This window comes from Brassica napus, chromosome A7 (genome assembly GCF_020379485.1).
Source record: "Brassica napus cultivar Da-Ae chromosome A7, Da-Ae, whole genome shotgun sequence".
Taxonomy (NCBI): domain Eukaryota; kingdom Viridiplantae; phylum Streptophyta; class Magnoliopsida; order Brassicales; family Brassicaceae; genus Brassica; species Brassica napus.
In genome coordinates, this window is record NC_063440.1 from 25420060 (window position 1) to 25685250 (window position 265191).

The following is a 265191-nucleotide window of genomic DNA, read 5'->3' on the forward strand; positions in this document are numbered from 1 at the left end:
TACTAAAACTTGGGTTGAGTTCTTAATCAAGCACCTAACCTTCTTCTTTTTGGGTAATGAAATAAAGCTTAAGTGCAAGTCAAGCATAGTGTTATGCCTTCTTTGTCCTTTGAACAACCAAAACATAATAATTGCTACTTCGTCGTTTTCTTAATTTGTTTTTGTTGTTCACAATTTATTAAACTTTTAATTCTATGTCTATAGGCTTTGAGTCCTTAACTGATTCATGAGAACTTGGACACGTGGGTATTCGAGCACTCATCCCCCAGGGACTAAAATCAAAAATGATCTACCTTTCTTTGGACCAAATTCATAAGATACAAAGAGAAAGCTGGTAGTATTATAGAAGTCATAAAAAAGAAAAGCTGGACCAGAGCAACTAAGAAATATCAACCACAAAGTGGTAGTCTAGTGGTAGAATTGCTAAGTAACCTAAATTCGAATGCATTCCAATACATTTTACCTTATGACTACTTGGATATAGACTTATTCTACAATCTATTTAAATACCCAGAAGTAAGAGTCCATATGTATACTGCACCACCTTTTTATCGATCTGAGATTACCAAAGGTTAAAAAAAAACTAGTAATATCAAATCCTTAATTTTATATTGTCTCACTAAGTGATGAGTAGGTGAAGCACTCTACAATATTGCTTTCGCTTCTAAAGGCGTATGTATGTTTTAGTCGTTAAGAACATAACTCTTGTCGCGTTGGTTAAAATTTGCGTGTCTCCATCTTTATAAGAGCACTGTCTGGTGATTTTACCAAAGCCAAGAAAGCAAGATAATTGATGCTCTATGTTGATATATTATAGTCAAACGAGTAACTCGCTGGGTGTAGATAGAAGCGGGGTCCAGCCTTTGAGATATGTGAAGCTATTCAACTCTTCTCTCAATCTGCATTTAACCAGCAACACACCACAGGCTATCTTTGGATCACTCTTCCTCCGTGCTGCCAGAGTCTGTGGTTTTCTTTTTAAGTATGAACCATAGAAGAAAGAGAACATGTAATCCTCTAAAGATAGACTTCGTTTAATTTGTAGAACAAATTGTAATTGCGCATTAACTGATCGAAACTCTAAAAAAAGGAAGATGATGAACATATAGTATCTGAATGAGAAGAATATGAATATGTAGTATGTGTGTGATCTTGCTAAACCGTCAAAATGTATAGAATTTTCAGAAGAATCAATGTGAACTAAACCGACTAATAATAAATAATATTTAACTATATCAAAATATTAACAGTAATTTATATATATATATAAATTACTGTTTTTGAAATAATTATCAATAAAAATTATGGATCTAGATATCCGGACTAAAAAAGCAAGATATCCGGATCTGGATTCGATTTTGACGAATTCAACATTTTATTATCCGGATTCGGATCCGGCATTTTAAATATCCAAATTTTCGGAGCAGATCCGGATTGTATCTCGGATAATAATAAGAAGCCTATATAGAACACTGGCTATACTTATTTGAAAGATGCGCTGCGTCACAGAGAAACAGAAACATGGTAAAACGCTTGCTGAATATAAGTACAACTGCTTAGTGAAACTTCCGTAACTTTGAGATATAAAAGTATTTGTGATATATTGATCATGTTGGAAGCTAGGAAAAAGGTTGTAACATTTGACTTTTGTTTTATTATTGTGGTTTGTGGGTGTTGTCATTAGGAGGTAATGCTTGCAGGATATTGAAATAAATTCAATGCAATGACATGGTTCAAAAATCTCACACGTCGTCTTCATATTGTCCGATGACAACATCTTTCACATTAGAAATCTCAGTACCCGACTCTAAGAGATAACGGGAGCCAAAATGCAAAGATAGTTCCTGGATCATGTTTCAGTTGAACCAATAGTATCAGCCAGGATCTTTGTGGGCTGTTTTTCTCAATCAAAAGGCATACAAACAAAAACAATGTTGTATGAATGAAAACTCAGACCGACCCTTTTTCAATTACAAAGGTAAAACGTTCCCAAACAGCTACTGACAAATCAACCAAGCCAACATAAAATAACCCACGAGACTTGTACGAGGAACAAATAAATAATATAGAAACAATGGTTGAATAACAACAAGACCACAAAGAACAAACAAATGCAGAATGGAGTTAGCAGATTTGCCCAAACCATGTAACATAATTTACTGAGTATGACCTTTTTCATTGATCAGCGTTAAGGGCTTTGGAGATCCATTCTGACACTGCGGCTTGAGTTTCTGAATCCATTTTTGGACGTAGAGACAATGGAGTCACAGAGACCTGTCATTACAAAAAGGGCAAGTATTTGGATTAGAATCAAGAACTTCACCAGAAAAATTCTATATCATGATGATCCGAAGGGTTGATTCAGAAAAGAGCATATATATGATCATGCCAACTTACAAAACCATCTTCTAGAGCCTTGATATCCAAATCTTCATCCGTATGTTCTTCATTTTTAGCCACAAACTGCACATAAACATAGTCAGGACTCAGGATCAAAGACTAAATATCCAAAAGGGTTTATGAAGAGAACGGAGTTCAAAATTTACAATACCTCTAGGCGGAAGTATTTCTTAACACGGCTCTCAGTTTTAGGAGCAACACCAACCGATTCAATCTCCACAATACTCTTCTTCTGCGTTGTAAAACGACGTGCCGCTCCCTGATATTGCCAGATATCTTAGTTCAGTATCTAGTTAACTAATCTTGGACCTGAACCAAAAACTAACATAGAAATAACAGAGCTGCGGATTAAAATATTTGAATAGTAAAGAGTTAACTCACAGCAGCTGAAGCATCTCTGCCAAGCTGGGCAAGCTGAGCTCCTAGGCTTTGTTGGTTGGACATGAAGTTCCCAGCACCAGGGTGACGGTTAGCTGAAACAGCTTGCCAACTATGACTCTGCCTCCACATGCTTTGTTTTGTCACCTTGAAACCCTATTCATATGTAAACGAAACATCAACCTCCCTAAACCATTGGCTAGTGAGACTCTAATTATCACCAAAAAAAAAAGAACATGCTTGCATCAGTAACCTTGTTTGATGAGGGTGATGTTGGAATTTCTATGTTGAGAGAGCAGTCTTTAGGGAAAACTCCTTTCTCAATGTCTCTGATAGTTGCGTTAATCAGAGGTAAACAGACACCAACAGCCTCCTTAAATTCACTTTCTTTGCTTTCACCTTTCTTCCTATAAACAATCAGAAAAAGTAAATGGCCAACACGTCCACATATATAGCAGTATGCATTCCCAATTTCCCATGATTAAAACTCACCAGTTCAGTGATATTGACAAAGAGGGTACTCCAGAAACCAAAGCCTCCTTGGCTCCAGCTACTGCACCGGAGTAGAACCTGAAGGAGGATTCTCCCATCAGGAAAACACATAGCTCCATGGACAGACAAGGAATATATAAAAAGACAAAAACACCTACATTTGATTACCACAGCTTGATCCCTGATTGATTCCACTAATCACCTGAAGAAAATAAGCAGAAATTACAAGATAGTACCATAACATCTCAATGATGATTAAAAAAATACTAACCAGTATTGGTTTAGACCAAGCGAAAAGCGCTCCTGATAATCCTAATGAGATGCAGTCCACAGGAGTCCCTGAGACAACCACAATCAATGAATCTTTTCTTCCAACAAAAAGACTCAAACTTTCAGATTATAAAAACCTTCCTTTGTCAAAGTTTATAGATGTATTCAATATCCACAAACCTGAAACTTCAAAGGCGGTGGCACCTTTGATAATAACCGAACTCGCAGCGATGGTTTCTCCAGGAGTCATAGAATGAGAGGAAACCGATTTATCCCTGCGCACATTCCAATTCACAAGCCTTACCAAAAGTTCCAAACTTTAAACAAGAAGACGAACAAATCAACAATCGAAAGCGTACGTTTGAGGAGCACAGACGTGGACATTGTAGAGCCCTTCGCTAACCAAAGCCTCAACGAGAGAGAGGAGTCCAGGCGAATCAATCCCATCTCCATTCGTGACTAAAACGATGGGTCTTGAGTCCTCATCGATCTCCTCCTTGGCCGCAACAGAAGTGGAGGGAGCCTCCTCCGACGGAGATGCATCGCTGCCTCCTTTTCTCTTGGAAAGCACGTCTTGGAGATTGGAGACAAGCGCGGCAGACAAGCCGTTGTTCTTCGAGGTCATCGTATTAGAAAAGAGAGATGAGGTGGGGTCTGTTGTTGAATGAATCAAAAAACTCTAGTGAGGAGGAAGGGGAAGACGAAGAAGAAGGGGATTGGAGAGAGAGAGCGGGTCTAACGGAGGAAAGAGAGATAGAAAGCTTGAGGGAAGAGATTACTTTGTGAACTGTACTTTGTCCTAAGTAAAATTTAATTTATAATTATGCATTAAGACATAAAGAGATTAATGTTTTTTTCCTTCTTGTAATTACGGTCAAAAAGGATGAAACATGTTATAAAAAATGGTCCGCATCTCATAGTTATTGCATATATTAAAAGTTATTGGAAAAAAAATATAGTTTGAACCGACAGCATTATAGTAACATGTTGGTTGAAGATTGAAACTGTTAATTGTGTTTCTAGATCATATGCTTTATGCTACTGAAATGTTTATTATTAATATATCAAAAATAGCTTTGGTTGATTCAGTTAATTTTTAGTCCCGTTATGTTATCAAATGCTTTATTATTGAGTTGGGTTATAGTTTTCATTAAATTAGAAGTTTATAGCGGATAGCATTTCTAAATTTGTGGATTTGGTAGCTTTTATTCCAGCTAATAATTGATTTTTGCTAGGTACGCTTGCATACTATACTCTATTAATGACATAAATTATTTTAGAACTGATTATGAGTGAGAAATTGATGTAGGGTCTAAAGGTCAACAAACTAATTAGAAGATTAAGATGATTGTGATCTCTCTAATCATAAAATGTCAAACGTTAGCGAGCTCCTTTGATTTTTTTGATTAGTTGGAAACTTGGAATGGGGTGATCGTCACGTCGTGATCATTGTGTGAGTAACTAATATCGATTTTATATTAATTGATTCAAATGAAAACATGAACTGTTGTAAAGTATACCTTCTGGTCCTTATCCACTGTCCGCTTAAACAAATTCAAAAACTTTATACATTTCTTCAAGTGATGGGCTCTCTTTTGCCTTTAATTAGACTTTGGATCTTTAACAGTTGGCTACGAATATTTTTAGAACTTTACAGACATAAAATGAGTATTCTGTAATTGCTCTATTGTAAAACTTCGAAATTAAGAATAGCCCATTTGAATATTTTCCAAGCTAAAAAGGGTATTAGGCCTAATTAACTGATTAGTGGGCCGAATAAATCATCTAAGGCTACATACTATTTTAACTTTTCCTAAATTTATACTAACTACTAAATTCTATAAATAAATGTCATCAGACTATAATATATATTATTATTTGCGAATTGATTTTGAGTATACATAGATTTTGAAATTCAATTTAGTATTCAAACTTTCACGTTAAAGTTAGAGTGGATAATATCGTTTATATATTTAATGAATAAAATATATAAATTAGTTAAAAATAAAAATGAATTTAATTTTGTTTGTTAAAATAAGAGATTAAAATAATAATAAAAATTATCTAAAATCGAAATATTATATTTTAAACAAAGTTTATTTTTTAACTAAAAAACAGTTCAATTTTTTTTGTCTTTTTATTTATTTAATAATAAAATTTAGAAGTAATTCCAAAAAAATAATAGAAATTAGAAATGATGTTAAATATTCTAAGGCAAAACAAAATATATGAATTTGAAGAACCAACCAGACTCGAAAAAGTAATAGTGAACCAAAACTGAAACTAATTAAATACATGAATGATTTAAAACTTTGATATCTGAAGAATCTGAATCAAATCCGACCAAACCGAAATATTTTGAGTATCTGAAGATATATAAATCACAATTATATACTTAAATATATTAGTTATTTTAAATTGAATATCTAGAAAATCTTCAAAATAATTTAATATCTAAAAATTACCAAAAATAGTCACAAGTAAATATCTAAAAATAGCTAAAAGCTTCAAAACACCAGAAATATTAATAATACCTATTTGTTATCCACTCAAATATCCAAATCGAACCAATTTTGATGTTAATTTTAGTATTTAGTCTTATGTAATTCTAATATATATGTTTTTGAGGATTTTAAATATATTTGTATATTTCTCTTTTTTACATAATTTAATGGGTATCTAAACCTAAATTGAACCCTTAATGATCTGAATCAAATATAAACCAAAATTTATAAATATATGAATAGGATTAAAATCTTTAGCTTCTAAAATCCAAAACCTGGATAGACCGTACCAAACCCGAATAGATACATGAACATTCACCCCTAAATCTTTCTTACAACAAAGCACCAAAACCATAATTGGTTTACTACATTGTCTTAGATAGTGTTTATATATAAATAATTATTAGTTTATATAACATATATATAATATTGCAAAATGATCATCTTACTATTTTTTCAAATACATTATCTTATATAAATTATATATCATAAATTTATTATGCTTGATAATTTCTTAAATATCTGGGTATAGAGTTTTATTTTACTTGGAGGATTTTTATTTTTATAAACTTCGAACAATTTTTCCATCGTTTTGTCATCTATGGAATATTATTAAAATTAAATGATATCATCGAAAAGCTAAAGGAATTATCAAATTTTCTATCAATAAAATTGAAAATAGAACGAACGAACAGAAACAAGCTAGTCATATATATAAAACTAAATCAGAAAATCAAATAGGTTACAACTTTATTGACTTTTTAAATTGAGGTTTTGAATGGTAACGCTTCTACAAACACTACACCCTAATTAATCATAACAAAAATCTTTATATATATATATATATATACATTTTTGTTACTATTAGAACCACACTACAGTTTATCCGTATATTACTATTGGGAACCCAAAGAATTCGGATTAATATTAATATTTATCCCTTGCCTCGTTCGTCTTAAACAAAAACAGGAATGGTTTTGACTTTACTTCATAATTGTAAACAAATAATACTATGACATACAAGAAAATTAAAAATCTATTTGACTTTTTTTATAATCCGGCAAACCAAGGTCCACCCGACTAGTTACTTAGGAATCATTTTATCATTGTTAAAAAACCTGACTGTTCTCAAAAAATAATTATATATCTATGTCGACTGATAGCACAAACAGATAAATCTGAATTTGACATGATTTGATTCTAGAATGCTTAACACATTTCCAAAAAAAAAAAAAACACTGTAGCAGTCTGCTACGGATGTGTGACTCGGTAAAGTATAGTAGTATACGTTACTTACGTTACGGCTTACGAACTCAGTGACTGCACGACAATATCGTATAAAATACGTTAGAAATTTTCAACGACAATTAAATATATAATTTAGCAGACAAATTATATTGATTTTTAAGGTACGATAAAAGTATCCAAATCTCCGGTATATGTGACGTTGCATGCATTAGACAGAAATTAAACTATTACTTTGAGAAAAAAAACAAATGTAGAACGATTCTAGGCGATTTCGAATAACTCGGTTTTTATTTTTTAAACGTTCATTTCACGGTGTCTAGGACGACGTTCGGCACGTAAAGAACCATGTTTTCCATATGATCTCAGGCACATATCATGGACAATTGGACACGTATTTTATTTTTATTTTTGAGTTGAATATACTTCTTAAAACAAATATATTAACGATAGCTCGAAATTTATAATATATGTTTAATGGTTTTTAAATTTCCAAGAAATGTTATCTAAGAAACTAGCCTAAAACACAAAGTGGGCGGCTGGACTAAGTTTTATGATAAAATAAAGAACGTAGATTTAAAAAGTATAGTTTCAGCATGAAATTTATCGATATCTTATGAGTCGTCAAATTATTTTAACAAACCTACTTATCATAACAGAAAAAAGGATCACTGATCTTTACATTTGACTGCAAAATTAATAATTTGTACGTTCAAACAGAACAAGATAAAAAATTATACCTAAGACACGTTATAGCTAATTTAACTATTTGGCCTTTCGTTGACAAAAAAAAAAAACTATTTGGCCTTTCATTCCATTTCCACTAGTTAATTGAACTTTTCACATGAACTGGAGACCTAATGAATAAAATGAGCATATTCTTTTTAGGTTTATCCTAATTGTAATTTTATACCGTTACGACAATTCACAATAATGTTATTCAAAAATATAATGTGGGTTTTTGCTTATTATAAATAAAAGTAATTTGTTTATGTCCAAAAAATAAATAATTTGTTACTCATTTTTGGTACACTTGTCAAATGCAATCAAACTGAAAAAAAATCCCAAAAGAGAAAATAAATAAATCATGAACACTAACTACACACGTGGTTATAAAAAGCTTTGCTCGATATATATCAATTACCAAAATAAACACATTAAAAGCTTGAAGCAGTAGTATACACCACAAAAAAAATGAACTCAACTTCTTAGATAAGGAGGGCGGGTGGGCCAAATATATGACGAATTTTTTTTAAAACAGATAGAAAATCACGAGACGTACGTATAATATTTTAAAAGTACAATATATTAATTTCCTTTAAGTAAAATTATTTTACAAAAAAATGATCATGAGATCTCTACATTTTACTTCAATATTAAACAAAGCAATATCAAAGATATATAGAGATTTATTTACTCTAATCATGGATATTTCAGTTCATTTCATAGCGTTTTCACATAAAAATGGGGTATATTTAAAGAACAAAATGGAGATATTCTTATCATTCTAACCTGATTAGAAAATATATATATACAATGGTTTATACTTCATGCAATGTTTCTTGGAAATTTAATGGTAATTTCGTTACCGTTAAGCACTAACTAAATGTGTCTCTTCCTCTATAAAAACTAAATAGTTTCATAACTCCTTTCGGCTACACTGCAAACTCAAAAAAGTCCATATATAAAAAAAAAAAAAAAAAAAGAATTAAAGATGAACAGAATCATGAAAAAGCTATCGTGCTTTAAGACAAAAGTTAAATCATTGCGACTACTCGAATCCAGGTCATCACTGTCTTCTTCCTCTTTCACTCCTCAGAAATACGACGTCTTTCTAAGCTTCAGGGGCCCAGATACTCGCAAGAACTTCGTCAGTTTTCTCTACAAGGAGTTAGTGGCGAAAGAGATCCGAACTTTCAAAGACGACAAGGAGTTGGAGAGAGGCCGTCTGATCTCACCGGAGCTTCTACAAGCCATCGAAGGGTCAGAAATCGCCGTCGTGGTTGTCTCTAAGACTTACTCAGCTTCCAACTGGTGTCTTGAAGAGCTTGTCAAGATCTTGAAACTCGAGAAGAAGGGTTTGATCAAAGTGCTGCCTATTTTCTACGAGGTTGATCCTTCTCACGTGAGGTGGCAGAGAGAAGAAGTCGCGAAACAGTTCAAGAAACACGAGAAGAGACAGAGCAGAGAGAAGGTCAAATCTTGGAGGGATGCGTTGAATTATTTGGCTGAGCTCTCTGGTGAATGTTCAAAGAACTGGTAAGATATGTTTCTATATTTGATGAGTTTTCTTCTTCTTGATTAGTTCTTGATTACTCTGTTTTTACTCTGTTTTTGCTCTGTTTTACTCTGTTTCACTCTGTTTTTACTTTGTTTACTTTGTTGTTGACTCTGTTTTCTTTTTCAGGGAAGATGACTCGAAGCTGGTCGATGGAATCACAGAAAGAGTATCAAAGATGTTGTTCTCCGTAAAACCAAGAAATGGTAATAACCTAATTGGTATCGATGAACACATGAATGAATTGTATCCACGGTTAGATTTAAGCTCAAAGGAAGGTGTGCGAGTCATTGGGATATGGGGAAGAGGAAGCATGGGAAGATCAGCACTTGCAAGACACGTTTACGAGAGCATCTCTCATAACTTTGAAGCTCACTGTTTCCTCGAAGACGTGAGAAAGATCTCACAACATTGCCGCAAATCTCATCTACAAGAAGAGCTTCTTTCCATGATGCAAGGGGAAGGGTTGAGCACAAAGAGCTCTCATAGGTGTCTTAAAGCGATCAAAGCAAGGCTCAGGAACAAGAAGGTTCTGCTTGTGGCTAACGACGTGGACAAGATCGAACAGTTAGAATCCCTTGGTGAGGAGTTTAGCTGGTTTGGTCATGGGAGCAGAGTCGTCATAGCCACACAAGATAGGCAATTGCTTAGTTCATGGGGTGTGAAGAGTGTCTATGAAGTTGAGCTCTTGAAATGCTACGAAGTTCGAAAGCTCTTTAGGTCAGAAGCATTCAAGCAGAGAGAGGTGGATCCTATTGGTTTGGAGCAGTGTACATATCATCCACACATGAATTTTCTTGGTATTAATTTCATTTTGAAATGTTTGGTGGCTTTGTTTTTAATTGTTGTTCATACTATTGTTTAGGTACATGAATATTGAATTGATGTGTTTGTTTGTTCTTAAATTGACTTTTAGTCTTAATGATAATAGTAAAGCTATTCTTTTGAATATTGTTTTACCGGTGTATGTAAATATTGTTCTTTTTGTAAGGAATAAAGAATACACCATTTTTTTTTGTTTATGTTTTGTTTCTGTAAACCTAAGGAAGATTAAATCAAAGATTGTGTAGTAATTGTTTGCTGGAAAATTTGAACAAAGCTTGATAACCTACCCCGCTCCCCGCCTCTTAAATTTTTTTATATATAAATATGAATGAATTGGATTACTTCAGAAAATTAAATCGGAGCAAACTAAGATCAGCACCATCGTGTATAAATTCACTTTAATTTCTTAAAAATAAAATATTAGTTGTTAATAAAATTTAGTAGACTAATTAAATTGTTTTTTTTTAATTTAACCAACACAAAAAGACATTTGGATATAATTTTTTCATGAGTTTCTAAAATCCTCTTAATTTTGTTTTAATCTCACTCTCTCTTCCTTTTTAATACTTTTCTTTATTAAACTCCTCGAAAGTTTTTCGGTAGACCCGTTCTAATAAAATGTTTGACGGTAAATGGCCTAACGCCTAGACCAATTAACCGAGATCAAAGAGCATTTCTAATGAGAGAATTTAGTTTTGGGTTTTAAAAGTACATATATATATGTGTATATACTTCCTCCGTTCCTTAAAAATACATATTTTAGAAAATAATTTTTTTCTAAAAGATTTTATATTTTTAATGTATGTTTTATTAACTAATTGTAAACTTCAAAAATTTTAATTGCACTAATTAGTTTTTTATTGGCTTAAAATTGTGAAAAGAAAATAAACACAAAAAATATACAAAATTTAATGTATTTTATTAAAATGTGTGAAAAAACTAGAATATTAATCTTTTAGAAACATAGAGAAGTATTATATATTTATATATAATTGCGGAGTTTTAAATTTTATGAAAAACGTAACCTAATGTATATGTAATTTTATAACTTCAAAACTAAATCTCTTCGATAAAATTGCTCTAAAAACAACCGTGTCGGTGGAAGCTGCTTCAAGGTTTTTACAATAAAAATAATATTTTAATGTGTTATGGTTGCCTATTTAAATTTAACTGTTTTAGATATATGTTAACTAATGAAAGTGAAACAAGTGTCATTAAAATTTCTAGACAGACATGTTCGTAGTGGTTCAGAGAACCTCTGCCATCCATCTTTCCTATTTTTTTTTAGTTTTTTTTTATTTTGATTTGTTTAGATATTTCTCCGCAACTTCCGTTGGAAAAGCTGTTAGGCTTATTGAATTTAGTTACCTTTATCATATTTTGAAACTTGTATCCTGAAAGTTGAAACAATTTATGAAGTATGTAATATCATCTTAATAAAATCCATGCGCACGAATAAATAAGTATGAAAACTGACTGATCTAAAACAATAAATCCAAGTAAACTGAATCAACCAATTGAGAGAAATTGTTCTGTTCAAATTCTATCACATTTCTTTCAAAGGAAACTGATAAAACAGAGTATCTAGTTCTATTTTATACGTCTACTATTAGTTACTCTAATAAGTTTTGTGGTTATTATTTATTCCCATCCGGATCGGTGTGGCAGCATTATACGTCACAATACCATTGATATGCCCATTTCGATTAAATTTCTGATTTTCTCATCATCTTCTTGGAAAAGAAAAGGAATTAGACATCGTTGCAAAATAAACAACGTGCCATTTGTTCTCTAACGGTATATGATTGTAAACCATTCCAATCTCTTATGCACAATATCTATAATGTGAAAAAGAAATGTTGGTTGTTAAATTATATCGGGGTTGCTTCTGTACACCTTCGTTTATCTATATTACTTTCTCGATAATGTTCAATACGTATTCTAGACTTTAGTACAGTATGAATCACTGTTCGTAATATCGGTTGCTTATTGGCGGCCTGAAGACCCGTACATTTTCTTAGAGCGAGGTATAGATGAATGTTAAATTACTTTTTTTATTTTTTATTTTTATAAAAGAACAGATCTCTATCAACGGAAATCAAATCTATGATTTATTAAACTTTACTAGGTGATTTTTATTGTATTACAAAAAACTATATTTAGTCCAAAAAAAAAGTTATATTACAAATTCGAATGAACAAATTCAGAATATAATATAATATTAATTTGACAGAATCAAAGCTGGCAAAAAATATAATATAATATTTTGATTTCAATCATACTTGGCTTTGGGTTTTCATTACCTTGGGTGTCAAGGTGTTGTTCTTTGTTAGGTGTTCTCACCGCTTTTGATTAATAATCAACTCAGACGTTAAAAAAGAATGAAAAGTAAATGCGAGGAAAGTAGAAAGAAAGCGGCGAGTCTCACTTGAAACTCTCTCTCCACGGGCTTAGCACGAAGACGGCTATCTATAAAATGAGTCAATTTTCTTTACTCTCAGACAGAACCATTAAGATGACTTCTTCTACTCCACCAACCATCCCGAAGTACGATGTCTTTCTGAGCTTCAGAGGACTCGACACTCGCCGCAACTTCATCAGCTTCCTCTACAAAGAACTCGTCCGAAGGAACATCCGCACCTTCAAAGACGACAAGGAGCTCGAGAGCGGCCGGAAGATTTCGCCGGAGCTAGAACGCGCCATCCAAGAATCCAAGTTCGCCGTAGTTGTGATCTCCGCGAACTACGCCGCGTCCACTTGGTGCCTTCAAGAACTCGTCAAGATCATGGATTTCGTCAACAAGGGCTCACTCACCGTGATCCCCGTCTTCCACGGCGTTGAGCCGTGTCACGTGAGGTGGCAGATGGAAAAATTCGCCGTACAGTTTGAGGAGCACAAGAGCGAAGATCGCGAGAAAGTCCTCTCGTGGGGACACGCGTTGACCAATCTCGCGAATATCTCCGGCCATTGTTCATCGGAATGGTAAAAAAAAATTCGTTTACTTGAGGATCAAGTTAGTTTCTACAATGATTGGGATGTCTAGGTTTTAGGTTTAAAGGTTGAAACTTTATTGTTTAGATTCGATCTGATGATGAAGTTCCGACAGTGATGGGTTGTCTGTTTTTTTTTTTTTTTTACTTTGGTCGGATTTTTTAATTCCTATGTCCGATTTTGAATCGTGTTCTGATGTTGTTTATCTGTCTCTTCAGGGAAGATGACTCGATGATGGTGGACGAGATTGCTAGGAGGATATCAACGTGGATTGACACAACGAGAAAACCAACAAGAACCGGAAGTAACCTAGTGGGGATTGATGTACACATGAAAGCTGTGTCGCGGTTAATAGATCTGAACTCGAAGAAGAAGTCTGTGAGAGTGATAGGTATCTGGGGGAGAGGAGGCAACGGTAGATCGGCTCTCGCTGAGTTCGTGTACAAGAACATCTGTCAACACTTCGGAAGCCATTGCTTCCTGGAGAATGTGAAGAGGATATCTCAGGACCGTCACATGTCGCATCTACGCCAAGAGGTTCTTAAAAGGGTGCAAGTAGAATCGAACCAGAAGGTTCTGCTAGTGGCGAACGAAGTTAATAAACTTGAACACTTTGATGCTCTTGCAGAGGATTTCAGCTGTTTTGGTCCGGGGAGTATAGTTATCATCACTACACAAGACAAGCAGTTGCTTGTTTCAGCCGGTATAAAGCTTGTTTACGAAGCCGAGCCTCTGGCGTTCCAGAAAGTTCGTGAACTATTCAGACAGTTAGGTTTCAGAGTCAGGGAGGGAGCTATTGAGTCTGAATTGTGTAAGGGAACTAATCTTGCCATGAAATGGTTAGGTTGTTGTCTACCTGTTAGATCTGGTTACAGGAAATTGTCTTAATTTGTTTTTTTTCATGTATCATTAAGTTTAGTATATGGCTAAACTTAGTAAGATGTGGCTAAAGAATTTTCCTTTCTAATAAAAACTTCGAACAATTCTTTCCATCTTATCTATTAAAAGAAAAGTCATAGCTCTTTTCATGTGTGATATTTTAAAATAAATCATTCCCTAGAATATTGTTACATTATCTTTTATATTTACATAACAAAATCCTAACAATATACTTAGCTATTTTTTATTCCAAATATATTAGTTCCCTTTTCAAATATATATCATATGTAATTGTCTATCTTATCAAATAAATACAACATCGTATGTAATCGTATCCATCACATAATTCTTATGCAATACTTTAATATCTATATAATTTTGAGTTTAAATAATATACAATTTTGTTTAAAAAATTATATGCTTTAAAAATGAAGATCAAAACCAAATTTATATAAAAATATTTTAAAAGATAAATTAATTTTAAATTTGATGAATAAAAATAAAACAAATATCCGCGCGGTTGCGCGGATTAAACTCTAGTGTATAAAATTAAATCAGAAAAATCACATAGGTATAGGCCGGGGCTATAGGTTACAACTTTATCGACTTTTCAAACTGAAGAGTTCAGATTAAGGTTATGAATGGGGTTTGCGGGACGGGACGTAATTGATACAGTACAAGTGCGATTTTCAAAATGTTACCAATCAGCAATTACAAAACTAAAAAGGCGGTTTTGTTTAAATACCGCACTCAGCAAAAAAATGTTTTTGTTTGTTCTATCACGTAAAATAACGCACTTGTTTTATAGCATCTTCGATTTTGGTGTGGTTGAAGTGCGTTTTTAACTGTAACACTTACGTACTATCATCATTCAATTAATAATATTCACCTGTTACATGAAAACCTTACGTACTAATTGAAGTATTTTAATATATATTTGTTACAAAAATAATTGGTCAACCAAAACTTTAAAATAATATTTCATGTTTTCATGAAAAATGTCATTTGAAGATTTTTTTATTTTTTCTGCGGTTTATAATATATATACATTTATGTAACTATTTTAATATATATAAAAATATATTAAAAATATATACATTTTTCATTTACACATCTGTTTAGCTATTTTAATATATATATATATATATATATATATATATATATATATATATATATATATATATATATATATATATATATGCTACAAAAATAATTGGTTATCCAAACCGTTAAAAATAATAGTACGTAATTATATTTCTAAAATTCTAAAATCTTACCCTAAACCCAAAACTATACCCTAAAAACCTGAATCTGAAAAAAAAATACATGTAATACCAGAAATACACCATACACTCAAATATACTTAATATATACTACTCCCTTTGTTTCATATTAAGTGTCATTTTGACCTTGTGCACACAGATTAAAAAATAATTAATTTTGTATATTTTCTATATAAAAACACAATTACATATACACCTAACCATATTTCAACCAATAAAAAAATAAATTACTACATAAAATTAATAAATTTTGCATTGAAAATCGAAAATGACACTTATTTTGTAACGAAAAAATTTCTCTACAACGATACTTAATATGAAACGACATAGGGAGTATGATTCTTGGGTCTACTCAAACTTGAACCGAGATTCACGGATCCAAAAAAATTATATCCAATAAGTAGTTTAGTCTAGCTCCAGACCCTGATCTGAACTTGTATGTTTGGGTTGGTTCTGGTTCGGGTAAAATACCAAACCCTACTAAATTTTAGAATATAGATTATAAACATACATGAAAATAATTTTTTAATATATATATATATATATATCAAAAATTTGTTTGAGATGAATTTTGGTATTTAAATTTTTCTAAATAATAAAGAAAATTTAATATCCATAACACTAAATAAACAATTTTCATTTTAATTATATTAAATATATTGATATATCTATTTTACATTATTTAAATTTTTCTTAACTGTTTAATTCTGCACTATAGATTTTCACCAATCAACACAATTCCGCACCGCTAATTTTATCAAAACCGCACTTGTCCCGCAAAACGCACGAACCGCAGTTGAACCGTCCCGCACCTAAATTCTGTCCCGCTTATTTTACTAAATCCGCGGTCACCATTTGGACCCTAATACTAATGTTAGCCTTTGACTCTTTCGTCTTAAACAATACCGGGAGTGGCTCTGACTTTATTTCTTAATTCTGAACACAGAATACCATGACGTACCAGAAAAATAAAAAAAGTCTATTTGACTTCTTCATTGATTATAGTAAAACAAAACACTGTACTACTCTGCGACGAATATGTGACTCGGCAAAGTATAGTAGCATACGTTACTTTTACGTTACGACTTACGAACTCAGTGACTGCACGACAATATCGTATAAAATATTTTAGAAACTTTTTTTTTTTGAAAAAATATTTTAGAAACTTTCCACGACGATTCTATATACTTAGCAAAAAACTTGTATTAATTTTCAAGGTACGATAAAAGTATCCAAATCTCCAGCATCTGTGACGTTGCATGCGTAATGCGTTAAACATAAATTAAACTATTACTTTGGAATATATGATTGTGACATAACAAACACTTCTATAACTTTTGTGAAAAATAACATGTTTCAACTTTAGGATATGACTACTATATTTTTTCACTTGCACGTAAACATGTCTCTATAAAGGTAGAACCATTCTTTGGCGATTTAGAATAACTCGGTTTTTACTTTTTAAACGTTCACGGTTCTAGGACGTACGGCACGTGAAGAACCATGTTTTCCATATGATCTCAGGCAAAAATCATGGACACATATTTTATTTTTATTTTTTTGGTTGAATATGCTTCTTATTACAATAGCTCGAAATGTATAACATATACGTATATTGTTTTTAAGTTTCCATGAAATGTTTAGCTATAGGAAACTAGACAAAACGCACAAAGTGGGCGGCTGGTCTAAGTTTATGATAAAACATAGACTGTCGTAGATTAAAAAACTGTATAGAGTTTATTGATATCTTATAAGTCGTCGTTGTTCAAAAAAAAAAATCTTATAAATCGTCAAATTATTTAAACAAACCTGCTTATCATACAGAAAGAGTTTTTCAAAAAAAAAAAAAAACAGAAAGAGGATCACGGGTCTTTACATTAGACTGCAAAATACATAAGTTATAAGTTCAAACAAAACAATTTAAAAATATATCTAAGTACACATTAGCTAATTTAACTATTTGACCTTTTATTCCATATAATCCACTAATTAATTAAACCTTTTACATAAACTGGATATCTAACGAATAAAATGAGCAGATTCTTTTTAGGTTTATCCTGAAATTCCATACACCCCGTTACAAAATTCACAATAATGTTACTCAGAATATAATTGTAATTCTCTATTATCATAAATAAAACTAATTTGTTATCCATGTTTTGGTAAACTTGCCAAATGCTATTAAACAGAAAAATCCCAAAAGAGAAGATAAATAAATCATGAAATAAGAGTTACACACGTTGTTATAAAATTTTTTTGCTCGAATATATATTATATTAGTATTTAAAGATTATTAAAGGTTGAAGCAGTATACGTACACCACAAGAAATACGTACGCCACAAGAAATAAACTCGACTTCTTAGCTAAGGGGTCGGGTGGGCCAAATTTATGATGAAATATTAAAATAGAAAGAAAATTACAAGGCGTAAGAGCAGCATTATCACTGAAACACTTATGGGTTTTTTTTTAAAAAAAATTTGTCTAACTAAAAATTTAAAATTAAAAAGCGTATTTTGCGAATTGTCACTTGACGGTAGGACCCACAAACAGTACAAAAAACCCACCACAATCGATCCTTATTTCATGACTTTAGAAACTGGTTTTTATGGTTTAGTGAAGTTTACACATTACTTTTTTAAAAAGAAATTCCCTTTTAAAAACTCCAATAATACTGCTCTAAGTATAATGAAGATAAAATGTACTGATTTCCTATAAGTCGAATTATTAAACAAAAAATGATCACTAGATCTTTACATTTTGCTGCAATATTAAAGTCATAGAGAAATTATTTATTTATAATCATCGATATTTCAGTTCATTTTCATAGCGTTTTCACATAAAAATGAGGGTGTACTTAGAGAACAAAATGGAGATATTCTTATCATTCTAACCTGATTAAAAAATTATGTACAAATGGTTTTATACTTTTATGCAATGTTTCTTGGAAATTTAAGGGTAATTTCATTACCGTTAAGCGTTACCTAAGTGTGTCTCTTCCTCTATAGAAACTATAAATAGTTTCATAACTCCTTTTTTGTCTAACTCGCAAACTCAAAAAGGTCAAATTAAAAAAAAAAAAAAACTAAAGATGAACAGAATATTGAAAAAACTATCGTGCTTTAAGACAAAAGTTAAATCGTTACGACTATTCGAATCCAACTCATCACTGTCTTCTTCATCTTCTTCCTCTTTCACTCCTCAGAAATACAACGTCTTTCTAAACTTCAGAGGCGCAGATACTCGCAAGAACTTCGTCAGTTTTCTCTACAGAGACTTAGTGGCGAAAGAGATTCGAACTTTCAAAGACGACAAGGAGTTGGAGAGGGGCCGTCCGTTTCCACCGGAGCTTCTATAAGCAATCAAAGGGTCAGAGATCGCCGTCGTGGTGGTTTCTAAGACTTACTCAGCTTCCTACTGGTGTCTTGAAGAGCTTGTGAAGATTCTGAAACTCGAGAAACAGGGTTTGATCAAAGTGCTGCCTATTTTCTACGACGTCGATCCTTGTGACGTGAGAAGACAAACCGGAGCAGTCAAGAAACATTTCGAGAAACACAAGAAGAGACTAAGCAGAGAGAAGGTCAAATCTTGGAGGGATGCGTTGAATTATTTGGCTGAGCTCTCTGGTGAATGTTCACAGAACTGGTAAGATATCTTTTCTATATTCGATGAGTTTTCTTCTTGATCAGTTCTTGACTATTCTGTTTTGCTCTGTTTTTACTCTGTTTTACTCTGTTTTTGCTCTGTTTTGTTCTGTTTTGCTCTGTTTCTACTCTGTTGTTGCTCTGTTTCACTCTGTTTTTACTCTGTTTGCTTTGTTGTTTACTCTGGTTTTTTCTCAGGGAAGATGACTCGAAGCTGGTCGTTGAAATCACAGAAAGAATATCAAAGATGTTGTTCTCCGTAAAACCAAGAAATGGTAATAACCTAATTGGTATCGATGAACACATGAATGAATTGTATCCACGGTTAGATTTAAGCTCAAAGGAAGGTGTGCGAGTCATTGGGATATGGGGAAGAGGAAGCATGGGAAGATCAGCACTTGCAAGACACGTTTACGAGAGCATCTCTCATAACTTTGAAGCTCACTGTTTCCTCGAAGACGTGAGAAAGATCTCACAACATTGCCGCAAATCTCATCTACAAGAAGAGCTTCTTTCCATGATGCAAGGGGAAGGGTTGAACACAAAGAGCTCTCATAGGTGTCTTAAAGCGATCAAAGCAAGGCTCAGGAACAAGAAGGTTCTACTTGTGGCTAACGACGTGGACAAGATCGAACAGTTAGAATCCCTTGGTGAGGAGTTTAGCTGGTTTGGTCATGGCAGCAGAGTCGTCATAACCACACAAGATAGGCAATTGCTTAGTTCATGGGGTGTGAAGATTGTCTATGAAGTTGAGTTCTTGAAATGCTGCGAAGTTCGAAAGCTCTTTAGGTCAGAAGCATTCAAACAGAGAGAGGTGGATCCTGTTGGTTTGGAACAGTCTACATATCATCCACACATGAATTTTCTTGGTATTAATTTCATTTTGAAATGTTTGGTGGCTTTGTTATGTGACACAGGTCAGCTTAAGGAAAGACTGAGTGCATTAATATATACTCGCTAGTTCTAAAAATGAAAAATACAAGCCTTTTGTGTATACAAAGAGTAGATTTAGGTCAAATACTTTTTTTTTTGTTGTTGTTTATACTATTGTTTAGGTACATGAATATTGAATTGGTGTGTTTGTTTGTTCTTTATTTTCTTTTGGATATGGATTTACCAGTTGTATGTAACACTCTTCTTTTGGTAAGGAATAAAGAATACACCATTCTTTTTGTTTTTGTTTAAGTAAACCTTTTTTTTTTTGAGAAAATTGTTTAAGTAAACCTAAGAACATTAAATCCAAGTTTATGTAAATTAATTGCTAAAACGATTGAATAAAGATGGATAAATATTACATGTGACTGAATAAATATTAGTAAAAACTGGACTAACAAGTAAACTGAACCAACACAAATGGGACAATGTTAATTCTGTCCAAATTCGATCACATTTCTTTCAAAGGAAACCGATAAAATAGTATTTCTATTTAGTTTTGTGGTTACGGTTATATCTCAGCCTGAATAGGTGTGATAGTAGTTAATAGTTATACGTCACAATACCATCAATATGCCCATTTCGATTAAATTTCTGATTTTCTCATCATCTTCGTGGAAAAGAAAATGAATCAGACACCGTTGCAAAACAAACAACGTGCTATTTGCTTATAACTTGATATGCAACACTCCAATCTCTTCGTTATGTTATGCATTATCTCTTTATGTGAAACAAGAAATGTTGGTTATTAAATTATATTTTGGTTACTTCTGCACACCTTCGTCTCTCTTTTTTTTAACACTGAAAATATTATATAACATTGACGGATTCGAAAGTGAGATACATGGATGATACACTGAGCCAGCAGAACACATGTTCCCTGGAAACTATGGCCGGCGAAAACAAGGTTTTCCCGGAAGTTAAAGCCCTAAACAAAGGGAAATACAACAGACTTTACAAGGATCAAAAGAAACCAAAGGATGCACGAAAACATTAACGCATACAGAAAAGGTCAAACCCAAAACTTGCATGCAGAACCACTTAAACTTCATGTGAACTCTGACAAAGGATTATCAAAAACTAGTTGATAATCAGATCCTCCAATAGTGAATAAGCACAATCCATTTAATGCATGTAGACCACAGCTTCAATTTCAGAAAGACTGAACTGAAACAGACTTTCAATGGCGAAGGAAGCAGTAAAGCGACCGAAGAAACGCCTAGAAAGAAGCTAACCGATGGACGAGAACCCGACCAGGTCTCTTGGGAAATAACATGGAGCGATCTGATCCACGCCAGACCAAACTAATCCAAAGATAACAGATTAGAAAGGGATCGGACCTGAAGTGAATCCAGAGTAAATCACAGAGGAAACAGAGACATGCAAGCAGGAAGTGAACCGATTCAACATCATCTGATGGACAAGACAAAAAGATTTAGAGCCAATCGCAGACAAGAGATAAAGTGGGTAAACCACACGGATGATCGGAAAGATCCAGTAACTCTTGCTGCAAAAGGACTAAATCCCGACCAGAGCAAACATCATGCATCCTTGAATCTTCGATCACACCACCGAAGAAAAACAAGAAGAAACGAAAGGATCGACCGACTCCGGTGTTAGAGAAGCCACCGGAGTCGATCACCGGAGATCAAAGAGGAAGCTCGAGATAGAGAGAATATTTAGAGAGATAATATTTTAGAGAGAAGCAGATGTTGTTTTCGATCCCCAACTCTCTATAAAGTCTTAATTTTAACACACCTTCGTCTCTCTATATCTTACTTTCTTAATAGTGTTTAATAATTATTATTATTTCACCTACATTTCCCATTTGATACAAAGTCGCACCATGTGCATTGAAAAAATAATAGGAAAACTACGAATGTATTTGTAGACGGTAGTACTGGTACAGTATGCATGAAACACTGCTCTTAATATCGGTTGCCTAAGCGCATAAGAAAGACACCCAAACGCCCTGATTATTGTCTAATCAAACGAAAGCTTTGTTAACGCGTGTGATTAATTGGATGTCTGTTTAATTTAATAGATGTTGGATCTTCCACAAGGATATTCAATTGATCCGTACTATTTTTTTTTGTAAACTAAAAAAGTAATAATGAAAGAGTCAGAAATCCGTACTATTCAATTGATCCGTACTATTTGTGAAAATTATTTAGTTTAATGGTTTAATAGATGATTCATTATACCAAAAACTTTAGATTTTGAGTTTCAGGAAAAAACACTTTATCAATAATTATACAGATTAATAATTTTTTTTTTGTAAATATTTGATATACTACAATATAAATAGAACTATCAACTATTTAAAAAAATATAGAACTATTAAACATATATTCTTTTTTGTCTATGTATTTCAATAGAAAACAATAAATTCTTGTGAAAAAAAAAATTATTACAAACTTTCGAATTAGTTGAATGTGATTTGTTAAGACATTCCATATAATAGACTTGTAAAACAAATATCTTATCTTGATATTCGTCGAAAATATACAGTTTTTTTCTACACAACACGGTCAGAAATTAACTGACAGAATCAAAGTTGACAATAAAAAATGAAAAGAAAATTCGAGGAAATATACTTCTCTCGAAGTAAGAGCAAGTCTCTCTTGAAACTCACGAACACCGGCAACTTATAAAAATGGGCTCTTTTTCTCTCCACTCAGACAGAATCATTCAAGATGTCTTCTTCTATTACACCAACCACCTCCCTTCGGAAGTACGATGTCTTTCTGAGCTTCAGAGGACCCGACACTCGCCGCAACTTCATCAGCTTCCTCTACAAAGAACTCGTCCAAAGGAACATCCGCACCTTCAAAGACGACAAGGAGCTTGAGAGCGGCCAGAGAATCTCGCCGGAGCTAGACCGCGCCATCGAGGAGTCGAAGTTCGCCGTCGTTGTCGTCTCCGCGAACTACGCAGCCTCCACATGGTGCCTTGAAGAACTCGTCAAGATCATGGATGTCGAGAATAAAGGCTCCCTCACCGTGATCCCCGTCTTCCACGGCGTTGACCCGTGTCACGTGAGGCGGCAGATCGGTCAAGTCGCCGTACAGTTGGAGAAGCACGAGATGAGAGAAGATCGCGAGAAAGTCCTCTCGTGGAGACAAGCGTTGACCAATCTCGCGAGTATCTCCGGCGTCTGCACATTGAAATGGTAAATAAAAAATCGTTTACTTGACGATCAAGTTACTACGATGATGGGATGTCTAGGTTTAGGGTTTAAATGGTTGGATCTTTTTTGTCTTCAGGGAAGATGACTCGATGATGGTCGATGAGATTGCTAAGAGGATATCAACGGTGATTGATACAACGAGAAAACCAACGAGAACCGGAAGTAACCTAGTGGGGATTGATGCACACATGAAAGCGCTGTCACGGTTAGTAGATCTGAACTCTTCGAAGAAGAATGTGAGAGTTGTCGGGATTTGGGCGAGAGGAGGCAACGGTAGATCAGCTCTCGCTAAGTTCGTGTACCAGAACATCTGTCAACACTTTGAAAGCCATTGCTTCCTGGAGAACGTGAAGAGGACATCTCAGGATCGGCACATGTCGCATCTACGCCAAGAGGTTCTTAAAAGGGTGCAAGTAGAATCGAACCAGAAGGTTCTGCTAGTGGCGAACGAAGTTAATAAACTTGAACACTTTGATGCTCTTGCAGAGGATTTCAGCTGTTTTGGACCGGGGAGTATAGTTATCATCACTACACAAGACAAGCAGCTTCTTGTTTCGGCCGGGATAAAGCTTGTTTACGAAGTGGAGCTTCTGAGGTTCCGGAAAGTTCGTGAACTATTTAGACAGTTGGGCTTCAGAGTGAGAGAGAGAGCCATTGAGTCGGTTTTGTGTAAGGGAACTAGTCTTGCCATGAAATGGTTAAGTTGTTGTCTACGTGTTAGATCTGGTTAGGGGAAAGTATCTTAATCGTTTTTTTTTCATGTATCATTAAGTTTAGTGTGGCTAAACCTAGTAAGATGTGGCTTACACCTAGGAATGTTTTATACTATTTTTGGAGTGAGTTTGCTGGTGTATAGAAGAATTATCATTCTTGATTTGATTAAATAATACAAATTCTTTTTCAAGTTTTGCTTCTTGTTTTTTTATGTTAAGTTCCTAACTTCCATTATTGATTTCGAACCTAACATGACTAACATGCAAAAACAGAGAAAGAGAAGCTTTTGAAGAGGATGATCTGATCTCATTTCACACTTTCTGTCTAAGAAAGACCAACAGTGAGTACTGTTTCTGTCTCTGCCTGATAATTTACATTGTCCGATCTATGCTTTTATTGATTGATATCTTATATTCTTGGTTGGTTTTACCAACAAATCATCTTGTAGATCCATGTAAATCTGATATATACAAGTCCTCTGTAAGAAATTATGTTGTACTGGTCTTGTTTCATTGCAAAACTGTTGGACTCTCCATTGTTGAAGAGATCAAAATAAGGATCCATTGATTTGATGACTGATGAGTTACATATTGCATATTGGATGGAGATAAGAGCGAGGGGATGTTGTTCTGTACAGCTTATTGACGGTGGTATATACAATGTCTCTGGCATTGGTCATTTCATTAAAGAGGTGAAACTTGGAGCGTGTGGCCTCCTCTCCATCATGGGTCCTCAAAGCAGCGGTATGCAAATATACAATACAGAACAGTGTTTAACAGTAATCTGATTGACAGAATCTCATAGAACATTTGTGGTTTTTGACAGGGAAGAGTACACTATTGAATAGTTTGTTTGGAACAAACTTTATGGAGATGGATGCATTCAAGGGAAGGTATGTATTATGATCTTAGATCGTAACCTTCAATTATTGATATTCCAAACACCAATTACAGCAAGAACGACACTGATTATGCAGAACTAGAGATTACAATCACATATCGATCATAACGTCTCATGCAAGTTTCCACAATATTCAGCATAACCGCTTGAGACGCCAGCTTCGGCAGCAGTTGTTTCCAAAGAGATTGTTTTTCCTTCGTTACGGCTAGAACTTGCGAGTTTTCAATAGAATAAGAAGCCAAAGTTTTTTGGGTATTCTAAAACTAAACAAGAGCTTTACATTATCGTTCTGCTATATTAGTCGATATCAGAACGAGCACTTTGATTATGTTTCCATACCACATGTTCCTCGAAAGTACATGCTATTTCATCGAGGAATATCCATTTGTTTCATCTGATTTTTTTTATGAGAAGTTCAAAGAAATTTATGGTGATCCGTGTATGACGTAAACGAAGATGAAGGTAAAAAAAAATTTGTCCTCCGATCTTTGATATCTACGATGGTGTAGATCCGATGTTATATGATTTGGATCCACTCGTTTCTATCTTTGATGAGGTACAATTGCTTATTTGCTTAATGACGCGTGTGCACAAGATGACAAAACCAGCTTTTGACATGTCTTATGCGTTGACAAAAACATTGTGTGGACTTAACATGTTTACCAAAAAAAAAAAAACATTGTGTGGAGAATTTTTATCAGCAAAATGTCATTGAAGTCTGGTGTGACTTGTCCCTTCCTTCGACAAAGTCAACTTGTCTTATACCAAATATGTCAATGTAAGTAAACACTTTATGAAGATTTTCAAGCTTGCAATGAATTTTGACGTTCAAAATTGTGAGTGAGCAATTTTTTTATTGTAGATGCATCAAACACTAAGATTTGAGGGTGAATCTTCTCCGATCCGAAAAGAATTATGCAAAGCAAATATTTAAAATATTCTAAATACTTTAATTATTTTTATTTAGTTATTTTATTCTTTAAAAAAATTATAGTATTAGTTATTGTTTAATACTAGTTGATAATTAGTAGTTGGTGTCTATTCTTTTAATATTAGGGTTTGAGTTCTATATAAATAATCATCCTCTTGGTTTTGTAGAGGACTAGCTATTATTGATTATTAACAAATAAATTGTTTCTTCTTTAAACTCTTGTTGTAACTAGAATTTGTGGATTCTCAACGGAATAAAAAATTTTAATCTCTTGGATATTCTAAAACTAAACGATAGCTTTACATAGCTTCCACTACACCACATAAAGAATAATCGATAGAATCAAAGTTGGCGATAAGAAAATGCGAGGAAATGGTCATTTCTCAAGTAAGACTATATACAAAGTTGTTTTTTTTTTTGCAACACAAAGGTTTTTTATTTAACTTATACTACTTTTTTTTTAATTTTAACATTTTAGATCTTTTAGTCTATTAAATGAAAAACACACTAACAAAGTAACCTTGATTTCGGGTGAAATTTATACAATTAATTTGTCATTAAAAATTGGGGGCCCTTAAAAATTACACTAATTTTAGAATGATATACAACTATGACTTCAAATTATTTGATTCTCATGTTCATTTTATTAACCGGTGAAATTTATGTGTGGTATACGCTGTTATGTTGATCTAACCAAAAATGATTTACACAACATATTATTTTGTTGGTTTGAATATTGAAGGGGCCATATTAGCAAATACATACTATATAAAAACACTGTAAAATCATGACCAACTTATTATTTTGCTGCATAAAATGAAAATAACATCCGCGCAAATGAGTGGATCAAATTTTAATTTTTTATTTATTTCCATATAATCATTCAACATTGATTCACCTTTTATTAAACTTTTATATTATACAATGATTTTGTTTTAAAAAATTTACATCATATTTTAACATTGTATTGCGAATTATTCTTATATATTTTTTGTAAACACATAAAATATGTTTAGTTGCATAATTAAGTGTTTCCTGAAAAATACTATATAAAAATATTTTTCTATGTTCAAATTGTAAATAAAGTTTCTAGTTGAAAATGATGTATATTTTATTTTAAAAATTGTAAAAATTGGAATGTGTAAAAAATTAAAAATTTCATCATTCATTTATAATTTAACACTTATATTAACCTTTATTTTATTTTTTTGAGAAAAAAGTTTGTGGATCTTCATACATTTATTTGAGTTGATTGATATATAATTGTCCACATCAATAGTGCCCCGTTGTTTTCTCCTCGGACGAATCTTTTTTTTATCCACTTTGTTTTGTTTGATTTTTTCAAGACCACCATTAATACATTAATTATACTTCGTCTACAAAATGCGAGGAAGGTAGAGAGGAAATGAAAAAAATTCATGGCCGTACACGCCTTCACAAACACGACTAAATCTATAAAAGTGTCATTCAAATTGTTTTTTAAAAAAGACTATAAAGGGGGGCTAATTCGCTTGTTGACAAAAATAATACTAATAGAAAACTCACTTGAGAGAATCATTAAAATGCCTTCTATTACAGCAACTACCTCCCTCAGGAACTACGATGTCTTTCTGAGTTTCAGAGGACTCGACACTCGCCGCAACATCGTCAGCTTTCTCTACAAAGAGCTTGTTCGGAAGAACATTCGTACTTTCAAAGACGACAAGGATCTTGAGAGTGGTCGGATGATTCCGCTGGAGCTCGCACGCGCCATCGAACAGTCGAAACTTGCCGTAGTTGTGATCTCCAAGAAATACGCAGCGTCCACTTGGTGCCTCGAAGAGCTCGTCAAGATAATGGATTTCGTCAACAAGGGCTCCCTCACCGTGATTCCAGTCTTCCACAACGTGAATCCCTGTCACGTGAGGAGACAGATCGGTCAAGTCGCCTTACAGTTTAAGAAGCATGAGAAGAGAGAAGATCACGAGAAAGTCCTCTCCTGGAGGCAAGCATTGACCACTCTGGCGAATATCTCCGGCTATTGTTCAAGGAAAAGGTAAAAAGTTCGTTACAATGATGTGATGTCTATGTTTTACTTGAGAGGTCGGATATTTAATGTAAGATTCGATCTGAATCGTTTTCGTTTGTCTGTGTCTTCAGCAAAGATGAATCGACGATGGTCGAAAACATTGCTGAGAAGATATCTATGTTGATTCGTACAAGGAAAACAAGAAGCAATGAGAGGACTGATGGGCACATGGAAGACAAGCAGCTTCTTGTTTCTGCCCGCATAAAGCTTGTTTACGAAGTAGAGCTTCTGAGGTTCGGGAAGGGTTAGGTTGTCTTGGTGTTATATCTGGTTAGGGGAAAGTGTAAATCATTTTTCATGTATCACTAAGTTTAGTATATGACTAAACTTTAGTAATATGTGGCGGGGAATGTTTTATTCTATTTTTGGAGTGGGTTTGATGGTGTATAGGAGAATTATTATTTTTTTATTTGTTTGAGTGAATAATACACAATTTTTTTTTTCAAGATTGGCTTCTGATGTGGTTCCATATGCCTAACAGATTTGTAGATGACATCTTAAGTTCCTAACATGACTAACATGCAAAAACAGAGAAAGAAGATCTGATCTCACTGACACTTTCTGTCTAAAGAAAGACCAACAATGGGTACTGTTTCTGTCTCTGCCTGATAATCTTTGTTGTCTGATTTATATGCTTTTATTAATTGATATCTTATATTCTTGGTTTGTTTTACCAACAAGTCATCTTGTAGATCCATGTAAATCTGATATACACAAGTCCTGTCTCTCTGTTCTCTTTAAGAAATAATGTTGTATTGGTCTTGTTTCATTGCAAAATTGTTGGACTCTCCATTGTTGGAGAGACCAGATAAGGATCCATTGATTTGTGATGAGCTACATATATTGAATGCAGATAAGAGCGAGGGATGTTGTTCTGTACAGCTTATAGACGGAGATGGTATATACAATGTCTCTGGCATCGACCATTTCATAAAAGAGGTGAAACTAGGAGAGTGTGGCCTCTCTTATGCTGTTGTCTCCATCATGGGTCCTCAAAGCAGCGGTATGCATTCTTTTAGGGGAGGAGAGAGTTCTGCAATATTCAGAATCTTACAGAACATTTATTGTTTGACAGGGAAGAGTACATTATTGAATAGTTTGTTTGGAACAAACTTTATGGAGATGGATGCATTCAAGGGAAGGTATGATAATCATTTGACAGTATTTAAAAACTCGTCTCCTGATTTGGAACTGTCTATAGGTCCCAGACCACAAAAGGTATCTGGCTTGCAAGATGTGCTGGTATAGAGCCTTGCACACTTGTAATGGATTTGGAGGGCACAGATGGAAGGGAGAGAGGAGAGGTTATTCTTTGTATCATTACCACTTTGTTTTAGTGTGTAACATTGATAAAGTTTGTTGTAATCATGTTTCCTACTTTTTCTAACCAGGATGATACTGCATTTGAGAAACAAAGTGCTCTTTTCGCTCTTGCTATCTCGGATATCGTCTTGATCAACATGTAAGTTTGTAGTAGAAACTTTCTCGTATATAAACTTTCACTTTTTGTTACAAGGATACTACTTTCATTACATTCTTAACGCTTATGTTGTGTTTTTTTTAAGGTGGTGTCACGATATTGGACGTGAACAAGCTGCTAATAAACCTCTCTTGAAAACTGTCTTTCAGGTACTTGTTTGTGATCAGAAAGTTAAAAAAACTCTTTACGTGTATCACAAGTTATCTTCTTTCCCTTGGATTCATATTCTTTGGAGTTGTGTGTTTGACAGGTTATGATGAGACTGTTTAGTCCACGCAAAACAACAATGCTGTTTGTAATAAGAGATAAAACCAGGGTACACTCTCTTCTGTTTTCTTTATCATTATTATTACATTAACGTTATTGTTTTGTTGATGTGATGTTTGGCTGCAGACGCCATTGGAGAACTTAGAGCCTGTCTTAAGAGAAGATATTCAGAAGGTAGTAAAGAAGTAACTTTCAGCTAATTCCAAATTGATATATTCATATAAAGGTAGCTGATCAATGATTTGTTCTTGAATGTGGCAGATATGGGATTCTGTTCCAAAGCCTGAAGCACACAAAGAAACTCCAATGAGTGACTTCTTCAATGTATGTTATGTTATATAATGGTTGCCACATTTCAGATATTTCATGCTGTTTTTGTCTCTTTTGATTGTTAGGTTGAAGTTGTTGCTCTTTCCAGTTATGAGGAGAAGGAAGAACAGTTTAAAGAGCAGGTGTTGTTTTTATTATAGATGTGTTCCAAGTTAGCATGTTCATATTCTTTTTGTTATGAAACTTAGGTTGCTAGTTTGAGACAACGGTTCATGCATTCTATTGCACCGGGTGGTCTTGCTGGAGACAGAAGAGGAGTAATTCCAGCTTCAGGTTTTGCATTTAGTGCAGATCAAATCTGGAGAGTTATCAAGGAGAATAAAGATCTTGACCTTCCTGCCCACAAGGTAAGCTTATAGTAATAGCTTTAGAATTTGTTTTTATACTTCCTCTGAGTTCATTCTTCTTGCAGGTCATGGTAGCTACCGTGCGGTGTGAAGAAATTGCAAATGAGAAGTTTTCTCATTTCATTTCTAACGAGGTAATGTTCACTGTTTGTAAGCATCTTTGTGAGTCACATAGTCACTAACCAACAACCTTTTTGCTTTACAGGACTGGCGCAAACTTGATGAGGAGGTGCAAGCTGGTCCAGTTTCTAATTTTGGAAAGAGGCTTACTTCTATTCTTGGTTCTTGCTTATCAGAGTAAGCACATCAATTTTTTAATCAATCTACTCTCACACATAAACTTTATATATTTTCTTAAGATAATTTGTTTTATTAGATATGATGGGGAGGCTACATTCTTTGATGAAGGTGTCAGATCTTCAAAGAGACATCAACTTCAAGAAAAGCTTCTCCAAGTAATATATCTTTTGTTCAAGCTTAAATAAGCTTGTTCTGTCACACTCAGAAACATATACTATATGCTTTCTAATTATATGATTTTAACCTTACAGCTAGTGAACCCAGCGTTTCAAGATGTGTTAGGACACATAAGATTTGGGATGCTTGAAAAGTTCAAGGCTTCCTTTGATAAAGCTTTGGAGATTGGTGAAGGCTTTTCTTCAGCTTCCAGTGCTTGGTTCAAGTCTTGCATGGCTCAATTCGATGAAGAGTGTGCAGGTGCCATCGTTGAACAAGCCGACTGGGACACAGCTAAAGTAAGGGACAAGCTAGTTCGTGACATAGAGGTTCACATTTCTTCTATCAGGACTTCCAAGCTATCTGAACTTACAAGCCAGTACGAGGTAAACAGAAAGAATCAAAAAACGCTTTGGAACATTGAGTTATGTTACTGATTTAGCCTATGACTTGCAGTCCAAGCTTCATGGAGCATTGTCTGAACCAGTGGAAGCTTTGTTGGAAGGAGCGAATGATGAAACGTGGAGAACAGTAAAGAAGCTTCATCGGCGTGAAACTGAATCTGCTGTGTCTGGATTCAGTAGTGCATTAGCCTGTTTTGACATTGAAGAAGAGATAAGAGACAAGATGGTGAAAAGCCTTCAGGAGTATTCAAGAGGTGTCATAGAATCAAAGGCAAAGGAAGAAGCAGGACGCGTTCTGATGCGTATGAAAGAAAGGTACATATAAAGAAAGCCTTTCAAGATTAGCTTAAAACAATGACTTAAGTGTGCTTATTCTTTCTATAGGTTTGGTACAATCTTCAGCCATGATTCTGATTCAATGCCACGTGTTTGGACCGGGAAAGAAGATATTCGAGCTATTACTAAAGCAGCTAGATCAGCTGTACGATCTGTTTCCCTATTAACGTTTTGTTATATAAGTCTTGAACAAAGTCTAAAACACCTTGTTGTGGTTTCTTGTTTCTTGTTTCTTGTTTCAGTCCTTGAAGTTGCTTTCAGTAATGGTTGTGATCAGGTTGGGTGATGAAACTGATAACATAGAGAAGACACTATCTGTTGCTCTTTTGGATCCAACAACGTCTAAAAAAAGCATTACAGCATCTGATCCATTGGCTTCAAGCACTTGGGATGAGGTATGTATTGACTCATCTCCAGTCTCTTTTCACTTCATTTAATTCTTGATATGTCTCCCATTTTTTTTTTAGATTCCATCATCAAGAACATTGATCACACCGGTCCAGTGTAAATCTATCTGGAGACAGTTCAAGACAGAAACCGAGTATACAGTGACTCAAGCCATATCTGCACAGGCATGATTACTTGCCTCACAAGTTATCTCTATGCTATGTTTTATGAATACTAATTGGTTATACTAATTCAGGAAGCGAACAAGCGTGGTAGTAACTGGTTACCCCCTCCATGGGCAATTCTTGCATTGATCTTACTTGGATTTAACGAGTTCATGACTCTTCTAAGGTTCCATAAAAGCTAGTACCGATTGTTTCATATCGATGAAATTGTTATGTAACATTCTTTTATTCTTATTGTAACAGAAACCCTCTTTATCTCGGTCTCTTATTTGTCGGTTTCCTTCTCTTGAAAGCACTATGGACACAACTAGATATCCCTGGCGAGTTCCGCAATGGTGTAGTAAGTAGCTTTCTCATGAATCATGGACTATTGATAATGATACTCATATATGATGTTACTAACTTATGGTTTCTTCTTCAGGTTCCAGGGCTCATATCGATATCAGCAAAGTTTGTTCCCACGGTCATGAACCTTCTCAAGAACCTTGCTGCGGAAGGTGAAGCTCCTCCCACAGCTAATCCAGAGAACCGTCGTCCAAGCAACAACACTTCTTCACATGCTTCCTCGTCAGAAAATCCAACAGAGCATAAAAGTGGCTCAAAGACAGATTAATCTTCTTACACTCCACAGTTTTTTTCCTTTGGTCAAATCACTCCAAAGTTTTGATTTCCAATACTTGGTGTTTGTTTTTCCTTGTTCACTGACTTACTCATGAGTTAAAAAACGCTGCGTTTTAGAACCTTTTGTTTTTTTTCTTAGAGCTTTTCTTTATACACAAAGTGACTTAAAAGCGATGAGACATGTTTTGAATTCGTTGATGTTTTTCTCTGCATGTAGATAAAATTGAAGGATTATAAATCTATTTACGATCTCAATAACTAATTTCTTGTAAGTTGAATCATGGGAAGAGATGGCAACCCCATGAAAAGAGAGGAGAAATTAATCTTTACATTAACTGCTTAGTGGTGAAAATTTATTTTTGCTGAGTGATGAAGTTTTGTAACTATGTTTTTACAAGATTGAATACATTTTCAGAATCCAACTCATGGATTGGTCATCGGTGTGTGTATTTGTTACCATCATTTCTTTGCATATCCACCGCCAACAACTCTGTAAAATACAGTATATCAAGTTACCAAAGTTTAAAGTATATATGAATTTAAACTTAAGTAGTTCAGATAATAGTACTATTAATATTTATCTAACTAAGCCAATTTTCAAAAAAAAATATATTTATCTAATAAAAATTGACCAAAAGCCTTTGTGGGGCTACTGGGTGTTTTATGTATAGGTGTGACTGTTTTGAAGACAGAAATCTCATGTGACACATGTATGGCTATCGTATGCGATGTGACATTTACAATTGATACTCGTACAAGGTGATTTTTGGAATCTTATTCAACAACAAAAGAAAAATAATGTTTTTGGAATTGTAATGCTTTTTTAGACGTTTCTGATCATGTCGTACACGGTGATTTGTATCCCTCTTAACGTTTTGTTTTTTTGAAGGTGAAAATGATTAATGGATACACTTTGAATCTATCAAGTCTTGATCCAACAGCTATCAGACCTCCTATTTTCGTATCGCCATTAATGATATAGACAAGCTGTACAACTCTCCTTTTTTGTATTCTTCAAGGAGAACACCGGTTAAGAAATTACTGGTCAACAAATACATCGGGCTAATGAAGATTTATTGATTTTGGCATTTTGAGGAGATTTCTTGAAACAATGAAGAAAACAAGTACAAGTGTGACGTATCATAAAAAAAAAAATGTATGACGTATCATTAGTTATGGCAACAACATGAAGAATATCCGTGTCAAATGATTTGAGGTACGGTTCTGCATTTAGAAACTTGGGACCGCATGCCTCACACGTATAGTCTATTCTCTATAAACTTGGGACCGCATGGCTCACGTGGAGTTTAATTCCACGTAACAGTTAGGCCATACGCATTAGAAGTTTAAAGGAAAGTATCACACGTTTTACGAGGAAAAAAATATATTAAAAAAAGCAAAAGCGGTGAACTCGGTTCGTCTCGCCTCTCCTGCGTGATACCTTCTCTCTTAAAGTTCATCACTGTAGCGCGGGCCCCACAACACGTGGCGGCCCGCGATTGATCAATTTTTTTTTTTTAAATCGAAAAAAAAAATTTAATAATAAAAAATTAAGAAGATGAACCCCAAAAGGGGTTCACTGATGCTCTTGCTCTTGCATTTAACTATTTTTAAAGTTTAGAAAAAATAATATGTGATGAATGTATGACAAAAAAAAAGCGGAATTTCAGGCGGAATACATTCCACGCTTGTTATTTTTTCTTCCATAATAGCATTTCTAATAATAACCACTAGGTAATAACCCGCGCCTTGTGCGGGATGTGATTATTAGTTTCGTTATTTTTAATAAAAAGACATTAAATCTGTTTTATCTGGATATTAGTTTGGTTTTAAGTTTTTTTTTTGATGCTTAATGTTCTAAAATATAACCATTATTTTAAATTAATATTTATTTTAGTTTATTCGGTTAAAATGTTTGATTTTTTGGTTTTTTCCGGTAAAACTAAAAATTAATATTATTGGTTTATTTTCATGTTATGAATTTTAAACAGTCGTCATGTCGAACCAATAGTTTCATATTATAGTTTCTAAACAGATAAATAGTTTGAAAAAAAAAATTATTAGGACAAATCATTTCACTACAATTTGGTCGGTAGTGAAAGAAGCATTAAAAAAAAATATTTCAACTTTCAAAAAAATTAGATACTTCAGTTACGGTGAATACTTAGTTACAATATGCTCACATCAAGGTGCACATGTATGTGTATGTAAAAAGTATATAAAAATAATTGACAAATATATAAAGATATAGTTAATTAATATTAAATAACATTTTTGTTCAGAATAATACATGAAAGATAAAATTAAAATTAGTTTAAAATAAAAAAGGCCTTGACATTAGTCAACTTTTTCATATAAATAAAATAAAATTGTATCTTTAAGTAGCGGTAGACACAGATCGAATATCTGGATATTTGGAAGCATTCATGTCGATTCGATCTTTAGCCACCTAGATATTCGGTGACTCGGATATCCGAAATGTTTTAGAATTTTAAAGAATATCCGATTTGATCTGTAAATAAAATAAAATTTTAAAAATAATTGAAAATTTTAATAATAACATTTTATTACAAAAATAAAACATTATTTAACTTTTTAAATTCTAGTACCTAATATAATAAATTTAATTCATAAAAAATATTGTAAAACTGATATAAAGTATAATATATATAATGTATATATATAATTCTTTACATATATGTATATATATGCATATAACAGATCGAGTTAGATATATGTTCCTAAAAATATTGGTATTTGTGAATTGCTTCTTTTTTTTATATTGTATTTTAGTATTTGATTTGTTTCGTAGAGTTTCGGATATCCAGATTTTTTGGTTCAATCAAAATGGATAACGAATCAAATCAAAATTTATGAATATTTTTTGCTCAACTTTATCCGTAAACAATAAAAATAATATATATATAGTTTGGTTTTTGATTCTTTATCTATTTTTATTTGAACCGAAAAATCAAGAGTTTTATTGAAACCATTATGTGAGTTTTATATTAAAAAACGCAAAATACGTAGTGTGAACACATTTATGAATATAGTGTGAACGCGTTAGCATATTTATTATCAAATTATTGTGAAGCTGCCACGTGTCTATTATAGTGTGAATGCATTTATCACAATGCTTCTCTTTTAATATATAAGGGATTTCGATAGAGTAACGTAAATAATCAATTCGACTTTAGTTTATGCGGTTTAATTCGAAATATATTTCAACCAGATAGGTACTTGTTATAAAACAAGAATTACAATCATAGATACATGCAACTTCACAGTCACATCGTACTTAGGATAAAGTCCAATATGTTTGGATTACTAGGAGAAGAAGAAGAGTATCACCACATGACCACAGATAATATTTTTCTTCTTCCTACATTATATTAAAAAAACATCTAACCAGACTGAGAAACTCGAAGAGCACGAGGCATAATAGGCTCATGATGAACATTAATCCCGACAGAGATTGTATGAATCTTGCAAGTATTCTCTGCGCTAGTACTCAACATCTTCTTCTCCTTCTCTTCCTCCAGGATAATCTCCTCAATGGTTCCCATTAATATCTTCTCCAAGCTTTCACCATCGGTCCATTCTCTAATCGTTGCTTTAACCAGCAACGGATTTTGACTAATCAGATCCCAAACCGGGAAATTCTTACGTGGCATCACGTAATCTTCAGCTTTTAGTTTTAGGCTAGGACAGTAATCACCAGCTCCATCTCCTAAATAAATCTTCTTCTTCCCTTCTTTAGCTAGAGAATCTTGAATCCTCTCAATGACTAAACCCTAAGTAAATGCAAACATACAAAATGATTAAAACTATGGTCAAATATTTACAAACGACCAAAAATGGGACCATTGACATAGAGATGACATGTTTTGACTGATGTAGTCAATACCTGACCAAAACATTATTTTAACATTTTATATCAAAGTGCACTTTTTGGTGTAACAAAATAGATTTTTTTTTTTTTTTTTTGCTAAATGTAACGGAAGTTGATATGATAACGCTAATTAGAAGAAAACAAAAAGTTCAATGTACCTTGCACATGTTAGGAGGGCAAGTGCCAAGAGTGCAACCATGAGAGGAGTTAGTGAAATCATGGTAAGGAGAAATTCTCAACGTGTCATGCTCATCGACAAATCCTGGGTTCGAGTTAATCTCAGAGAAGAGTTCACTAATCCCGAGATGCTCAACCATGGTCTCGATGAAGAACATGTTCGCATCGCTCACTATCCTAAGCTCACACCTGGAAACCGAACCGTAAATATTATTTCGTCAGAACCGGTGGGTTTTGTCTAATATTAGACAAGATTTTATAATTTAGAAAAAAACAGAAAATGAATCAAATAATAATAATAATGTGTGTTACCCTAAAGCATGTGCAGCTTTGATGGCAGGGACGATCCGTGGATGGATAGGGATTGTTCTTAGGGCTTGTTTGATCTCTTCAATTGTTTTGCCCTGATCATGAAGTTCTTTCATCATACAATCCTGTAATATAACAAAATAAAACTTATTGCTTCGTTTATGATATGAACAAAGCTTTAAATTAACAAAAACTAAATTTGTGTGTTTTCTTTTATTATATAACGAAACATAGGAGGAAAGGTAAGGTTACAAACCATGACTGTGTTCCAAGGCATGGTGGGGAGAAGTTGATTGAACAAATCAGTGAAGCCAAGTTCATCGATAACCCAATTATCGCTATCAACGTCGATGATGGTCTTGTCAAAATCGAACACAACGACAATGTTGTTCTTATTGTTGTTGCAAGCCATGTCTCAAGAAAACCTGAAGAAATTTGTGTGTTAGATTTGATTGGATCTTTGAGTTCGTTGGTTGTGGATGGAGAAGGAGAGAAATGTGGTTTGGTATTTATACAAAACAATGGAGGACTTTCTAAGAGATGCCATTGGAGCATTACCTTAATGGTGAAAAAAGGAAGAAAAAAAAAATTTTAGAATCCTATTTCGTTTGTGAACCGTTAGATTTGATGATGTTTAGAGGTCAAACATGTCTCTTGTATTATGATCCAACGGTTATTAAGATCTCTTGGATGATTTTGTTTTAATTTTGCCTTTTACAAGTTTCCGGGTGGATTTTTAATAAAGGTGAGGAGGTAACGCGGGAATAAGAGAAGAATATTCGGTAATCAAAATATATATTGCATATTTAGTCAATCACTAAAATTAAAGCAAAGCCGTGATTTATGTTTTTAAAAGATAATATATTGACATATTTTTTTTAGCAACCATATATTGACATATATCATATGAAATTCTAGATTATGCAATTTTTTAATGAAGCCCTGGTAAATTACTTTTCTTGTCATCTTACATTTGATATAATCATACTGTCTTATTTTAATTAATATTTGTAAGATTATATTAAAAATTACATTATAGTATATAGTATTTTTAAGATTCTTCTAATTTTAGTTAGTATTTTTAAGATCATACTAACACATTAACAAAAACGTAACTTTAGAATTTAACTTATGGTATTTAATTTGAGTATAATTTGAGAAGCTGGATATAGCTTGGAAGCCACATGCAAAGAATTTAGAAAGAGAGGGAATCGTGAGGGACAAAGATTAACAAAAATAGATATCTTAATTAAGTAACTAAACAGCCTTCTTCGGTGGCTACAGCATTTGTTGTATTCATCTGGCTTTCTTCGTTATCTTTTTTTTTTTTTGACGAACGCTTTCTTCGTTATCAACAATCATTTTTCTATTAAGTTGTATCTTTACGAAATTCCGACGAGTAAACTTAATCAAAAACAGACAGACGGTCCACCGTTTCAGACTTGAGTTACATATATATTTAGCTGCGTTAATTTGACTAGACTTATATAACTCGCAACAATTAGTTACGAATAAACTGAATAGGGGATTTCAAACGTGTTTGAATACTTAGTTTTTTTCCTTTTTTTTTGGACAAAAATTAGTTTTTTTTTTCCTTTTGGTGCGTTTTTGGAAGTGGTAAAGTAAAAACTGCATACATATTTCATAAAAAAATGAGTGTGATAGAAAGCCGTTACAAAAAAAAATAGAGTGTGATTTAACTCCACTGGCGCAACAAAAAGTAGAGTAAAAGGTCTATGGGCTCGGCTCATCATATTAGAGTAAGTTTTCTCGCAGTTTTTATCGAGTGAAACTATCATCGCTGGAAAAAAAATAAAACATGAGATAACAAAAAAATAATTACTCCAAACGTGGTGGATCTAGAATTTTTTTTTAATCCAGTTTCCTCTCAGTTTTTAGTTTTTACCAATCAAAACCATCTATCATTAAAAGAGAGAAACCCGTCAATATCAGTTATCAACAAAAGTTACAAATAAAACGGTAGTCAGTAACTAAGGGTACGACTGGTTTTCCTGTTACCACCCGCAAATGCAGCTGCGGTTGGTAGCGGTTGTTGGCGTTTTGCAACATTCAGGCAAATCGATTTAAGCCGCTTTAAACCGTTCTAAATCTTATAAATTCAAAAACTGATTCCAGCTAACCTTTGCGGCTGCGGAAAGATAATTTTTTTATTCTTTTTAAAACAATATAAATACAAAAATAAAAATATTCAATAATATTTTTAAATTGGATTATAAAAATACTAAAATATACCTATTATATTTTAATTAATATTATAAAATTTTAAAATAAAAATTTTCTATAATTTTTTAAAAATTTAAAACTATAGCTTTCTAAATATAATTTTTATAGTTATTATAGTATTGTGATTTTTGATATTCTTATAATTATATAAAATTTAAATATTGTTAATTTATTATTTAACCGCTGCTGCATTTGGTAATTAATTAGTCATAAGTATGCACCAATTTCAAATCGCAGAACCAGTCGTACAAATCTCTTAAAACTGCTCGAAACTGCAACTATCCACATCCGCAAACTTCCGCAACCGCACTGCATTTAAACCAGTCATGCCCTAAATAAAGTTGGTTCGGTGACACTACATCAGTGGCAAACACAGAAGCTACCACCCAAATAAGATTTTTTGGAAAAAAAATCATTTCTAATGATTCGCTCTATTTTTTTTCAAATATAGTAACTCTATAATGAAATTGTGTTTTATTCCAATGATAATTTATTTAAAACAAAAAATAGAATGATGAACAAAAAATAAATGAATTACTTTATATATAGAATTAATCTATTTCTATTCTATTACAGATTGAAAAATACAATACTATTAGAATTTTTTTTACTATAAAATCTATTTTAAAATAAAAATAGAATGAGTTGGAGATGCTGTAACGAGTTATCTCGTAGCAATGGGTGACTTACAAGACACGTCGACCTTTGGAACTTAACCAACACAAATATTCGCATCAACTCTGCCTATTAAATGGTAAATTAACATGATTTTATTTATACACAGTTTAGCTGTATAACCTAGTTACATTTCAGATAGGTTCATAGTCTAGCCAATCAAACCTTTGTGTTTTTCATATCTTTTTTTTTTTTATCAAATCATGCATGTGTTATGACATGAAATAGTATGACCACATAGAAAATAAGCGGGGTATGTTTTACTCTGTCTGGCTTGATAATTGGGAAGTACTGCATTGTGCGATGGTTTCCACGTTGACGAGTTTCCTTTACATAATTACATGAGATCATCAGATCAGTATCCCACATCATACACACTTATTCCGCAACCTCCCTGAATCAGCATCACTACAAGTCTACAAGTACAACTCGTGAAATTCCTTGTGGTCGTTAATAGTTATAGAAAAGATGAAAAACTCCAGTTACAAAAAAAAAAAAAAAAAGATGAAAAACTCTAAAGTTTGATATATTTAGTGCGATTAACATCATGTGCAGTCCAAATTTTATGCAAAAAAAAAAAAAACAGCATGTGCAGTGGAATATGCGTTACCGGTAGATTTCTGCATCTTAATGAAATGTCTATTAAAAAAAACACAAGTAAATTATTTCGTTGTCCAATTATCAAAACAGTCAAAGAAAAGTGTTAATAATAAGATTCGTCCTTTTCTGTGTTGTGTTGACATGTCATGCGTGTCCCATTAAAAACCTGAATCCCACTTAACAAAGCTGATAAAGCTCCCAAAGATCGTGCAGTCCAATAATCTAGGTCTAGTAATAATAATTTAATACTAGTTACATCTTACGTACACGACATTCGAGAAATCTTTGTTGAGAACTTTAAGTACTTCTCTAGAGATAAACGATCGACATTAACCTTTTCTTTGAGAATTAACGACATTACACCCGCATATTTTTGAATTTGAATTATAATTTTAAATAAGTTAAGATGGTAGTATTAGAACTGAAAATTCTATAGAAAACTGCATTATATATTTGAAAATTACATTCTAGTATAAAATGAATTTTTTTAAACGACAGCTAATATATACAATGAGTGGAATCTACTTTGATATATATATATATATATATCTATAGATACTAGTGTTGTCATATACTTTATGTAATTGATCGTTTTATATACATTTGAGAAACCGACTGCATGCATAGGCCATGACGTTGTGTCGTCAATTACGTAAAGCGAAGAGAAATCAATCAACGTCCATGTTAATTATTGCATCCTTTTTTATCTGTTGTCGCTTTACCTTCATTTGTGTAATTGTTAATATCATCACTTTCGTATAACTTTGGACCAGTCTGCGTCTCTTTTATTCTCCTGTTGTTTACTATTTCCACAAATTTTGATTTAAGAAAGCAAATCACTATTTGGTGGGATTTGTATATAACTTTATTGTGATTTTCGCATTGTATGTAATAATAGATTTTAGACCATTTTTATTGAAACTAGCTAAATAAAGTTCTCAAACTCAAACTATAATAAAATATAAATAATCTATAAATTATTGTATTAGATATTTCAAAAATATGAAAACTTTCATTAGTTTGATTTTGAAATGTTCATAATTAAAAATACGCTTTTATTCTTATAATTGATAATTTTTTGTTGGAAATTCTCTATGTAAAATACTTTTTTTTTTATTTAGAAAACATTCAAGTTTGAACTAGCAATATATACTTTTAACAAAAACATACAATATATTAATAAAAAAAAAACGACCACAATTTTGTTCTTTTATACCAATAAAACTTTATGTTTATAGAGTTACCATAAATTTAGTAAACAAATGACTCTTCCTAAAAATAAATTAAACTTAATTGTATAAACTCTGCAATTTTCAAACAAAAAAATATATGATGTGATATTTTTAAGATGATATGTTTTTATATGAAATATATAAGTGTTTATTTTCTAAAGTCATAGATTAAACCATAGAACGTCGCCAAAAAAAAAGAATATTAAACCATAGAAACTACAGTCAGAGACGCATTTGATAATTTGATACTGTGATTAGGTGAACAAAATATCTGTAAACCTTACCACTCATAAAAGATTTTCCACTAATCCAACAAAGAAGAAATTGACAAGAACAGAAAAAATCATCTTTAAATGAAAAGAATAAATCATATCTTTGACCCAAAAGAGAGAATAATTGTTCTAATAATTTCTTCTTTAAGAGGCTTGATCATAAATGAGAAACTTTCGTTATTATACTACTGCAAGTGTGCAACCATACAACCATTCGTGGAGTAGACATATGTAAATACATAAGTAGATGGCTAGACGTTCCAAGTAAAAGAAATAACAGAGCAACTTGCTGTTCTGCTGTTCTTCTCAAGAGTTTGCTGACCCATGATTATAAATTTATAACCTAAATGTTAAAAATAATTTCCTCATAGATCAACTATTACAGACAAAATATAGGAGATAGATCTGTCTATACAAGACTTCAAGATATCGCATAATATTTTATGGACAAAAAAAGGACGCAAAAGATCTAACTGTTGCACACACACAAAAAAAGCCTTCAAGTATTACTATGATTCTATACTTTCATGTCTCGACCGCTCCTTCTTGTTGAGACTTTGCCATGGAGGAAAACTCACCAGAAATGCTTCTCAAGAGCTGTTTACAGTACATGTCTTGCGCTTGAGTCACATTCTTCATACGGTTGGCTCTAACCCAAGCAGGCTCTTCAGGGACAAGACGAGACAGTCCGAATTTGAGAAGCAAGAGGACATGTTCCATGATGAGAATTGCAGCTAGCCCTGGCTCAATCTTCCATTTTCCTTCTTGATCATATAAGCATACCAAGAGCGCCGAGTTGGTGCATATAGACATTACTACTAGAAACTGAAACACATAAGAAAGAAACTATTTAGTGCAGCAAGATGGAGTAATCATTATAATATATGTAAAGGGTTTTTTTTTAATGCTATCCAAGTCACCTGCCATATGTTTAACCAAGCTCCAATTGTTGCAGCGGCACGAGGAAGTGGTCTTCGCAGTGTAACCAATAGCTTCAAAGCATTTGTTCTCATCTCCATTACATTGCTCTGTGTACATCATGTTTCACGTTAAAGTCCATAAGCTAAAGATGAAACGGACAAAATGTTAAGACTCTTACCACTGCAGCAAGGGTAAAAGCAAGAGGGAAGGCACAAGCAAACATCATGATCATTCCAAACTGCAAAGCTAGCTCGAGAAAATCTGCAAATATAAAATGCAAATTTCACATCTCAGATTATTTAGCAGAGACATTTGCAAGCTACATCTAAACATAATCAATCACCAAAGATCATTGACTCTTTAAGTTAAATTACCATCAAAAAGTCCATCTTCAAGCTCTACACCAATGCTTGCTGAATATGTAGGCTTGAAATATTCCTTCTCAACTCTTGATGCTATTAATATCTTCCCTGTTGTTGGTCCACCTTCACTTTTCTTCTTCTTCCTGGCACCAGAAAGCAGTTTTCGACATCGCTCAAGATTTCTAGATTGCATGAATGAAATAAAAGGACGTACCTAGCTCTAAACTTTCTGTAGCTGTACTTAAGGTAAGGCAAAGAACCATCCATCAAAGTCCAGAAAACCTGCAGAAAGATCAAACATATGTAAAGAGTTAAAATCTTCAAAGGAGAGTTTCTAATGAAAAGCATCATGTTTCTTGTTTACCTGTGAGATGATCAACCTTTGGATCAATACTTGTCGAAGTGTCATGAAGTTTCGGTGTAAAAGCACATGATAGAAGATCCCAATGTATGTCTGCATGAAATAGAGCCCAAAAACCTGCAGTGGCAATGGTTAGGGAAGAGGAAACAATGAACTCAGTAAAAACAATGATGTCCCTTACTTTGTAAATCAAGCTGTTAGCTCGATACTCCACACTCTCGTTGATCTCTCGATTTATCAGCTTGACAGATACTTTGCCTCCCAACCGAGTGAGGTACTGAATGATTAGAAGGTAGATAGCTGTCAACAGAAACCTGAAACAATCACAGAAAATTTGTATTCGAGTAAGCTCTCACTTGTAAAGAAAACAATGAGTAAGCTCTCACTTGATTGTATCGGATGTGATGATCTCGTAGATGTGAGCATAGGCCAGCTCAAAGGGAAGTTGGAGGCAGATAATGGTCATGATAACGAGAACATCATTCCTAAACCTCTTGCGGTAAGCAAACCATTCGTATCTTTGGTACGCTTCCTTCTCTTTGAACTTCTCGTTTCCGAGATTCTTTATAAGCTCCTTTGGAAAGGGAAGGGAGCTCCATTCCATTCCAATGAATCTGTATCCTTGACTCGGACCAACTAAATAATTTATCTGCCATCTAATAAAACAAAAAACAATTGGTAAACAATCAACTTATTTGGATGCTATGCATCAGTGTAGGGGGAAGAGAGCCTACCTAGCTAACAAAGCTGCGTTTTTGCGTTTCCAGAACTGAAGAAACAAGGCAGCCCAGAGTATTGTGCTGACAAAGAAACTTGGGAGGACAAGAAACTGCAAGGACCTGACCATAGACAAATTGCAAACAAGGCATGATGTATGTACCATATACCATAAGAGCTTGTAACAAAAATGAGAACTTACCCAAAATCAATCATCTGCACTATAATTCCCAGTAAGGCTGGAAATAGTAACCATCGTGTATACATTCCCAAGAAGGAAAAGTAGACTCCAATCTGTGATTTTGTATATTTAATGAGTTTCCATACAAAAAAAAAAACTTTCTGATATAGCATGTATAGTAAGTTAAGGTTTCTCTATGTGTCTACCTTTGCGCCGAAGTAAGAGTATATCTGATCAATTGGCTGGTTTGTGAAGTTCCACCAGTTTAATGCCCAAGTTTTGAGAAGTTCCTTCCTATTGAGTTCATCTACAAAAGAAGTATGTTCATGTGTGAGAATTTTAAACCATTCTAGAGTCTAGACTGCCTCTATAGCTTACCATGAAGAGGAAACATTTGTTTGATGACGCCTTCTGATTCCAACCTTCTCACTAGTGATTCTCCTGCCGCCCAACAAAACTCTTTGTCGTCGAGTTTCAGTGTAACGTCGTAACCATCACTGTTAACCTGTATTTTCAAGAGTTATTTTGATGTGTTATGAATCAAGAACTGAGACGTTAAAGCAATGGAAGACATGTAACAAGGGATAAATAAGAACCAGAGCTTACAATGCCGTAGAGAAGATGTTGATAGCAATGAAAACGTTCAAACCAGCTGAACAAAGACCCATCAGGTTGCCTGAAGAAAGCCTCAGACCCTTGCACCTCAAAGGGCAAATCAATTCCTGAAAATGATAGATAAGACCATCAAGCATTCAAAATTCTGAAGAACATAAAACGAGGAAAGATCTGTGATACAAATGTTCATAAACAGTTTGAGCTGTTATATACAAAGGAGGAAGCAGTAGTTACCAAGACGAGTAGGTTTACGTATATGAAGCTCAGCTGCTGCACTCCCCAAGGTCTCCAAAGGAGCAGCTACCTGAATTGTGTTGTAGTTAGCTCCAACGTTACTCTACTGATAACAAAAGAGCCAACATAGTATTATACTGAACTAGAGCTAACTAAGTCATCATCAATTTGTTATTTAACATCAAAATTTCACTCTTTCAGGTTCACTCCTCAAATTCAAGACCAGTACTTTTTGTCTGAAAAGAGGACAAATTGGAAAAAAGAACCGACCTTGAGAAACTCATCAGCGAGACCAACGACTCTATCAACAACCATCCCTCTCTTCTTCAGCTCACTAACCAAAACTTCAACACAGTCTCCTTCCTCTTTCTCTTCTCGAACCCTCTTAGGAACCACAATTGCCACCTCGTGAACGATTCGCTCCTCCCCATTTCTCCCATCCATCTCCAAAACCCGAATCACACAACAAAGACGAAAACTTTCGCTTAGTAGCTGAAAAGTTTCTACCTTTTTCTTCAAGATCTGATTCTCACATGCCTTAATGAGTATTATTCACCAAAGCTTCCTCCTTTTTCTCTCACTTTTAATTTACTTTTCTAATTTTCGAGTTTCTGAACCGTAAAAGGGGATCAAGGGTTAACTCGGAACACTTAAGGATGCTCAAAAATTCAGATCGAACTTTAATGCACGTCTCTCGTTGCCCCTACGGTGGGGTTTGCCTCTGCTTCTTGGTTCAAAAAAAACGTATCTGGAAATGGGAAAAGACAAAAGCTTTGGTTTGGTCTGAAAAATTTGGATTGAATTTGATAAGTCATGCAACATTCCATAATGAAGCTCCTTCTGAGTTGGCAACGCTGATGATGAGCGGCGACACATCGGACGGTGCTTAGTCATTCTTGACACGTGTGCCTCCTCCTTTTCCTCTTGATGCGCGCGTGTGACTAAAATGTTAAACCGGGTACTACCAACAATCAGAGTAAACCGGCCAAGTCTGATCTTAATTACGTTAAACCAAAGCTGACTTTTAACATTATCTTTTACTTTATTAAGGGGCCCCACTTAATTCGATTCCTCTCTCTCCTTTCTTCTTCTTCCTCATCTCTCTCTCTTCTACAAAAGAAAAATCCCCAAATTCGAAGAAACCCTAGTTCTCTACCGATAGATCGTAATCGAATTCGGGAGGTGTAGAGGCAACCGATCGACATGGGTAACACAGATAAGCTGATGAATCAGATATTCGATCTGAAATTCACGTCCAAGTCTCTTCAGCGGCAGTCAAGGAAGTGCGAGAAGGAGGAGAAGGCGGAGAAGCTCAAGGTGAAGAAGGCGATCGAGAAGGGGAACATGGATGGTGCTCGGATCTACGCGGAGAACGCTATTCGTAAGCGTAGCGAGCAGATGAACTATCTTCGTCTCGCTTCTCGCCTTGACGCTGTTGTTGCTCGCCTTGACACCCAGGCTAAGATGGCCACCATCACCAAGTCCATGACTAACATCGTTAAATCCCTTGAGTCTTCCCTTGCCACAGGTGTTGTAAAAATGATGTGTTTGATTGAAAGTTCGAGTTTTTTTAGTATTGGTTCTGCCTGTTGATGTGCTGGTGATCAGTGGTTCGGGTTTAGTTTATGCGTGTTGGTTACTACATGTAGATTTGCGTGATTCTTACTGGGTAGACATAAAGGTTTGTTTTTTATGGAAACATAACAAGGGTAGCATGAATGGTAGAGTCTAAGTAGGTTTGTTGTGTTGTTAACAACTTGGGGTTCTTATCTGTTCTCTGTTTCTTTGAATAGGCAATCTGCAGAAGATGTCAGAGACGATGGATTCATTTGAGAAGCAGTTTGTGAACATGGAGGTCCAAGCTGAGTTCATGGAGAACGCCATGGCTGGTTCTACATCATTGTCCACTCCTGAAGGCGACGTCAACAACCTGATGCAGCAGGTAGCAGATGACTATGGTCTTGAAGTTTCTGTTGGACTACCTCAGGCTGCTGGTCATACCATACCTACTGCGACAGAGGAAAAAGTTGATGAGGATGATTTGTCCAGGAGGCTTGCAGAGCTCAAGGCCAGAGGTTGAATCAGCGAACCAACAAACCATGTTTGCTTGGACTATCTGCCACTTTGGACGAGTTCCTTATCATAATGTTACAGCTATTATCCGCAAACACTGACGCATTTGTGTATATTGCTCATTTTGAGATATGTTTTGTTTATCAACTTTATATAAAACAAACCTTCGTGTGTTCAATGGTATGCTTTTGAGTTGTGCAACAAAAACATTTCTTTTCGAGTCACGTTTGGCTTCATTGTCTAGGATAACTTCAAGAAGAAACATGTAGATGGAAAATAGTGCCAAGTCTTCACATAGTATGTATTGTATATATTGCCATATGAACAAGTCATTTGCGTTTTGACACAGTAAAGCTTGAAACTTGACTTTAATAGCTACTCTGAGCTAGATCAGCTATAGATGAACGCACTGAACTCTATGTTTACATGAATTAACTGGAGTCCAATGAAAAAATGAACAATGAATAGACTAAACAGTAGAAGTACCTAACAGAGAATTATAGGAGAACACACGGCCAAAGAACCAGTAAACTAATCCAGAACATGCTATCAAGCTCATCTTGTATCTCACTAGTATCTCATTCTCTCTCTCAGCATCTGCAACCCCATGTACCTGCAATTATAATCATATGGAAAGTTGACTGCTTGTCTAACCAAAAGCATTGGTAAATGTATCAAAGCGTGCAATCTTTTGACAGTTTTTTTTACCTTCCAAGCATCATCAAGGTAGCTTGTGGATTAGTCCCTGGAGAGATACTGAAGGTTGATCCATCCACAATTCTAAGAGAACCAACGCCATTGACTTTAAGATCAGAGTTCACTACTTTCCCCACAACGCAACCACCATGGTAATGCCAGATCGTGCTCACAGTACGTCTGCAGAAATCTGCCATCACCAGATCATTTGACTGGTCCAAAGGTAACGGCACCCCAACGAACCTGAACCTACGGCTCCCAAACCATTCCCTGAACATGAAGTCCTGCATAGCTCTGCTCCTTAGTATCTCCCCAATCTTCCTAGTCCCATTGACACACCTCTCAAGATCCTGTGGGTCACTGAAGTAGTTGAACCTAACAACCGGGTTAATCCTCACATCAGTCGAAGCCAACCTTAGAGAACCAACAGACACTGGACCGAGGATCTTCTCCATTATAGTTGTCACAGGAACGTACAAAGGCGAAGCTGGAGCTCTAATGAAAACAGAACGTAGAGGCGACGCAAACGGGATTACAGTGGAAGCAGCCTCAAGAAAAGCACCTTCCTCAGTAATACCAACGACTTGTATCAGCGAGTTCTCCATTGGAACGGGAGGAACAATCGAGATACCGTTCCTCGGGTTATCATACACAAAGTCCCCCACATTAGGCAAGTCATGAGCCACAGGGATCCCCCAAGTCGAAAGATAACTCCTTGGACCAATCCCGCTAAGAAGCATCAACTGTGGAGTACCTAGCGAGCCAGCAGACAGTATCACCTCTCCTCTGTCTCGTATCATCGCGTGATGGTAACGTCCAAGCTGATCACGGTACACAACTCCAATAGCAGAGACATTACAACCCGAATCACTCGGAGAAGAAGCTAGCAACACTCTCTCCACGGTAGCGTAAACCGCAACTCTAATGTTTGAGTTTCTTGCGTACCTAAGAAGATCCGCAGAGCTGTGTCTCCTCCCAGCGCGATCAAAAGTCGAACCACCGATCTTAGTCCCAACTTTATGCTCCAACGTGAATCCGTTAAAGGGATGCACACCGATCTCAAGCAACGCATCCCTTATCGCAGACTGCCACGTCCTCAGCTGAGGTCTAAAGACAATAGCTCTCTCCACCCATTCGTAAGACTGATTAACCGTCGTGAGATCCCAATCGAGACCTGAGTTATCAAAGAACTGTTTATCAGCTCGGCTGTAGAACCCGGCGTTGATCGCGCTGCTTCCTCCGAGAACGCGGCCTCTAGCGTTGGGGACGCCTTCCTCGGAGACGAAGGACTGAGCCGGGGAGTCGAAGCTGTTGACGTCGGTGAGTGTTGTCAAGAAACCGTCGTGCGACATCACGTTGGGTCTGTTGTAAGGGACACCGCCGCGCTCGAGGAGGAGGACGCGGAAGGATTGGGATAGCGTGGCGGCGAGTGGACATCCCGCCGTTCCTCCGCCGACGATTATGTAGTCGTAGTAATCCTCCGACGCGAAGTCGGTTGCGTTCGTCACGAATCGCATGAAGTTGGGAGCTGCAACCAAAACGAAACTATTGATCATCGCTTTCTAGAGATTCTTATGAAGGTTCTTGGAAAACTTACGTCGATTAGCGCGTGGCCTTGCGTTGGAGAGAGAAGCTGCGCCGAGAAGAAGAAGCACCACCGTGTAGAGAAGATAACGATCCATTCTCTCTCTTCAGCGGAAAGAAAATTAAATTTTCCCGGGAAAGAGGATTTTCTTAGTTAGAATGAGAAACAGAGTGGAAGAAGTTTGTTTTTAACGAAGACTCAAAAGTTAACTGCTTTTATCGAGTGTTTCTCAGCTCTCGAACTCATCGGTGTAACTACGATATAAAAGCACTATCCATCAGATCAAGTAGAGATCAACGGTTATCAAGAGAAGTTACCATGAGCCTCGCAGCAGCGGATAATAACCGTCTCAAGCGGTCTCAGCGCCACAAATTTGCAAAACGTCGTCGTATTGCAGCCGGTCGTGGGTCGCTAATCAAAATCCGGTTTCTTCCGGTTATGAAAGATAACAAAATCTGCTGACGTGTCATGAAGTGCGGATTAGACTCATCGCTGAACAACTTTAACGGTTAAACCACAGAGAGATAGAGAGAGAAAGCAAAAATGGCGATGGCGATGTTACCGGCGCTCTTCTCTTCTCCCTCGATTCTCACCAGAAGAGTCAGATGCGGAGCCACCGCGAAAAGCGGCGGCGCACTCTCGTCTGCATCTCCCGACTCCGACCCTAGGAGAGGCGTCTCCGTTTATAAACCCAAATCGTACGAAGTTCTAGTCTCTGACGCCGCGAACTCTCTCGCCTTCGCTCTCCAGGAATCCAAATCTCGTTTGGAAATCGATTTCCCGTAAACATCCTCTTCCCTCTTTCATCTGAATTGTACAATAGCTCGTTTCTGATTATCTGTTCTTCTGCAGACCTTTGCCCAGTAGCATTTCTTCATACAAGGTCTGTTTCCATGTTATCAATGAGACTGTTCGTGTTCTAGCTTCGTTTTAGCGTTTTTGTGTGATTGATTGTGTAGGGCTCTTCAGACGATTTCATTGATGCCAACATACAACTGGCTTTGTCTGTTGTCCGGAAGCTTCAGGAGAAAGTAGAGACTAGAGCGTGCATTGTAATCTATCTCTTTACGTGATTAGTCATCCTTGTTGTTTGCTACTCTCTGACTTATTTGTACATCAATAATCTCTGCTTCAGGTCTTTCCTGATAAGCCTGAGAAACGCAGAGCTTCGCAACTCTTCAAAGCAGCGTTTGATTCGGTATAGCAAATGAGCTTCCTTTTTGCTGCATTGTTTGAGATATTGAATACACTTGATGATTAACAACGGCTTGATTTCTTTTGTGTGTTTCTCGTCAGATTGATGGCATAAGTATCCGTTCTCTAGATGATATACCTGGCACTTCTGTCACCAATTTCTTCAGGTCTATAAGGAGTACCTTGGACTTTGATTTTGAAGATGAAAACGAAGGTATAGCTACAATTCCTTCATCTAAAAAGTTTTATTTTTCGAAGTTTTTTTGCTTATGTTCTCATGAGGATTATGTGTTCCCGCAGGTAGTTGGGAGCCCAAGGAGCCACCGACCCTTTATATGTTTATCAATTGCAGCACTCGAGAACTCTCTGTTATAGAGCAGTTTGTGGTATTTGATTCCTTTCATCCTTTCTTGTTTCAGTAATTTTGATTTTTTTTTTTCCTTTGTGCCTTGACTGCCTTCTTATTCAATTGTAATCTGTAAGTTATTGGTGTATACATGCAGGAAAACTTTGCCAGCTCAACCCCAGCTCTTCTCTTTAATCTTGAGCTAGATACCTTACGGTATTTCTTACACCTCATTTTCATGTGTAACTCAATATCTCTCGGTTTCCTCATTTCTGGTAACAACTGAACTTTAGTGCAGTGCTGACCTAGGGCTACTTGGCTTTCCCCCTAAAGATCTGCACTACCGGTTTCTTTCTCAGTTTGTTCCCGTCTTTTATATCCGAATCAGAGAGTATTCAAAGGTACTTGCCAATTAGGATGATAATTTCTCAGTAGATCTTTCTTGACTAGTTGCATCAACGAAGCATCAGAATAGTTGTTTGTGTTTGCTTGACTAAGACAGTGGCAGTGGCACCATATGTGTTGAACTACAACGGAGCACTTTTTCGACAATATCCTGGTAAATGCTAAAATGTTCTTTCACGGGAATAAATGTGTAGTGTTGCCAATTTATGTTGAACCTATCGGTATTATGTGATACTTGTCTCTCTATCAAATATGCGGAACCATTGTCAATACCAGTGACCATAACTGTCTATCCATGTCTGATATGAAATTTTTCATTGCAGGGCCATGGCAGGTGATGCTTAAGCAGTCAGATGGTTCATTTGCGTGTGTTGCAGAAAGCCCAACTCGTTTCACCCTGGGTGAAGTATGTGCATTCATCTTTTGTGTGTTAGTGATTTTTAAATTTTAACCCAACCTCTGAAAAAAGAAGTAACAAGCTCTGATGGATGTGGATGCAAACAGACGAAGGAAGAGCTGTTGCAGGTTCTAGGACTACAAGAAGAGAAAGGAAGCTCACTTGAGTTCCTGCGCAGGGGCTACAAGGTATTTGCACATTGGTCTAGATTGTGTTTTTGTGTTTCTTGAATGTAAAACAGAGTATCTTAAACCGTCTGAAACTGATGGTATCGCAGGCAGCAACTTGGTGGGAAGAAGATGTGGATCTTGAGTTATCATCTAATTGGCGTAACTAAATGGTGGTCAAGTCATGGTGGATTCACACCATTAGTAAGTTTCACAAAATCTCCCAAGATTGCGATATTTACACCTGTATATGTGCAACATTGATGAGAATGATAACAATAGTTTGGAAATGTTTTACTCAGTCTAATAACCTTTGAATAATCAGAGGAAATTCCAAAGAAACTATATAAAGAGATATCTACAATTTAGGTAAGAATATAAATACTTACCATTCTCTCCGTAATTTAATGCACAACGATGGATTTCTTTCCTCTGCTGAATAACGTCTTCTTCATTGAAAAGCTGTTATAAATGCAGTTCAAGCGTTTCCGATTTTCTTCTAATAATGGCATTAATCAAATCTTGTAATATTAGTCAATACCAATCAATCAAGTTTTATCTTTTTAGTCCTCTTATCATTATCATTGTCCTCTCGCCCTCCATTTTGGTGAGAGCTTTATATTTCAATACTGGTTGATGATCTTAAAGTCTAAGATGAAGAATCTTGTGTTGTTCGAAACTCTTTTGCTTTTCTGTCTCGTTTTCTCGACCCGTATAGTGTCTATCTCCTGTCTAAATTCAGATGGGTTAGCTCTCCTCTCTCTTAAGAAGCATTTGGACAAAGTGCCACCAGAATTAATCTCGACATGGAAGACAAACTCACCTGAAGCCACTCCATGTAAATGGTTTGGTATCACCTGTGATGATTCCAAGAAGGTTACCTCTCTCAACTTCACCGGCTCAGGGGTTTCAGGGCAGTTGGGTCCGGAGATTGGGCAACTCAAAAGCTTAGAGATTTTGGATGTGAGTTCCAACGATCTCTCGGGGATCATACCTACCAGTCTAGGTAACTGCACCTCACTCGTGTATATTGATGTTTCTGAGAATAGGTTCTCTGGTAAGATCCCAGATACTCTAGGTAGCTTGAAAAGCTTGGCTGATCTGTATCTTTACAGCAACTCCCTAACCGGTGAATTGCCTAAATCCTTGTTTCAAATTCCGGCCTTGAATTATCTGCATGTTGAGCATAACAACCTGACCGGTTCTATCCCTCAAAATGTTGGTGAGGCTAAGGAGATTCTGGAGCTGCGTTTGTTCGACAATCAGTTCTCCGGTACAATCCCTGAGTCAATTGGGAACTGCAGGAAGCTGGAGGTTCTGTATTTGCACGAGAACAAGTTGGTTGGTTCATTGCCTGAAAGTCTCAATCTTCTGGAGAATCTCACTGACCTCTTTGTTGCTAACAACAGCCTCAGTGGAACAGTTCGGTTCGGTTCAACCAAATGCAGGAAGCTGGTGACGTTGGACTTCTCATACAATCAATTCGAAGGCGGTGTCCCTCCTGAACTGGGCAATTGCAGTAGCCTTGACGCCTTAGTCATTATAAAATGCAACCTGTCAGGTACAATCCCTTCATCATTGGGCATGTTGAAGAATCTCACGGTTCTCAACCTTTCCGAGAATCGTCTATCCGAAAGCATCCCAGCGGAGATAGGAGACTGCAGCAGCTTGAGCACGTTGAAGCTCAACGATAACCAGCTCGGAGGTGAGCTACCAAGCGCATTAGGTAAGCTACAGAAGCTAGAAAGCCTGGAGCTATTCGAAAACCGGTTTTCGGGTGAGATTCCTATTGAGATATGGAAGATTCAGAGTCTCACTCAGTTGCTAGTTTATAAAAACAATCTCACAGGAAACCTCCCTGTGGAAATAACCAAGCTCAAGAATCTAAGGATCGTTACAATCTTCAACAACAGCTTCAGTGGAGTAATACCACCTGGTTTAGGTCTGAACAGCAACTTAGAGATTCTGGACTTCATCGGTAACAAACTCACAGGAGAGATACCTCCAAATCTCTGCCATGGCAATAAGCTGACAGTGTTTAACTTAGGATCAAACCAGCTTCACGGTAACATACCAGCATCTGTTGCTCAGTGCAAGACTCTAAGCAGACTCATCCTTAGAGACAACAACCTTTCAGGTCCTCTTCCTGAGTTCTCTCAGAACCAAGATCTCTCGTTTCTCGATCTGAACAGCAACAACTTCGAAGGATCAATCCCTAGTGGCCTCGGAAGCTGTAGGAAACTCACGGCCATCAACCTGTCACGAAACAAGCTCACGGGTGCTATTCCTCCAGTACTTGGGAATCTACAGAAGCTTAGATACTTGAACCTTGGGGTTAACTCGTTAACCGGTTTGGTTCCACCAAAGTTTAGTAACTGGAAAGAGTTAACCACTTTGATTCTGTCCGGTAACCGGTTTTCAGGATTCGTTCCGCCGGACCGCGGCACTTAGAGAAATTGAAAACAACAATATATCGGAACTTTATAATAAATTTGTTTTGTACATTTTCCATAATGTTTTACTACAATATGAAAATGAATAAGTACGGCTGTCTGAAAGTGCTTTTTATTAAAAACCAACGTTGACCATTTTCAGACAAGCGTACTTGTTCATTTTCACCGAAAAAGACGTTGGTTTTTAATTACATGACTCAATCTTCTTACATCATCAAATAAAATAGAACTAGGATAAGACCCGCGCCTTGCGCGGGATTAAGTTATTATTTTTATTATATTTTGGAGAATGAAACAATAGTTTGGCTTCATTTGGATTACGGGTGTTCAATCCGGATATCGGGTTGGTTTCGGTTCGGTTCGGTTTTTTTTGGTATTTGGTTAGTAAAATATAACTACTATTCTAAATCCATATTTACTTTGACTTTAGTCTTTCACATACTTTTGAAAGATTTCAACTGGACGACTAAATTGATCAGCCAATCTTGTTGCTTTAAATCATTAGTGTTTATATATATATATATATATATATATTATTTAGTTTGAATATTTATTAAATAAAAATTCATATGCGTTATATTTTATGATCATTTGTAACTTATTATAACAAAAAAATAATCTATTGATCACAAAATTTTCAGAGTGGGAATATTCAAATTTCTAATAATATATAGACGTTTTGAAAAATTCAAATATAACATATAAGAAAAAATATAAATGTTTTTGTTATATATTTAATGTGATTTTTTAATATCTTTCAATAATATAAAATTAAAAAAAAAGAACTAAGATACCAAAATTGTTATCAAATATTTATTATTCATAATAATTAATTTTCATATATACGTTAATCATATTAGGTAATTTCGTAGTTTCTAATTAAGGAAAGTGCAAAAAAAATTTTGGTAGATTATTTATCAATTCGATAGTTAGTTTAATAAAAAATATAATGTAAGTCAAGATGGACCAACCTAGTTTTCTAAGAATAGTATATTTTATATAGTCATTTATTAAATGAGAATTTATAATCATACAGTTCTATGATCATACATATCATTTTATAACTGAATATTTAAATCATTGATAACAAAATTTTCAATGTGAAATCTTTAATAAGTTTATAATTTATAAATGTTTTTGAAAATTCATTGAAAGTTTTAATATTAAAATATTTATGTAATCTTATGGTATATAGTATAATCTATATATATATATATAAATATATATGTTTTATTATTAAATGATATTTTTTACTCATATGGTTTTAAAATAATGTGTATCTTCTTATAATATTAAATAAAAGTTCATATTAATACAATTTTATGATCATTTGTAACTTATTATGACAAAAAAATAATCTATTGATCACAAAATTTTCAGAGTGGGGATCTTCAAATTTCTAATAATTTATAGACGTTTTGAAAAATTCAAAATATAACATATAAGAAAAATTATAAATGTTTTTATTATATATTTAATGTGATTTTTAAATATATTTTAATAATATAAAATTAAAAAAAGAACTAAGATACAAAAATTGTTATCAAATATTTATTATTCATTATAGTTAATTTTCACATATACGTTAATCATATTAGGTATCGTAGCTTTTATTTAAGGAAAGTGCAAAACATTTTTTGGTACGTTATTTATCAATTCGATAGTTAGTTTAATAAAAAATGTAATATAAGTTAAGATGGACCAACCTATTTTTCTAGGAATAGTATATTTTGTATAGTTATTTATTAAATAAGAATTTATAATCATACGGTTCTATGATCGTTCATATCGTTTTATAACAAAATATTTAAATCATCGATAACAAAATTTTCAATCTGAAATCTTTAATAAGTTTATAATTTATAAATGTTCTTGAAAATTCATTGAAAGTTTTAATATTAAAATATTTATGTAATCTTATGGTATATAGTGTTTAATATATATATATATATATATTTTATTATTAAATGATATTTTTTACTCATATGGTTTTAAAATCATGTGTATATTCTTATAATAAAAATGTTAAACCATTGATCATTAATTTTTAACATAATAATTTTAATAGTTTTAGTCATTTATTGTCGTTTTTAAAAATTCAAAATATAACATATACGAAAAAATCTAAAATTTATTTTTATAGCTAATTTGATTGTTTAATTTATTTTAATAATATAAAATTAAACAAAAAATGATGGAGGAGATATATATTGTTATCAAATCTTTATTATTAAACTCATTAATTGTCATATATATATTAGTCATTTATGGTAATTCTGTAGGTTTTATTTAAGGAAAGAAAATATTATATCATATCATTATATCATATAGTTTGACCAACTTATGTATCTAACAACATATAAAAATCGAATGTGGACCTACTTATTTTTCAATTGAATGTAATTGACTACCTAATTGAGTGCCACCTATGCATTGGGGTCTCTTTTAATTAATACAAAATTGAGGTTACATCTTTTTAAATGTTCCTCAATTAATATATAAGGGATACGGATTCGATAAATCCGTATTTGAAGTAAAATTTTAACATTATGGATAAAAAAAAAAGAAAAACAAGATCAGATTTTTTATCATATGGATTCTTGTGCCATATTTCTTACATTGGTGATTTGGAGGATAGAAATGGCGACAGTAACAAACACGAGAGCGAAAGAAAAAAAAAACTTTCTTTTTTCAACGCATTAATTTTTTTGGACGGTAAAGATGACGTAAACGCGAATCTAACGGACTAAAATTCTCTGTAAGAGCAATGTCTTCTTCAGCTTCTTTCATCATCTGAGCAGATACTACTTTGGCTTCTTTTTTTTCACTTTCTGTCGTCAATATTCGTCTCAGGTCTTTCATCATCAGCCTCTGTTCTGTCTCTGTCTCTCTCGATTAATTCGGAGCTCTTATATTTATTTTCTCATCTTCCTTGAGGTTGGTTGGTAATAATTTAATTTCTTGTTTGTTCTTCTTCTTCTTCTTCTTGTTTTAAGTTGGAATCTGGAATATGAATAAATGAGGGTGTAACTGTAGATAAAGTTTTCGTTTTTTTTTTTTTTTGATGAATCTGAGAATTAGTATGTTTTGGTGTTCGATTAAGGGTTGGTTGGTCTAGTTGCTCCTTTAGATTTATTCCTTACAGATCTTGTGATGTACAAAAAGAAAGACTTTTTTTACTTATTTGTACTACGAAAGATCTGGAGGTGTTGTTGGATTTGGAGTATGTCAGGAACAAACTGCTATGCATTTAGTTTTTTTTTTTTAAAAGACCCTTTTACGTTTTTACATTCTGTTAGCCAAGTTTACATTTTGGGTATCGATTGTTAGACATTTTTAGTGAAGCTAAAGCTTGCTCATAAATGGATTCTTTTGTATGAATAGAAACGACTGCTTTCGCATTCCCTTATAGCTTTCTTGTCTGCTTTTAATACCGCAGAGAATAACCCCACAAGGTCACAGCAAGTGTCCGAGAGGGATATGCAGTAAACGTTGTGACAATTATCTTGACAGCTTTAAAATAGGTTTGTCGGATGCTATTAATGCTAATCTAAGCTTGGTTAATGCTATTAATCCAACTGTTGGACCTTTAATCCCATTTTTTTCTACTTTAACAGGAGTTTAGCAATGGAAGGAGTTCCAGGGATCAATACTGTTCCAAATCCCAACTATTATGACAAGTCAATAGTGCTAGATGTAAAGCCACTGCGAAGTTTGAAACCTGTTTTTCCAAATGGTAATCAAGGTCCACCATTTGTTGGTTGTCCTCCTTTTGGCCCTCCTTCCTCTTCTTCTGGGCCTTCACCTTTCTACCCATTTGGATCACAACAACCTCCAGATCTCAACCAAACACAGGACACGCCTCCTCCTACGTTCGTTACACCTCTTCAGTCATATAGATCACCTACTGAAGTATCAAACGGCCCCAGTAGCTCAAGTGGGACTAAAAAAGGAGTTGGTCGTCCTAAGAGAAATGCAGTATCAATTGCCCCTAGTAGTAGCTCAAGTGGGACTAAAAGAGGAGCTGGTCGTCCTAAGGGAACTGGTAACGCCAAGAAAAAAGAGAAGACTAGTTTGGATGTTGTTCAGGTAGTGAAAAGAGATTTCGACAGCGGGATCAGTGCACCAGAGCGAGAAGATGGAAACACTGACTTAGTGAGCAGCGTGTTGATGCGTTTCGACGCTGTCAGGAGGCGGTTAAGCCAAGTAGAGCACGGAAAGGCCGGAACCTCGAAAGCAGCAGGTGTTCTTATGAGCAACGGAGTGCGTACCAACATGAAGAAGAGAGTAGGAACAGTTCCTGGAATCGAGGTTGGAGACATCTTCTTCTCAAGGATAGAGATGTGTTTGGTCGGTCTCCACATGCAGACCATGGCTGGCATTGACTACATAACAAGCAAAGTTGGCGCAGAAGAGGAGCCGCTAGCTACCAGCATTGTTTCCTCTGGACGTTACGACGGTGAAGCGCAGGATCCTGAGTCTTTAATATACAGTGGACAAGGAGGGAATGCTGATAAGAACGGACAAGCGTCTGATCAGAAGCTTGAGAGAGGTAATCTAGCGTTGGAGAAGAGCTTGAGGAAAGGGAATGGAGTGAGAGTGATAAGAGGGGAGGAGGATCCAGCAAGTAAAACAGGAAAGATCTATATTTATGATGGAGTTTATACAATCTCAGAGTCATGGGTGGAGAAAGGGAAGAACGGTTGCAACACTTTTAAGTATAAATTAGTGAGAGTACCTAATCAGCCACCTGCTTTTGGAGTCTGGAAGGCTGTTCATAAGTGGAAGGAAGGTTTAACTCCAAGAGCAAACCTTATCCTTCCGGATATAACTTCAGGAGTTGAGAGTAAACCTGTTTCTCTGGTGAATGATGTGGATGGTGAGAAGGGGCCTTCTTATTTCACTTACATCTCCACTCTCAAACCCTCTAAACAAACTCAGCCGCCCACTATTGGTTGCTCCTGTCACGGCTCGTGTGCAGCTGGAAACCTTGACTGCTCATGCGTCCGTAAGAACGGCGGTGACCTCCCTTACCTTAACGGCGTGATGCTTGTTTCCCGGAGGCCGATGGTGTATGAATGTGGCACAACCTGTCCGTGTCACGCCAGCTGCAAAAACAAAGTGATTCAGACAGGACTTAAGTTCCGAATGGAAGTGTTCAAGACAGACCATCGCGGTTGGGGTTTGCGTTCTTGGGATCCTATACGTGCCGGTTCCTTCATATGTGAATATGCTGGCGAGGTCGTTAGAATGGAGCAAGAAGATGATGAGTTTGTCTTTGACACGTCGCGTGTTTACAACTCGTTTAAGTGGAACTATGAGCCTGCGTTGGTAGATGAGGACCCTTCGGATGAAGTCCCGGAGGAGTTTAATCTCCCATCACCGGTCCTGATCAGTGCCAAGAGTTTTGGAAACGTAGCTCGGTTCATGAACCATAGTTGCTCCCCAAACGTTATGTGGCAGCCGGTTTTTGTTGAAGGAAGCGGTGAATCGGTTGTCCACATTGCTTTCTTTGCTATACGTCACATTCCACCGATGGCTGAGTTGACTTATGACTATGGAGTCTCCCTTGCATCTGAGGCCAGAGATGGGAGCCTTTTACATGGAAAGAGGAAGTGCTTATGTGGTTCTGTGAAGTGCCGTGGCTCATTCGGATAACTCTGACACAATCTGTCTGAAACCGTTTCTGTTGTCACAGGGCAGAAGATCTCAACGTGTAGCAGGGAAGTGTGTATGCATTTGCATGTTATGTGGTGATGCATTACACATGTAATGTTGTACTAAATGTATTTGTATTAGCACCACATTGGCCATGCTCATGGGTTTGGTAAGAAAATAAACTCTATAGAGTGATTGAGTTATGTTTTAAGCTCTGTCTGACAACTTTTAAGAATGAAAAAACTAAAAAAAAAAAAAAAATTGATGTTTGTTTGTTTGTTTGGTATTTAATCGTCAATGTTCTTCATGTACTCCTTGGAAAGCTTTGTTTCATTGATGAGTTTTTGTTCCTTAATGAGCGAGTATCCTGATTCCAGCAACGCCTCCACCGTTTGCTGTTCAAAACCATTATCAAACAAACCATTCCTATGATCTCAGAGTAAGCAAGTAATGGCATTTACCTCAGGGGGAATGAATTGAGGAACCTCTTTGGTCTTTTTACGCCTGAGAAGAGTTTTCTCTAGAGTCTCTATTCCTCCAACTTCATCTACCCACTGTTTACAACAAAGAGATTAAGCCATTTTTCACTGCAGAGGTGTTATCTGTCATGGCTGAAGTTTAAGTTACCTTGAGGATAGATCTATCATATGTACGTGACCTTAGTGCTCCATAGAAGTCAAGTGCTGTGATAAATAATGAAGTGGTAAGGCAAGGAAGCTTCACTCTTCAAGAGATAGTATATATTACCTTGATTTGGAAACTGATCAACAATGCTTACAACATCTTTCCTTGATATCCCATCTTTCTCGTACATTCTGCTAACAATGTTAACTATATCTTCACGAGTTGGCTGCCTGTTTTTAAAAAGCACCAAACACTTAAAGCTTCTTGTCAGAAAGAATCAAGAAAGATTCCATAGTTGCAGGATCATTTTACCAGTAGAACTTCTCCATTCTTCCTTCACGGATGAGTGGAGCATATAGCCTGGAGAAATCGTTCCCTGTGACAATGAGAGGAACTCTGTTGACAGTGTCAGCATCTCTCCAGTCTTGTCCCACACTTACCCTTGTAGGATTATCCGCAAGGTTCATCAGAGTACCGACAACTATCTGGTTGTTCACTGTCATTTGTGTTTCCCCTAAACAAAGAGCAAGAAACTCAGTTAAGGTCATCTTATAGATTATGGGGAACAAGTCACAACATAGCTTTAAGTTATCTGGGATTTTGACTATTTTACCGAATCTACCAAGGCCAGCATCAATATCATTGATCATGAGAACACTCATCTTCCCCTGCATTACATGTCATCATCAAAGTTCATGCCAATCTTGTATAGATAAATAGGTGTAACAAGAATGAGAATGATAAGAAGAGCTTCTCACTTGGTTCTGAATGACTTGTGAAGCTGTTCTATAGCGGTCACGTATGAGTCTTCCCGGTTCCCCTGTTAAGAATATCAATATCGCAATGGTCACTGAAAGCAACCAGGTTGTTAGGAAAATGGTTTTACATCAGACTTTTTGGAGAAAATCACCAGCTCTATCAGATTCCAACTCTCCGGCAGACATTATAACAGGTTCAACTCCCATGGTTTTGAATATAAGTTCGGTCTGAAACGTTTTGCCTTGTCCTTTACCTCCCCATATACCTAGTCATCCCAATAGAAAAACACAAAATTGAAGAGATGGTAACAAAGTTTTCAATCACTGAATACCAGGAGGAGGCATTCACATTACCTAAGATCAATGGGATTTTAATATTTAGAGAACTAGCAAGATAGTTCTTCACAATGTGAACAGCTGCAGAACACAATACATGTTTAAGGCAAAAGAAAGATTATAGCAAAGATCATCTTGAAAGTTCCAGACTTTTTGTCTCAATATTCAATCACCAAGGCTTAGCTCAGTTCCAACTTACCAACTTTATCCTGTTCCAAAGGAAAGAAGAATAAAGATATAAGCAAAAATCTCATTGGCTCAGTTCAGTGGCAGATATATATAAATAACACAAGTTATTATTACCATGAAGGTTGGAGCAATGTAGTAATCTCCTTGAAGATGTTCAAAGGACCTTGTTGCCTTCTGACGATAATCAAACACAATATCAGCTGCAAAGAAGTAAAATAATTACAAAACTGTTAACTCAATAATCAGAGAGAGACAGAACGAATATGAAGATGAAGAATAAAAAAGAGAGACTTAACAATCTTTGCCAAGAAAGTCTCCGATGAATACGTCATCGATCATCCCGGCTCTTGCTCCCACAGCTATGTTCATGTTCTCTGACTCCGCCCCGAGCCTGTAGAGATAGTCTTTTCCTTCTGAGTCTTTTACTTCCCACGATGACTGCTCTGATAACTTCCGCGGCTTTTCGCCACCGTCAACAGCTCCTTTTTCGCCGTCATCTCCGGCCTTGGAGCAGGCAATGGAGGAAGGTTTTCTAGAAGTGTGGTTGAATGTGGAAGATTGTAGTGGTGGAAACTTGAAACGCAAAGATATGTTTGTAAGCGCCATTAAAACCCCTCCAGATCACAACATGAATGAAGCTTCCACCTTTGATGAAAAAAAACGAAATTGTTTTTTTTTTGTAATTTTCTTTTCAACTCAAGATAGGATTTTAAAGAAGAAGAGCCATTTGTTGAAAGGATTTTGATTATAAAGTTATGTCAAAAAAAGACATCTTTGTTTCTTGTCTATTAGTAATGTACTAATGTGTGGTTCTTGAAACAAAGACTAGCTTTGGTCCCACGTAACCACATTCAATCTTCTCTTTGTTTACAACTTGCATTTGTAACGGTGAAAGTAAATTATATTTTGTCCATTTGGATAAGGCTTGCACTAAAACATAGCGTTACTTACTCAGAAGGTGATTAGCAATTTAGGTCCCATTTCATTTATCTACTAGCTACTATCATTATTATTCATTACCATAGGTTATATATGACAATACATATTCACTTATAATTACACACATGATGTATCATACCATATACCCATACGGTAATACAGAAAAGTAAAGTTTTTTTTATCCCTTACAACAATAATTAGACTTATAGAGAGAACAATTTTTGAGATCATGAGATCGAGATGATACAAGAGTGCTGAGTGTGATCATTTTTTATCAAGAGAACCAATTAACGAGCTCGTCAGCATTGCTGCCAGCTGGAGGAGGAGGCACATCTTGCATCACCTTCTCCTGTCCTTTTGGATAGTATATTCCTGTGGCTTCATGTGGGACCCAACTACTCTCTGACGACGACGTATCTCCGGCGACAGAGAAACCTCTTGTCGTCTTCATCTCCTCTCCAGCGCAGCCGGCGCCATCCGTCTTCACTGTCTCTCTCACTATGTCGTGCGACGCGCTCTTCTTGTGGATGGATTTCCTAAGCATCGGCCTATACATATGTACTTGCATGGGTAAGATAATCATAATTTATACAATCTTGCTTATGATCTGCATTATCAGTATGGCATGGGAAGTAGGTGTAGACTTACTTGACGAACATGGTGTTCATCGTTTGTACACCACGAGACGAGAAGGTGGTAGTTGCCATGTCAATCTCTATGATCTCTCTTACAATACTGTGGTTGAGAGTAATCGAATGTACTTGTAGATATACAATATAGTGTGTGTTGAGAGAGTTGCATCTATATATATACTACACACCAAATCATCAAATGTGAATGGAATTTTAACAAACATAAAAATAAAATAAAGGAGGGAGTGGGACGACATAGAGTGAGATAATCCATAATCACAGTTCCCAACGTATATTATCGTCAGACCCATGCCTCTCTTTGGTCATCTCCTCCACGTGGGATGATCCACTTCTTCTAGTTTTGGATCAGTTATTTTAGAAGCATTTATACACATACGTATACGCATACGTATAGTTTTGGTCTCTTGTAGCGTGATTCATGACCCACTTTGAGAACTTAATTATGATGGGCTTTGACGAAAAAATTATGATGGGCCAAATCCCATTAGAATTGCATGTATCAACTTTAAGATAAGAAGCTCATATATAGCCCATGTATTGACCTGAAATAGTCTAAAGAGCTCTCTGGTTTCTACAACGCTTTAGATGTGTTTGTAAATCGAACTTTGAGCCTAAGGGATTGATTTGACCACCATTGAGGCAATGCAGTGTGGTAAATCGGTTATGAGTCTTATGACGCCACATTACCCAAGCAGTGTTGGGAAGGTGTTTGTGGGTGAGCGTTTTGTATTGGTTTATGTATCCGGTTTAGCCAATTTAATAGTCGTTAAAGCCGGTCCTGTTTATCTTCACATTGTATTATTTTCTCAAAACTTTTACCAGTATACACAAAAACTTCATAATCCTTCTTCATCTTCTTTGTAGATTGGTAATTAAAATATGAAAATTTGGAAATAAAAGTCTGTAGAGAGCATTTCAAGGATTGGGATCCTGAAAATAATAATAGTCTTTCTGTCTTTTAATGTATGATGTTTTAGAGAGTTTTTGATGTTTTAATATGTAAGATATTTTTATTTTTCTATGTAATTTTTGATTTTATCGAAAACTGTGTAGCTAGTAATATCTTGTTTTTTGTTTTGTAATTAGTTGGATAGTTTTTAGTGGGACATTTGCTAAAACCAACCCAAATATTCAAGTCAAATGTAAAAGTGTACCCCACTTTCAGTCAAATGCAAAACCAACCTAAAGGAGTAGTGAAAGTACTATTTCACCCTTATGACCAAACAAAAAACATAAATATATTTTACGTTTCTATCCTTTGGAAGTCTACACGTAATAAAAGAAGTCTACATATATATAGACTTCCTACGAAGTCTACTTTATAGACTTGTTTTGTAGTCTACATTCTAATTTGGTCTACTAATTTAATTTTGAAAATGTATAAAAATAATTATTGTGATATTTTTAATTAATCATCAATATAATGGATAATATGAAGTAAATAAATTAAAATTTCATATAATCGAACAATTTTGAAGAATATATACTAATTTGGTTATCATGTGCTAGACTATGTTCATAGTTTAGAAACAAAAGGTTCTAACATGTTATGTCTTTTAGTAGTTGATTTCATAGGGTTAGATTTTAGATTTTGTTTTTTTTTTTGTTTTATTAACTTAAATCTGCATATTAATGTTTAGTAGTTTATATTTTGTATAAATGAGACTTTTTGATTATCAAGCAAAACATTTAGGGTTTGATATTTGTGGTTTAGGGTTTCGTAGACCTACAATAAAGTCTATTTATCTGAAGACGTCTTTTTCAGTCTATATTTTTCAATTTGTTTTACAAAAAATCATTATATTTAAACTAAGTTAAGTTCCTTAAGAATAAAAAAGTGAAATCATATACTATAACTATTAAAAAATAAAGAAATAAATTTAATAAATCATATATTAAAATTATTAAAATAATAAAGAATAAACAACAATAATTAAATTATTATAGTAGACTTCCAAAAAGGTCTACTATGTTATAGTAAGATCTACTCCAAAATTTTAATTTTAGTAGACTTCAAACGAAGTCTACAGTATCGTAAATTTTAACCTAGTTACATTTTTGTCTCCCTATATAAACAAAATTTATTCAATCTCTCTCTAAAGTGGCTGCACAAGTTCTTAAAACTCTCTCCCTTCTCTCTAAAACTTTCTCTCTTCTCTCTAAAATTCTCTCAATTGTTTCTAAATCTCTCTCATTATCTTCTTTCTCTCTAAAATTTTCTCAAGTCTTTCTCACAATATTATCTTGTCATTTTAGATATTATGATTCATGGTTTTCATCTTCTCCTTTAAAAAATGTAAGTTTTAGATCTATAGATTTTAAATGTGTATTTTATGTTTATTTCTCACAATATTATCTTTTTTTGGTAGGTATTATCACTCATGGATTTCATCATCTCCTCTAAAAATGTAAGTTTTAGATTAATAGATTTTAAATATGTATTTACATGTTTATATTCAAATAAATTTATAGATCAAGCTCTCTACATTAATTTGCTACTAGTTTACCTTATAAATTATATTATGTAAAGTATTTTCAGATTTAAAATTATTTTCACATTTCAAAATATATAGATTTTTTCAGATCTGAAAATTATCAGACAGTGTAGACTTCTAAAGAAGTTTACTAAAGCTTGCAGACTTCATATGAAGTTTACTAAACCATAAAGTTTAAGCAGACTTCATTGGAAGTCTACAAAAATATGACTTTAATTTTTTTTCTATGTTTTTTAATAATTTTATCTTATTTTGCAGGTATTTTCTTCCATAGTTGTTCTCTTCTCCTCCTAGAAATGTAAGGTTTACATCTATAGATTTAAAATATGTGTTCTAGTATTTATATTCAAATAAAGTTACATATTAAAATTCATATTAATATGTCTTTAATTTATAACTATTTTGTCTATTAAATCATATTTTTAAAAGTTTTTTAGATTTAAACTTATTTCATATTTTTAATGTATTATTTTTCAGATCTATTTTTTTTGATAGAGTAGACTTCATTTGAAATCTACTTAAAACTTACGGCTGGTAGACTTCAAATGAAGTCTACTAGCCTTGAATTTTAAGCAAATTTCATTAGAAGTTTACTCAAATATGATTTTAATTTTTATCTTATTTTTTAAAATTTTATTTTATTTTGCAGGTATTCTCTTCCAATATTTTCAAATCATCTTCCCAAAAATGTAAGCTTTCCATATATTCATTATAAGATATTTTGTGTTTATAATGAACTAAATTTATAGATTCATACATTATCTTTTTGCTTTGTTACAAGGATGACAAAAAACCATTTTTGAAATATTTTCCAGAACAAAGTATTTTCAAATTTTCTAAATGCACACTTTTAAATATGAAAATTTTCCATTAGTGTAGACTTCAACTAAAGTCTACTAAACAATAACTTTACGTAGACTTAATAAAAAGTCTACTAAAATATGATTTTATTTTTTATCTTATGTTTTTCTCATAACTCTATCTTATTTGGCAGGTACTTTTTCCAAGACTTTATTTGAAGCATCAAGATTATGAAAAATCAAACATACTCAAGAATACTTTTTAATATATTGCTCTGTAATAACTTTCATAATAAAATATTAATTTTTAAATAATTTTTTAATGCATAATCTATAAACATTGTATTCATTTTTAGTTGTTTTCACTTGTATGATATTATTAATTTTTTGTTAGATATCAATTTTTTCACAAGATCTAACCAACCAAACAAGTAAAACCACCATAAGCTAAAATAATAACTAACACACATGTGAGAAGAAGAAAATCTATACAAAATTTTCCCAAAAATTTTCAAGAATAATACTAATCAAAACAATTTGCAATAAGTATCAAGTGTATAATTATAACACATTAAATTGTGAAATTCATCCAAGACCATTAAAATTTTACTAACATACACTGTAAAATAATTAAATCATGAAAAAATATGATGAATAATACACAAATACACTTTTAATAGAATTTACGACGTAGACTTCAACTGCAGTCTACATTTGTAGATTTACAAAAACGTCTACACTTATTATTTAACATATAGTCAATCCAAATTTTTTTAGTGTATTGGCGCAGGCTTGATACACAAAGGCGTACAAAGTGTGTCTTAGATAACTCGATCAAGTTCCGTACTTGTCGATTATTCGTGACAGGCATAAGAGGAGTATATTCCTATTCGGAGTCATTTGTTTTAAATGATGTTTGGTAAGGAATAGGTTAGCACCATCTTCTCAATTTTGTTGTCCAGATCATAATCTTCTTGTGTCATTTCAAGAAGTTTACCATGTGTACAGCCATCATGCACAAGGAACATTCTTCAACCTTTCCGATTCTTCATCTTTTTCGAATATTTTGTCACCCAAAATGTCTTTGGCCCATACTTCACACTCGCTCTAAGTTTCCAACCACATCCTTGAACACGACACTTAGCCACATACAGAGTTTTTGTTGTCTTATATGCTGAAAATGTAAAATTATATTCCACAGTCACCGACTTCAGCTTTGAAACAAGCTCAGCCTTACTAGCAAAACTATAAACGAAGACTTAGAAATACGTCTACAATTATTAGCTAACAACATTGTCAAATCAAATGAATTATACCTTCATAATTATAAAAAAAAAATTATTTTCAAAATCACTCAAACCCATTAGGATTAACTAACACACACTGTCAAACAAAAAAACTAGAAAAAATTTAATGAATAATACACAAATTCACATTTTTATAGATTTTTCTATGAAGACTTAATATTTAGTCTCTGAAGATGTTGACGTTCTTTTCAGTTTACAGACGTAGACTGTCAAATAGGTCTACTCTTTGGGTTGGTTTTTGCAATTGACCATTTTACGGGTTGCTTTCTATAGTTGAATAAAAGTTGTAATTTTGTACATGTAGACTTTCATTTCAGTCTACAATTTAAAAAGGTTACTTTTTGCAATTGACCAGAATTCATCCAAGATTTGACTTTCAGAACTAGACTTCATATGCAGTCTACATGTTTGAATTTTTTTGAAAGAGGTTAGTTTTGCAATTGACCAAGTTTGACTTCAAATCAGTAGATTAAAATGAACGTCTACGGGTGTGTAGACTTCTTGTGAAGTCTACTCTCAAATCCGACGGGTTGGTTTTGCATTTGACCAAAATAAAAAAGTAGACTTTATACGCAGTCTACATTTTTTTTTTAAGATAAGAAGACTGCATATGAAGTCTACAATTTAATAAATTTTTGATTGCTTTTTAAACTTTTTGGTCAAACACAAAACTAACCTATTCCACGAAGTCAAAGTTTTGGTCAAATGCAAAACTGACCTTTTATAGACTTTGTTGGCAGTCTACATTTTGTAGACTTCCGTTGAAGTCTATTTTGAAAAGTCAAAAGTTCGGTCAAATGAAAAACTAACCTCTTTTAGGTAGACGTCTTAGTAAGTCTACCGAAAGTTTTATTTTTGTTGTCAAAGGTAAAGACGGAGACTACTGGGGAAGTCTGCGTTAGAAAAAAAATTTGTCTGCTCAATTGCAAAACTAACCCGTGCGTTGACAAATAGACTGCATCGTAAGTCTCCACGGAGGCGTAGACATACAAAACAGTCTACCGTCGCGACACAGATCTGAAAAAGAACGAAAACCATGTAAATAGTTACATTTTTCATGTGTAAAGCTTGTTTCCAACCTTTTCAACCGTCCAAACTCCAAATATGAGCAAAAAGAAGCATCTTTAACGATTCACTAATGAAGAAACTCGAAAATATGAAGTTTGTGATTATGAAAATGATAGTTATGAGAGTTTTTTAGATGGAAATGTAGAGGAGATGAGAGAAAATGAAGTTTTTTGGGTTATAATGAGAAAAAAAAGTGGTTGAAAATTGAATTCTAGAGCTTTAGAGCTCAAAAATGGTGGTTCATGGTGGTTGGAAAAATTGATGATGATGGCATTTTTGTAAATAAGAAGAAATGGTTAGGGTGTATTTGATTTTTTGTTAATTTCGAAATTAATAAAAAAATAAATAAAAATGGCAATTTTGTGAATAATTCAAAAACATAAGGATAGTATGGAAATTTTATTGATGAATAGTATGGACAAAAAAAAAAGGGTTGGTTTTGGATTTGACTTGAAAATATGGGTTGGTTTTGAAAAACACCCGTTTTTAGTTAATATTTTAATAATATTTTAAAAATAAAAAGTAACTATCTTAATAGTTATGGATTTATCTAAAACATGGATGGAGTATTAAATTGAGGTTTTGAGGGAGTATAAAAATTAAGATTAGAGACGTTGACTTCGAACTTAAAAATGTTTAATTTCTTTAAAACCAGTTATCTTTTTCCTCATTTTTTTTCTTTAACTTCGGTCACTATCTTTCACTTTTTATATTTGTATATATTTCTAATGGTGGAGATGAAGAGAAAAGAGTCCATAAATAATATATATAACAAATTTTCAATCGTATATCGACACGAGCAATTAGAAAATTAAGAGAGGATAAAATAAATTAATGTAACCTCACTTTTCATACCATTTCTTTACATTTTCTTGTTATATATACTTATGCAAACATCCGCATTAGTCTCCACTAAACTACTGTATAGAAAGAATGTATAGGGTACGTAAAGCATGCAACATTCATAAAATGTATGATGAGCAGAACTTAAGCATCAATTTATTTTGGTTACACGAACAAACAAAGCTAACATACAAAACGGATCAAAAACAGTTTTCTTCTAAACCGGTTCTCGATCGAGAAAAATACATCCCTGCAAATTTAAATCCACGAGAATTCATACTCAGTGATGACGAGGGTCGGGACCTCCAGGGCTAAGTCTCATGGACTCATTGAAACCTCTCTCCATTAGCTTTTCCATATTAGCTTTCAGCACTTTTTCTGCTTCTCTCATCATACGCCCTCGTTTATTTCCGTCTGCGTTTGTAAGCGGCCGAGATGCTGATAACCGCGACCACGAAACGCATATCAGGAACAAACACAGCCAAACTTTCATGTTAGCCATATGTTATGTGCTAGTTATTCAATATGGAAGGTGTTTATATGTTTATGTACTCTATGGTGTATTGGTGTGTGCATGTTTCCATCACACGCTTGAGGCATTTATATAGAGAATGGCATTGTGATCATGAATCTCACTGAAATGATAATATTTTTGCTAAACATTATAAAATAGATAAGGCGGTCGTAAAAGCCAATTTATAATTTGACAAATTTCCACTTCTGCAAAGTGCTCGTTCGAGATCCCATGCACTTACGATACATATATATTCTTTTTGTCATCATATAATGATTTAAAAAGATATATATATACTATCCACAAATACTTTATACATGTTACTGTTAATTAGTTTGTTATGTCTGTGTGATATATACAGTGTGTGAAAAATGTTAATAATGCAAATGATTTTGTAACTCCTAGCTAAAATTAAGAGATTAAGACATGTGTTAAGGACTTTTGAATGATAATCCATCTAAAACCAAGTTCATACTATAAAAAGGAAAATATGGGGACATATGTTAATGGTCTTTAAAGAAAAAAAAAATTGTTGTAGGTAAGAAGAGTCAATGAAAGCCATGTGCTGACTTTTGCCGCCTCTTTTTTAAAATGGCTTGGCCTTTTGATTAGTTGACCATATGAGTTAACTAACGTAAATCTGAAGTAAAGGATCTGAGTCATATGTCTTTTGATTGAATTTGTTTCTATCGACTGAAAATAATATATGATATAGTAACAGGCTAAAATAGTCTTATTTATGCCGATCAAACAAAAGTAGTGTTATTAATAGTATGCAAAACAGCTATGAATCTAATCTATAACTTGTTCATGTACTGAATAAATATTATAAAAGAACTTAGACAATATGCATGAGTGAGGTTCCAAATCAGTAAAGCTTCTTTCTCAGTTTTTCTTTAAGATTAACGAGAGAATAGGACAAAGTTAATCACTCTATTTTGCTTAAGTTTATAACCAGGACCGGCTCAAACATCTTATAGATCCTAAGGTAAAAAAGAAACGAAGACCCTTTAACATATAAATTATAAAAATACAATTCATAATATTGTTGTTACAAATCAAAATATTCACTTTTTTAATCAAAAATAAACACTGAAAAGTATTTTTGTTTCTAAACGTAAACTTAATTAACCAGAACATAGCCAAAAAATGAAAGAATATGTAATCTTTCTCCAAGATCAAGTGTATAGAAAAAAAAAACAGAAAACATGACAGCAAACGTAAATTCATAATGACACTTTTAGAAAATAATTCGTTTACTTCAATTTTCAGTTTAAGTTAGAATCTTTGAAGAATCAACTATTTTACTAAACTACGACATTTAAATTATGTCTCGCATGGAAAAAGTTTGTAGAAATAACTATTTTATGTAAAAAAAAAAGAAGTAGTCAACTTAATAAATAAATTTATTCCAAAAACATACTTAACGGCTTAACTAGTTAATGCTAACTTCATTATATTTATTACTAAATTATTTAGGTAAATAAGATTTAGTGTCCCTAAAATCAGATTATTATTGAACAACATTTCTGAATTCTGTTTGTTTAGAAATAATAGATTTACTATTTTTAAATAAAAAATTTTGTGGGCCCTGGGGAGGGTGCACTGCTCGCCCTACTACTTCAGCCCTGTTTATAACAAGTTGAATTATAAAAAGATTATTAGCGGAAACGATTTTACGGTTTTGTGGATACTAGCGTGGCACTTTAGTTAATAAGTGAAGGCTGTGAAGCACAATTCAAAGCTGTGGAGAAAAAGGGAAATTGAACACTAACTTCAGTCCAACTATTAAAGAGGCAGTATCGCGACAGGAATACATCATTTTTTTTAATTACAATATTGAGAAAACAAATATGTTAGATTCAGAGCCTCACTGGTTCAACCGCAGCGGTTGCGGTTGTGGTTGCGGGAGTTTGCGGATGCGGTTGGTTGCGGTTTCTAGCGGTTTTAAGAGATTTGTACGACTGATTCTGCAGTTAGAAATTAGTGCGTTTGCGGGATACTTATAACTTGTTAACTACCAAATGCAGCAGCGGTTAAATAATAAATTAACAATATTTACATTTTATACAATTATAAAAATATCAAAAATAATAATATTATAATAAATATAAAATTTATATTTAGAAAGTTATAGTTTAATTTTTTTTAAATATAGAAAATATTTTTATTTTAAAGTTTTATAATATTAATTAAAATATAATTGATATATTTTAGCATTTTTATAATTTCAATTTAATTTTTTTATTGAATTTTTTTATTTTTGTATTTATATTGTTTTGGAAAAAAAAAAAAATTTTTTTATCTTTCCGCAAACACCCGCAATCGCTAACGCTAGCTGGAACCAGCTTTTGAATTTATGGGGTTCATAACGATTTGGAGCGGTTTAGAGCAGTTTAGAACGGTTTGAACGATTGTTGCAAAACGCCAGCAACCGCTACCAACCGCAAAAGCTGCGTTTGCGGGTGGTAGCGAGAAAACCAGTCATACCCTGAATATACGAGAATCTTAGATTGTACGTTTGAGATACGATTAATATAGAATTATAGATACTCAAGATCGTCTTGCGCTCTATACGTCGTTTCGATTGGGTAATCAAAAGATGATTGTTTTCAAATAGTTATGGACGGTTTTTTGTCAATAAGTATTTTACTTTGTTGTTATACTAAAGATAAAGGACGAATGAGTGGAACTTAAAATAATTTTCTATATGTTTGTGGAACATTTTAACAATTTATTCGTCTTTGATAACATGCATTATGCGGAGATAACACATACCATTATGTTACATGGTCACGTTTTAATCATAAACCAATTAATAAAAATTAAAACACTTTACCACTTCGATCGATATACATATATAAATATTTCTTTTCTTTTTTTTTTGGGGTCAAAATATAAATATTTCTTATAAAATTTCTCCTCCAAACGCATTTTAAAGAAAGTACGCAAAGTGTTTTCTTATTCCTACACGTGTATTATGTGTACCAAGACATCAAATAAAGCATATTGATGATAAAAAAAACTTAGTAAATTTTTCAAAAATAGTAAATATTAATGTTTTATTTATTTATTTGTAATTTTTTAAATTGTTGGATCATGAGTTGAGTGACAAGTATATATACTTAAGTTTTTCAAATTATTTTTTATTTTCATATGAAATACCATCCCTCTTACCTTTTTTGTTGCTAAAATCCCTCTTACATTTATTTATTTAAAATGTTTAGACATTAAAAAAACTAATGAATATAGATGTTTTTAAAAATGGACAATTCTCTCAAATAGACATTTTTAAGTTTTTGTCATAAAATAGACCTAAAAAAAAACAAAATGACCAAATAAACTTTTTTATTTTGAACATTTTAATATTTTTTAGTTTTTAAAATTTGAAATCATACCCCAAAACTCCACCCCTTAAATCTAAACCCTAAACTCTAAATCATAAACTCTAAATCTAAATCCTAAACCTAAAAACACACCCCTTAATAAAATATTTTGGTCATTTTGATCCTTAGAGACTATATTTTTAATAAAAACTTTTTTAGAACTATTCTATAAAATTTCTCTTTGGAAATTGCTTCCAGCTTATATTGGATGATTCACTTAAGAGACATTAAAGAAACTATGGATGTAGATGCTCTTATATAATGCTTTCAGCTTATGATGATTTATAACAAGCACATATATACATAATAAATGTTTGGCCTCCATGCATAAACATTTTTATTAGATGTCTAGCTATTCAAATTTTGTAAATAATTTTCCTTTTCATTGATCAATAAATTAGTATTTAAAGAGATAATATACATATAAATATAAAATGTGTAATAACTTTGAAAAGAAACCTTTAATGACGTTTAATAAGTAAAGTATTGTCGGTCCTCTCAGATGATTAACTAAGGTTACTAAGGTTTAGCTATCTACATCCCACCGTGGTCCTCACTAATCTGGTCGGCACTTTCAAACATATCGCCCTCCAACTCAACTTATTCTATCCATTGGTAAAACAAACTTATTATATCCAACTTTTTATTCCATTCAAATCCAAATATAAATAAAGCATCACTTATGCTTATATTTTGAGTAAAATAACAACTCTGGTATTAAAATGGATCGCGATCGCTAAACTGAGGATAAATTAAAGAAATTTATAATGACGGTTAGATATGTATACAGTCACTCACAAGTCACGGCTTTATTACCCCTTGTTCTTTCCGTCTGCAAAAGAATTGTTACAAAAATCAGTGACTGTTAATTTGTAAAGTCAAATATATTTAAAGGAAAACGTATCAGTTTTTTGTTTGTCAGCAACCTGCATTATAAGTTCGAATCCAGATAATGATACACTGACGACATAAACAATTTTTTAAAATACATGCATGCATGCACTAATTTATAAAAAATTATAATTTTTTTTTAATATGGTTTCAATTTAATTAATTAATTTATTCATGTAATGCAGAACGAGTCTTAAACATTTTGGATCCCCAATACTGTATATAAATATTGTTGGCCCATTATTAATTGATTCTAAAATTATTAAAATTGTCAATAAGGAACTGAAAAACTTGTGACCTTTCCTTTATTGAGATGGGTAAAGATATAGGTAGAGCAGTAGAGCTGACGGTACGTTGTAGAAAATTCTGGCCCCTAAAAATTTTAATCATATCAGCGGCCCTAGACACATGGTTGACCAGCTCTTAGTTTTAGAGACTCTGATTATACATCACATAGTCTTTTATATCAGTATTCAGGACAGCTGATTCTGCCATCTAGGTGAGAGAAATTGACGAAGGTATATAGTAATTATTAACCAACACCATATAACAATTGGTAACACGGAAATGAATAGGAGAAACTGCACAGTTAATTCTAATCTTACCTCATAGACATAGATACATCACTGTCTCGTGCTTTGAAGATAACTCGGAAGGATATCTCTCTATCTCACAATGCATACATAATAAGAAGAAAGCAGCAGCAGAGCAATGCATGATTGAAGCAATATATCAAAGTCAGTGGACATTACAGGTTTGATATTCCTGGATGGTAATAAAGATTCTATAAAAGTGGCAGAAAACGTTATGTAAACCGCTCATTTTGTGTGGTAATGAAACTTCGATTAATAGACGGACCGTAAGTGAACATAAACTTTTGACTGTTTTCCTAATTCTAGAAAACTCGTACTTGTTTGTCTATACTTGGCGCACATGCATGCATGGTCAAACCAACACATACACAGACAACACACGCACACGAGCACATGAACCTTAAGGTTCGTCCAAAAAGTTACCAAAGAGAAGATAAGGAGGCAGATGAAGAAAAATTCTCTAACCTCTCTCTAGATTGAAATTCTCTAACCTCTCTCTACTCTTCTAGGTCAGCCGTCGCCGCCTCTCCCGTTTCCGGCGGTCGCCGCGCCTCTTAGGTGACCGCCGGGCCTCTCGTTTTTCTTGCTTCTCCGTCTCTCCCTCTCCGTCGGTCTTCGACGTTCTACGGTTGCTGAGGTCCGTCAAAGCTCTCATCTGGTATAGATCTGGAGCCTTCCCGCCTCCGAAGTCCGGTTGTGGAGCGTCGCTGCGCTTGAGGACGGCGTCGGCACCTCCGCGACTCGGGTTTCTCGGCTTGGGTGAGGCTCTAGCCAGATCTGGTTTTCCCGCTTGGATGAGCCTCGGTTGAGTGGTGGTCTGTAGCGGTCTTGTGAATCCCGATCTGTACTTGGTGTGCTCCTCCGTTGGTTGCGCGGTGGTGGAGTCCGGCGGGTCAGTGGTTTGTTGGGCTTGAGTACTCGCGCGTCTCAAGTCCCTGGTTTCCTCCTTCTACTTATGATCTCAAGTGGACGCGTGCGGGTCGTCGGTGTTGGTCTCCGACCCCGGCTTCTCGGTGGGAGCGCGTAGGCATGGCGGCGCGTGGGAGCCTGTTCTTCTTTCTCGCTGTGACCTTTGCAGTGGCTCCGGTTTTACCGGTGTGTCCTCCTAGCTGTGTCCGAGGTGCTGCTCGGCTTTTCACTCTCAAATAAGGTTTGCGGTCGGGTTCTTAGCTCTTACTTTGGGTTAGGACCTTGCTGGTTCGGCCGTGCGGCAGTTAGTCAATCGAGCTGCTCGTTCTTCTGCGGTTTGCTTCCGGAGGGTTAGTTTCTCGGCGGTCCGTTTTCTCTATACGGGTTCTCGGTTCAAAGGGTGCACACGGTCACGGTGGGGCGGACTGGAGGCGGCAATCTTCAGGCTGTCCTTCCGAACGACGACATCGCCGCTAGGAGGTTCTCTCTCGTGCCGTCTGAGGTATTATCTGTCGGATGTTTTGGGTGTGCTTCGTGTTTGGATTCTCTGGGCGTTTCAGGTTTGGGTAGTCTTTTCGGAAGCTGTAGGAGCCGTTGTTTCAAGGTTTGAGGGCGCCTGTCTCTCCGGTAGCTCGCGGTGCCCGGTTCTCTGCCTCGACTAGGCTCGGCTCTTTGGTCCAAGCCCGTCTCGCTGCTTAGCTGCCTTCTCCGCTTTGTTCGCCTTTGGTTTTAGGCTGTTTCCTTCCCGTGTAGTTGTTGTTTAGTTTAATTTCGTATTCCGCTACTAGTAATCTTTGTAACTTCTGTCTCAAATTTGAAAATTGGTATAATATTTTAACATTTTACCAAAAAAAAAAGGAGGCAGATGAAAATTAATGATATATACAAACACGAGCAAGACATGGTTAAGTAAAATGCATGCAATTTAAAAGCTACGTGTCCATCTCAAGACACTCAAGTCTCACATCTGTCCTTCTTTTTGGCTTCTTTTAAACTCTCTCTCTCTCTCTCTTCTCACCTCAAATTATCTTTTCTTCACAGATCCTTGTTAATTTAGAGTGTTGTGATTATAATGGCAGCATCAACTGTAAGAACGTATGGTTTCGGTAGAGCCGACGAGGCTACACACCCTGACTCCATTAGAGCCACGTTAGCTGAGTTCCTCTCCACTTTTGTCTTTGTCTTTGCAGCTGAAGGCTCCATCCTCTCTCTCGGTACCGTTCCGAAGATAATTATGCAGCTTAAAGTCTTTTCATATGTGATATAGCTTATGAGTTGTGTGTTTTTTTCTATCTCAGATAAGTTGTATTGGGACCATGCGGCTCATGTTGGAACAAACACACCAGGAGGACTGGTACTAGTAGCGTTAGCTCATGCGTTTGCTCTGTTCGCTGCTGTTTCTGCAGCCATCAATGTCTCTGGTGGACACGTTAACCCGGCTGTCACTTTTGGTGCTCTTATTGGAGGCAGAATCTCTGCGATCCGTGCCATCTACTACTGGATAGCTCAGCTTCTTGGAGCCATCCTCGCTTGTCTATTGTTGAGGCTCTCCACAAACGGCATGGTACCACTAAATAACATCATAATGTATTATCAGTGTTCTAAAAATCGGTCTAGTCGTAGATATCCTCTAGATGAAAACGCCTAATCAATAATATTACTCATATTGGTATACATCTGTGAGCTAGTATTTTTGTGTTGCAATGTTATAAACATAGTCTATGTACATGCAGAGACCAGTTGGCTTCAGTTTAGCATCAGGTGTTAAGGCACATAATGGACTCGTGTTGGAGATCATTTTAACATTTGGCCTAGTCTACGTCGTCTACTCCACTTTGATTGATCCAAAACGTGGAAGCCTTGGGATTATAGGACCTCTTGCAGTCGGACTCATAGTTGGTGCAAACATCTTGATGGGTGGACCGTTCTCTGGTGCCTCTATGAATCCAGCTAGAGCCTTTGGTCCAGCATTGGTTGGATGGAGATGGGACGACCATTGGATCTACTGGGTCGGACCATTCATCGGTGGTGCTTTAGCCGCCTTTATATACGAGTTCATGGTCATCCCCACCGAGCCACCTGCTCACCACACACACCAGCCCTTAGCCCCTGAAGATTTCTAGATGGAGCCTTTCCACTCGGTCTTTGTTCAATCTCTCTTTGTGTGTATGGAATCACTTTGCATTAGAGTCTCTGTTTTGATGCTACTCTTTGTTTGTTTGTATTAATAAGAATAAAGAGAGATACCGCAGCGATGAGTTCTTTTGATATTTTCACCAAACATATACCGGATACAAGTAATAACAATGTACTAATCTATTCTATATTGACTTTCCTTGTTTCTGAAACCTGAAAAAAGATAAAAAAAGAAAAGCTTCTTCAAGGTCCTCTCATCTTCTCAACAATCTGTCTACTTCTTTCCTCCATGTGACGCTTCTTCTCTTCAAACTTCTCCCCAACTTTCTTCCTAAAATCAAACATCCTCTCCCTTGTTCCCATTTTCTTTCCCTTGAAGCTCGAATCAACCTCTTCATTTGGCACGATATACCTCGATGGCGGTGGCTGGACACTAACCGGGACAATCTCCCCGTCGTTGCCTCCTCGTGCTACTGTCTCCAGCTTCTCATTGCTTTCCAGAAGGGGAGTCTTGAGTTCCTCCAAGGATTTGTCACTCTCTACTATAAGACCTGCTGAGCTACTAGCTGGTGGTGGTGCAGCCACAGGTTCTTCCTCAACTCTTGGTTTCTGCGGAACGTTGGTAGCTTTCTTCGTCTGTTCACCATTCGTTGGCTTCTCACCTTTAGCTTCGAAGCTGTCGTGATCACTAGTTGAGTCTTGATTCAGCCACATGAATGGCGCAACACTGCGTTGGACCCAATCATCCTTTTCAGCTATCATCCCTGGAATGGTTACGCTTTCGCAGTTGGGGAGCACCATGACCTCTCGTATACCGTTCTGCACAATGAGATTTTGTATTATTTCATATTCCCTTTAGAAACAAAAGAAGATGGAGCAAAGTGTTTTTTACCTTAAAACGGTTGATCAAAAACATAGCAACATGGCTGTTTGTGATTTTGTGTTCGCCAACAGATGAGACAAGGTCGAACTCAATCTCTGGCATGCTTGTGAAGCCAAACCATAGTTGATCAGATGGAGGCGGCTTCATGTGTACACGCAGTGTCCCTCGTAGCGAAGAGACTCCTATTGACAAAGTTATTGGAACCTACAGTTCACAAACAGAGAGAGAGAGAGAGAGTCTAAGATACTACAAGAGCTGAGTCTATTAATCACACCATGATTTGAGATCAGAAACAAAGATTAACCTGAGAGACTTGCTCAGCGATGTTCTTAAGAATAGACTTCCACTTAGATCCATTGTTCGGTCCTGCCTTTGTACCTTTTGATCCTTTTGGTTCATCTGCAAAGAAATAAATCACTTTAGTATTAAATGCTTCTAATCAAAATGATTATATGAATCCACTGTACTAACCAACTTTCACATCTTGTCCATCACCAGTTCCTCCGGGGACACTCAACTGCTTCTCAAAATCTGCAAGACCTTCAAGGAACTCTGGTGGAACATCCCCTGAAGAATTTGGTTGCAGCTTTCCTTCAGCTATTTGCAGATCTTCCTCTCGAGCATCAACTCGAGTCTGAACTTCAAGTCCAGCACCACCAGTGTATTCAACATCTAGCTCGAACGCCCACACGCCATTCATCTCCATCGGAAGAATCCTTGTACCGTGTATATAAGGAGGGAGACTCCCAATCTTTACATCACAGCAGATCAAATCACCTATGTAGCTAGGAATCCTCATGTTGGACAACACCCGCTGGATTCGTTCGTGCACTGCATTCTTCAGCCCTGCGTTCTCTTTGACATCGAAGAACAGCCGAGAGACCAGCAAGTTCCACGCCAAGGTTCCTTCATCAGCGAAAAATTTCTCTTCCGAGTCTACGTCCGAAGCATGACTCCAAGAACGTGAGAAAGCTCCCACATCGGTTTCCTCAGGGATGGTATCTTTAAACTTTCTAGCTGGATTGCTCTTTCCTGAGCTACCGTTGGAATGTGAGTCTTGGTAAGGACGTGTTGAAGCTGTCACTTTGGTTGAGCACTTTTTAGAGAACTTCTTCCAGAACAAACGAACCTTTGAGGAAGGGGCATCGATCTTAACTCCCTTGTCCAATGACTCAAAGCTAAAACCAGCTGATGGTTTCATGAAAGAAGGATACGCAGCGTTGAGTGAAGCCATATAGCTCCGGAACTCGTCTTTCAGTTTAGTCGACCAGATAAACCTTTCGTGATCATTGGAAGCAGCAAGACGAAGAGCTTTACACCAAGACTCCTTCTCCCAAGAAGTCTCGAGGTAGATGTAAAACACACGGTTCCCTTTGTATAAGTTTGAAGTCTTGCTCTCCACTTGGATAGGGAACCTCTTAGCCCTGATGACACACGAAACAAAAGGGTTATTATATTAACTTTAAGAGAAGAAATGTGAGTAAGATTGTAAAATACCATTTTCTTGTGGGGAGTTGAGACCCTGAAACAGCCTCAACGGAGCAACCTTTCAAAGTGATAACAGTCTTGTTGCTATCTGTATCTGTTAAGATGAGCTTATGGTCTTTGATTCTAGCAAACTTCCTAACGGGATGCACCTCCAAGTGATCGTTCCTCTTCTTTGTCTCTTTTGGTAACTTCTCCTTTAAACTCTCGTCCAACTCCAAAACCCAAATCACTCCCTGATCATAAAGTAAACAGCTTTCATCACATTGATCAAGAACTGAATGAGAATCTCACCCAAAGGAAGCTCATTTCTTAATCATCTGCAAGAAAGGTGGAAACTTTTACCTGTTTGTTGAGATTGAAATCAATGGGCTCGAGAGGAGGAGGATCAGAGCCCTTCGACGTTGGATCTGAACTCGATTCCTGCTTCCGATTCAACCGCTTGACGAGGTACAAGAACGCAGCAACTTCCGCGGCAACGACGGCGAGGAGGCCCAGCAAGAATCCAGTGACGAAGGCGAAGCCAGCGAACGAAACCATCTCGGGGAAGTTTTACAAAGTCTGTTGCTTTTGAAGTTTAAGTGAGGAGAGAAAAGCGGAGGAGAGTTAGTTGAGAGAGAAGGGAATCAAAGAGGAGAAGAAGACGCGTCACGATGTCTTCTCTCTACTTTTATGTCAGTTTCTCGGTGGTGATGAAGCAGAGGAACTATAGTGGGGTGCTCAAAATGAAAAATATTTCTTGAGAAAATAATAATAATTTTAATTTTGATAAATTATGTACATGTATTATTGTGAAATGGGAATATTCGTTTACGTAATTCAAATCATTTCTGATTTATTTCATACAAAAATTAGGAGGATTAATCTTCTTGTTTTTTAATCTCATTTATTTAGTTTTGATTGGATAATTTTTTTTGATTTTGTTACCTATTTTTACTCCCCCCCCCAAAAGATCTGTTACCTACAATATAATCTTCAATTGTTTTAGAAATTGGAGATTTTGTCACGCGTAAGATAATCTCTATGATTGTTTTAGGAATGGGAATATTCGTTTACTGAATTCAAATCAATTTCTGACTTTTGTATGTTTTCACACTTTAGTTTCCTTATACAAATTAGGAGGATTGGTTTTCAACTTTTCATATTTAATATCATTTTTTAAGTTTGGTTGGATTAGGATAATTGCTTTTAGATTGTTACCTATAGTATGTACACGAAAAAGTTCTACAACATAGAGATTTCACTAAAATCCAATGCCAATGTTTAATGGATTAGATGTTTTGGTTTGAATTTAAAATGGTAGATCAAACACTATGTAGAATTCATTTCAACACTCGTAGTTTCATACACAACTAAATCAACTGTTCATTGTCAATGAACTACAGGCCGATCGTTTAAAGATTCCATTGGTTTAATTCTGATGGATGAATATGCTAAAGTGCGAGTTAGCCCTGTCCGTGGATTATGGTTGTAAGTGTTACACTACTGAACTGCCTGTAATAATTAAAAACATACGTATTTGCAAGTTACTTGTAAATGAATAACAGCGAATATGAAACCGATTTAAAGTAAAACGATCAAATTAACCATTTTGTTGGTACCATATATGCTTGTTGGAGCAAACCTGTTTTTTTCATTTTTTTCATAATAAAACATGTTGCTGTCAAAAAAATATATGCTCTACATCCATATTTTACAAGAGATAACTACTATATTATCAGAGATTCAGAATCCCTAAAGAATGAACAGACAATACAAATTAAAAAAAAAAAACGATTCTTTAAACAATACAAGAGATAACACCCATTACGTACGGTCACTATTGCATAACCAAACAGCTTCTTTTAGAACATTGACCCCTTAACAATGTTGTTGAACTAGAAAGTTTTGACTGTTTCAATTCAACCTAATCCTTTGAAGTTCCAAGTCTCACCTAAGTCTTTATTCGTTGAGGAATGAGTCAGATTATGTCAGAACATATCAACTCTCCAGTCAAGTTTTAATTGATAACTGAAAGAAAGTAGAAAAAGTATCCAAAATAATGCAAACAAACATGGTAAAGAGAAAAAGCAATCGTTGGAAAAAACAGAGAAAAAGCGAGTACATAGGAAAAAAAAATAGAAAACAAACAAAAGACATCAAATCTGACAAAAAAAATGTTCTCATCTGAAATATTAGACGAATTTTCAACTTATGTTTTGTTATATATTTTTATTGTATAGTCTTAAGATATTCTTAATCATTTTTGCATTGCACCATTGCAGTCCATATGCTCTTTACCGACATACAAGAAAGGCACAGATTTTCATATTTTCAGACAGAAAAGTACAAAACAGAGTTCACAGATCCATTTAGTAAAAAAAGAGACAGAAGAGAAGTAAAAGAGTAGCCAACTTCATTTACATGGTCCCTCACTCATGCAAGAAAAAAAACTCTGTTCTCTTCTTAGTAACATCCATGGCTTGCAACATGAGAAAAAAAAACTCTGCAATGGCCGTTGCTACCTAAAGCAACACAACGAGCCAGACAACAACAAAGAACACTTCAGGGTTATGTTTTTTTTAGTGTTTGGAAGAAAGGGCCAACGTTAAGAGGACCCCCTTAAACTGATCTTTAAAAGTTGGAGTTTATGAAGAAGTTATAGTCATGGTGGTCAACATTCAGCTGTTTCAGCCATGAATCTGCAGCGCTTTGAAGGTAAACCAACCGGTCCTGGTCAAACCCTGTCTTGCCCCAAAGATCTCCTTGCATTTTGTAAGCAGCTAAACCAAACGGAGGCAATGGGATTCTCTTGTTTACAACACAACAATCAGTTTCTTCCATTACTTTGTTGTTACTAGAATCTCCTTCCACCACATTATCTGCATGCAATTCTAGAAGCCGTTAATAAAATAAACAAGAAATGGTGTTTGTTCCTTACGTTAATGAGCAATGATCGATCATATGTACCTTGAAACGAAGAAGACAAAGTATGATAAGTTAAAAAGCCTGTCGTCAAGTCCTTCTCGTTCTTGCAGCTTGGGATGTGATATATCGGGTACCTAGTTCATCAAACCATCACACATCAAGCCAAACATGAAGGATTGTATTAACTAAAGACTCATTACTTACCACGCAACAGCCATCCAACTAGCAGGAGACATATCGACACTCCTTAAGGTCATCAGTCCCGGATATTTCTCAGCCAGCTCGTTTATCTGAAGAAGAAACAATTACATTGTCTTTGCTTCAAGACAATAGTTCATTAAGTTAAAAGGAAAATAATATGGTCACTAAGATATCAAACCTTGTCGGTTAAGGGAACTCGCTTGTAAGGAGGATCTCTTTCGATGTATTTAAAGTCAAGGTAACCAAGTCTATCTCGCAACAATACTGTACCATCTGGATCAAACACCGAATCTTCAGAGACAGCATCCCATGTTTTGCTAGAATCATTGCTCATGGATCTTGACAACAACTTCTCGCTCTCACTATCACTCCAACACTCACTACTCTCAGACTCAAGAACAACCTCATTCAAGCTCCTTCAACACCCAAAACCAAGACCATAGAGCGTCAAACAACTAGAGACATGTCCTAAAAACTTCAATTACCAAACCACAAAGACAAGATTGTTAATAAAATATTTTAAGAATCAAAATGGGGTAAATTAACCTGGACATCAAAGCGGGTTTGTTAGTGTGGATTTGGATGGCAGACAGATACGGGACATAATACTGCATAACGGTTTCACCATTGTTTAGATCAACTTGTGATTCAAAACCATATGCGCTCAGTTCATCGTAACAATCCCAAAGATCACCGAGCCTGAAGTATTCCGTCTCCTCCTTCCCCTGCTGCTGCCACAAACAGTAAAATCACTCACACAACCGTTCAAGCAATTCAGCAACCACATGAAGACCAACATGGTCTTAACATTGACATGTATGTGAACAGTAAAGCTCTTGATTCCTAATCACAGACGCACAGAATGAGACGGATCCAAAGTATATATACTTAGAGAATCAAGCAGATTCAAACCAAATCTAAGTACACTTGCGCTTTTTGATTAAAATGAATATAAAATAATATTCTAAAGCAATTCTGTAGCACGTTTCCACGTGGTAGTATACAATCCATGAAAATGATGTGACCTTTAGATTTCTCATATTAAATTTTTTTTTCCGTGATGGATCATGCAATTATTTGTCTGTCCTTGTTGTCAAATTTCATCTGAAAATTCACACCAAATCATTTTAAAAAAAAACATTACAAGTTCTAGGTTGTCACCATTGATTCAAAGTTAAGACGTTTATGAAACTCTGATTATCAAAGACATTTAAAATCGTTTTTTTTTACCTGAGGAAGAGAGAATGAAGGAGGCTTAGGAGTGACTCCTAAGAGAAACCTCTCCAGATTTGAACGGCCTTTTGATGAAGAAGACCACCACCACATTATCTCTGCTCCTTTTCTTCTTCTTGGCTCAATCTCTTGCTGAGATCAGATCTTTATGCATAATCAGTCCACACAAAAGTTTGAAAACTTCTCAGTCGTCTCTCATTAGTCCCAATATGGTAAAGCTATATAGCAATTCCCAACCTAAACTCTTTTTCTTTTAAACACTGTATATCCCAATTCTCTGATTATTCCCCAGAAACTTCTCTTAAGAAAACAAAACCCACCAAAGAACGAGAAGGATTCTTTAAACTTCCGATTTGAGAGATTAAATGAGAATCAGAAAAGTGAGGGTTTTTTTTTAAATAGAGTTTTGTTACTCTCAATGGAGACAGAGAAACTGAAGTGAGAGATGAATGAAGCTTTGTGAGTAGGATTGATTTGTATTAATGGAAGAAGGAAAACCAAGAAGAGGACGAAACGCTTCTTCTCTCTCTTTCACTCACTCTGATCCCTTTTTATTTATTAGCTATTTAATTTCCCCCCAAGTATGAAACTGAAGACTTTTGTTTGATCTAGTATCTTTTTTTAATTAATTAAAACAATCGGTATCTAGAAAGAATAAAAAAAAGAGGATTGCATATTACTTATACATAAATTTGTTGTATATTTATAGAAAAAAAGTTTTTGAGAATGGAGACATTATTACGTCATTACAACACCAAAATCCAAGTCAAGTTGCAAATGAAAAAAAAAAAGTAAATTGTTTTTATTTTCATTTTGTTTGCAATCGAATATATTATTACATTCTGCTTCTATAATCTAGTATATGTTTCTTTTAGAAGATAGATTAACTAAATATGGATTGATTGTATATTATGGAGATAACGAGGACGTTAGACATTACAATTTACTCTTTTGTATTTATGTGGTGAGTGATAAAGCCTTCTAGAAAAGCCACTTAATAAGATTTCTTTTTTAATTTTCTCGTAAGTTTTAATCCTTGACTTAAAATATCAATGGTTTATTTTGTACAAGGTTTCATGAGATATCAATGCTCTTCTTTAGAAACTGTAAAGACACCAATTAAAAAGCGCAACGAGTTGATCTTTGTATTTTTCAACATATGTTGATTAATTGTGGTAGAGACTATTTTAGGTAGATATAGATACTAATATTAGTGAGATTTTGTATAGAGTGTCTGGAGCTCTAGTAAATAGTATAGTCAATAGTGGAAGAAAATCGATTAAATTTTACTTAGTGAATAACCAAAAAAATATACCAAACAAATCTGAACATTACATTCCATCATCTAACCTCGGTCTATGAGTTTGTATTTTTAGTTTGTAATTTTCAACAACCCTATAAATAATCAAAATACTAAACGAGTATTTTATGTCTTCAGAAACATGTCGCAAACTGAAAATTACATACTTTTATTGTTGAAATATATTTCACTAATCATGTGTCAGTGATGTACAATACGTATAAGTTATTTATACTATAAACATCTCCGGAATCAATTTTTAACTCGAAAATCTCATGTCTGATAAAAACGAAAATAACTAATTAGATCAACTAGTCTCTTCTATATAATTTAAACCGTGTTTTTTGGTGTGCCATTAGTCTATTAGAGGTTAAGTTGTCCACAAATAACTCGAATAAAGTTTACTGTTGACTCTGAAATGAATCTTGATTCAAAATGAAAGGGAGAAGGCAACATCTAGTAGAATTATGTTGAAATTCTACATCAGAAAATATGAAAGTGACATTGACTATTTCTTTAATGGTACATGTTAGTTTACTTTTAGGTGGACAATCTTTAAGATTCTAACTATTTTCAGAAGCATCCGCTTAATGACAATACGAAAGTTTTTGTATGAACATCAAGAATAGCATATGAATTGGATATTTGTAGTAATAAACATCCACACCTAAAACTCCATCATAGAATTTTCACCGTTAATTTGTAACCAGATAAAGTCATAACTTCAAGATTGTCTCCATTTAGAATAAATGAGATTTTGACATTTTTATCCAGATTAAAACTCAGTTTATTTGGAGAAGCAACAAAAAATGAGTTTAATTTGATTTTTGAAACCGCGTTCTGTTACATAATAATAAACTAGAGATTGACCCGCACGCCCGTGCGCGTGTTAATTTTTACGGTTTTATAAATTATTTGTTATTTTATCATTAGTGTTATATATTTAAGATGTGTCGTCGTATAACTAATTGTATTCAAAATATTTGGATTGAATCGGGTAATAAGATTATTTTTGGTACAAATATACACTCTTTTCAGATACATTGGTTAATTAAATATTTTTATATTTCTACACATCAAAATCAAAATCATTCAGACCCGAGAGGATCCAACTCAAGCATCATACATAAATTTATAATATCCAAGTGGCGCCTAATTTAAAAATCCAAAAAAATTAATCCCGAAAGAAACAACTTGTACCTCAATGAGTATCCGAATGTCCATACTTAACTGATTTTGCAAATAGATTAAAAAGAAAACTCTTTCTATATATTTGGCAAAAATAAGAAAAATAGAAAGAATTTTTTATTTAATAAAATAGTTATATGAAGTGAAACATTAAGTGATAATAAATGTAATACTTTTTAATTATTTTGATTTAAATTATTATCTTGTTCATATAAACTATGCCTTTGAATTATGTGTTTTGCTATGTAATTTTTCACCAATTGGAACTAAGACAAAAGAAAGTTTTAGTAAAACATATTAAACCAAACTATTAACCATATGCAAAACTCGGTTATCTTACATTTTTATTTTTTTTATAATTGCACAAAGTTAATATTGATTAACTAATAAATAAAAATCTACATTATTACTTTTACGGTAAATATAATTAATGATGTGATATATTGTTAAAGTAATATAATTAATGAAATTACTAAAATAAAACTATACTTATATTTTTATACATTAATATTTGTTTTTCATAATTAGTGTTTTATATTTTAGATATGTCGTGATATAACTAATTGTATTCAAAAGATCCGGATCGAATCAGATAATATGGTTATTTTTGGTACAAATATCCAAACTCGTTTCAAATACATTGGTTATTTAGATATTTTAGGGTCATATACATCAGAACCAAACTCATCCAGACTCAAAAAAAATCAACTCAAAACCTACACATAAATTTATAATATTCAAGGAGTGAGTAATTTTAAAACAAAATAAAACGATACCCGAAAGGAACGACTCGTACCTAAGTGGATATTTAGTGTTCATGCCTAACTGATTTTATAAACTAATATAAATGATATTTTTTATGTGTTTTGCTAAATTAAGTGAAACTGAAAGAGATTTTTTTATTTAGTAAGCAATTATATTGAGTGAAAAATTAAGTGACAATGAATGTAATTCATTTTTATTATTTTGATTTAAGTTATGATTTTATTCACTAAACATGTTTTTGAATTATGTTTTTGGCTACGTAATTTTCCACTGATTGAAAAAAAAATGTTATAGTAAAACAAATTAAAACAAACGCTTAACCTTATGCAAAACTCAGTTATTTTACTTTTTTGATTTTATAATTGACACAAAACTAATATTGATTAACTACTAAATAAAATCCACACTATTATTATTATGGTAATATAATTAATGATGTAAAATATTGTTAAGACAATATAATTAATATGAGTGAAATATAGAAATACAATTAATGTAGTACTGCTATCTTCGTTTCCAAACAATTTTCAGTTATAGTACTATTCATGTTTCCAAACATTACTAAAGTGTACTTCAGTTTTAATAATATAGATTATATCTGAAGGCAATACATTTGCAAAATGAAAATAGTAACCGTATTTACGTAACTTTTTTTGTAACCTCATATAGATAATATTTTATTTAATTATTTTCGAGCCTATTAGTTTTATATTTTGTGTAGTTTCAGAAACTTAGAACACTTCTAACGTAAAATTCTAGACATGAGTATCTTAAGCTAAGTGCTAATGTGTAGTTACTATAATATTTACTAGGTGACCGGTCCGCACCCTGTACGGGTATAAGAAAATTCAAAATATAGACTAAATTTTATATAATTTTATAAGTAACGGATTTTATAATATAATACCACCGGATTTTATAATATAATATCTCTGTTAATTTTATAAGTAACGGATTTTAATTATAATATTTTTAAAATATTTTACTCAAGATATTTTGATGTAGAATTCTCTTAATTTGACATATTCAAAATAACAAATAGTTGATATATTTATTCTAATGTATTTTGAGAATTTTAGTGAGATATTCTTTAATACGATGTTGGCTGTTTAAGTGTTTAACTAAATTTAGCAGAACGACTACTATATAAATCGAGAATGAAACTATATTTTTGTTTTAACGAAAACAAATAAATAAAAGAGGAGAATGTGAGAGTGTCCGGTGAAAAAACAAGCGGAGAGTAGTATCTGAACACTGAACACTGAACACTCGAGGTTGTGTCACTTGTGTGTGGTGTACTGGTGTCGGAGCGCTGGACTTTCTGTTGGACGCGTGTTTTCCAAAACTGCGTCAGTCTCTCGCGTTTTGGTCCTTCCTTTTTCATATTTTCCCTTTATTTTCTTTTACAAAATACGTATTTTTAAAAAAGTATTTATACATACTTCTAATAGTTTTAATTGTAGTTTGCAAGTTATACTAGATGGACTCATTTTTTGGTATAAGCAGCTGTCTAGTGTTGGACATGAAAGTAATCGTAAAAAGTTGATTAGTTTAAAATTTTGGATGTCTCCATGGACTCATAGCATGATTAGCTCTTTGCTCGTAGCATTTCATCTTTTTGTTCATGTTTGTGTTTTGTTGTTACGGAAAAAAAAAACCATTTAGTGTATCAATGATTTGAATTATATTTACACGTGGGGAAAGTGGTTCCTTTTTTATTTTTGGCTCAGTAAAGTGGTTAGTTTTAGATAAAGTCACGTGTCAAACACTTTGTCGTTTCCTCATCACACTAAAGTACTAAACTATGAACGCTATTTATCCATTGATTTTATAATCTGTGTACTATAGTGAGATTGTGTACAGGTAGTGTTCATGATTATATATGTGTTGGACCGTGTGATGCGACGAATATGGTTTTCTTTAGTGATGTGACTACCGACTAAAGTAATCTAGTCAATAATCTCGCTTGTGCTAATAAGCTCAATTCCTTAGGCCCATTTGTTCGTTTCTTGGGGTCATCAGTTTTTTTCTTTGCTTATGTTAAACTTCAACAAGGGCGAGAGAGACCTGGCAAGAAGGGCGACATCTCCACCTGGATCCGTCTGAGATGACAAGTTGCAGTCACAAACCCCGACCAAACAAACAAATCACTTGACTCGAACACAGTTTAGTCGAACTTTGGGCCTAAAACCCTTAAAAGCCCAATTTGACATCTTTTACCAAATTTTAAAAATAATAAACGTATTTCATATCGGACCGGCCGAACATTATAGTTTCTCCGTGAAATAAGACTTAATCCTTCCTTGTCACAAAAAAAAAAAAAAAAAAGACTTAATCCTTCCTTTTTCTGAACTACTCTTCCAAGACTTTTGAGAATGAGATTTCGATTCCATCACTGTTTTCAAACATTACATACTTTGATAACATTCAAGACTTTCACAATGTCTAATCTTCCACATTTCATTCCAGACACATCTTGACATAATATACCAAACCAGAACCTAGCAAAATAGTACTAATGACCAAATGTCAAAGATGAAGTCTCTTATAAGTTGAAGTATCTATCTCTGCAAATGCAAACTATTTCAACAGTCTTTTTTGATTAATCTGGCAATATCTCGAGTTTCTCAGACAATCTTATTTCAGCAGTTTCTAACTTCAAGACGATGTGAATGGAACTACATATGTCATATACTATGTAAATGGAGTTAAAAAGAAGTTTATTTTTGTATGAGAAAAAGTTGAGAGAGGTTTATACATTACAATTATAATCTAACTATGGAGTACCCGACATTGTTTAGAAGATATGCATGTTCTGATAAAGATATAATGTTAATTCCATTACTCACTGGAATGCATTCAAGTTTCAATTTGTTTTCATCAAACTCAACAGAAAACGGGATTTGGAGGTTGAGCACCGAGTACGTTGAATACGATTACCATTTACCAGTGATATGAGATTACGTGGGATATGTTATAGTTTGCAGATTCCATATTCAAAATTACAAACATAAAACTAAATATATAACAATTAGTTTTTTGGTGTAAGCATAACAATCAGTTACCTTAAAATTAAGGGATAATTTGAAAATTACTCTATTAATAGTTCACAATTTGATATTTACACTTTCTCTTTTTTTTTTTTGAAAATTACACTTTGTTAGATATTTAAAGAATTTTTTTATCCAAATTATTATTTTAATAAATATAATATAAATCAGAAAATAATAATTATAATATTATAATTATCTATACTATTAAAATTGAAGTACATTATCCCCTTGGTTTTTGCTAATTATTATACTTGTGCCATTCCTTTAATTATGTCTAACAAATTAATATTCAAAGCAATTACGAGATATTCATAAAGCTATACTGATTTACTTCCCTTTTAAGAATTTTGATATTAATTTAGATCAATATTGTTTGCATTTAATACTTTGTGACATTAAGTTACAACAATACAACTTCATGTTTTATACATTATCTATGTAGACAAATTTATTTGATGTCAAACTTAGAAAAACCATATGGTTTTTCATGTTATACTTTAGAGTACCCATATAAACTATACTATTCAACATAATGAAGTAAACCCCATTGATATTTTTATTAATAATAGCGTTCAAAAAAAAAATTTGACATCCTTCGAAATTAGAAAACCTTAATATATAGAAATATAACAGAATTATATGAATATTGTAACTTTACATATACATATATATATAAATATATATATATATATATATTCAAAGATATGATATTCTTAGTACGAACATATTACTTCTTTTTTTTGTCATTCTTAGTACAAACATATTACTTCATCACTTTATTCTCTCACATTCATGACAAATTAACATAGACATTTTTAAAATTTTCACAACGTATAATATCCCGCATTTTTAAAGCGCGGTTCAAAATCTAGTTTATGTTTAAGATAAATTTGTGTTTAAAATAAATTTATTATTTACTATTTGAAAAGTTAAAACAATAATATACTATGAAGCAAACGTTGATGTGTTTGTGACTTTATCACAAGTTTGTCTTATAAATTTATTTTTAAACCTCATATAAAAAGTTGTACGATAGGTTCCATTAACAATACTAATATAAAAAGATACAAAACTCATTCTTTTCTAAAAACATATTCTTTTTTTTTTCTTTTAACAATATTCATTCTTGTATAAAAAAACAGGGGTGAAGCTACCTTGAGAGGTAAGTGTGCACATGCATCCCTAATTATTTAGAAATTTAAAATTTTACAATGTATATATTTGTTCGAAATGGCTTATATGGCTATGTTTCACCTACAACTTTCAAGGGATGTGGGTTCGATGCTCCACGTTTCTGAATTTTTAACACTATGTTCGTTAATATTAATCATTGTGCACCCACTAAAAAAAAATTCTGGATTCGAACATAACAATGAATATCTTATATAAACATATTCATCTTTGCTACAGGTCTCTATCAATTAAGTTTTAAATGACTACTCAGATTTGTTATGATGAGTTTAAGAAATCAAATTATACTTAAGAACATTAATGAACAGTTGACAAATCTGCGATGAATGAGAGGAAGAGGAAAATCTAAACTAAAAATAAAGAGAAAATGCTTTACAAAACTGAAGAATAAAAAATCATGGATAAGAGTACGCTTTTGTTTTCTCGGTAGTCTTTTTACGCTTTCCTCTCTGTGAGTTTTGGTGGCAGTAGTTTTGATGATTCAATGGTTTTATGTATTTTATAAGTTTGTATATCTGAGGATATGAGATCTCTCATTTTTTGGTCGATAAAAATTCAATTGTGCTGCTTAAGTTGAATTCAACGGATGAAATGGCGTCGACACCTTTAATCTTTGGAATCTGGATTACAGTTGTCAAACGCTTTTTAAGTTTTCTTAAACTAGATTTATAAATTTTGTTTATAGTATTATAAGTTAAGAGATTGTGAACCAAGAGAAGAGATGGTGTTCATTTATTTATAGATATAGAATGCCTAACTTTAAAGAAGCATTTGCAATGTTCCCACAACTCGTCATCCACTAATAATTGATCAGATACGTATTCGTAATTTTTTATTAATGTAAAGAAGACAAAATGAAAATGGGTTGGATGATGATTTGGTAATTGGTTTAGTAGTATATATCGCATTTATGTCGTGTCATTACTAGTTATTCCACTAGTGATAGTGTTTTCGGTCTTCCTCGATTTTATGCTTCTTTCATCAGGTTAATGCAAAGCGGACCAGATAATCTTCTTTCTTATGTCACTTTGCAACATAATGTGATGTTTTACGTTTGGTTAATAACACTCGGATACACATAGCCATGACTTATTTGGACTTCATTATACATTAGTTGGATTTCAAATCTGACTTGCTCATACAGTTTGTATGAATTCTGATTGGCATGGGTACTTCTAGCTAGTGCTTCGACGACCAGGCCATATATAATATTACACTATAACTTTTTTTTTTTTGAACGACTTATTACACTATAACTATTCCCCCATTTAGTTACTTGTCTTTTTTCCTGATCTCAGTAATTTTTCTTACACTTTGATAGTCTTAACTAATACTTTATTTTTATAATAAAAGTATATATATTGGAAACTATAGAGATACCAATGCAATTACATAGAATGTAGAATATGCCATAGAGATAACATTTTGATTCTCATATAACTGTCGATGATATATGTAAACGTATAACAAAATCTTACGTAATTTATCATCAGATACGAGAAAAACACATGAAAAAGGTGCTTTAAATTACGAATATTCCTCCTCAAAAATATATCTTAATCAAGAAAAGTTTGTGGATGATTACACATAGACGATAATACTAGACGTAATCACAAGTGTTTTATGTCCTAACATTTTCATCCTCATGATTAAATTACAATAACAAAAAAATTGAAATTCTGTATCATATAATTTCGGCCAACGCCATCAGCACAAATAATCAATACTTAAGGCAAGTTCATGAACAATAACAAGTTGTTTTCCTAGGTGGAGCCAAATAGTAAGTGCGAGTTAGTATGGAGATTTCATGTGTGAGAAAACATTATATGTGTGTCATGGTATCAGACGAAAGACGTGTTTTCTAGTTTTAACACGAAAGACGTGTTATATGCGATTAACCTAATTGAGGCTAGTTATGATTATGGTGCTACTCGTAATCATGACCCTAGTCCATTGATAATTTTAATCAAGCAGAAAATGCGCAACATAGCGGAATTGTTCTTCTTCACAAAAGAGTATAATACATATATAACTTCGTTTAGTGAACACGCCAACTTTTCTTTCTGTAGGGATAACTATTTATACCAATATATCACAGAAGACAACATTTATGAATTTTGGGGTGTATATTTGATATATAGCTCGGAAAAGCTAATGAGAATATGAACCTAGGTTACAAGAGAAGAATTATATATTCACATTCTAGAAAATAGCTAGGTAGGAGCTAAGAAAGAACGTTATGTACATCAAATATACAAAAATATACAAAGGTTTCTACATCCTGATAGACCTCTCAACCCCCACGTAATGTCTTAATCCTACTATTTAACCCACTTTCTTCATGGCCTCTCCGGATGATCGCACCTATTTAATATACTAATCTTCTTTAATCATGATTAATATACTAATCTTTAATGATCCAATTGCGCACCACCCTTTTTAGTTTTGTAGTACCCAATAATCTAAACGGAAAACTCGAGCAAGTTCAGTCTTCCATTAATTGTGCAAACCAAAATAAAATTAAGTGATAAAAGTTTACATTTTATTATCAAGAAAAAGAGGGTTGCGTTTCTCATAAGTAAGTACATTTTTAATCCATTCTCACCTTTTTAATTAGAGGTTAGATTTGGTTGTTTGAAATAAAAGTTTTTTTTTCTAATCTTATGAATTATCAGTAAAATTTGATTTGTATACTGTATTTATATATAACTATTTTAGTTTACTGATTTGATTAATTTTTCACTAATGTGGTTAAAAATTTAGAGTTCGAATCACAAAATACAATTTAGTATTATTTATGTAGATTTATCAAAATAACAATACATGGGATTTTTATGTAAGTAGAACTGTGAAATAATTTTGTGTATCATGTATGAATCCTCAAAATATTATAGAATTATTCAATTTAAAATCGTCGATTAATGATCCTTATAATTTGTAACAAAATAAAAATGTAGTTATACATATCTTTTTGATTCAAACTATTTCATGATTGCCTTAAATTTCTCTTAACACTATTTACTTTCTTTTTGGTAAAGAGGTCAAGTGTACATCAACCACATATTATATCGTAAGCAGTGTATATATCTTATGGCATACCGATACGTAACATTCAACTACTTACGGATGAATACGTTTTCTTATACAAAGAGAGTTTCTTCCGAAATTCAAACTCATTTTTTCATGTATTATTCGGCCAGTACCTACAACTAATTAAACCGAACACTTTGAAAGCGCGATCAAACAAACGTTTGATGAGTTTTGGAACCCACATGCATTGTTGACACATCAAAGAGTTAATTCAGTAGTTTTGGCCATGTGTTCTCTTTACGCATCATACGTTCTTTTCCTTCTCTTCATGCCTCATTTATATTCTAACCGTAACTTTTGTCGACGTTTGTTATATTTATTTTTCAATACTTTATATATTAGTGGGTACAAAAGAGTTACGTTTGTTTCAAAAAAGAAAAATGAGTTACATTTGTGGACAAAAAGATGGAAGAGCATTACAAAAGAAGAGAGGTTTACACACCTTTTTTTAGTTAATGTTTTGGTAAAGAGTTACATACACCCCTATAAACGTTAATATTTCAATAACAAGTTCTAATAATTTGTAGATGTCTTATTGGTCCAGTTGACTAAGAGTTCACTAAATATTTTACATTAAATCTGAGGTTCAAATCTTACAGAATATGGTTTGTTATCATCTATTTAGATTAATGTTCAGCTGTCAGAAAAACTGTTTAGCGTGAATCTTTATATAATGGTAAGATTATTCGTTGTAAATTAGTTGATATAACGATTTTTTATAGTTTGTAATAGAGTAATAATAAATTATGTTAACAGGTTTAAATATTTTTTCTTTCAATTTTTAATTATATGCTCAAGCTAATGAATTTGCCAATCAGACGCAACTGATAATATAGACACACAATTTAAGAAAAAGTTAACTGAGCTATATAAGAAAAATATCATGACTCATTACCCACAATTGCGTTTTATTCGATTGTTTATTCGAGAGTGATGAATAAGATACAAAACGCTGCTCGACCATGTGTATATAAACGGTCGCTTACTTAAGACATATCAAACCAACAAAACAAGAAATTAAAAACAAGATTATTTTACACCTGAAACAACATAAAAATATGAAACCTTCTGAACAAGAAGCTCCCAAGCTTGCGGAGACACTATCAAACATATCAAATGATTCATCAGCATCCGAGAAAGGAGAAGCAACAAGTCAACAACAATCCAACAATGGGTATGCACTCACAGTTGATGAGGTGATCGAGCAACATATAGGAGCACTTGGGTTTGCTCAGATCATGCATGCTCTCTTGGTCTCTATTGCTTGGACCTTTGATGCTCAGACCACTCTTGTCTCTATTTTCTCCGACGCTCAACCTGCTGCAAGGCTTCTCGCAACTGGAGCCATCGTGGAGGGCTCTTTGATGTGTGGAATGAGTACCAGCGAGTGGGAATGGGTCGGAGGAAAGAGCGACACTATTGTTTCTGAATGGGATCTTATATGTCAACATAAGTTTCTTGTTGCTCTTCCATCTACTCTTTTCTTCATCGGTTCTCTTTTCGGTATGGCTCTTAACCCGGTTTCTAAAATTCTGTATTTTACAGTTTGGAGAGTCTTACCATCCCTTTGGTTTGGTTCAGTTCGGTTCAGATTTTACTCAGTTTTAGAATAACTTTTCATATAATTAAGGATAAAACCGCCATATTTGTTTTTGTAAATCTACCAACCAATTAAAACACTTTCTTACCTTCCATTTTAATTTTTAGTTTTCTAAAATTATTTATTTTAATTCTAACTTTCTGTTGATTAACCCGTTGGAATACGTGAAAAGTTAACCATAAATATATTTCCAGGTGTGGTACCAAGTAGTAAAAAACAGTTGCGTCCAATGATTGAATTCAGTTCGGTCGGTTTATGTGGTCCAAAAATATTAAATCAGTTTATAACACTACTCTTTAAGTAATTCTCATGTTGGCTTTTGTTTTCTCCGACAGGTTCTGGAGTTTATGGATATCTTGCTGATTCATGGTTTGGTCGGAAAAAGACACTGTTTCTCTCTTGTCTACTAACCTTTGTCACCGCTTTGGCCATCTCCTTTGCCCCAAACATTTGGGTTTACGCGTTCTTGCGTTTCGCCAACGGGTTCTTCAGATCAGGCATCGGATCTTGTTGCATCGTGCTAGCCACCGAGGTCGTCGGCAAAAAATGGCGTGGACAAGTAGGCCAATACGGTTTCTTCTTCTTCACGTTAGGGTTTCTATCTCTGCCCCTCATGGGTTACTTGGAGAGAAAGTCATGGAGAAACCTATACAGAATCATATCCGTTTTACCGCTTGGATACGCTCTCTTTCTCTTGCCCTTTGCTTACGAGTCTCCTCGATGGCTTCTCGTCAAAGGACGTAACAAAGAAGCGATGGTGGTCTTGAAGAAACTCGCGAGGCTCAACGGGAAGCAGCTCCCAGCTGAGCTTAGCTTGGTCGATCCGATTCAAGGACGAGATGATCAAACCTCGTCCTCGGAGAACTTTTGGAAAACGAAGTGGGCGGTGAAGAGGATTGTGATGGTTATGATGGCTGGATTTGGAAGTGGTTTTGTTTACTATGGGATTCAACTAAACGCTGAGAATCTCAACTTCAATCTCTACTTAACCGTCGCGGTGAACGCTATGATGGAGTTTCCTGCGGTTTTCATCGGTAGTTTCCTCCTCGGAGTGATGAACCGTCGTCCGCTGTTCTCCAACTCATCGTACCTAGCTGGAATCTCGTGCTTGCTCTGCGCGATTCTCTCGCTCCAGCGTGTGACCAAGGCCATGCCTGTAGCCAAATGGCTGCAGCTTGCGGTTGAGGCGGTTGGTTTCATGGCGTCCTCGACGGCTTACGATGTTCTATATGTCTATGCGGTGGAGCTGTTCCCGACGAACGTGAGGAACTTTGCGGTTTCGCTTCTGCGTCAAGCGTTTATGTTGGGAGCGTCTGCGGCTCCGTTGCTAGTTGCGTTGGGAAGGGAGAGTGCGATGATGTCGTTTATTGTGTTCGGCGTTGCGTCTGTGTTGAGCGGTGTGGTTAGCCTGTGGCTAAGAGAGACGCGTAACGCTCCGTTGTATGAAACGCTAAGGCAGCAGGAGAAAGCAGAAGAGATGGAGAACAGAACAGAACACACTTGATCATTTTAGTGCTGGTCTTATATGATGTTTTTATGTCTAATAAATGGGAAAAATGTAAAATCTTTTCGATTTACCAGCGCATTGTAATGCAACGTTGATGAAATGTTAGTCTAAATTAATCAGAACCAAGAATCAGTAAGGCTACGTTGCAAGAACTGATTGAAAAGACAGAACACAACTCATCTGATGGTAAAGCAAAAAAAAAAACGATCTAACCTTAATAAAAAGGAACATTGGTGTCTGGACAAGTGATAACAAAAACATGTCTTTCTGTTCGCAAAGAAAGAAAGATTTAGAGAAAACAAGAATCTGAAAGGTGCTCAAAAACGGTGGAGCGAAGAACTGGTAAGCTCTCTTAAGAAGCAGTAGCTTTGGGCTGAGCGGCTTCTTCAGTAGCTGGAGTCTCGAAAGTCTCTCCACCTACAAGCTCTGGAACATCGTCATCGTCCTCTTCTTGGATAGTTGCTGGAATATCAGCTCCACCTGGTGTTTGTTTCTGGAATTGCTCTGCTAGCTTCTTCAGGTTTTCCAAGTTATCAGTCCCTGAAATAATCAGAGTAAGATATTGGTTTAATACAAAGGATCATTAGTTAGGAAAAGGACTTGGAGAGTAGTGTGCATACCAAGTTGGCTGATAATCTGAGGAAGTATGTCTTGCAGTTCTGTAAGAAAATTCAGATTCTGAGATTTAGAATACACACAAACAGAGAAAGAGTATGTCAACAATGTGGATACAAAAACACTTACTTTTGGTCTGTGGTGTACCGCTCACGGCCCATGTGTTAGCAGCAATAGAGGCTTGAACTGTAATAACAACATATAAATATTAACCCAAGTGAAGAGATTTATCATTTAAAAAAACGAAAAAAAGATTGGAGATTTTTTTTACCTTTAGGGTTAATGAACTGTATGACAACATCATCTTTAAAGATGTTAACTTCCTCAATACCGGGAATGGAGTTGACTCCAACTCTCTTAAGAGTGCTCTGGAGCTTCTTGTCATCAGTGGTGTTTGTCTTGTGAACAGCCTTCTTCTTTCTGAAAATGACATAAAACACAAATAAGTTTAGCGGACATAAACATTGTCTAATGCTGAACTGAAAGTAAAAGAGACTTAAATATACATACCTTCTTACTGTTCCCTTTCCGCCAGTGCGGACAGTGTTAGCCATCTTCATCAACTTCTCCCTATTCATCTGTTATATCAAAACACACATACACAGGTGAAACCTTTAATTCCACAAATGTATCAAAGAACACAATAACTAATCATGTCATCATTGTCTAATCAAGTAGATATATGGAACACACTATGATTAGGAAACAAAGCAGCAAGAGGAACAAAGGTTGCGTCTTTACTATACATTCCTTGATATTATCAGACAGTACTTTTAACATTTATTTAACCTGTCGGAAAGACAATACTCAATGACACAGAGAGTAACACGAATCAATTAAAAAAAAAACAAATGAATCTAGAAAAGAAAAAATGAAACTGATCTTGACCACTTCAGCTAAATCAGAAAGCTTAGATTACTAAAGTGAAGCTTACCTTGTTATTCGATTTCTAGGGTTCTTCCTCCGACGAAAGGTGTAAGAATAATAAGATAAGAAAGAAAGAGTGAGTGAGTGAGTGAGAGAGAGAGAGAGAGAGTTCGAAGCGGCGGTGGAGGGTTTCGCCCTTTTAGTAAATGGCAATGCCTAGCTAATCTCCGTACCACTCGATATGGGCCATGGGCCTAAACCTATGGCCCATTTCACATTCAAATTTTTTTTTCTACCGTCAACAAGAACAACAGTAAGCACATTTGGAGTTAGGCAGAATAAGGTTTTGATTCTTAGGTAATCATGTAGATCACTCTAACGAGAAGATTATATGAATAGTCCCAAAACTTTTGCCAAAAATAATATATGAGGGATCGCGTTACAAGCTTTCTAAAGTAACAAACACATTTTGATCACAACATCTCGTTTGTTCTTTCTCTTAAAATCTTTTTTTCCATTTAAGCTTGGAACTCTAGGAAGAGCTTAAGCTTCTGCAACAACATCTCGCTCGTTCCAAAAACCGGTTTCTTGCTTCCGATCCAATCTCTACCAAGAATCTCGGTTCTGTCGCTGCTGACCATCTCATCGCGGAACGTGGAAACAATCTGGTACATCGATACCCTCAAAACATCTGAAGCTGCGTACGCGTGAGCGTACAGCGCCCCACTTCTCTTCTTGATCGGCTTAACATCTTTTCTCACCATGCTAGAGGTCGCCCATTTGATGCTAGCGGGTCCCAAGAGCTGCTGCGGTGATTGCAGATTGTTCTTCTTCCCCATAAACGTCTCAACAGCTAGCAAAAGAGAGAGGAGCGTTGAGACGACGGCGGCGTTTGCTCCGGAGAGCTGTGCTACTCCGAGACTGTCTTCCTTGTGTGAGATTGAAGTGAGGGATGCGGCTGTTTGAGCACACCAAGCATATAGCTGCATGTACCAGATAGAGAGCGATTAGTTTTGCGTTCCAGATACAAAAAATTGAATTGTGTTTTTACCTGGAATGACTTGAGTGATTCGCCAAATTTAGGATCGATGTATGATTCACCTATTTCAGCAAAGGTGTGGTCTATCCCAGCAGCTAACTTGGAGGCAAGCTCTTCTAAAGGCTTCAAGCATAGAGTGATGACTCTTTTGTAAGTCTCGCTGGACTCCGCGAAGAAAGCAGCGCGACGCCAGGTGTCGACATTGTTCTGAGACACCATGTAGAGGTCAAGGTACGCGAGATACTGCTCGAGCGAACCTGGAGGACTCCCTTCTAAAGCAGCGAGAAGAGGCTCGCTTGGATTTGTTTCTGCTGCTGCAGATCCTTTTGGAGGAGCAAAACCAAAGCGTTTTGTGTGCAGAACCTGGAAAAAAAATGTCAATCACAACAAGCCTCTTTTTGTATGTAAGATCTGGAAGCGTGGCTAACATTTATGGTTTCCTTTCTCAGAGAAAGTCATTCAAAATGTCAATGCACTAGGCAATGAATAATAAAAGCTAATTCAGGACAAGTAAACAATCTGATGAGTAATATTCTTGCCTGCCTCACAAATCACAATGTTGAAAGTAGTGAGTACATACAAAAGGCATGGTTCTATGCATACTGATATTAAATTTTTATTAGTTTGATCATACACATCTATAGACACAATAGTAGAGGCAGCAAGTGTATTTGAAATGAAAGCTTAAACACTAACTCCAAAACAGCTAACTTGCAACTGGTTTTCAGATTCTTCACAGTGGTGTTTTGCAACACTTGAGTAACATTGAGGTCCTAACTCTTCTGCAATCTACATATTACCTAGACTAAGTTCACTAAAACGTTACAAGGATCTCTATATTACATCACTAAGCAAAGCAAATACGCAAAACAACAAAGACAAGTGAAAGTAGATGAATCACAAACCTGATGAATATGGTGAGTCACTTCCCAAGAGAGGATCAAACAGAAACTCCCAGCATAAGAAATAACCTGCTCACCCAAGAACCTCGAAACCGACACAAGCCCACCAGACCAGTCTAGCAGAAACAACAGCATTACCGTCGACAGTACATAAAGCACACCCGACAGCTTCAAAGCTTGCGTTAACGCCGAAGGGAGACCAATCTTGAAGCTGTAGAACGGTGGACGCTGTTCGAAATCAAAAACACAAAGTAAAGAATCAGCAGAAGACAACAACAAACAAATCGATGAATCAATAATCACAAAACCTGAATGATTGGGAACTCTAACAGCCATCGCTGCTTAACCACGAAGAGGACCGCGTAGAGCAAGCCAGTGACAAACCCTCTAAACCCTACTCTCCCAACCTCTCCAGTCTCCAAGCAGAACACGGCGGCGGAGCAGAACCCGGCGAACCCCGTGGCGGAGACGAAGAGCGCGATTCGTAAAGAGACGCGAGCGCGGCGGCGGAAGTCCGGATCGGAGAGGCGGCGGAGGAGGCCGAGGGCGAATTGGAGAGGGGAGAGAGGGGAATCGGAAGTCAGGGAGGAGAGGAGCGCGAGGGAGATGGAGAAGATGAGGTTTGAGGCGTGGAAGACGAGGAAGGTGAGGAGGAAGGAGGCGAGGGAAGTGGCGGAGAAGAGGAAGAGGTTGAAGAAGAGGAAGATGGCTGTTGATGGGATCGATTGCCAGATGAGGAAGGCGGCGAAGCGGTGGCTGACTACCGCCTCTGGCGCCGGAGGAGAAGGCATTTTTTTGATTTTTAATTTATTTTGAATTGAGTTTTTTCGTGTCCGAAGTTGAGAAGTGAGTGAGAGCTAAGGAAAGAAAGAGAGAGAGACGGAGACGAAGCCGACCCTTTTTTGGCATGGATTCGCGGTGCGTTTTGTTGACGCTATTAGTACAAGGCTTTTATTCAGCCCATTGGGCCTTGTTCAGTCCATTGGGTCGATTTATGATTCACTATATGGTTCTCATCATTTTGAATCCAAACTTATTTCAGATTTTGTTGTTAATACTTCGAATTCATATATTTTATATCATGAAATTAAGTATTTATTTTAGATACTATTTTTTCTTAGTTTTCAAAATTTTCGTATATCAATTCAGATTCAAATCTGATTTGAATTATACCCGGATTTCCAAAATACCATCATACACATATTGGGTTGAGTACTGATTCAAGTTTTTCAGCTAGGGTCTCCAGTTCAGTAAAAGTGTTCATGGCAAAGTGAGAGATATTCCCTGGTGTTTTGATATTCATTTTAGTTTCAAAACTTCAAATGCTTTCATATTAGTTACATTTATTTTTCGTGATCTTTCCACTAGACGAATCTGGTATTATATAATCCTTCATCATAGTTTTTGTTTGTTATAACTTCTCACAAAAACAATGCTTTCCAAATACTTTTATAAAAGAAAACAAAATAATACAGCATATCTTGTTCATGGAGTTATGTTGCATCAAACATGAGTATAATGTAATTCCTCAGGTACAAGAAAACAACCCAATGTAGATTAAAAAAAAAAAAGAAGCAACTCTTAAACCTCAAAGATAGATAAATCACCTTGTAGTGACAAAGCCGATTGACCTGTGAGTCATGTACATCACTTACTGGCTGCACAAACATTCTCCAAATACCACTCATAAGTCTGGCGAAGCCCATCTCTCAAAGAAACCTTCGGCGTCCACCCCAAAGCCGCAAGCTTCGAGCTATCCATCAGCTTCCTCGGCGTCCCATCAGGCTTCGTACTATCCCACCCAAGCTTCCCTTCAAACCCAACAACCTCTTTAACCAACTCAGCCAACTCCTTAATCGTCACCTCTTGCCCACTCCCTATATTCACATGCTCCAACCCACTGTACCTCTCCAACAAGAACACACACGCGTCAGCCAAATCATCCACGTGCAAAAACTCCCTCAACGGACTCCCACTCCCCCACACCACAACCTCCTCAGCTCCACTCACTTTCGCCTCGTGAAACCTCCTCATAAGCGCAGGCAACACGTGCGAGTTCTGAGGGTGAAAATTATCGTTAGGTCCGTACAGATTCGTCGGCATCCCCGAGATCGCGTCCCATTTGTATTGTATCCTATACGCCTGGCAGGTCTTGATCCCCGCGATCTTCGCGATCGCGTACCACTCGTTGGTCGGTTCGAGCGGGCCGGTTAAGAGAGCCGATTCGGGGATGGGCTGGGGAGCGAACTTGGGGTAGATGCAGGAGGATCCGAGGAAGAGGAGCTTCTTGACGCCGTGGAGGTAAGCGGAGTGGATCACGTTGGTTTGGATCTGGAGATTGACGGCGATGAAGTCTGCGGGGTAGGTGTTGTTGGCGTGGATCCCGCCGACCTTGGCTGCGGCGAGGATGACGTGGACTGGCTTCTCTTGTGCGAAGAAGGATTCGACGTCGGCTTGGCGGGTGAGATCGAGCTCGGCGTGCGTTCGGAGGAGGAGGTTTGTGTAGCCTAGTTGATGGAGCTTGCGGACGATGGCGGATCCGACTAGGCCGCGGTGGCCAGCGACGAAGATTTTGGCGGATTTGTCAGACATCTCTGCGATATAAGCGAAAAGGTCACAGGTTCGATCTATATCAATGTCAAAATCGGCGACATATTTTTTTTTTAGTTTCAGAATATTCCGTTGTAGATTCCATACAAATGTTGATAGACTAATGATTCGATTCAGATAGAGAGGAAAAGGGACGTACCTGAGCCGATCGTTTCCGCCATTTTCGAGTCGTGAAAAGTTCAAAGAGACGAAAGGTTGTGGAAAAATCTGAGAGATCGTGAGACGAGTTTGGTCAGCAGTTAAGTTTTTATTATATTTTAGGAAATTGAATTTCTGGAGATCTGAAGCAGTTGACTTTCTCTACCAAGGTAACGTAGTATGAGGCGTTTCGTTTCAGTATGGACGGATCCTAATCATATCGGCCCATAACAGGCCCATCTATTTGAACCGAATATTTCCAGTTCGCATTTATTATACGTGGAAACTCCCATGCACGGTAGTATTATTCTTACCTACCAATCGTTGACCACAAGTCCGCTTATAACAGTCAAAAACTGATTTGGATCAGGCTAATTGATTTTGGCGTCATAGCGATTTATAATTTTTATTTTATTTTCTAAGCATCATGGTGATTATAATTTTATTTCATTTTGTCAGCATCATAGCGAATTATTCTGTGAGTTTCATGATAGCGATTAACATTTAACAAAAAAATCTCTACCGTGTTCAGGTAAATGTTAAGCTAATTGGGAAAAGAAAACAGATAAGAGATATTTTATTCAATATGTAATCTTCAAAGGAAAACAATGCACATAGAGGTTTTATTATAAGTCAAAGCAAACATCGATCGAGTCTTGTCCTCCCACACAAGTCTCACATAGTCTTGGACGAAATTTCGGTAACGTTGGCTTTCTTGAACACAACCAAGAATGGCTCAGAGGTCAAAGCCAAACGCCTAACGCCGATTTCATCCACGAATATTCCTACATTTCTGCATCTAGGACAGCCAGTCTCAAGAGCGGGAGGACAGACCACAAACTTGTAAGCATCATCTCCAGATTTCTGAATCTGGAAGAAACTCTTCCCTGAGTCTTGTGGACCAGCCGTCACGAAGTACTTCTTCCTCTCCTCGTCGAACTCACCGACTTGCCAATATGTTGACTGGATGCAGATCGTGGCTCTAACGACCGTCTGGATGTTAAGGTTCATTGATTCGGGAACGAAAGCAACTTTGATCTTCCAGTTTGAGAATTTTACGGGAATACCTTGATCGACCTCGGATGATTCCTGCACGATATCAAAAGGACATGGCTTACCACCGCGGCCGCGTAGAGACAAGCCACCGCCTTGGCCGCGGATTACGGGGAGAACATAGTAACTGTCGCGGAACATAAAGTCACCGTCGATGTCAAGAACCGCGCCATTTGTGCTTGTGGCTAAGACTGCGGTTAAGGCAAGAACGAAGTAAAACGTAGGACTCATGGTGTTTGTATTATTTAGTATTTCTTGCGATGATCTAGGTGCTTGGTGGATGAAGAAAATATGAGTTGATTGCAGTTTATTTATAAACATACAAGTATATCCAGTGGTGACTGGATGAGGCGGCTTTAATGTCTAGTGGAGGCTTATATATTAGCTTGTGAACTATAAACTCAATATTTATATGATACTTGAGAAGACGATCATATCTTCCTATATTCTGCGCTAGTTTCTTTAATTTCTTTATTATCTATTTTTGTCAAGCTCGATTGTTTTTCTCTTGTTTTTAATATTTCATATTTTTCTTTCGAGTTTATCTTTCAAAAGAATGAGAACTGATTCCAAAAAACTTTTTAAAAGATTAAAGCATTCGTTTGATTATTTTACTCTTTCTTTTGTCAACATTTTACTTCGTTTTATGTTACCTTTTTTACAATACAAGTGGCAAAGGGCGCAGACGAGATTTGTTTATGTTCTTTTTAGTGTCTATTGCAGCTCAGTTTGACCAAACCAACCAAAATGAACATGTAATTGGAACTTTGATTATAATCCATAGTTGTCATCTGTTTGTCTTTCTCTAAGCGAAAATAGTAGACAAATAGAAAAATACATATATTAAATTGGCCTTTTTAGAAACCCAGTAGAATATTCTCCTTTTTCAATATTTATTTCAAATTTGCAGTTATCCTTATTGTAACATTCTTAGTTTCTATTATCATCGCTTAAATATGTTAATTAAATTGAATCATTTGACTTCTTTGTTTATCGGAAACGTTCTAAATTTATTTTAAAAACTTAGTTATCCAATTTATATAGATGAACGTAATAATACTATATATTTATAATTAAATTTTTCTAGTTTAAAATTATAAATTTGAGAAAATTTTATTGCATAGGTACTCATAGTTTTGAGAACCTTTTTAATATTTAGATTATCATTTCTTTCTTTAATTTTTTTTTAAGAACTCGTCGTTCGTATTAGGGATGGGATCGAAATGCTTAATGATGCTTTAATCAATCCACCAGTAAGTGAGTGTGCCCTCATAAATTTTTTGATTAATCGTCAATACTTGATTCGTGGTCCGTACATGGTATGTTTGGGTGTTTTCTCAGGCATATATTTATTATATGCAATGTAAGTTCCTTATAGATAAAAGCTTTATTAAACTTATTGACAGGTTCTTGAGCTCCCAACGTGACTTAATATTTTGGAGATGAAAATAAATGATAATACAATTAGTTTAATTTCCAAATATGTTTTCAGCAATTTCTCTCGATCATATACATATGCATGAACCGATCGTCGTCTGTAAAAGTTGTGTGGTGCAGTGGTGTTATATAATCTATTTTGATGTGTGGTTATTGGAAAAGAAACATGTTTCTGTTTAATTTCCAAGTTATGTGAATCTTAAACTAGAGAGAGAACTGAAAAAAGAAACAAAGGAAAGATGTTTTATTCCATATATGATGATTGATGAAAAAAGAAAACAGTGAACACAGACAAGAGTTTTATTATTAGTAGTAGGTTAAAACTCTTATCTTCTTGATATTGTATAGTCTTTGATTTCTCTCAGATAATAGACATCGTCTTGGGCGAAGTCTCTGTCTCACCAGCTTTCCTGAACACAAACGGGAATGGCTCAGATCCTACAGCCAAACGCCCAACGCCATTTGCGTCCCTAGCTATCCCAACATCGTCGCAACCCCCATCTCCAGAACAAAACGTAATTTTGTAGCCATTATGAAATCCACCAGTTTTCTTGATCTGGAAGAAACTCCTTGAAGAATCTTCTCCAGGCTTAGGGCCAGCCGCTATGAAAAAAGTCATAATGGGCAAGTGAGACGGAGCAACCCACCAGTAAGTTGACTGGACGCAGATCGTAGCTGCAACATCCATCTCGATGTTGAGGTTCTCTGATTCGGGAACGAATCCAACTCTAGGCTTCCAGTTTGAGAATTTTACGGGAATACCCCTTTCGACCTCTGAATCTTCCTTCTGGATATAAAGAGGACATTGCTTGTCATCAAGGGAGGAGAGAGTCAGGCCGCCACCTGTAGGGCCCCAGATAGCGGGGAGAACGTAGTAACTGCTGCCGCCGAATATGACATCACCATCAGTGTCGAAAATTGGTCCGGCGGCGTTTGCAGTCGCGGCCAAAACAGCGGTTAGGGCAAGAAGGAAGTAAAACACAGGATTCATCCTTTTTTTAGTTTGTGTATGATAAGATTTGAGTGTTACTGGATGCAGAAAATGTGAATTCATGTGATCGGTATTTATACACGGAGGTACACTGGGATTTGAGTAAGATGCCTATCTTTTTTAATATTCATGTTTCCTCCACTCTCCTCCTTACACGCTTATTTAATTTGTTTGATTATTTACATATGGTTTATCCTGATCTTGGACTGTTGGTTAACGTATATGATTATGTATGTTCAGTTGTTCACTATACCTCTGGTTTTTGATTTAACCGTCTTCAAACAAGGAGCACCTAAATGTTTAGTGCTGTAGCTTCTGTTAATTTTCTTGGTTCAGTTTGGTTTGGTTCGAAACTGAGCTTCCTGATTAAATGTTTGGTTAACGTTGATAGTTTCCACACATGTTTTTCGATTCTTGTGATATAAGCGCACGTCTTTACAAGATAAGGATAACAACAATGTTAATTAATAAGGTAAGACACCAGCTTATAATATCTAAGTCATTTTTGGCCTCATCGCGTTTTCATATACTCTTCGTGTGATTAATTTTATTAACACCTTACTAAATACATAATTTTAGTTAGCGATGGACGTACGGTTTTCGGGTTCGATTCCGATTCAGTTATTTTGGCTCTTGGATTCATAGGTTTTAGAGGTTTAGGATCCGTTCAAATATTTAAAAAATTCAGTTTGATTTTGGTTCGGTTATTTTGGGTTCTGCGGGTTCGATTGAATAACACAGTTGAGAACCGGCTAACATCCGAACTAATTGCGTATTCCATTCGGTTCTAGTTCTATTCTGGTTTTTTGATTAATTAGGATTGAAAAATTAAAAGAATAATAATAAAGATGATGTTATATATTCAATATGTTTTCCTAAATATAGATATAAGTTAAATTCAAGAATATGTCACACACATTTATGAAGATTTTTATAAATATACATAAAAATACATTTAAGGAGTCTAGTTACATGTTTATGTGGCATTCCTAATGTTTCTTTGTAAAAGTTCAGTAAAACATTATACACATTCATAAAAGTCTTCTATTTATCAATAAATTTTTTTAAAAAAATCATTTTTTATTATTCAGTTTTTAATATTTTTATTTTAAATTTTTAAAAATATTTAAGAAAAAATTATAAATAAGAATATAATTGTCATTTACCCCTTTAATAAAACCTAAGTTTGTTAGCTTAGGAAGCTATTTAAAGAACAAAAACTAAAAACTGTTACTTAGTAAAGTTGGTTAAGAATTATTTAATAAAATTAAAAATTATTTAATCATTTAGATAATTATTAAATTCTAATATTTTAAAAGACTGTATGTTTGTATTTTTTTCAAATGATACACTACGATTTTATTAGATTGTAATCTTAAGAAATTGTATGATTAGCTTTTCTTTTTGAGCAACGATTAGCTTTATAGTTATTTTATTTTAGAAATATTTTTTATTTTTTAGTTGTATTAGATGACTAATTAAGTTGTTATCTGATATATTATAGAGTGTTAATATAAAAATTTAATTTGGTATTGTCACACGGTACATCAAAGCTAAGTCTAGTTATGCTTCAATTTTAATAATATTGTTGTCAGAAATATTTTGTAAAAATGATATTTAGTTATTGTCCCTTCGGAGACATCCAATAAAATTAGAATGATATAGAGAATAGTAGTATGGCCTTTGTGCAAGGATTTGCCACGCAAATTGAGAAATGATCCAAATTTCCGTTGTAAAAAAAGTGGTCTTTAATTATTCTAGAGAAAAATATTAGGATAGCATAAAACCAAGTTTTTGTTCTCAAAATAGCACTCAATGCTCAAAATCACAAAAATAGGTTTCATTAAAGAGGTAAATATACATTTATACCCTTTGAGTTAATTAATCCAAACTTTAGGGTTTAGAGTTAAAGGGTGGGATTTTAGAATTAGAGTTTAAAATTTTATAAAAAATAAATACTAAAATAAAAAATAAAAATTTTAAAAACAGTTTCAAAAAGTATTTTTAAATTATAAAAAGAAAATTTGAAAAAAAAATAAAAAAAATTTCGAAAAACAAAATTTCAAAAAAAAATTATAAAAATTTCGAATCTGAAAACATATAATCTGAAACTATAAAAAAAATTTCTTTTTCACTTTTTTATTTTTATTTTATTTATTTTTGTTTGTTTATTTAATTTTAAACCAAGGGTATTAGAGATATTTTAGCCCTTTAATGAATGTCATTTTCGTGACTTTCTCCTTCTAGTGTTATTTTTGAGACATAAACTTCAAAAGGTGCTATTATTGACAATTGCTCATTATTTTATTCAATTCTCTTTTTTTTTTATAAAATATTTTATTCAAATTCTCTTAAATTTAAACACGTTAGAAAACGTCGAGAAGATGATCTAGTATAAACTCCACTTTCCAAGCACGATTCGATAATTGTTTATTTGTCTTTTTCTTTAATGGTCTAACTTTTACTAATAAAATGGGTATGTGATTCACGAGTTCTATTTAGTATTAATTAGTAAATAATAACGTAGCTATCTAGACCTGTTGATATCTATCGAATCGTATAATACATATACCGATCGATAGTCAATGCTTTGTTTCGTGGTCTGCACATGGCATGTTTAGCATAAAGCTTTATTATGCAATGTAAGCTCTTTCTTTAACATAAAGCTTTATTAAACTTATTGAAATGGTTTTGGATCTCGCGATATGGCTAAATTATATTTTGGAGATGTGCGCAGATAAAGGATAATACTATTGTACATAATTTATTATCTGCTCACTTCTCGTGTGATTTAAAAAAATGAGAAATCCATTATCATTTCTATGGATAGTTGGTCGCTTCTTTGTTCGTCTAAAATTAAACACGTACATTCTATCATACATACGTATTACTCGCCAGTAATACAGAGGATTATCATTGTGTTGCCTTTTATTTCTCTCTGTATATACTGAATTATTTTTGTTTGAACTATATATATACTGAAATTTGTAGAACGGATAGTAGAGTTTATTATAAACATTTTGGTATAGTTTCATTTTCAAAATATTCAGCAATTTCACTCGATCATGTATAAAGATAAACCAATCTTCTGTAGAAGTTTTGTGGTGCAATGGTTTGATAATGCATCTTTTCTGGTTAATTTCCAAGTTATGTGAATCTTTAGTTTAAAGAGAGGACTAGAGAAAAACGAAACAGATGAAAAATGTTTTATTCCATATATAATGATTGATGAACAAAACAAAAAAGTGATCACAAATATATCTACTTAATTTTGTATTTGCATATCTACTTAATTTTGTAGTCTTTAGTTTAATTTCTCTCATACATAGTCTTGGACGAAGTCTCTGTTCCAATAGCTTTCACGAACATAACCGGGAATGGCGTAGGGCTTAAAGCCAAACGCCAAACGCCATATTCATCCACAAATATCCCAACATCGATGCAATCGTTATCGTTTGGACAAAACGCAATGGTGTAGCCGTTATGAAAATATTTAGTTTTCTTGATCTGGAAGAAACTCTTCGATGAATCTTCTCCAGGTTTTGGCTTAGGACCAGACATTATGAAGAACTTCTTAATGGCCATGTCGCACTCATCGACCCACCAATAGGTTGACTGAAAACATATCGTAGCTTTGACATCCATCTCGATGTTGAGGTTAACAAACTCGAGAACGAATCCAAATTTAGATCTACAGTTTGAGAATTTTACAGGAATACCCTTATTGACATCTGAATATTCTTGTCCGATATGGAGGGGACATTGGTTGCCACCACGGGGGGTGAGAGTTAAACCGCCACCGGAGAAGATGGGGAGAACGTAATAACTGCCGCCGTCGAGTATGAAATCACCATCAGTGTCGAGAACTGGTCCGCCAGCGTTTGCGGTCGCTGCCAAAATAGCGGTTAAGCCAAGAAGGAAGTAAAACAAAGGGTTCATCCCTTTTTGAGTTCATGCGAGTTCATGTGATCCGTATTTATACACGGATGTGTATACATGATACGTGCACATATAGCTGCTATAGATTTTAAATCGTTAACTTTATAATCAAGCAAGTACTACATTGACATCTGAAAAAGATGCCTATCTTTTTACTCCACTTTCCTTCTACGTTTCTTTAATTTGTTTGTTTTATTTCTTATGGGGAGATGGAGCTTTAGCTTGGCAATGGACCGACCGTTGGCTAACTTATAAGATTATATATGTTCATTATAGCTTTGGTTTTATGTTTTTATTTAAACGTTATGAAAGAAAAAGAACAACAAAAAGCTCCCCTTTTGTTTTGTAACTTCTGTTAATCTTCTCGGTTAATCGTCAATAGTTTTCACACATGTTTTCGAGATGAGCGCACGTCGTTTAAAGAGGAAAGGTACCAAAGCATATGCTTATAATAATAGTAATTGTTGACCTCGTGTTTTCACTCGTGTGATTACTTAATGAGGTAATTGTTCAAGTGGGAATTTTTAAAAGCGTTAAGTTATTACTAAATACAACAAATTCTAAAATATAGATTCCACTTTTTTAAGCACCTTTCGCATTGTTTTTTGTCTTTTCTATTTGGGTCAACTTCACTAATAAAATGGATATGTGCTCCGCGAGCTTATATTTATTTAATGGTGATTTGCCTATATAATCTTGTTGACCGAACTAGTTCACAGATTTAACGCTTTAAAAATGTTAATATATAAAAATAGTGTTCAAGATCACTTTAGTCTTAAACTATGATCTTAATGATGCAGTTTAATTTAAATAACCAATTATATAACCGAGTTTTCATGAACATATATAATCTATTTCATAAGATTGGACTTTTTTCAGACTATATTAAGAGACCAACGTGAAATTTATAGATAGTACTTACATATTTTAGCATATATTAACACATTCCAGGAAATCACAGAACTGGTAACATCTGACGTGCCAACACCAGTTACGCTGTTAGAGAGGAGTAATTAAAATGAAACAGGTATGAAAAATTCGTTTCTCTTCTTCCATTTTATCATTTTGTGCCATTCTTTTTGTTCGTCTACATTTCTACACGTACATTCTTCATACATATATAATGAAGTTTTTTTTTTGTCAACAATTAGTAGTACATTTTTTTCTAACATTTGGGTATAGTTCAATATTCAAATGTTTTCAGCAAATTCACTTGATCATATATGAATGAACCAATCGCCTCTAGAAGTTGTGTGGTGCAATGGTGTTCGATATTTTTTTTTCCAAATGTGGTCATTCTAAAAGAGAAATGGTTCTGTTTAATTTCAAGTTATGTGAATCTTAAAACAGAGAGAATTAAAAGAAGAAGAAAAACAAGATTTTTTTATTCCATCTACATATGATCACTAATGAACAAAGAACACATATAGAGTTTTATTATTAGTTGTAAGTGGTAACTCTTGTCCTCTTAATTTAGTAGTCTTTAATTTTCTTAGATAATAGACATAGTCTTGTACGAAATTTCTGTCCCATAAGCTTTCACAAACCGAACTGAGAATGGCTCAGAGCTTAAAGCCAAACGCCGAATACCATGATTGTCCTTACAGTGCTGTGCGAAGAGTTTTAGGGGCCTAAGGCAAGTTTTAAAAATAAATTTATTTACAACCGTAATAAAAACAATTTTCTAATATGATATATTATTTTTACCAAATACACAAGTCTTTTTTTTTGAATTCACCAAATACACAAATCTAATACTGTAAAAGAATAAGTTTATAACGTAAATATGTTATATTATGTTATACAGAAAAAAATATATGAATTCAAAAAGTGAGTTAATTAATTTTCGTAAAAATGTTTTTTTTTTAAATATGTCTAAACCATTATACTAAAAATTATTTTAAATTTTGGAGCCCTAAAAACAGTCATATTAATCGGGGGCCTGAGGCGAATGCCTTTTTCAATACACTGTAGGCACGCCTCTGTGTCCTCATGTATCCCGACATCCATGCAATAATTATCTTGAGGACAAAACACAATCTTATAACCGATACGAAAGTCTTCAGCTTTATTGATCTGGAAGAAACTCCTCCGTGAATCTTCCACATGTTCTTTAGGATTAGGACCAGCCGTTACGAACAACATTTTGGGCATGTCTGGCGCAGCGACCCACCAGTAAGTTGACTGACCGCAGATCGTAGCTTTGGTGTCCATCTCGATGCTGAGGCTCTCTGATTCGGGAACGAAGCCAACTTTAGACTTCCAGTTTGAGAATTTTATTGGAATGCCCATGTTGACCTCTGAAGAGTCCTGCCCAATATAGAGGGGACATTTCTTGTAATCACCAGAGGTGAGAGTCAGGCCGCCACCTGCAGGGCCCCAGACGAGGGGGAGAACGTAGTAACTGCCGTTGAATATGATATCACCATCAGCGTCGAGAACTGGTCCACCAGCGTTTGCGGTGGCGGCAAAAATAGCAGTCAAGGCAAGAAGGAAGTAAAACATTAGCTTCATCCTTATTTGAGTTTATATAATTGTTTAGATTTAAATGTTAAAGGATGAAAAGAATATGAGTTCATGTGATCGATATTTATACATGAATGGGTGGGTATACATGCACATCCACCTTAGGGGTTTTAAATATTAATTTACTTTTGAACGAGCAAGTACATTGATATTTGAGAAGATGCCTATCTTATCTTTGAAAATATTTTTGCTTACTCCACTTTTCTTACACGCATCTTTAATTTTATTTATATTTTTGCTACGAACGCTTCTTTAATGTGTTGGCATATGGGGAGATAAGTTTTTAAGCCTGGTTTTGGACCGTTGATTAACGAATAAGAGATTATGTATGTTCCCAAAGTCCGACTTCCACCTTGTGGTTAATTTAAATAATTACTTAGCTACCCAACCCCGTTGATAGCTATCGAAATCTAATACAAATATTGATTGGTAGTCAATGGTTGATTCGCAGTCTGCACATGGCACGTTTAGTTGTTCCTTTTTCAACTGCGTGTTTAGGTGTTTCCTCCTGGATATATTATATGCATTATTAAGCTTATTGAAAGGAATCGGTTCTCGCGACATGCATGGCTAATTTTTTTTGGAGATGCAGATAAGCACTGACACACTGACACATTTATCCGAACGAAATACTTGAACTAGTTCAAAACATTATTATTGACGCCTTGACTGTATGGTAAGTTGATCGACAAAAATATAAATACAAATTATATTAATATGTATTTTTTAATTAAATTTTATATTGATTAATCAAAGAATAAAAAGGCATTTAAAAATATTTCAAACGAAATTTAAAAAAAAAACAACTTGAAAAACTTTCAATAATGATGCTTTAATCAATCCACCAGCAATCACCATGGTAAGTGTGCCCTAATACAAATTTTGATTAATAGATACTTGATTCGCGGTTCGCACATGGCATGGCATGTTAGGTGTTTCTCTTAACTGCATTTTAAGTGTTCCTCAAGCATATATTATATGCATTGTAAGTTCTTCATTATTTACAGATAAGCTTATTAAAATTATTGAAAGTTTCTTGGATCTCGCCAAATGGATTAATATTTTAGAGATGCGAATATCTAAATAATATTTTTGTGAGATCTAAAGTAACAAAAATTATTTAATTGAGAAACCGCCTAAAAGTATTTGATATATTGTTTAATTGAGAAACCTAAAAAGTATTTGATATTGTTAACTTATAAAAATTTGAAATTGTTACTTTTGTGATATTGTTAACGTCTGTAGAAGTTATGTGGTGCAGTGGTGTTAGATAATCTGTTTTTTTATATGTGGTCATTCGAAAAGGGAAAATGTTTTGTTTAATTTTCAAGTTATGTGTCATGTGACGCTTAACTAGATTGAGAATCAAAAAGAAAATAAAAAACAAAGAAAATCAATTTTTATTCCATATATGAAGAAGACTGATAAAAAAACAAAGAAACTAGAGTTTAATTATTAGCCGTAAGTGAAAACTCTTATTTTTTTTAATTTGTAGTCTTTATAATTTATTTCAGATAATAGACATGGTCTTCTTGAACGAAGTCTCTGTCTCATCAGTAGAGTTCAGGAACATAACTGGGAATGGCGTGGAGCTTAAAGCCAAACGTCGAACGCCATCTTTGTCCACAAATATCCCGACATCAATGCAATCTTTATCATTAGGACAAAACACAATATTGTAGCCATTACTAGAATCTCCATCTTTTTTGATCTGGAAGAAACTTTTGGATGAATCTTTTGCAGGTTCTGGCTTAGGACCAGCCGCTATTAAAGACTTCACATTGGGCATGCCAGATACAGCGACCCACCAGTATGTTGACTGGACGCAGATCGTAGCTTTGACATCCATCGCGATCTTAAGGTTTTCGGATTCGGGAACGAACCCAACTCTAGACTTCCAGTTTGAGAATCTTACGGGAATGCCCATGTTGGCCTCTGAAGGTTCTTGCCCGATATATAGGGGACACTGCTTGTTACCAAGGGGGGAAAGAGTCAGGCCGCCACCATCAGCGCCGAAGAAGACGGGAATAACGTAGTAACTGCCGCCGAATATGATATTACCTTCAATGTCCAGAACTGGCCCGCCTGCGTTTGCTGTCGTAGCCAAAATAGCGGTTAAGGCAAGAAGGAAGTAAAACATAGGATTCATGCTTTTTGGGTTTATGTTTTTTATTTGGTTTGAATGATACTGGATGAAGAAAACGTGAGTTCATGTGATCGGTATTTATACACGGATGTGGATACATGAACAATACAGCTTTGTATACTCTACGCTTAGGTTTTGAATTATTAACTAAAAACAAAAGTATATTGAGATTTGAGAAGATGCGTAGCTTTTTCAAGTATAATTGTTTAATCCATGCACGTTTCTTGCACTTCTTTATTTTCATTTTATTTTATTTTGCTACGAACGCTTCTTTAATTTGTTTGTATTGGATCGTTGGTAAATGAATAAGAAACATATATATGTTGACTATAGCTTACAAGTTTTTATTTAAATGTTATGAGAAAAAATGAACAATAAACCCCTTAGTTCTGTTACTTCTGTTAATGTTCTTGGTTCAATCGGGCTTGGTTCGAAATTGAGCACTCTGGTCAAAAGTTTGGTTTACTGTTTGATAGTTTCCACACCCCTGTGTTTTGATTCTTGTGACCTGAGCAAGTCTTTAGAAGATAGGATAACAACAAGGTTATTTTAAAGAGGAAAGATACAAAATCATGTGCTTACTGAATAAGTAATTTCAGCATCGTGTTTTAAAAGCATTAAATAGATAGTTTTTTTAAGTCTTTGTAACACATGTACTAATCCCTTCTTTTCAACCAAATTACATAGTCTTTGTTCGACATAATAAAAATTAATATTAAAGAAGATACATAACAAAATTTGAATTAGAAAATCAAAAAATACAAACAAACGGTATAACAACGTCCAAATCCTAACGAAAGAATATTACTCAATATTAATTCTCATAAAAACTAATTCAAAGAAGATACATAACAAAATTTTCATCAATGGATTTTTTTTGGTTTTAGCTAACAACGACAATGAGCTTTTAAAAATTATTATAGATGGGCCAAATAATATTAAGTAGTTGGATATTACATGAAACTAATCATATTATGGGTCCGATAGCTTTAAAAAATTTACCGTAGAAAAAATTTACAGACTTTTTTGCAGTACCTTTAGATTTTATTGCTTTACAATTTTATAGAAAGCTCCAAAAAATTACTCTAGATTTTTGGTTCTACAGAACACTTGTACAGCTGTAGGTTATTTTAAAAGCTGTGATTTTGAAATTTTTACTAAAGCTTAATTGCTGTGAATTTAGTGCTGTAGAAATAAATGGGGTTGTGGACATCACCTACAGCCACTACCAATCACACCCTATATATTGTTTTTTTTTCAACACACATTGAACACATTTAAAAATAAAAAACACCAACTATATCTTCTAAATTTCATTTACAAATTATAAAATGTTGAAACTCAAATTGTCTCCAAACATAATTTAAAAAGATAAACTCAAATTGTATTTTTATTCGCACCCATCCATACGCTCATTGAACTCGAAATTTTGTCGGATTTACGATATTGTTATTTGAACCAAACCAAAACCAAAATAACTAAACCTAAACTAAACTAAAATTCATAAATAATCAAGTGATTTCTATATCTTTTGAATAAAAGCCCAATAACCACAACCGTACAAAATCAAACCAAAAACCAAAAAACATCCATATTTAAATATATTAGTGAACAAACAAATATATTAATAAATTTATCAACAGAAAATAATTCCGTGCTTCAAAAATAATTTCGCGCTTTCAAAAAACGCGGATACTATCCTAGTTTGCTAATTGCTTGCTTGTCTTTTTTTCTATCATGTACCAACTTTACTAATAAAATGGTATGTGTTTCACGAGCTCTATTTATTACTCGATCCATCCGTTTCATAAAAAAACATTATCAATGTTTACAGCAATTTCACTTGATTGTATATGCATGAAGCAAACAACTGTAGAAGTTTCGTCGTGCAGTTGTGTTAGATAACCTATTTTTTTATCCGGTCATTCTAAAAGGGAAAATGCTTCTGTTTTTTTTTTTCCAAGTTATGTGAATCTTAAACTAGAGAGATAATTAAAAACAAACAAAGAAACAAAGGAAAGATGTTTTATTCCACACATGATGATCGATGAACAAAGAAAACATCATACATAGATAGAGTTTTATTATTAGACGTAAGTTATAACTCTTATTCCTTTTATTAAGTGGTCCTTAATTTCTCTCAGATAATAGACATGGTCTTGGATGAAGTCTGTTTCTCAGTAGCTTTCACGAACACAACCTCGAATGGGGTAGCGAATGGTGGCCTAGATACAACCAAACCCTGAACGCCACCTTCCACGTTTTTACCGACATCGATGCAATCGTTGCCGTCCCTACAAAATGCAAACTTGTAAGCGTTAAGTTTTGTTTCAGTTTTCCTGATCTGGAAGAAACTCCTCGACGAATCTTCTCCTCCAGCTTCTGGCTTAGGACCAACCGCTATGAACAACGATCTCCAGGGACTGGGGGCTGAAGTGACCCACCAATAAGTTGACTGAGCGCAGAACGTAGGTTCGATATCCATCTTGATGTTGAGGTTCTCGGATTCGGGAACGAACCCAACTCTAGACCTCCAGTTTGAGAATTTCACGGGAATGCCCCTTTCGACCTCTGAACGCTCCTGTCCGATAAAGAGGGGACACTGGTTGCCATTGCGTGGGGTGAGAGTTAGACCGCCACCTTCAGGGCCCCGGATGACGGGGATAACGTAGTAGCTGCCGTGGAATATGATATCACCATCAATGTCGAGAACCGGTCCTGCGTTTGCGGTCGCGGCTAAAACAGCGGTTAAGGCAAGAAGAAAGTAAAACATAGGATTCATCATTTTTTAGTTTATTTAGCTGATGAGATTTAAATGTTACTTGGATGAAGAAATTGTGAGTTCATGTGATCGGTATTTATACACGTATGCGTATACATGCGCACACATTGATAATCGAGAAGATGCCTGTCTTTTCTACTACACGGGTCTTTAATTTATTCGCTACTAATTCTTAAATTTGTTTGTTTGTTTATTTATTTTTCGTGGGTTTTAGCCTGGTTTGGACCGCGTTGGTTAACGGATGAGATCATGTGTGTTCACTATAGTTCTGTTTTCTTACAATTTTTTTTATTTAAACGCCACGAGAAGAAAAAAGAACAACTAAAAGCTCCATTAGTTCTGTATCTCAGTTAATCTTCAAGGTTCAATGTAGTCAAAAGTGTAGTTAGCCGTTGATAGTTTTTCTTCTTTCAAAGTGACTACTATAGAGCCGGCTTAGTAGGGCGGGGAGTACAACATCTCCAGCTTTAAAAATTTTAAAAGTAAAAAAATACACTTTTAAGTTTTAACACTCCGTTTACTTTTCTTTTTTTTGACTACCACGTTTTTAATCTTATGTTCCTATAAAAAGTTGGTAGAATACTATACGAGCACGTGAAGTTTGAGCTATACACTCAATGATTAAGATGAGGAATGATCGAAGCCGCTCATCCTCTAAACCATAACATTTTTTAAAACAAGTGGTTGGCATCGAAATTAGTAGCTCTAAACTTAATGTTTAATGCCACTAAGCAGCACGAGTCCAACAATTGTGAATATTTTTAATTACCCTAACTCCCTAAGCCATAATAAACATATATAGTTGATGCTCATATAGAGAAATTGGTTTTTTTTCTTTATGCATAATGGAAAAAATTATACAGCATTTGCAAAAGCATGTGATCATTTATTATAAATATTCCACTTTCCGAGCACTATTTTCTAATATATTTTTTTCTTCAGCGACCGAACTCAACCTACAGCACTCCACGTATTCTTGCTATTTAAGGTAGTTTGGATGGCCAGCAGAGATCGAACCAGAGTTTCACCATTTTCTAATTGTTTGTTTTTCTTTATCAATAACGGGTTAACTTTACTAATGAAATGGTATGTGCTTCACTAGCTCCATTTCTCTGATTCTATTATCTACAATATGTTATAAATATAACTACATGGTTTTTTTCAGAAAATAATCGTTCATCCTTTATACGTGAAGACTATTCTTCTCTTTTTGTGAAATATCCGGATAAAACAAAGAATAACACGATATCGAAGTTATGGAGGATAATAAACCATTGAAGTGGAATATATTTGTTAAGAGTTTTAATATAAAGATTGATCCGCGCGTCCCTGCGAGTGTTGGATTTTACATTTTTATACATTGATATTTGTTTTTTATAATTAGTGTTATATATTTTAGATGTGTCATAATATAACTAATTGAATTCAAAAGACCTGGACCGAATCGGATAATATGATTATTTTTTGTACAAATATAATCGTCACCATTCGCTTCTAGATATGTCAATTACACATTTTAAATGGTTCATCTGAACCAAAGTTTTATATTTTCAATCTATTGGAAGAAACATACAAAAACTCTGAAACAAATTAAATCAAAGAAAGAAAAGTAAAACGAATCAAATAAGCCGATGTCGAAACTGATTATAGATGTGAAAGTTGTGGGAGGGGGGGGGGGTACATAGTGGGCATGGAAATGGGCTTTTGGTATTCGTTTTACAGAGGAATATATACAAAGAAAAAAAGATGCGGTGAGCGTGGATCGAACACGCGACCTTCAGATCTTCAGTCTGATGCTCTCCCAACTGAGCTATCCCCGCAAGTTGACTGATTCACACCAGGTAGGTAAATCATATCTTTTAGTGCTCAAAATTTTCTTGACTGTTTTCAAGTAGAGAAGTAAAATGCAAATGAAGCAAGCTAGAACAACACTAGTCAAGTTGCTTACATTAACAAATTATGAATAACACCATTACATCATTTTCACCTAACAAAGCACTTTTTTGCTAGGCTGTCTGCAACCAAGTTTTTATCACGAGTCATTTTATTTGTATATCTCTGTTCATAAAGAAGAAGAATCAAAGAGCAATTTCAGTGTGAGTCTGATAGAAGGAATTACTATTTAATTTATATGGATGTCGACTCTTGATTTTATATTGGACATCGAAATTAAGCAATTGTACATATATATCTTGAGAAGATGATCATCCAGTATTTAATTTGCAAACCTTTCACGAGCATTCTTTATTTACCGGCCTCGTGTTTTAGGAGTTTTCACTGCCGGTGATGCACCTCGAACATTTAACTTAATATGCTACATCCAAATATAAATAAAAGTATGAGAAACTCTTACGTACTCCAAGTTTACTTTATCTTTGTTTTGCTTCTTCTGTAAAGAAGTGTAATGCAAATGTAGCAATCTTGAAAGGCAACGTTCATGTAGTTGTTTACAAAGTAAATTAACAAATTTTGAGTTTTATTTCAAGTCACTTAAAAGGCCAAATGCTCTTATATATTTGGAGAATGTGTGTACTAGAGAGTATGTACTATGTACATACTTTGATAAAATATTAAAATCATAATTAATTTCCTCTTTTATAGAGGTTGGCCATTGATCCACCTTTGGAACATGATAGAACTTTCATCTGGTTTGTACTCTGGCGTGTGCCCACCTCCCTGTAATCGAAATCCACAACTCAATAAAGACCACAATAAAAATGTCGTGGAAACTTAAAAAAAAAAGAAAAGAAGAAGAAGAAAGACTTGCTTTGACAGTAGCAAATGTCATCTTATTTGCATAAGTCCTTGTGTATCTACCAAGAAAGAGTCAAGAGTAATCTTAACGTGAGTTTAATGGAAGAAATGAACAAGAGACATAAAAAAATTTGACGAAAGTTGGGTGCATATAAATACCCAGCGATTTGATCGTTGATCATCCATGGCCTCCAGTCATCGATAATAGAATAGTTGAGAGCCCTTATCCAAGCTTGGGTTCCAAGGTAAGGCACTGCCATATCGTGATCACCACTGTTCACCAAAAACCGCACAAAGCTACATAAATCCTTGAATCTTGTAGGGAACAAAAAGAAAAAAAGTTAACCAAAAGGTTAAAACTCTGACCTGAAGATGAGAGAAGGATATCCATTGATACTGTTATTCTTATGGTATGGTACGCTGCTTATAATGTCATATGTGTAAGGAATACCATATCTACATCGTACCCATTCCCCTATACTCTCCTACCAATCATACAGATCGCCGCATTTATAAGACTAGACAAAATCTATTAAAATAATTAATCATATATATTTACCTCATTGATTTGAAGAGCTTTGCGTACGGTTTTGTCATTGGCCCAGTATGTAACTAACAAACAGCGATAATACTGCAAAAGCAAAACTTATATATGTGTATAGATACGGTGAACACAGTTACACAGGGCAAGATGGATTTACTTACATAGCAATCTGGATTCTCAGTTTTGCACCAAGGTTGTAGTATACTATATAGGTTCAATCCATCTATACACTATAAAATAACCACAAAAGATTTCTAAATTTAATGATGATCTTTAACAAGGCAGAAGACATAACATCAACTAAATCAAATTCCTCGTGTACCTTATGATATTCGTCAATGAGTTCCAAGCATTTTGTGTTAAGTGGATCAACATATGTATATTCTCCTTTGCAATTTCTTTTTAGCGACTGCATGCCAACTGTTTGTTAATTATTTTCATTGTAGAAACAAAAGCAAATGTCATGATGTGTTCATACCTCGTAGAGTTCATCAGAGATAAACGCCATACCATGAGCATACGGAATGCGGTGGTTAGAATCAATTTTTCCATCTGTTACTGGGTTACCAAGCACGTAGCCCTATATTATTAATGTTGGCATTGACAAAAAAATATCAGTTTGTAGTGCTTGGCATATTTGATTGGTTACTACTTTTTCCAATTTACATACATATTTTATAAGGTAAGTTTTATAATCTCGAAGCTCTGCCCAATGTTCCATTGCACAGGCTAATATATATATATATATATATTAAATAAATACCAAAGAACCTGAAGGTTTATTGGAGGGTTGCAACATTGGTAATTTCCTGCATATCATCATCATCATCATCATCATCATGTTTCTTCTGTTAGAGTTGTGGATTGAGAGATGGCAAAAAATGATACTATAAAAGGGCTTAGGGGCCGGGTTAGTATCATATATAAAACCAAACATATTATACCTTTTGAGATTTCTTGAACTAGAGCCGGAACAATCTTACCGGAATAAGAATCACCTCCGGCGTAGAAAGAGTTGGAGGAAAACTCTGGATGCTTGCCTAGCCACTGCACAACAATAACAATAAAAAGGCTATTGATGTCTATATGCACAAATTAATCTCTCCAAGAGACATTTAATTAGTTTATCATTAATTTACCTTTTGAAGAAACTCATGGATCTGTTTGGCCTCTCCTAAATCACTAGGTTTGTTAACAAGATGAGTCCGTGAGTAGGAGAAGCCAGTTCCAACAGGCTGATCCAAGTATAATATGCTTGAACTCTGATGAAAATGATCAAAGGATTAATTGATTCATCGGTTTTTGTGATCATCATACACAATTTTGTGTTACCTTTGTCCATGAGTATGTAGTAGAGACCAATGGAGGGACGGTTCCATTGTAAACATCAAGCTTCATAGCCAGAGGCCCTGTTGAATTGAATCGATCTGTAATCAGAGACGCAAAAGAAGAGCTGAAGAAGATCACTGTTTTATATTTTACCATTCTCAAGTAGAAGACCAGAGATAGCAGAGCAGCCAGGTCCACCACTTAGCCAGAGAAGAAGAGGGTCTTCTTCAGGATTCCTCTCAGACTTTATGAAGTAGTAGAACAATTGCACTTCGTCCTTCTCACCAATACCAATGTACCTTCATTCACAAGAAACAAAAATAACCACCTAGTAAGAATATCTCAAAACTCAAGAACTCAATTAATCACAACAAGAAGAGAAAACAAACCCGGTTTCCAGTTCAAAGGGGAGAGGGCCATCAAAACCAGGAAGATACTTGACAATAGAGGCAGAATCAGCACGATGCTGAATCAAGAAGACAAGTTGAAGAATCAGAAGCAGCCATTTCAGAACAGAGGAAATATAGTCGTTAGCCATTCGTGTTTTCCAAGTCAATGGCCTTTAAGGACAGGACAAGTTATTGGATCTGTAAACTAAAAACAATAAAAAGTCGCCTAGCCCCTCTTCATTTTTCAAGTTTGGATTCATCATTGAACTTGTCACATTATTTTTAATAGAAAAATTTCGTGCCCAGATCTTCTAGTCTAAAATGCAATCATGTTAGCAGAATACAATATTACTTGTTAATTGTCCTCGCGCTTGTCGTGAGCATTAAAAAAAGGTTTTCTTCTTTTTTTCTGTAACCTAAAGTAATTATTTATGTTATCATATTCTAATTTCAAGATAGTTAGTGATACGTCTTCTTCATACACTGTAAACAAAAAAACAATAATGTTTAACAAGATTGAACAAGGGAAGAGTCATTCTACGAGATATGGATTAGATCAAGGTTAGTTTAAACTGGAAGGGACACCAAACCATATGTTTATAGCATCGTGATGTGATAGATTTGATATCAAATCTCTAGCTTATCTTTTATACGTGAAGGCCACTCTCCTGTTCTACAGAGTTTGGCCATTCATCCACCTTTGGGTGTACCCACTTCCCTTTATTCAAACCTCAGAACAAGAAAAATACGGTAAATTGTTGGGTGGGAATAACTTGCTTTGACAGTAGCAAATGTCATTTTACTTTTTTTTTTTTTTTTTGAAACACAACTTTCATTAAAACTTAACTTCACGGACTACAAAGGAAAGAGGGAATTAGACATCCTCTTGAAGACAAATCATAAACTAAAATGGAAAATGATATCAAACCGGATAAGTCTCCATATGAAGTTGACAGCGAATTCAAAACAAAGTCTGAATGCGTCGAAGAAGCTACAACAAAGTCGGATAGCTGAGAAATAGTCACAAGTGACGTTGAGGGACAACCCTCACCAACGAGAAAAACCGAAGTAGTCTCGATTGCACTTTCTGGCCCCGTACAGACCGCTACGCAAAGTAACAAACCGGTGAGTAAGTTGAAACAAGGACTCAGCAGAGAATCCGAGAGAGCATCTCCGTTCATAGAAGGGAGGCATAGTTGTGAAAAACTCTCCTCGTTTGAGGAGGATGATGAAACCCATACCAGAGTTGGTGAACCCACATAAAAATTCTTCCAAAAGAGATGATATTGTAATAATCTCAGCTTATTGATCCCGAAGAATCCATCGAACATCTTTAACATGACCAAAAAGGCCATACCCACAACTATATATCGCATGTTTTGATTTGAAAAGATAGGCTTTAGGTTCTTGGTAATCACCTTAGTAGCTTCGAGAAAAGAATTGGGCCAGGCCCACTTAGGTAAATATCTCTTTGGTTCTGAAGCAGTCGCCAGCAAAGTTCGAGACGTCGTTGATCGAAATTGAAGGTCGGAGATGGTGCAGTAGACGTCGACTGAGAGATAGATGGTACTCACCGGCGGAGAGACGAGCTCACCGGAGCAAGCTGAGTGACCATCGAACCCAGATGTAGAGAGAGACGTTCGGTGATGATATGCAGATCCTCCGTTGAGGAAGGGGCACGCAAGGGGAAATGGCAGCTCACTAGGAGGAGAGGAAGGTGAAGATCTTCCTATGAGATTCGGATCTGAGCTTGAGTTGCATTGCACTCTGGAGCCATATGAGTATAAAGGAGCGACATGCGGTAGTTTTGCTGTCTCACTTTCCGGAGATGGAAAGCAAGAGCTTGAGCGTTGAGAGCTTAGCTCTATGATAAGTTGAAGAACGTGGCTAAGGTCGACAGTATAGCTTTTCCGTCGACAGCCAGAATGGAGTTCACCGGGAAACGTTCCCGTGAACCGGAGAACAACGGTGGCGAGAGATTCCTCTCGACTCATCGCTGGAGAGCAGACCGAGCAAGTAGGAAGAGCCGTCGGGAGGACTACATTGAAGACGGGGAGCCGAAGCTCATGTCTCCGACAAAGGCTCCGTCGGGTATCCCTTTCTTCGGTTTGCAAAAGGCTACGACTGCGTAGCATCTGAAATTTGAAGTGAGCAGCAAACAGTGGAATGAAGGCAGAAGACAGCGTCGACGAGAGAGACCAGCGCCGGCGGGAAAACGCGTCGCCGGCGCCGGAAGACATTGAAATTCGGTGTACCTCGAGCCCCGTGCCTGGGAGCGTTTAGGGCGAACTCTTGGTAGAAGCGTTGCTAGTATAAAGATTGTAAATGTCATTTTACTTATATATATGTTGAGGAAGAAGAAGAATGAAAGAGCAATTTTAGTGTGAGTCTTCCAGAAGAAATAATCTGCTTTTTTACAGCACCCAAAGATCAAGTGGTGGCCAAGACTGAGGCCTTCTGAAGAAGGGTTCGCTCCAACAGGATTTGATCTACATGGGAAAATAGAATATTATTGCATATGGTCTCTTTAGCAAGTGATTCTGAACCTATATTTTTAGATCTGAAAATGGGGAAGATACTGAAACCCGAAAAACCATCTCGTAAATGGCGAAACTAGACTAAAGCAAACACTGAACAGTAAACTGGGTTAAATCATTTCTACCAAGTCTGAGTAATCTATCTCTGCTGGCATCGTAGTGATATGATAATCTCGTAAACAGGACATAGCTCATAGAAAGAATGGTTAAAGCATGTGAACTGTCATCTTTTACTATTTAATTTTTATGGACGTCAACTCTTAATTTTATATTGGACATCGAACTTCAGCAATTTGTACATATCTTGAGAAGATGATCATGTAGTACTCCCTCTATATTTTAAATATTTTTTTTTTCTATATTTTAAATATTGATATTTTAGATTTTGTTGCTATCTATATTTAAAATATTGATATTTTATATTTTAATTAATGCATTTTACTTTAAATTAACACTTAACTACCCTATCGATTTCTTAAATTAACACTTAACAATCGGTTTTCTTACATTCAACTATAAATAAATGTAGGACAATATTTTACATAATCAAGTTTACTTGATCTTTTGTTTTTGTTTCCTTCAATAACTTCAATAAAAGCAGTGAAATGCAATTGTAAAAACCCTGAAAGGCAACACTCCTGTCGTGTAGTTGCGTACAAAAAGTAGATTATCAAATTATGAGTTTTATTTGAAGTCACTTAAAAGGCCAAGTGCTTTTACATATTTTGAAAATGTGTATACCAGAGTGTATATGTACACATGCACTTTAAGAAATTTAGAATTATTTCCTCTTTACATAGGTTGGCCATTGATCCACCTTTGGAACATGATAAAGCTTTCATCTGGTTTGTATTCTGGTGTATGCCCCCCTCCCTGTAATTGAAATCAATAACTCAATAAAGACCTATGAATAAAGTTTGAGTGGGAATAAAAAGAAGAGGAACAACTTGCCTTGATAGTAGCAAATGTCATCTTATTTACATAAGTCCTTGTGTATCTGCCAAGTAAGAGTCAAGAATAATGTCAACGTGAGTTTAACGGAAGGAATTACCAAAAGGTATGATTAAACAGTTAAAGAAAGTTGGATGCATCTATATACCCAGCGATTTGATCGCTGATCATCCATGGCCTCCAGTCATCAATAACAGAATAGTTGAGATACCTTATCCAAGCTTGGGTTCCAAGATATGGCACTACCATATCGTGATCACCACTGTTCACCAAAAAACCGCACAATATTTACAGAAATACTTGAATCTTGTAGGGAACAAAAGAAAAAAAGTTTACCAAAAAGTCAAAACTCTGACCTGAAGATGAGAGAAGGATACCCACTGATACTGTTATTCTTATGGTAAGGTACGTTGCTTATAATGTCATTTGTGTAAGGAATATCGTGTTTACATCGTATCCATTCCCCTATACTCTCCTACCAATCATACAGATCTCTTCATATATAAGACTAGGCAAAATCCCTTAAAAATAATTAATTATATATATATACCTCATTGATTTGAAGAGCTTTGCGTACGGTTTTGTCATTGGCCCAGTAAGTAGATAACACATAGCGATAATACTGCAAAAGCAAAACTTCTATGTGTATATATTATTGGTATACGGTGAACATATATAGGGCAAGATAGATTTACTTACAAAGCAATCTGGATTCTCATGTTTGCACCAAGGTTGTAGTATATTATATAGGTTTAATCCATCTATACACTATAAAATAACCACAAAAAAATTCTGAATTTGGTGATGATCTTTAACAAGGCGGAAGAGACAGAATATCAACTAAATTAAGTTCTACGTGTACCTTATGATATTCTTCAACGAGTTTTAAGCATTTTGTGTTAAGTGGATCAACATATGTATATTCCCCTTTGCATATTCTTTTCAGCGACTGCATGCCAACTGTTTATTAATTATTTTCATTGTGCATGGAAGCAAACGCAAATGTCATGATGTGTTCATACCTCGTAGAGCTCATCAGAGATGAGCGCCATACCATGAGCATATGGAATACGATGGTTATCATCAATTTTACGTTCTGTCATTGGGCTACCGAGCACGTAACCCTATATATTGTTGACATTGCAAAAATATCAGTTTTTAGTGCTTGTGAAGATATTATATTCTATATGAAAACCATCTCAATCTTTTTAAAGCTCTACAGCATATTTGATTAGTTACTACTTTTACCAATTTACTACTTTTTTTTTGGAACACTTTCCAATTTACATACATGCTAATATATATAAAAAAATAAATACCAAAGAACCTGAAGATTTATTGGAGGATTGCAACACTGGTAATTTCCTGCATATCATCATCATGTTTTTTCTTTTATAGAAGTCTATTAATAGATGGGAAAAATGATACTATTAAGAGGGCTTGAGGGTTAATATCATACATAAAAACAAACATGTTTACCTTTTGAGATTTCTTGAACGAGTGCGGGAACAACCATACCTGAATAAGAATCTCCTCCTACATAGAAAGGGTTGGAGGAAAACTCTTGATGCTTGCCTAGCCACTGCACAAAAAGGGTCCCAAATGCTATAATATGCATAAAGAACCGTCGCTCCAATATACATTTATGTTTGCCATTGGTTTACCTTTTGAATAAACTCATGGATCCGTTTGGCTTCTCCTGAATCACTAAGTTTGTTAACAAGATGAGATCTAGAGTAGGAGAAGCCAGTACCAACAGGCTGATCCAAGTATATTATGCTTGAAGTCTGATGAAAATGATCAAGAGTTTAATTGACATCGATTTTGTGATCATCATACACACTTTTGTGCTACCTTTGTCCATGAGTATGTAGTAGAGACCAACGAAGGGAGGGTTCCATTGTAAACATCAAGCTTCATAGCCAGAGGCCCTGTTGAATTGAATTGAGATTTAATCAGACACACAAAAGAGGAGCTTAAGAATATCACTGTTTTATATTTTTACCATTCTCAAATAAAAGGCCAGAGATGGAAGAGCAGCCAGGTCCTCCACTTAGCCAGATTAGAAGAGGGTCTTCTTCTGGGTTCCTCTCAGACTTGATAAAGTAGTAGAACGACTGCACTTCCTCCTTCTCACCAATACCAATGTAACTTCATTTAGAAGAAACAAAAATAACCTAGTTTGAATATCTCAAAACTCAGAAATAACATGGATTCAGTTAATTAATTAATCACAACAAGAAGAGAAAACAAACCCGGTTTCGAGCTCAAAGGGGAGAGGGCCATCAAAACCAGGAAGATACTTGACGATAGAGGCCAAATCAGCATTCTGAATCAAGAAGACAAGTTGAAGAAACAGAAGAAGCCTTTTCAGAACAGAGGAAACATAGTCTTTAGCCATTCGTTTTTCCAAATGGCCTTTGAGGACAGGACAAGTTACTGAATCTTGATACGAAAAACCATAAAAAGTCTCCTACCCACTCTTCATCTTTCAAGTTTGGATTCATCATTGAGCTTGTCACATTATTTTAATGGGAAAATTTCGTGCCAGATTTTAAGTCTAAAATATAATCAAAAAGCATACAATATTATTACTTGTTAATTGTCCTCGCGCTTGTCGTGGGCATTAAAAAAGTTTTCTTTTATTTTTCTGTAATCTAATGTTATTATTTATGTTATCATATTCTAATTTCAAGATTGTTAGTGATACGTCGTTTTCATACAAACAAGCAATAATGTCTAACAATATTGAACAAAGGAGATATGGATAACATCATATGATTTGATACATTCTCACTGTATGATTTTAAATAAGGGGAAATTGTTTACTATGATATTTCAGTTTCAAGATTTAATGTCTCGAGAAGCTTACTCAGTTTAGTTCAAAGTGACATAAAGGCCAAGCCTAGTCTTTATATATGGAGAAGGTATGTACTAGGATATGTACACACATAACGTTAGAGAATCACAATCTCTTCTCTTTTATAGGTAAAGGCCACTCTCCTATTTTACAGAGGTTGGCCATTGATCCACCTCTGAAACATGACGGACCTTTCCTCTGGTTTAAACTCTGCTGTGTGTCCACCTCCCTATAATCCAAAACACACAACTCCACTGAGTTCAACCGCAGTAAAAATGTTGAGTGGGAAGCAAGAAAACATCAAAAAAGAAAGAGGAAGGACTTGCTTTGATAGTAGCAAATGTCATATTATTTGCATAAGTCCGTGTGTATCTGCCAAGTAAGATTAATCTCAACGTGAGATTAATGGAAGGAAACAAGAGGCATAACCGATTCAAGAAAGATGGGTGTGTATACATACCCAGCTATATCATCGTTGATCATCCATGGCCTCCAATCATCAACGATTGAGTAGTTGAGAGATCTGATCCAAGCTTGAGTTCCAAGGTAAGGCACTGTCATATCGTGATCACCACTGGCCACCCAAAACACGTACAAAATTTACATAAAGCCTTGAATCTTGTTGGTGGGGGAGCAAAAAAAAAAAGGTTAAACTCTGACCTGAAGATGAGAGAACGATGGCCATTGATCAGGGCCGGGCCTGAATAAAGCCCATCAAGCATGTGCTTGGGGCCCGAAAAAATATATATATGTTTTAAGGGCCAATAATGAACAAAGAAACCATATAGCTCTACTGGTAACTTTGCTCTCACTGTGGAACTGGACCCGGGATCAAATCTCCCAGCTGCATTTTCAATATTTTCACTGTTTTTATTAAACAAAAGGGCCAACAATATTTTCTTGCTTGTGGGCCAATATTTTTCAAGCCCGGCCCTGCCATTGATGCTATTATTCATATGGTAAGGTATGCTACATATAGTGTAAGGAATACTAATTTTTTTTTTTTGGTAAAAAGGAAGGAAGGAATACTAATCACACAACATGAAAAGAAAACAAACCCGGTTTCTAGCTCAAAAGGAAGAGGGCCGTCAAAACCAGGAAGAAACTTGATTACTGAGGCAGAACCAGCATGATGGTGGCTCAAGAAGACGAGTTGAAGAAGCAGAAGCAGCGATTTCAGAACAGAGGAAACGTAGTCGTTCACCATTCGTTTTCAGTTCTGAGAAAGCCAGTTCCTCTAAGGACTGGACAAGTAGTGGACTCTACAAACTCTTCATCTTTTAACTTTGGCTTCGTCACCGAACTTATCACATTTTTTTTAAAATGGGAATATTTCGTGCCTGATCTTCAAACCGTATATAATAATGTTAACAGAATACAAACTTATACATAACTACCATGGCGAGCATAAGAAACAAGCTTTTTAAACGTAAAGTAATATTTGTAACTATTTTGTAATATTCTAATATCAATATGTTTAGTGATACGTCGTCGTCATCATACAGTGTTGTAATATGTAAACAAACAAACAAACCTCAATGGCTAACAAAATTGATTAAGGGAAGAGTCATCAACGGGTTTTGTGATCAGATACAGTGAAGTATCTTCACCTCTACTCACTTCCTCCTCCCCCATTTACCGAATCGACTCTCTAGGGCGCTTCTTCGTTGCCCTGGGTGAACCAAACAGGCCCTCAAAGTGAAATACGACATAGTTTTGGGTTTTTTTGTAATTAACCAATAGTTTCACGTTTTCTCTAATTCACCCCCAAAGTTTTAGAAATGATATTATTGACCCAAATGATCAAGCACACTTTTATTTTAGGCACAGATATTAGCATACATAGGATAACCATATGTTTAATTTCATTAAAAAAAAGCGTTGGTTATTACATCACAAACTTAGTATTGTCACAAGCATTCTTAACATACATACAATAACCATGTGTTTTATTTCATTTAAACCGTTGGTTACATTACAAACTTGGTATTGTCACAAGCGTTCTCCAACCATAATACAAGATAGGATTACTTGACATTATAGAACAAAGAGAACATCCTCCAACGAGGCTTGAGATGACAGTTGGAGTTTGAATCATCATAAGCCCTTTGAAACTTAACACCAAAAGATTGATCATTGCTAAGAACCAAACGTCGAACGCCAAGATCATCAATCTCCAAACCCACGTTGATACACGTAACAGAAGAGATAATCGGACAATACATAATCTTGTAACCATCTCCATCTTCTTTAATCTGAAACAAGCTATTCCCTTTGCCTTTCTCACCACCAATGCTTACAAAGCTCTTCCTGAGTTGCACAGAATGGTCGATTCTCCACACTTTAGATTCAGGGCATAACCAAACCGTGGGATCAAACTCGAGGCTGAGACTAGTTGAGAGGTGGACAAGCTTGGTTTTGGTGTTGAGTGGAGAGAAAGTTACAGGAAGGCCTGAGACGAAAGGAGACGATGACTGTACGATGTCGAGATTCAGACACGAGTCTTGTGTGTTTGCATCTCGGCTTGAAGGGATAAGACCCCCTCCCCTGCCGGTTCCGATCTTAGCCGGTATGATGTAGTATTGGACATGGGACTGAACTGGATGTCCTGATATGTCGAGGACTGCTTTGCTTGGTAGAGCATTGGCGGCAGAAGCTGCGGCCAACACGGCTGAGAGAACGGTGAGAGTGATGAAAGAGAGAGTAAGCATCTTCATTAGGTTAGAGTTTGTGGTGTGTCGTGTGTAGATAGCTTATCTTTTTGTATGCATATCTTTATGTAACAAAAATGCTACTCGTTGGAAATAAAGTTGTAACCAGACAATAATTGAAGTTCATATCGGACTATAGGTCTTTTTCGATAATCAAGAAATAATATCCACTCAATCTACGCACGTTTTTTTTTGCCTCTCAGAATGTTATTTGTAACAACTATTTTGTCATTTTGTAAAGATATTTCAAGGAAACAATTATTGTTAAGCTATGAGAGCATATAATACATAACTTTCTACCATGTGTTCATTAACCAAGGAACGCAATATAGTTTCTTGTCACTATTTCTTTATGATTTGCAATACCATGCAGGATCCCTTAAGTTAACTAGAAAATCCTAAAGTTATACATTTCTTAAAATGAAAAAAAAGTTAATCAGTAGTGTTAGTAAAAAAAAGTAAATCCAAAGTATACAAAATTTAGGAAAATTCAACAGCTCATTGAAAACGTTGTGTCTTATAGAGAAAATTAGTTATTTTTCTTATCATCATGACTTCTAACTAACTAGTAACTACATGGTTCAATCACCTTTGAAGCACTTGTGTCGGCCATCCGTTTGATTGGTTATCAGAAACGTCGCTCGCACCCATATAGTGTCTCAATGTGCTTCCAATCAAAGCTAAACAATAATTAGCATTGGTGTGAAGTGTAAACAGTGAAGCGTCATGTAACAGTATGATTGAGCAACAAGTCAGGAGTCTCCGGCTGACTCGGAGGCTTTAGTCCCAACGCTTCTTACACACGATTGTATTAGCTGGCTCCTGCTGGCTACTACTGTGAATGCCAGTTGCATTAGAATAATCATATCTTATATTTTCATACGCATCCTACCATATTTTCTGTAATTTTTCTTACAAAATTACTAAAAGACGAAAGAAAAAAAACACGCAAAACTATACAAATCTTTTTCTTAATAACTTTTGACTGTGCAAATGTTTCAATTAAAAACTCCAAACAGACCACGTTTGCGTCTAAAACGCGTGGTTTCTGTTGTGGCTCACGATATCAAAAACATTATTATTAGCCATTAGGCGGGTCGGAACCACACCTTTTTGACTCAGTTTTTTTTTAGTGGCTCCATAAGTTTGACCTTACCTAATGATTCCTTCACCGTCACGTCAACCTAAAAAAGGCTACTTGAGGTCAAAGCAACCTCGCAACACTACAACGACGACTCTCTTACATCCTTTTATAATGCTTAACATTATCACCTTCCTTTTCATTTTTATAATCTCCTCAGTTTCTGCTTACTTGTTCTGTAGTCTTAGCTGTAAACTCTTTATATAAAAACTAACTCTCCACGAACTCTCCACACACATCGAGACAGAACACAACACAACAGAGGAACTGATTTTAATGGCCGAACATACAGGAGAATCCTATTGGTTTCTCTCTGTTTCTGCATTAACCACGTTTCTCGCCTGCATCACCATCTTCCTTCTCGTGGGAATAACAAAAAGAAAGAGAAGAGAGCCTCACAGGCTGCCTCCAGGAAGCAGAGGATGGCCTTTGATCGGAGACACCATAGCTTGGCTCAATGCCGTTTCCGGCTCTCATCCTTCCAGCTTCGTCGAGAAACAAGTCAAAAGGTTCTAAATTTATCTCCGTACATCATCAAAACCATCTTCTACGCCAGAAAAATGAAAACTTGCATGAATAATAAACTCTGTTTTGCAATGCTCTGTTTTTAAATGCTCTGTTTTGAAAATACTCTGTTTTGAAATGCTCTGTTTTGGGATTTAACAGGTATGGGAGGATATTTTCGTGTAGCTTGTTCGGTAAGTGGGCAGTGGTTTCCGCAGACCCAGCGTTTAACCGGTTCATAATGCAGAACGAAGGCAAGCTGTTTCAGTCTAGTTATCCGAAGTCTTTCAGAGATTTGGTCGGAAAAGATGGAATCATCACTGTCCACGGTGAACAACAGAGACGTCTTCATTCAATCGCATCGAGCATGATGCGTCAAGACCAGCTCAAGACTCATTTCCTTGAGGATATCCCCGCGGTTATGCTTCAGACATTGAGTAGCTTCAAGGACGGTGAAGTTGTCCTTCTCCAAGATGTCTGCAGAAAGGCAAGTGATTGAAAGTAGAACAAGAAGAAGAAGAAGAAAGCCTTGGAGGTTTCTTGGTTTCTGATCTTTTTTTTGGTTATGTTCTTTCAGGTTGCGATTCATCTTATGGTTAACCAACTTCTTGGAGTGTCGAGTGAATCAGAAGTAGATGAAATGTCTCAGCTTTTCTCTGATTTTGTTGATGGATGTCTCTCTGTTCCTATTAACTTGCCTGGCTTCACTTACCACAAAGCCATGAAGGTAATGATCAGATAAAACAAAACCAATGGTTGGTCTTTTCCTGAGATTTTTATTGTTTCTTTGTTCAGGCAAGAAAGGAGATCATAAGGAAGATAAACAAGACGGTAGAGAAGCTGGTGCATAGCAAAGAAGCTGATACTGCTGGGAACGGTGTGCTTGGAAGGTTGCTTGAAGAAGAAAGCTTACCAAATGAGTCCATGGCAGATTTCATCATTAATCTTATGTTTGCTGGAAATGAAACTACCGCGAAAACAATGCTGTTTGCTGTTTACTTCCTCACTCACTGTCCTAAGGCCATGACCCAAATCCTGGTAATATCTCGGTTTGGTGATAACAGATTACTTCCTCTTGGTTCTCTGTGTTTGTTTACCTTATGTAACATTATGAAAATGAGCAGGAGGAACACGAGAGGTTTGCTGGCGAAACGCTAACATGGCAAGATTACAAGACAATGGAGTTCACTCAATGTGTAAGTCAAATCAAGAAGCTCAAACTCATCTTAGATGCTAAAGAACTCAAATGGAAACTTTCTTGATTTCTCAACAGGTAATAGATGAAACACTCAGGCTTGGGGGAATTGCGATATGGCTAATGAGAGAGGCTAAAGAAGATGTCTCATATCAAGGTATGTGATAGCGTGTTTGTTTTCTTGTGTATATGAAGCAGAAACATGGTTTAAAACTCGACTCTTTCTGGCTCTGAGCAGATTACGTGATCCCCAAGGGATGCTTCGTGGTTCCGTTTCTATCAGCAGTGCACTTAGACGAGAGCTATTACAAGGAAAGTCTTTCCTTCAATCCATGGCGGTGGCTTGACCCTGAAACTCAGGTTCCATTTTTACTTTGCCTTTTGACATTGAAGCTTTACTTCATTGTGTCAGCTTGAAAAGCTAATATCCATTGATCTGAATGTGCAGCAAAAGAGGAATTGGAGAACGAGTCCTTACTATAGCCCATTCGGTGGAGGAACTCGGTTTTGTCCAGGAGCAGAGCTCGCTCGCCTTCAGATCGCTCTCTTCCTACATTACTTCATCACTACATACAGGTGGACACAACTTGAGGAAGATCGCATCTCCTTCTTCCCTTCTGCTCGTCTAGTGAATGGATTCAAGATCCAGTTGAACAGACGGGAGAAAGATCCTCCTCAATGTCAATAATCAACCCAACAATCTTCACTTCTGTAGATCTATCTCTTTGTAATGATATGTATATTCACTGTTAAACCGCAAGTGATTTTTGTTGTCATTATTGTAACTTCAGATTTGCATATTAGTGTTTAACTCCAAAGTCACTCCAATCCAAACTATGTACACTAAAGACTCCACTAAACACACAGAACAATGGACTTTCTCTTCCCATATTTCTTCATGGACATAAGTAACATAGAAACCGTATGGTTTTGTAAATCATATTCACTCTATTCTCTGTTTCAAACTCCAACAAACCAGTTTGGTTTCAACAATTACAACAGGTGCAAGCTGTTTTGAATCCTAAAGCTACAAAACCTAGTGAGTTCTCGACATAACAACAAAACAAAAGGCTAGAAAACTAAAAGGGAGATAGAACCTTCATAACTCCTCTCAGTCTTCTTCATCTGAACTATCATACGCTAAACCCAACAAGCCTTTCGAAGAAGCATTACCTTGCCCCTTGCTTTCCGTTCCTTTTCCTTCGTTTGGGTCAGCTCCAGGTTGCTCCTTTGGTCTGTCCTGCTTCTTCAACACTGTGTTATCTCTATGAACCTGTGCATCTGTTGAGCCTCTGTCGCTTCTAATGGGAGGTGATACGCTGGGAGTTGACGGTGTTGAGATTTTGGGCCGTTTTGGTTTAACCTCTACGACCTTTTTCAGTAAATCTTGCTGCCTGCAATCGTAATAACAAAAACATTGGTCACGTATTCAAACCCCAGTTGATGGTTCAATTTTAAGAGCTCATGAAGAAAAAGAGACATTGCTACCTGATACCACTCTTTGGTTTAGGCTCAACACGAAGTGGCAAGGAAATGGCTGCTGGAGATGAATCTGCTTGGGTTGCAGATTTGTGATCTATGGTCAAGAAAGTTCCAAAAGAGGTTTTGGAAGGCATAGACAGTAAAAACAAACAAGAAAGGATATTTTGAAGGCAGCAAAAGCACGTTTCTCAGTTCGTCTAAGAAGGCGTTCTGCATCATCCTCTGCTTCCATCTGCTCTTTTAGATAAAGTAAGTCGTCGCTGTCCAAAGCTACAGACAAAAAAACAAAAAAAAAACTTAATGATAATGAAACAATCTCAAAAATGAGATCAGAAACTAATACCGCCACGTCCATGAAGATAGCCTCCACGCTCACCAGCAACGTCTTGCATCTAAATGCAAATAACAAGAAAAATGTAGGCGGGGACATGTTATCCCTGCCGGGGCATGTTATCAGAAAAAAACTCTCCTCCTCCAAAATACAGAAGAATCACTTAAAACATACATCAATTCTAAAGAAAGAATTTAACTTGCCTATCTTATATTCCCTCTGTTCTTTAATATAAGATTTTTGCTTGAATGCACAAGAATTAAGAAACTTACTTTTTAAAAGATAATATCATTAAATAATATAAATTAAACATTAGTTAAGTACTTTTAAAAAAGTATCAAAACATCTAATATTTTTGAAACATCAAAACTTTTCCAAAACATCTTATAATAGATTCCACAACAATGAATACAACACATTTGAATGAACACTAAACATACAAAAAGAATACACTAAGATAAGCTCTGGCATTACAATTTGTGCAGAAGAGATTTCTCAGGAGAGGTTCGAGGCGCTAACCTTTGCAACCATACGTTGAAAGGTGACGTCTTCATCATCTACCTTACCCCCTTTCCCTGATTTCTTATCTGCAGCTCAATCGAGAGAAAGCCTTACAATGATAAACCATATTCAATTGAGATATATCGAAAGCACCTTTGGGATCGGAGAGATTTGTGTATTCTTTGACTTCCCTCCCTGACATCGTCTTCGATTTTACTTACTCGAGAAAGATTAGGGTTCTTACGTTTTCCAGGACTTGGTGGAGGATGACGACCAAATCGAACGAAGATGAAACAGATTGTTCGATCAAAATTTGATTTTTGGTTGTCTGGCTTCCTCCATTATGTTTTATTGTTAGCCCATATTCAGGCCCATTATATTTCTTAGCCCAATACTCACTTCTATTATTTTTTTAGGGGAATCAGGAAATACTGGAAAATGGAAAACGTGATTTCTTTTTCAGTATTTGAAAACAATTTTTTTTTTAAAGATTTGATTAATATAGATTCCATGAAAATAATCAGTGTGTTTAAAAGAACGGAGAAGAGAATTCATTAAATTTGCAAACATTATATATACAAGTAAGAGATTTATTTCATGTCACCTTCGCTTTTATTTATGTATCATCTACTCAATTTTAAATTCATACTACAATTTATTTTTTTAATAAAGTTATGACGTGGTGAAGCTTAATACCTTAACCAGCTAATTCGAGTAATAATAATTTTTAGTAATTCACAATAGATAGAGAATAATTATCTGATTAATTTTTGTGTGAAAATTATTATTGTGGGGAAAAAATGAATTCCAAGAGCCCGATTAACCTTGGTCTCTTAGCAAAGATTTTTAATTCATGATTTGACATTTTTTACATTTTTAAGACTAAAAGATGACTATTATATCTTTTATTCAAGAGACGGTTCTTAGCTTTTTTTAGTTAATTTTTTTAGTTAAAATCTAAGAAAAACTAAGAACAATCAAGGTCAGAGAAACGTCAAGTATCCTTTATTGGCATGGACCCCTTATTTACGATAGAAAATACATTTACTACATATTTATACATCAAACCCTACAAGGAAAATTTGTTCACAATTAAATACAAAACTGAACCAACAATCTAAAACAATCATTTGAAAATAATAAAAAGAATAGTTTTATAAACCATAATAAGGGGAAAAAAATCCATAATAAACAGAAAAACAAAACCGCACGTTCGAAGTTTTTTTGGGTCCAACCGTCCAAAAGACGTGACATGAATCTTCACCATAAGTTTTGATCATCATAAACTACTCCATTATTAGAGGAGTGATGGGTTTTGGTCTGTACGAAAACAGTTTCCATTAAAAGTGAACCAACCAAAAGTCATTTAACTCTGTCAGATTTCAGTTCGTCGCCTAGCTGTTTTCTATCAACACCCATAACCACGTTTAGATCAACCAACACCAACTTTGATCAAATAGGGAAGATTTAAAGCAGAAACAGACTATTTAATGGAGAGGATGAACAAAGTTTAAAGCTGTAACTGTAAAGAAAACAAAATACTTTGCAATAGAAGTCAATGCCCGAACCATACAAAGAAAGTCACAGTTGCATGGTGCGTTCTTGACTTCCAGTTTCTAACCAAAACGATAAATAAATAAAAACACCTAAATTCCATTAAAAGAATTAAAAAAAAAAACAATGATAAAGAGAGAAGAATCCAGCTGGTTGTTTAATGAGGTTTGTCCAAGAACAGCACCAACATAAGCAGAGCAGAACAATCGGAGTTAATGTTCTTTCTTCTCTCTCTCTCTGGCATTGAAGGCAAAGAAGAAAGACTTTAATTCTCTCCTCTGTTCCATCATTGAAGAGAATGAGACACACCCAGAAGAAAGCACAAAGAGTCTTTAATAATACTATCAAGCTGTAGTTGAACCACTAGGACAGTTGTTCAAACCGGTTTTAATTTGATGCACAGTGGTTCCAATCAAGTTATTAACCGTCTCCACCGACTCCATATTCAGTTTTGCCGACGGTAAGTTGCTAACCATTATCTGAAACCCAACTGTAATCAACGACCCTCCTCCACCAAAACCGCTTGACGTTGAGGCTCCTCCTCCTTGCTCAGTGGTTGAGCTACTGTGGTTTCCGTCTGGTGAGATTGCGAAGCCTGAGGACAAGAGGGGAATGTAAGAAGTATCATCACCGCTCATTGCGATGTTCAGTGCTGGTAAATCCACTGGACTGTACACCACTAGTGCTCCTGATGAGTCTATTGATGTTTCTTGTAGAATCAACATGTTGTTACTCTGTGACTGTGATGCATTTGATGCCTAATAACAAGGGAAATGGAACTTCCATTAGCTAAGAAACTGTGAATGGTGCGGAAGATATTGAGAAAGAAGTAGAGAGGCTTACACGTAGAACCGATATGCAGCAACCAGGATGTGATCCGTTTGCAATGTGAGCAACTTCTTGCACTGCGTTTCTATTTGAAAGAACATCCCACTAATACACCAACAACAAAGAAACATTATCATACACATAGTGGAGGACTCTTTTTACTTATGAAGTTGTGTGTTTACCTGAGGACGTATTCTTTCGTCTTTGAGGAAGTTGAAAACATTTTGAGGAGAGTTTGGGAGCCAGACGGTGGTTGCTGCACATAAGATAGTGCCGTTTGGTTCAGGGCTCTTATGTGCAGTCACACGGACTCCAACTTCGTTTAGTTCAGCAACTACTGTTGAGTGAGTGTTGTTAGATCTGCTGACACTTATACAGTAGTTGCTAACCATTCTATGAGCAAGTCTCATCATGCTTCTCTTCCCTTCCGGCGATGGAATCACTGCAAAATGTTGCTCAAAAGAGTTTAATTGGGCTTTCAAAAACTAAATTAGCAATGTGTAGTTCTAAAAATCGGTCTAGGCGTTCAAAAAATCGGCATTAAACGAAATTATTTTATTAGACAATTTTTTTAACAAAATCTGTCTAGCCCTTTAAAGAAAATCGGTCTGTGCGCCCTCCTAAGTAATAATTCTCTATAAAACGTCTAATTACCGCCTATTGATTTTTCGAACATTCAAACTACTATTGATTCAACATTCATTTACCTCCACCGAGATCACGGGATGAAGTTGATGGTGCCAACAGAGAGGCAAATCTTTCACACATTCTCTGTAGAGTAGTAACCCATCTTTCAGCTCCAAAAGCAATCCCTTTGTGAATCACTTCTCTGTAAAGCTCATGAGTCTGTTCTTTTTCTTCAGTTTCAACATGTTCAACCCAAGTAACCTGTTAACAAAAACCATCAATAAAGATAGAGATACTATCATGAAACTAAAGTTAGTAGAGAGCAGAAAAAAGGACAAAACCTTGGAGTATCCATTAGGCATGTCCTGAATCAAGCATCCAGAAGGAAACTTATAGGAGTGAGAAGATTGAGACACAAACTGAGGAAGATGATATGAGACATTTACAACAATCCAGCTTCCTTGTTCAATCATCTGACAGTATCGTAGCTCGCAGAACTCGCGTGTTGCTACTAATGGAGAAAGCACTGCCATTTCTTCATACATCTAACAAAAACCAAGCCAAACAACGTTCTTATTACATATGAGGAAACTTAAAAATCTTAATGAAGTAATGTTTAGTTTTGATTAAGCAATGTGTAGTTCTAAAATCAGTCTAGGCAACCCGCCTAGACAGCAAATTAGGCATAAACTAAACGATTTTATATAACAATTTAAAAAAAAAATCGGTCTAGGCGTCTGCTTAAGTAAATAATAATTCTTTATAAAGTGTCTAAATACCGCCTAGCAATATTTTGAACATTCAAACTTCTATTGATTCAACATTCATTTAATGGAGTACATATGAGGAAACTTAAAAATCCTAATGAAGTAAGAAGAGTGCTAACAGTTTTACCAAATGCAATGCACCCTCATGGGTACCTCCCATTCCTGAAGACACCACTGCAAGTGTTTTAGACGATGCAACTATACAAGGAAAGAGCTCTCCCCACTTGACCTGTAAACACAAGAAAAAGAAAAACTCAAAATGCTGCCACCATTTGTGAGGAGGATGATGGAGGTTTCAGCTAACTTACACCATCCATGAACATGTCGACAAGCGTCATAGCATTCATGAAGACAATACCAGAAGACCTAGACGCCTCGGTTCTAACGTTATGGTTCTTCCCTCGGTTACCTGATCTTGGAAAAAGATTCTCATAGCTTCCAAGATCAAGAATCTCTCTCCCGCCATCTGCTCTAGTCCAGAGAGGTTCGTTTGTGTTGAAAAGCCTAAGCAATTCCTCCATCGCAGTCAAAGCAATGTCGTTCATGAGAGGCTTGTCCATCTCTGATATAGTAGCTAAGTTATTATTAGGATGAGAGTGCATAGAGCTTCCCGGAAGAAGATCAAAATCCAGTGAAGGACCAGTCATGGAGAGATCCAATGGTGAGATGTGGAGTGGATGCAGCGTTGAGAGGTGGGAGGAGATTGGTCTTCCCATGTACTTTGATGCAACCGTTGACATTCTTTCAAGCTGTGTAAGAAAATATCAGATTTAGAAATTGAATCATCAAAACCATAATGGATAAAAACAAAACAAACCTCGTCTCTAAGATGTGCATTTTCGATCCGAAGCTTGTGTTCATCAAAGTAAGGGTCTTCATTAACGGGAGGACCTCCACAGTTTGGGCATATGGCATGCTTGATAGCTTCTCTGATGGCTATGTTTTCGCATCGAATCTTGTCGTTTTCTGCCTTTAGTGCATTGTTATCTGCTCTCTCATGTTGTGCCTACAGAGACAGTATCAAAATCTTATTCAGACAACATTTTAATCAGACAAAAGTGAGAGAGATTAAGACAGAGAACCTTGAGCTGAGTTCTTCTGTTCTGGAACCAGAACTTGATTTGTCTTGGAGCCAAACCCAATTCTCTGCTGAGTTGGTTCCTCTGCTTATCATCTGGATGAGGACACTCCTTGAAACTCCTGCGAAGAGACAACCATTATGATTGTCTGAACAAAGAAACAACAAGAGAGAAGAATAAGAAATTACGATTCAAGTCGTTGAATCTGTTGAGCGGTGTGACGATGGTAACGTTTCTTCTTCCTATCAGTTTCAGACCCGTCGTGATGTTGTTGGCTACCACTACCACTACCACCACCGTCTCCTCCGCCGCTTCCACTTCCACCGACGCCGCCGACGAAACTCATCTTTTTATTACAAACGTCGAGACAAAGAAGACAACAGTAAAACACTTTAAAAATACTTTTCTTTCTCTCTCTCTCTCTCTATTTTCACCCAACCACAAAGTGTTGTTAATGGTCCATTTACGCCACTGTCGCCATTAACGCAAACCCAGTAGAGAAGACAGAACAAACAAACAAAAAGTTTCGAACTTTTCCAAAAAAAAATAGAGATTAAAAAAAGAAACGGAAGAGAATCTGGAAGAAAGATGCAGAGGCGATGATTACGGGAGGTGAAAAGAGTTTTTGATTTTTTTAAGGCAATAAATAATTGAATTAAGCCGTAAAAGATGTCTCTTTTTAGATTCTACAGAGCCACCCTATAGAGATAATAATCTATATCTCTAAGCTTATCACATCAAAGCCCGCCATTAGTGCTTTCTCTCCTAACTCTTTTCTGCACATTCATTACAGATTCCAAAAGTCTCTCTCTCTCTCTCTCTTTAGAAACTGTGTAACTGATGGGGTTTTTAATGGGGTTTTGTGGACAGATGAAGAGAGAGAAGGGTTTTAAAGTTTAGCTTGGTCTTTACCATTACTGCTAAGTACTAACTCTCACCATACTTGGGCAAGGAGAGAGAGAGAGAATGGGAGGAACCGAACCAACTTTCTCTGCCCACAACTAACTCTCTTTGATTTTACCGGAAGAGAGAGAAAGAGGAGATGGGTTTGTCTCCGGCGAGGGTTAATCGACGGTGGTTGGATAAAAAGGAAGAGACTTTATCCACTTTCTCCGTCGTATAATGACAAAAATCAACTTTTTTATTGGGGTCTTGTGCTTCATCTCCTCTTCTTCTTAAGTTCTTTTAAAGTTCCCCATAATATTTTTCCCATTTTAAAAACAACTAAAAATTTCTTATTTTTATTATTAATAATCTAGAAAGGTTTTGGAAAGAAATTTAGAAAGGAAAATGAGAACATATGTATTTAGACAATTTTGCATCTATGTAATTTACTTCCAAATATCACTTGTTTATATAGTGAACAAAGATTAAAACATTAAAAAGTGTATTTATATTTAAGAAAACAAAACAGATTTTATATTATTAAAAATGAAATTCATAAAGATTACTTACTGAATATAATGAATGTGTGAATATTGCACTAATTTATGTTTTTCTGTATAAGATAGCTATCATATTGATGTGTACTACCTAATATAACCCCATCTTTATTCAGCAACATCACACGTTATTCAAAATCTTTTCCAATTTGGTCTGTTTGAATATTAAAATCTTAAACACCAACTCTTACAGATTCTTTACATAAATTAATCATGTCTAATTATAATTAGTTAAATATGGAAAGAGTTGCAGAAATCTCGTCCGTCCTTTTTAAACATGTTCCGTTCCATTCGGAATTTTTTTTCTTTTTTTTCTTTTGTTTTCAAAATTTAATGGATTACTAGATTCTAACCCGCCCTTGAAAGGGCGGGTATATTTTTTGTTTACGTTTTTTTTGTAAAATTTAATATTTATATTTATGTTACTTTTTGTAATCATATTTGTGTTTAATATTAATTTAATATCATTTTGGTAACTATATTTAATATGTCAAGTTGCATAACTATACACTTGTATCATATGCATATCATAAATTATTTTCACTTTATTTCTAAAGTTTGTGACATATTATATTTTCTTATTAGTTACCTAACATAACTAATCAAGAATATTTCGTATCCAAAAAACCCCACTTGGAATCGACTCGAAAATAAAAGTCTCATACTCTATTAGACCTGACGTATATATTCGGACGGTTCTTAAAGTTTATATCCCATAACCAATATCAAATCCAACCAGCACCGTAAACCGAAGAAATGTTTTGAAAAATATAGATTTTTAAAATATTCTGTTATATATATAAATATATATATATATATATGTATGTGGATTAATATGTACTTCACTAACTGTAAGTAAAATCACAACTACTAAATATTTTTAATCGAATAACCTATTTTAAATTCGTTAAACTAAAACTGTCACCCTCACCATCTAGAGTAACAATTAAGCGAAGAACACCATCCATGGATGGATGGCGAAGTTTCATATTGACTATCATAAGATCTTTTCCTATAACTGGTCTTTTCATAAGTATATATTTTTATAAATAATACTTCCATAATAATATCAACTTAAATAGTAATCTTAAATTTACTTCCAAAAATATACTTTGTTGTTTGTTATAGTTTTCATAGATTGTGCTTGCTTTTCAAATTTCTCATTTTAACATATATATTTTTTGGATGCATATATACGAACTATATAGTATAGCCTTTCACGGATAATCATAATGTGTAGCTCGTTAAATAAGTTGTAGTATTCGGTTAGTATATTGGCCATATAATTAGATACCAGAGTTCGATATTTGTTGTTTGTTGCCATATACCTAGCCTATAAAATAGGAGCTTAAGTGGCTATGGAAGATGGTTATGTTTTTTTTTAACAGGAAGGTGGTTACGATTTTTTAGATACAGTTATATTTTATGTTATACATTTATATTTTAGATGCAGTTATATTTTTAAATTGGACATAACCTTTATCAATTGGTCACACTGCTGTTTTAATAGAATAGATAATTTGAATAAACTATATGATTTGTGATTCTTTAAATTTTGATAATGCTTTTACCATATCGTTTAATTTTATTGAAGAAAATGGTGATCAAAACTAAAAAGTATATATTGTTTTTTCTTGGCAAAATTATTATATATATTTTCTCATTTTAACTGTATCCATTTATAATTCTGATCTTTGTTTTGTTTTATAAACATATTTGTGGTTTAGCTCCATGCCCCCATCATTTTTTTGTATACGTATGTAAGTCTTTAGTAAATCAAATATAAATAGCACATTTTTATTATATTTTTATTGGGGCCTCGAGATTGTTTTTAACAATTGTAACTCATAAAATGTAGTATTTATATTTATTAGCAAAAGAGACGAAATAAAGGAAAATAACACTGCTCTCCCTCCTCTCGTAGAGAGAGGTTTTTCTCTCGAAACCTGTAACCTTCTTACCAAAAAAAAACTTTCAGAAGGTTTCAAGGTTTGTTAAGAGGATGAGAGAGTCTGATGTTTTTTGTTTTTGGTTTCCGGTTTTGGTGTTCCCGACCGGTTTTGCCTCCGGCGTTGCATCCTCCGGCTTTTGTCTCTGGGAAGCGGTGGCTTCCTTAGCACACGCTTCGCCGGCTTCTGTCTCCGGGATTCGGTGGCTCCGTTAGCACCGTTTTCGCTGGCTCAGTTTGATTGTCGATTCAAGTTCTTCTCTCTCCCACCAACTCTCGATCTACCTCTTCATCGGAATCAGAAGGATCGATTGAAAACGGTAATATCTTTTCTGAATCGATGATTCGGTTGCGTTTTGTTTCTGCGATGCTTCTCTGCATGGGTGGTTCTTCACCGAATTGTCTCCGCCGATGGCGGATCTCCGACGTAACCTCTCCGGGGAAGGAGATGGCTCCGGTCTCGACGCGCGTTTTCGAATCGTGTGTCGATCAGACACGTGGTGGCTCGTGGCGCTTTTCTTTTCGACGGTTTTGCCTCTATTGGGCTGTTGATCCATAGAGTTTTGTAAAGCTCGCCCGTTTGTTTAGGCCTTTCGTTCTCTTTTGTTGGGCTTTGCTCTTTTGGGCTTTGTTCCCTTTTATATTAATAAACAGATGACAAAAAAAAAATATTTATTAGCAAAAGAAAAAATAATGTTTCGTAGTTATACGTAGTTATAAAATATGGACTACGTATATATATATTTTCTTGTAAGCTAAACTACGTATATTGATGTTTCGCAGTTATAAAAAACCCAATAATATTATGGTTGAAGACGCCGTAATATTAACTTTCACGTGAGTGAGTATGAATTCATATTCTATTTGTAATCAAATATGAACAATATGTCCATGTTGACCTATTGTTAGTTTGTTACAAAAAGAACCAGTTATAATGTTATATTATGGTTGATGTTACTATTGAGCACGTAAACACATAGTTATCAATGTCATATTGGGTTTAACACATTTAAAAAATGCGGGTAGCTTTATAGTTATCAATGTGTGTTATGGAGGTATTAACCGTAATAAAAGTATAGTTATGGGTACGTTATTAGTTATCCCGCATCTTTACCAAATTTCTGTTTTTGTTTGATTAAATAAAATGTATGGGTGCAGTTATAAAAAAGTAGCAGCCGATAATTAGGCAAGATAAGTGGTGGTTACATCCACAATATATATGCAGTTACATTAAAAAGCATGTATCATTAAAATTTTAAATTGGACTCAACTAATATCAATTGGGCATGTTCCTGTTTTAATAGTATTGATAAATAACATAGTTATTTTGGTCTCTAAATTTGTATCATCAAAATTTATTTATTTTGCATGAAGTTCCGAAATTCTCAGCCCCAGTCCTAGTTCGAAGCGTACATCCAAAAAGTCAAACTTGTTTTACTACATACATAGAAAATACAAAACTGCCAAAGAAAGAAATATGGTTGAGACTTTGAAAACTTGACAACAATGTGAATTTAATACTACTATAATATACTTCAATTTTCGTTGCTGAAAAGAAAGAAATTAAGCGTAGCTGAAAAAAGTGGTAAGAAGTTAATTAATAACCTGATTAGGTGGAAAAGCCTGATCATCTAAAAACATATCTCAAAATCAAAATTGATTTGAGAATTACCTTCTTGGTGTTATTAGGATGATATAGAAACGTAAGAGAATAGATTAATATATAAATGCTTCAACGTGAAGTAAATACTTGTATATTGATGAACTAAAGATAGTGTAATGAATTTGTCATGCAAAAAGCCTTTGTTATTGATGAGATTAATCATTTAAGAAGAAATTTTATCAACATATTTTTTATTATCATCTTTGGTCTTTAATTTACCACTCATGTGTTCCTTATTATATTCCTTTAATATTTAACATTATTTTGAAAAGGGATCAATTTAATTGGATTATAAATTTCCCATCTTACCACATTTATTTTGGGACCTTGAATAAAGTGGAACTTCACGTACAGTTTCTGCCTTCGTTGCTCCATATTAGCTATACCAATTTAATTATCATATGGACCGATTGATTGCATTATTTATTATCTTACAAAACGAAGTTAATTCAAATATAATGTTCAACAAATTTTCATGATTAACACACGCACACGTGTTATATCAATTATAAAGTTGTCCAATCTGGTAAGCCCATAACATTATAAAAATAATAATTCACAAAGTTTTTATCATTGATTATACTATGTTTTATTAATGAAAACTTTACATTGATGGTAAATTTCATTCATTATATATTTACAGCTTTTATTTTGACTCTTTTCTCTACCCATGACAGACTTTTTTAATCCTCTTGAACCGAGTAAGTTCCAAAGAACCTCTGCTTCAAAACGTAAAAGATGTAGAGACAAACCACAACAGACCAAAACAAGTTCCTAACCGTCGAAACTCCTTGGTGCTGTTGTTGTTGTCCGTACGCAATCTTCATCTTCTCTAGTCTCTGTGTCTCTTCAGAAGTTTCTATAACTTTCTTCATCTTCTCTGATGCTTCAGCTGCAAGCAAACCCTCTCTCACTTCTCCTCCAACTCTAGACTCATTATGTTCTTGACCGTCTTTACTTTCCTGTTTCATCTTTTCGGTTTCGTTCACTTCCTTCTGCTTACTTCCTCCTCCAAGAGATGTTGGTTTCTTGGGAAGGAGGTTACGCAGTGATGCCAATCTCAAAGGCAGAGATTTATCTTCAGGGATTGTCACTTTCTTGGTCTACAAGAAAGCATTGTAAAGGTTAGTTTTGTAGCTATCATCAATACTAAGCTTCAGATTATTTAAAAAAATCTCACCAATTGTTTGAACTGGAGATTGTAAAACATCTCAATGTATCTCTGCTTAGCTTTCTTCTGATCTTCATTCACCTGTCTCCAGAATCCATACATGCTTCCCATCTTCAACAGCTTCTCTGCATAAATCTTCCATGTGTAGCTACACAAACATTAAAAACCTAAAATTTAGCAAATGTAATGTGACTTTACTTGCGTTACAAGATTCATATCTACTTACCACTCATAGATTCTTTTAAGACCACCCTTAGAGATAGTATCCCAGTACAAACCATCCGTACCACACTTGCTGAAGAAATCTCCAATTTTAGCAACAGATTCATCACCATTGTTGGGATCAATGTGGAAGCCAGAGACACCATCAACGATAATCTCAGCTGGTCCACCTTGGTTCGTAGCAAAAGTTGGTAGTCCACAGTTCATGGCTTCAATAACCGTTAAACCAAAGGCTTCATACAAAGCAGGTTGAACAAAGACTCCTTTTGTATCAGCAATGCACCTGTAAAGCTCACTGTTTCTGTACCTATCGGTTTGAGCAGCTATCCATCTGAAACTCCCCTTGAGTTTATACTTTTCGATAAGATCATGCATCTTCTTGATCTCAGCCTTTTCTTCTCTGTCATTGGACTTTGACATGTCGAAGAATCCAGCAACAACTACAAGGTTAGCCATCTCTCTTAGTCTCTTGTCTTCACCATACCATTCAACCAAACCAGTTATGTTCTTCACTGTGTCAAGTCTAGCCATTGAGAAGATGATTGGTTTCTCTCTTTCCGCAAGGTATCCCCTGCTTCCACAGCAAGTTAGGTTAAACTCAATAACCATATAGTGTAGTGAGACTAGTACTTACATGTGTTCTTGATTGTCTTTCTCATTGTAGAGAAGTTCTTGTATTGAAGGATGAAACTTGGTCAATCTCTTCTGTGTCTCTGTGTAAGGAAAGTACACAGATTGATCTGCCCCAGGAGCAGCTATGTTAAACTTGGGATCAAACACATCAATGCCAGAGACAACTCTACATAGACCAGGCATTGTAAAGGCAGTGTGACTCTCATACTGTCCTGGTCTTTCCTTGCTGCACAAGTTATAGTTTCATGAGTTTGGATCTTACATATGTTAATGGTACAAAATAGCAAAAACAAGAACTAACCTTCCAGCAATTTCTTGATATGTGCTGGTAATGATGAAGTCAGTGACATTCATCGCTATTAAATCAGCTGTGAACTGACAAGAGAAATGGTACTTAGGATCTAGCTCTTTCCACTTTGCATCTGAATCTTCATACTTAGTCTTCTCCAAGGCATGTGCAATGGTTCCTTGAGTGACACCGAGTTTGGTGGCCATTAGAGATGCAACCAAGTTCCCATCTGTGTAGTTTCCAATAATGAGGTCAGGCTTGCAATCAAAGCGTTGGAGAATCTTGCTCGTTGCATCCTGTAAACAAGAGGGTTTTAGTTTTGTTTTTGTTATTTAGAAAATACAAGAAGAAAACATGTACCATTACCTGTGTGAATCTCTCAAGGTAAGGGTAGATATCAAACCGTGAAACCCATTGACGGAGGACTCCTTTCTCTGTAACAAAAGGAACCCTGAGGATATGAGAATGCTTGGTTCCTTCAATAGCTTCTAGCTCTTGATCACACTTTGTTCCTCTTGCTTCAGGTATTAACCGAGTCACCACAAGAATCTGAGGCTTGAATCCAAGACCTTGTTGGTTAATTCTAATGAGCAGCTCTTCTTCTAATGCTCTTACTTGATCAAGAATGTAAACAACCTATAAGATCATCATACACCAATATAAGACCAATAAGATTCATCTTGTTAATAAAACTGAAGACTTGTTATGCAAGTACCTGGCCTCCGGTATCTGGTAAACCTAGCACATCTTGCTGACCAAAATAGCCATGGACAGAGAAGATCACAACGTTGAACACTGTGGGAAGTCTGCTAAAGAGCAGATCTAGCTTCACACTGTCTGGTGCCTCAAGAACTTGTGAGAGCATAACCATAGTTTCTTTAACTCTCTCTGATGTGTTTCCCCAACCTTTCTCGAATCCCATTTCCTTCAACCTAAGAAAGAATCAGATTCTTGTTCCAGTTCCTCTTTGAAGATAAAAGAATCTTGAGCTGTGTTTATTTTTTACCTTTGTGAGAAAGTTTCATAAGGCGTGTGTTTGGGGTAAGTGGAGACTACATTCACAGCAAGCATCAGAGATTTCTGGAGCTTTGTAACTGTGTTGAGATCTTCATTGATCATAAGATTCTGCAGAAATAAATTACCAGAGTGAGATAACTTGTGAAGAAAGCAAATGAATATGGAAACAAGAAATAATGATACCTCTCCGTGATGGTTAAGGCTAAGCAAGTAGTTCAACAATGGTTCTAGTTTATCAGATTTGCCTCCAAGCTTAGAAGACATAAACTTAGAGATGTAATCAGCTCCATTTCCAATTGAAGTAGGAAGAGTAAGCCGAGGAGTTGTGAAGTCAATAGCTCCAAAGTCTATCTCCAATGCATTTTCATCGTTAGCCCTACAAAACATTTAAATAAAAAGATTACACTCATGACTCTAAATGCCTTATGTAAATCTCTTACTAACCATGACTCATCGAAAACAGTTTCCTTGAGCTTCAAGTAATCCGTGGCTGTGATTTCATCAACTGTTAGGTCTCCAGCATTGACCTTAACATACTCCCAAAAACCAGGGTTTGGTCTCGCGGCTAATGCAACAAACGGTGGAACCACTGCTGCTTCCTGAGTGGTTAAAGCAGATGAACTTGTTACATATCTAAGAAGCTTCTTTAAACATTGTCTTAACTGCAAATGGTAATGAATATCATCTACATATCTACTACCTGAGTACAAGAGAGAATGTAACCAAACAGTCCTTCCATGATCTTCTTGCGTTCAAGACTATCTTCTATACATTTCTCAATCTCATTCATCAGATTCTCACGCTTCATTAGCCTCTTTCCTCCTTTAACAAAGCTAAAACATAGCATAGAGAGAGAAACTAATCAAAACGTAGCAAAGAGAAGGAAACTAATCAAGAGTTTGATGTTTAAAGTTTTGAAAAACCTGGCGAAACATCTCTTCATATGGTACCGGCTTTGTTTCAGTGCATCAGGCATTTTGTCTGCGATAGAATCCGATCTTTGAAGCATAGCTGGAGATGAAGCAGAAGCCATGTTTTTTTTTTGTTACAGAAACAACAAGAAGGGTTCAAACCTTACTCAATACGATTGAAATAAATGAGATGAAGTAGTTTGATGAAACAAGGTGATAATCACAATGTATTTATAGGATAAATGAAGGGTAATGAATATATGCTGTGGAAGGGGACAGAGTAGAAGGAGAAGGAAGGGGGAGAAGATTATTCCTTAGAAATAAAAGTTGGGAAAGATAAGTGTACAAGTAAACAAAAAGAATATATTTGTTGAAAGCAAAATCACATTTTACACATTTTTGCTTTTCTTGGGGTTCATGTGAATTTAACATAAAAGGTATAATATGGCAAAAAGGTTCCTCTATTGATGGATGCTTTATAGGTAAGTTAAGTTCTTGTCCCTGTGGACAAAGAAGATCTATGCATATACTCTGCTCTTATCTAACTTAATAATATGCAGATAAGTGCACACATATTTAATATCATAATATATATACAGTAGAAACGCTATAAACTAATACTAGATAAATTAATAAATTTTTCTAGTCCTGACTTGGGCCAGTTCAATATATAACTCAAATCGATAAAATAATAAGATACTAATTTATTAGAAAATTTTTAAAATTATAAATTAATAATCTATCTATATATACATTTTATATAAGTACAAACTAAATATTATATTGCTGGTTTTATATTCACAATAAAATTAACTCAATTTTTTTTTAAAAAATCAATATATTTTGACAATATTTAATAAAATCATATTGAAAACTCTCAAATCATCTTGCAGTCTTTGTAAAAAGATTTTTTCTTGAATAAATTTAACATTAATTCAAAAAAAAATAGTAAAATAATATGAAATTCTAACTTCTAAAATTTAATCAATGTTATATACATTAAAATCAACTATTTTTGTATTTTATAAATAAAAATATTTAAAAATAGAAAAAATCTAACAAGGAAACTTTTTGTAAATTAATAATAACTCTGTCATTATTAATTGAGAGAGTTTTTTTTACTGTGCCATGAAAATGAGATTAACATGTATGAAAATGATAATTATATTTTGCAGAAAGAATATGATTTTATTGCACTAAACAAACATACAGAATACAGACAACATGTTCCCTTGATTTTTTTTTCTGGAAACTTATACAAATCCAATTTGGAAGTTTGCACACAAAGGGAGCTTTTCTTACATATATTATCAACAATTGGGGAATCATAAAAGTAGTTTATAGAGCTAATACCATTTGGTATTTATATGGCGGCCACTGGCTTTGTACTCTATAAGGTAACATTCATTCTATCCACTGCTCTATCTTTGGTTGCCTGTAATGTGACTTGATGAGCTTTTAGTCCTATCTTCGGACCATGATGCATCTACCGAAGGGAGTTGGTACTCATCAGGTTTCAATGCCAATGCAAAATCAGGAAGAGTTGGGGCCGTTTCCATGATTCTATAAATGAACACCAAGAAAACATTGATGAGCATTTAACAGCAAAAGAGACGACAGAGAAACCAAACAAACATGTCAAGCTGAAACTCACTTTTCATATGAGTATAGATCACGGTTTATCCTGACTTTACTTGAAGTTTCTTTCGGTATTTTCTCTGATAGATACTTCATTGTCCCGAAAAGCGGTGGGGTCCTGAAAAAAAAACGTTGATGGATATATTAATGACCGACAGATAGGTAGATACAGGTGATGCAACTACAAAAGGCACATGAGATGGGAGTTACCTTGACGTGGGTGAAGATGCATTGAATGCCTCGCTTGCTTTCTTACTTTCTTTGAAACACTCATCTGCAGCTTGTAAGGCAGCAACCGCCATGCCATGTGATTTCTCTGTGTTTCCTTCATCAAGAATTAAGCCATGGTAGTAGTAAGCTGCAGCCTGGCATTACCAATACACATAGATACCAAGTGGCTTAGCGAGAAAATGGAAATAGAAGACAAAAGTAAGCCTTGTATATAACTAGAGTTTCTCGTTTATATAAAGATCTAGAATGATGTCCAAACAGTACCTTAGCTTCAACATACTTCCACTTAACAAAGAGCATATGCTTTTCTCCCCAGCCATTTGCTAATGGAAGATTCGTTAAGTTGTCCTGAGCCTGATCAGCGTTCATCAAAAAAAGTGTTTCAACCCGCGGAAATCATCATTAACTTTACATTGGAAAATACATATCAACTCTTCCATGAGCCTTTCAGAAAAGAGGGAGCAAAAGTAGTAATTAAAGCTTTCTTCTAGATGGTCTTCTCTCGTTTAAATAAATGAAATAGCGATAGAGAATAAACTAGTAAGCACATTTAGTCCTATGATCCTAGTTCCGCCCTCAAACATGGGTGATCAGCCGCCACAAGTTAGTGTGACACTTTTGTGATAGTGATATGACCACTTTTTGGTTCTTTCATTTTGTTTATTTACTTTTTTTTTCCCATTAATATAAGTGGATAATACACACTACTCCCATTAACAATGTAGCATCCCATTTCATTATTATAATGAAGTAATAACCGAAGAGATTATACAAGAAAACAAATTTTGATTAGGTAAAGGATTACCTGCTGCCAGTATTTCACCATTTCACATGAAAGTCTTCGCTTCACTGCGAGAGTGGCTTTTGAGCTATCAATCGCAATACCAAGTTGGATATCAACACCCTGAATCAGAACCGCAAAAGAGTTTAGACCTTAAAAGAGATTTGAAAATGGTATTCTATATCACTGCTTCTAACCTAGGCTCACGAAAACTATGGTTCACGAATATACTAGGAAACACATGAAGCACATCATAGGTAGTTAAATATATCCCAGAGGTTCTACCTGGCCTAATGCTTGCAAGCAAAGAGCCCGTAGAGCTCCTTCTGCTAGGTCAACAGGCAAACTTCTCCTGTAGAACAGGAGAAAACATAAAAAGGGGCCATGTCAATAAGGCTGTTCACAAGTATCAATAATTATAACAGTTGACAATAGAAACTATATCATATATGAACCTTTGCTCGGCTGAAAACTGAGGGAGGACATGCTTGACAGCACAGTCAAGGTATCCAGCTGCCCTTAAGAATATATCAATTGAAGCTCGTCTGTTTTCTAATAATATTAAAAAAAAAAAGCATAACGTTAATTTCTTAATCCGTTGTTGGATGAATAAAGAGGACTCAACAAATCTCACAAATTCATTTCAGGAGAACAATGTGGTGCTTATGAATTTTTCAAAAATATGTGCAGAGGAAGTATGAGTATGAGTATTTTCTCGAAGAACAAAAGAAGTATGAGTAGTTCTGAAGATCTAACCTTCAGATACTTTTGGATGGTAGCCATCAGTAGAACCTCTAGGAAGCAGGAGCAAATTGGCTTGTGACATTTGTAGCATTGCCATTAGATGCAAAACCGACAATACTTCATACCAAACGTTTGGCATAGCTGTTTCCTGGTAGAGGTAAATAACATTGTCATATACTCAACAACCTTCAACGTAAAAGTCAAATAAGAAGAAAACAGCACAGTTAAAGATAAACTGCTTTGATTACCACACCTCTTCCTCGTCCTCCTGATTTATCCAATTAAACTGTACTTTGAACTGTAATTGACTACCTGAAACATAAGAAAATAATGCATCTCAGAACATATGGAACCAAACAGATATCGGTTCTGTAAGCACATAAATGGTGTTTTACCATCTTTAGTTAATCCTAATAGAACAGGTAGATAATCCTCCAAAGCTTGATGGAGATCTGCAAGCGTTGAACCTCCTGCAACAAACAATTATGTTGAGTTTGTATCCGGGAAAGCAAGGTAAAAAGACAAATACATTCACACACCATGTTGTGTTTTTCTCCTGGTTCTCGTTATCGTTGGTCCTTCTTGATTCGCCATCACAACTATCCTCGTTCTCAAAGCCGTTAACCGCTCGACAAGAGTCTTGGGCAACTGATCACCCAGTGACTGAGAAAACTCCACGGGCTTAGGTATCCTTAAACCGGGCACATATACTGAAACGTCGCCGATGCTCGTAGGCTTTCTTCTGTTTCCACCAGAGTCCGTGGGCTTTGATGCAAAGCATCCCATCTCTAGAGCTTTAAGAAAATCTACAATCCCACAGATAAAAACAAAACAGAGTTTATGAACCTTGAAACTATGAAACTAATTGATACATAACCAACTCAATTCTCGTCCACTAGATTCATAAGAGAGAAAGTTAAACTAACTAAACTCACGAGCCATCTGCCATAACTACAATATTCAATAATTGATTATTTTCCAATCAGAAACAAACAAACAAACAAATGAAGGTATCAGATAGATGTGGTTATCGTAAACCGAACACAACTAGAGAGAAAGAGAGTTTTGAGTTTCTCACCTACCTGTTGACGTTTATCAGAATAATTTGGCTTTGGCTACAAGACAAGTGATGGCTGCAAGAGAAAGAGAAAGAGAGAGACTTTAATGAGCAAAAACATGTGACTCACATAGAAAGCATGAAACTTTGGAACTAATTCAAAAGCTTTAAACTAAAAAAATCCCATTAAAAAAAAACGAGCAATTTGACATTAACAAAAACGAAGATTTTGAGTAAAGGGTCGTCAAGGATAATGCTAAATTAAATACATGAAACCTCAATTCATGAAAAGGGAGAGCCTTTAAGCAACATTCTTCCATTACTATCAAACCCTAATTCTCGAACGAAAAGGGTACGAATCTGAATCCTTACCGTCAAAGAGCTGAATGCTACTGATCTCTCCTCATTGGTGTTGGATTCGAGAAAATCGCGAGGGTATAAATCGTGGGGGGTTTGAGAAAGGAGTAATTAAAGAAAGGGGATGGGAGCTGAGAGAGAGCAGAGGATGATGAAATGAAAAAAAAAAATAAGAGAGAAGGGTAGTTTGAGAGGGGCACAGATTTCAACTTTATGGACGAGATTAATGCTCTTTCAGACTTTCTAGAGCCCCAGTATGGCCCCTGTTTTATAATTGTTGACAAATATCAGGGGTTTTATTTATTGATTTTAATTTAATTCATTCACGCCTAATTTTTTTTTGTACAAATAGAAAAAGGTTATTTTATTGGATTTATTTCTTCGTTTGAAGTAAAGTTTGCTATGCATTTTAAAGGGTTTTCTATGCATTAAGGGTTTTCTATGCATTTTAAAATAGAAAGATATATGTTTTTTAATATACGATTTTTAACGTTTTCGATGCATTTTTATTAGATAAGCATAATAGTGATAAATTATGTATTTCAAAAAAAATAACAGAATTTATTAGAATACTATTAATTTAAATTATTATAATATTTAGTTATAAAAAATAATGTATTTATAATTAACGAATAATGCCTTCTTAATATATGTAAATTAAACACACACACACACAAAATAATATTCTTTCTATTCCTTAAAGTTATATATATTCTAAATTCTTCACACATTTCAATAAAACACATTAAATTTGCATAGTTTTTTGTGTTTATATTTTTTCCATAATTTTAAGCTAATAAAAATTTAACTAATACAATTAAGTTTTTTTTGAAATTTAAAATTAGTTAATAAAATATGCATTAAAAATATAAAAGTTGAATCTTTTTGACACAATTTTTTTCTCTGGAATATGTAATTTTAAGGAACGGATGGAGTGTTATTTTGGAAATAGATGGAGTATTCACTATGCAATAAATTAATATTTTAATTTCAAAAAGTTTTGGGGAAAATCGCATAAAAAACCTTGAAAGTGTCACTAACTAACACTTTAAACCTTGAAGTTTTTTCACTAACACTTTTAACCTTCAAAGTGACATTTTTATCATAAAAAACATCCAAAGAAGAAAAATACCGGCTGAACAGGTTAAAAACAGTTTTTTTTAAAAAAAATAATTATTTAATTAATAAATAAACAAAAGAATTAATAAAAATAAAAATATTTAACAAAAAACTCATAAATTAAAAAAAGTGAGAAAAATAAATAAAGATTTAGAAAATTAAATAAAAAATAACTAAAAATTCAAAAATAAATAAGATCAAATTAAAATAGAGAAAAAATAATAATAAATTTCGAAAAATTGAAAATTCAAAAAAGTTTTTTCTTTCATTTTTAAATATAATGTCGGAAATTATCATTGGAGATATGCCAAAAACCGTCATTGGAGATATGTCGGAAATAACGGTTTTTGGCATATCTCCAATGATATTGTTTTTGGCATATCTCCAATGATAATTTCTGACATTATATTTGAAAATGAATGTTGATAAAAAAAATCATTTTCAAATGAATTTTTTTTTTTGAATTTTCATTTTTTTTTGAAATTTTTGTTTTTTTTATTTTTCTCCATTTTAAATTTATCTTATTTATTTTTGAATTTTTTTTGTTATTTTTTATTTAATTTTTTAAATCTTTATTTATTTTTTGAATTTTTTTAATTTGTGAATTTTTTGTTTAATTTTTCGATTTTTATTAATTTTTTTGTTTATTTTATTAATTAAATAATTATTTTTGAAAAAAAAAACTGTTTTAACCTGTTCAGCCGGTCATTTTTCTTATTTGGAGGTTTTTTATGATAAAAATGTCACTTTGAAGGTTAAAAGTGTTATTGAAAAAACTTCAAAGTTTAAAGTGCTAGTAAGTGACACTTTCAAGGTTTTTTTATGCGATTTTTCCAAAAGTTTTGTATACTGATTTAAGGTCTCAATTTAAAATCAATTAAATTGCATTAGCTTTCCTACAAAATATTGGTTGGTGAATGACTAGACGCTACAAAGAAAACAGTTGAAGTCATTTAAATTATTAAAGGTGTTTTTGACAACTTTTAAATTAAACGTTCAAGCTAGACAACGATCATAAGAAAAGAAAGAAAGAGAAATTATGCGCAAAAGGTGATATGTGGGTGCTCTTAACTTTACAGTTGTTTTGTGTACTAGCTTATTACTAATGTGCATTTTCTCTCTAAGATAATACAGAATGAATTCTAGTCCTTTTAAAAAATGATGTTTGTAGCATACGCTTGTCCAGTTCGGATCCTAGCATACGAAACATGTGGTTTTCCCTTTAATTTGTCCACATGTTAGTTTTCTGTATGAGACATTTTGTGGAGTAAATGCGATGCATATATTTCTCCTATTACATGTCATTAGGCTTTGAGCATGTGTTAGGTAAGTCCGTAAGTGTAACGAAGGGGATGTGTTCTGTTCCTTTCTACAGTATGATTTACTACTTGTGCAAAATGCGTTAGATCTTTTTACGTTTTCCTCGTTTTAAAATTTTGTACGATGAATTAGCAAAGGAAATCATTTTGTGGAACTTTTTCAGATCGTTAGCAACTTAGCATTGCCAATATATTGTCCACACATTTTTTTTCATCTATGATATTTCATTTAGCCAAAAAAATGTTACAAGAGATTACACAACAAACCCCAACATTACATACTCACATCAATTACAACTTTCTGATAAACCGTTCTGATTTAACTAATTATTTAAAGCATTATATGCAAACAGTATCACAACAAAATCCATAATCTAAGTTATTAAATTATTCTATATATTATATGTATCAAAAAACTTTATTACAATAAAATAGTTTTTAAAATAAACTTAATTACAAAATATTAATTATATGGCTGGTATGGTTTTCAGTTTACGAGCATGTAAACCAAAAAGACAAACGTGCCCACAGTTTCAATGTATAAGAAACTTTCTTAACTATAAATAAATGTGTATGGAGGGTGATGTCCAACACTACCAATGCTTATCCGCCAACATGCATACGCATGGATATGGTTGGTTTCCATGATTCTTTTTTTTTTTTTTTTTTTTTTTTTGTCGACGGTTTCCATGATTCTATGATATTAAAACTGGAAACTCCTTGGCACTATCCTCTCAGAATCATAAAATAGCTTTTATTTTCTTAATACCTTTTGATATATATATATATATATGATATTAAAATTGGTATAGTCAATTGCCTCGTACGTTATGCTTTATTTAAACATGTATACGTATTGTACTGCATGTTACGAAATGCATCAAGTTGGACTATTTATACTAAATACATTCGACTTAAACCGAATAAATGTGTATAATACATGACAATTCAACACACTATTTACTTAAATATGTGTTACATGTATATGTATAATTGTAATATATTCTTCCTACATGCCACAAAATGGATCAAATTGGACTATTTATAGTTTTATACTTAGGACATTCGGTTTAAGCCGAACGCAAGTGTGCTACATGACATCAACAGCATACCGTCATTTTCTAAAATGTCATCGACTCGTTAGATGTTTAATTTTGATTACAATCACAAAACTGACGAGTCACAGACAAAATGCACCGGCCTATGCATAAGCATGACACGTCCAATTTTTGTTCAAATCTCCCATAAAGCCAGTTGGAGCTGAAAAAATATTTTCTTACACAAAAAAAACATTGATTGCTTTTTGGTAATAGATTAGAAAATAGCAGTGATGTCATATAGAGACCACGTGGCGGTAAAATTATGAACCTGACGTTGATATTATTTTTGGGGGTGGGGGTTATGTAACAACAACGCAAGAAGATATTTGTACAAAACCAGTGGAAGTATGACACGTGTCCAGGTTCATGAATCAGATTTCGGTTAGGAGATCACGACTGTCTCACCGCCCCCAACGGTCTGAACACAAATTTAAATGGGCGGCACTGCGGCAGTGCGGTTGGTGTCGACGCGTGTCTTCAATCATTCGGTTATAATTGTTGGTCGATGGTACCTACAGCTCAAGCTATCTTTCTGTGTTCGTTTCGTCTACGATTTGCTTTACTTTTATAGAAACGAGACGTATTTATGTATTTTTTCATACACTGTAACTAACGACAACCAAAAGCTATAGTTTGCTATTCTATCATGTATATCATTCCCCAAGTTTGGCTGGTTTGGTTTACAAAATTATTAGTAAGAAAATACAACTGTATCTAATATATATTCATATATGATACTCTTTCTTAGATTTTGGGTTCGTGTCATTTTTCAATCATTAGGAATCTTAAGATCTACAGAACACTATGTTGATTGCAGAATTTTGATTTTTATATATTTTGCATTAACAAAACTGGTTAACTATCATCACTCACAAACTATTACTGGTTTGGTTCGGTTTGATCACTAGTCATTATACAAATAACGTACTATATCTAATAAGAAGATACAATGTAACACAAGATAGTATATATATATATATATATATACTCTTATAAAAATACTTTATATATAAATGGTATTTTAATTTTGGTTTGGATTTGGATTTTCTTTTGTTTCGATTTCTTGCTATTTGTCAGGTTTGCTTAGATATCAATTATTGTTCCTAAACTGACGATGTATAGTTGTGGATCGTAACCAAATCATCCATTGAAGTACCAAAGAGAATGATGAAAAATATCATATACATATGCAAATATACGATTCTCATTCGCTACCATATCAAATAATAGATCTGCATATGCTACTGCGAAAAGGGATAACCAAATGATAATGGAGTGCACTTTTCTTTTAACCAATCTCCATTTGCATCATTTCGTATAGTAAATAGAGACTGTGTAAATAGTTTTCTGAAAAGTAATGCCAAATGCGTTAACATAGGTGCAATGATTCTAATATGAGAGTGGGAAAGACTACGCTAAGATTCTCTAACGGCCACTTGAGGGGACCATTCATTAGAACAATCATCGCTCGTTGCTAGAGGGTCACGAGTACTGATTCTTCTCTTTAACAAAAGTCATGAACTATTCTAATTCTAAACCTATTACATTTTAAACCTTTGTAGATGCTCTGTTTAAGTATTCGAAAAACTTTTGATACAAATGATTGCATATTTAAAAGAATAGATAGAGCTATGGTGGAAAAAATATATTTTGGGGCTGATAAACCATCATTTGTTTATCCCAATGATATGTTATTAGTTATTATTCGTATATTCATATATCATTGGTAATAGATTGTTGTTCTATATTATTGATACAAGTTATTATACATAAATACTATAGATAATCTAGTTGTCTTTGTGTTTTGTCTTGTAAATTCTTTGTCTCTCCTGTTTTCCTTTTTTTTACCGGGGAGGCAGATTCCTAAAATTTTGTCATTGTAAGATCAGTTGAGCAAAAAAAAAAATATATACGATAAATTGTTAGATTTTATTGGCATATATAATTATTCAAATATCATTGATATATGTCACTATTCATATATCATTGAGACATCGACATATAGCATCAATCATATAAGGTATAACAATGATGATAAGCTGTTTTCATTGATTTATTGCTCCGATGTTTTGTCTTATTTTCACCGTAAGTCCTTAATCCAAAAAGTTAGGATGAATGATTGACTTGCCAAGTCTAATTTAATTAAGATTATGATATAAAGCAATAAAGCATGATTCGACTAAGATTAAGATTGACAAGCATCAATAAACAAAGTGATTTGGTTATAGACAAAACAAATTAAAGGGTTTAGAAACACTATAAACTAAACTCTTGCCGCTAACTAAGAAGTGATCAACAAGCTCATCTTAGTTTAGGCCATATTTAATTGAGAGTTCTTAAGATGAGATTATTAGCGTAATATAATAACCATCTCCTAACTTTAACTAAAAACTAAAAATCGTCTCTTAACTTTAACAATAATGATAACATTGCCGTTCTTTTGAGATGTCGAGAAAAAGCTTAATAATTGCTTCCAATCAACTAAAACAACCCAATACTAAATTCTTCATCAACAATATACAACGACTAACAAAATTATCATACAATAGTTTTATCTCGATTTACTATAATTTTATGATAGATATTAGTCAAAATTTATTTATCAACATTAAACATATATTTAAAATTTTGCTACTTGGGCTAAAACCTGTGTTCAAAACTACGCTAGGCGTTAGTCGGACGCTCGGACCGGGCCTAGCACCTAATAGAAAAATCGGGGAGTATGCGGGGATTAATCGCCGATTTGTTTTTACGTTATGTTTTATATTATGTATGTAAAATACAAAAACTACGTGTGGTCTGGTGGTTATGCTAAGTTTGAGTGCCTTCCCCCTCCGGTTTCGATTCCCGTAGCATTCAATTTTGCTTATTTTTAGTTCTTTTTTAAATGAATGGCATTTATGTAATTAACTCATCGTCTTCTTCAACCTTTTTTTAGGGTTTCACGGTTTCTGAAACAGATTTTTGCGGCCGCCATCGTTTTTTTTGCATAATCTTTCAATTTCTTGAGTTTTAAATGTAGTTTTCACTTTAAACTTGTGATCTATCACATAGAAACCGATTTTTGAGTTCAGATTAACAAAAAAAAAACTAAAAATTTGTACCACTCCGTCTAATCTTCCGCCTACCACCCAATCGCTACGTTCACAAGCCGCCGACCGTTTAATCGCCGGAAAGTCGCCCGCGGCGGCCGCGTTTTAGAACACGGGCTAAAACAATTGAATTTTTTTTTTTGGAAGGACAAACATATTTTGTATAGAAAAGGAAAATGAAATTATTCATAGGGCAAATCTCCAAAATAGCACATTTCTAAGTTTATATCACAAAAATAGCATTCAAAAACTAAAATGACCAAAATAGCATTTTATCTTTTGAAAAATTTAAATTTTTTTATTTTTCAAAATTTGAAATCTTATCCCCAAAACCTCACTTCTCAACTCTAAACCCTAAAACCTAAACTCTAAACCCTAAACCCTAAATTCTAAACCCTAAACCCCACCCCTTGAATGCTATTTTTGTGACTTTTGGCCTTGAGTGCTAGTTTAGGAACAAAAACTTGATTTAGTGCTATTTTGGTCTTTTTCTCTTATTCATATACCTATTTATCTATTTTCTTGTATTTATTTATGGATGCCTACCAATTACGTTTCATATGATTAAAAAATGTAACAGGCCCATATGTTTAAAAATGTAACAGGCCCAATAGAAGAAGGCCACAAATAACTTTGAAAGCCTCAATCGCCGTCCCTTTCCTCTGCTTCGCCGTCACTAGAACCCTCGCCGAAAGAGTTCCATTTCTCCGATGATGCGAAGGCTGGTGTTCTCCTATATCCTCCGCTCTACATCCTCCTTCCATCCATCAACACCACCACCACTACCAGAAAGGTCCAAACTCTTCTCTCATCTCTCAACCTTTCCTCCAAAACCGATCCAAATCTCCACCCAATCCTTCTCCTCCACGACTCTGCTAACATCAAACCTCCACGAAACGAGAACGCAAGGCTCCAATCACGCCGTCGGAATCCTCCACGAAGCCATCACATCGAATCCAAACCCATACGACGACCTCGAAACAGCCCTATCCCAAACCGGCGTCGTTTTAACAACCCCAATAGTGTCAAAGATCCTCCAGAGGCTCCAGTTCGAGGAAAAAACGGCCTTTAGATTCTTCACATGGGCCGGACACCAGGCCCATTACTATTCACACGAGCCCTCTACTTACAACGAGATGATCGATATCTTGTCGAGCACCAAGTACAAGAACAAACAGTTCAGGATCGTGATCGACATGCTCGACTACATGAAACGAAACAACAAAGAAACCGTACCTGCTGACGTAATGCTAGAGATTCTCAGAAAGTACTGCGAGAGGTACTTGACTCACGTTCAGAAGTTCGCTAAAAGGAAACGTATCAGAGTCAAGACGCAGCCCGAGATCAACGCGTTCAACTTCCTTCTCGACGCGTTGTGCAAGTGCGGTCTTGTCAAAGAAGCTGAAGCTTTGGTTAGAAAGATGAAGTTTAAAGTTAAACCCGACGCGAATACGTACAATGTGTTGTTCTTTGGTTGTTGTAGAGTTAGGGATCCCAAGAAGGCGATGGAGCTGATGGAGGAGATGATTGGAGCTGGACATAAGCCTGAGAATTTCACTTACTGCGCGGCGATTGATGCTTTTTGTCAAGCGGGGATGGTGGATGAGGCCGCTGAGCTCTTTGAGTTTATGGTTACTAAAGGCTCTGCTGTTTCTGCCCCCACGGCGAGGACTTTCGCATTGATGATTGTGGCTTTAGCGAAGAGTGGTAAGGAGGATGAATGTTTTGAGCTGATTGGGCGTATGATAGCCATGGGGTGTCTTCCTGACGTGTCGACGTACAAGGATGTGGTTGAAGGTATGTGTAACGCTGGAAAGGTCGAGGAAGCGTATAGGTTCTTGGATGAGATGGGTAGTAAAGGCTACCCGCCTGATATAGTCACTTATAACTGTTTTCTTAGGGTGTTGTGTGAGAGTAAGAAGAGTGATGAAGCGGTTAAGCTTTATAAGAGGATGGTTGAGACAAGTTGTGTGCCTAGTGTTCAGACGTATAACATGCTGATAACTATGTTTTTTGATATGGCGGATCCGGATGGTGCGTATAGTACGTGGAAGGAGATGGATGAGAGAGGGTGTGGACAGGATGTTGAGACTTACTGTGCTATGGTTAATGGGCTTTTTGACTGTGGTAGGGAGAAGGAGGCGTGTTTTCTTCTGGAGGAGGTTGTGAGCAAGGGGCTGAAACTGCCGTATCGAGCGTTTGACGCTTTTTTGATGCGTTTGTCGGAGGTTGGGAACATCAAGGTGATTCATAAGGTTTCTGAGCATATGAAGAAGTTTTATAATCATAGTATGGCGAGGCGGTTTGCGCTTAGTGAGAAGAGGAAAAGTACAAAACTCAGAGGGAAGTAATGGGCACTGGAAAAAACAGTTTGACCATATATGTTATAGAGGCAGCGATGCAAATGCTCTGGGAGGAGCTCTTCCAGATGATGATCTTGCTAAGTTTCGTTGATTACTGTCTCCAGTTCTGGACCAAAGATTCATTCTCTCAGAAGCAATGAGAGCTTATTAAGGTCAGATGTCTAATTGTTATGTTGGTTTCTTTGGGAATGCTCTCACAGCGCATGATATGTTTTGAAGTTATTGTATTGACTATTGCGTACATAGAACGGAATGTTTGTATGATGGTTAGCATTACGTTATGTAACGTGAGAGGGCTGCTTTCTTCAACTATTCTGCATCTTTTGATGTGAGAGATTCTTATAAGTTATAACAATATGATGCTAGAACAATGTTAGCTTCATCGTTCTGCTAAGGTAAAGAAGGTTTCACCAGTTTCTGGTTAACGGTCGGTTTGAGTCTCTGTCAACATTTGGTACCGTTTAAAAGTGAAAACCGATCTGGTATACTTATGGTTAAGTGGAATCAGGATCCAGTTTAGATGTATGAGTATTTCTTGAATAAAACATGTTTTGTTTAGTTATGATAGGTCCGAAACTGAAGAGGGCTTCTCTCCTAACTAACAATAGAACAAATGAAATTGGTTATGGCTCCTTTCCCAACTAACTCTCTGTTTTCTTTTCCTACTTAACTTTACCAGCAATTGTTTCGGCTTTGTTTAAAGAATAAATAATATAATAATACAAAACTGAGAAATGTTCGAATAGAAACCCCACGGAACAGCATTCAGTGCAACTGATAAGCTGTTTTTAATCCTGAAAGTACGAAACCTATAGAGTTCCGTTTTGGACAAGACATGCTTGGAGACCAAATGTTTGACCATTTTTTCATTTTATGACATAATGTTTGACCACATAAGACGTCATTAACTCTCGATATTTTTGCATAAAAATTACTAATGTATGACATCATCATCTCTGTAACAATTTACAAGAGGACATATAAAATAATAAAATTGACTAATTATTCGATTATCATAGTCAGTATTTAAGGCTGCGATGGTAAAAAGCTGAATGATTCAACTTAGATAAAAAAGAGTTAGTTGTATGCTGTCCACGTTATATCAGTTCGAATTAAGCTAGCTAGGAGGAAAAAAAAACGTTGATTAGGTCTGAAAGGTTATCAGAACCTATCCATCAGGAATATATGTGACCTGCAATTTAACCAGAAGTCCACAACATTGTTACCAAACTCTTTTTTTTTATCAGATTTAATTTCAATATCTTTCAAGAATCAAGAATTTATATATAAATAATTACTTTTGAAAGTATTCTAAGCATTAAATCAGCAGTACCACCCATTAACTAACAAAGGCAATATGTAGTTGGCTGGAATCCACATATTAATATTGAATAACAAAGATTTCATGCTCCATCTAATGTAATCTTTCAAGAATTTTTTATAAGAATACACATAAATTAAGAAAAACATAGATCGTATACGTATAAACACACATTTAAAGTAACAACTTATTTTTGCTAACTTTTGAATATGAACATTTTCAAAGTAACATTTCAAGAAAAAAAATATTGTATGCAAGTATTACTTTGCATTAAAAAAAATAGAATAATCGAAATGTTGCAGTTTATAATTTATATAATCATATAACTAAAGTTATCAAAATGTTGTAGTTTATAATCGAAAATTGATCTTGTATGTACTACTTTGAATAAAAAATGGAATAACAAAACTCACAAAATTATCAGTTTGGAATGTCAATATTTTTGTCTTTGTCAATGTTTATTATATACAAGTACATAGTTTGTCCAAGAATACAGAAACTTAGATGAATATTGGTGGCTTGAAGTAGCGGGTGTAGGTTAGAACTTAGAGAAAAACATTAAGTTATGAATACTATACGAAGAGACGTTGAGAGGTTAACGAAATTCAGTCCACACCAAGCAATCTCTACCCTTATATCTAAAACTAAAATTATAATACATATATATATATATATATTCAGTATATATTATTAACTAATTAAGATCTAAAGAAAATAGAGAAAAGAAAAAAGGTAGATAGATTACTTAAAATGGGTGTTGTGTTGGTTAGGGAAGACGTTGGCATCAGTCGCCGGTGGAGAGGTCTGTCCAAACTCTCCCGACTCTCTAACGAATTATTTATTTGATTTATTTTCTTTTTTTTACAACATTTTTATTTCTTTCTTCATATTTGTATATAAACTATATAATAGACTATATATACATGTATTCGTGCGGTTGCTCTTCACTTTTCTTCTTGTTCCCACATACCCATCTTCCCCAACCTTTCCCCAAGAAAAAAAACTTAGGGTTTCCATATAGTTAACATCTGTGTGTTTTCTTTTCTTAGTATACTTCTTTGTTCTTGTATTGGTTTCAATTGGTACATTTGAGATAAAGGTGTTAGGTAGTTGATAGATCGGTGTAAAGAAAGAAAAAAGATCATGTGTAGTCGAGGCCATTGGAGACCATCAGAAGACGAGAAGCTCAAGGATCTGGTTGAACAATATGGTCCTCATAATTGGAACGCCATAGCACTCAAGCTCCCTGGTCGATCTGGTAATTATCCTCTAGGGTCCTAGAGCTATTACAATTTACTAAACTAGGGTTTGATATATATATATAATTAACTATGTTTATATATATGTGCAGGTAAGAGCTGTAGATTGAGATGGTTTAATCAACTGGATCCAAGAATAAACCGAAACCCTTTCACGGAAGATGAAGAAGAAAGACTTTTAGCTGCTCACCGGATCCACGGGAACAGGTGGTCCATCATAGCTAGGCTTTTCCCAGGAAGAACGGACAACGCCGTCAAGAATCATTGGCATGTCATCATGGCTCGACGCACACGTCAAACCTCCAAGCCTCGTTTTCTTCCCTCCACCACTGCCTCTTCTTCTTTGATGGCGACTGACCAATTCATGATGGGTTCTGGTGATCGGAAGAGAATACGTGGAGACGTTGTTAATTACCCTTATCAGTTCTCACATATCAATCATCTTCAATTCCTCAAGGAGTTTTTCACCGGAAAGATTGCTTTAAATACCAAAGGTAATTAACCTCAAAATTATTTTTATATGAGTGAGTTTACATCTTCATATGTTTGTTGCTAGGATTGGTGACGAAAATTTATGCATGTTCCAATTTTTTTTTTTTTTTGGGTAAAACTAGTTCCGAAATTTTGAAATGGGGAAAGTGTAACATGATCAAATTTTGTGATAAAATTCAGTTTTGTGGGACGGATATATTATTTTCTTGTTGTATAGTATTATAACATTTGTTTAAGTATAGTATATATTATTTTCTTCATTACGCTAAATTTATCTCTGTATCTTTATACATTTATGGTTACAACCTACATAAATTATATTCTTTTTTTTTTGCTAAAGTATAACTTATATAATTCTGATCTTTTTTTAAACTAATTCTGATCTTAATTGTTTTCTTTTAACAGAAAATCAGAGTAAAAAGCCTCTAGAGTTCTACGATTTTCTACAAGTAGATACGGATTCAAACAAGAGCGAGGTTATTGATCAATATTCAGACCAAAGCAACCCCAATGACTCGGACAACAAAAACGAAAGTCATGTTCCTTTCTTCGACTTTTTGTCTGTTGGAAAGTAATCTGCTTCCTAGGGTTAACTCGTTTGTAGTATATATATATCTCATATCTGTATTTGTATACATATGTAAGTCCCAAATTTCTAGCTTAACTTCTTAGTCCGTATACGTACGAGACTTTAGATCGATTACATGTATGTTTGGCGTATAAAACCACTAAATAGTGAGCTTTAATCTGAGCCAAATGTGAAAATGTACCAAATGTTGGTTAAAGCATCCATATCACACGTTCTCAATCAGTTTTGTATGATATGCATAAATGTCTAATCATATAATTCTCTTACCAAGAAAACCAATCATATAAATTTATGGCGGCGTTCTTAATTACTTTGGAAGAAAAACTAAAAGATGGTTTTGTGGTTAACTAAAGATAACAAAAGATGTCGTGTAACGAAGAGAAAGATGCAATTACATCAGCGGACTATTCATTATTCAAACATATCGCTCACGGTCATGATCATGCATAAGTAAAACTCCTATATACATTCACATATAGTTCCTGGGTGTTTTTCAAAACCAACCCATATTTTCAAGTCAAACCCAAAACCAACCCTTTTTTTTTTGTCCATACTATTCATCAATAAAATTTCCATATTATCCTTATATTTTTGAATTATTCACAAAATTGCCATTTTATTTATTTTTTTTATTAATTTCGAAATTAACAAAAAACCAAATACACCCTAACAATTTCTTCTTATTTACAAAAATGCCATCATCATCAATTTTTTCAACCACCATGAACCACCATTTTTGAGCTCTAAAACTCTAGAATTCAATTTTCAACCACTTTTTTTCTCATTCTAACCCAAAAAACTACATTTCTTCTCATCTCTTCTACATTTCCATCTAAAAAACTCTCATAACTATCATTTTCATAATCATAAACTTCATATTTTCGAGTTTCTTCATTAGTGAATCGTTAAAGATGCTTTTTTTTGCTCATATTTGGAGTTTGGACGGTTGAAAAGGTTGGAAACGAGCTTTACACATGAAAAAGGTAACTATTTACATGGTTTTCGTTCTTTTTCAGATCTGTGTCGCGACGGTAGACTGTTTTGTATGTCTACGCCTCCGTAGAGACTTACGATGCAGTCTATTTGTCAACGCACGGGTTAGTTTTGCAATTGACCAGACAATTTTTTTTTCTAACGCAGACTTCCCCAGTAGTCTCCGTCTTTACCTTTGACAACAAAAATAAAATTTTCGGTAGACTTACTAAGACGTCTACCTAAAAGAGGTTAGTTTTTCATTTGACCGAACTTTTGACTTTTCAAAATAGACTTCAACGGAAGTCTACAAAATGTAGACTGCCACCGAAGTCTATAAAAGGTCAGTTTTGCATTTGACCAAAACTTTGACTTCGTGGAATAGGTTAGTTTTGTGTTTGACCAAAAAGTTTAAAAAGCAATAAAAAATTTATTAAATTGTAGACTTCATATGCAGTCTTCTTATCTTAAAAAAAAAATGTAGACTGCGTATAAAGTCTACTTTTTTATTTTGGTCAAATGCAAAACCAACCTGTCGGATTTGAGAGTAGACTTCACAAGAAGTCTACACACCCGTAGACGTTCATTTCAATCTACTGATTTGAAGTCAAACTTGGTCAATTGCAAAACTAACCTCTTTCAAAAAAATTCAAACATGTAGACTGCATATGAAGTCTAGTTCTGAAAGTCAAATCTTGGATGAATTCTGGTCAATTGCAAAAAGTAACATTTTTAAATTGTAGACTGAAATGAAAGTCTACATGTACAAAATCACAACTTTTATTCAACTATAGAAAGCAACCCGTAAAATGGTCAATTGCAAAAACCAACCCAAAGAGTAGACCTATTTGACAGTCTACGTCTGTAAACTGAAAAGAACGTCTACATCTTCAGAGACTGAATATTAAGTCTGCATAGAAAAATCTATAAAAATGTGAATTTGTGTATTATTCATTAAATTTTTCTAGTTTTTTTGTTTGACAGTGTGTGTTAGTTAATCCTAATGGGTTTGAGTGATTTTGAAAAGAATTTTTTTAATAATTATGAAGGTATAATTCATTTAATTTGACAATGTTGTTAGCTAATAATTGTAGACGTATTTGTAAGTCTTCGTTTATAGTTTTGCTAATAAGGTTGAACTTGTTTTAAAGCTGAAGTCGGTGACTGTGGAATATAAATTTACATTCTCAGCATATAAGACAACGAAAACTCTGTATGTGGCTAAGTGTCGTGTTCAAGGATGTGGTTGGAAACTTAGAGCGAGTGTGAAGCATGGGTCAAAGATATTTTGGGTGACAAAATATTCGAAAAGGATGAAGAATCGGAAAGGTTGAAGAATGTTCCTTGTGCATGATGGCTGTACACATGGTAAACTTCTTGAAATGACACAAGAAGATTATGATCTGGACAACAAAATTGAGAAGATTGTGCTAACCTATTCCTTACCAAACATCATTTAAAACAAATGACTCTGAATAGGAAAATACTCCTCTTATGCCAGTCACGAATAATCGACAAGTACGGAACTTGATCGAGTTATCTAAGACACACTTTGTACGCCTTTGTGTATCAAGCCTGCGCCAAATACACTAAATTTTTTGGATTGACTATATTTTAGATAATAAGTGTAGACGTTTTTGTAAATCTACAAATGTAGACTGCAGTTGAAGTCTACGTCGTAAATTCTATTAAAAGTGTATTTGTGTATTATTCATCATATTTTTTCATGATTTAATTATTTTACAGTGTATGTTAGTAAAATTTTAATGGTCTTGGATGAATTTCACAATTTAATGTGTTATAATTATACACTTGATACTTATTGCAAATTGTTTTGATTAGTGTTATTCTTGAAAAATTTTGGGAAAATTTTGTATAGATTTTCTTCTTCTCACATGTATGTTAGTTTTTATTTTAGCTTATGGTGGTTTTACTTGTTTGGTTGGTTAGATCTTGTGAAAAATTGATATCTAACAAAAAATTAATAATATCATACAAGTGAAAACAACTAAAAATGAATACAATGTTTATAGATTATGCATTAAAAAATTATTTAAAAATTAATATTTTATTATGAAAGTTATTACAAGCAATATATTAAAAAGTATTATTGAGTATGTTTGATTTTTCATAATCTTGATGCTTCAAATAAAGTCTTGGAAAAAGTACCTGCAAAATAAGATAGAGTTATGAGAAAAACATAAGATAAAAAATGAAATCATATTTTAGTAGACCTTTTATTAAGTCTACGTAAAGTTATTGTTTAGTAGACTTTAGTTGAAGTCTACACTAATGGAAAATTTTCATATCTAAAAGTGTGCATTTAGAAAATTTGAAAATACTTTGTTCTGGAAAATATTTCAAAAATAGTTTTTTGTCATCCTTGTAACAAAGCAAAAAGATAATGTATGAATCTATAAATTTAGTTCATTATAAACACAAAATATCTTATAATGAATATATGGAAAGCTTACATTTTTGGGAAGATGATTTGAAAACATTGGAAGAGAATACCTGCAAAATAAAATAAAATTATGAAAAATAAGATAAAAATTAAAATCATATTTGAGTAACTTCTAATGAAATATGCTTAAAAGTCAAGGCTAGTAGACTTCGTTTGAAGTCTACCAGCCGTAAGTTTTAAGTAGATTTCAAATGAAGTCTACTCTATAAAAAAAAATAGATCTGAAAAATAAATACACTAAAAATATGAAATAAGTTTAAATCTAAAAAACTTTTAAAAATATTATTTAGTAGACAAAATAGTTATAAATTAAAGACATATTAATATGAATTTTAATATGTAACTTTATTTGAATATAAATACTAGAACACATATTTTAAATCTATAGATGTAAACCTTACATTTCTAGGAGGAGAAGAGAACAACTATGGAAGAAAATACCTGCAAAATAAGATAAAAATATTAAAAAACATAGAAAAAAAATTAAAGTCATATTTTTGTAGACTTCCAATGAAGTATGCTTAAACTTTGTGGTTTAGTAAACTTCATATGAAGTCTGCAAGCTTTAGTAAACTTCTTTAGAAGTCTACACTGTCTGATAATTTTCAGATCTGAAAAAATCTATATATTTTGAAATGTGAAAATAATTTTAAATCTGAAAATACTTTTCATAATAGAATTTATAAGGTAAACTAGTAGCAAATTAATGTAGAGAGCTTGATCTATAAATTTATTTGAATATAAACATATAAATACATATTTAAAATCTATTAATCTAAAACTTACATTTTTAGAGGAGATGATGAAATCCATGAGTGATAATACCTACCAAAAAAAGATAATATTGTGAGAAATAAACATAAAAATACACATTTAAAATCTATAGATCTAAAACTTACATTTTTTAAAGGAGAAGATGAAAACCATGAATCATAATATCTAAAATGACAAGATAATATTGTGAGAAAGACTTGAGAAAATTTTAGAGAGAAAGAAGATAATGAGAGAGATTTGGAAACAATTGAGAGAATTTTAGAGAGAAGAGAGAAAGTTTTAGAGAGAAGGGAGAGAGTTTTAAAAACTTGTGCAGCCACTTTAGAGAGAGATTGTATAAATTTTGTTTATATAGGGAGACACAAATGTAACTAGGTTAAAATTTACGATACTGTAGACTTCGTTTGAAGTCTACTAAAATTAAAATTTTGGAGTAGATCTTACTATAACATAGTACCTTTTTGGAAGTCTACTATAATAATTTAATTATTGTTATTTATTCTTTATTATTTTAGTAATTTTAATATATGATTTATTAAATTTATTTCTTTATTTTTTAATAGTTATAGTATATGATTTCACTTTTTTATTCGTAAGGAACTTAACTTAGTTTAAATATAATAATTTTTTGTAAAACAAATTGAAAAATATAGACTGAAAAAGACGTCTTCAGATAAATAGACTTTATTGTAGGTCTACGAAACCCTAAACCACAAATCTCAAACCCTAAATGTTTTGCTTGATAATCAAAAGTCTCATTTATACAAAATATAAACTACTAAAAATTAGTATGCAGATTTAAGTTAATAAAACAAAAAAAAAAACAAAATCTAAAATCTAACCCTATGAAATCAACTACTAAAAGACATAACATGTTAGAACCTTTTGTTTCTAAACTATGAACATAGTCTAACACATGATAACTAAATTAGTATATATTCTTCAAAATTGTTCGATTATATGAAATTTTAATTTATTTACTTCATATTATCCATTATATTGATGATTAGTTAAAAATATCACAATAATTATTTTTATACATTTTCAAAATTAAATTATTAGATCAAATTAGAGTGTAGACTACAAAACAAGTCTATAAAGTAGACTTCGTAGGAAGTCTATATATATGTAGACTTCTTTTATTACATGTAGACTTGCAAAGGATAGAAACGTAAAATACATTTCTGTTTTTTGTTTGGTCATAAGGGTTAAATAGTACTTTCATTACTCCTTTAGGTTGGTTTTGCATTTGACTGAAAGTGGGGTATACTTTTACATTTGACTTGAATATTTGGGTTAGTTTTAGCAAATGTCCCATAGTTCCTTGTAAACTATAACTTATGTGAATATATTATGTGTTTAACCCATGACTTAAAATATATAATCCAGTTTCTTCTTCCTATATATATCAATATCTGTAGTAGTAGGCTAGCAAATGTTTTTTTCACTTTTTACCAAAAAAAATGTTTTTTCACTGTATATACTAACACAAAAATTAAGTTACAAGACTAAATGAATCTAGCTAAATAATTTATTTATTAATAATATGCATGGATTTGTACAAACCGCGGCTACATGTTAATCATTGAAGAAAGAAGACAAATGTTTGCACGTATCTTTGTATTTTCTTTATAAATTGTAACTGAACACAATGTTAGACAAACTCTAAAGGTTTTAGTATTTTTTTAATGGTGAAGTATAATAAGGGAAAGACGAAATGGAAGTTGGAGTATAGATATGATTAAGTTGGGCGTAGCTATCAGCCACCAATAAATATATTTCAAGGTAGCAATTAAACCTTGGTCAAAAAAACACTAAAAAGTAAATATAATGGGATTCAGGTGAAGATAAAAAGCATATATATTGACATTCGACACGACTTATAACTACACCCTCTAGTCTTTTTGTTATGTTACCCCTTAAACCGTACTCTCTAATGTCAGTTTAAGTTTAATTTTCTTAAATTTGGTTTCATAATCACTCCTACATATCTTCCTTAGGCTAAATATGTCAGTCATCACGAAAGAGAAGACGATATACATAAGTGAAAGTTTCAATCTAGAAGCCTTGGAGAAAAATGTAAAAGTTATAGAAATTTAGGACTAATTTGCAATAACTGATAAATATTGTTGAAGACGGCACACGTGTGACATCACTCTAGTATCAAACCGTCGTTCCTTAATCGCGTTTTTTCGATAACGCCAACGCCAACCCGGAAAAGCGTCTTCTTTCTAGCGTTTTGGTTCGTGTAAACTGTAACTCCGTTTAGATCGCAAATCAGCACAGCAAGTGAACACATTCTCAAGCGAAAGAGTAAACGATACGCAGGAGGAGCCTATCGATCGTCTCTCTGAATCGCCATAGCTATGGCGGCATCGTCTTCAAGCGTTCCCAGATCTGGAGCCGTCTCCAAAGGCTACAATTTCGCTTCCACTTGGGAACAGGTAATCGCGATATCCTAAGCTCGAGATCCCGCCGTTAGATCAATCGATGAGTCTGGATCTGAATGAACTGAGAATAACAGAGATTCACTGTGTGGATTGACATGCTTTATCTCCCATTTCGTAATGTGGTTACTCTCCAATTGCAGAGCGCTCCTTTGACAGAGGAGCAGCAAGCAGCGATCGTTTCGTTATCCCACGCAGTCGCTGAACGGCCGTTTCCTGCTAATCTCGTGAGTATTGAGGTTATCTGTTTTGGTTTGTAGTTGCTGGAATGTTATCTCAGTGTTAGTTTTTTTGGTTTTAGGTACATGAGAATGTTCATCGACCTGAGAATGGCTTATCTGTCTCGGTAGAGGACACACACTTGGGAGATTCTGGAGCAATTGAAGCTGTTTTGGTTAATACGAATCAGGTAGAAAGATCATGCTTAGTTGATTTGATGATAAAGAAGTTGCATTTTGTATTTGTTGGCATTAGTACTAATGCTTCTTCATTTCGGATGTATGTTTTTTTTTTACTACAGTTCTACAAATGGTTTACTGATCTTGAATCAGCGATGAAGTCTGAGGTTAGTGATAGTGAGGTTAAGAATGGGGGGATATATTACTTGGTATGTGTCTAATTGATTTGTTTTTTTTTTGTGACGTAGACAGAGGAGAAGTATCGGCACTATGTCGATACTTTAACTGACCGCATCCAGACGTGTGATGATATACTTCACCAGGCAGGTTTTTTCCACCAAGTTTTGTATAGTGCTGTGGCCTTACCTGACCAATAAATAATAAGCTAGCTGTTTCTGTAGGTTGATGAAACGCTCGACCTATTTAACGAACTGCAGCTTCAGCATCAAGCAGTAACAACAAAGACTAAAACTCTTCATGATGCATGCGACCGACTGGTATTGTCTTCACTCTTTCTTTTATGACTGCGTGTTATTTTCTCCAACCTGCTAAAAATATTGAAAATAACAAACAATTTATGCTTAATCCATCTTGGCGGATCAAGAGTTTCTTGAGATATGTGATTCTTATGGTTTGCTTATCTGAGCTCTTTCTTTCACCTTTTCTAGTTAATGGAGAAGCAGAAATTGATGGAGTTCGCAGAAGCGCTAAGGAGTAAGCTCAACTATTTTGATGAATTGGAGAATGTAAGATTTTAAATACTGGCCTAACAACATAATTTTTGCTTGCGTATAAGTGTGTAGCTGCTTAAGATTGCACACTTGTTTTACTCATTAAAATAATCTGCTTAGTGTATGTTTCTCACTGAATACTGGTTGTAAATTTAGGAGAAAATACCGAAGCTGTTGAATTTCTCTAATTTATGTTTCCTTTTTATCTTGCAGATATCCTCCAACTTTTACTCTCCAAATATGAATGTATCAAACTCTAACTTTCTCCCACTACTGAAACGGCTCGATGAGTGCATATCGTGAGTAAATGTTGTTGCAAACAATAATATAACTGGCGATTTTCTAAAAGAACGCCGCGTTTAAAATTCGTCCTTCTCCCGTGGAAAGATCGTAATTTGTTTCTTTACCATGGTTTCCGTAGGTACATCGAAAGTAATCCCCAATATGCGGAGTCAAGTGTTTATTTGCTCAAATTTCGTCAGCTCCAGGTACTATGAAAGAGCCCTCACTCTCGCTGTCTCTCCTCCCTGTTTCTCTCACTGAGAGACGCATGGGTTTACAATTCTTGCGCATGCACACACTGTTTCCAGAATTTATAGAGGAGCTAATTATCCTGTAACATCTGTTATGAGAGAAGACTAATATTTATAATTTTACAGTCACGCGCCTTGGGTATGATTCGAACTTACATCCTTGCAGTGCTCAAAACTGCTGCTTCCCAGGTAACTATTCCTTGTAACATGCATATAGTTTTGCACAGCTTACACAAAACATGTACTTAGTTATGTTGACTGTGTATGTACGTATTGAATTCCTCTATGCCTGTAATCTATGCGTAATATGAATTGTGTAGTTATGCCTAGTTTTCCTGAGACATGTTAAATTTATTATCAGGTTCAGGCAGCATTTCGCGGGACAGATGGAAACAAAGCATCTGTCTCGGAGGGTGTCGAGGCATCTGTTATATATGTTCGCTTTAAGGCTGCTGCAAGTGAGGTAATACCTTTTGACTTTTTTTTTCCATTTTAGTGCAAAAATTCCAGGGCCACAATATTATATAAAGAACGGAAACTTTCTTTTGTAGCATTATTCAGTTTCATTTTATGAGAGTTTTAGTGTTGAGAGTACGGCATCATGATATTTTCCTTCTTATGACATTTAACATCGGAAAAATATTTTGTCCAGCTTAAACCTGTATTGGAGGAAATCGAGAGTAGGTCGGCAAGAAAGGAATATGTTCAAATCCTTGCAGAATGCCACAGACTATACTGTGAACAACGGCTTTCTCTTGTGAGTCTATTTTTTGGATTTACAACATGATTTAGTTTCTATCTGCTGGTAACTATAATCGCCTGTTTATTTTTCATTTCACATTATCAGGTCAAAGGCATAGTTCACCAACGAGTATCTGATTTTTCCAAGAAAGAGGCACTGCCATCTTTGACAAGATCTGGTTGTGCATATCTGATGCAGGTATGTGATTGAAAATAAAGGGACGAGTACCTCTCTTAGTCCAGAGGGATACTAGGATTTATATCAGTTTAGCAGAAAGGACCATCATCATAGGGAATAGAAAGTCAATATAGCTGTCTTCGAGAGAGACAATGCCTGGATTATCAGCTTTAGCAACTGAAAGTTTAGAGATTATTAATGGACTTGGTTTTGAAAAAAAATAAATTAACGTATCACATGACTTCTCCATTATGAATTTCAGGTTTGTCAAATGGAGTATCAACTGTTTACGCATTTCTTTCCAGCATCATCGGAAGAAGTTTCGAGTCTGGCACCTCTAGTGGATCCTTTGTAAGCTTTTATGTGCCGTGCTGTCCATGTTCACCATCTCTGTTTCTGTGCATTTTAATCCTACAAGTGATTTTGGTGCCATTTTATACTGAGATATAAACAGCTGATATAGATTGAACTAGTTTGAGCCAGATGGATTTCCTTTGTTATGTCTTATGCCATGCTTCCAACTGTAGTTATTGTAGTCGGTGGATCCACTACACTGTAGTCAACTTTCCTTGAGTCTGAATACGACTTATTGAATAAGAGATAGAAAATATGAGCAAGCACTGCATAGGTGATCCAGATTGTTTTCCGTTTTTCAAATCTTATGCGATGCTAACAATTTATCATAACTGCTTGATTCCTGAACAGGTCTACGTACTTATATGACATTTTACGTCCAAAGTTGATTCACGAGGCAAATATTGACCTTCTCTGTGAGCTTGTTCATATCCTTAAAGTTGAAGTCTTGGGAGAGCAGTCCGCCAGACAGAGTGAACCCCTGGCTGGATTGCAGCCTACATTACAAAGAATTTTAGCCGATGTTAACGAGAGATTGACTTTTCGTGCCAGAACATATATTCGAGATGAGGTGCCGTTTTACCTTACAAGCAGATGTTTGGATCGTTTTCCTACAACTTCTTTACTGTCTCTCTCCCTTGTTGTTACTTCCACAAGCATGATTCTCATCTGCGTCTATGTAGAAATAGTGAAACTTATATTTTGTCCCCCGTAAGGCGACTAATCTGATAATATGAAGTTGTCTTATAAATCTGATGCTGAACGACTCTTAAGTGGAGAAATTTGCTAGTTTTGGCGGTCTTATCCTGTTAGGTTTACTTTCCTTCAGTTGCTCTGTTTGAACCCCCTTCTTACTTATGCAGATTGCAAATTATATTCCCTCTTATGAAGATCTGGATTACCCTGCAAAGCTGGAGGGATCTCCTAATACAACATCTGATACCAATCTCGGGGTAAAATATCAATTTTCAGATTATTTCCATGATTTGGTAATCTTTAGTTGTATACTTACATTCTGTGGTGCAGGATGATGAAAACGCTGATGTGTTTAAGACTTGGTATCCACCTCTGGAGAAGACGCTCTCTTGTCTATCTAAACTATATCGTTGCTTGGAGCCTACAGTCTTCACTGGGTTAGCACAGGTAAGACTGCCAATCAGTAGCTTTATTGCTTCTCATTCTGTCAAAGAAGACATGCAAAGTTGTCTAACTGACCATCTCTTCTGTTTCACAGGAAGCTGTAGAAGTTTGCTCTCTGTCAATTCAAGTAAGCAAGCTAGAAAACCAGATTTTCATAACCTTGACGTTTGATCCCTTTTCAGCTGTCCTTCTTTTCATTGATATTATCAGTTAATCTAAGATGTGACATTTTCCTGTAATACTTTAGTTATTTTTGTTTGTATAATTACTAAGTCCACATTATTTTGTCAAATGTGCAACAGAAAGCCAGCAAGCTTGTCATTAAGCGATCAACTACAATGGATGGTCAGCTGTTCCTTATCAAGCATCTCCTTATCTTGAGGGAACAGGTTATGGCTGATCTATCTTTACTTTGCTTATTTTGCTATATAGCCAATGGTTATATTTTAACGATACTTATATTTGTTTCCAGATTGCGCCTTTTGACATAGAATTTTCTGTCACCCACAAAGAGCTTGATTTCTCCCATTTATTGGTTAGTTTTTCAACAATCAGGTCCACTTTGTATGATAGATCTAAACATTATTTTATGCCTTTGAGAATGCTTATCTTTGGTGCAGATTTCATATCTTTTTCCTCCTTCAGTTTCTTTCTTTGCTGATGACTTTGTTAACTTTCGCCAGTAATTAATATTATTCATAAAATTGGTTAGGAACACTTGAGGAGGATACTTAGAGGTCAAGCTTCACTTTTTGACTGGTCTAGGTCAACCTCCCTAGCAAGGACACTTTCACCTCGAGTTTTGGAGAGCCAAATAGATGCCAAGAAGGTTTGTAATTTTCTCTTTCACCCACCATCAATTGCAGATTTGCTTCTAGCTTTACGTGGATGGCTCTTCAATGCTAGATCCTTGCATTACTTTATATGAATGGGAATGATGCATATGGCCCTTTAATTTTGCAGGAACTAGAAAAATGTCTTAAGACAACTTGCGAGGAGTTTATCATGTCAGTCACTAAGCTAGTTGTGGATCCTATGCTTTCATTCGTAACCAAGGTGAGTTTCTCTTTTCCTCTGTCTTCTGGGGAACTTTTTTCAAGTTTTCTAAAGATTCTAGAAGTCCTATATAAAGTCAATTCAGTAGTCTTGCACCGTTTCATTTTCAAGAAACTTTAAAATCTTCTTTGTCTATGTTACGCAATGCACTGATCATGAGAGGAGGGCTCTGTTATCTAAAGGGGCTTCTCTCGTAATGGAATAGCGTAATAGCTTTGCTGTGTTTATACGTTGTGTGTATGCAGGTGACAGCCATAAAAGTTTCTCTATCCAGTCGAACTCAGAATCAAAAAGTTGACTCTGTCATGGCTAAGCCGCTAAAGGAACAAGCATTCGCTACTCCAGATAAGGTGGCTGAACTTGTTCAGAAGGTATGTCAGCTCCCCATTAAGCTCTCCTGGACGCAACTTCCTTTACTGAGCCCTGATATTAAAATATATGTTCATCAGTATTCCTAGTTCTAACAAATACAGATGCTAAGGATCCCTTAAACATGCATTTGTTGTTCTGAAGTTAAATTAATTATAGTAAGCACAGGGAAATGATGATTTTGTATCACTTTATTTTTTTCCTTTCACCAGGTATATGCTGCAATACAACAAGAGCTGCTTCCGATTTTAGCAAAAATGAAACTCTACCTACAGAATCCATCAACAAGGACCATACTTTTCAAGCCGATCAAGTAAGTCCATATATAGACCATCTAAACTATCTTTGGCTTGTTTCATATGTGTGTTTGGTTCAAATTCTCTTTCTAGTTTAAATACTAAGAAATTATGTTTAATTTATATAATTAAAGGACAAATATAGTGGAAGCTCATACACAAGTGGAGTCTTTGCTGAAAGCGGAGTACTCAGCAGAAGAACAAGCCAGCATCAATATGATATCCATTCAGGATCTGCAAACCCAACTCGACAATTTGCTTTAAGGTCATGCCTCAATCAATGGTTTTGATTTTATTATATGAAGAGTACTTTTGCTTCTTTTGGCTCTACTTTTAGCATACTTTACAAGAGTTGTCGTCAAAAAAAAAAACATACTTTACAAGAGTTCACTTTAGATATATAAATATTATTTTGTATCCAAGAACTCATACATCTGTTGGTCTCTGCATTCAATATATCTGAAGGTGAAAGATGTAGATCTTTATGCTTCTACATAAGCTAGTTGTCAAGTTTTCTTTGGGGTTGGTGGTTAATGTATGACAGTAGAAATGACGGACTGAACGCACAAGAAAAAAATTATCATCGCCAAAAAAAACCTTGTTTTACAGTCACGATATCACGTTTATTATAAGACGTGTAATTGTCACCTCAGGTGCCAAAGAGAAGTTAAATTTCAAAAAATGAAATGATGTTCTTCCACGCATAATCTAAGCTCAGACCACCTTTCTTGAAGGATTAAAATATTTTCAAACTAGTTTTTAAAGTATATTGGCTTTTAAGCATTTTATTTTTATTTTTGAATCGCTAAATGGTTCAGACTTCAGAGTACAGACACAAAAAAGTTAAAAACTATTGTAGTTTGTATAAATTGTATTTGCTTGAAGCAATTATTTTCAAATCTTCAGATACGTTTTATTCAGCTGTCTAGTTTAACTTCTAGCTGGGACTCTCTCTCTCTTCTCTAGAGAGAGAGAATTCTCTCTTCTTGTCCCTCTTACCAGAATCTAATTTTTCAGAGGGAAGATGAGAGATTTGTTCTGGTTTTGATGTAAGATAATTTCAATCGAAAGATTGAATCTTTTACTTCGCTTTGGCGATTTCTTTTTTCCTGTTGAGGAATAAGCTTCGCTTTATGCGATCTTTTGTTGTGTATCTTCAAAATCGGGTTGGGTTGTTCTTCATGTTTCTTCAAGTTTTATCCTATCCTAACCTGTTTTTGAAATCAAATAAAGTTAATCTCTCCTCTTTCACAACAAATTTCGAATCCCGTATGTTTTTGTGTTGGAATCTTTTTCTCCATAGATCTCACTTACTCCTTTCTAATTAGAGTCAATCTCTACTTTTTTATGTGAAGCCAATGATAGGCTTTTAGTAGAGTTTCTTTGAGGAAGGGATGATGTGGTGTTGGATTTGCTCTCGGTGGAATTATATAGAGATTTAGATAAGTCGGTATCTCTTTGATGGTCCGACAAAAATCTCCCATAGATCCTCCGAGCTCTCCCCAAGTTTATCATCTATTGGAGGCTGAGTTTTCAACCATAAACAACGGTTTAAGTGGAAGATGGAGTTCTATTGGTACCAGATCTTAAGTCTTGAAGAAACGACATGATAGGGGAACGATTCAGGAGCAACACCGGTGGAGGAAGCTTGCAGCGGGCGGGTTCACCGCTTCCAGTGCGAAGGTCATGCGTTTGGACGTGTGTCTTCTCGGAGCTCTTCTTGCGGACACGTGGAGGACACGAAGCTCTCACCGTTTTCTCTATTAGGTTATAATGTCTTAGAGCAACCGCAACGGCGGTTTATACTCAGTCCCTAGGTGTTAATCCTTAACTATTAACAATATAATAACATTATTTATCTTAGATAAGCTAAGGATGAGTCCTAAGCTAAGGATTAAAATTGGTTAGTCCTTGTTGACGTGGCAGGGGAATTGGTTCCGTCTCTTCACGGGTTTCGCGACGCTATCGAAGGTAAGTTACCAAAAAATTATATGAATGTGTATTAAATTAAAAGAGTTATTATATAGTTGGAAGTCACACCTTTAATTCTATTTATACAATTGACGGTTCAATTCTAATATTAGAATCTAATAATTGTAAAATTAAAATCTAATAATTGTAAAATAAAAATATAATACTTGTGCAATGAACAAATCAAAAAAGTCATAAAAAAATTTTCATTTCATTTTCATTTCAGGTGATGAAAACTAATAATTGTTGTATTTCATATTTAATCATGTAATAAATAAATATTTCAATTTAATAAATAAATATTTCAATTTAACATGTTTTAATTTATTTTAAAAATGTTTATAATATTTTCAAATTTATTATTCTTTTATTCTTAAGGATTCCTAATGGATAACACCATTGGACATACTAATTTGATTAGAGTCCTTAACTATTTAAAAAAAAAATAATAATACTATAATATACCTAAGGATTCCAATGGTGAGTACACCATTGGAGATGCTCTTACACTAATTTTCTTTGGGCTTTTGTATCTGATACCAAGTTGTAAGTGTCCATTGGGCTTACTTAATGGAATTAAGTTGACAAAAAAAAAAAAAAAAAAAAAAAAAAAAAAAGTTTAACTTCTAGCTGTCCAGTATCTCTAACTGATATGTATAAAAATAAATATATTTCCACTTTCAACAAATGAAAAAAGAGAATTTATTTGCAATTTTGAATCTCATAAAAATAGAATAATGGAGAAAGAAAGAAAGAAAGAAAAGAACCCTAATCTAAAGTTATTTAAAATTAAGGAATCTTTAATGATTCGAAGTGAATGTCCGAAATCATTACATCCAAACGAAACCTAAACATAGCTTCGTCTTCGTTTGATCTGTAAGCACATTTTCTCCTCTCGCGGTACCAGAACTCTCATTTCTCGTTGGATCCACTCTCTCCCCCACCCCCTTATATACGCCTTTTTAATTTCATCTATCCTCTTCTTCTTTGGATCTCCAGCTGTTCTCCAGACTCTTTGATCTCTCATTTAGAGCATATGATTCCTTAGGATCCTCGCGCTTATCGGAGCAAACGTGAGTCCCGCAGAAAATCTTATTAATAATAATGTGACTGACATATCTGTTTTTATCTTTCTGCCTGATTCTTGATTTGTTTTTTTTTCGTAGAGAGTTTGTGTATGTATTATTAGAAAACACCTGAACAGATTAAAAAAAAAAGTTTTAATCTTTGGTTTTACAGGGTAGGTGCTAAGTGCTTTCTCCTGTTACCCTTTGGTCAACAATGACGGACCAAAGCTCTGTTGATGGGATCCTAGAGTTTCTCAAGAAGAATCGCTTCTCTAAAGCAGAGGAAGCTCTGCGTAATGAGCTCAACAACAACAACAACCCTTCTGACTTGAATAGGTTTCTTGAGAATCTTAGCCTTGAGGACAAAGATTCAAGCAAAGGTTCAAAACCAAAGGCTAGTTCTCAAGATAGTCAAGTCTCCAACGAGCTGATTGTGAAAGAGATTGACTGTGGGATTGGCAATAATGGGTCTGTAATCAAATGTGGAATTGGTGAGAAACCTAGCAAGAAGGTTATATCAAGGGAGATGAGCTTCACATTCTCTGAAAACTCAGGTGATGCTGCTGATGCGCGTTCCTGTAAACTTACTACTTCAGGTAAGGGTATCTTAGACCCTTATCGAAGCATTGATGATGTTAGTGGTAGCAGTGTGGTGGATCCATATTCATTGGAACAGTCGAGGCATATTGATAAGAAGATAGTGGAAACTGGTGAAGATATTGTTTTCTTTGGCAACAAGACTACTTCATGGTCTGGAAACGCTACTAGTAAAGGGAACTCTGGATCCACAGTAAATGAGATTGATAGGCCGATTGAAAAAAGCTATAGCACTCGCTTAAGAACTGAAGATGTGGCAGATACAACCTCAGAGAACTTGAAAGAGAGTTCTGTGAAGACTTCGAGAGGCGATGATGCCTCAACTAGTTACAGTAAGGTCACCAGCTCGGACAAAAGAGACGGAAAGAAAAAGGCAGCAGCAGACATTAATGATGTGAGGGCGGCGATCAAGGAGCAGGAGAGTGAGGTGGCAAGAGCTTTGTTCTTTGGTAAAACTCAATCTACCTTTGATGACAAGAATGTAAGCAGCTTGGGCTTTCCGCTTGTCTATGATGCAAGGAAGGAAGAGTTTCCTAGGCTGCCTCCTGTTAAGCTTAAGTCTGAAGACAACCCTCTGAGTCTTTACTGTGAAGAGAAGTTTGAGCGTGATGGTTCAGGCTCAAGGCCGATCAGTGATGGAGAGTCTCTTCTCATTGGCTCGTACCTTGATGTTCCCATTGGACAAGAAATCAGCTCATCAGGTTAGATAGATTACATGGTAATTTCGGTTGGTTCGGTTAGTTTGGTTAGAAGTTCGGTTCGATTTGGTAGGTTTTCTAAAAAAATATGTATTCGATTCAGCAATCGGTTACTTCGGTATTCTCTTTTAAAAAAAATTATACCCAAACCATACCATAACCCCAAAAACTAACCAAATTTTGAACTGAACTAACCCTCCGGAATTTTACAAAACTAAACCAAAATAAAAAACTCCGGAAGGATTTTCATAAACCAACTAACCGAACTTTATTTAGGGTTAATTCGGTAAGATTTATGTTGAACCGAACTAACCGAACCAGCAGGTCTAAACTAGACTATCCTCTTTCTTTTGAGTTCTATAAAACCATGTTGCTTCACTTTCTACTTTTTCTTTTAGTTTTGACCGCAACCTTATCAATTTTAGTTGGAAGTGTGAAAGTAAGTCTTTTAATTTCCCAATGATGTTCATATAGGTGGAAAAAAATCTGCTGGAGGAAACTGGCTTTCAGTAAGTCAGGGAATAGCAGAGGATGTAGATGCATCAGATCTTGTTTCTGGCTTTGCCACCATAGGTGATGGCATGAGTGAATCCGTTGATTACCGTAATGAATACTGGGACTCTGACGAGTATGAGGATGATGACGACATTGGTTACGTCAGACAACCTATTGAGGATGAAACATGGTTCCTTTCCCATGAAATTGATTATCCAAGTGATCATGAGAAAGCAACCACCCGCGGAAGTCCTGATCATGCAACCAAAGACGAGGATGATGATCAGTCTTACGCAGAGGAAGCTTCTTCTTATATATCTGGCGAACAGTATCCTCTAGCCAAAGTTGTTGAGCCTGAAAGTGACCGGAGACTTACTGTTTCAGAGATCTATCCAGCTAGCAAGAAGGATGAGATGATATCGCAGTATATTGGGGAGCTGGTGGATGAGGAAGTGCTCGATTCGATAAGTGATGAGCCTGTTTGGCAAGGGTTTGAAGCTAAGAAAGGCGTGAATGTTGTTCATGATGATCAGCATGATTCAGTCAGGTCCATTGGTGTGGGTATTAATAGCGACGCAGCTGATTTCGGCAGCGAAGTGCGTGAGAGTTTGGCTGGAGGGAGCAGCGAGGGAGATTTTGAGTACCCTCGTGATCATCATGATGCTGTATCATCATCATCATCCAGGTTTAAACGTATTGATGGAACAAACAAGAATAAACAGAAAGCAAGTGAAGAAGAAGACTCAGGGGGAAGTTTCCATGTGAAGAAGACTCAAACCGATGGAGGTTTTGAGTTTGGCAATCAGAAAACGGTGATTAGAGATACTTCAACAGCTACTGATGATATGGTTGCTACTTGGAGACGGAAAAGCAGTGATACGTCAAGTTCTTCGGTGAAAGAAGATAATGCAAAATCTAGAAACTCGTCATCTCCCTCGTCTCTGTCAAATTATGCTTGCGGAGAAAGGAAGCATGCGGATAAAGAAGATGATGGTAGTGAGAGTGAAGATGATAATGCGACAGCACTTGATGACGAAGAGGCGGTGGCTGTCCAAGAGCAAATTAGACAAATTAAGGCACAAGAGGAGGAGTTTGAAACCTTTAACCTCAAGATTGTGCATAGGAAAAACAGGTAACCTTTCTCCCCTAGCTTTTATGGTTTGAACTATCACAGTAATTTCGGTTTGTTTCCTGTCTAAGAGAGTAGGCCTGCGGGTTCGGTTTCTTCGGTTAGTTCGGGTCGGTTGAAATCTCGCCGAAGTGAACCGTAAAGAAATTTTATTCGGTTTTCGGTTAGTTTGGTTTCAAAATTTTTTTTGGTTTAAATTGAATAAAATTTGAATTTTTTTGTTAAGTTCGGTTAATTCGGTTCGGAATATAGCTGGATGCTGCTTTCTTATTATTATAATTTTTATGTTTGATCAGAACTGGTTTTGAAGAGGAAAAGAACTTCCACGTGGTTCTAAACTCGGTGATTGCTGGGCGTTACCATGTCACCGAGTACCTTGGATCAGCAGCCTTCAGTAAAGCCATACAAGCGCATGACTTACAGACAGGAATGGACGTCTGTATAAAAATCATAAAGAACAACAAAGACTTCTTTGACCAGAGTCTTGACGAGATAAAGCTTTTGAAGTATGTTAACAAGCATGATCCTGCTGACAAATATCATCTTCTCCGGTTGTACGATTACTTTTATTACCGGGTAAGTGATCACACCTCTACTGAACAGTTGCACTCTGCTAGACAATATCAAAATGGACCAATCGTGTAACTTTTAGGGAGGTGAGGTCCAATAGTTTTTTTGCTTTATGGTTAATGTTTTGGGCTCTGCAAGCTGCACATTCATCTATGTATTAGCGTCTATGTCCTTTACAATTTTAGCCAATGCTCTAAAAATCGGTCTAGGCATCTGGCAAAGCATCTGGCAAATCTGACTTAAACGAAACGATTTTGATTTTTGGTCTAGTCGCTCAAAAAACCGGTCTAGTCATTTCTTGAACATTGATTTAGCTTTAGTACCTTTTATATAATGGCGTGTCTTTTTGAATGGTTTGAAATAATGGTTTCCTTGGATGTGTTTTTTCTTTTGCAGGAGCATTTGCTAATTGTATGTGAACTTCTTAAGGCTAACCTATACGAGTTCCACAAATTTAACAGAGAATCAGGTGGTGAAGTCTATTTCACAATGCCAAGATTACAGGTTAGTCACCACCGCTTCATCATATACCATTTTTAGCATAGTTTTACATATCTAGCCGATTCCTGATCTCTCTTGGACCGTTTATTGTTACAGTCAATCACGATCCAATGCCTTGAAGCACTTCAGTTTCTACATGGACTAGGACTTATACACTGCGATTTGAAGCCTGAGAACATATTGGTGAAAAGCTACAGCAGATGTGAAATAAAAGTCATTGACCTTGGAAGCAGCTGTTTCGAGACGGATCACCTATGCTCCTATGTCCAGTCGAGGTCGTATAGAGCACCAGAAGTCATTTTGGGACTTCCTTATGATAAGAAGATAGACGTGTGGTCTCTTGGGTGCATTTTGGCTGAACTATGTACGGGGAACGTAAGTGCATAGTAACAGTGCTAATGCTAATCGGAGCATAGTAACAGTGCTAATGTATCGGTTATGTCATTTTTTTACAGGTTCTTTTCCAGAATGATTCTCCAGCAAGTTTGCTTGCAAGGGTTATGGGAATCATAGGATCTATCGATCATGAAATGCTTAGGAAAGGACGTGATTCCCACAAATACTTTACAAAAAACAGAATGCTATACGAGCGGAACCAGGTGAGTGGGTCCAGTGACCTTAAATGAACTCATGCAGCTCTGAATGCTAATAAGAACATTTTCTCTAACTTTTGGCAGGAAAGCAGCAGATTAGAGTACTTGATACCTAAAAGAACATCACTGAGACATAGGCTACCAATGGGAGACCAAGGATTCACAGACTTTGTGGCTCATCTTCTTGAGATAAACCCAAAGAAGCGACCTTCTGCGTCAGAGGCTCTCAAGCACCCTTGGCTTTCATATCCATACGAGCCAATCTCTACTTAAAACAATAAGTGACTTACTACTTTGGCTATCAATAAGAAAAAAAGAGAGTAGCCAAAACCGCAGATTAGTGGAAAGCTCATCATCAGTGTAAGAAGTTATATGCGAGTGCAAAGGTGAGATGAAAAGAATTTTTTTGGGTGATAAAATTTGATTAGATCATGTAACATTGGCTTGTGATTATTATTTACTCTTAGAAACAGATTGTAGTAAAACTGTTTTTTTTTTGTATCAACTGCTGATCATTAGTCCTTTTGATTATGATATTTATTAATGTTTACTTTGATGTTATTTTCATTGTTTATGTTGTTTTTAAGTTTGTTTGGTCGGCTTTATTAAATTGTAAGTGATAAGATAATAAATAACAGTAGAGTGGATAGTGAAACAAACCCAATTTAAAACTCATTAATTGAAATCTGAAAAAGCTTCAAAATATAAATGGGTTTTTGTCATCAGGAAAAAGAAAAGTTTTATTAGCAGAAAATGATTAAAAGACTGACTACACTAGAATTTTAGGATCACTTTTAAGCGTTTACTCAGGTACGCTTATATCTTGGTACTGTTGTTTACAAGTCGCCAGCAATAGTGATCAAAACAGTAAGCAATAAGCTATTGTTGTTCGTTTCATTTCTTATCAGCAATAGCAACCAAAATTTTGATAGTTATTTTTCCCATAAAAACACTAATTTATTGATAAAAATGCTAATTTATCAGTGATAAAAAATTGAGTCGTTGGTCGCTGAAATTGATCGTCTAATCATTACAATAATTAAACGAACAACATTTGACTGCTATGGCTAACGACTCTCAAACGAACATGTGGCCAGCGACTGTCAAACGAACAGGGTTTATTGCCAAAGTCTTAATATTTTGTATGTGATAGTATTGTTCAATAAGATTTTACAATGATTTGTATGTTTTCCAGATTGGGATGGAATCACGGATCACCAGGACACGCAGGCTACCTTGTCAACGAAGCAACAGTGGTTTCTCGAGATTTTCAGTCTGTGTCTCTAGGAGGTATGTCGGTAATAATGTTTAATAATATATTACTCCTATGTGGTTGATATGAAATTAGACAGGCTACTGGAACAGAAGAAAAAAGAGTGGCGTTTGTAAACGCTATTTTTGGAGCCGTGGATAAGAAGTGAGGGGTCTCTTTGCTACACGTGTTTGGTCCATCGCTCCCTTGAAAGCAACGGTTCTGTTTCTTTCACGACGATAACCAGCCGCCGCGTTTCACCACGTGGCTTTTTTGGTCGAAATTTTAGACTATTATTATGCAAACATTTTCTGAATTGTTTTGCATAAAAAGTTTTCTTATGCAAACAAAATCGTCCGTAAGTGTCTGTATAGTTGCGACTAGTATCACGTTACAAGGTGAACTATTACTAGATTATCATTCACTTCTTACTGTGGATGCTTGTTTAGTTTTTTTTTTTTACTATGCGAACATAGTTAAAAGGGTAATTGTCAATAATAGCACATTTTAAAGTTTATGTCTCAAAAATAGTACTAGAAGTAGAAAGTCACAAAAATGACATTCACTAAAGGGTAAAATATTCCTAATACCCTTGGTTTAAAATTAAATAAACAAACAAAAATAAATAAAATAAAAATAAAAAAATGAAAAAAAGATTTTTTTTTTATAGTTTCAGATTATATGTTTTCAGATTCGAAATTTTTATAATTTTTTTTTTTCAAAATTTTTTTTTTAATTTTTTTTTTCAAATTTTTTTTTTATAATTTAAAAATACTTTTTGAAATTGTTTTTAAAATTTTTATTTTTTATTTTAGTATTTTTTTTTTATAAAATTTTAAACACTAATTCCAAAAACCCATCTCTTAACTCTAAATCCTAAGGTTTGGATTAATTAACCCAAGGGGTATAAGTGTATATTTACCTCTTTAATGAAACCTATTTTTGTAACTTTGAGCCTTGAATGCTACTTTGAGAACATAAACTTGGTTTAGTGTTATTCTAGTCTTTTTCTCTAGTTAAAACTTAAAATGCTTTCTACTATTAATGTTTCAGTGAAATCTGTTAGTGTGGAGTGAAGATGTCTAAATACGAATTGACTGATTGTAAGTTTGTAACATTTTTTTGTGGTTGTAATTTTTAAGACGTGGTTAATTCATTCGTGGCCCTAGTTGAGAACGATAGTTGTCGTTTTGGTGAATAAAATTATATCACGAAACCTTCCATTATATCGCAAACGTCCAAAACACGACGTGACCATTGGAGGCATGGTTAGAAAAAGCTAACATAATAGTTGGGGCAATATCGAATTTATTCTTACTTGTGGAGCTTTTTATTCTAATTTTTAATCATATATTGCTAAAATGAATCAACCACGAAGAAAGTAATTTGCCAAAAAAAGAAGTGATTTACATCCGATACAAATGGAAGATTACACATAAAGATAAATAATATATGGACCTTTCATGTGTCGATTCTGGAAGCATCTCCTCGTGTCTTCTCATGTGTCCCGAAGCTACGAAGGCTTTTTGTCCAAGTTAAAAAAAAAATTCACAAAACGGTAATAAAAGATTTGAATTTATTTCTTTATAAGGAAGGTTATCCTCTCGAATAATTTCACAATCATCTTTTCTTTCTTCTTTTTCTTCCTCATCAGCCATTATTATTATAATCCAAGCTCTGTTTCTTTTAAAGCTCTGTTCATAATAAAAAGAGGAGGCCCTAAATTTGGATTCTAATTTTGGACGACAAAACAATTGTTTTTGTCCAAAAACAAATTTGTGAACCCTTAGTGTAATAACAATCATCATCGTCAGTTTCTTAAAAAAAAACAATCATCATCGTCATCGTTATCGTTAATGGCGGTGGAAACAATGTCCATGGGAACAGATCATTCATCAGCTTTGATTCTAACGTCGGGAGCAAGCGGTCGCGTTAGGGCTCTCTTCTCCATGAGAGAGCTCAAGCGCCTCTTTACCATCATCCACTCGCTCATTCTCTTCCTCCTCCTCCCGTTTCGCTTCGTCCTTTGGCAGGGGAAGATGGGAGCGGTGGTGATCAGAGACGAGAAACAGGAGAGGAAGGTGCGAGCCGCGCCGCAGATCTTGGTCAAGAAAAGGAACATGATCAGCGTCTCGCCTCCTTCGGTTCCAGCTGCGGTGGTTGATGAGGAGGTTGCCGTTAGAAGGGAGCTTGCGATAAGGCGAGTTTTGGAAGATGAAGGCGGAGATGGAAGCTACGACAGAGATTATTCGCTTTTCACGACGAAGAGAGGCGACACGTTGTTTACTCAGTCATGGTCACCTCTTTCCCTTAATCACAGGTAATTATTTTTCGTTTAACTTAAGTTTTGTTCTTACAAAAAAAAGTTTATTACAAAATATTTCATTATGTTCTTGTCTGGTTTCTTAACTTTCTTGATTTGTCTCTTTCTTGCAGGGGACTTGTTGTTCTGCTACATGGCTTAAATGAGCATAGGTCTGAATATATATACGTTTCTAGTTATGCATCATTTGCTTTGTATATATAGTTTTTTTCTTTTGGAAGAAAGAAAGCTTAATATTAATTCTTTTTCAAAATTTTGACAGTGGAAGGTATAATGATTTTGCAAAGCAGCTAAATGCTAATGGGTTCAAGGTCTATGGAATCGATTGGATCGGTAATCTTTCTTCTCTTTCACCACTTGTAATTAGCTTTCTGATATTCATCCTTAGCCAAAGGGGATTCTGTAGTCTGCTGGGTCAAAATGAGTCAGTTACTCGAACATCACATGAAAAGTTATCAAAGTATAAAAACCTATACATGGTTTTCAATATCTTGATGATTTGAGGTTAAAAAATAAATTCACATAGTTAGTAGTCTTGATCTTGAACGTTTGGTAACATATATGTAACATGTTCTCAGCATAAATAGAAGCAGACATTAGTAGTCTTCAACAATGTCTCTCTGTGTTTGGATGTGGCAGGGGAATATAGTGATTTTGTGTTTGAGGTGCTGCTTAATTCGTGTGGAAAGGTGACACATAAACCTCATCCTTAGTTTTACACTGCCAACAACTTAGGGACTATGATTTTTTTTTTTTTTGTTTACTATGATTTGTTATATATGCATGAAGTTTAGAAGTTATAGCCTTTTCAGGCATCTCCCTCAGTGATAATAACTTCCATATCTAATTCATCTGACCGTGAAAAGTAAATGTTTCTGCCAGGTCATGGTGGAAGTGATGGACTTCATGCTTATGTTCCTTCCCTTGATTTCGCTGTTGACGATTTGGTATCTGACTCTCCCCCCTCTATAGTTTTTAGATTCCAAAACAAACTAACACCATCATTACCTTTTGTAGAAATCATTTCTTGACAAGGTTCTCACAGAGAATCCAGGACTCCCCTGTTTCTGCATTGGACACTCAACAGGAGGAGCCATCATCCTCAAGGTTAACATCTTTAGACTCCTATTAAACAGCCATCATCCAAGTAGTACAAAATCTCAAACGATGTATAAAACAATCAAGTGCAGGCTATGCTGGATCCAAAGATCGAGTCTCAAGTTTCAGGCATTGCATTGACTTCACCAGCTGTTGGAGTCCAACCATCTCATCCAATCTTCACAGTAAGTCATATATAGTTCACTCATTTTTCAACTAATCCTTACCAGTCTGTTCAGGCTTATTTGTTTTTTATTCAAACAGGTTCTTGCTCCAATCGTTGCGTTCTTGTTGCCAAGGTACCAACTCAGTGCAGCAAACAAGGAAGGAGTGCAGGTTTCTCGTGATCCACAAGCTCTTATCACCAAATACTCTGACCCTTTAGTCTTCACCGGATCCATCCGGGTTAGAACCGGCTACGAGATCCTTAGAATCGCTTCTCACTTGCAGCAAAACTTAAACAAAGTGAAAGTTCCTTTTCTTGTCATGCACGGTACAGCAGATACAGTGACTGATCCCAATGCCTCTAAGAGGCTCTACGAGGAAGCTTCTTCTTCAGACAAATCGATAAAACTCTTTAAAGGATTGTTGCACGATCTACTCTTCGAGCCTGAGAGAGAAGTTATAGCTGGAGTCATTTTAGATTGGTTAAACCAAAGGGTTTAAGCTTCTTGGTTCAGACAAAAAGAATAATATATATCGTGGAAATTTCTGAGTAACTTGACTGAGAAACATTTTAAGGAGTTCTTGGTCGATTTAACAACTTGTTGGTTGATTTTTCTCAACTCGTAAGGTAGCGAAAAGACAAGACTCAAGAAACTGGACTCTCTTGCTAGTTATTGTATCTCTCAGAACAATTTGACGCTGGTATATTGTCATAAATCATTAATAATTTTGTAACTTCGAGGATGATACTATTTCTATCTAACTACTACTGTCATACTAGTTCTTATATGAAATCTATATGAGATTTTCTGATTTTGATTGTTTCCGCTTGTAAATATTTTTGTTGTGTGAACTAAGCATTTTTTTTTTGAATTAATGATGAGAGAGAGCGTGTCTTTGATATAGGCAGTGTTCTAGAAGGCTCCTTGCTTCTATTCAAGGCTTCAAGCAAGTAGACAAGACCAAGATTTTTCACGTACAAGATATATAAGGGACTTTTCATGATTTAAATTTCGGATAATTAAATGCAATTTAGAACTGATCAGCAAACAGAAACATCAAATCTCTCACATATGATTGGTTTAACAAGATGAACACATAATGACATTTTTTTACACAAGCAAACTAAGAAGCAAACAAAGGAAAGGGTACAAAATAAAAGAAGCAATTTAATCAGCAGAGGAGAGCATATCTTTGACGTAGCCACCAAGCCATGGATCCATGGTCTCTGACCTAGTCTCCCAGGTTGGATCAAACGCTTCCCATGGAGTACTCTTGAGATCTTCCACACTAACACCCAACTCCTCAAGGGTCACATATCGGTTATTACTACCAGAACTCTCACCGAGAATCTTGTCTTCGCTCAAAGCAATGAACTCATCAAGAGACACATGTTGATTTCCCTTGTTGCTACAACCAGAACTCTCATAGAGAATCTCGTCCTCGCACGAATCAATAAAGTTATTATCATGATGACTTGAGGATAAAGATCTCTCGTTACCCTTCTTTGTATCCTTAATGATGAGAGCATTAATAGAACAAAAAGTAAAGCAGTCATCCACATGGGACATGTTGTGTCTGGTCTGGTAGCTGCCTAGCAGTGGATCTTGATTTGTTTTGTTATTACCACCATTGTGACTCTCATCGTCGGAAAAATCAAAGAATTTACCACGTTGAACTAATGCTAATGCTCTCTCATACCTCTTCGCCTTGCTCTTTGGTAAGCTTGATGAACCCACAAGTGAAGCAGCATCCTTAGACTTTGGTAACCCCTTGACCACGCTATTTAAACCGTTTAAGGCACCAGGCTCGTCCCACCAAGACCCAAGCCTTTGCTTCTTATTCTTATTCAGCTCTAGGGTTTCCTTCACCTCATCGTCGCTGATCATGATGGCTTCATCAGTACAAGATGATGATCTCAAGGCTTTGTGGTCCATCATCTGATGACTCGAACATTTCTTGGTGAGTGAGTACTCTTGTTTCCTCAACTCCATGTTTCGTTTCGCAGCAATTATATGATTGAACATGATTTTAGAGAGGTCTTTAATATGGTTTTTTGTGGTTTAAAGCGTAATGAGTTCTTCAGTTTGTATAAAGAGGAGGAGCTTGGTTGTGATCCTAGTATTGGCAAAAAAATAGTTTTTTTCACATAAGGTAACTTCATAGTTATTTTTTGTTGGTCAAACTTTTTTATTGTTCAAACTTTTTTACTGGTCAAACTTTTTCATAAACTTTAATAGAGGTTTTTATTTTTGAGAGATGGCATAACTTTAATAGAGTTACTATAATATACAGTTACTTAAAAAGCAATTATTGAGTCTAAATTATTAAACTGACATAATTATGTTTATTTGGAATCATGGAGCAAAAAAAAATACTTTAATTTACTCTAATTAAGAACTCTAGTTAGTTATTTTCTAAATCATAATTAACATTAAATCCTAAAATTATTAATGTAGACAAAAATCAGTAATAGTTTTTTTTGTATCATGGAGACATGGACTATGTGGTTTATGATTAATTTTAAACTTCAAATAAAGGAAAATGGTTGACCAAAGAAGGTTTACCTTATTTTTGTTTTGTAAGATATATCTAAAATATTGTTACATCGGACTGCTTTCTTTAGGCGAACTCGGCAGGAGTTACCAATGAATCCTTTGTATATTCATGAAAATACATTGAAAGTTAGACCATGCGCAGCGGCGAACCGCTCATTGGGGTTCACAAAATTAATTTTTTTTTTCGTTTGATTTTAAAAATAAATAAATAAAATGACCAATAGCGGACCGCCATGTGGTGTGGAACCCGCTGAACAGTCACGATCCAGATTCACGCGGGAGAGGCAGGACAAGCCGAAGTCTTTAGTTATGCTTATTTTAATTTTTTTTTTTTGTAAAACGTGCGATTCTTTCCTCTTGAACCCCTGATGCGCATGCCCTTAGAATTCGTTATTACAGTATGAAGATAACATCAAAACAGCTACCTGGATATCAGGTATATTTTGGGTTGGGGTTTGGATATCAGGCATAATGTAATATTTTCAGTAGTTGCTTGATTCTGTAATATTTTAGCTTAGCTCCCACGTGCGAAGGATTTGAGGTTTAGTCTCAGCTCTTTGAATATCTGACCTTGGTTTAGCTTCTTCCACGAATATAACCCTTCCATCAAAAAAAACTGGACACAAACAAAAAATAAGAGATGGGAGTTTTGATTTGCAGTTAACCCTTTCTTTGTTCTCAATCGATTTAAAAATGAATAAAAGTGTACGTATGATGTTGACCTGAGTTACCTTTCTGTGCATCCCTTCAGTTGCTTTCACTAGCTCCTCCTCTGTTTCATACCAAAGGAAAGCCTATTTGCTACCTTGTCCATCACCAAGTTAAATATACGGGGACAATCAAGAATATGAATAACAATTTATATTATTTTGATCATCCAATTTATTTATATACACAGTTGCAGATTACAGGAAGCCCAAACATTATTCAAACAATTAAAATGAATTTTTTTCTATCTAAATACCTATCTAACCAATGAATAAATCAAATCAAAAGACTTAAACATGATCTGCTCTTCAAAAACTCCCCCATGAAAGCTTTAGAACAATCAAAAGTCTTTTCTTTATACATCATCCATCCATCCATCCATCCATCCAAGATCATCATCATAGACATTTCCGGTCAATGAAAGCATCCAAAGCTTCCCTCATCCACCAATTCTGACATAAGTCAATCGCTTCAGACAAACAAACCCACTTCCTTTGTCTGAATCCCGACTCAGGCCACTGCTCAAACTGCTCGCTAACGAGCATAGGAAACATGAACCCGTCATGAACCATACTATGTCTTTTGCTTTGGTATTGCCACTTCCCAAGCGTCTCTTCGAGATGACCCGTTACACCAGCTTCCTCCATCGTCTCTCTTAACGCTGCTTCTTCTATTGATTCATCGATCTCCCAACCACCTTTTGGTAACAACATCCCTTTCCCTTTCTTCTGTGCACTTATTAACAAAACTTCAATCTCTCCATCGTTCTTGTATCTATACGGTATGCATCTGCGTAACCAAAACCAAGATTCAGATTCTAAAAAAACCATAAACCCTAGAATTTAAAAAAAATTAAAATTAGAGTTTTGTTTAATTTTACGTACCCGACGACCTGACGATACCCAGTTGTATCGTAGCGTTGTAAATCTCGTCCGGTTCGAGAGACCAAGGAGACGACCTTTTGAATCGGAGTTGGAGAATAGTTTGAGATGAATAGAGAAACATAGAGATCTGTCATCTTTGTGTTTGGTCTTCTTCTCTTGAGAATGAAGAAGATTGATTTGATGATGAAGACCAGAGAGAGAGATTGGAACGAGGAGGAAGAAGATGAAACGTTGTTATTTATAAGTAAAGTCTCACGCGCTTTATTACAACTTTTTGGTCAACTAGCTTCCTGTCTTTGACTATTTGTGATTAGTTCGGTTAAGGAACCGGTTATTGAATTGACTTTTTCGTTTAAATCAAATAGTACCTTTTAGAAGTTAAACAACTTTTCTCTTCTCTTATGTTCTGTCTTTTTTTTTTTTTTTGAGATTAGTTCACGTGACAACTCTTCCAACAATATTCAGATTAGAACGAGGTTCTTAACAACATTCTCACTTTCATCATCTTCTAGATCATTTTTGTTACATAGAACAAAAATCAAACTTTGATGTCAATGAGTCCAACTCCCCACGTACGCGGAAAAGGAGAAGGTGAGTGGAGAAGCAAGCAAGTGGGTTACACACAACATGTACGTACACGTGATGCGGACACGGTATTGACGGAGATAATTTGGGACAGAAAATCTAAAAAAATCTAATCTGATGCAAGATAATTTATATGAAATAATTACGATTAGATAAAAAGAATTTACCAACCAGTGAGATTGTGAGATATTTACATTTATACCATTTATTCTTTTTAAAAAAAGCTTACATTTACTTTTTAATTCGCATAAACATACACTACTTTTGATTGATTGGTTTGAATTGAACTAGTGTTCAAAAAGAAAAAAAAATTGAACCATATCACTATTGTGGATCAAATCTCTTTTTAGTTTTTACTTTACTATGTTGGATAAATTTAGCATCAAATAAGTCATATTTCTTCACTGGTTTTTCAATACTCTCATTGCACTTATTCAACAGTAGGAAAATTTATTTTAACATAACATCCCATACCCAGTTGCATATAGTTTTAGAAGCTGATGGCAATTCTTGTTTTTTTGTTGTATCACGCACCACATTTTTAAACATGTATATAGTTTATGAGGCGACAATGTCATTAATACAACTCAAACCAAAAAGAGACTACATACTACATACTAACATGCTCGGTCACAACTGATGGAAAATTGAGACATAACAGAACATAAATCTCATTTTTGGTTTGAAGAAGAATCGATCAAAGTCCTGTGAAAGCAGAAACGAAGCTTACTCCCAACAAACTGATAGCTAGGGCTGCATTTTTGGAGGTGCTGACGGAAGAGCTCTCTGATTCAATTAGAAATGTCACATCAATTACTTTATTATACAGTTTCCAGTTTAATAAGAAAGTCTTTCCCAGCTAAAATATTATTTTTGTTTGGTTACATACTACGTGGAGATAAGTTCTAAGTTATTTTTTTCTTTATAAAAACATTACGTTCCAAATTAAACGACGAGATTGTTGACCAAAGTAATGAAACATTTGGATTAAAAAACCGTGATTATGTGATATAAATAATGAAAAAATGAAAATCCAAAATTTAAGAATGATATCAGAGAAAGTAAGAATTACTGGTCGTAGATCCCGCGGTCGACGCATCAGAGGGAGAATCTTCAGTGAGAACACAAACATATTAGAAACGGCGGGTCATTGACTTAGACAGCACGTTTAAATTATGAGGCAAATTATTTTCTAAAAACTCAATAGTATGCAATAATCACACATAAATAAAGAGCTAGACGAAGAAATAGAACTCACCAGCGTCACAACTTGAAGCATCATAACTAACGCCACATGAACTAATGAGATTTAGAGCAGCCTCTTGGGTGAGATGAATGAGTGCCAACATGTCTGGATGTTTGAAGGCTTCGCATAGACATGTCGCGTCATTCTCCACGATCTTTCTCAGCGGATGGCAACACCACAGCGGCGGAGGAGCCTCGGAGTTAACGTACGGACGACACGGAGTTAGTTTTGCTACGCATTGCACCATCGCTTTATCTTGGTCCCATATTGCTGTGGCTTGAACTGCGTAGAGAATGGCGAGGACGGTGGATACGCCGAGAAAAATGGAAATACTCATTTTCTTATGTGTTATGCAGCTTTTCAGTTCTTAAGTGGTTTTAGATAATGAGTATGTAACGTATTGTTCTTAATTATATATATATATATATATATATATATATAGATCAATTCGATTTCTGATGATTTTTAAAGGGTCAACTATATGGATTTTGTTTCTGAATTTAGTAAAATAGTTAGCCGATTAAACACTATCAAAACTAGTAATAAATCTTAATATTCTGAATCTAGATGCGTTCAATGTTTGAATGAAGATTATCACCTGGTCTAGTCCATGTATCCAATGATATCATTTCCTTATACTCTGTTTTCTAGTCTTCGTTGGATGAGAATAATAAAACTTAAACTGATATCTTGACCACACAGTTGTATTTGTGTCACTAATCTTGTATTCTGAGAGCATGTACCAACGTTATACTCCAGTATCCCTTATATATTAAAAGAGGAGCATTGGAGTTAATGCTTTCACACCATGTATGACACGTGTCCATTGTACAGAAACTCTCACAAATTAGTTGCCTTAATTGGTTTTGCTATTACAGAATTTTTGGAAATGTTTCATTGATCTAGAAAATTAAAAAAACCACTCGTGGAATGAGTTATCACGTAAAGCTTAAGCTACGACATCACCGTACCATCGTAAAGATTATTTCCCATCATGAAGACTTTCCAGAACAAATACGGGTGTACTCTGTCAGTGCATATCGCGAAGCACTAGATAGTAACACATGTAAGTTAGAAACACAGAATCGAGAAGATGAAGACGTAATTAACTTTTCTCTTATACGGGAGATATAAACATTCATATCGGCAAAGAACTCAGCATGAACACTTTCAAGAAGAGAACACTCTGAATCTTAGAAACGATACATCACCGAGCTCGCTAAGCATTTTTCATCCACACTGCATAATGGTTCTTGAACGTGTATATATTGTATGAACTATATAACCCACTCTTTTCTCTTAGAAGAGAGACATGACTATTCATCTCTACGAGAACACTTTGAAGCAGAGTACACTCTGTATCTTAGAACCGAGACATGACCAAGCTCGCTAAGGTGCGCAGCTCCACACTGGAGATTTTTTCGTTTTATTAGTATTCTATTCACATTTATATTTTTGTTTTGGCTTTCAATATTTTACTTAAGAACTATTATGATAAATTCTTTAATTATGCATCTTAATAATAAATGAGCTTTTAAGTTATAAAAGACTTATTTTATTGTTTAAATATGTTTTTACCGTTCTTGAAACTTTCTTCCGGTGTTATAAAGTCCTACTTTATCAATCATATATTGCAAATACAGACTTTATTTTGGATGTCAAACATTAAATCACCGAGTCAATTCACCCCGCGCAAGGCGCGGGTTATCACCTAGTGTATTCCTATATAAGAAACACCAGTCAGAATGTCTATAATTTATTTATTATGTGTTCGTCATTTTTCTGCTTCAAATTCGAGATAAAGTCAGAATTCTCTCTATGATGTTTATTGTAAACAGTGTTCAACTATATGTCGTTGGAAAAGAAAATGTACATATCTGATCTGAAACCGAACTATCTTTTGTTTGCTTGTGGCTTTACAAATTAAATACTTATCCTCCTTTGTACACAAATATTTGTGCTTTACAAAATATTTGTAATCAACGTAAAATGAATTGAGTAATTCAAACAAACTAACAGTAATAGATAGTATATTTTTAATTTTCGGTTTATATTTGCGAGTATACTACACAGCTTTTTAAAGGAGTTGAACCTTTTTCGCTTTTCTTCGTCAGTTTTTTTTTTTGGTTTAGTATATTTTTGCTACCATCCATTCATACAATTACATTTTGGTATGTTTATTTGTACAAATATATTTTAAATGTATAATTGGCAGTTAGAATGTAAGTCTTTTGCCAAGAATTGCCAAAATACAAAACATAACCAAGATTCAACCATGTAAAATGTAAATAAATGAAACAGACAAAATATTTAGGCACAAACATATAAAATGATGACAAGTTACAACAAAACAGACATAAAATATAGTGATGACATAATCAGTATAAGATTCTTGCCACAAAAGCAAACGCAAAGGCAAGACCGATGATGCTGACAGCTTGAACGGAAGAGCCTCCTGTTGAATGAGAAGAACATGTGGATAAATTTTACAACACTGAAACTGAATTAATTGACTCAAATCCTTTCTAGAAGACAAAAATTGTTTAATCTTCAAAAAATATCAGTTCATATGTTCGGTATTAGACGGTTAAATATTCGAGCTTTTGTAATCTCTAATGAACAATGTCCCTCTAAAATGTAACAGCAAAGTAGGAGAAAGTGCATACCGCTGGTGGGCGACGCAATAGGCGGAGATGCTTCGTGGTTGATAAGAGAGAAATATATGAAATCAACGTCATTTACTTTAACAATAAGATGTTTTATTAAATAAAATATATATGTGGGATTTTAGTTGAAAAAATAATAAAAAACTTACAAGCGGTTTTGGTGCAGATTGAGACGTCAGGATTAACTCCACAGGCCTTGGGAAGATCAAGGGCATTTTCTTTGGTGAGGTTGAGTGATTTGAGCAATTCCGGGTTGTTAAAAACTGTGCATAGACACTTAGAGTCTTTCTCCACGATCTCTTTCATTGGTCCGCAACATGACGCTGGAGGCGCCGGATTCACGGCGTGTATATAGTTTTGACACGGCATAAGTTTTTGCATGCAAGCCATCGAATGATGATCTCCTCCTTGTTCTGCTGCCTGGACGGAGTAGAGGACGACAACGGCGACGAATATCACGGTGAGAAATTTGCAAATCTCCATCTTGTGTTTTATGTGTGTATCTTGTCGTGTAGTTTATTTATCATGTGTTGTTATAAATAGAGGAAAATGAGCAATTGTATGTGAATTTTTTTTTTGTTATAATTAAGAATGTGAGATTTGTTTGAAAAAGAAATGGCTGTGAGATTTGTTTATGAATGTCATAGATTTTGTTACCTTATTTTTAACTAATTTGTTTTAATACTATAGGATTAGAAAATATATATGTCCATCAAAGCTAATCTGTTGATAATCTACAGTAAAATCAGAAAATGCTAAATATAGCTTTTTAATTTAAATTAGTAAAGACAAATGTTCATCAAAGCTCTTTAGATGCGCATGGGATATAAAGGGTGAATAAACCAAACCAATTCAAACCTTTTTTGTAACAAATAATGTGAAAATAACATTGCGAATTGTCTTATTGGGCTTTGAATCCTTTAATGGGTTAAAAAGCCCATTATATTACATAATACGAAGCCTTAAAAGATGATGGTTCGGTTTGGTGATGTTATTCCTCTTTGTATATGTGTGTGAAGTTGTGAACCATTGGGTTTGACAAGTCTCTGCCCAAGGCACGACGGCACGAATTTTAGTGATTGGTGTTTAGTTTAAAGGAATCATCACGTTATCGTGATGACAAAAGATATATTCTACTTCGTATATTCTTTTTCTTTTAACGAAGTAAAGAAGAAAAGAGATGGAAAAAGATAACTTTATTGCAGTTTAGCAGCTTTTGAGGAACACAATATTTTTTTTCAGGAACGAAGTAGAAAAAGTTGGTAAATTTTTCAGAATCCTTTTTAATATTCTCTGTTATATTTCTATATATATATTCTTTTTTATGTTCAGCCTTTTAGTGAACCCAAAACCGTGCAAATTAAATTTTAATTTATTTTTGTTTTTGGAAAGCATCTTACATATGCTTTTTTCCATCTGATGTTTTTCTTTTGGTCGGGGAAAACTTTCGAGATTTTAAACCAGACCTCTTATTCTTGATTCATATCTTAAAACATCCCAAACTTTTAGTTTTAGTTCTAAAATGAAGCTGAAAACAAGTGTCATTCCTTGTGTTAAAAAAAAAAACAAGTGTCATTCCTCTTTTTCTTTTTGAGCAATGTGTCGTGCCTCTAACTTTTAGTTTCCAGTTTAACCTTTACCCCATCATTAACTTCTTAGACGCATGCTCTTCTGACTCTCTCTCTCTCTCTCTCTCTCTCTCTCTCTCTCTCTCTACATTTGTGTTTCTTTCGCTTTTATAACTCTCGAGATTATTTCACTTATAACTTATAAGTAACCATTAAGGCTGAGCAGTCCCACACATCATCGGTACTCGATTTGTTACCAAAATTCATATCCAGAAAAATAGCCGTTGTTTCTCAATCAAGTGATAGTTATACGATTGTGTTGTTGTATTATCTACTAATTAAAATCGTCACTGGATAAATTTGTAGTTAACTCTATTTATATGTAGTAGTAGACAATACATAGAATCTACTATGAAAGGAACATTAAAAATAAGCGATTTGATCACAAAAGCCTTTAGCTTTATAAAACGACTACGAAGTACAAATTCAACTACTTACATCATATGTGTATGTATTCGCTAGTTTAAGTGGTTAAATGTCTGATTATACAAAAACTTTTAGACCGTTTAAATTGTATAATAATTTAAAATATTTATAATTTAATTAGTAACTAAATATTAAGTTACGTATTCACACTAACATGAATTAGTAATACGTGTCTTAAATCAATGTTTGTTAATTTGGATATAAATTTGTGTGTTTGTAAGTCAGTATTTTACCTACGTATTTTGGAAATTTTGGTATTCAATTATATGCATATATATATGTTTAGGCGTTTGGATATTGCATATTAGTAAAAGTGTAATGATATGATTTTGAATTCATACAAAGTCGGTCAAATTTCATCTTTAAATTTATGTCAATGAAAAGATCATTAGTTTGTTTGTTTTTAAAGCTAAAAACTTTCATATCAAACACGAATCTTCATTAGTCATCACCCGTTTAGTAGTGATATTATTTGATTTGATTACAATTCGAAGGCTTGTTTTTAGCCAAGCGAGCTAAAGAACAAACGCATGGACGTTGATCCGCTTGTCTCTTGGCACAATGAGAAAACGGTCATTACAGTATTACAACAAGTCCTTGAAACAAACGTTGAACATTGGGAAAATAAAAAGCTGGAAAAAATAAGAGCTGGGTTTGTATGAGATGTCGAGAGAAAATATGAAGAGCATACTGTTGATGGAATATTGTGTTTCCTCAACTATCAGCACTCCTAATTATATCAACCGATTGCTTTTGTACGAATTATAAATAATATTATATCTCTGGAAAAAGCAGAAAAATCAAAGAAAAACATAACAAAACCAATCACATAGACTTATAACCCATCATAATAGTTTTTTTTGGTACTCGACTTACTCCAGCTATTTGAATAATTATTTTATTTTATTTCTTAAATGAAGCTTGTTACCGAATGGCGACAAAGAAATAACGAATAATAGATTTCCAAAAGAATATTTTGTACAAATGTGATATTTTTCAACGAAAAAGAAAATCAAAAGAGAATATAAAAAGGAAAATGTGATGATCCCTTCTTAACACTCTTCCCCACTCTCCACAGCTTCCCTACAAACTCAACTCACACAACTCCTCTCTCTCTCTCTCTCTCTCCCCCCCAAGACGAACACAATGATAACGGCGACGGACTTCTACCACGTCATGACGGCGATGGTTCCGTTATACGTAGCCATGATCCTCGCCTACGGCTCCGTCAAATGGTGGAAGATCTTCACACCGGACCAGTGCTCCGGCATCAACCGCTTCGTCGCTCTCTTCGCCGTCCCCCTCCTCTCCTTCCACTTCATCGCCGCCAACAACCCCTACGCCATGAACCTCCGCTTCCTCGCCGCCGACTCCCTCCAGAAAATCATCGTCCTCTGCCTCCTCTTCCTCTGGTGCAAGATCAGCCGCACCGGGTCCCTAGACTGGACCATCACGCTCTTCTCCCTCACCACCCTCCCCAACACCCTCGTCATGGGGATCCCCCTCCTCAAAGGCATGTACGGCGAGTTCTCCGGCGAGCTAATGGTTCAGATCGTGGTGCTTCAGTGCATCATATGGTACACGCTCATGCTCTTCCTCTTCGAGTACCGCGGCGCGAAGCTCTTGATCTCCGAGCAGTTTCCCGACACGGCGGGGTCCATCGTCTCCATCCACGTGGACTCCGACATTATGTCCTTGGACGGTAGGCAGCCGCTAGAGACTGAGGCGGAGATTAAAGAGGACGGGAAGCTTCACGTGACCGTGAGGCGTTCTAACGCCTCGAGGTCTGATATATACTCGAGGAGGTCTCAGGGGCTATCGGCGACTCCTCGGCCTTCGAATCTAACCAACGCGGAGATTTATTCGCTTCAGAGCTCTAGAAACCCGACGCCACGTGGCTCGAGTTTTAACCATACTGATTTTTACTCGATGATGGGTGCTGCTGGTGGTGGTCGGAACTCGAACTTTGGTCCCGGAGAAGCTGTGTTCGGTTCTAAGGGACCCACTCCTCGGCCGTCTAACTACGAGGAAGACGGCGGAGCTAAACCGCCGGCGGGTGGTGGAGCTGGGAGGTTTCATCATCAGTCAGGAGGAAGTGGTGCGCATTATCCGGCGCCGAATCCGGGGATGTTCTCGCCGCAGACCGGCGGCGGAGCTGCGGCGGCGAAGGGAAGCGCTCCGGTGGGTGGTGGGAAGAGAGGGAGTGGGCAAGATGGTAACGGGAGAGATCTTCATATGTTTGTTTGGAGCTCAAGCGCTTCGCCGGTGTCTGACGTTTTTGGCGGAGGAGCTAACCACCATGCTGATTACGCCGCCGCTAATAACGATCTTCACAAGGACGTTAAGATCTCTGTACCCCAGGGGAATAGTAACGGTATGGTCCCTCAACAACTTTACTGTTTAGTTTCTGCAACTCCTAATTAATTTATTTACAAAAAGATCCCCATGAATTCTCTTGAATCTTATTGGTTCCATTTTAAAGATTCATATCATAAGTTGTTTGTTATTAAAGTCTTCTCCTTCATGTGTACTTGTTTAGTATCTTTGGTCAAGAATTAGGCTTTGATTAATGTATGGTCTTTAACAGTTTTTAGATGCTTAGTCAAGAATTAGACTTTGATTAATGTATGGTCTTTAACAGTTTTTAGATCCTTAATCTATTTCAGACAACCAGCATGTGGACAGGGAAGAGTTTAGTTTCGGTAATAAAGATGATGATAGCAAAGTCTTGGCCACAGACGGCGTTAATAACATTAGCAACAAGTCGCAGCAGCAGGCAAAGGTTATGCCACCAACAAGTGTGATGACTAGACTCATACTCATTATGGTTTGGAGAAAACTCATCCGTAACCCCAACTCTTACTCCAGTCTATTCGGTATCACCTGGTCCCTAATCTCCTTCAAGTACGTCGTCTTTTCTTAAGAAATCTAACGTTTATATTTTTGACATTTAATAAACTTTCTTGATGAGAAGAAAATGGTCAGTCAGGCCAGTCTTTAAATGTATTTGTAGTAAAAAAAGATTTGAGAAAGATCTTTGGGAATTAAATTGATTTGGTCTGTGCAGGTGGAACATTGAAATGCCAGCTATTATAGCAAAGTCTATCTCCATACTCTCAGATGCAGGTCTAGGCATGGCTATGTTCAGTCTTGGTCAGTTTTTAATTTTACCTCTTTACATTTATTATATTATAATTAGTTAATTACCATAAAACAGTCAATTGTTCTCTTTACACTGGCCTTCATTCTTTAAAAAAATGATTTTAAAAGTAAATCATGTGAATGCATAATTCTCTCTCTCTGCCTTTTACTTTTCATAACTACTAAAAAAGCATGTTTGTATAGAAAAAGCAAACAAAACTGGCTTCACAGCAGAAAGCATGCTTCACAGTTCTCTGCTTTTCATCATAACATGTCTCTCTTGGCCAGAGGAACTATGTTTCAATCTAGTCTCCAAATTGATTATTATAATGTGTTTGAATCATAACTTTTTTGAAAATAAATATAAGATGATGATGCTATATGGTGTGTAATAGTGGCCGTAATAATTATTTTTATAACACTCCTTTGCTGTTTATCTGTTAAAGTGTAGAACTTTAAATTAAACAAAACAAAAGGCATAACATTGTTAGAAATTGTTTGTTTAATACTGTGGCTTTTTTGTTAAACGTGTGAAGGGCTGTTCATGGCGTTGAACCCTAAAATAATAGCGTGTGGAAACAGAAAAGCAGCATTTGCGGCGGGTATGAGATTTCTCGTCGGACCTGCTGTCATGGTTGTTGCTTCCTATGCCGTCGGCCTCCGTGGCGTTCTCCTTCGCGTAGCCATCATTCAGGTATTTCTTAGATGATATGCAGTGGTTAAATATATAAATTAATTAAAATGCTTTTATTCGCATGGCATTGTGCCTATTGTCATTTATATAAGTTTTAAAAAATTATTTTATTGATTAAAAACAGGCAGCTTTGCCACAAGGGATTGTACCGTTTGTGTTCGCGAAGGAGTACAATGTGCATCCTTCCATTCTCAGCACTGCGTATGTTTATTCTATTTGTTTTATTGTTTAGCTTTTATATTACATCTGTGAAACTTTGGATTATGATTTGGGTTTTATGTTAACGTATGTTGTTTCCTTTGTTTGCAGTGTGATATTTGGAATGCTAATTGCCTTGCCTATAACGCTTCTCTACTACATTCTCTTGGGGCTGTGATGAGATCTTACCAAGTATTAAGCAAACACAGTAACCTTTTCTAATCTTTTGGGGGAGGTTATGTGCAAGTGCAAAGGACAATGCCCCTTTTGTTGAAAACCCACTGCAGTTTTAGGAGAAGCTTCTAAAAGATAATTTGGAGAAAGAAGCCCTTGAAGGAAGGAAGAAGAAGATTGAAGTAGTTGTAGCTTGGCAAGTTTACCTTTTCTTAATTTTAGTGAACATTAATTCCTGTCTTTATTTTGGTAGGTTGCTAGGAAATTTGTAAAACCGTTGCTACTTTAAGTGAATTAAAACGTTACGAAAATGGAAACTCAAATTTCAAGTAATTAATCTCTATGTGAATGCCAAAGTAGATTGCTGTGTAAAAGCTAAAAAAGTATCTAACTCAAAATAAAAATAAATATCTATTTGACATATCTATTTTCGTTTTACAAAAATATCTAAAAGCCAAAATAGTATCTAACCCGTTTTACAAATTAATTAAGTTTACATTTACTTGACATATCTATTTTCGTTTGCTATCCTTTCAAAATGTGATCAACCAGAACGAAAATAGTAAAGCCGGTTTATACAAAGCGTTGGAGAAAGGGACTGCTTCTCTTGGGAATTTGGATTCACCCGAATATAAATTTATGGAATATTATAAATTTTATTGTACTTTTAGTTTATAAGGCGTCAAAGACACTATAAGCATGTGAAAACAGAGGAGTTTGAGTTCAACGTAACACTCGATTAAATGCAGAAAGATTGTTGGAGCACTTGAAGATATTTGGTGCGGACGTATGCACTTGGTGCATGCGTACGTTCTTGGTCAAGATTCCTCTTCACTGCGTTTGTGGAATCTTACAAGATTCGTTTTGGTATTGTTCATTTCCTTTTTTTGTTTCTTCTCAGAATCATTACGTACCACTTAGATGTGGATTGACGATTCTTTTGAAAGTACCTAACTAAAATTTGTTACTAATTGGTAAATGTCCTTTTAAAATTATGGTAAATGCGAGAAGGCGTAATAATTAAAAGAGAAGAAAGAGGCCCTCGATTCATGGCACACCTCACGTAAAAATCAAACATCTATAATCTACTCTGCATGAGACGGCTCTAGCTTCCGCTACAGTTTCTACAGTCTCCAATTAATATCGTTCTATTATTCTTCTTGTATTAAATGTTTTAAACCTTATACTAAACCCTTTGTTTTTACATTTATTTTGGGTTAAAAAGCTAACGAAATGGTTGAGAAAAAGAGATAATAAAGACAAAAGAGAAGAAGACTATGCCGTGTCACTTCACTTTTATTACAACTCAACAGAAACGTTTTCAGAAGCTTCCAAATCTGTGTTCATTCTCTGGTCTATATCTCACATTGTATTTACCTTTTGTACATACCAAATCCAATAATAGATGAGAATTCTGCCAAAAAAAACCTCAACTTTACACGAATTGCCAAAACAAACATGAACTTTGGGGCTGCCCAAAAAAACACCAAATTTTCATTGACTTTAGAATTAATTAACAATGTTTTCGCTGACTTGCCAATTTAGCACGCCATCAACAAATTTAACAGAAATATTTGACGTCGTTTATTGTTGACGTTAAGTAAAACGACGTCGTTTTCAAATGAGATGAAACGACGTCGTTTTACACGATTTAAAATTAAAAATTTGTAAACCCCTGGATTCGAACCCAGGTTGGTTGGTCAAATGGGAAGGTATTTTACCACTGGGCTACTGGCACTTTCAATGTACTTACTAACATGTTTACTTTTATTTGGTACATATTAAATATAAAAAATTCTCTAAAAACTTAATAAGATCTTTAAAATTCCAAAAAATTAAAAAATAAAAAAGATTTTTATAAAATTAATTTAGAAATTAAAATTAAAAATAAGATTTTATTTTTCTTTCTAAAAAATTTAAACCAACTTTAAATTCCAAAAAATTGAAAAAATTAAAGAAATTTTTATAACATAAATTTTGAAATTAAAATTGAAAATAAAATTTTATTTTTCTTTAAAAAAAATAAAAAATTATTTTCCTTTAAAAAAAAAAAATCTTCCAAAAATTTCATAAAATTAATTTTGAATTAAAATTAAATATTTGTTTTTCTTTAAAAAATCAAAAAAATTCCAAAATTTTCATTTTTTTAAAAAAAATCCAAATTTTCAAAAATTATAATAAAATGCAAAAAATTAAAGTTAGAATTATCAACTTTTTATGTGTGTATAATTAATTTCAACTTTTAGCAAATGTATTAAAAAAATTGAAAATTTTGGAAGATTTTTTATTTTTTTTTAAAAGAAAAAATAAAATTTTATTTTCTATTTTAATTTCAAAATTAATTTTATAAAAAAATTCTTTATTTTTTCAATTTTTTGGAATTTTAAAGATCTTTTTAAGTTTTTAGAAAATTTTGGAAGAGTTTTTATTTTTTAAAAAGAAAAATAAAATCTTATTTTTAATTTTAATTTCTAAATTAATTTTATAAAAATCTTCTTTATTTTTTAATTTTTTGGAATTTTAAAGATCTTATTAAGTTTTTAGAGAATTTTTTATATTTAATATGTACCAAATAAAAATAAACATGTTAGTAAGTACATTGAAAGTGCTAGTAACCCAGTGGTAAAATACCTTCCCATTTAACCAACCAACCTGGGTTCGAATCCAGGGGTTTACATATTTTTAATTTCAAATCGTGTAAAACGACGTTGTTTCATCTCATTTGAAAACGGCGTCGTTTCACTTAACGTCAACAATAAACGACGTCAAATATTTCTGTTAAATTTGTTGACGGCGTGCTAAATTGGCAAGTCAGCGAAAACATTGTTAATTAATTCTAAAGTCAATGAAAGTTTGGTGTTTTTTTGGTCAGCCCCAAAGTTCATGTTTGTTTTGGCAATTCGTGTAAAGTTGAGGTTTTTTCTGGCCGAATTCCCAATAATAGATAGATATTAGTTGCAATTTGCCTAAATTAAACAGCTGAGATTTATTTTTCAACAAGTGAGTGGGAATGTGAAACTATTACTATTACATGAGAGATTGAAACTTTGAAAGGACCGAGGTTGTCATAAATAAGTTAATCTCGGCACGGAAAAGATTTCTGTTTTTATTTTCAGATTTTAAAATCATTTAATACAGTATATATTTTCAAAAAAGCAAAGTATAAGATGATGACGTGGTAGTGCAAAAGGGTATTAATGTCATTTCGATTAATCATAGTTGCAGATTTTAGTGTGTGCCTGCCACTATGCGATGTTGGGTCGGCCGTCGGCCAGACAACGCTTTGAGAGCTTTTTGTCATTTGTCTTTCTCTCTCTCTTTTTCTGGCTTTTAGTAAACTATTTTAATTTTCTCAAAAATAATATTAGTAGTTTTGTTTTTTGGTTACTTTCGAGAATTTGGTTTTATTTAATGTTCTTTTCGTACGAGAAGATTAGATATGTTAGTAGATACGATACGAAGATCAATTAGAAACCCCGACCTCTTTTTTCATGGGAAGCTTTTCTTTTTTTTTTTTGAAAGAATGTTAAATTAATTCAAGCAAAAAAAACTGTTTTACACTTTGTGTTACATTGGAGCTGAAGTTTTTAATAAAATCTAATCAAAAGCTGAGCCTTGAATGGTTATCTAGTGGCAACACAATGAAGTTTGGACCTGGAACTGTAGTCAAACATATTCGGGCTTTTTTTAGTAAGATAGGTATCATTTTTGGAGTAAAAAAAAGATAATAAAAGGATTAAAACCTTTATGTGTGCATAGAAATTATCTGCTATATATGTAAACATGCACTAAATATACTGTATAAATATCACCACAATATCCAGATTTTGTATATATGAGTGACTGTCATTCTTTTTGTCGCGCTTAAGAATATAGTATTGTTTGTTGCACGTGAAAACTTACTTCGAGTTACTAACCCCTGTATATAGTTATCTTATCTGTCTCTAAACAATAGAGTAATTCTGATAACCCAACAAATAAAGACAAATGCGGCTTTGAAGTCGAGGAACAGTCACATGTCGCCTACATAGATACCCTACACGCATTCCTATATCACTTATAAAAATATTCTAAATTTCTAATCAATATAACAGTAATACGAATTCTCAAGTGGATGTGTTCATGCGATGCTGTTGGTGGTACTTCGTGGATCTTTGTAACTTTTTTGAAGTTAGAAAGATGCTTCGAACATATTTGGGCCTGTTTTGCTTTAAAGTCCAGAGTAATACATCTCTCTATCCCATGCATTAATACATCAGATACGTCAGACGGCTGTTGAAGCCTGGATGGGTGGGCTTTAAACAGTCTGTTCGAAAGAGTTTTTTTTAACGGATAATAGGGATGGCTGGCATATAAAAGTCGATAGTATTTTACGCTATGAGCGTGTCTTTGGACAAGGTTTTGTGAGCACAGGAGGGGGGGGGGGGGGGGGAGAGACTCGGTTTTCTCTTTTGTATCAACTTTGTATACTCTTTCCTTCTTATATAACATCTATGTTCTTTTGTTGTGACCTTTGAAATAGAGACGACAAAGAAGTTTGTGGATATGCTGGATTTCAAACCGGGTCAAAAAGTACTAGACGTTGGATGTGGAATTGGTGGAGGGGACTTCTACATGGCTGAGAACTTTGACGTGGATGTTGTGGGCATTGATCTATCTGTAAACATCATCTCGTTTGCACTAGAACACTCGATAGGACTCAAATGCTCTGTGGAGTTCGAAGTAGCTGACTGCACCAAGAAAGAGTACTCTGATAACACCTTTGATGTTATTTACAGCAGGGACACCATTCTGAATATTTTAAGTACATAGGCTTCCCTCTCTTTAGTCTTCCCTTTGTGGCTTCATCGTGTAATCGCTGGTTTTGCTTTTCAGGACAAGTGGTTTTGCAAACTACATCAAGCAAAGAGGTTATGATCTTCATGATGTACAAACATACGGTCAGGTATAAATAGAGAGAAAAATTACATCATCTCTTCTAGTTAAATATCACCTAAACTTGGTTCTACAGATATAGCTTATAATTTTTGGTTATTATAAGCTATAATATAGTATCTACTCTACTGCAGAGACTTTGATGCATGTCACGAGGCATACGTTTCACAAACCAGTATAAGTTGTTCGTTGTACCGAACTATTAATTGTAGATATTTTCTCAGTTCCAAATTGACTAAACAAAATTTCAGGGCCTACATTTTGATCCCACATTAACTACGTTTACCTAAGAGAAATTGATTATGGTATTAAAAATAAAACAAAGTGGTATATAAATTTGGTTGTGTATGTTATCAAACCATGTTTACACCTATCATCTCTTCAAGGTTAACATAGGAAAGCTCGAACCCATTATTATTAGACAAACAGTAAACCAGAGTGATGTTAATTCACTAGGCCACCGTGAATTACATAGCGGCGGAGATTAGTCTGCTGGTTTTTCACCAACGTACTATCTCCGGTAAAAACAGGAAAAATCAACACATAAAGAGTGATTGTAGGATCATTTTAGAGAGTGTCGGTTTTAGAGAAGGACAAGATCTCGACTTCAAACTTGATGGCGTCATCAGCAAGGAAACCTTTGGTTGAGTCTTTGAGATCTGCGAAAGATATAAACTTCTCAAATCCCCATCCATTTTCTGTTGCGTTAGGCCATCCATCCACTACAGTAAACAAATCAAAAACTGATTAGAACCATGTTTTCTTCTTCTTACAAATGAGCTTAAGTAGTCTACACTAGTAGATATGAAACCTTGTTTCTCCAAATTGTTGGACCGAATCTGGTCAATAACTCGTAACTTGGCTTTCACGTAACCCTTTTCATTTGAGGCACTTAACAAAAAGAGTGACAACGAATTCCCCGTTGCATGCCCAACTCCATTTGGATACACTTTCAATACCCTACACAGTACACACCAGTCACATATCTAGTCTCTAGAGATACACATAAAGTGCAAGAGAGAGTGAATCACCACTCACCAGTCTCTTCCTCCAGAAGAAAACGAACCAGAAGTGTAATAGTCAAGATTACATGTAGAGAACTTAGTGAGCTTCCAGTTGAAAAGCGGGTCACGAATGTTTTCTTCGTAAGAGAAAACTTCCCACTTCTCAAAGGGGTTAGCAACGAGGATGTCAACACCAAACACACTTTGTCCACCGTCGAAAATGAATCCATGGCCTGGATCTTTGTAGTAACCAATCTCAAGAAAGTTTAGCTGTCCATACTGTTGTTTAAACAAGTGAAATCTCTGCGCATCAGTCTCTGCAAAACCAAACAAAACTAGTTAGTCTGAAGCAACCACAAAAGATTAAGCAAATATTTCACACTTTCTATAGATTAATTAGTACCCTGAAGAAAATGGTATCTGTCGATAGTGCTTTTATATGTGAGGAATGTGATCTCTGCATACACATCGTGTGGGTTGGCTATGAGGCTTGAGTTATCGATTCTCACGTACATCGAAACGTATCCACCCGAGCCCACTGGCTTGTTCTCGTTAGGGTAGATTAGTAATGTCCTTGTAACATTTCAATAACGTTATGAGAGTAAAATATCACAATGATTAGTCAACGCCATCGTGACAAAAAAAAAAGATTAGTCAACGCCAATCAGTCAGTCATTTAGCATGTGTAAATGGAAATGTCAAACAAAACTCCTTTTATGAAATTAAGAACATTTAAAAAAGAAATATATATAAATTAGATTTTAAACTTCTAATTATATTTAGAATTTTGAAATAAAAATTAAATGATGGAGCTATCAAATTATAAAATTATATCATTTTCAAAAATACGTTCTTAGTGAAATATTTTTTTTAATATGGAGGTCCATAGACAATCTGAGTTACTGAGTTAGCATTGACGCTAATATATATTAAAAATAAGATATGGGCTTGGCTTCTCAAGATATGTACGTACCAGTTGTATCCACCGACGGAGAAAGGACGTGACTCGTACTTGTCACCATTGTCTTTGACCAGTTTCGCCATAGTTGCAAAGTTCTGAAACTTCACGCAGTACGAAGATGGAGGACGAGCTCTATCCTCTCGTCTTATTAGTCCCGAGAGCTTCTCGTGACTCCTAGCAGAGGCAGAGCGAGATGTCTTGAAGGGACATGGGAGTTTCCCTGAGTTCATCACGTCCACGAATCCTTCTTCTACTACTAGTGCTTCCGTCTCCATTAGGTTCTGAAGGTTGCCGTAATAAGGTTTAGCGAATCTTGCAACTTCCACGATGAGTACGAAGCAGAGGACGCAGTAGGCAAAGATTGAGCCATAGTTTTTGTCTTTCTTCTTTTCCTCTGTATACATTTTTTTTTCCTTTTTTGAGTATGTTTAACACATATTTTGTTTTGTGTGTTATATAGACAATGAATTGTACTGACCCAATGTTAAACATCACGAGGGTCACGTTCCATTTACAATTGTACTGGCTCAATTATACTGACCCAGTTGATACCAAACTCGAATGTGGACCGACCTTAGATTTCCTCTCAAAACGACCTTCCCTTATCTTATCTTTTCTATATCCGAATCCAATCAGTCGCTTTTTATTACAATTTTTTATATCAGTTTCCATCAGAGAGTGACACGTACGTTTTCTCGAATGTGTCCACACTTTTCAAATTAAATTATTTTGTTTAGCAGTTAATCGTATTTCAACAAATTACTTCAAAAAGAATATGCTGATTTTCTTGAATGTTTATCTCAACCAAAATACAAAATGATTCATGTTCTCATATAATGATTCAAAAGAGGATTACACGGTATAATTTCGTCAAACATAAATTTAAACTCCAATTTGAAGACAATGTTTTAATTAATATTACTATTATATTTTAGTGTAAGATTTTATTAATTAATATTACTATAATATTTTAATATATGTGCTAGTTATTTATAAAAGTTTTATTTATTTCTATTTATTATGACAAATATAAAGACTATAGTATAAATTACACATAATTTTGAAAGTTAAATTTGAAGTTTTTGAAACTTCAAATATAGAGTTTTGCAAAATCTAAAATAGAAAGTTTTTTTTGAGATGCTTTTAGAAAAGAATGAAACTCAACTAACAGAATCCAACTGAGAAAGTTTAAATATTTATATTTATATTTTTTAAGAATTTTATTCAGGTACTATGGATATGATTGCTCTAACTGATATCTCTTACTGGACAATCTGTGGACATAACATATTAGGATTGATATTTTTACTGATATAAATAAATAAATAAAACAAAGATCTTCTACTCGACGAAGATTAGATCGCTGTGTCACAAGTCAATACTCTTTAAAGGAAAATAGTCAATCTTGTGTTGACCTACATTGAGGAGCAATATAGCGTGTCCTGCTCTTTTTTTTTTGTTCTGAAGTAGAAATGTGTATTTTGAGTCAAGGACGATGATAGGAAAAATTTCCCAACTGTCAATGGCAGAAAAGAACAAATACAGATCATTTGCTTGACTAGAGTCTAGAGAGAATATTTTCTCATTTTTGACACATTCTATACAGAGAAGAGGAACACATACCAAAATCTTCTTCCGTGAGATAAATTTGTCAAAAAAGTTCATGGCTATATACGAGGCAGATACACCAATGGTGGTATTGTTCTGCAGAGAAAAGCCCAAATTGTAGGTAGATTTTTTTACCTAACTCAATAATCACAGACAATTCGCTTGAAAGAGAAGCCATTTTGACAAAAGAAAACTAATCGATACTACAAGTGAAACTCAAGAACACAACTTACTCCAAACATGGTGTGAATAGCTGCTTCGCAAATCCGTAAGTTCATTCAATCCTTGTAAAAGTTTGCCAATGCCATGTTCCACCTTCATATATTCCTCGAGCTTGAGCTTGCCAATTATTTCCATGGGAAAGTAAGGATCATATCGAGATATTAACTCAAATTAACCCCAAAACTAAACATCAAGCTCAACATAAATATAAAAACGTTCTTAAATCAAAATTTTGATGAAAACAGTAAAAAAAGTTCTAAAATAAACAAAGCAAGAACAATTTTTAGCTCCTTGTTTTGTTGTTTTACGCTATTAGTGAGCATATATTTTTAGCTCTTACATTTCAGATTACTAATACTCATCATTTACATTAGATTACTTTGTTCCACCTTATTTTTTCCATGATAAGTATGATCATCATTTCTACATTTGTTTATCCTATTAAATTGAAATGCATAGACATTTTTTTTGTTTTTATGATCCTTTTAAAAGATTTCATATGGACTCTAACGGTTCTAATGATCTGAATCTTTCTTGTTCTAGTGGAAAAACCCTAAAACTTAAAAAATTGACCAAATTTACTTTTGAAAAATAACAATAATCTTTAAAATTTCAAATAGAGACATTTTTAGTTTTCCTTACGAAATCAAATAGTTATTTTAAACTTTTTGTTATTTAACAATTATTCAAATACCATGATAGATGAAGAAGTATTCTCATGTGTCTAATTTAAGTTTTTTTCACTAGAACAAGAAAGATTCATATCATTAGAATCCATATGATATATTTTAAAAGGGTCATGATAAAACAAAAATATCTATTCATTTCAACTTAATAGGATAAAAAAATGTACAAAAGATGATCATACTTATCATGGAAAAAATATGGTGGAACAATGTAATCTAATGTAAATGATGAGTATTGGTAATCTTAAATTTAAGAAGAAATAAATCATATGCTCACTATTAGCGGGTGGATTACAATTGGGCCTATAATATTCTAGAAAATCACAATATATACTCTCCCTTTTCTATATCCTTTAGTAAGAAGTTTTGGCAATAAATTATATTTTAAATAATATCTAATATGTCATTAACTTTTTACACAAACATTGGTTCCACTTTGGAATTTATGGATAGAACTTTACCTGTATTATATTTAACTTCAATGCTTGGGGATACTTGAATCTATACCAAAGAGAGCAGTTAAAGTAATAACACTTAGTCAAAACATTTTGCTTCTAACTCGGTGTTTAAGTCAAGATTATATCGGTGAATAACATATGTCCGTCTTCTAGAAGAGTGATTGTTGAAGGATATCTGGTGAATAATCTCGTCATTTGTAATCACATCTACAATTCTATCTTCTTTCTCAAGCAGCAGCTTCGATTGTAATATCGCTTCCTCTTAAATAATATATTATTTAATAAAAATATTTAAATATTTAGTATGATCGTGTTATTTATTTTTTCATCAGATTTTGTTAGAGCTAAAAATAAATTTTATATTATAATTAAAATTGATTTATTATTAATATCTTTATTGATTATAAAAAAATTATAAAAAATATATATTTGACTTATTAATGTATATAATTAAATATTTCATATTATATAATTAGTTGGTCCTGTTATGACTAGGTAAAAAATATTTATCTAAATTAATAGAATATATAATGTTTCTATTTTAATATAATATGGAATATAATTATAAAATTTGTAAAAAAAGAATATAATTTTTGTGTTATAGTAACATTTTATTTAACATTAATTTATAATAATATAATCTTACTAATTAACAAAATAATTAATATATTATTTAATAACAAATGATCCTATTAGATATTTTCTCAATAGATTTGGTCAGAACTAAAAATAAAAATTTAAATTATAATAAAAATTTACTTATTATTAATATATTATTGATTACTAAAATTTTATAGAAATTTTATATATATGACTTATTAATGTAAATAATTAAATATTTCATATTATATAATGAGAAGGTCATATTATGACTTGTCAACAGTAGATGAAAAATATGACTCTAAATTAATAGAATAGATATAGAGTGTAGCTATAAAATTTGAAAAATAGAATATAATCTTTTTTATATAATAACATTTTATTTAATATTAATTTATAATGATATAATATTACTAATTACCAAATTAATTAATATATTATTTAATAAAAATATGATCCTAACATATATTTTCTCAATATATTTTGTTAGAACTAAAAATAAATTTTAAATTATTGTTAAAATTGATTTATTATTAACATCTTTATTTATTATTCAAGTTTTATAGAAATGTTATATATTTTACTTAATAATGTAAATAATTAAGTATTTTATATTATGTAATTAGATGGTCCTATTATGACTTGTCAACGGTAAATAAAAAATAAGACTGTAAATTAATAGAATAGATGTTGTCGTTTTTTTGTTCTGAAGAAGAAATGTATATTTTTAGTTAAAGACGATGATAGATATTTAAATAGTTTATGAAAATTTTGGAACTGTCAGTGGCAAAAAAGAACAGATACAGATCATTTGCTTGACTAGAGATTGTATTATCTTTCTCATTTTGACACATTCTATATACTTTACGTTTATTGTTAGATAATACGCAGAATTCGTTGAATTTGATATTTCTTTCCAAATCTTAATACAGTGATAAAATCATAATTTGTTAATTATGTGATATCTTTGAAGGAAATCGTGTATAAATATTGACGCTTTTCTCTGTCACTTAAGTTATCTAGTTTACATCTCATTTTCAGTGATTAACCAAACACTTTAAGCTATAATATTTTCGTTATGATGTCCAAAATGTTAGTGGCATTTGTGTTCACTTGTCTATTTTATGTTGGTTCTGCTCAACAATTAACAGTTTCAGCACTTTTCGCTTTTGGAGACTCAATATTAGATACTGGCAACAATAATCTTCTTGCAACTCTTACCAAGGTCAATTTTTTTCCATACGGCAGAGATTTAGGTGGACTACCTACCGGGAGATTTGGAAACGGGAGAGTTGTTTCAGATATGATTGGTATATAATATTGATCTATGCACTTGTTCATTGCTAATATAATTAGTTTGCAACATTAATTAAGGATTTTTTTTTTGCATGTATGGATCGACATGATTTTAGAATGAAACTTTTGATGACAAAAAATTAAGGAATTTTTATATTTAAAACCTATCTTCTAACATCAATAGTGTCGTGTGCAGCCGAAGGGTTGGGATTGAAGAATCTCTTACCAGCATATCGCAATCCAGCCCTCTCGAGCAACGATCTAGTGACTGGTGTGTGTTTTGCATCTGGTGGATCTGGACTTGATTCTATCACTGCTATGATGCAGGTAAATTTCATTATATATGCTGTTCAGAATCATTTATAATCCCTTTTCATTTGTTTGAAATTGTAACATATTGTTTGATTTTTTGGTGTTGGTGAATGTATTAGGGGGTTATATGGGTGCAAGATCAAGTGAGAGATTTCCAAAACTACATCACTAGACTAAACGGTGTAGTAGGAAGTCAAGAGAAAACAAATGAAATTATATCAAATGCGGTTTATTTAATCTCAGCGGGGAATAATGATATTGCTATCACATATTTCACTACGGTAACTAGAAGGCTACAATACACTCTTCCAGCATACACTGATCTCCTAGTCACTTGGACTCGTGATCTAATAAAGGTACAAACTAAATAAATTCAAATATAACATCGTCAAAAATGTTATCTAAAATATCGGATTGTTAATTTTCTTTGTGTTATTTGAAGAGTCTATACGATATGGGTGCAAGAAAATTTGCGGTTATGGGAACACTACCGCTAGGTTGCTTACCGGGAGCAAGAAGCTCGATTGCAAACTTATTCAAAGTATGTGAAGTGTTTTCAAATCAAGCAGCTGCTATGTTTAACCAGAAATTATCTGCTGAACTTGACAATCTTGGCGCAGCATTTCCGGGTGCCAAATTCATGTACATAGATATGTACAATCCTCTTATGGGTCTCATCAACAACCCTCAAGCTTCAGGTAATGACGACACAATCTAACAACGCAATCTTATAAATGTTAGATTACAATATATATATTGATAACACGTAACATAAGCTATCATTCGTTGGAAAATGTAGGGTTCATTGATGCAGCTGATGGATGTTGTTGTACACCAATGTCTATAATGCCGTGCTTAGACGCGTCGAGTTATGTGTTTTGGGATATTGCCCATCCGACCCAGAAGTCATACCAAACGATCACACCAAATATTATTCAAGATATTAAAGCAAAGCTCGCATGATCAATTTCTCAAACTTTTTAGTTTGTTTTGAGTAATACTTCATGTTCTGTTATTCTGTTTAACGAAATAATATCTATCAGTTGTCTCAATCTCCATAATTATTTTTCAGCGTAATACACATTTTGAATGTTAATGTTGAGTGTAGTGTTTTATATTAGGGTTCAGATCTCATTTACGGGCCTTGGAGCTTTCTGATAATGCTTGCTAGTATCCTCCTGAAGATATATCAACTAACATAAAACGGTGGATTTAACAAATTAAAAAAGTTACTTTTGTTATGACTTTTTGAAGTTTGAGCATAACTTTTCCAAAATATTTCATAATTAGTAGTAAGATTTATGCTATTGTCATTTTCTATTCGAGTTAATCGATACGCCTGCTTTTTTCAGAGGGCCTTCAAAGTTCAAACTTCAAACCACCGTATTCAGGAAGCATCTTTCATGTCGATTTTTGATAATACTGACATTTTAGTTATCTTTTTCTTACAGCTTTTGTTATTTTGTAAAAACTCTAGATTTAAATCTCACTGGTCCGTAGCTGGATTCCTTTGCCTGTCACATGAATCCAAAACCTCACGTGAACCTTAGTTTTAAACTAGTCCTAATTTCAATAAATCTAGTGGCGATATTTAAATATATTTTTTAGTTTTAACGTCTTCTTTTTGTAGATTTGAAGTTTTAACATACCCATAGGGACGCAAATTAAAATCGTAAACTAAATTAAAATTTGAAATTAGTAACTGCGTAAAAGTGTCTACTGTTTACCGTTAAACTTGTTGTTCAACGGATAGAAAAATGTTTCCTTTAAGGCACTAAGTCTTCTGACAGCCTCGTAAGATGAGATAAGTTTTGTCATTATTACATTCCCCAAACATATATTCTCTGTTCTTTCGCAATGCAAATGGACCATTTTCTCGGAATTCATGAATCACATTATTGTTAATGAAATTGTAGACTGCATCTCTAAAATTATTTAGAATGTGTACAAAGGTAACAAAACTGTGATTGCAGTCAAATTCTTGAACAAATCCTTTTAAATGGCAATAATATACAATTTGATTTCTGTCTGTAAACTATTCAGAATAAACTCATTAATGAGTACAAGTTTTCACATCGAAATGAGTAAACTAAATAATGTTTTTTACTATATTATGTAGAATAAACTTTCATTAACAACTTTGTCTTAATAACAAGGGTTGACGATCTATTTCCCCCTGAGAAGTATCATATATCACTAGATACACACAGACTTTTGACCCCGTTCTATTTCTCCACAAAATAAAAGTTCGAATCCTATATCCCCCTAATTCGAAAGATCGAGTTCCTTTTCCCCATACCGGCGAATTTAATGGTTTACTTGGGAGAACCAGTAGCTAACCAAAATAAACCCATTTTTAACATAACCACACCTGTTTGAAAACCCGACCCTAGTCTTTAAAATCCCTGATTCCTAAAACAATTACAGTAACGAACCCTAACAAAATCGAATTGAGAAAATTGATTTGTGGGAGAGATAAGAGAAATTGAGAGATGAGTGATGTTTCTGGAGCTTCAAGTGGGTCGTCAATGGTGCGTGTCTCTCCATCTCTTTTTCATTGTCTGATTCATCTCTAAGAGAAGGAATCGTGTTTCCACTGACCGTCTCCATTTTTTCTACTTGTAATCAACTAAAATCGGCCGGTAAATCTTTCTAGGGTTTCTTTGTTGATGAACAACACTGGGGATTTGGGGGTTTATGTTTTCGGGTTAAACCAATAACAATTGGGTTGTAATCGGGTTTTAATCAGGTTTTAATCGGATCTTAAATGGATCTTTTCGGTTAAATCGCGGTTTTTGTTGGGCAACAATAGATTACGGTTAAATGATAAACAGTAAACCGGCGTTAATCCAAACCTATGTATATTGCAATGTTTAACTTCGACAGTATGGGGAAAAAGAACTCGATCTTTCAAATTGGGGGAATATAGGATTCGAATTTTTATTTTGTGGGGAAATAGAACGGGATCAAAAGTCTGTGTGTATGTAGTGATATATGATACTTCTCAGGGGAAAATAGATCGTCAACCCTAATAACAACTATATATATGCATATTATTGTGATATAGGAGTAAGATATTGTAAGCTTAAAAAAACTAATAACATCCACACAAAGCTTATTTGAAACTCTTATTATATTTCATTTCATAAATTGCCCTCTCCATTTCTGATATTTTTATAAACTAGTATTAAAAAGGACACCGTATTTTTCTCTCTTTATAAAAAGAAAATCCCCAAAGGCAATGAGAAATGAGAAGCTGGTTCACAGTCTTCCAGTCCACTTGAAATCAAAAGAACCACCAATGGCCTCTTCAATATCCCTCTTCCTCCTCCCTCTCCTTCTTCTTCTCTCACACGCTTCAGGTATTCTTTCCCTTACTCTTTTTTAATCTCAGACATTTAGATTAATCATATACTCATATAATTAACTAATCACATCATACTAAACTAGTGACATTTTGGTTTTACTTTATGTGACAAGAAGCTTCAACGGTAATATTCTACAACAAGTGCACATACACAGTCTGGCCTGGTATCCAAGCTAGCTCCGGTCAGCCGCTACTCGCCGGCGGCGGATTCAAACTATCTCCCAAAAGAGCCTACACTCTCCAACTTCCATCGCTTTGGTCTGGTCGGTTCTGGGGCCGCCACGGTTGCTCCTTCGATAGATCTGGTCGTGGTCGTTGCGCCACTGGAGACTGCGGTGGTTCTCTCCTCTGTAACGGAGCCGGCGGTGTACCTCCAGCCACTCTCGCAGAGATCACCCTCGGTCATGAGCAGGACTTTTATGATGTCAGCCTCGTTGATGGGTATATGTCTAAATATATAAGTAAATACTAAATATATATAGTTCATGTATCATTTAGAGTTTAAACTAAAGTTTTTTTTCAGTCTTTTGTTACACTTGCATACTAATATTCTTGTTAATCTATAACATTACAGATATAACTTAGCCATGTCGATAATGCCGGTGAAAGGTACAGGGAAGTGCACCTATGCAGGTTGCATTAGCGACTTGAACAGAATGTGTCCGGTTGGTCTACAAGTCCGTTCACGTGACGGGAAACAGGTAGTAGCCTGTAAAAGCGCATGCTCTGCCTTTAACTCACCTCGCTACTGTTGTACCGGCTCGTTCGGTAACCCACAGACGTGCAGGCCCACGGCTTACTCCAAGATCTTCAAAGTAGCTTGCCCTAAGGCCTACTCCTACGCTTACGATGACCCCACTAGCATTGCCACGTGTACCAAAGCTAACTACGTCGTCACTTTTTGCCCCCACCGTGGCCGTTGATTAAGATCTTAGCTTTAAATATAATTAAGAATAAATTTATAAATTTACTCTGTTATTTGGTACGATGTTTCGTTTTAGGTATTAAGACTTTTTCAGCTTAATGCCGTAATTTACTGCTTTGCAATAGTAATGTTCTGTCTGTTCTTTTTCGTTGATCTATAGCTAATCACTTCAGATTTCATCGATTTATTACAAAGAACATGCATTACACGTTTAATAATATTAGGGATGTGAAGTCCGCTGCAACCGCACATACTATCCCCACATAACTTTTATTACTATTTCTAGTAACACATCTATATAATATTGTCTTATATTGATTTTAAATTAACTAACAAACTTTATAGAAATATATTATGCATGAGAGAAGGAACCTTACATTGGTGGTCCATGTGGTTTAGTATTTTGTTTTTCCACATTATATGTTTGGTTTCAAGAAAATGTTCATAAAAATATCAGATGTCAGTCATATGTTTCAATAAATATTGTAATATTCGGGACTATTTTCAATTTTTAATGTATAATTGTCATATCGAATGGAAAATGTCTCTCTCACGCTTGGTTTCAGATCCTCCATGGAGCCACACATTTACATGTAGTGACGAACATATTCCTTATTTTGATATACTCGTAACCCACTACATGCAGTCGAAGAGTACAGTACTACATTAACTAATACAACTATACGAGGGTAACACTAGAATCGAATAATCGACAAAGGAAACCGTTAGAAGATTGAATGTTATTAAAACATGTAGAAACTATTTGGGAATAAATGTCATTCTTCATCCTCTGTAACATTTGTTGTTAAGTGTCAATTCATTTGCTTTTTTCAATCTTTCTTCGTATAGATTGTTTTGTAACCTCTAAATTTATGTTTTGAACGAACTAAATCATAATTACTGTAACTCCAACATTGATTATAACCTGTTATCAGTCAAACACTTACGAACCTCTCGAATACACACAAGATTAGTTAAAAATAGAAATAAATATATTTAGCTAATTACAAACTTCGAAGGGTAGAAATACAAAAGCATTGAGCATCGTTCATAAAGAAAGACAAAAGAGAGCATCAAGGGAAAGCGAAGCTCTATATAAACGTCAAAACTCACAACTAAACGATTCACAAACAAACACAAAACTGCAACGAACAATGGCGAGCGAAAATCCTGAAACCACCAACAAACCATCGTCCACGGACATGGACCTTAAGAAAGTCTTCAACCAGTTCGACGCCAATGGCGACGGCAAGATCTCTGTCTCTGAGCTCGGCAACGTTTTCAAATCCATGGGAACGTCGTACACGGAGGCTGAGCTCAACCAAGTCTTGGACGACATCGACATCGACCGCGATGGTTTCATCAACATGGAGGAGTTCGCCGCCATCTGCCGCTCATCCTCCTCTGCCACAGAGGTCCGCGAAGCATTCGATCTCTACGACCAGAACAAGAACGGTTTGATCTCGTCCTCCGAGATCCACAAGGTTCTCAACCGTCTAGGTATGACGTGTTCCGTCGAAGACTGTGTGAGAATGATCGGGCGTGTTGACACTGACGGCGACGGTAACGTTAACTTCGAGGAGTTCAAGAAGATGATGTCGTCACCTGAGCTACTCAACAAGCAATCCGCCTAGGGTTCCGATTTGCCCTTCTTTTTATATATGGATATTGAGATACATGGTTACATATAATATTGTATGGTACTTGTTTACATTTCTAGGTTAACAAAGAAATAGTTCTCTTCCTATATATGGAATGATGAACGTCTTGCCTATGCAAGTATGATTACTTGCGATATAAGCAATCTATATACATATTAAAACTTCGGGTTTTAGTGTCTTTTCTTTGTGTTTTCTCGGCATTGCATCAGATTAAGTTGGATCTAATATGAAAGGACTGCATTAAATCGAATGCAATTCAAAAGACAAACTAATGGATAATGAAATTGTCATATTTTACAGAATCTTATTTGTTTTTTTGTATGAACGAATCAGATACCATTCGCTTTTTTTCTGACTCCACTACGACTGTTTTCTACAAGAACTGGTCAATTATAGGTGCTATATGTGTGGACAGCCTTTCCAAAAAGTTTTTTTAAATAGTAAACTATTTATATTGATCGTCCTTGTGGTTGACAAAGTCTGATTCATTTTTGAGTGGCCTAGAAATTTTGGAATATGGATTTTTAAAAGAAAATATGAATACAATTAATAAATGAATGTCAAAACCGAATCAAAGGGCTCAAATCACGCCGAGGATTAGGCCCACACGATTTCTGTGTTGGAGATAGAATCCTTTGGTGGACCAAAGGAACTCATTGTGATTAAGTATTCGAGGCAGCTATCACTTCAACAAATATGGGCATTTAAGGGCTTTAGCGCAAGCAGTATTCCTTAACAGGCTGAGACATTTTTGTGGTCAACTGAATATGTTTTATTGTGTATGTGTTACTATGTCAGCAAGAACCAGAGACCTTACTACTGTAATATGTTTTTTTTTGTAACTGGGGCTTTCAGCTACTGTAATATGTTGTATCTTCATTATCTACACTACCAAACTCTGCAGGTACGTGTGAGGTGCTAGCACTATTTTCTTATATATTTGCAAACTCTACGAACTAATTAACTAGTTAAGTAATTATGAAGTAAAACCGACTCAAACTTGTATATCTGTACATGAGACGTAAGGCATGGTGTATGTCAATTTATCTTAGCATATACACATATACACAGATAAGATCTGGCAGTGAAACACGTGAAATATCACTTTCGTAGTTCAAATAATGGTACAATCATCTGATGTCTCCATCTCACCACTTAAAATCGGTTGACAGATTTCGTTTTTCCTTTAGTCATGTAACTTGCATTCAACTAAAGGATGCTAATTTGCGCCTAGACCGATTCAACTCAGCCATATGAGATTCATAAAATGGTCTCAAGTAGTGAAAGAGAGAGAACCTCAAGTAATGGTATGCCGCTGACGAATAGAAGTAACAAGGTGAGAAAGACTGGTCCCATTACGACAAGATACTCAGCACCTTCTAGAACAGGCGATGCAGCCACAAAGATTCCCCACCAAAGTAACATCTGATCACAATATCCCATTTATACATTTAACCCAAAAAAATCAAAATTTCTTTATTATATTATCGAAATACTAACCTCACCAAAGTAGTTTGGATGTCTTGAATACTTCCACAAACCAGCATCACACCATTTACCTCTGTTCTCTGGAGCGTTTTTAAAAGAGAGCTTCTGTTGATCAGCTGCAGCTTCAATCAAGAAACCGAAACCCCACATTGTCCACCCGATAACATCTGCGGGTTTAAGAGATCCTCCACCATCACTAGCGTTAACGACGGTTAGAGGTAAGCTCACGGTCCAAACCCACACGGCCTTTGCCATGGAATAAAACAAAGAATTAAAAGTTTAAACTGGCTGTTAAGTAGAGAGAGCAAAGGTTTTAATAAGGTTTTTACCTGAAAAGTCCAGAAAATTATTAATTTCACCAAGTTTTGACGCATTTCGTCAAAGCGTCGATCTTCTCCCCATTGCAAGATTCTAAACCGACAAAGAGTGTGTGTTTATGGTATAATGATGAGAGAAGTAAAGAAACAGTATATAAAGTGGTCTTGGTAGAGAACCTCATTAGAAGAAATGTTCCCAAGCGAAGACCCCATACCACAACTAGCAGTGTCAGGACTACCTGTTGTGAGGGGAGACAAAGAAATCAAATACTAGTAAACAGAAGAAACTCAAAACATGTAAGAAAAACAGATATCATAGGAGAAGTGATGAGACTCACCTGGCGAAAATGCCACGTGGCGTTAAGAACGAGAGTGAGTACAGCAAGTATAACGAAGTTTGTGCTACCTGAAAACATATAGAGTTAGAAATGAAAAAACTAAATCTTGACTCCCACGTAACAAAAATATTGGAGGAAGCCTCTCTCTATAGAATCAAACAGTGAACAGACGCAGACAGAGCAGTATGGGAATGAAGGTTGTACCTGCAAAGTCAGTGACTTGATCGATCTTGAAAAGAGCAGTGATTACGAAGAATATGAACTGGTAAACCACCTGCACATCATGAAATCAGACTAGAACACATCAGTAAAACACCAAATCGGATATGAATGAAGAGAACAGAGTAATTACGGTAACAATGGCAGTGAGAGCCAGGAAATGCGAATCTAGCACCGTTCCCATTCTATCCAACGAGAAAAAAATGTAAAGAAAAAAAAAAGAAGAAAAATGGATAGAAGAGAAGCGATTCGTTATCCTCTTTTAAGAAAAGTCGCCGTTTTTTTTAACATTGTGTGGCTGCGAACAAAACAGCGTGCCGTTTTTTTTTTTACTTATCAGCAGTACACCAGAAAAGACTAGCTTTCATTGACCTCTCAGAACATACACTCTGTCCCTTAACATCGCTAATGACTTCTTCTTCTTCTTCTTCTTGTCTTTGCTTCCAAATCTGTCGATAAACACTTGTTATGTTCCATGTATTTGTCTCTTTACTCCAAGCCTTGGAGTAGCTCCACTTCCAACTTGTAATCATAGTGTACGTGACACAGTCCAAAGTCCATACACAAAGAAGCTTAAGTTTGTGATGAATGTACATCAATCAAAATACGTTCGTATGCTTTCCTAAAGATTACATAACCAAAATGCATTGAGGCACATATGAACTATGAAAACTATAAGACAGAGGGAGTTCTCACTTCTCAAACTATTTTTTTTTGTCTACGAGTTTACAATGATATATCATATAATCAAATAACCATTCTTTTGGTTCTCTCCCTTTTTTACAGCTTCAATTTTTGTAAAAAAAAAAAAACAGAGGAAATTTACGCATGAACATAATTCACAGGCAAACACACACACACACCACGCGAGAATGATGTCCTTCACCCTCCCCCTCTTCAATCTTCCATGAATTTGATTTTAATAGCTCTACCCACAAGCTGTGTGAAAAACGCACTGAAGCTGAACCAAAAAACCAGAAAAAAAAAAAAGAAGCAGCAAAAATCTGTAGCTCTTCTCTTCATATTTCCTTTAAACAGTCAAAGAAAAGATTTGCCACTTTGGTCTTTCTTCTTCTGTTATCAATCTTTTTGTTCCTGTTCAGTTGATAATGAAGAAGAACTGGGGACTGGTCTTGGGATGTTGGAACCTGTTGCAGGTCTCTGTAGCTTCTTTAGAGTAACCATAATCTCTGCAAAACTTGGCCTCAACTTTGAATCCCTAATAAACAAAACAAAAAAAGCCACTAGATATATCAGCCAAATCATAAGAGGAAGAAACTATAAGAAGGCGTCAAAGATTCAAGACTATGTTAATTGAGACATGGTCTAGTGAAAGCATGTGTGTTTAAGCATTACTACTTTCAGAATATATATAAATACTCACGTTTGCCAGCATTTACTAATGAGTTCTGCAATTGCTGGATCCACAAAGTCTGGAATGTCAAGACGTCGATGCTGAAACCCAACTGCCCCAACAACTTGCATCGCGTTCATCCTCCCCCATGGTTGCTGTAACGTAAAGAGTTCCCACAGAATCACACCGTAGCTGTATACATCGCACCTGTTTCAGGTATAATTTTCCCCTGACGGTTAAGCCTACTTCTTAAAAAGGGAACTTAGAAGAATTTTGATGAGCAGAGGAAACAAAACCATACTTCTCATCAGCAGGTTCGTTTCTAAGCACTTCTGGAGCCATCCATTCAGCCTGAAAGACCATAGATTCAAGCCTAACTTCGATTAACAAACAGACAATTAAGATAACTGCAACATGGGAGAAGGTAACTTCCTTCTAGAAGCTTACAGTGCCTGCTGTTGACTTTGAAGAGAGGTATGTGCTGTTTTTCATTCTAGACAACCCGAAGTCGCACACCTGATATATAATAATACGTCAGATATAAGATTATCTAATAGATACAAATTTATGAGGACAATGCTAACCTTCACAACCCAGTTTTTGTCAACTAGAAGGTTGGGGGACTTGAGATCACGATGGACAATCATAGGACTACAGCTATGCAAATAGTTCATTCCACGAGCCTGAAAGATAATTGAAAGAATGGATTAGTTATATACATATGACAGAGATTTAAAAGTCTAAGAATGAAAGAGAAAAAGAGTAAATACAGCATCAAGGGCCATCCTCAGACGCCTCCTCTCGTCTAACTGGTTATTAGGCCGATGGATTAACCTATACAAGCTCCCTCTGCACAAGTATGAGACAAATAAGAAAAATCACAACCAGAACAGAAGCTTTAAAGGTGACAAAAAAATAGTTTCTATGAAGAGAATCATTTAGTATCAGATTATTATATACTCCAAAGATCATAGTAGTATTACCTAGGAAGAAACTCTGTGATAATTGAGAGATTCGGTGGACGGGTCACAGCTCCCATGAAGAGAACAATGTTGGGGTGTCTAAGCTTTTTCATGATTTGGACCTTTAATCACATTCAAATGATAAAATGTTCTTATAACATGGGTTTGACATAGAACTGTAAACAAGGAACAGCAGCTAGAAATAAAAGGCTCGTACCTCACTTCTGAACTCCTCCAATGCTTCTCCTGTAAGATCTTGATCAAGGAACTTCTTGGCAGCCACTTCCTACCAAGTCCAAGAGTTTCAACAACATGGAACTCAAACTACGGAATTGCTTTAAGTATTTCTTCATCCACTTCTATTCAGAAACCTTAATATTTATAGCATTCCATAAAATTTAATTCATAGTAATAAACTGAAAATCAAATAATACTACTCACAGTCCCGTGCCAATCTCCTCGATACACTTCTCCATAAGATCCTGTATCAATAGAGGTAAACGATTTAGTTTTTTATTGGTAAAGTTAATTACACCAAAGTAGATAACAACAGATGATAGATAAGTCAGGTACCGAGTCCAATACGTTCTCCCAAAGTAATCTCTTCCCACAAAATCTCACAGTCAGAGACATCATCAAGCGTCCCATCAGACTTTGAACTTTCCTCGCCAGTGGATCTGTCAGATACTCTGTCACCTCCTGAGTTTGGCTCATGAGGAGAGTCCCCACTTCCTTGAGGCTCATGTCCACCGGAACCAGCATCTCCATCGCTGTTCGACCCTAACTCAAGATGCCTGGACACGGCTGCAGCTGTTGCAACAACTGCTGCAGCAGTGGCCGTGGCGGCAGCTGCAGCAGGAAGCTCCAAGGTGGAGGACTCTGTGTTTGCAGTCTTGGCGGCAGCAGCAGCAACCATCGAAGATGCAACCACAGCCGCTGCAGCTACAGCAGCAGGTACGGTTCTGGCGTATTCTGTAGAAGATGCTTCGGAATGTGAAGAATCAGACTGACTAACAACTTTGCCATGATCATGTTGCTGATCATGTGTATCTGCTTTAGAGTGAAGTCTTGGTAATGGAGGCAAAAACCGCACTGGACCAAGATCGTTTTGGTGTCTTCCTTGCTGAGCTGTCTCTTTCTCTTTCTTGGCTTCAGTCAGGTTTTTTATTTCGACGGTTGCATCCAGTTGCTGGGGATAGACTTCGGAGAATAAATTGGGGGGAGCTACAACTCCGCTTTCAAGCAATACATCGTGAAGCTTCTGAGCCAACCGTGGATTCTCTTTGGCAGCGTCAATCATGTACTGTGAAACGTCTTTGACTTTCATCCTCCTCGCAGCTGGGGAGCTCACACCTTCAGTCCAAGAAGGTGATCTCATATGTGTGAAAGAATGAATAGGCCTGCTAGAGAGGTTTTGAACTGGAGGAGCCTTTTCAACTTTCGCCACATCTTCCTTGGAACTTTTGGTACTAGAACTATGTTCCCCTGGGGGAAACTCTATATTCTCTTGAAATGAACTTTCAATCCCATTGGTGGAAGAAGCATCATGAAATGAATCATTGTCCCCAGGACTAGTGGAGCAGACAGGTTCGTCATAGTCTATTTGTAGTCCAGCTGCATCAGCTGGAATAAGCGTACCGGGATCTCCCATAAGATCAACAATGTACTCCCTGAAATCACCAATAGTATTGCATAAACTCAAAATTTTCTTTCATAAAGCCTCAGTACATACCTATCTAATCTATTAAGAGGGGAGTACAAAATTAGATTACCCTTTAGTTTAACCATTTATTTACAATGGCATGCCATTGAAATATTTATTGAACTATGTTTGTTTTTTCCTAATTTAAATTATAGATACTAGAGATTTTTTCCGCGCTTCGCGCGGATTGTGTCTTATAAATTTATTTTATTTATAATATTATTTGTCGGTTTGTTTCTTTTACATTAATTTTTTGTTTTTCCAATGTTAGTTTTTCTTAATTTAAATTTATATGTTTATAGTTTTTCTTTTTTCTGGTTGTAGATGGAGAATTATATTTTTTATTGATGGTTTTTGTATGTGACATAAACTTTTTGAAATTTTAAAATAATGTTATATATAGTACAATTAACACATTAAAGAAGAGAAACATATTTAAGCACATTTTATACAGGTTTTATATACATAATTTTAAACATTATATATGTATATATTATAAGTTTGAAACATGTAAATGCTTTCTAAAGTTAAATACTTGTTCTGAGTTTACATAACTTATCGAAAGTTTTATCTTTTTTAAATTTAAATCACAGAAAAAATCAAAAAGTCAGTATAGATGAGTTTTCTTGGGCTTTTAAATCAACACTGAAAATTTACATGAATCATATAACAACAGTTTTATAAACAACTCGATAAAATTTGACCGAGCCAAAGATTTTCACACAATATGTTCTTTCTTCTTCAAATTGCGAAGAGCCTATAGGCACAAGAAAAAAATCATAATTTTTGTTTTCACTTATATAACATTTTTTTCCTTTACACACGGAATTTATTACACTGCTATAAGCAATTGAAAACTCTATTCATATAAGATTCACATCTATTCATTTTGACAAAGAAGAATTTTAGCCATCTTTAGTTTCAGAATGAATCAACTTCAGTCATATACACTATATTTTCTCTATGATTCAAACCTTACAATTTTAATATATGTGCAGATTTCCATGTGAAAAAACACGCACGCCATCTATCGTTCAACCTATTACTTTTTCCAAAGTAAACACTATAATCCTCGTTTGGTTAGCTCCACAAACTAATCTCTTTGGATCAGTGTAACCTTTCAGAAAATGATAATCTTAACATCTTACAAAAAAAACAACAAATATTGACTTATTTATATGAATATATATTATTTTAAATCATTATAGTGGACGAAGAAAGCACCATAATTTGTACAACAAATTTTCTTAGATTCACTTCTTCATATTCACCATTATACCATTTTAATTACATAATTTTATATGAGCTTCTTCACCTTTCCCGGTTATTTTCTCTTTATTTATAACTACAATATAAAGTTATAAACTATATATATATTATAAATTAATAATTTATTTACTCTTAAAGTAACAATTAAAAATAGAACATAATTCAATATAGATATATGATTCTATTAATAAATTAGCAGTTACAAATTTGAAATTTTTAGAAATATCAAAAGTTTTATATTAGTTAATTATCTTTTAAATGACATTTATTTTTAATTCTTTTTGGATGAGAATATTTTGGCTGAGGTGGATAGTCTCAAAAGCCTTGAATTTAGTCCTTTTTATATAGTAGGATCCTTAATCAAATCTTAACAAAAATAGATTTCCATAAACGTTTGAAAATATGGTTAAGGTTAAGAATAATGTAGAAATTTTTTTTAGGTATATAAAAATGAAAGCAAACAATCGCGAGTGCCTATTTAAAACATAGCACATGTACTTGATACTTAGGGCCTGACTGGTTTAATCGCAGCGGTTGCGGTTGCGGTTGCGGGAGTTTGCGGATGCGGGTGGTTGCGGTTTCTAGCGGTTTTAAGAGATTTGTACGACTGGTTATGCGGTTAGAAATTTGTGCGTTTGCGGGATACTTATGACTGGTTAACTACCAAATGCAGCAGCAGTTAAATAATAAATTAACAATATTTACATTTTATACAATTATAAAAATATCAAAAATAATAATATTATAATAAATATAAAATTTATATTTAGAAAGTTATAGTTTAAATTTTTTAAAAATATAGAAAATATTTTTATTTTAAAGTTTTATAATATTAATTAAAATTTAATTGATATATTTTAGCATTTTTATAATTTCAGTTTAATTTTTTTATTGAATTTTTTTATTTTTGTATTTATATTGTTTTGGAAAAAAAATAATTTTTTTTTATCCTCCCGCAAACGCCCGCAACCGCAAACGCTAGCTGGAACCAGCTTTTGAATTTATGAGGTTCAGAGCGATTTGGAGCGATTTGGAGCGGTTTAGAGCGGTTTGAGCGATTGTTGCAAAACGCCAGCAACCGCTACCAACCGCAAAAGCTGCGTTTGCGGGTGGTAGCGGGAAAACCAGTCATACCCTTAATCTATACCACAGTACCAAACCTATACATAAGTGTTGAATCTATACATAATACCTGAAGTTAGTGTGATGATTACCTGCCATCATCGGTCTTAATATAGTTCATTGCGACATCTTCAGAACCTGTATATTGCTGTCCTTTGACTATCCGACAAGGAACACCAACGCTATCACACAAAACCTACAAAATTTCAAACAAAGAAAGAGTGAGATAATGGAATTGGATCACAATCTGAATAGTGATGAGTCTCTTGTTATTACTTTGAATAACAAGGCACGGTGACGAGCCAATCCAATAGTTAGAGAGCCAAGAGGCAACACCATGCTCCCAAGAGTTGCTTTCAAACTGTAACTAAGACTCCTCCAAGCTCTCAACATACTATCCGGATCAACAACAGGCCCACCCATGTAATCACCAACCAAAACAGCAAGCTTCCTCACCAGCTCGCTGTTCACAAAGCTAGACGAAGAAACAGACTCCGTCTTCGCCGCAATATCAATACCCATCTGCTCAACTCTCAACAGATTATAATCCCCACTCCTGTTCACAAGAACAGCTTCCCACGTCACACCGTCAGACACAGGCGTCCCTTGAAGATCAAGCAAAGGAGGAATCTTTTCCGCTGAGGAAGCATTCAACACTCCGTACAAGTCGTAAAAACCATCCAAGATCTTGTCATCATAGCCAAGACAATTGTAATTCTGTAAATGCAAAACAGAGAAAAGCAGAGAACTTTAAGTAGAAAACGAAGAAACAGAGCAAAGCAGAGAACTTTAAGTAGAAAAATGAAGAAACAGAGGAAAGCAGAGAACTTTAAGTAGAAAATGAAGAAATAGAGAGGAAAGTTTAAACCTTTAAGTAAAAAAACGAAGAAAAGGAGTTAAAGTTTTGATTTTGAGACTAACCCAGTAGCGATAAGCGACGAGTTCAGCTGGGGAGTTGTCAGGAGCGCAAGAGCCTAAGCTGAACTGCTTCATAGCTTCGATCTGAGCAGCTTCGGGATCCTCTCTAGCGCTTAGCTCTAAAGCCAACTGTATCTGATACTCTTCTTCAACCTCTGGATCCTCCTTGGAGTCTTGCTGCTGCTCATCATCGCCACCGTTAGTAGCATTGAGTGAGTTAGGTGGGCTTGGGCTTTTTCTGTGGCCAACGGAGCTTAGCCAGTTGGATAAACCGGAAAAGGGTTTGACTTCGGGGCTCTGGTGGTGAGGTGATGATGATACATCGCTTGACTTATTGGTTGGAATCGATGATCCGTCGGCGGCTTCGTCGGGTTGATTGGGAGTGATGTGGAGTTTTTTAAGAAAGCTCTTCATGTTCATCTTCATGCTCCGAACGCTATCGGGCATTTGAAACACCACCACCCGGGAGATCCCGAGTTCGATTCCCCCGATCAACGACTAGTCAAATCCCTATTTTTCTTGAACGAACGGCACAGCACAGAGGTTGGTGGAGAGGAGCTTGTGAGAACCTCAGAAACTCTAAACAAACCCACACACAAAGGAATTGAATTTTCGCAGCCACTCTTTTTCGATAAATCACGATTTTTTTTTTTGTTTTAAAGCACACCAAAACCCACTCAAAGGAATTAAAAGCAACAAAAAAAAAAGAGAAAAAATGAATAATAGTGACAAATTCTCCGTACAATGAACCTCTCTAATTCTCTCCTCTCCTTTCACCAACTTGTATATCTCCTTGTCAAAAGAAGGGAAAAATAACTTGTCTCTCTCGTTTTCACTCCACTTTCTTTTTCTCTCTGTCTATTGAGCTTCACGACAAATAAGTGGAGAGTGGCAAAAATTAATTTTTTTTTAAATGAAAGAGAGATATATACTTACTGTGACATGCAAAAAAAAAAGAGAGAGAAAGAAGAGGCGTATCTTTTTCAAACAGCTGAGTGCGTGAACCTGAAAAGATGAGGAAGAAAAAGATAGAACGGGATGGTACTTAAATTGCACAAAGACAGGCTTCACATTAATTGTGGCATATAAAACGGTTGCCTTTTCTTTCTATATAAACACACTACTAGAGAATCTACACCGATTTTGTTTCTCATTACAGTCATTCCTACACGGCTACACCTATATTTTTCATGAAGTTTTTTGAAGTACAAATTGTATGAAATAATAAGGATCCGTTAGACTATTTTGAAGGTATTTCAATGAGTTTTCATCATTACAAAAAGTAAAATAAAAATAAAAATGAAAGAGAAGGAAATGGGTTTCTAGAAAATTTTAAAATGTTTGTTTTGGATCTTCTAGTATTCTTTTGAGCATAAAGGAATAATAACCCATTAATGTCACAGCAAAATTAACGCCTATAACTTTCCATATTGAGAATGACTAGAAATTGGCTTTATTGTTTAATAAGCTGTCAATTCCGAGGGAAAAAAAAACAAAATGAAAAGAGAATTTAACTCTGAATATTCGCATGAAAAGATAACTATGTTATTATGCACGTGAGAAAATATACTATAAAGTCTATAAGGCACTGTCTTGCAGGATATTATTGAATTCGATTAATTAGTGAGTTAAGTATTCGTTGGTTTATTCTATAACAACGCTGCCGTTTGTAAAAGCCCTAACAACTTCTTTTTTTTGTTCAACAAGCCCTAACAACTATTAATTGATATTTAGCATATCGCTCGATCAAAATCTTTATCAGACAATATATATAGTATATTAGTATATATATATATATATAGAGATAGTGTGTGTGTGTGCCAGCATAGTAGCTTTTCATAGATAATTTTCTTGCTCCATACTCACTTATTTTTGAAGTTGTATAGAATGAACTTTAGTAGTATACTTTAAAGTTTTATTTAAAGTTTAAAACATAAACTACATAAAACTCTGTGCCCGAGATATGCCCACGTCGTCCATTACTTATGTAGTGCTGACAAGTTAATGTATAGTGAACACATCAAATTTGATTAGTCTATTCTATCTAATGGTTACAAGTTACAACAAAAGTAGAGATCTCTGCCGCTATGTATCTGTTGATCATGTCAAAATATGGACGACCACACGTTTGCATGTGTGGTATAAGCAACTAGTCAATCATTGTATCCAACGTGAGCTGTGAGCCAGTAGTCGGCCACACATTTACTTCACATTTTATTATTTCCGGAATTTCTATACAGAATATTTCTAAATTATTTCGGCTCAGCTCATTGTATCCACACGATTGACGATTGTGAGGTTTCAGAAACCAACATTTAAGTCTATGTATAGAGAGTTTGCATTGTTTTGTTTCCACCATATACTCTCTGCTGAAAACTTTAAGATTGTAACTTTTATAACATCTACTTTGCCAAAAATTTAACAAGGATTATGACATACGGACAACATGAACTAGTACAACAACTAAATTACATATCCTGGTCTAAGTTTAGAGACATAAATAATTGAAGAATTTTTTACTAGAATAGATACGATAAAAACACTAGTTTGTAATACCGTGGTTTTATATATATTCATCTCATCCTCAAATGTAAAAATCACCTGATTATAAGTTATCTCCCTTTAAATTTATTTTACAGTTTACACTTTACATTTATTACTTTAATAGAAATTTGTATTTCAATAGAAAAAGGGGGAAATAATTGTATAGTTTAAATGTTGAAGGGTAGTTGGCCAACAATTAAATTTTGGGCGGCTTGAGTTTTGTTCAAAAACTTAAAAAAGTATTTTGATTGACAAAAGATTCGTTTTGCTCGAATAATTCGCCCACTCCTTATATTACACGTCACCACTCAACTCCCTGATTACAAATTCATTGTTTTATTTATTATACAGAAACGCAAGCCAACAACCAAAAGCTTATAAGTGTGAAAATTCGAGTATGTTGGCTTACGTACGTGAGATATGAACAGAGAGTATTACTGAGAAAAGCTACTGAAAGGGAAAATAATAATAAGTGGTTATTTACTAAAATACTAAACGTTGATGTTTAATTTTAGCGAATTAAGATACGTTTACATAGTAGTTAACCTTGCGTGTGATTGTTCAGACTAAAAACGAAGGTAAAACCGTAAAAGAACATTCGTTTTGGAACGGGTTTGACTAATTTTGACTGCAGTGAATAGTAGTGGTATAGTGGTGACTTAAGCCACGTCATAATTATCCAATCTAAAAAAGGCAATCTTTTTTGTTTGCCTAAATAAAGATACTAAAAAAAGTTGGTGCATTCTAATTGGTGATAGCCACACATTTTTTGGGTGCTGGGACCACTTCCTCACCTATCACTTCTCTCCTCTTCCGCTCTCTCTCTCTCTAAACTTTTCTTCCCCCTTGCTAAGAAAGTAGAAAACATTAAATATCATTGACAACTTATAAACTATGTTTATAAGGTGGTGCCATGGTGGATTAGGAATTTATGATGTCACACCTTTTTTTGTCATCTGATTTTTTTATAGACTAGCTTAAACCATCAATCCAAAATGACAACGATCAGTGTGACATACATGATGTCATACTACATCTACATTCTTTCAAAAAAATGTAACAAAATGCATGAATTATGTAGACAAATTGATAATATTAAAAAGTTTATTAACGCTGTTTGTAGCCTTATTCATTAATAAGAAGTTTTAAGCAGGGTGCATACATGGCAATATAAGGAGCATTTGTCAATTAAGAGCATGATCAATACATTGTGCTGCTACTACTAGCTAGACGTAAACAAAGTCAGAGATAAACCCATTCTATGTCTGATAAACGTAAAAGATAAACATAAGAGCATCTAATACATAGTGCTGCTGCTATACCACTACAAGAAAACAGCGGTATTCTGACGGACGATCCGACGGAAAATGAATTCCTCGGAATATACCGAGGCATTTCCGAGGCAATTCCGAGGAAATACAAAATTTTGCTTCTTCGGAATTCCGTCGGAATATTCCGACGGAATTCCGAGGAAAACACATTTCGTCGGAATATTCCGACGGAATACCGAGGAAACTAGTATTCCTCGGAAAAAACCGATGAATTCCGAGGAAATATTATAGACGTTAGAGAGCCGTTGGAGAGCCGTTGGGGGATTTTAAAAATTCCGAGGAAATTCCGACGAACTAGCCGTTTGCATCGGAATTCCGTCGGAATTTCCTCGGACCGTCGGCAGGATTTCACCTATAAATACAAGCACCCCTCTTCCTCTTCATTCACACCATATCTTCATCCTCCCTCTCACTTTCTTTACACACGAATTTGATTCATAAAAAACATGTCTTCTTCCAATTATTTTCGTTCTTGGATCGATCGACCTCATTTGGATCCGAACACGAGATTGCTTACGGAAGAATACCAACAAGGTATAACCGAATTCATGGGGTTAGTTCACCGACAACCGGAAGCAAAAACAGGTATGTTAAGATGTCCTTGCTCTAATTGTAAAAATAAAAAAGTTATTAAAGAATGGGATGTTTGGACTCATTTATATTTGAGTGGGTTTACACGAAGTTACAAAATTTGGTATCATCATGGAGAAACTGATTATGAACTTGGTAGTACTAGCGAACCTCAGCCACCGGTTAGATTAGAAGATCCAATTAGAACGGATGTAGATTACGGTGTAGGTACTGAGCAGATGGTAAATGATCATTTTAGAGGGGAAGATTTACCCAATGCCGAAGCTAGGAGATTTTATGATATGTTGGATGCTGGAAAGCAACCATTGTACGAAGGTTGCAGAGATGGTCATTCAGCTTTATCATCTGCTACAAGATTGATGGGCATTAAGACGGATTATAATTTGGCTGAAGACTGTGTGGATGCGATTGCTGATTATGTAAAAGGTATTCTACCTGAAGATAATGTAGCTCCTGGCTCATACTACGAGGTTCAGAAACTCGTAGCTGGTCTTGGTTTATCGTATCAGGTAATAGATGTATGCAGAGACAACTGCATGATTTATTGGAGGGCGGATGAACAGCGGGTTTCATGCAAATTTTGTGGGAAGCCTCGTTATAAAGATACGAGTGGAAGAATTCCAGTACCATATAAAAGGATGTGGTATTTGCCTTTGACGGAAAGGTTGCAGAGGCTGTATCTGTCTGAACGCACAGCGCAACCAATGAGATGGCATGCGGAGCACTCAACAGATGGTGAGATCAGACATCCTTCAGATGCAAAAGCGTGGAAGCATTTCCAATCAAAGTATCCCGACTTTGCGTATGAGAGAAGAAATGTCTACCTTGGATTATGTACTGATGGTTTCAGCCCGTTTGGCAAGAGTGGAAGACAGTATTCTCTATGGCCAGTCATTCTTACACCATACAACCTACCCCCAAACTTGTGCTTGCGACGAGAGTTTTTGTTCCTCTCGATTCTCGTTCCCGGACCAGAGCATCCTAAGAGATCACTTGATGTGTTTCTTCAGCCACTAATATATGAGTTGCAACAACTATGGACTCAAGGTGCTGAAACATACGATGTTTCGTATAAAGAAAACTTTCAAATGCGGGCAGTACTAATGTGGACAATAAGTGATTTTCCAGCATATGGTATGTTATCTGGATGGACAACGCATGGAAGGCTATCATGTCCATATTGTCAAGATAACACTGATGCTTTCCAACTAAAACACGGAAGGAAAACGTGTTGGTTTGACTGTCACAGGAGATTTCTACCACCAGATCATCCATATCGTAGAAGTAGGAATTTGTTTACGAAGAACAAGAGGGTGTTTGACAGTCCACCTCCGGAAATTCGTGGGAAAGATTTGAAGACACAACTTAGAGATTTTGGTGCAGAAAGAACGCCAGACGTCGGTGGACATGAGCATTTTCCGGTAGATGGTGTTGGAAACCTACATAACTGGCACAAAAAAAGTATTTTTTGGGATCTGCCATACTGGGAGGATCATCTACTAAGGCATAATTTAGATGTCATGCATATCGAGAAGAACTTTTTTGACAACCTGATGAACACGATCCTTAATGTTCAAGGTAAAACAAAGGATAATTTGAAGTCAAGACTGGATTTAGTCGATATATGTGCTCGTTCAGAACTTCATGTTGATGAGAGTGGTAGGGCTCCTTTTCCCATATACCGACTTGATGCAGCGGGAAAGGATGCGTTCTTTGATTGGATTTCAAACGATGTGGAATTTCCAGACGGTTACGCATCTAATTTGCGTAACTGTATCGACAGAAAGGAAGGAAAGTTTACTGGCTTGAAAAGCCATGATTGCCATGTAATGATGCAGCGTCTCCTTCCGTTTGCCTTCAAGGAACTATTACCACGAAATGTTCATGAAGCAATTGCAGGGATAAGTGGTTTCTTCCGCGATTTATGCACAAGATCAGTGACTCTTGAAGGTATTGAAAATTTGAAGACTAACATAGCTGTGATTCAGTGCAACCTTGAGAAGATATTTCCTCCCTCATTTTTTGATGTTATGGAGCATCTTGTTATTCACCTGGTAAGAGAATTGGAGCTTGGTGGTCCTGTGCAGTATAGATGGATGTATCTGTATGAGCGGTATATGTTCCATTTGAAGAAGATGGTGAAAAATTTAAGTAGGGTGGAAGGGTCTATAGTCGCACAGATGATCAATGAAGAAACTTCAAACTTTGCCGAGTACTACTTTCCAGCAGAAGTTCAGACCAAAAACAGAAGACCTGCTCGGCATGATGATAGAGGCGAACGGGCAACATATCATTGGAAGGTTCCAGACATTTTCACAGACGTTGGACGACTTAGCGGAAAACCAAAAGACCGTCGACTTACTGATCAGGAGCGCAGTCATTTGCAAACATATTTACTCACCAACTGCGAAGATGTTCTTCAATATGAAAGGATTTTCATGGCAGAAAAGCGGTTAGAATATAGATACGCCACAGAGGACGAACTAGAAGAAATGAAGCAGAGAGAATTTGGTGGATGGATGTTTACCTATGTGAGTGATGGTTTGGCCAGAGGTGAAACATTTGACGATTGGATACGCGAGATGGTCGTTGGACCAAACTTTGTTGTGAAGTCATATCCGAGATTTTGTACTCGAGGATATGCATTCACAACTCAGAAGAGGAGACGTTCGAGTACGACTTACGATGCTGGTGTTTGTTCTGCATCAGGAGATGATGTATACTACGGACACATAAATGAGATTTTGGAAATCAAGTATTTGGGCATGGTTGGATTGCGCTGTACTGTTTTCTATTGTGACTGGCACGACAACACTCCAGATCGAGGTGTGAGAACAGATGCATTTGGTGTTACATCAGTAAATTCAAGACGGAAGCTGCAATATTATGATCCTTTCATTCTTGCTTCTCAGGCCGATCAGGTTTGTTATATCAAGTACCCCCGGGTAAGGAACAGAGATGATCCATGGGTTACTGTTACAAGACTCAACCCGAGAGGCCGAGTTCAGGGAAGTTCTGAGCTGGAAGACCCACTACAACCAAGCACATCCGGCAACTTAAGTGCAGCAGAAGATTTAGGTGGAGTTGGCCTTGTAGTCGATTTAACTGACTTCGGAGAAGAAGCCGCCGTTCACGAAGAGGATGAACCAGTGATTGGAGAGTTTCACCAAGATCCAGATTCAGATTCATCTGGTGATGACGACTCGGAAGAAGACTAGCCTCGACCTTTTTTTTTTTTTTTTTTAAAGGAAAATTTCGAGGAAATTCCGAGGACAGATAGGTTTTCCTCGGAATTTCCTCGGAATAGATCTTCTCGATTGAAAACCCCAAGTTCCTCGGAATTCTGTCGGAAAATTCCGAGGAAATTCCGAGGAACTCTTTATGTTTGTCGGAATTTCCTCGGAAAATACCGAGGAAATTCCGAGGAGATGGGGATTTGATTATAGATTCTTTTTCCTCGGAATCTCCTCGGTATATTCCGAGGAAATTCCGACGAACATAAGGATTTCCTCGGAATCTCCTCGGTATATTCCGAGGAAAATCCGAGGAACTGGGGGTTTTAAATCGAAAACAACGTTTTACGGATTGAATAACACGTATATAACCTTCATTAAGTGTCATAACCAGATTATGATGTTTGGAACTATGAACTTTGGTGTTTTATCCAATAACAAACACTTTTACGATTGCATGAACGAAAACCACACAACGTAAGAGAAACACTTATACACTTTAATAAACGGTAAAGGGAATACTTAGAATTATTTTTGAAATTGTGTTATTTCATGGTTTATGATCATCTATACAAAGAATCCTCAATGGTATGCATTATAATTGTATAAGAAATGAAATACGGCGAAAATAATCGATGTTTTAAAACCCCAAACCCTGGTTCCTCAGAATTTCCTCGGAGATTACCGAGGGTATTCCGAGGAAACTGGATTCGTCGGAATATTTTCATCTAACCGGGTAAACGAAGCCGCCAAATATTTCGGGAAAATTGAATCATAGAATTCCGAGGAAATTCCGACGGAAGTATAAAATATTTCCGAGGAAATTCCGACGGATATTTTCCGTCGGACGCCTCATAAGATTAGGGCGAGCCCGATCTTCTTCCCCATTTCTCTCTTTCTCTCCGCGCCGCTGCACATCTCCTCTCGCGATTCCGGCGATTTCCGGCGATTCCACCGTTCTCTCTCCCGTTTTTCCGGCGATTCTCCCCTAATCCTCCCCCATAATCATGTAAGAACCCTATCCCACTCTTTTAGGTTAGATTTGTATGGTTTTTAAGTAGATTTGATGATTTTGGAATGAGATTTATAGATTTTGTTAGGGTGAATGGTAGATTTGTGTAAAATGGAGTTTGATTATGTATTTCACTTGATTTGAATTTTTTTTTTAGTTTTTATCAATTTTGTGGTTATAAAAATCGAATTTGAAATTATATATATATATTGAAAACGTTTTTTGTATATAAAATCTATTTTTGCATTTTAAATTCATTTATAAATTTATTAAACATTTTTAAAATCTATAAAACTTTTTTTAAGATTAAAAATCATTTATATAATATTTAAAAACATTTTTTTTGTATTTTATATGTAAAATATAAATTTATATATTTATTAAACATTTTTAAAATTTTTAAACTATTTTTTATTTATTAAAACTTTTTTTGTAATTAAAAATGATTTATAAATTTATTAAACATTTTTAAAATCTATAAAACTTTTTTAAGATTAAAAATCATTTATATAATATTTAAAAACATTTTTTTTGTATTTTATATGTAAAATATAAATTTATATATTTATTAAACATTTTTAAAATTTTAAAGTATTTTTTATTTATTAAAACTTTTTTATTAATTATTAAACTATTTATATTTTTGTGATTAAAAACTATGTTTTTAAACTATTTTTAATTTAAACTGTTTTTTTTAATTAAAATTATTAGAACTAATTTTTAAATATGTTTTTTTTTAATTTACAGGTCTAATGATGATCAGATCCGGCCTCGCCAGCGTCGTAGCCGGGGTGGTATGGGGAGCCAGTCTCGGGGTTCTTCCAGCCATGTTCAGGATTCCGTTTCGCCCCACAGCTCATACCAAACATCTCCCTCTCCATTACTCGCTCCTGCTGCTCCCTCTCCCGCTGCTGCACCCGCTCCTGGTCCCGCTGCTGCACCTGGTCCTCTGGGAGTGATGAGGGTTGCGGAGTTGGTTCGACAGCCCGGTCGTGACCATCTTCCCTATCTCACTGAGTATCCACATGGACATGGTCAAACATGGTAATTTAAACTTTTATTTTTTAAACTATTTTTAATTTTTAAACTATTTTTTTATTAATAATTTATTTTTTTTGTTAGGTTCAACCGATCCGGGAACGGGATCAGCGCATGGATCAACCGTATGATGTACTCGGCCCTCGACAGCGGACATCCGACTTTCACTCACTTCCCTGTCGAGAAGCAGCATCTGTGGTTTCAGCAGTTTGCGGTAAGTATTCTAATTTTTAAATTATATTTTTTATATTATTAAAACTATTTTTTGTAATTATTAAACTATTTTCTATATTTATTAGACATTTTAAATATTATTAAAACTTATTTTTGTAATTATTAAACTAATTTATATATTTATTAGACATTTTAAATATTATTAAAACTTATTTTTGTAATTATTAAATTATTTTTTTAATTATTAAACTATTTTTTATTTATTAAAACGACGATTTTTGTAATTTTTAAACTATTATATTTTTGTGCTTAAAAACTATTTTTAAACTATTTCAGCAAGAATTCAACTGGAATGCCGATGATACGCTCTCTATCTATCACCATTTTGTCCATAAAGTTATGGACAACTATGGGAAGCAGATGTACGAGTGGAAGAAGAAGTGGGAAGTAAACAAGGTAGTTTTTAATTTATTAACAATTTTTAATTTATTAAACTATTTTTAAAATTATTAAACTTTTTTTTTTAAATTAAAAGGTCCCAAAGTCGATGAACGGCACGGTCTGGAAGGAGTTGTGTGCGCATTGGGATAAAGAAGAGACGAAAGAAACTTCTTCCACCAACTCCAACAACCGCAGGAGCGACCGTAAAGGAAAGGGCATCTACAAGCATAACTTGGGTGCTCAATCTATTGCCACTCTGGCGGATCGCATGGTAAGCTCAACCGCTTTTTCTTCAATTATTTAAGTTTCAGAATTTTATTTTTTTTGCATTTTCAAATCTCTAATGTTTGTCTAATTTATTTTTTTTCAAGGCGGAAGAAAATGAAGGCCACCCAGTTGATGATCTCGCCCTTATGAAAAGGGCGTATACCAACAAGAAGACCGGCCAGATTGATGATGGTCTTGTGAGGGACGTGGTCGACCTGGTCCAGACTCAGGTGTATGACGAAGTGTCTCAGCTTCAAACCGATGATGACGATTCGACGGCCTCGACCAACTTGTCTCGGGTTCGAATCAACGAAATCGTTGAATCGGTAAGTTTTTTTTTTAAAAGTTCAATTTAATTATTTCTTGATTTTTATTTTATCATCAATTTAAATTATCTTAACTTCGTTTTATTTATATTTCAGTCGGTTCCAAAGAAAAAGGGACGTTTGGTCGGTTTGGGTCGTCGCTCCCGGTCGGCTGCTCCTTCTTCTGCACCACATGCGTATGTTGATCCAGAAGTTCTTACGGCTCAGCTGAAGGACAAGGATGATCGGATATCTGCGTTGGAGGCTCAGATGGCAGCTCAACAGGCGGGCTATGAGACCCAGAAGAGGCTGAACGAGCAGATGATGGACATGATGAAGAGGATGTACCCGAACGAGACGTTCCCGAACATTCAAGACCCGTAGTTTTTTTTTTTCCAAAAACTCTGAATGTTTTATTTAAATTTGAATATTATCTACTATGTTTTATTTTATGTTTTATTCAATTTTAATTTTAAATTTTAAAAATTTTAATTTTTTTCCAAAAAAAAATAATTTTTTAAAAAAATAAATTTTTTAAAAAAATAATTTTTTTCAAAATTCCGAGGGAATGGAGGTCCTCGGATAATTCCGAGGAACTTTTATCCCTCGGTAAATTCCGACGAACATTAAGTTCCTCGGAATTGTCTGAGGGAAAGGATTCCTCGGAATTTTCCGAGAAACTCAATTCCCTCGGAAAATTCCGAGGGAAGAAAGTTCCTCGGAATTTTCCGAGGAACAAATGTTCCTCGGAATTTTCCGAGGAACAAATGTTCCTCGGAATTTTCCGAGGAACTTTCTTCCCTCGGAATTTTCCGATAAATATTCCGAGAAATATTTCGTCGAAACTTCCGAGGATTGGACCATCGGAATTCCTTCGGTATTTTCCGAGGAACCTTCCGACGAACATTGTGTCCTCGGAGTTTCCTCGGAATTTTGTTTCCTCGGAATTCCGTCGGAAAATTCCGACGGAATTCCGAGGAATTATGAATTTCCGAGGAGTTATTTCCGAGGACTTTTTTCGTCGGTATGTCCTCGGAATAACGTTATTCCGACGACATACCGACGATTTTTTCCCTCAGTATCCCGATGTTTTCTTGTAGTGTACTACTAATGTCATAGATCGTATCCATGATAAAATTAACAACATTATAACCACATAATATAGATCTTGAAAAATACTTCAATCCAATTGAATTTGTAAGCCAAGAAGTCAACTTTTAAACGAATGTGTCTGGGCAGCTCATGATTTTTCTAACAATCGTGTGGTGTGTGACATGCATAAAACTCGGATCACCATTGCCCTTAAATTCATCTAGAAGATCATATTGTTAGCTTATAAATAGCTTCATAAGCAGCGTTTGCTTTCTGTTTTATTTAATTTGTATAATCACCTTCTGTTGACGACCATAAAAAGATCACCGTCTTAAACTAAAGTTTAAGCAAAATACAAACTACGCATATAAATGCAGCAACTCGTTTTCTTGTAAATACGATTCTTCCAATTTATAAACTAGTCTTTTATCATTATATACTCAGCCATGTTCAAACATAGTTATATATGTGTTGTAATATCTGAGGGTGGAAATAAAAAGAGAAAAACTGTTGTAATTATATTAAAGTTCTAGAACCAGAAATTGGGGCGTTTGATTTATTTATGACTAAAACTCTTCTACTCATATGATTTTTATTCATATATACTAACTCCAAATTCCCCAGCAAAAAAATATATATATACCAAAGGAAAGAACCAACCACATGACACTTATACACATGTCTCACGCAGCATCTAACAGCTTATGGCGCGGACCGTAGGTACAAAGGAAGCCATTTGGTTGGGTCAGAATCTGAGCTCCAGACAGAGAAAGCGCTCGTACATCTCATCCACTGGTTGGTTAAGTTCGGGAAGTGTCGGTCTATTACATCCTTTAAAGTCTCTGTTGTATTAACCCATTGCAACCCTTCTTTAGTATACGTCTTCTCATTGAAATTCGTCGTGAAAAACCTATCTGCCTCCAACCTCCTAATTATCATTTACCAAAAGTGAAGTGAGTCTAGTTACTTGTTATGCACGAAAAGCCTTTGTTTTGATAAAAGTAGTATAATTCTATAAACCTGGAGGCTACGAGTAGGAAGATGAAGAAAGCTGTTTCACTAATGGCGAATCCTTTGATCTTCTTCTCAGCATGCAACCCCACGTTTAAGTCAAGCTTCTCTATATCGTCTCCGTACACTTCCCTTAAAGCCTCGATAGCTTCTTTGTCATCTGTCAGATCCTCCCATTTCTTTATCGGACTCATCAGCAGATTCTTTCTGAACTCGTTGTATCGAGGAACTCCTCTCTCTCGATCTCTATAAACTGAGGAAAAAATAAATCAATTGGTCAGAGAATTGGTGACAGAGAAGGAGAAGAAGAAGTTAGAATTTGGTTTAACTTACTCTCCAAGGCAGCCATATCTATTAGGTCAGGTCTATCTTCTCCATCGATGTCTTGCGCCACAAGGCTCCTCATCCAATTAGGGTAATTCCACAATGTCAATGCACCACAAGATTGGTGTCCCATTGAAACTAGTAACTGCTCAAACCCGATTTTCGAACCTTTTTTCCCGCTTTCTTTCCCAATCAGTTCAGTCATCGGTACCCTGTTGAAAACATTCTTTCTAGATTAACAAAAACTGCAGTTGGACCGGACTAAACAGTGTATCAAAACATTCGATGTGTGACTGTGTCTTACTCTCGTTCTATTTTAGGGTTTGCTTTATCTACTTTCTCAGGACTCATGTCTCGGAGGATAAGTGTGTCTGGTAGAAGACAATGCATCCTATAGACACTAACGAACTCTTCGGTCAGAGAATAAGGAACTCCATGCTCTTTCGGTTTCTTCAGACCAACTAATCCGCTAAGTATTGGACCAAATCTTGCACCAATCGTGTCTTTCACTTTCTTCCCTAAAAAGCCATACCAATTGATTCTCATTCCAGCAGTTAGTGTGTCTGTCTTCAAGAGTTCTATTGTCCAATCTATTGTGTGAACCTTAGCGATAACTGCTGATGTCACCAATCTCGCAGTCCGGTAGAGTTTTTCATCATCAAAATCTGGATACTTTTCCTGGAAAAGAGAGTTAAAAATTTAGTGTTGTTCTGTATAAAGAAAGGTTTCTTGCCAGACAAGAAAGACAAGAACCTAACTTACTTTGAACATTTCACAAACAGAGTTGTGTTCTTTGACAAAGAGGGCTTGCAACAGAGAGAAACCTGACCAGCTGTTTCTTATATCACCGGAGATTGGAACACCTCTTTCGTCTCGCTCCAACAAACCATCCCCGGAGATTCTTAGCTTCCCGTCCTTGAAAACTCTTACTCTTCTCATTCCAGCCTCATCATTTCCATATATTACACTCCCGTCCCTATTTCCAAAAGTTTTTCATAAAATTGAACTCATTAAACAACAATTAAGCAGTGATGAAGCATTGATTTGAAAGCAAATACGTACCACCATGGGGTTCTAGTGTTGACAGAACCAGATTTGTGATGATCACCGGATAGTTCTTTCTTGGTTCTGAAGAACTTAAATGACTTCAACGGACATCCACTTGCTACTTCTTCTGGAGCCTTAAGCTCAATCTAGTTGAGGTTTTCAAATGGTAATTAATATATTTAATTTAAGTTTTAGGAAAAAAAAAAAACTAAAGTTGAGGGGGGAGGGGGAGAAAAGTAATGTTGAGTAATCAAGGGATTAGGTTCAAAAGAATAAAAACCTGGTGGGTGTCTTCTAAATGATCAACCCAATCATGGATCATGAACTGAATCCACGAACAAGCTATCACGTTGAATTGGTCCCCGTTGTCTATAAATCTTTTTCTAGCTAGCAACTTTGTAGCCACCACACTTGGATGTGGATCCAAAATCTGTAATAGTCAACCATCATAAGTTACATAAAACAAATTAGTAATGATTAACAAAAAATAATGTAATAATTCATAAAAAAAATAAGAACAGATCAGTTTCGTATATGAATTGCTAATCATGCAGGAAAAAAACACTTTCATAACAAACAAAAACTTTATCCCATAAAAAGATACATAAAGTTAAAGCAAAAGAAGATCAGACATCATGACTCTAACCACTAGTGAGTAGAGAGATAAGAAAGTGAAATGCGTCGCAAAGTTTGGTTCTACTGTTTCATCATTCATACAACTATTATCAATTCGATCGGCATATATATTTACAATTTGATCAAAACTACAAATACTTAACTACTGTTTCATTGCATGTTATGTAAATGTAATTGTGGATACGAGGAGAAAAAAACTTACGCCGTACTGAGAAGTACATGGAGGCATATTCCGGCCAATAAAGGTGCCTTGGCTACCGACAGAGTCATCGGAGGGATGGTTACACTTGCCATCAGCCGTGCGATAAGAGAACTCATCCGTGTCATAACGCTGACCGTTGATTCGACCAACATGTATCAGATTGTAACGTTGGTGTAGATGTCTCCGTATTCCCAAGTAAGCCACTCCCAGTAACACTGGAAACCTGTGCCATAATCCTAGCTTGTCCACTAAATGCACAATCTATATATATAAATAATTAAAAGAGCATCAAATTAATTATACAAATATAATTATTGATTTAATAGTTTTCCTAGAAGATGAATATGATTGCTCTTGTAACTAGACAGACAGATCGATGTACTTACATAGAACAAAAAGGAATCAAGGTAAGACATCTTGGAAACAACATGATGAAGCTCAGGATGAAGGAACCAGGAGGAAGGTGGATAGAAACCCATTTTCTGTTTTTTTTTTTAGCCTTTCAAATTATTATTATGTTTGTTTTTATGCTTTAGATGATAGTCACACAATTGTAATGCTTGTATTCACACGATTGCTCACAGTGTATTTATATAGACCCACACGCATATTCACATTTACATATATGTATATATGTAAATTGAAGAGTTTTTCTTGGGGTTTTTTTTCGTTAAAGATTTTTTTTTGATAATTTTCATTTTATTAAATAAGTCAAAACCGACTTGTCGTCGAGCATTGTGTTGACTAGGGAATGAATGGTTAAATATCAGATTAATTTATACAAAAACAGAATAGTATCTACAAATAAATGATTTATATTAATACTAATAGTGTAATCATGATCAATTGTTGATATGCATTCCCTATTTGATCAACCTTTCGTATCTTTCACTATTAGAATGGTTTCTACATATAGAAAAGGAGAATTTACTCGCTAATAAGTTAGGAATAAATTATTCATATCGTTATATAGGCTTATAGCACAGTGTGGCCATGGTCATTTCATGCATGCATTATTGTTTAACCACAAACACACACAAAAAGACATGGATTTGTATATTTCATTCTTTGTCAAACCTTCTTTATTTGGCATTATTATAATTGTTGTATAAAAAGCGAATATGATCAAAATTTAATTCGCATTGATATCAATAGTGTTGTGTCATATATTCGTAGTCAGTTCATGCACTATTGATACTAGATATCATCCGGCCATGGGATTTTAAAGATTTGAGAGAATTAATTTATATAAAAAGTTCTAAATATTGATTTGAAATATAGTTTTCCATATATATACGATTTGATATGCCTTTTTTTTTCTTACCACAACAATGATGTACTTATAAAGAATTTGATATATACATTACTAATTTATGAAAATGTAATTTGAAAAACACGTATGTATATATATGTAGATTTACTATGTTGAAACAATGCAATTAAAATTTGTAACGTTTTCTCATCTTTTTCAATAGCTAATATCAAGTTTCAGTGTCTATATGATAACCTTTCTATCACTTATGTAAAGCTCTCCTAGTTTGACTTATCTTCTAAATCTCAAATATATTTAAATGTGTTTCTAAGTATATAAATATTGTAAATACTAAGATTAGGCAATAGTTAAGTATTAGTCTACTGTATGCATTCTGTAAAAAGCATATGAAAACATTCATAGTAGAAGAGGTCGACGATAAAATCAAAGTTTTGGATAGTTATACAAAGATGTCAACTGTTTTTTTTTCTCGTTTTCTTAATGTATTGAAAAAATTGTTTGCGTTGTAGTGCTGCTCAAAATTCGAGAAATGAATTTAAGTTGGTCGCGTAACGACCACCTGTATCATTAATAAATACTTGTATTTTTAGTCACACGTAACCATTTTATAAAAGATTTGTTTGGTTATTACAGACGAAAAAAAAGAGAAAAGGTCTATATATGATTTTGTTTTCTTTAGTATTAGTTCAATCCTTATCTTAAACTTTAGGGATCAGATGAATCCTGGTTTTGAAATTTCTACTCTGATATTGAAACCTAGATATTTTTGTAGATGGGTTTCCCAATTACACAAGTTTTGTTGTTGTGTTGATGTTTACCATTTCAAAATAATTTATTATGCCCTTGATATTTATAAGTTTGATTTCCAGTTTTTCTACATCTATTTCCCGACTGAAAACATTAAAATACGCTATTCTCTTTCTGGTCTTGTAGTTTCTATACGTATCAAACTATCAGGGTTGGGGACAAAAAAATATATTTTATTTTTATTATTTGAATCAGTTGTGCTGATAACGAAATAAAAGCGTAACATACTACAGAGATCCAAATAAGTGACAACTACTTGCTACCACGTGGCTCTTCTATCCATCTAGGTCGAGAAGCTTGCCACGTATGAATATGGGTAAAGCACCGTCCAATCTATAAGAGCTTTTTGAGCAATTAACCATCGACCAACCTCTTTCTAAGTTATGCAAATAAATACAAGGAATACAAATTTAAAGCAACAACAAATTTGAAATGTTATCGTCTTATCGAACCTTCCAAAACAGTTTACTTCGAGGGGTTGAAAATTTAGCTATATGTACGTTTTTTGTTGTTAAAACACAATTCGTCGAGTTTTTTTTTTTTTTTTTTGAAATAGCTTTTTTTTTACTATCAGGTTATAATCAGTCATTAACCAAACGAGTTTCACGAAACCAAAGAAAGATATTGAACGCTAGCTGAGAAGTGATTATTTAGTGGTTACGGCCTTACCGGTTAGTATCTTATTCGTATAACATATGCAGTTATTTTCATTTGTGATTTGCCAAAAATCGGGAATTGAGATGCAAGTAGACGATGTTTTTTTGGTGTTATAGAAAATGGTTTTGTCCATGTATGATATATGGATACTTAAATGCCACTATAACACTTGATTAAACCAGCCTTGATTCTTGATACCAAGTTGAAATGATATCAAAACACGACGACAAGTGTACTGATGTGTGATACTGGTGTGTCGTTTCTCGTAAGGGTTGACTTAGAGGAGGAGTAAATGGAGTGAGAGAGAAAGGGTTCATGAACTAATAAATGTGTAGATAAGCTCTAAATAACAATTTGACAGTTATCCGTTTTGTGACTGAATCTTGCGTTTTATATAAAAGAAGTAGCTTTTGATAAAAAAACAAAATATAAAAGAAGTAGATTTGATATAAATATATATGCTACTCTGAATATTTAGCTGGTTTCAATTTTAAATACGTTATTAAATCTAAATACTGAATACTTTCTAATTAGAGACTAGAGTAGAGAGAGTTTAAGAGAGAGAAAGCAGATCTGTTATCGGGTCCGGTGACTGGCGGCGCGTTAGCGCGCGTGCCGTCACCGGAGCCCTCCAGCCACCAGTAAAGATGTCGTTTTCAGCCTCGGTTTCGTCTCCTCTTCTAGCCGCCTTGCTTGAGCTCTGGAAATGGCCGTCCATGGCGGATCGGTCTCTGGTGCAAGGGCGCGGTCAGGGTGAGGAAGGCACGGTGAGGTTTCTCGTTCGGTTATTTGGTTTTGTCTCCGGGAGGCGGAGGCTCCTTCAGCTCCGTCGACGCCGGTTCCTGTCCCCGCGAGGTAGAGGCTACCGTAGCTCTGTCGTCGTCGGTCTAGATCTCGGGGGGTGAAAGCGTTTCGCTGCTTTGCCTCGCCGCCTTTGGTCCCTAGGTTTCTTTTTTAGGGTTTGTTTCTCTCTTTCTCTCTTTCTCTTTGTTTTAAGGTTCTGGTTTGTTTGGGTGGGTGGAGATCCTGTTGGAGGGTGATCGAAGCTCGACCTCGGTTAACTGTGTTGGGTCGCGCGAAGCTTCTATCTCGGTGATGGGTTTAAACGGCGTCGGATGAGATCTCGATCCCTCGATTGACGCTCTCCGAGTTTAGTTTTCACCGGAGTGGAAGGCGTTTGCGGTGGTGTTGGGTGGATTGAGTGGTTTCCGATTCTCCCCGGTGAATCGACGGTTGTTTACCTGGTGATGTTCCGAAGGGAGTCGACGTCTGAGCCGTAGCGTGTGTCCGCGCGGCGGCGGGTCTCTTCGGGTTGAACGGGTCGTAGGTGGGCCTTGGGCCCGGTTTGTTATTTGCGTTTTTTTTGGGCCGTTTTCTTGGCCTTTGTAATGTGTTTGTTGGGCTTTGAGGCCTTTTAATGAAAACTTCAATTTGGCGGAAAAAAAAAAAGAATACTTTCTAATTCTAGGACTTTGTCGGTTTAGTACCACAATCAGACTTTTCAGATGATCGTGATATGACACCAGCACTAACTATTGCACTAATATTGATAACAAAAAGATGCAATTATGTTTACAAAATTACCACGCTAATACGAAACATCTTCACTTTTTCATAAACGGTTTGAACGTAACTTCACTTTTCTTTTTCGGTAAATTAGCTTACTCAACAAGTTAACAAATACGTTGACGACGAGTAATTTTCACCCGGTAGATGATAGATCCTTGGTGATAACTGATAAGTAAGGTATGCGGGAAAAGAAAAAGGTATGTCAGGCCTCAAAACAAGGATTAATTAACTTGACTTTCAGAAAAAAATATTAGAAACATCATATATATGATTAAAGTCTTGGAAGGGTCGCTTTCACTAATGCAAGGGCATGTACAATTATTATCTTTGAAGGAGACTGAAAAGTTCTTAACAATATCGTTAACCTAATCAACAAATAACTTTAGAAGTTCACAGTTAGATTCGATTGATTAAGATTGGAAAAGCAGATTCAATAATAGTGGGCCTTTATATGGGCATTTCGAATGGGTATTTAAACTTGCGTCAGTGGATACTCCGGTATACGAGAAGCTATCATGTCTCGGGAGAAACCATACCGTACATTGCAACAACAAAACTTACCTTATAAAACCTTGAAAAGTAAGATATACATGAGACAATAACAAATTACTTAAATCACCAGTATAACATCTCTTTAACAACGGGTATAATCCGTTTATTATTACTTTCTAGTATGAATGTACGATAAAACTTACAATTCTTAAATTTCAAATTCACTACTTTGTTGTCATCAACTATACTACTACAGTTTCAGATTTTTGTTGGTTCTCAAAATCTTGGAATCTGTGTGTTTTACATTTTATGCTTGAAGTATGTTCATTCAGTGATACAGATTCTACGCACTAAGTGTAATCCGCACTAAACTACATTGTTTCACTTGGTTATAATGGTAAGGACTCGAGTTTAAGATTTTCGGTATGGCTAAAGTTTAAAGAAGATCCGTTGAATATTATAGCTAGCCTGTCGAAATCTAATGCAAATAAGTAAATTTAAATCTTCAAAAAGTAACCATCATACATTTATATTACAGCTAAGAATTAACTTATATTCCTCAAATTTTATTTATTAAAACTTTTTATGATAGTTAAATAAATTTTGCTTTTCTTCTTTTCTATTCATTTAGCTTGTCAACAGTTATTTCTTATACCTGTTTTTTTCCAAAATATCTTTTTGTTACATTTTGATTTATTTTATGATTCTCAAATCTTACATTGTTAATGGTTACGAAACAATATGAGAAATGAATATTTTAAAATAAATTAAGGCCTACTTATGATACCAGATATCTAATCCGATCATTATAGTTGTTTAATACGAGAAGAGGTTTATTCTCGCAATAGTTAGGTACTAAGATTGATGATTAAATCATAAAGAAAGGCATATTGCATTTGTTAACAAAGAACCAAATTTTTAGAAAGTTACACATGGATGATCTTCGCACATATACATAAACCCTAGCTACTTAGGGGCAGACGTGTAATTTTAAACCACAAGACTTAAACAATCACCACAGAAAGACACTATCGGAAAATTAACCAGAGGAACATCCTCTAGAAGAATGCTTGTGAACACAGAAAAGCCTGGAAAACAAGCAATTCAATCATACAAACAATTCAATCATTCTTGTAGATAATTAAATTTAAATGAAGAGAAAGAAGTTGTAGAGCTCCCTTCAATCCAAAGAAGAGTAAAAGCAATTAAAGGGCAAGTTAAAGCTCCTAAGATATGCAAGCCATATAACCAAATCCTTTTTTTTCTCTCTATAAGGATTAGGGCTTATGGGATCCATAGCTTAGCAGCTTTTCTTTACCCTACTAAACTCTCGTTTGAACTTAAAGGAGCTCTACTTTCAATCTTCTTTTTTGTTCTCAAGAAAATTATTTGGAAGACCAAAGATCTATCCAGATAAACATGTTTGTCAAATCAAAAAATCCACCTATGTTGTGGATCTGACCTGAGTAACAACCATGGAGATTAAAGAAACACGAACTAATAAACTATAAAAGTTTTCTGTTCAAAACATAATCTATAGTCTACGTTAGAGATAATAGAAAGAGGCATAGAAATTAAGACCACAAAGTAAAGCGGAAGAGTAGAAAATTAAAGATCGACAACCTAATCAATAAAACCAGCTGAATAAAATGAAACAAACTTCGGTAATAAAGAAAAGCTTTGAAGAAGCTATCTGAAGAACCTAGTTAACCAGATCTAGAGAGAAGGAGAGAGCGAAATAAGAACAATCATGTTTTTGGGAGAAGTGAAATGATAGAGAGTTGTAGTTATAGTAGGTTTAGATATTCGTTACTGAAGGGGAAAGAATGATAATTATAGTCGTAAATAAAAATGAAAATAGGAGAAAATAAACAGGTGTGTGCATCTGTAAAGGCATGGGAATGGTCTGACATTGTTTAGTGTTAGATTCCCTACGCGTCACATGCGTCCTTCTTGGCTTTTGTGTTTTCACCAAACATTATTTTGTAATACTGATAATTATTTTTTTCAACTACTAGCCCACTGTCCACTACATTTTAAGGTCTAACTTTGAAAATGTAGGTGGCCTACCAAATTGTTTATATTATACAAATGTATTTTCGATGTCTAGAAGAAATAATTAACCGTAATAGTGCCAAACTGGATCACGAAATAGTTTGATGTGCGGTCAGGATTAAGTCAGATGATGTGGGCACGAAAATATGGAATTTGTATTTTTTTTTCTCTTTTTTTTTGTCGTCGACGATGGAATTTGTATTCTCTGAAAGAAAATCTATGGTTATATTTATTACAACTAACTTGTCGTATTTACCCCCACAACAAGTCTGGTCTCTTTCATAATTCGGACCGATGAAGAGAAATGATTTACAGACAAATACGTAACCTCGCATAATCCGGAAATTCCTATATTTTTTTCTGGTTCATGAGAACACTCACATGTTCAGCACATAAAAGTATGTTTTATATATATAACCTACTAGTGTTACAAAAAAAAAAATAAACGAATATTATTGAAATCACAATATTCTACTAATTTATAGAGTTGTTAATTTAACAAAATTTTAGATCAAAAACTTAATTTATGATTAGCTTTAAATTAATTTATAGATTAATTATTTATTTAGGTTATACTCTAGTTTAAAAAATATAAGCATATAATGATTTGATAGTGCAAACATTGTCCTATATGATTCTTGGGTCGTTCTAACAAAAGCGATGCTCGGCCGTATTGTCAATCATCAGTCCATTAGTAATGGGTCTTAAAATAGAGTAATATATGGGCCTTATTGTAAGAAAGGCCCATAAATGATCAAATCTCAAATCGAAATGAAACGTCGTCGTTATGTCGACTCTTCAAGCGTTTTATCTCCTTAGAAAAAGGGCGCAAATCCTTATCACAACTTTAGAGCGTCACCTTTCCTTTTTCATATACTTTTGAATATTTTGTTCCCTCAAATGTTGATTTCCTCTCTAAATCCTCCAACGGCTACTTTTTTTTCTTTCTAATATCAAGAGCCGGAGCCTCCAACATACACACAAACCTTCACAATTTCAAGAACAACAGATTAATTATCCGATCATTGTTTTGTAAAAAATATGGTGGATCAATACAGTGAGATGGATAAGCCAAAGAAAGTTGCTGATAGGTATCTGAGGCAAGAAGTTCTTGGCCAAGGCACTTATGGAGTCGTCTTCAAAGCTACTGATACTAAGGTTAGGGTTCATATTCTCTCGGTGGTTCTGAATCTTGGGTCACAAGAAACTGATTTGTTTACACTTGCAGAACGGACAAACTGTAGCGATCAAGAAGATAAGACTTGGTAAAGAGAAAGAAGGTGTGAACATAACAGCTCTAAGAGAAATCAAATTACTCAAAGAGCTTAAACATCCTCATATTATAGAGTTGGTTGATGCCTTTCCTCACAAAGAGAACTTGCACCTTGTGTTTGAGTTCATGGAGACTGACCTAGAAGCAGTTATCCGAGATCCTAATCTCTTTCTCTCCCCAGCTGACGTCAAATCTTACCTCCAAATGACACTGAAAGGTCTTGAGTATTGCCATGACAAATGTGTTTTGCACAGGTAACCGATTCTGAGGTTTTGAGGTTGTAAACGATTTAGTAAAGATTTTAATAAATTTTTTTAAACAAATCTAGAGGTAATATATCTATGTAACTTTTTTCAAAAATTGTGGGAACCGTAGACCAATGTTATGCTCATAATCTGTCCTCCTACAAAAGTTTTATGCTTGTTTTTACACTGATTGATTATCTTTTGCGTGTGTGTTTCAGAGATATGAAGCCGAACAACTTGTTGATAGGACCCAATGGACAACTAAAACTCGCAGACTTTGGTTTAGCACGTATATTTGGTAGTCCAGGTCGTAAGTTTACACACCAGGTCTTTACTAGATGGTATAGAGCACCTGAGCTTCTGTTTGGTTCCAAACACTATGGTTCTGCTGTTGATGTTTGGGCTGTTGGCTGTATCTTCGCTGAACTTCTATTACGCAAACCTTTTCTTCAGGTGAGTTTGTGTTCATAAACCAGTTTGTATGTTTAGTCTTTTGTGTAGCTGACTTATACCATTGCAGGGGAAAAGTGATATTGATCAGTTAAGTAAAATCTTTGCTGCCTTTGGGACTCCTAAAGAAGATCAGTGGCCAGATATGTTGTCTCTTCCTGATTATGTAGAGTATCAGTTTGTCCCTGGGGCGTCTCTACTTTCTTCATTCCCAATGGTTAGTGATGATGGTCTAGATTTGTTGTCAAAGATGTTCACTTATGATCCCAAGTCTAGAATATCGATTCACCAGGCTTTGCAACACAGGTATGTAAAGCTTTTTCTATGGAGAATGTATTTAAAGACTGGTTATTCTGACATTTGTTTTTTGTTATAGGTACTTCACATCTGCACCTTCTCCTACTGACCCTTTAAAGCTACCAAGACCAGTTCACAAGAAGGAAGCTAAATCATCTGAGAGTAAACTCAAAACTATTACGGTGTTGTCACCAGCACATAAGCTTAGAAGAGTGATGCCTGACCGAGGAAAGAGTACGGATGTCATGAAACAAGCTAGCCATGATGGACAAGCACCTATGTCTTTAGATTTCACTATACTAGCCGAGCGGCCACCAAATCGACTAACCATTACCAGGTAATAAAAAACAATAGGATATAACGTAACAATTAGTTAAGTTCTTTTTGCTGTTAGTTCTTTTGTTCAGCTTTAAGTATCAAGGATTCTGATGATGTTCTTGATTATTGGTTTTGCAGTGCGGATAGATCTAATCTGAAGAGGAAACTCGATCTTGAGTTCACGTAGGATATATAACGTAACATATGCTTCTTTCTTATTCATGTCATATTACTACTAGTGATGATGAACATGGAGAATCATTCTTTCTGTTTACTATAAACACACAAAGCAGAGAAACATTAATTGACAGATGATGATGATTAACTAATCATCATGTACACCCATCATTAATAAAAACTATATGCTTTTTAGCCTCTGTTTAGATGTGACTTACAAAGAGAGTTCTGATCCCCAACTTACATTTTCATCATAGTTTTTGCATTCTCAGTTGCTCATAATTTATAATTGAAACTGGAAATGATCTACTACTCGATGGATGAATTCTTTACAAAAAAACAACTAATACTCCATAAACATTTACTCCAAAAACTCTTTTGTTTTTACAAGCTGTAGTTTTACGAGAGCCAGGCTCTCATTCAAAACGACCCATATTCCAAAACAATATTCTAACTGACGCCAAAAGTACGCAGCTAGCACAAGCAACGACGCGAGTGGTATACCACAACGACAAGGCACAAGTGAAAGATAATATAGCATATATGGACTAATGTCTAAAAAACACTTTTTCTTTATCAGATGTAGCAGATTAGGCAAGCTACCCAGCTTCCACAAGCAACCGATGCGAGTCGTATATACCACAACTTCCCATGTGTAATAAGCATATGTGAACTAGTGTCTCGGAAATAATTGTAGAAGAATCAACATATTCATTATCGCATTAACGTTTTAAGCGATGCTCATTTGTGAAAATCCAATGCTTTTCCTCATCTTGGAATTGATTGTTCTACATAATCATCTTTGTCTCCAACTCTGTTCGTAGCTTTCTTTGCCTATTCATATCAATACAAGAAACATGCAGAATCTCATCAGGTTTCACTTTGAATCCCCTTATATACATAAACTTGGACTGATCGGTTAAAAGGTTAAAAAAAAAAGAGTTACCTCTTTATCCCAGTTTGTGAATATAGTGACCAAGGACAGACACAACACTTGAACAGCTAGTGCTGTCACAATGCCAAGCCAAAGCCCCTATAAAAAGAACATGACATAACACCACACGTTATAATAGTTAGTTTCTATAAACTAGTCTTGGCTTGTATAGAGTGACAAGTACGTGGATTTGAGTTTTCAGATTATTACCCGACCACCAATGTGGTAATAGAAACCAAGCACTAAGCCTAACGGAACTCCGACAATATAATACGATCCAAGATTTACACACGCTCCTATTTTCTGCCATCCACATCCTCTAGCAACCCCTGCAACCATTAGTCAAGACCAAACCGGGGTTAACCAAAGCCGATCTTTTGTTATATTATGAAAATATTGTTGTGTTTGAGTGTGCAAGAACCTGAGAGAACGCATTGGAGACCATCAAGGAAGTTTCCACATGCGACAATAGGTATCATCGATGCGGCATATGAGATGATCTTCGGGTCACTGCTAAAAGCTCGACCTAGAACCTTCCTTATCGACAGCAAAACAGTTACTACCAGAATACCCTCTGCGACTGCTATACTTACAATGACATATACAGCCAGTTTCGCCA

At 34.9% G+C, this 265191-nt stretch overlaps 55 protein-coding genes, 1 long non-coding RNA gene, 2 other non-coding genes and 2 pseudogenes across 77 annotated transcripts in view; 25 read left to right on the plus strand and 35 right to left on the minus strand.

The window, feature by feature from the left end:
• Positions 1–1939: 1939 nt before the first annotated feature.
• On the minus strand, positions 1940–4350 carry LOC106354244 (5'-nucleotidase SurE-like). Of its 2 annotated transcripts, XM_013794136.3 has the most exons (10): positions 3900–4347; positions 3721–3815; positions 3542–3609; positions 3429–3472; positions 3271–3348; positions 3032–3185; positions 2782–2934; positions 2552–2659; positions 2398–2463; positions 1940–2274 (listed from the first exon to the last, which is right to left on the minus strand). In XM_013794136.3, exons 1-10 carry the CDS (start codon positions 4163–4165, stop codon positions 2176–2178), a joined length of 1131 nt encoding a protein of 376 aa, XP_013649590.2. In that variant the 5' UTR covers positions 4166–4347; the 3' UTR covers positions 1940–2175. The 2 variants fall into 2 exon arrangements, with proteins under 2 accessions (XP_013649590.2, XP_048592158.1); XM_048736201.1 differs by having other exon boundaries at positions 3429–3609; positions 3900–4350.
• A 4218-nt stretch (positions 4351–8568) lies between these two features.
• LOC106357226 (disease resistance protein Roq1) lies at positions 8569–10589 on the plus strand. Its single transcript, XM_013796906.3, has 2 exons — positions 8569–9548; positions 9697–10589. The coding sequence occupies exons 1-2, from the start codon at positions 9004–9006 to the stop codon at positions 10430–10432; spliced, it is 1281 nt and encodes a 426-aa protein (XP_013652360.1). The 5' UTR covers positions 8569–9003; the 3' UTR covers positions 10433–10589.
• A 215-nt stretch (positions 10590–10804) lies between these two features.
• LOC106357228 (disease resistance protein Roq1) lies at positions 10805–15376 on the plus strand. Its single transcript, XM_013796907.3, has 2 exons — positions 10805–13374; positions 13602–15376. Exons 1-2 carry the CDS (start codon positions 12869–12871, stop codon positions 14269–14271), a joined length of 1176 nt encoding a protein of 391 aa, XP_013652361.2. The 5' UTR covers positions 10805–12868; the 3' UTR covers positions 14272–15376.
• A 2988-nt stretch (positions 15377–18364) lies between these two features.
• LOC106357229 lies at positions 18365–20362 on the plus strand (annotated as a pseudogene).
• A 523-nt stretch (positions 20363–20885) lies between these two features.
• Positions 20886–24214, plus strand: LOC106357230 (disease resistance protein Roq1). The gene is made up of 2 exons (XM_013796908.3): positions 20886–23292; positions 23387–24214. The coding sequence occupies exons 1-2, from the start codon at positions 22817–22819 to the stop codon at positions 24039–24041; spliced, it is 1131 nt and encodes a 376-aa protein (XP_013652362.1). The 5' UTR covers positions 20886–22816; the 3' UTR covers positions 24042–24214.
• A 1337-nt stretch (positions 24215–25551) lies between these two features.
• LOC106357231 (toll/interleukin-1 receptor-like protein) lies at positions 25552–28217 on the plus strand. The gene is made up of 2 exons (XM_013796910.3): positions 25552–27890; positions 27995–28217. The coding sequence occupies exons 1-2, from the start codon at positions 27274–27276 to the stop codon at positions 28170–28172; spliced, it is 795 nt and encodes a 264-aa protein (XP_013652364.2). The 5' UTR covers positions 25552–27273; the 3' UTR covers positions 28173–28217.
• Positions 28218–28394: 177 nt separating this feature from the next.
• On the plus strand, positions 28395–34294 carry LOC106355950 (protein ROOT HAIR DEFECTIVE 3 homolog 1-like). The gene is made up of 22 exons (XM_013795808.3): positions 28395–28509; positions 28777–28926; positions 28999–29065; positions 29125–29227; positions 29315–29385; positions 29489–29552; positions 29654–29719; positions 29797–29844; positions 29932–29994; positions 30066–30122; positions 30189–30347; positions 30413–30481; positions 30553–30644; positions 30724–30802; positions 30899–31189; positions 31260–31522; positions 31592–31688; positions 31786–31938; positions 32011–32115; positions 32187–32281; positions 32359–32455; positions 32537–34294. The coding sequence occupies exons 1-22, from the start codon at positions 28506–28508 to the stop codon at positions 32726–32728; spliced, it is 2385 nt and encodes a 794-aa protein (XP_013651262.2). The 5' UTR covers positions 28395–28505; the 3' UTR covers positions 32729–34294.
• Positions 34295–35915: 1621 nt separating this feature from the next.
• Positions 35916–37615, minus strand: LOC106354245 (inorganic pyrophosphatase 1). Its single transcript, XM_013794137.3, has 4 exons — positions 37371–37615; positions 37118–37239; positions 36787–36994; positions 35916–36530 (listed from the first exon to the last, which is right to left on the minus strand). Exons 1-4 carry the CDS (start codon positions 37524–37526, stop codon positions 36141–36143), a joined length of 876 nt encoding a protein of 291 aa, XP_013649591.1. The 5' UTR covers positions 37527–37615; the 3' UTR covers positions 35916–36140.
• Positions 37616–42485: 4870 nt separating this feature from the next.
• Positions 42486–46332, minus strand: LOC106354247 (anoctamin-like protein At1g73020). Its single transcript, XM_013794142.3, has 15 exons — positions 45799–46332; positions 45529–45598; positions 45286–45401; positions 45058–45184; positions 44886–44986; positions 44701–44792; positions 44516–44620; positions 44168–44437; positions 43963–44095; positions 43785–43898; positions 43635–43702; positions 43433–43563; positions 43237–43319; positions 43058–43165; positions 42486–42962 (listed from the first exon to the last, which is right to left on the minus strand). The coding sequence occupies exons 1-15, from the start codon at positions 45970–45972 to the stop codon at positions 42663–42665; spliced, it is 1992 nt and encodes a 663-aa protein (XP_013649596.1). The 5' UTR covers positions 45973–46332; the 3' UTR covers positions 42486–42662.
• A 230-nt stretch (positions 46333–46562) lies between these two features.
• On the plus strand, positions 46563–47825 carry LOC106354252 (ESCRT-related protein CHMP1B). The gene is made up of 2 exons (XM_013794147.3): positions 46563–47056; positions 47322–47825. The coding sequence occupies exons 1-2, from the start codon at positions 46732–46734 to the stop codon at positions 47606–47608; spliced, it is 612 nt and encodes a 203-aa protein (XP_013649601.1). The 5' UTR covers positions 46563–46731; the 3' UTR covers positions 47609–47825.
• A 138-nt stretch (positions 47826–47963) lies between these two features.
• LOC106354249 ((R)-mandelonitrile lyase-like) lies at positions 47964–50122 on the minus strand. The gene is made up of 3 exons (XM_013794143.3): positions 49895–50122; positions 48310–49825; positions 47964–48214 (listed from the first exon to the last, which is right to left on the minus strand). Exons 1-3 carry the CDS (start codon positions 49977–49979, stop codon positions 48172–48174), a joined length of 1644 nt encoding a protein of 547 aa, XP_013649597.1. The 5' UTR covers positions 49980–50122; the 3' UTR covers positions 47964–48171.
• Positions 50123–50366: 244 nt separating this feature from the next.
• On the plus strand, positions 50367–52736 carry LOC106354251 (protein LPA3). Its single transcript, XM_013794145.3, has 12 exons — positions 50367–50664; positions 50735–50765; positions 50842–50934; positions 51018–51080; positions 51179–51290; positions 51377–51462; positions 51580–51638; positions 51721–51823; positions 51921–51981; positions 52151–52233; positions 52332–52412; positions 52502–52736. Exons 1-12 carry the CDS (start codon positions 50426–50428, stop codon positions 52559–52561), a joined length of 1071 nt encoding a protein of 356 aa, XP_013649599.1. The 5' UTR covers positions 50367–50425; the 3' UTR covers positions 52562–52736.
• Positions 52737–52978: 242 nt separating this feature from the next.
• On the plus strand, positions 52979–54936 carry LOC106355951 (leucine-rich repeat receptor-like protein kinase PEPR1). Its single transcript, XM_013795809.3, has one exon. The coding sequence runs from the start codon at positions 53028–53030 to the stop codon at positions 54840–54842; it is 1815 nt and encodes a 604-aa protein (XP_013651263.3). The 5' UTR covers positions 52979–53027; the 3' UTR covers positions 54843–54936.
• A 2326-nt stretch (positions 54937–57262) lies between these two features.
• On the plus strand, positions 57263–60793 carry LOC106354246 (histone-lysine N-methyltransferase, H3 lysine-9 specific SUVH3). Of its 4 annotated transcripts, none has more exons than XM_022689184.2 (4): positions 57263–57602; positions 57698–57789; positions 58284–58368; positions 58462–60793. In XM_022689184.2, the coding sequence occupies exon 4, from the start codon at positions 58472–58474 to the stop codon at positions 60500–60502; it is 2031 nt and encodes a 676-aa protein (XP_022544905.1). In that variant the 5' UTR covers positions 57263–57602; positions 57698–57789; positions 58284–58368; positions 58462–58471; the 3' UTR covers positions 60503–60793. The 4 variants fall into 4 exon arrangements, with proteins under 4 accessions (XP_022544905.1, XP_013649595.1, XP_022544906.1 ...); XM_013794141.3 differs by having other exon boundaries at positions 57698–57781; XM_013794140.3 differs by lacking the exon at positions 57263–57602 and having other exon boundaries at positions 57632–57789.
• Positions 60668–63164, minus strand: LOC106354250 (ribulose bisphosphate carboxylase/oxygenase activase, chloroplastic-like). The gene is made up of 12 exons (XM_013794144.3): positions 62706–63164; positions 62524–62609; positions 62420–62429; positions 62239–62301; positions 62037–62150; positions 61885–61946; positions 61740–61794; positions 61439–61640; positions 61250–61356; positions 61130–61185; positions 60964–61056; positions 60668–60897 (listed from the first exon to the last, which is right to left on the minus strand). Exons 1-12 carry the CDS (start codon positions 63013–63015, stop codon positions 60790–60792), a joined length of 1266 nt encoding a protein of 421 aa, XP_013649598.1. The 5' UTR covers positions 63016–63164; the 3' UTR covers positions 60668–60789.
• A 338-nt stretch (positions 63165–63502) lies between these two features.
• BNAA07G30620D lies at positions 63503–64251 on the minus strand. Its single transcript, XM_013796911.3, has 2 exons — positions 63997–64251; positions 63503–63896 (listed from the first exon to the last, which is right to left on the minus strand). The coding sequence occupies exons 1-2, from the start codon at positions 64053–64055 to the stop codon at positions 63623–63625; spliced, it is 333 nt and encodes a 110-aa protein (XP_013652365.1). The 5' UTR covers positions 64056–64251; the 3' UTR covers positions 63503–63622.
• Positions 64252–70099: 5848 nt separating this feature from the next.
• LOC111199522 (CLAVATA3/ESR (CLE)-related protein 1-like) lies at positions 70100–74410 on the minus strand. The gene has a single exon (XM_048736203.1). It carries the CDS (start codon positions 71014–71016, stop codon positions 70795–70797), a length of 222 nt encoding a protein of 73 aa, XP_048592160.1. The 5' UTR covers positions 71017–74410; the 3' UTR covers positions 70100–70794.
• Positions 74411–77723: 3313 nt separating this feature from the next.
• On the plus strand, positions 77724–79062 carry LOC106354254 (aquaporin TIP3-1). The gene is made up of 3 exons (XM_013794149.3): positions 77724–78021; positions 78106–78371; positions 78541–79062. Exons 1-3 carry the CDS (start codon positions 77880–77882, stop codon positions 78928–78930), a joined length of 798 nt encoding a protein of 265 aa, XP_013649603.1. The 5' UTR covers positions 77724–77879; the 3' UTR covers positions 78931–79062.
• LOC106354253 (testis-expressed protein 2) lies at positions 79052–82026 on the minus strand. Its single transcript, XM_013794148.3, has 6 exons — positions 81657–82026; positions 81324–81547; positions 80298–81250; positions 80131–80225; positions 79836–80030; positions 79052–79762 (listed from the first exon to the last, which is right to left on the minus strand). Exons 1-6 carry the CDS (start codon positions 81849–81851, stop codon positions 79187–79189), a joined length of 2238 nt encoding a protein of 745 aa, XP_013649602.1. The 5' UTR covers positions 81852–82026; the 3' UTR covers positions 79052–79186.
• A 1570-nt stretch (positions 82027–83596) lies between these two features.
• BNAA07G30660D lies at positions 83597–86322 on the minus strand. 3 transcript variants are annotated; one of them, XM_013794151.3, is made up of 6 exons: positions 85650–86322; positions 84966–85147; positions 84598–84835; positions 84423–84508; positions 84261–84352; positions 83597–84172 (listed from the first exon to the last, which is right to left on the minus strand). In XM_013794151.3, the coding sequence occupies exons 1-6, from the start codon at positions 85743–85745 to the stop codon at positions 83925–83927; spliced, it is 942 nt and encodes a 313-aa protein (XP_013649605.1). In that variant the 5' UTR covers positions 85746–86322; the 3' UTR covers positions 83597–83924. The 3 variants fall into 3 exon arrangements, with proteins under 3 accessions (XP_013649605.1, XP_013649606.1, XP_013649604.1); XM_013794152.3 differs by having other exon boundaries at positions 84966–85144; positions 85650–86243; XM_013794150.3 differs by having other exon boundaries at positions 84966–85150; positions 85650–86243.
• A 10830-nt stretch (positions 86323–97152) lies between these two features.
• On the plus strand, positions 97153–99468 carry LOC111199312 (organic cation/carnitine transporter 1). Its single transcript, XM_022689186.2, has 2 exons — positions 97153–97742; positions 98175–99468. Exons 1-2 carry the CDS (start codon positions 97298–97300, stop codon positions 99341–99343), a joined length of 1614 nt encoding a protein of 537 aa, XP_022544907.1. The 5' UTR covers positions 97153–97297; the 3' UTR covers positions 99344–99468.
• A 65-nt stretch (positions 99469–99533) lies between these two features.
• Positions 99534–101045, minus strand: LOC111199313 (nascent polypeptide-associated complex subunit beta). Its single transcript, XM_022689187.2, has 6 exons — positions 100896–101045; positions 100472–100539; positions 100233–100381; positions 100091–100147; positions 99967–100005; positions 99534–99886 (listed from the first exon to the last, which is right to left on the minus strand). The coding sequence occupies exons 2-6, from the start codon at positions 100537–100539 to the stop codon at positions 99699–99701; spliced, it is 501 nt and encodes a 166-aa protein (XP_022544908.1). The 5' UTR covers positions 100896–101045; the 3' UTR covers positions 99534–99698.
• A 175-nt stretch (positions 101046–101220) lies between these two features.
• LOC106354259 lies at positions 101221–103670 on the minus strand. Its single transcript, XM_013794155.3, has 4 exons — positions 103078–103670; positions 102773–102997; positions 101880–102230; positions 101221–101811 (listed from the first exon to the last, which is right to left on the minus strand). The coding sequence occupies exons 1-4, from the start codon at positions 103558–103560 to the stop codon at positions 101347–101349; spliced, it is 1524 nt and encodes a 507-aa protein (XP_013649609.1). The 5' UTR covers positions 103561–103670; the 3' UTR covers positions 101221–101346.
• A 532-nt stretch (positions 103671–104202) lies between these two features.
• LOC111199314 (GDP-L-fucose synthase 1) lies at positions 104203–105735 on the minus strand. Of its 2 annotated transcripts, none has more exons than XM_022689188.2 (2): positions 105519–105735; positions 104203–105363 (listed from the first exon to the last, which is right to left on the minus strand). In XM_022689188.2, exons 1-2 carry the CDS (start codon positions 105538–105540, stop codon positions 104417–104419), a joined length of 969 nt encoding a protein of 322 aa, XP_022544909.1. In that variant the 5' UTR covers positions 105541–105735; the 3' UTR covers positions 104203–104416. The 2 variants fall into 2 exon arrangements, with proteins under 2 accessions (XP_022544909.1, XP_048592161.1); XM_048736204.1 differs by having other exon boundaries at positions 104203–105396; positions 105519–105660.
• LOC125576351 lies at positions 105247–105789 on the plus strand. Its single transcript, XR_007314736.1, has 2 exons — positions 105247–105389; positions 105497–105789. It is a non-coding gene; the product is annotated as an uncharacterized LOC125576351 (long non-coding RNA).
• A 290-nt stretch (positions 105790–106079) lies between these two features.
• Positions 106080–106956, minus strand: LOC106357233 (kunitz trypsin inhibitor 4-like). The gene has a single exon (XM_013796912.3). The coding sequence runs from the start codon at positions 106889–106891 to the stop codon at positions 106193–106195; it is 699 nt and encodes a 232-aa protein (XP_013652366.1). The 5' UTR covers positions 106892–106956; the 3' UTR covers positions 106080–106192.
• Positions 106957–108230: 1274 nt separating this feature from the next.
• Positions 108231–109100, minus strand: LOC111199523 (kunitz trypsin inhibitor 4-like). The gene has a single exon (XM_022689619.2). The coding sequence runs from the start codon at positions 109059–109061 to the stop codon at positions 108369–108371; it is 693 nt and encodes a 230-aa protein (XP_022545340.2). The 5' UTR covers positions 109062–109100; the 3' UTR covers positions 108231–108368.
• A 1524-nt stretch (positions 109101–110624) lies between these two features.
• Positions 110625–110727, plus strand: LOC125576838. Its single transcript, XR_007315262.1, has one exon. It is a non-coding gene; the product is annotated as a U6 spliceosomal RNA (small nuclear RNA).
• A 1455-nt stretch (positions 110728–112182) lies between these two features.
• LOC106357236 (kunitz trypsin inhibitor 4-like) lies at positions 112183–113290 on the minus strand. The gene has a single exon (XM_048736208.1). It carries the CDS (start codon positions 112935–112937, stop codon positions 112308–112310), a length of 630 nt encoding a protein of 209 aa, XP_048592165.1. The 5' UTR covers positions 112938–113290; the 3' UTR covers positions 112183–112307.
• Positions 113291–114218: 928 nt separating this feature from the next.
• Positions 114219–115516, minus strand: LOC106357237 (annotated as a pseudogene).
• Positions 115517–116845: 1329 nt separating this feature from the next.
• Positions 116846–118011, minus strand: LOC106357238 (kunitz trypsin inhibitor 4-like). The gene has a single exon (XM_013796916.3). It carries the CDS (start codon positions 117610–117612, stop codon positions 116974–116976), a length of 639 nt encoding a protein of 212 aa, XP_013652370.2. The 5' UTR covers positions 117613–118011; the 3' UTR covers positions 116846–116973.
• Positions 118012–119616: 1605 nt separating this feature from the next.
• Positions 119617–120504, minus strand: LOC106354263 (kunitz trypsin inhibitor 4). The gene has a single exon (XM_013794160.3). It carries the CDS (start codon positions 120392–120394, stop codon positions 119750–119752), a length of 645 nt encoding a protein of 214 aa, XP_013649614.1. The 5' UTR covers positions 120395–120504; the 3' UTR covers positions 119617–119749.
• A 1634-nt stretch (positions 120505–122138) lies between these two features.
• On the minus strand, positions 122139–122211 carry TRNAF-GAA. Its single transcript has one exon. It is a non-coding gene; the product is annotated as a tRNA-Phe (tRNA).
• Positions 122212–122796: 585 nt separating this feature from the next.
• Positions 122797–125747, minus strand: LOC106357239 (serine carboxypeptidase-like 2). Its single transcript, XM_013796917.3, has 14 exons — positions 125408–125747; positions 125172–125317; positions 125022–125098; positions 124829–124951; positions 124634–124736; positions 124461–124498; positions 124168–124269; positions 124012–124098; positions 123851–123919; positions 123705–123776; positions 123512–123630; positions 123305–123418; positions 123159–123204; positions 122797–123067 (listed from the first exon to the last, which is right to left on the minus strand). Exons 1-14 carry the CDS (start codon positions 125554–125556, stop codon positions 122987–122989), a joined length of 1326 nt encoding a protein of 441 aa, XP_013652371.1. The 5' UTR covers positions 125557–125747; the 3' UTR covers positions 122797–122986.
• A 2862-nt stretch (positions 125748–128609) lies between these two features.
• LOC106354271 (serine carboxypeptidase-like 2) lies at positions 128610–133512 on the minus strand. 3 transcript variants are annotated; one of them, XM_013794171.3, is made up of 14 exons: positions 131151–133512; positions 130901–131046; positions 130750–130826; positions 130560–130682; positions 130375–130477; positions 130223–130260; positions 129918–130019; positions 129758–129844; positions 129595–129663; positions 129446–129517; positions 129252–129370; positions 129044–129157; positions 128896–128941; positions 128610–128817 (listed from the first exon to the last, which is right to left on the minus strand). In XM_013794171.3, exons 1-14 carry the CDS (start codon positions 131294–131296, stop codon positions 128737–128739), a joined length of 1323 nt encoding a protein of 440 aa, XP_013649625.2. In that variant the 5' UTR covers positions 131297–133512; the 3' UTR covers positions 128610–128736. The 3 variants fall into 3 exon arrangements, with proteins under 3 accessions (XP_013649625.2, XP_048592162.1, XP_048592163.1); XM_048736205.1 differs by having other exon boundaries at positions 132814–132962; XM_048736206.1 differs by having other exon boundaries at positions 128610–128836; positions 128892–128941; positions 132814–132962.
• A 171-nt stretch (positions 133513–133683) lies between these two features.
• LOC106354272 (kunitz trypsin inhibitor 3) lies at positions 133684–134598 on the minus strand. Its single transcript, XM_013794173.3, has one exon. The coding sequence runs from the start codon at positions 134470–134472 to the stop codon at positions 133783–133785; it is 690 nt and encodes a 229-aa protein (XP_013649627.1). The 5' UTR covers positions 134473–134598; the 3' UTR covers positions 133684–133782.
• An 870-nt stretch (positions 134599–135468) lies between these two features.
• On the plus strand, positions 135469–138140 carry LOC106354275 (abietadienol/abietadienal oxidase-like). Its single transcript, XM_013794177.3, has 8 exons — positions 135469–136116; positions 136274–136598; positions 136689–136838; positions 136907–137149; positions 137236–137307; positions 137385–137463; positions 137545–137666; positions 137755–138140. Exons 1-8 carry the CDS (start codon positions 135884–135886, stop codon positions 137992–137994), a joined length of 1464 nt encoding a protein of 487 aa, XP_013649631.1. The 5' UTR covers positions 135469–135883; the 3' UTR covers positions 137995–138140.
• A 75-nt stretch (positions 138141–138215) lies between these two features.
• On the minus strand, positions 138216–139948 carry LOC106354273. Of its 3 annotated transcripts, none has more exons than XM_013794174.3 (6): positions 139774–139948; positions 139639–139706; positions 139132–139180; positions 138952–139058; positions 138795–138877; positions 138216–138700 (listed from the first exon to the last, which is right to left on the minus strand). In XM_013794174.3, the coding sequence occupies exons 1-6, from the start codon at positions 139820–139822 to the stop codon at positions 138418–138420; spliced, it is 639 nt and encodes a 212-aa protein (XP_013649628.1). In that variant the 5' UTR covers positions 139823–139948; the 3' UTR covers positions 138216–138417. The 3 variants fall into 3 exon arrangements, with proteins under 3 accessions (XP_013649628.1, XP_022544912.1, XP_013649629.1); XM_022689191.2 differs by having other exon boundaries at positions 139132–139225; positions 139774–139928; XM_013794175.3 differs by having other exon boundaries at positions 139132–139225; positions 139639–139939.
• Positions 139949–141137: 1189 nt separating this feature from the next.
• Positions 141138–144834, minus strand: LOC106354278 (homeobox-leucine zipper protein HDG11-like). The gene is given in 10 exon segments (NM_001315921.1): positions 141138–141932; positions 142018–142107; positions 142185–142444; positions 142710–142890; positions 142971–143174; positions 143524–143625; positions 143705–144145; positions 144214–144402; positions 144479–144596; positions 144664–144834. Coding segments are annotated over 10 exon segments (2157 nt in total). The 5' UTR covers positions 144822–144834; the 3' UTR covers positions 141138–141518.
• A 5196-nt stretch (positions 144835–150030) lies between these two features.
• Positions 150031–153996, minus strand: LOC106354279 (sucrose synthase 6). The gene is made up of 12 exons (XM_013794181.3): positions 153784–153996; positions 153561–153693; positions 153305–153459; positions 153044–153236; positions 152850–152968; positions 152559–152775; positions 152210–152479; positions 151856–152139; positions 151556–151780; positions 150926–151492; positions 150709–150847; positions 150031–150631 (listed from the first exon to the last, which is right to left on the minus strand). The coding sequence occupies exons 1-12, from the start codon at positions 153891–153893 to the stop codon at positions 150212–150214; spliced, it is 2832 nt and encodes a 943-aa protein (XP_013649635.1). The 5' UTR covers positions 153894–153996; the 3' UTR covers positions 150031–150211.
• A 942-nt stretch (positions 153997–154938) lies between these two features.
• LOC106354281 lies at positions 154939–158852 on the minus strand. 3 transcript variants are annotated; one of them, XM_013794186.3, is made up of 13 exons: positions 158595–158852; positions 158248–158298; positions 157705–157971; positions 157561–157635; positions 157419–157477; positions 157178–157313; positions 156877–156973; positions 156707–156773; positions 156446–156544; positions 155905–155994; positions 155620–155774; positions 155426–155527; positions 154939–155334 (listed from the first exon to the last, which is right to left on the minus strand). In XM_013794186.3, exons 3-13 carry the CDS (start codon positions 157949–157951, stop codon positions 155193–155195), a joined length of 1269 nt encoding a protein of 422 aa, XP_013649640.1. In that variant the 5' UTR covers positions 157952–157971; positions 158248–158298; positions 158595–158852; the 3' UTR covers positions 154939–155192. The 3 variants fall into 3 exon arrangements, with proteins under 3 accessions (XP_013649640.1, XP_013649639.1, XP_022544915.1); XM_013794185.3 differs by having other exon boundaries at positions 158244–158298; XM_022689194.2 differs by lacking the exons at positions 158248–158298; positions 158595–158852 and adding an exon at positions 158101–158200.
• A 6811-nt stretch (positions 158853–165663) lies between these two features.
• LOC106354282 (pentatricopeptide repeat-containing protein At1g73400, mitochondrial-like) lies at positions 165664–167972 on the plus strand. The gene has a single exon (XM_013794187.3). The coding sequence runs from the start codon at positions 165920–165922 to the stop codon at positions 167558–167560; it is 1641 nt and encodes a 546-aa protein (XP_013649641.1). The 5' UTR covers positions 165664–165919; the 3' UTR covers positions 167561–167972.
• Positions 167973–169788: 1816 nt separating this feature from the next.
• LOC106357240 (transcription factor MYB54-like) lies at positions 169789–171401 on the plus strand. The gene is made up of 3 exons (XM_022689621.2): positions 169789–170151; positions 170245–170646; positions 171050–171401. Exons 1-3 carry the CDS (start codon positions 170037–170039, stop codon positions 171217–171219), a joined length of 687 nt encoding a protein of 228 aa, XP_022545342.2. The 5' UTR covers positions 169789–170036; the 3' UTR covers positions 171220–171401.
• Positions 171402–177632: 6231 nt separating this feature from the next.
• On the plus strand, positions 177633–184179 carry LOC106389670 (conserved oligomeric Golgi complex subunit 3-like). Its single transcript, XM_013829991.3, has 25 exons — positions 177633–177887; positions 178034–178117; positions 178192–178299; positions 178411–178455; positions 178537–178611; positions 178690–178785; positions 178957–179034; positions 179233–179318; positions 179441–179507; positions 179679–179741; positions 179914–180015; positions 180205–180309; positions 180400–180492; positions 180734–180822; positions 181177–181396; positions 181689–181778; positions 181852–181968; positions 182060–182092; positions 182268–182354; positions 182438–182500; positions 182678–182794; positions 182929–183021; positions 183267–183392; positions 183603–183703; positions 183821–184179. Exons 1-25 carry the CDS (start codon positions 177810–177812, stop codon positions 183948–183950), a joined length of 2346 nt encoding a protein of 781 aa, XP_013685445.2. The 5' UTR covers positions 177633–177809; the 3' UTR covers positions 183951–184179.
• Positions 184180–184588: 409 nt separating this feature from the next.
• Positions 184589–191857, plus strand: LOC106354284. 5 transcript variants are annotated; one of them, XM_013794189.3, is made up of 10 exons: positions 184590–185503; positions 185613–185657; positions 186657–186730; positions 186897–188022; positions 188494–189646; positions 189940–190219; positions 190610–190717; positions 190811–191089; positions 191170–191313; positions 191392–191857. In XM_013794189.3, exons 4-10 carry the CDS (start codon positions 186939–186941, stop codon positions 191578–191580), a joined length of 3237 nt encoding a protein of 1078 aa, XP_013649643.1. In that variant the 5' UTR covers positions 184590–185503; positions 185613–185657; positions 186657–186730; positions 186897–186938; the 3' UTR covers positions 191581–191857. The 5 variants fall into 5 exon arrangements, with proteins under 5 accessions (XP_013649645.1, XP_013649643.1, XP_022544918.1 ...); XM_022689197.2 differs by lacking the exon at positions 186657–186730 and having other exon boundaries at positions 185595–185657; XM_013794192.3 differs by lacking the exon at positions 186657–186730.
• A 1949-nt stretch (positions 191858–193806) lies between these two features.
• On the plus strand, positions 193807–196966 carry LOC106354286 (monoacylglycerol lipase-like). Its single transcript, XM_048736209.1, has 7 exons — positions 193807–194879; positions 194996–195034; positions 195145–195215; positions 195765–195829; positions 195900–195989; positions 196073–196165; positions 196245–196966. Exons 1-7 carry the CDS (start codon positions 194416–194418, stop codon positions 196644–196646), a joined length of 1224 nt encoding a protein of 407 aa, XP_048592166.1. The 5' UTR covers positions 193807–194415; the 3' UTR covers positions 196647–196966.
• Positions 196967–197185: 219 nt separating this feature from the next.
• Positions 197186–199569, minus strand: LOC125576352. The gene is made up of 2 exons (XM_048736210.1): positions 199435–199569; positions 197186–199319 (listed from the first exon to the last, which is right to left on the minus strand). Exon 2 carries the CDS (start codon positions 198170–198172, stop codon positions 197315–197317), a length of 858 nt encoding a protein of 285 aa, XP_048592167.1. The 5' UTR covers positions 198173–199319; positions 199435–199569; the 3' UTR covers positions 197186–197314.
• On the minus strand, positions 199548–200532 carry LOC106354287 (nudix hydrolase 21, chloroplastic). Its single transcript, XM_013794194.3, has 2 exons — positions 200296–200532; positions 199548–200200 (listed from the first exon to the last, which is right to left on the minus strand). The coding sequence occupies exons 1-2, from the start codon at positions 200427–200429 to the stop codon at positions 199810–199812; spliced, it is 525 nt and encodes a 174-aa protein (XP_013649648.1). The 5' UTR covers positions 200430–200532; the 3' UTR covers positions 199548–199809.
• Positions 200533–201380: 848 nt separating this feature from the next.
• On the minus strand, positions 201381–202909 carry LOC106357241 (non-specific lipid transfer protein GPI-anchored 8-like). 2 transcript variants are annotated; one of them, XM_013796918.3, is made up of 3 exons: positions 202139–202905; positions 201953–201991; positions 201381–201666 (listed from the first exon to the last, which is right to left on the minus strand). In XM_013796918.3, exons 1-3 carry the CDS (start codon positions 202461–202463, stop codon positions 201578–201580), a joined length of 453 nt encoding a protein of 150 aa, XP_013652372.1. In that variant the 5' UTR covers positions 202464–202905; the 3' UTR covers positions 201381–201577. The 2 variants fall into 2 exon arrangements, with proteins under 2 accessions (XP_013652372.1, XP_022545343.1); XM_022689622.2 differs by lacking the exon at positions 201953–201991 and having other exon boundaries at positions 202139–202909.
• A 1481-nt stretch (positions 202910–204390) lies between these two features.
• Positions 204391–205346, minus strand: LOC106355954 (non-specific lipid transfer protein GPI-anchored 9). Its single transcript, XM_013795813.3, has 3 exons — positions 204942–205346; positions 204793–204822; positions 204391–204581 (listed from the first exon to the last, which is right to left on the minus strand). The coding sequence occupies exons 1-3, from the start codon at positions 205273–205275 to the stop codon at positions 204505–204507; spliced, it is 441 nt and encodes a 146-aa protein (XP_013651267.1). The 5' UTR covers positions 205276–205346; the 3' UTR covers positions 204391–204504.
• A 2542-nt stretch (positions 205347–207888) lies between these two features.
• Positions 207889–211386, plus strand: LOC106354288 (auxin efflux carrier component 1). The gene is made up of 6 exons (XM_013794195.3): positions 207889–209220; positions 209513–209750; positions 209914–209999; positions 210524–210681; positions 210806–210882; positions 210991–211386. The coding sequence occupies exons 1-6, from the start codon at positions 207993–207995 to the stop codon at positions 211055–211057; spliced, it is 1854 nt and encodes a 617-aa protein (XP_013649649.1). The 5' UTR covers positions 207889–207992; the 3' UTR covers positions 211058–211386.
• Positions 211387–216381: 4995 nt separating this feature from the next.
• LOC106354289 (probable inactive serine/threonine-protein kinase fnkC) lies at positions 216382–218379 on the minus strand. Its single transcript, XM_013794196.3, has 5 exons — positions 217966–218379; positions 217396–217565; positions 217027–217309; positions 216800–216948; positions 216382–216710 (listed from the first exon to the last, which is right to left on the minus strand). Exons 1-5 carry the CDS (start codon positions 218355–218357, stop codon positions 216556–216558), a joined length of 1149 nt encoding a protein of 382 aa, XP_013649650.1. The 5' UTR covers positions 218358–218379; the 3' UTR covers positions 216382–216555.
• A 3151-nt stretch (positions 218380–221530) lies between these two features.
• Positions 221531–224851, plus strand: LOC106357242 (GDSL esterase/lipase At1g73610). The gene is made up of 5 exons (XM_013796919.3): positions 221531–222837; positions 223020–223150; positions 223255–223491; positions 223578–223833; positions 223935–224851. Exons 1-5 carry the CDS (start codon positions 222606–222608, stop codon positions 224096–224098), a joined length of 1020 nt encoding a protein of 339 aa, XP_013652373.1. The 5' UTR covers positions 221531–222605; the 3' UTR covers positions 224099–224851.
• Positions 224852–226216: 1365 nt separating this feature from the next.
• Positions 226217–227606, plus strand: LOC106354291 (thaumatin-like protein). Of its 2 annotated transcripts, none has more exons than XM_013794198.3 (3): positions 226217–226497; positions 226616–226943; positions 227077–227606. In XM_013794198.3, exons 1-3 carry the CDS (start codon positions 226377–226379, stop codon positions 227423–227425), a joined length of 798 nt encoding a protein of 265 aa, XP_013649652.1. In that variant the 5' UTR covers positions 226217–226376; the 3' UTR covers positions 227426–227606. The 2 variants fall into 2 exon arrangements, with proteins under 2 accessions (XP_013649652.1, XP_013649653.1); XM_013794199.3 differs by having other exon boundaries at positions 226289–226497; positions 226619–226943.
• Positions 227607–228332: 726 nt separating this feature from the next.
• Positions 228333–229266, plus strand: LOC106354293 (probable calcium-binding protein CML26). Its single transcript, XM_013794201.3, has one exon. The coding sequence runs from the start codon at positions 228582–228584 to the stop codon at positions 229059–229061; it is 480 nt and encodes a 159-aa protein (XP_013649655.1). The 5' UTR covers positions 228333–228581; the 3' UTR covers positions 229062–229266.
• A 779-nt stretch (positions 229267–230045) lies between these two features.
• Positions 230046–231840, minus strand: BNAA07G31010D. Its single transcript, XM_013794200.3, has 7 exons — positions 231584–231840; positions 231436–231505; positions 231232–231299; positions 231071–231132; positions 230906–230987; positions 230589–230822; positions 230046–230513 (listed from the first exon to the last, which is right to left on the minus strand). Exons 1-7 carry the CDS (start codon positions 231632–231634, stop codon positions 230349–230351), a joined length of 732 nt encoding a protein of 243 aa, XP_013649654.1. The 5' UTR covers positions 231635–231840; the 3' UTR covers positions 230046–230348.
• Positions 231841–232125: 285 nt separating this feature from the next.
• Positions 232126–239787, minus strand: LOC106354294 (probable serine/threonine-protein kinase SIS8). The gene is made up of 13 exons (XM_013794202.3): positions 238781–239787; positions 238136–238576; positions 237952–238055; positions 234340–235436; positions 234208–234248; positions 233984–234052; positions 233788–233888; positions 233575–233653; positions 233389–233487; positions 233252–233320; positions 233106–233155; positions 232835–233011; positions 232126–232669 (listed from the first exon to the last, which is right to left on the minus strand). Exons 1-13 carry the CDS (start codon positions 239222–239224, stop codon positions 232531–232533), a joined length of 2910 nt encoding a protein of 969 aa, XP_013649656.1. The 5' UTR covers positions 239225–239787; the 3' UTR covers positions 232126–232530.
• An 11511-nt stretch (positions 239788–251298) lies between these two features.
• On the minus strand, positions 251299–254606 carry LOC106354295 (alpha-dioxygenase 2). Its single transcript, XM_013794203.3, has 9 exons — positions 254412–254606; positions 254026–254286; positions 253468–253617; positions 253203–253333; positions 252903–253116; positions 252445–252818; positions 252150–252352; positions 251826–252069; positions 251299–251733 (listed from the first exon to the last, which is right to left on the minus strand). Exons 1-9 carry the CDS (start codon positions 254502–254504, stop codon positions 251508–251510), a joined length of 1896 nt encoding a protein of 631 aa, XP_013649657.2. The 5' UTR covers positions 254505–254606; the 3' UTR covers positions 251299–251507.
• Positions 254607–259279: 4673 nt separating this feature from the next.
• On the plus strand, positions 259280–263840 carry LOC106357243 (cyclin-dependent kinase D-1). The gene is made up of 6 exons (XM_013796920.3): positions 259280–262036; positions 262107–262405; positions 262615–262849; positions 262917–263152; positions 263223–263480; positions 263600–263840. Exons 1-6 carry the CDS (start codon positions 261920–261922, stop codon positions 263646–263648), a joined length of 1194 nt encoding a protein of 397 aa, XP_013652374.2. The 5' UTR covers positions 259280–261919; the 3' UTR covers positions 263649–263840.
• A 142-nt stretch (positions 263841–263982) lies between these two features.
• Positions 263983–265191, minus strand: part of LOC125576353 (protein DETOXIFICATION 17-like) — a 4524-nt gene continuing 3315 nt past the window's right edge. The window contains exons 5-8 of the mRNA XM_048736211.1: positions 264994–265191; positions 264783–264901; positions 264585–264671; positions 263983–264472 (exon numbers count right to left, since the gene is read on the minus strand). The exon at positions 264994–265191 is cut by the window's right edge and continues 41 nt beyond it. Of these exons, the coding sequence (XP_048592168.1) occupies positions 264407–264472; positions 264585–264671; positions 264783–264901; positions 264994–265191 (470 nt within the window). The 3' untranslated portion in view covers positions 263983–264406. The remainder of the gene's footprint in view (positions 264473–264584; positions 264672–264782; positions 264902–264993) is intronic.

Excerpts from the sequence above, each read along its gene's own strand:
- LOC106354244 (XM_048736201.1), bottom strand. The coding sequence starts at position 4,165 with ATGACCTCGAAGAACAACGGCTTGTCTGCCGCGCTTGTCTCCAATCTC. Across the intron at positions 3,610-3,720 it reads CACCGCCTTTGAAGTTTCAG|GGACTCCTGTGGACTGCATC; the intron begins GTTTGTGGATAT and ends TGGTTGTCTCAG. Across the intron at positions 2,464-2,551 it reads AGAAATACTTCCGCCTAGAG|TTTGTGGCTAAAAATGAAGA; the intron begins GTATTGTAAATT and ends GTTTATGTGCAG.
- LOC106357226 (XM_013796906.3), top strand. The coding sequence starts at position 9,004 with ATGAACAGAATCATGAAAAAGCTATCGTGCTTTAAGACAAAAGTTAAA. Across the intron at positions 9,549-9,696 it reads GGTGAATGTTCAAAGAACTG|GGAAGATGACTCGAAGCTGG; the intron begins GTAAGATATGTT and ends TTTCTTTTTCAG.
- LOC106357228 (XM_013796907.3), top strand. The coding sequence starts at position 12,869 with ATGAGTCAATTTTCTTTACTCTCAGACAGAACCATTAAGATGACTTCT. Across the intron at positions 13,375-13,601 it reads GGCCATTGTTCATCGGAATG|GGAAGATGACTCGATGATGG; the intron begins GTAAAAAAAAAT and ends CTGTCTCTTCAG.
- LOC106357230 (XM_013796908.3), top strand. The coding sequence starts at position 22,817 with ATGTCTTCTTCTATTACACCAACCACCTCCCTTCGGAAGTACGATGTC. Across the intron at positions 23,293-23,386 it reads GGCGTCTGCACATTGAAATG|GGAAGATGACTCGATGATGG; the intron begins GTAAATAAAAAA and ends TTTTGTCTTCAG.
- LOC106357231 (XM_013796910.3), top strand. The coding sequence starts at position 27,274 with ATGGCCGTACACGCCTTCACAAACACGACTAAATCTATAAAAGTGTCA. Across the intron at positions 27,891-27,994 it reads GGCTATTGTTCAAGGAAAAG|CAAAGATGAATCGACGATGG; the intron begins GTAAAAAGTTCG and ends CTGTGTCTTCAG.
- LOC106355950 (XM_013795808.3), top strand. Across the intron at positions 30,482-30,552 it reads CTCATTTCATTTCTAACGAG|GACTGGCGCAAACTTGATGA; the intron begins GTAATGTTCACT and ends TTTGCTTTACAG. Across the intron at positions 31,190-31,259 it reads AACTTACAAGCCAGTACGAG|TCCAAGCTTCATGGAGCATT; the intron begins GTAAACAGAAAG and ends TATGACTTGCAG.
- LOC106354245 (XM_013794137.3), bottom strand. The coding sequence starts at position 37,526 with ATGGCTTGCAACAACAATAAGAACAACATTGTCGTTGTGTTCGATTTT. Across the intron at positions 36,995-37,117 it reads AAAGCTGCACATGCTTTAGG|GTGTGAGCTTAGGATAGTGA; the intron begins GTAACACACATT and ends TTCGGTTTCCAG. Across the intron at positions 36,531-36,786 it reads GCCCTCCTAACATGTGCAAG|GGTTTAGTCATTGAGAGGAT; the intron begins GTACATTGAACT and ends GCATTTACTTAG.
- LOC106354247 (XM_013794142.3), bottom strand. The coding sequence starts at position 45,972 with ATGGATGGGAGAAATGGGGAGGAGCGAATCGTTCACGAGGTGGCAATT. Across the intron at positions 43,320-43,432 it reads TGAAGATGGACTTTTTGATG|ATTTTCTCGAGCTAGCTTTG; the intron begins GTAATTTAACTT and ends TTATATTTGCAG. Across the intron at positions 43,166-43,236 it reads CTTTTACCCTTGCTGCAGTG|AGCAATGTAATGGAGATGAG; the intron begins GTAAGAGTCTTA and ends TGATGTACACAG.
- LOC106354252 (XM_013794147.3), top strand. The coding sequence starts at position 46,732 with ATGGGTAACACAGATAAGCTGATGAATCAGATATTCGATCTGAAATTC. Across the intron at positions 47,057-47,321 it reads TGAGTCTTCCCTTGCCACAG|GCAATCTGCAGAAGATGTCA; the intron begins GTGTTGTAAAAA and ends TTCTTTGAATAG.
- LOC106354249 (XM_013794143.3), bottom strand. The coding sequence starts at position 49,979 with ATGGATCGTTATCTTCTCTACACGGTGGTGCTTCTTCTTCTCGGCGCA. Across the intron at positions 49,826-49,894 it reads AAGGCCACGCGCTAATCGAC|CTCCCAACTTCATGCGATTC; the intron begins GTAAGTTTTCCA and ends TTTTGGTTGCAG. Across the intron at positions 48,215-48,309 it reads ACCTTGATGATGCTTGGAAG|GTACATGGGGTTGCAGATGC; the intron begins GTAAAAAAAACT and ends TTATAATTGCAG.
- LOC106354251 (XM_013794145.3), top strand. The coding sequence starts at position 50,426 with ATGGCGATGGCGATGTTACCGGCGCTCTTCTCTTCTCCCTCGATTCTC. Across the intron at positions 51,463-51,579 it reads CTGTTATAGAGCAGTTTGTG|GAAAACTTTGCCAGCTCAAC; the intron begins GTATTTGATTCC and ends GTATACATGCAG. Across the intron at positions 51,824-51,920 it reads GAATCAGAGAGTATTCAAAG|ACAGTGGCAGTGGCACCATA; the intron begins GTACTTGCCAAT and ends TGCTTGACTAAG.
- LOC106355951 (XM_013795809.3), top strand. The coding sequence starts at position 53,028 with ATGATCTTAAAGTCTAAGATGAAGAATCTTGTGTTGTTCGAAACTCTT.
- LOC106354246 (XM_022689184.2), top strand. The coding sequence starts at position 58,472 with ATGGAAGGAGTTCCAGGGATCAATACTGTTCCAAATCCCAACTATTAT.
- LOC106354250 (XM_013794144.3), bottom strand. The coding sequence starts at position 63,015 with ATGGCGCTTACAAACATATCTTTGCGTTTCAAGTTTCCACCACTACAA. Across the intron at positions 61,357-61,438 it reads AGAATGGAGAAGTTCTACTG|GCAGCCAACTCGTGAAGATA; the intron begins GTAAAATGATCC and ends TTTTAAAAACAG. Across the intron at positions 61,186-61,249 it reads TGATCAGTTTCCAAATCAAG|CACTTGACTTCTATGGAGCA; the intron begins GTAATATATACT and ends TATTTATCACAG.
- BNAA07G30620D (XM_013796911.3), bottom strand. The coding sequence starts at position 64,055 with ATGGCAACTACCACCTTCTCGTCTCGTGGTGTACAAACGATGAACACC. Across the intron at positions 63,897-63,996 it reads ATGAACACCATGTTCGTCAA|GCCGATGCTTAGGAAATCCA; the intron begins GTAAGTCTACAC and ends ACATATGTATAG.
- LOC111199522 (XM_048736203.1), bottom strand. The coding sequence starts at position 71,016 with ATGGCTAACATGAAAGTTTGGCTGTGTTTGTTCCTGATATGCGTTTCG.
- LOC106354254 (XM_013794149.3), top strand. The coding sequence starts at position 77,880 with ATGGCAGCATCAACTGTAAGAACGTATGGTTTCGGTAGAGCCGACGAG. Across the intron at positions 78,022-78,105 it reads AGGCTCCATCCTCTCTCTCG|ATAAGTTGTATTGGGACCAT; the intron begins GTACCGTTCCGA and ends TTTCTATCTCAG. Across the intron at positions 78,372-78,540 it reads GGCTCTCCACAAACGGCATG|AGACCAGTTGGCTTCAGTTT; the intron begins GTACCACTAAAT and ends ATGTACATGCAG.
- LOC106354253 (XM_013794148.3), bottom strand. The coding sequence starts at position 81,851 with ATGGTTTCGTTCGCTGGCTTCGCCTTCGTCACTGGATTCTTGCTGGGC. Across the intron at positions 80,031-80,130 it reads TCGCTGAGCAAGTCTCTCAG|GTTCCAATAACTTTGTCAAT; the intron begins GTTAATCTTTGT and ends TGTGAACTGTAG. Across the intron at positions 79,763-79,835 it reads TTTTGATCAACCGTTTTAAG|AACGGTATACGAGAGGTCAT; the intron begins GTAAAAAACACT and ends CTCATTGTGCAG.
- BNAA07G30660D (XM_013794150.3), bottom strand. The coding sequence starts at position 85,745 with ATGTGGTGGTGGTCTTCTTCATCAAAAGGCCGTTCAAATCTGGAGAGG. Across the intron at positions 84,836-84,965 it reads AAACCCGCTTTGATGTCCAG|GAGCTTGAATGAGGTTGTTC; the intron begins GTTAATTTACCC and ends TGGGTGTTGAAG. Across the intron at positions 84,509-84,597 it reads GAGTTCCCTTAACCGACAAG|ATAAACGAGCTGGCTGAGAA; the intron begins GTTTGATATCTT and ends TTTCTTCTTCAG.
- LOC111199312 (XM_022689186.2), top strand. The coding sequence starts at position 97,298 with ATGAAACCTTCTGAACAAGAAGCTCCCAAGCTTGCGGAGACACTATCA. Across the intron at positions 97,743-98,174 it reads CTTCATCGGTTCTCTTTTCG|GTTCTGGAGTTTATGGATAT; the intron begins GTATGGCTCTTA and ends TTTCTCCGACAG.
- LOC111199313 (XM_022689187.2), bottom strand. The coding sequence starts at position 100,539 with ATGAATAGGGAGAAGTTGATGAAGATGGCTAACACTGTCCGCACTGGC. Across the intron at positions 100,148-100,232 it reads ACAGTTCATTAACCCTAAAG|TTCAAGCCTCTATTGCTGCT; the intron begins GTAAAAAAAATC and ends TTGTTATTACAG. Across the intron at positions 99,887-99,966 it reads TCAGATTATCAGCCAACTTG|GGACTGATAACTTGGAAAAC; the intron begins GTATGCACACTA and ends TGATTATTTCAG.
- LOC106354259 (XM_013794155.3), bottom strand. The coding sequence starts at position 103,560 with ATGCCTTCTCCTCCGGCGCCAGAGGCGGTAGTCAGCCACCGCTTCGCC. Across the intron at positions 102,998-103,077 it reads TAGAGTTCCCAATCATTCAG|CGTCCACCGTTCTACAGCTT; the intron begins GTTTTGTGATTA and ends GATTTCGAACAG. Across the intron at positions 101,812-101,879 it reads AATCACTCAAGTCATTCCAG|CTATATGCTTGGTGTGCTCA; the intron begins GTAAAAACACAA and ends TGGTACATGCAG.
- LOC111199314 (XM_048736204.1), bottom strand. The coding sequence starts at position 105,540 with ATGGCGGAAACGATCGGCTCAG. Across the intron at positions 105,397-105,518 it reads GGCGGAAACGATCGGCTCAG|ATCGAACCTGTGACCTTTTC; the intron begins GTACGTCCCTTT and ends ACATTGATATAG.
- LOC106357233 (XM_013796912.3), bottom strand. The coding sequence starts at position 106,891 with ATGTTTATAAATAAACTGCAATCAACTCATATTTTCTTCATCCACCAA.
- LOC111199523 (XM_022689619.2), bottom strand. The coding sequence starts at position 109,061 with ATGAATTCACATTTTCTGCATCCAGTAACACTCAAATCTTATCATACA.
- LOC106357236 (XM_048736208.1), bottom strand. The coding sequence starts at position 112,937 with ATGAACCCTTTGTTTTACTTCCTTCTTGGCTTAACCGCTATTTTGGCA.
- LOC106357238 (XM_013796916.3), bottom strand. The coding sequence starts at position 117,612 with ATGAATCCTATGTTTTACTTCCTTCTTGCCTTAACCGCTATTTTGGCT.
- LOC106354263 (XM_013794160.3), bottom strand. The coding sequence starts at position 120,394 with ATGATGAATCCTATGTTTTACTTTCTTCTTGCCTTAACCGCTGTTTTA.
- LOC106357239 (XM_013796917.3), bottom strand. The coding sequence starts at position 125,556 with ATGGCTAACGACTATATTTCCTCTGTTCTGAAATGGCTGCTTCTGATT. Across the intron at positions 124,099-124,167 it reads TCTCTGATGAACTCTACGAG|TCGCTAAAAAGAAATTGCAA; the intron begins GTATGAACACAT and ends GTTGGCATGCAG. Across the intron at positions 123,068-123,158 it reads TGACATTTGCTACTGTCAAA|GGAGGTGGGCACACGCCAGA; the intron begins GCAAGTCTTTCT and ends TTTCGATTACAG.
- LOC106354271 (XM_048736206.1), bottom strand. The coding sequence starts at position 132,962 with ATGGTGAACGACTACGTTTCCTCTGTTCTGAAATCGCTGCTTCTGCTT. Across the intron at positions 130,261-130,374 it reads CGTTCAAGAAATCTCAAAAG|GAAATTACCAGTGTTGCAAT; the intron begins GTAAACATGTTT and ends GATGATATGCAG. Across the intron at positions 129,158-129,251 it reads TATCCTTCTCTCATCTTCAG|TGGTGATCACGATATGGTAG; the intron begins GTCAGAGTTTTG and ends TTTGGTGAACAG.
- LOC106354272 (XM_013794173.3), bottom strand. The coding sequence starts at position 134,472 with ATGAAGATGCTTACTCTCTCTTTCATCACTCTCACCGTTCTCTCAGCC.
- LOC106354275 (XM_013794177.3), top strand. The coding sequence starts at position 135,884 with ATGGCCGAACATACAGGAGAATCCTATTGGTTTCTCTCTGTTTCTGCA. Across the intron at positions 137,308-137,384 it reads CAATGGAGTTCACTCAATGT|GTAATAGATGAAACACTCAG; the intron begins GTAAGTCAAATC and ends ATTTCTCAACAG. Across the intron at positions 137,667-137,754 it reads GGCTTGACCCTGAAACTCAG|CAAAAGAGGAATTGGAGAAC; the intron begins GTTCCATTTTTA and ends CTGAATGTGCAG.
- LOC106354273 (XM_013794174.3), bottom strand. The coding sequence starts at position 139,822 with ATGTCAGGGAGGGAAGTCAAAGAATACACAAATCTCTCCGATCCCAAA. Across the intron at positions 139,707-139,773 it reads AAATCTCTCCGATCCCAAAG|ATAAGAAATCAGGGAAAGGG; the intron begins GTGCTTTCGATA and ends ATTGAGCTGCAG. Across the intron at positions 139,059-139,131 it reads CTATCTTCATGGACGTGGCG|CTTTGGACAGCGACGACTTA; the intron begins GTATTAGTTTCT and ends TTTTGTCTGTAG.
- LOC106354279 (XM_013794181.3), bottom strand. The coding sequence starts at position 153,893 with ATGGCTTCTGCTTCATCTCCAGCTATGCTTCAAAGATCGGATTCTATC. Across the intron at positions 153,460-153,560 it reads ACATTCTCTCTTGTACTCAG|GAAGCAGCAGTGGTTCCACC; the intron begins GTAGTAGATATG and ends TTAACCACTCAG. Across the intron at positions 152,969-153,043 it reads GCCTTAACCATCACGGAGAG|AATCTTATGATCAATGAAGA; the intron begins GTATCATTATTT and ends TTATTTCTGCAG.
- LOC106354281 (XM_022689194.2), bottom strand. Across the intron at positions 157,314-157,418 it reads ATCAGGAGGACGAGGAAGAG|GAAACAGCTATGCCAAACGT; the intron begins GTGTGGTAATCA and ends TACCTCTACCAG. Across the intron at positions 155,335-155,425 it reads GATCTATACTCATATGAAAA|AATCATGGAAACGGCCCCAA; the intron begins GTGAGTTTCAGC and ends GTTCATTTATAG.
- LOC106354282 (XM_013794187.3), top strand. The coding sequence starts at position 165,920 with ATGATGCGAAGGCTGGTGTTCTCCTATATCCTCCGCTCTACATCCTCC.
- LOC106357240 (XM_022689621.2), top strand. The coding sequence starts at position 170,037 with ATGTGTAGTCGAGGCCATTGGAGACCATCAGAAGACGAGAAGCTCAAG. Across the intron at positions 170,152-170,244 it reads CAAGCTCCCTGGTCGATCTG|GTAAGAGCTGTAGATTGAGA; the intron begins GTAATTATCCTC and ends ATATATGTGCAG. Across the intron at positions 170,647-171,049 it reads GATTGCTTTAAATACCAAAG|AAAATCAGAGTAAAAAGCCT; the intron begins GTAATTAACCTC and ends TTCTTTTAACAG.
- LOC106389670 (XM_013829991.3), top strand. The coding sequence starts at position 177,810 with ATGGCGGCATCGTCTTCAAGCGTTCCCAGATCTGGAGCCGTCTCCAAA. Across the intron at positions 178,612-178,689 it reads GTGATGATATACTTCACCAG|GTTGATGAAACGCTCGACCT; the intron begins GCAGGTTTTTTC and ends CTGTTTCTGTAG. Across the intron at positions 182,355-182,437 it reads TCCTTATCTTGAGGGAACAG|ATTGCGCCTTTTGACATAGA; the intron begins GTTATGGCTGAT and ends ATTTGTTTCCAG.
- LOC106354284 (XM_013794191.3), top strand. The coding sequence starts at position 186,939 with ATGACGGACCAAAGCTCTGTTGATGGGATCCTAGAGTTTCTCAAGAAG. Across the intron at positions 188,023-188,493 it reads ACAAGAAATCAGCTCATCAG|GTGGAAAAAAATCTGCTGGA; the intron begins GTTAGATAGATT and ends ATGTTCATATAG. Across the intron at positions 190,718-190,810 it reads TCACAATGCCAAGATTACAG|TCAATCACGATCCAATGCCT; the intron begins GTTAGTCACCAC and ends TTATTGTTACAG.
- LOC106354286 (XM_048736209.1), top strand. The coding sequence starts at position 194,416 with ATGGCGGTGGAAACAATGTCCATGGGAACAGATCATTCATCAGCTTTG. Across the intron at positions 195,035-195,144 it reads CATGGCTTAAATGAGCATAG|TGGAAGGTATAATGATTTTG; the intron begins GTCTGAATATAT and ends AAATTTTGACAG. Across the intron at positions 195,990-196,072 it reads GAGGAGCCATCATCCTCAAG|GCTATGCTGGATCCAAAGAT; the intron begins GTTAACATCTTT and ends AATCAAGTGCAG.
- LOC125576352 (XM_048736210.1), bottom strand. The coding sequence starts at position 198,172 with ATGTTCAATCATATAATTGCTGCGAAACGAAACATGGAGTTGAGGAAA.
- LOC106354287 (XM_013794194.3), bottom strand. The coding sequence starts at position 200,429 with ATGACAGATCTCTATGTTTCTCTATTCATCTCAAACTATTCTCCAACT. Across the intron at positions 200,201-200,295 it reads GGGTATCGTCAGGTCGTCGG|ATGCATACCGTATAGATACA; the intron begins GTACGTAAAATT and ends TTGGTTACGCAG.
- LOC106357241 (XM_013796918.3), bottom strand. The coding sequence starts at position 202,463 with ATGAGTATTTCCATTTTTCTCGGCGTATCCACCGTCCTCGCCATTCTC. Across the intron at positions 201,992-202,138 it reads TGCTTCAAGTTGTGACGCTG|ATTCTCCCTCTGATGCGTCG; the intron begins GTGAGTTCTATT and ends TTCTCACTGAAG. Across the intron at positions 201,667-201,952 it reads GACCGCGGGATCTACGACCA|AGAGCTCTTCCGTCAGCACC; the intron begins GTAATTCTTACT and ends TAATTGAATCAG.
- LOC106355954 (XM_013795813.3), bottom strand. The coding sequence starts at position 205,275 with ATGGAGATTTGCAAATTTCTCACCGTGATATTCGTCGCCGTTGTCGTC. Across the intron at positions 204,823-204,941 it reads AATCTGCACCAAAACCGCTT|CATCTCCGCCTATTGCGTCG; the intron begins GTAAGTTTTTTA and ends TCAACCACGAAG. Across the intron at positions 204,582-204,792 it reads TATTGCGTCGCCCACCAGCG|GAGGCTCTTCCGTTCAAGCT; the intron begins GTATGCACTTTC and ends CTCATTCAACAG.
- LOC106354288 (XM_013794195.3), top strand. The coding sequence starts at position 207,993 with ATGATAACGGCGACGGACTTCTACCACGTCATGACGGCGATGGTTCCG. Across the intron at positions 209,751-209,913 it reads TGGTCCCTAATCTCCTTCAA|GTGGAACATTGAAATGCCAG; the intron begins GTACGTCGTCTT and ends TGGTCTGTGCAG. Across the intron at positions 210,883-210,990 it reads CCTTCCATTCTCAGCACTGC|TGTGATATTTGGAATGCTAA; the intron begins GTATGTTTATTC and ends CTTTGTTTGCAG.
- LOC106354289 (XM_013794196.3), bottom strand. The coding sequence starts at position 218,357 with ATGTATACAGAGGAAAAGAAGAAAGACAAAAACTATGGCTCAATCTTT. Across the intron at positions 217,566-217,965 it reads TCCGTCGGTGGATACAACTG|GACATTACTAATCTACCCTA; the intron begins GTACGTACATAT and ends AAATGTTACAAG. Across the intron at positions 216,711-216,799 it reads CAACAATTTGGAGAAACAAG|TGGATGGATGGCCTAACGCA; the intron begins GTTTCATATCTA and ends TGTTTACTGTAG.
- LOC106357242 (XM_013796919.3), top strand. The coding sequence starts at position 222,606 with ATGATGTCCAAAATGTTAGTGGCATTTGTGTTCACTTGTCTATTTTAT. Across the intron at positions 223,492-223,577 it reads GGACTCGTGATCTAATAAAG|AGTCTATACGATATGGGTGC; the intron begins GTACAAACTAAA and ends TGTTATTTGAAG. Across the intron at positions 223,834-223,934 it reads CAACAACCCTCAAGCTTCAG|GGTTCATTGATGCAGCTGAT; the intron begins GTAATGACGACA and ends TGGAAAATGTAG.
- LOC106354291 (XM_013794198.3), top strand. The coding sequence starts at position 226,377 with ATGAGAAATGAGAAGCTGGTTCACAGTCTTCCAGTCCACTTGAAATCA. Across the intron at positions 226,498-226,615 it reads TCTTCTCTCACACGCTTCAG|AAGCTTCAACGGTAATATTC; the intron begins GTATTCTTTCCC and ends TTATGTGACAAG. Across the intron at positions 226,944-227,076 it reads GATGTCAGCCTCGTTGATGG|ATATAACTTAGCCATGTCGA; the intron begins GTATATGTCTAA and ends ATAACATTACAG.
- LOC106354293 (XM_013794201.3), top strand. The coding sequence starts at position 228,582 with ATGGCGAGCGAAAATCCTGAAACCACCAACAAACCATCGTCCACGGAC.
- BNAA07G31010D (XM_013794200.3), bottom strand. The coding sequence starts at position 231,634 with ATGGGAACGGTGCTAGATTCGCATTTCCTGGCTCTCACTGCCATTGTT. Across the intron at positions 231,300-231,435 it reads TCAAGTCACTGACTTTGCAG|GTAGCACAAACTTCGTTATA; the intron begins GTACAACCTTCA and ends ATATGTTTTCAG. Across the intron at positions 230,988-231,070 it reads GGAACATTTCTTCTAATGAG|AATCTTGCAATGGGGAGAAG; the intron begins GTTCTCTACCAA and ends TTGTCGGTTTAG.
- LOC106354294 (XM_013794202.3), bottom strand. The coding sequence starts at position 239,224 with ATGCCCGATAGCGTTCGGAGCATGAAGATGAACATGAAGAGCTTTCTT. Across the intron at positions 233,889-233,983 it reads TGGAGGAGTTCAGAAGTGAG|GTCCAAATCATGAAAAAGCT; the intron begins GTACGAGCCTTT and ends ATGTGATTAAAG. Across the intron at positions 233,321-233,388 it reads ACAAAAACTGGGTTGTGAAG|GTGTGCGACTTCGGGTTGTC; the intron begins GTTAGCATTGTC and ends ATTATATATCAG.
- LOC106354295 (XM_013794203.3), bottom strand. The coding sequence starts at position 254,504 with ATGGGTTTCTATCCACCTTCCTCCTGGTTCCTTCATCCTGAGCTTCAT. Across the intron at positions 254,287-254,411 it reads TTGATTCCTTTTTGTTCTAT|ATTGTGCATTTAGTGGACAA; the intron begins GTAAGTACATCG and ends TTATATATATAG. Across the intron at positions 252,819-252,902 it reads CTGTTTGTGAAATGTTCAAA|GAAAAGTATCCAGATTTTGA; the intron begins GTAAGTTAGGTT and ends TCTCTTTTCCAG.
- LOC106357243 (XM_013796920.3), top strand. The coding sequence starts at position 261,920 with ATGGTGGATCAATACAGTGAGATGGATAAGCCAAAGAAAGTTGCTGAT. Across the intron at positions 262,406-262,614 it reads GACAAATGTGTTTTGCACAG|AGATATGAAGCCGAACAACT; the intron begins GTAACCGATTCT and ends TGTGTGTTTCAG. Across the intron at positions 263,481-263,599 it reads AATCGACTAACCATTACCAG|TGCGGATAGATCTAATCTGA; the intron begins GTAATAAAAAAC and ends TTGGTTTTGCAG.